The 285975-nt window shown below is 44.2% G+C and overlaps 9 protein-coding genes across 20 annotated transcripts; 5 read left to right on the top strand and 4 right to left on the bottom strand.

The window, feature by feature from the left end:
• Positions 1–47240: 47240 nt before the first annotated feature.
• C1QTNF12 (C1q and TNF related 12) lies at positions 47241–72839 on the bottom strand. Of its 2 annotated transcripts, none has more exons than XM_049811987.1 (8): positions 72328–72839; positions 62475–62594; positions 61194–61305; positions 60708–60937; positions 56035–56143; positions 54684–54774; positions 50329–50407; positions 47241–49719 (listed from the first exon to the last, which is right to left on the bottom strand). In XM_049811987.1, exons 1-8 carry the CDS (start codon positions 72496–72498, stop codon positions 49621–49623), a joined length of 1011 nt encoding a protein of 336 aa, XP_049667944.1. In that variant the 5' UTR covers positions 72499–72839; the 3' UTR covers positions 47241–49620. The 2 variants fall into 2 exon arrangements, with proteins under 2 accessions (XP_049667944.1, XP_049667954.1); XM_049811997.1 differs by having other exon boundaries at positions 60756–60937.
• A 4597-nt stretch (positions 72840–77436) lies between these two features.
• UBE2J2 (ubiquitin conjugating enzyme E2 J2) lies at positions 77437–86990 on the bottom strand. Of its 4 annotated transcripts, XR_007506432.1 has the most exons (8): positions 86780–86990; positions 84832–84962; positions 84568–84608; positions 83620–83722; positions 83368–83506; positions 82799–82879; positions 80470–80864; positions 77437–79024 (listed from the first exon to the last, which is right to left on the bottom strand). XR_007506432.1 is itself a non-coding variant. In XM_049803803.1 (7 exons), the coding sequence occupies exons 2-7, from the start codon at positions 84960–84962 to the stop codon at positions 80580–80582; spliced, it is 780 nt and encodes a 259-aa protein (XP_049659760.1). In that variant the 5' UTR covers positions 86780–86990; the 3' UTR covers positions 77437–80579. The 4 variants fall into 4 exon arrangements, 3 of the variants coding, with proteins under 3 accessions (XP_049659760.1, XP_049659771.1, XP_049659783.1); XM_049803803.1 differs by having other exon boundaries at positions 77437–80864; XM_049803814.1 differs by lacking the exon at positions 86780–86990 and adding an exon at positions 86518–86773 and having other exon boundaries at positions 77437–80864.
• Positions 86991–98015: 11025 nt separating this feature from the next.
• Positions 98016–116638, top strand: SCNN1D (sodium channel epithelial 1 subunit delta). Its single transcript, XM_049801173.1, has 13 exons — positions 98016–98095; positions 105983–106314; positions 107158–107410; positions 108874–109067; positions 110540–110643; positions 111064–111227; positions 111814–111912; positions 112536–112653; positions 113218–113296; positions 113940–113997; positions 114773–114828; positions 115170–115245; positions 115520–116638. The coding sequence occupies exons 2-13, from the start codon at positions 105998–106000 to the stop codon at positions 115931–115933; spliced, it is 1932 nt and encodes a 643-aa protein (XP_049657130.1). The 5' UTR covers positions 98016–98095; positions 105983–105997; the 3' UTR covers positions 115934–116638.
• An 8236-nt stretch (positions 116639–124874) lies between these two features.
• On the bottom strand, positions 124875–219610 carry ACAP3 (ArfGAP with coiled-coil, ankyrin repeat and PH domains 3). The gene is made up of 25 exons (XM_049812841.1): positions 219450–219610; positions 178012–178069; positions 174121–174240; positions 173555–173608; positions 161036–161094; positions 157731–157914; positions 153482–153526; positions 152945–153040; positions 152528–152602; positions 151183–151194; positions 142912–143024; positions 138572–138623; positions 138017–138117; positions 137467–137578; positions 136677–136885; positions 136306–136375; positions 136078–136172; positions 135309–135523; positions 134589–134693; positions 134075–134176; positions 131815–131907; positions 131435–131655; positions 131163–131272; positions 130687–130797; positions 124875–130572 (listed from the first exon to the last, which is right to left on the bottom strand). The coding sequence occupies exons 1-25, from the start codon at positions 219494–219496 to the stop codon at positions 130425–130427; spliced, it is 2607 nt and encodes an 868-aa protein (XP_049668798.1). The 5' UTR covers positions 219497–219610; the 3' UTR covers positions 124875–130424.
• Positions 219611–219711: 101 nt separating this feature from the next.
• PUSL1 (pseudouridine synthase like 1) lies at positions 219712–251126 on the top strand. 4 transcript variants are annotated; one of them, XM_049812798.1, is made up of 9 exons: positions 219712–219817; positions 220133–220851; positions 223718–223775; positions 231022–231209; positions 237589–237738; positions 239978–240151; positions 244917–244971; positions 248986–249148; positions 250197–251126. In XM_049812798.1, the coding sequence occupies exons 3-9, from the start codon at positions 223725–223727 to the stop codon at positions 250226–250228; spliced, it is 813 nt and encodes a 270-aa protein (XP_049668755.1). In that variant the 5' UTR covers positions 219712–219817; positions 220133–220851; positions 223718–223724; the 3' UTR covers positions 250229–251126. The 4 variants fall into 4 exon arrangements, with proteins under 4 accessions (XP_049668755.1, XP_049668764.1, XP_049668747.1 ...); XM_049812807.1 differs by lacking the exon at positions 220133–220851 and having other exon boundaries at positions 219737–219817; XM_049812790.1 differs by lacking the exons at positions 219712–219817; positions 220133–220851 and adding an exon at positions 222255–222478.
• A 10-nt stretch (positions 251127–251136) lies between these two features.
• Positions 251137–259781, top strand: LOC126043859 (lysophosphatidic acid receptor 6-like). 2 transcript variants are annotated; one of them, XM_049812770.1, is made up of 5 exons: positions 251137–251477; positions 251915–252057; positions 252542–252704; positions 256093–257365; positions 258192–259781. In XM_049812770.1, exon 4 carries the CDS (start codon positions 256294–256296, stop codon positions 257353–257355), a length of 1062 nt encoding a protein of 353 aa, XP_049668727.1. In that variant the 5' UTR covers positions 251137–251477; positions 251915–252057; positions 252542–252704; positions 256093–256293; the 3' UTR covers positions 257356–257365; positions 258192–259781. The 2 variants fall into 2 exon arrangements, with proteins under 2 accessions (XP_049668727.1, XP_049668738.1); XM_049812781.1 differs by lacking the exons at positions 251137–251477; positions 251915–252057 and having other exon boundaries at positions 252192–252704.
• Positions 259782–259864: 83 nt separating this feature from the next.
• INTS11 (integrator complex subunit 11) lies at positions 259865–274440 on the bottom strand. 4 transcript variants are annotated; one of them, XM_049812750.1, is made up of 18 exons: positions 273802–273892; positions 272849–273034; positions 271811–271908; positions 270703–270776; positions 270259–270487; positions 270044–270142; positions 269911–269945; positions 269079–269217; positions 267327–267391; positions 266490–266679; positions 265751–265834; positions 265114–265203; positions 264375–264537; positions 263479–263586; positions 262801–262862; positions 261757–261899; positions 260884–261013; positions 259865–260039 (listed from the first exon to the last, which is right to left on the bottom strand). In XM_049812750.1, the coding sequence occupies exons 2-18, from the start codon at positions 272874–272876 to the stop codon at positions 259974–259976; spliced, it is 1803 nt and encodes a 600-aa protein (XP_049668707.1). In that variant the 5' UTR covers positions 272877–273034; positions 273802–273892; the 3' UTR covers positions 259865–259973. The 4 variants fall into 4 exon arrangements, with proteins under 4 accessions (XP_049668707.1, XP_049668699.1, XP_049668690.1 ...); XM_049812742.1 differs by lacking the exon at positions 273802–273892 and adding an exon at positions 273553–273611; XM_049812733.1 differs by lacking the exon at positions 273802–273892 and adding an exon at positions 273398–273442.
• Positions 273685–276442, top strand: CPTP (ceramide-1-phosphate transfer protein). Its single transcript, XM_049812829.1, has 2 exons — positions 273685–273827; positions 273909–276442. Exons 1-2 carry the CDS (start codon positions 273706–273708, stop codon positions 274429–274431), a joined length of 645 nt encoding a protein of 214 aa, XP_049668786.1. The 5' UTR covers positions 273685–273705; the 3' UTR covers positions 274432–276442.
• A 3525-nt stretch (positions 276443–279967) lies between these two features.
• On the top strand, positions 279968–284754 carry TAS1R3 (taste 1 receptor member 3). The gene is made up of 5 exons (XM_049812730.1): positions 279968–280132; positions 280555–281334; positions 281739–281942; positions 282262–282382; positions 283003–284754. The coding sequence occupies exons 1-5, from the start codon at positions 280070–280072 to the stop codon at positions 283887–283889; spliced, it is 2055 nt and encodes a 684-aa protein (XP_049668687.1). The 5' UTR covers positions 279968–280069; the 3' UTR covers positions 283890–284754.
• Positions 284755–285975: the final 1221 nt, after the last annotated feature.

Here is a 285975-nt window from a genome sequence, read left to right as displayed (position 1 = left end):
TCTGACTATACCTCTTAGTCTTTGCTGGACCTTTTCTCTTCTTACTATATGCTTTTAAGCACGAGATACTTGTTGACTACCACAGTTACGTGAGCACACTAGGATATATATGGTAGAAATATGAACCCTTTTCTTATTTACAGAACTCAGGGTGCCAGTTCACTGCATGGCTTGGCCCCTTACTCAGACATTTCTACAAAATTCTGTCTCCCCATTAGGAAGAATTCTCTGCTAATAAGCACTGAGTGAAATTAGAAGTCGGAAATATTGTTCTGACAACACTGAATTCCCAATACCTTGCTATTCTGCCACATTTCCCTTCCAAGGAACGTACCCAAGTACCTATCAGAAGTACTTACATGGTTTATGAGTGCACAGCAGTTGATTTTTACTGCTGATACAGCCACATGTATGAGAGAAATTCCTAGAACCTAGACATTAGTTACAGCAAGTAAGTTAATGAATTATCTTCAGTGCCCCAATTCTCCCCAAGAACCACACAAGAAAATGGCACTGGTTTACCTTTAAATGTGGTTTTAAGTTCCCAGTGATGGAGAGATGCACAGCCTTTTGCATGATCACAGTCATTTGAGAGCAATTTGCTCATAACTTGCTGAAGGCCACCAAGTTTACAAGCCACTTTGGATCGAAATGGGGAAGATTCTTCCCGGAGCAGACAGAGATCTGTACCTGGCAAAATCAGCTCCTTTCCTATGCTTGTTCCCTGGTTGTCATCTCCCCTGTGAGTCTGTATTTTGTACTGTGTGTTCCCTGGGGCAAGGCAGGCCCATACTCTGCATTTGGCAGTCAAGTGAGGTTAAAGTCAGCCCAAAGGAGACAGTAAATCATTATCATGGTTGGACTGTGAGCAGATGGCTTTGGAGGTCATCCATTTTGAAGGCAAATTCCTTCCCTCTCTGACGTTTGCTTTCCTGTTTATTCCTTTCGAAGCCTCCATAAATGGTGCTCAGATCTCCATCATCTTTTGACACTGCACTCTGTGTCCAACTGGCCTCCAATCATCTCTTGATGGTAAACACCATCACATTCCCTCATGTGCTGGAAAACTTCATTTTCCAGACAAACTTGCAGTTTATTGTTTTATCACCCAATTTCTATTGTCCTGCCAGAAAGGAGATTTGGACCATGCACTGAATAATAAGACAGAAGCAAGGTGCCACTTCACAGCTGAACAGAAGCAAGTTCTTCTGTGATATGGCCTCAGAGGTCATACTCTTGTCTATTTTCTCTACATCTACATGATGTCTACTATGACAGTTTGTTAGCTTGGGCATGTGAACTCAGACAACTGTGTTGGCACAGAGCTATTTTACCTGGATGTTCAGGCTGTGGTCAGGTAGTTGATGGCTGCATTTCTGTGAAATGAAATATCATTCCTCTTCTGCGCTGCAGTGACTGATGGTGGGTGTTCTCCAGGACCTAGGCTGGTCTGCTCCACAAACAGATCACAGAATCACAAAATGGTTGAGGTTGGAAGGGACCTCACTGGGTACAACCCTCCTGCTCAAGCAGGTCTGCCTAGAGCCAGTTGCCCAGGACTGTGTCCAGATATCTTCTGAATATCTCCAAAGACGGAGACTCTACAACCTCCCTGGCCAACCTATTCCAGTCAGCCTCACAGTAAAAAATTGTTTCCTGATGTTCACACAGATCCTTCTGTGTTTCAGTTTGTGCCCATTGCCTCTGGTCCCGTGATGGGCACCACTGAAAAAAGCCTGGCTTGGTCCTCTTCGTAGTCTCCCTTCAGGCATTTATATACATTAATAAGATCCAGCCTTCTCTTCTCCAGGTGAAACATTCTCAGCTCTCTCAGCCTTTCCTCACAGGAGAGACACTTCACTCCTTTAATCATCTTTGCAGCCCGTATGCTGGACTCCCTCCAGTATGCCCATGTCTCTCTTGTACTGAGGAGCCCAGAAGTGGACTCAGTACTCCAGGTGTGGCCTCACCAATGCTGAGTAGAGGGGAAGGATCACCTCCCTTGACCCGCTGGCAACACTTCATCTAATGCAGCCCAGGGTACCATTAACCTTCTTTGCCACAAGGCCCGTGTTTGCAGCCTTCTGCCCCAAAAGTACTTGCATTCTGGGAGTGGTTCAGTTACTAATTATACAGTTCCTACTCTACCCACAAAGTTATCTTAAATCTTGAGACTTGTAGGACTCGAGCATTCTGGCTAGTTTTTATACAACTTATGAAATTGGAAGCTGTGGAAATAAGTTTCAACCAATTACACAGAATATACTGATGCTTTAAATGAACACGTTTTAAGTGTCCCACATCATCACATGATTCCAGAGTTTGGAGCTTTGAGGAAAAGCCAGTATCTTAGGATAAAAGCCATGAGAGTTGTTAGAACTGCAGTTCCACATGAATTCTGCTTTGAAGAGAAAGCTGTTTCCTAGGCCTTGTGCACAATCTTAGTTTATTGTGGACAATTCTAGGTATGCTGCACAGGTTTTTGGTTTTAGGACTGAATCCCTTGCCTTTGTCCATTCTTGGAAACATTTGGCTTACAAACTGAGCACTGGTTACTCCCAGCTCTTTGCTAAAATGGCGTAAAACAAGTAGACTGTTTTCACTTTTGTGTCAGGCCAATACAGAACAGAAATTGTGTTAGAAATGGAATGGACATGATCTCATTTTGTAAGAACTGCAGTTCCTGAATTACTGTTGTTTGCTTAGTAATGTGTGAGTTGTTATGTGTGAAATTGCAAGTCTACTGTGTCAACTAACTTCATTGTGCCATGAAATACTGGCAAATTTGACAGTAAAAGGCTGATTTCATACATTGCCTTATGTTGCCAAGAAGTTAGCTTATGCATCTGCTCAAATGCAGGATGCAGAAAGGCTGAGAAGACAGCAACTCTACTGACAGCCATCATTCGACCCACTCAATAGCTTAGCTTCAGTCTCTGCAAAACGAGGGGACCAGCATCTCTGTAATGGGGTAACAATTAACATCCGCAGAATATTTTGGAAGAGCAAAGTGTCAGAGAAGCAGACACTGCTTGTGTTTGTGTGTGTTTCTGGAGGTAGTCTGTGATTTTCCTAGTAGAATTGTGCGTGCAGTGGAACCGCTTTGCATACTTGCAGCTCTTAAATTTCACTGGGCAAGAATGTAACTTGGATAATACCTATGCAGGAGGAAAAGAACCATGCTTTTACATGTCACTGATCCTGAGATGTCAAAGATAGCAGTTGAATGTGCTGACTGTAACCATGGGTTGGGCGGGATGGAGCAAGGACTGTATTGGTTTCCTCTCCTACCATGTAAAAGCCAGACAGAAAACTGAGGGTGTACTCAAGCGGTTAACTGTAGGATTTAACCTCTGCACTGGCATTGGTAGCTCATCTATGCAGTTTTAGAGGTAGTGCAGTATGAACTCCAGTCCCATTCTTGGAGCACAAACACATCGTATTTGCCCATATTTGAGTCTTGAAGGGCACAGCTTTTGATTCATCTGCATCTTCCACAAAAATTTTGTCAACTGAGATTCTCAGGAGCCATAAAGTAGCGTAATGCCGGTGACTCCAGCAACCCTACACACAGCTGTGCTGTTCTAAACGTTAGTAAATTCTCTGGGGGAAATGCTTCCCAAGGCAGGCTGACACGAGATCTAAGTTTCCCTAAGTCAGCTGCTCTTCCCTTTTTCCTGACACACTACCCTCTCCCTACATTGCCTTCTTGCCTCCCAGACAAAATGACATAGTGTGTGTTGATCTTTCTTAGCTCTCTCAGAGAACCAGTTATAAAGAACCTAGAGAGTGCCAAGAATAATCTAACAACAGGAAAGCATAGGCTACTTGGATTGGATATGCCACCCATGTCGTGATGAGTGGAGCCAGGGGAGGTAAGGAGAGAGTAACACTGAAGGCTGGGCAGAGATTCAAAGCAGCATTGTAGCTCAGGATTGATTCGGGATTGTCCTGGGAAACAGCTATGTGCCCTTGGTCTTCTCCACTCAGCGAGACAACCTGCGTAAAGCTCCTTCATTGTAAGACCACAGCGCGTGACCGCAGCACGCTCAGCAACTTGCTCACCTCCTGCGACGAGTCAGCAGGATGACATCTCTGCATTAACTTCATCACAAAACAGCATTCCATTCCACGGCTACACTTCTTGTGCAGGGCAGGGATTGAGTACAAGTAAGTACTACATGGAAGTTGACTCTAAGAGGACCCAAATTCACCCTTCAAGAGGGTACAGATTCTTTGAAAGCAATAGATTTATACCCGCTTACCCCACCGACATTCAGCAAACACATGGGAGTGGTAAGATGACCTTGCAGCTCCTCTTTTCACTACAACATGCCCAAATGCAGCCAGTTGGGTAGCTGTTCTGTGTTTGCACAGAGACCAATGCAGACTACTTCTATGGACTCAACGTTGTTCTGTGTTTGCTATGCATAGACCTTTATCCGTGGCAAGAAGACAAGGCTGAGCAGTACTTCAAAAGCCTTCTAGACTATTGCCTTCCCTGAGAGCAGACTTAACGCTATCAATCAGACCCAAATCGCAAGTGCCACATTCTGGGTCTCAACAGCGATTTTGTAAATCTGTGAGGAAAGCAGGGTTCGCCCCACTTGTATGCGGGGTGACTGCTCCATGACAGGATTCTCCCCTCAATGACCTGTAGGTTGCACTCCTATTAGAAAGGGAGTCAAACAGTTCAGGCAGAAAACACGCATAAGGGAAGCTGGCTTCAACCCAGCCAGGCTGTTTCCCTCATATCTCCCCTGTCAGAAGACAAGGATGAGGCCTCTGGTGTGTGAAGCATAAAGAATACTGTGCAAGGTGAGGCAGGGATTGTATCCATGATAACAGAGAGGGGAAAGCCCTTTCCTCCCTGCTGCCTGCCTTCCCCTTCACCAGCTTTGGCAACGTCTGCAGCGTCAGCTCCGACTGAAGCCCTGACCGAAACAGAAGGAAATACAACTTAAGGAATTTTCCAAACTGCAACATACAAATAAACACATTAGCCATCCTCTCCTCAGCAACCACAGAACATCCTCCCAAAAGCAACACAGCAAGTCACTTATTAGAGACTTAATGAGCTGTGGAAAAATAACACTATTCATTCTCAGCTACTTATTCTCTGTCCTTTCTGAAATCATAACTCAGGCCACCACAGAACCACACAAGCAGCATGCAAACTCATGGGCAAAGGCACAAGCTCACTTCAGCACACAAGCTCCCAAACAGTATTTGCTGGCTTGTAGCTTTGGCTCTGACCTGGTTTGACTCCAGCCTCATCTGCGTTAGCCCGAAATCCAAATTGGATTGAGCTCATGAAAGCTGGAAATAACTACCAGAAGAATGGTAGGAAGAGTAATCCCTTCTAGCAGTTGATTAGCTATATACTTCGTCTTTATAAGGACTGCAGATACTTCTGTGGTACCTTTTTTCCCTGGATCTCAAAGCACATCATGAAGTGAGGGTTATTCATATCTCAGAATTCAGAAAACAAGGTGCAAGGAAACTATGTGACTTGACCACGTAAGACAGTGGAAGGATAGAAGCCATGTCTGGTGTGCTCCTAGACTGGAACGCTAAGCCCTCAAGCACAGCGCCTCCTCCAGCAAGCTTCTACCAAGATAGAAGGATGGTTTCATTTCTACACTGTTTGCCTTACTGCTGTGGTTGGTGCTGCATCCCTGCCTTCAAAATCAGCCAGCCTGTGGTGCAGCAGGTTTGCCTGTTCTTATCTCACGTTGGCAATCTGAGATATACCCTCAGAGAATGTGTTTACACTTCTCCGACTGTCACCAATGTCTGCACCACCAGTCCCAACTCTAAATTCACTTCCCAAAATGAAATAGAAGCCCTCAGTAAATGGGCACTTTTTCATTCCTCTTCTTTGTTCTCAAGTTGCCAAGAGGCAGGCTCTGAAATGGCTCTGCACTCTGGGGGAACTCTCTGCACTCTGGTTCAGGCTCCTTTCAATAACACCGCTGGCTTGCACAAAACAGCAGAATGGCAAACGTGAGCACCCCTTCTAGATGGAATAAAGGTATCTGTTATTGCTTGCTTTGAGATATCATCAGACCATACCGCCCTCCACAATTACACTTCTCAACAGTGATGGCAAGCATTCTGTTATCAGAGAGACACTCCAAGTTCCAAACACCATTCTGCACGTCGACAAGCAGCAGTGCCTGGAGGCCTCGGTTTTGGACCTGAACTTTGCAGTACTGCAGACTGGATGCCATTGCAAGATGGAAAGTGGAGCTCCACAGTCAGCGAGCTGCCACCGAATACTACTCAGAGCTGCATACACTACAGCAGCCAGTGTTAATAAGAAAATGGTACCATTTCTCAGCACCTGCCATTCAGTAAATCCACAGATGAAAGTAAAGATGAGAAAACACCGTCACACCCCAAGAAGCTGTTTTCTACCAAGGAAGGGATGAAGACAGACACATATCAGTGTATGTGTAATGTTTTCCAAAAAAGTCTTCTAGAATTTTTTTTTTTTAGCACTTTCGGAAAGTTCACTGAGCACTCCTTTCTCCCAATTTATTTTCTGTTTCACAGGCTTTCTTCTTGGTCTCAGAATAAAAGCTGACGCTCACAAAGTGCAGAAAGGTTATATTCAGGAGATTTTCTTTTCCTCACAATTTAACTTGAATATGTCTAATGAGCCTCAGAAAGAGATTCAAGATTTTCTGCCTCTTATACAAACCAGCTCTGGAACTGGGGGGAGGAGTTATCTGCTTTTCCATTGAAGATTCACATACTTCACACAGTTCAGATGATGAACTGACTGAAGTTTGTTGCCTTCACATCTCAGAACTTAACAAGAGTTGCTTCCTAACCTGCTTGTTTCAAAGAGCAGTAACAATCTAACATGAATATCAACTATTTACTTTCTGCAAAAGGTCTGCCAAAGAAAACTTGTATAAAACCACAAGTTTGTTCAAAATTTGGTCATATTCCATCTGTTCTGTTTGCAAAGCTGAGAGCACCTGTAGGCTAGCAAAGGACTGTCACTAATAGAGCTATACAATTTATAAAGAGCTGCTACAGACACATCTTCTCTTTCCTCATGATTAGCCTTTCTTAGTCCCATATAAATTAGATCCAGATATCATTTGCGAAGGCTCAGTTGCTTCCCTGAAGACCCTTTTAGAGATAGGACTGTGAGCTAGGAATAGCGTACATCACTCATTTGTCTTTTGTGACTGGCAAAATAATCCCACCGAATAAAAGCAACCCATTGGTGTTCATTAAGAAGAAATTATCTGTTTGTCTGGGATTTAGCTGCAAGCATCTCAAAATCTGATGAAGACCTCTGTGCTTTTCAAGACATCAGCTTGTAGTAAGACCTCGCAGAAATCTCAGGAGGAAAGGAGCCTGTACAGGTCTCAGGGATGGTGAGAAGTCTGATACAGCTATGCAAAGCACCAAGAAGAAATGGAGATAGTCTCTGGTTAATATTAGAGTTGGGAAAATAATGGCCCAAATCTTCATCTCCTTCTTAATAAGTGGGACCAGTTCATCTTCTATATCTGCTTTCTCCTCCATGATATGAAACCATTTCTATAGAAAAGACAATCATGGCTTTAAAAGCCATATCACTATTGCATCAGCTTGCAAAGGAAGAATAGCCCCTGCCACAGGTCATATGTGTTCATCATGACCACAGGCTGCTTGAGGCTTTTATTGTTTATTTAAGAAAGAAACCCAGCACAAGATGATAAATCTGTGGCTGCCAATGTGTGGTAAGAGTCATACCTGCCTCCCTCCTCGCTTTTGGGCAACACAAGCCGTAGTATAAAAATGCCATCAGGAAGTGAAGGATGAGGCTGTGGTGGGTGAACTCCATGTTTAGAACAAACACTGCAACACTCCAGGCAGGAATGGTCTGTTCTGCCTGGGGAAAAAAAAAAATCCTACTGTCAGCTCCATATTTAGACCAAGAGTTGGACGAAAGACATTTTGTTGTTTGGGTTTGTTGGGTTTTTTTTATTTATTTTAGAAGTCAGTAGTCATCTTTGTGGCAGTTCACAACTTCAGTGTAGTATCAACAAACAAAACCGACAACATTCTGTCTCATGTTACAGAGACTGCCATCAACTGCCCAGATCCACTGGGTTCTGCTACACACAGAGAAATGACAACTAGCATCGTTTCAGAGTTTCTGACAAGAGAGAATAAAGTTTTTCCCTTTACTTGCATTAATTACGCACACACCACTGAAATTCCCAGACAATCAACCCTTCTCTACCTTCCTTTAAGGCTCCATCCTGCAGCATGAGGAGCCCTGAGCCAATAAAACACCTGGACATGTACTTGGACCTAAGCACAGAGAAGATTTGCTGTGCTCAAAGGGCTGAGTCTCAGCTGGGGCCAGGGTTTTCAGCTACTACATTGCAGAGGGGTATACGCCCTAGTGCTGAGCATTTTTTTGCTATGAAAGGAGCTCTAGGAATGCAAGACATCTTTCTATACTTTGCCTCTTTGAATATAGAACAAATCAAAGGCTTCCAAGCACAGCCAGCCATTCTATTTTATAAAGCAACATATTTCTGGAATTTGTGTTCTTCAGAAGTAAGCACTTGCTGAGATTCATCAATATTGCCGAGTTCAGAACATTGATCACAAGGAGCTAAAAAAGGGCACAAAAAACCTCTGAAAAAACTAGTAACCAAAAGATCTTGCCTATATGGGGTGTGGCAGCACTGCTGTTGGAAAATAGAAGGTAGCACATGTAGACGGACCTGAGATAGATTCCTCCTAACCTTATCAAGCAATAATCACAGCAGAGCTAGCCAGGACAGAGCACAGCCATGGACCATGTACAAAAGCCATGGACCATGTATGAAGGCCATAGATTATGCACACAATACAGTTCCTACTATAGTCCATCATGGCATTTGCCCGTTTTCCCCATTACATTTGTTTCCAGGCCTTCTGTTCCTCCTCCCAGTCCAATTTTTCAGTGCAACCGCTTGGTCGGGGCATCTCAGTGCAGAGAGCTCCCTTTTCATTGTCCAAGCTTGCAAGATGTGTGTGGATTTCAAAACAGATTTGTTTAGCAAGATCTGCTGACCAGTCTCCTTTGCCAATCATGAAATACTTCTGAAAAATGAAAGCTGTGACACACTCATTCCACAACTTGGAGGACAAGGTCAAGTGGACCCTTTCCAAAAACATTGCAGGGCTAGTGACTGGTTCTCTTCTCACAGATCTAAAAACCTCCTATCCCAACAAATAATTTCCCTCGAAGAAATCCCAATCAAGGCCATTAACACAGAACATGCATTTCACTTAGTGGTGGAAATGTCAATAGAAGCACTCAGACTGAACACTAAGTTAACTACGCACAGGTCACTGCGTAGGCTGGAAAGCATGATAACTGCCCATCAGGATCCATATGCCCTAAAATGCTGCTGGCTAAATTTGGCAGTCCCTTAGCTCAAGTGACAGCCTGTTTCTGAAGCGGAAAGCTGTACGTATATCCAGCATATAGTAATCAGGAATGTCTAGAAAGTGGTTACAGCATCTAGCAGAACAAAAGCTGAAAAGTCTTACGTGGTCATTTGGTGATATAAAGAGATACAAGTTGAAGTTAATTTTGTAGTTTGGTTAGGGTTGGTACTGTATACAAAATCCACCACCACGGGCCAAAAATTAAACCATCAGTTTTACATAAGCTAACTCATGTTATCAAAACAAAAACACATGTCAAAGAATTGTACAGCAGTGGTCTTAAACACTGTAGCCTACAGTTTTGTCCCTGCTGCACATGTGGTACAAGCTGTACGAAATTGCTTTCAAATCAAAAAGGTGGAAAGCTACTTAGCTATGACTTTTACTGCTTGCTGCAAAAAGAGTGCTCAGCATAGAAAATCAGGCTCCTGTTGAGCCCAGTCCTGTATAGGAGAAGTTGGCTCTGCTTTGTGTGTGGGCTGGACCGACAAACTCTGGAGTTCCTTCCCACCTACATCATTCTATGATTCTACAACGGTCCTGTCTCTTGGAGACAACAGTCTACAATGTGCCATGACTAGCACAAGTTCCATCACTCACCCTTTCTCGCTAGGCAAGGAATGAGAGACCGAGACTTCAGCAGATAAGCCACAAAATCCATTGGAGAAGACTGGCAGTCAGAACCTGAATAAACCAGAAGCAGGGAGCTGGTTTGTAGGTCTGTCAACCTGACTAGTAACCCCCAGACAAAAGAAATACCTAGGAGGAAATATTTATTTTAGTGCACATTCCAGACTATCAGATTTCTGGCAGTTTGACTTCAGCACTCTTGTTGTCACGAGCCATGGGCCAAACATGACAGTATCTCTGTGCACTCTTAATCTTCACTGGGAATTGCGGCTGGCCCCAGGCAGTCTCCAAGGAATCAACTCTCCTTCTGTCTTCTTCTCATGTCACCCCAATGGTATCTGACATCCCAGGCAAACTTTTCAGCTCAGTGTTGCACACACAAGTACTATTGGTCTGAATTTGCATATATATTTTTGTGTGGATTCACTTCACTAATTTGCACATGCCTGCATGGCAGAGGTATATCTTAGCTTTGCACTGGACTGGGATTTGCACACGATAGATTTAATTTCACTTTTGTTTATACTGACTTCAGCTTGATAAATTCAGGAGAGTTGTTCTTGGCATAACTGAGTGTCAGAAGCCAACCAGACATGAAAGATTTAAAATGGAGCAAGAAGGAATGAGACGAGCCTCACCGGGACACTTTCTGGGAGTGACAATGAATTTCAGAGATTTTTTTTCTCTGTTAGTCTTTTACCTATGGACTCTTCTAGAACCTGTCTGAAGTGAGGTACTTTCAGGCACAGTTTTTTGTTCTAATTTTTCTTAAGACCTTCACACTGGAGGCCTGAGCTCTGGAAATGTTCTTCCTAAGTTATTTTACAGATGGAATGAAAGGAGAAATACTGGGTATGTTGCAGGAAACCTTCTAGCTTTCACAAGCTTTCTGGTTTATTTTTGCAGACACATACAGCTCAGCTCAGAAAAGTCTCCAGATTTTGGGGAGCTTCTCCAAACCCCAAGCTCTAAACACATTGCAGTCTTCCTGCATAGCTGCCCTCATTTGTCCGCAAATGGTCTGAGAAAAGAACTGCACTTCTCTTGAGCTCAAATCATTTGTTTGGGGAAATATCAAACAGCTGTAAGTAAATGCCAGGGAGTTAGACCCAAGAGTCTGCAGAGTGATAAAGACCTGGACCTCAAAGGGACCAGCTTTCCTCCACAGGAGCGCCAGTGCTGGCCTAAGCAGCTCATTTCGTGAGCATCGAGTTGGCTGGCACCGCGCAGACCTTCCCAAATTAACTCACTTTACCACAGCCAGACAGGCTTTGGACAGGTGCTTAATAGCTGAGCGGGGCTAATTAAAACCACCCTTGCAAAATCTGACCAAGGCCAATTAAAAAAAAATACATTAATGATTGTCCCTCTGGAGCTCTGACAGAGTATGGATGAATCCTCCCAGTACACCATGTTGTGCTGGAAGCTGGGGAAGCTGCTTTAGTACTCCCCATGCACTGAGAAAAGACGACTTGGCAGGAGCTATACCAGGCACGTTAAGATGACCTTAAGTTTGGCTTTATTCCCCAGGGTGAAGCTGGATAGATCACCCACCTTATTTGCAAGGATGCACCCTGTCTGCTGAACTAGAGAAGAAAAGCACGTGCAACAACAAAGCACAAGCTGTTTAAAGAAACATTATTAAGGCTGCCAGCTGTGGATTGCTAGTGCTCTGCTGGCAGGCGCCCAATATTATGGGGCTTAACACTAGTCAGACACGATCATGCCAAAAGGCTGGGCAGGCAGACAGACTGTTTTCTTAACGTATTCTGAATGGGACTAGTTAAGCGATGGTGTAGAGATCGATACATGATGGGGTGAAGACAGAACCTGCAATTGTCAGTCACCACCTGAGTGACGCTGAACTTGTCACTCATCTCTCAGTTTCTCTCTTCACGCTTGGAGATTTTTAAGGAAGTGACTGTGTCTTCTGAAGGCCTTATCTGAGGATACTAATGTAAGATTCAAACTGAAAAGCAGCAGGTATGGACACCTGTTTTCCCCAGATGAAAAGCCAAAGCAGATACCCTAGAGGCTGACCCACAGAGAACCAGAACCCAAACCATCATCACGCCTGGAACCCTTCTTTCCTCAGCTTCAGATGCACCCAAACTGCTGAAGTGTCAAGGCTGCAGGAATGAGGTAGAAGAGCCAATTTTTCATAGCCCTGCTTAGCGCCGATTTGTACCACAAACTTTGATAAGGCTGGTGACTAACCTAACGCTCTGCCTGCCGACCTTTTAAAACCATATGATATTTCCTCTTAAAGATTGCCAGAAGGAAGTTAGTTAACTACAGCAATCAGGCACCCATAATCACACTGCAAGTTAATGCCCTAGGGAGGTGAAAGACATGTCGGAGGAATTCAAATCCCTTTCCGAAGAATTCTTTCAGGCTGCCTGGCCTGTAGAAACACACAAGTTGTATTCCAGAGCATTTTTTAGGCTCGTAGCAAGTTAGGAAGGAAGCGACTGCGAGGTGTCATCTATTTCAACATATTGCCAGGGCAGGATAAATCACATGAAGCTAACCTAACTTCTTCAGAAGCCAAGGGCCACCTGCGAAGCACTGAAACCACGCACTGCCCCTTGTCAGTCCTACCTGAATGTGAACTATTGCAATCACTAGTCACAAGGCTGTGCTTCTTTCGAAAGCTTACTCCAAGGATTTCTCTCAAAAGCTTAAACAGGAGAGAAATGTGAGCAAAGTGATAAAAATTAAAGAAGGTTGTGTTTGTTTCTCCAGTAAGTTAAGCAAAGGATAGGGAAGCACTGCCAGACCACACAGTTCTGTTATTCAGGTATTTTTTTTAATAAAAGGGAGACAACTTAGTTTTTGTTTCTTTGGTTCATAAATAGAGCACGTGTGTGGTCTCCGGAGAAACACACCAGCCCGGGCTTTCCTATCCCTCTTCCCAACCATTTTAAGGCACTGCTAATACCTGGTGGTAATGTCATTAGTGTATTTGTGTGGGCAAGGAAAATACTTCACATGGAATGACAGTAGGGCCTCTCTCCTAAAGGGACAGCTGCCCAGCCTCTCCTTTCTGTTATTGCCAGCGTTGTTTCTTGGCGCCTGGGGTTAAATTTGCAGATGGCAACGCTGGCTTTGGAAGGTCCAAATCCCTGGCTGGTGAGATAACTGCAGAGCAGTTGTCTGTGGCAAAGCCAGCGCTTGCCCTGGCAACTAACCCCGCCTGCTGGATGGTGGGAACAATTAAAATAGAGCTTGTACTTTATTACAGACCTGGAAGAAGGCTATTGCTTTGGTTGTCTTTGCACAACAGAGCCCGGATAGACCTTTTGCAAGAGCCGTCATCCTGTGCCAGCAAGTGACACAAGGCCCATGCTCAGGACAGCCTGGTGTGAAGAACCAACGCCCAGATGCTAAAAAGATGCAAGGCGCTGAACGCCACTCAATTTCTTTGCAATTTCCCATTCATTTCAGTCTTAAAAGAGACTCGTAACCTCTGCAGATGAGGCACAGATGCGTCTCATACAGGGCTATATCTAGGTACCGGTTACTTGTACGATAAGCGTTACTCTTGAGGCACAAAAGAAATGGCTAAGTGTAGAATTTCATGCTTACCGTTGGATTTCCTGCCTTTGCCTGGAACAAAATTATCTCTGCATCATTCAGTATATGGGAGTTTCCTCTCAGATTATGTAAATGTTATTTAAAGAGGTACAGAGTAGATTTCAAAACATTTTTTAACTTTGGGGAGGAATGTTTGCTATCAATTTATTCAAAATGTTGCATTTATTGGTGATGTTTGGGTTAAAGATGTTTGTCCCTGAGTTACAAGTCCTTACTGTTCTAATATTTCTACAGCTCTTTTTTTGCTGTGTTACTATATTAAAATTATATATCCATAGATAACAAATATATATTGTATTGTTACCGAATATAAATGCTCGGATACTGACAGAATATAAATAGTAACATAATTATTTATATTCCTCAGTATGTAATCAGATATTAATTTGGTGTAAATCAGCGCAGGATGAAGTCTGTGGAGTTACTTCCAGTCTTTGGGGTCAGCAAAGATACAGGTGCGTGTGATCCCCATGTCAGTGGGCTGTCACCCGAACTGGATCTGACTGGTGATATTTTACACACCCCCTCGCTCTGTGCCTCACTGCCCAGCAAATAAGTTTCATGTGAGATTGAAGACTAAGCAGATTGGTGTCGATAAGGTGGGTGCAAGGTGAAGGCGAGAGCTAAAATTAGCTGGCTCACCCTTCTCTCCCAGGTTTGTGCCTCCAGTGCTGGGACGAGACTGCTTCCCTCCAGCCTCCTGGGACCTCCTGAGTCCCTATTTTCAAAATTGCTGAAATCAGAGTCAGGTGCAAGAATCCTCCTGACACCGGTGAGGTATGGCTCAGACTCCCTGCCTCCATGAAGAAAGGATAAATCTATGACAGTTGCTTAAAACCATGCAAGGAAAGTACTGGGAGGAACAAGCGTGGACAGATGATAGCTCAATCCCCTGGCTCAGTCCCCCCCCCCACGAGAGAGCAGGAGATTGAAGAACACAGGGAAGAAGAAGCAGAACGTTATTTACGCAGAAGCATCTATTAATGTTAAACTAACCTAGGTCCCTGTACCAAATCGGTAAGTCTAAGCTAACCAGAGGGTTTCCCCTCTTCCCCCATTCATGTTGCTTTTCCCGAGAAATCATGTTAGGGTGCATTTCCACTGCTTTTGGACACTGTTTCTAGTCCCAATCACCCTTCTGCTCTTATTTTCATACTTAATGCAAAGCAGAACAGTCTCTGGTCCTTTAGGCAAGCCACAGGACCGTTCCCTCTTCTCCACTTCTTAAATATAAAAAGCATGCAGCATAATCTTCCCTTCAGTCATGAAAAATACAGTATAATCTTAAGTAAATATTAGTGTTCTACTTACGTAAATACAAACTGCCATTGAGGGCTAAAGCACTGAGCCTGTCAAAACCCCAGACTGAACATATTTCTTTGGAAAGGACAGTAAGGGTCAGGAGTGAAAGATACTTTGGTGTTCACTATGAGTTAGGGGAAGAGTTCTGCTGGAAAGAGAATGGGCCAAATAAGAACTTCATCCTAGAGCTCTGGGAGAAGAGGGAAAGGACACGCTGCTTGAAATAAGGTTTTCTTGATTTATTCCTGAATAAATATCTCCTGCTTGCCATTCTACCCCATTTCTTGCTGACTGCTGGGCAGGGATATGTAAGCAAATAGTTTAGGACAAAGGCGACAGATGAAATGAGGACAGCGTACTCCCGCTTAGCAGGCACTCTAGCTCCGAGAAGAAGAGAACAATGTCATGGTACCCACCACCAAAACACCTCTCATTTATATTTCCATGTTATAGACAACATGCCTCCTGTACCTGAGCCAGGAGAGGTATTTTTCCTTCCCCATCCTTTCTGTGGTACAGGTATATGCTGCAGATAACCAAGGACGTAGCAGGAGTCCTTAGTCCAAATTATCATCTACATCAGCTGCTGCTCACAAATTTTAATAGAACTAAATGTTCTGGGAGTGCCAAATCTTTAAGTTTTAAAGGCATCCATGCTTCCTAATCATAAAAACTCTTCAGAGCATTCCACTTTTCATTAGTGAATCTAAGGTTTCCAAACCCTCCAGCCGTATCGGGTCCCTTTACAACCCAAAAGTGACCACACTGCCTTTGCATTCTTGTCTTCTTTCACTCTGGACAAGTGCAGCAGATTTCTGCCTCCTAGGTGGGAAGAAGTGTAAGGCATTTTCAAAAAGATCTGGCACGGACTGTTTCTGTAGCCCTCCGAAACTGTGACTTCACTGAGATGAGCACTTGTCACTGTGAAAGTCAGATCTCGTTTTGTGGAGCATTATTGCACCTTTTCAGACAGTTTTATGGTTTAACCATCTCCTGGTGCTGATAGCCAGGCTCCCTGCCTTCACCAAGTAGAGTGGTCCCTGATTCTCATGGTTTATAACCAAGAGGTGGGGGCAAAGGGCAAAAGCCACCCAGCGGTCTATCAGCTTCTCTACTGCTGTTGGGCATTGGCTCTTCAGAAGGGCTGCTTCAAGTCCCATGAAAGAGAAAGGATTTACACAGCTAACTTGACCATAGATCTGTCCCTGGTTCAAGTTCTTTAACCAACCATTTCCCCACGATTTCCTATAGCATCTTGGATCCATCCCATCCATTAAGTTCAGTATATTTACCTAACACAGTCTGGCCTTTGTATTTTCACACCTGCACTTTATCAGCTGCATATGGTTATTTCTGGTAAGTTTATCCACCACAGAGTTGGTTTTCCCTTTGTCAAGAACTGGAACGATAGCTTGTATCTCCCATTGCACGACACAGAGTGGATAATCAAACACAAAAGCACTTAGGACTGTAAATTACTGATGATGACTGGAATCTGTAATCATGGGGACAACGCATAACATCTTATTTCCAACTGACTTAAGAGGTACGTCTAGCTCCAAGGAAACATGTACGAGAAAGGGATAACGCAGAAACTCTGCTGACCAAAGCCAAACGTGCCTTGGCCCATAGGATTTCTATCAGCTATCATGAATAGCTAGTCCTTCATGGAAGTTAAAGCGTTTCATCTACACTAATAACCGAGTCATAGTCTCCAAAAGGCACTGTTATTCTTCCCATTGTATTGAAGAGACCCTAACTTGGAGGAAAACAAAGCAACATGCCTGAAGTCAGCCAAGGACGCAGAGCTAGAAGTAGAACCTGCACCTTTCAGTCCCTGGTCCTGTGCTTTTCTGTAATGCCCTTCTCCGCCTGGCAGAGCAGGACAGGAGGGAAGACTGGATCCGATTACTGAACAGATTAATTCTGTCAATTTTTTGTTAGTCTTTAAAGCATTAGAGATATTCTGCACTTGGAACCTGGCTGCATTTGCCCCATCATTATTTTCTCCAAGCACTAATTTCAGACCCCTTTTTCTTGTCTCATGCCATTTTATAATTCCCCTGCTCTGAGCCAAAACCCTCCTTGTTTCCTAACTGCCATAACTATGATATAGACATTAGATTTCAAAACAGAGCTTTGTCAAAAGAAGGTTTCTGAATATTGCTGAGAACAAGAGAAGAAATCAAAGTATGCTCTGCGTCTCTGCCTTCGGGTTCCCGCAGACAAGATTTGTCTTTCTATCAGATGTTTGTCTCGTAGGTAGCACAGAAGAAAATCAGCTACAGCTGCTTACCCTTTTACAGAGCTGTTATCTTCTGACCCCCGTTGTCCAGATGTGGGAGAGTGGCAGTAAAACACACCCAATGGAAACACTAGAGGACATTCAGAAAAAGCTAAGTCCTGCTTGGCAGGTATAGCCTCCTGAGTGGTGACCTAGGAGACACTCGAGGCAGTTTATATTGCTGCCCTTCACAAAAGCAATGTGCTAACATGGCGCTGCAGCTGGTCAGCCTGTACATACGAACAGGCATCCAGATTTGTTGAATTCATCGTGCAGGCACTGCACATTAGGTGTGCTCAAATCTTTCCCCAGGATCCACTAGCAGCATACAGAGGTCGCCCGGTTCCGTGCAGTGATACGGCTTACCTCTATTACACGCAGACCAACTTGCTGGTTTTGCTGCTAACGTTTGCCTTTTGCCTACTCACTGGCATGATACCTTTCTGCATTCGCAAAGAGAACCTGAAACCACAAAAGCATTTAAATGCTAAATCCCCACTGGCCTCGGTGGGATTTAGAGCCCCAAATACCTCCCTGAATCTACAAGTGGACAAAAAGCCAGGAGCCAGTGATAACTAAAAGACAGAGAGGGGGGAAAATAGATGAGCCCAAACTCCCAGCCTTGCAGTCAGACTAAACGAACTCAGCTTCTTCCCCCAGCTTTCCATCCTTAGTACATACAACTGGAGAATAATCACCTACACCCAGTTCCTCCTCCTAAGCCCTCCCCCACCCAACTCTGCTTTATGACACTGAAAGCACGCACAGCCCATTTTAACATTTTCCAGCCCGAGAGCTGTAGTCCAACCAGGGTGGGCAAACAAACGTCTCGTCACCGCCAAGTATGGCCCAACATTGGCTCCAGCAAGAAATTTCCAGCCACTATGGAGCCAGACACATTTACATTCCTTTATTTGAAGTAAAACCCTAATCCTTTGGAAGATTTGCAGTCTGAGCAAGAGCCGTGCTCTCACCCATGCCTTTAAGGTTTCTTTCTGTCTTGCAGCAAGGGGAAGCTGCAGACTTCCAAAGAAAGAAGGGGCTGTTAAAGAAAATGGACTGGAAGTTCATGAAGGGGGCTTTTCTTTTGTTTCAGTTCTTTGAGAGCTGTGAAGATTTTCACCAATTTGTCTTCAGGATCTCACTTCTGGGAAATGAATGAAGCTTTTTTTTTCCTCTTTATTTTACCAGCAGGTAAACAAAAGTGTGTAGAAGGAAAGTGTCTTGCCCAGTACCATCCAAAAATTAAAGATTTGTCAGGAAAGCCAGCATGGAACTCAAGGGACTTGGCTCCAGTGAGCCCGTTAATAAACATTGACTTAATACACAGGTTTGTCACAATTCTGGTCACTTGAAAGGGTCATTAGCAGCTCTGGCTTTCCCTGCTGCTTGTTGCCTAGAATTGTCACTCTCTTTCCCATTAGAGGATCGCATCATTTTTTACTGCGTTCATTGTGTTTTGCTCCCCACCCTCTACCTATTGGCAATGGGTGGAATTCTTCTAAAAACTGGAATACACTTGAAAGTCAGAAGGAAGATGGTTCCAGCCTAGTAAGCGCATGCCTTAATGCCATAACTCTTCCAATGCTTAGAAGTGATACACCTCATGTACATGCACTTCTCGAGCAAATCAGTTCACACATGTGACATCCAGCCTCCAGTTATATGCCTTCTTAACTAGTGCAGTATTTCCGTAGACCCTAAATTTTCTGAAATGGCCTTCCTTGCTAAGAACAAAACAGTGGGAGAAAGAAACAAAGCGAAAACTTGTCTTTTTGTACTGTGCAGTGCACCAGTTCATGAACTTCCTATAAGATCCAGAACTGCCTAGTGATTGTCTTTTGCAGGGAAGGAAGCGGTGCTAACGCAGATGAGCATGCAGGGAATTCCTTCTGGAGCTGCTGAAAACACTCAATACCCTGTCTTTCTCTCCAATTTTAAGCTCGCAGACTGAAAACCCACTTCTCAGCAATTCATGGGAACCAAGACATCCAAATGGATAGAGGATGTAGCTCCATGCTTCACATCGTCCTGTCCACTCAGACAACCGGCCAGAAAAAACATTCCAGAGTAAAAACATGGCTGAGGTGTTTGAACTCAGAAATAGGAGCACCAGAGACTACCAGGCCTTGAAACTGGTCACAGCCCTGCACAAGTCCTGAGTGCTAAGCTGACTACCTAGAGCACAGAACGTTAGCTCTGGTTATATCTGGAAAAGCCTGAGAGAGGCTATTTTGACATTTCTATGCATGAAAAAATGTAGAGTGGCTATTTCTGGGACCCACAGCACCGGGGTGCCAGCCAGGCATCATGCCGGCAAGGCTTTGGCAAGCTTTCCGCGGACGTCTCTGCCAGCACACCAGGTACATCGGCACATCCAAGCCTACACCTTCCCCGTGACACCCAACACCCTCTCCCGTTTCACTGCTGGGATGAGGCCGCACCAGTTACGGGAGAGCTTTGGGGTGAGCACATGATGGTTATTGCCCAGGCTGGGACTCCAGGATGTGGTTGTGGCCTGGATCTCAGCCTCGGCCCCCGGGCGAGATGGCTGTAAGTCTAAGGGCTCTCGCTTCCTTCCTCGTCAAGCCCAAGGACTAGAAGCAGGCTCAGAATGGGTCAGTGAATGCCTTTTCACTCCTGGAATGCCATACAGATGACCTAGCAAACCATAAATTCTGGATTTCCAGTCAAGGGCTTGGACTTGCTGACCTAGTCCCTCGTTTCTTTCAGCACAGACATTGTGAAACTCTGATTTTCCTGTTTTTTCTCTCCTTAAAAAAAAAAAAAAAAAAAAAAAATCTTAAAAGAACCTTAAAGGTTCTTTTGCTGGCTAGCCTTACACATCAACTTTCCAAGCAACATTACCACAACGGTTTCTTCTTTCAAATGTCAGACCCAAACACTCCTGCTTATTTTGTGTCTGCAGACAGTTCATCTACTCTTTTCAGGAGGAGGAGGGAGTATTTGATGTAGGGAGCAAGGGTTAAAACTGGAGGAAACCATGTTCATTCAATGCTAAGGCATTATTCTTCCCACACTTGACTCACATCACCTCACCACTGCCAAGGTAGCTGTGAAAATAGAGTAAATAAACCTGCCGCAAAGCTCACACGTGCAGTATTTAATTATTTTAGCTTTGGCCAGCTACAGGAGCGTGACAAGACTTCCCAGCAGTAATGCAGGTCTTCTCTAGCCATAGTCTCCAGCTCCTTTTGATCATTTGCTCTGCCCTTCTAAGGTTGGGCAGTAAGGGACTGAGCGATGGCAGTGGTGCTCCCTGAGACCTGCAGTGACAGAGTTACGGACATGGTGGCCCTCGGCTCTCTGGGCCACCGAAGTCCTCCTGTTGGAGTACTCGCTGAAATCACGGCGTATTCATCTGCATAGCAAAGAGCTAAGAGAACAGATAGTGGGAAACATAAATGTTTCTTTATGGGGAAACTCCTATAAGTTCATGCCAAAGATGTGGATTCTCCCATCACAATTTAGGGTCTCTGTTTCTCCCCTGAGAACCGTTCTGTGAAAGGCTTAAGTTAAAGGATACATATGCAAACATCCACTCTGTAGGCAGTACTGACCATGCCTGTTGTCTTATCCTGACTACAAACAACATGTGCCTCCCACTTCGCTTGCTGGCTCGGGCATACTGCAAAAGCATCACAGTTCCCTACGGTTTTCTCACTGCACTTCCTATCACTGGATAAGTATAACAATATATAATAAATAAATTATTTATTTCCGTTTCGTATCTCGTAGCCTGTGAGAAGAGTAGTTCTGGAAATAGAGACATTCCAACAGGATTAGAGTTAAGTGGTTAATAACCTCTGATGAGGATCATTAGAATCTGAAAGGCAAAACAAAACAACACAGAGGAAGGGGAAAAGAGAAAGGCAAGCTGGCTCTTGTTCCGCCGTGCTATGGCATCTGCTGCTGAACAATTCTAGCACTCAACCAATTGCGATACCACGCAAGTCCTTCCAGCTCCTTGCCTTTCCAACTTTTTCGGGCCACAGCTACACTTACTTCAGGCTAAGACTACAATTCCCAGCTCTTTCCTTACTATTGTGCTTAAATAACACCCAGAAGAGAAAACTAATCCAGCTTGTACCACCACCCCAGTTAACCGGACAAAGACAACCTCTGCCCACTTGAGGGGGTTAACATTTGACAAATAGTCTCATCGCAACTTGATCAGAAATTACCACGTTTTCCCGTTCTAATATGTCCGTGGCAGAGCCAAGACCACTGCAGGATAACCTCCCCCTGTCCCCCCCCTACTCCCACTCCAAGCTGTGTTTAGAACATTGCTCCTTATAGCAAAGTGCCTAGTTGCTAATACAAAATAAACATCGGGTCCATTTTGCTGGCAGGAAAAAAAGCCCCGGCTCTCCCCATAGAAGGGAGCTTGGACCTGTGGAATACCACCAGGAATCATTCTATGAATATCTCCATGCTGCCCTCAGAGCAGTTTTTTCTGAGAGGGCTCCATGGGTTCTGGCTGGGTGGGATAAATCTGAACAGGAGATGGTGCAGGGAAGCAGTCAGCTCTTCTTGATCCTTTATGTTCCTTTAGGTTTTCTTTAATATGTTCAGAAAAAGGCACAAGGAATTTTGACAGCTTTTTCGTGGCATTTTCCAGAAGCCTGAAATGGGATTCAAGTGACAAACCTCTAAATTCCTGTGAAGTTCCTCTGTATGCCATAGCAAATTAGGAATTTGCTGTCCAAACCACATATATTGAACTGGCGCTGATCCTGCTGCACTGACATTCTGATGTGTTTTCCTTTCCCTGCATTTCATTCCCTTTGGCCAGCTACAATTGTTACACATCTGTGAATCATGACTTCCTAGTCATCAAGGCTGACCCACTAATAACAGCATTATTTGCATTTTAGTCAGCCTATTTTGCTAGGCATTGCGCAAAAAAAAATCTAGAAAATGACAGACCTTGCCTCACAGAGTCATCAGTAGAATTAGAAATGTCTGTTCCTTCTTACACAGAGAAGTGGGAGGTTCTTGAATTCACTTACCTGTTTGTTCCGTGGTTGTCTGAAAACGATACTCTGGGCAGTCCCTCGGTTAACTAGTTTCCACGCCATGCCAAAAGACCACCCTTCGTAACTGGATTTGCCTCTCATCATCGGAAAGGTCAAGGAAGCAATAGGCCGTGAATGTTGAATCACCCTCTTGCTGCAAAAGAATGAGATTAGGAACATGCTTTACTGCTGTTTATGCCCTGTCTTAGTTGGGCTTGACCTGAATAGTGCTCCTTGTTTGTTCACATGTTACCCAGATAATCTTTATGATGGCCACGTTATTTTAGAGTGACCGATATTTTTCAGAGCTGACAAGGAACTCTTTTGCAATACTCCTAAGTATACAAATAATGGACGATCTCTCTGTCTTTCCCTTGCCCCTCGTCCCATCCTCACTGGCAACTGTATGTGAATCTACATGGACCAAGATCATGTAGACTACGAGAACCAGAGTGAACTGCCTGAAATAGGCATGGAAGTGCTTTAAGGTTTAGCAACATCAGGCTGAGCATAGGAGATGTTTTGGTCATCTCTTCCGCTTGGGAAGCACAAATATGGTGCTGCAGATAGTCATGAAAATTGCTAACATACCAGCTCACTGGGTGCCATCTACAGATAACTGAGGATACTCAGTCTGCCTTCCCACTTGTGATTTATCAGTCAGGTAAATAACATCAATTAGATGTTATTACCTCTTTTCCCAGACTGAATTAGCATTTAAACATGCAGATTCACTACTGGTTTTCCACATCACAAATCAACAAGAAGACAAGAAAGAGTTTGCATGGTAAAGTTGAAATGGATGCTAAGAAACAGACATTAATGTCAAAGCTGCTACATTGTTAAAATTTTCTGCCATTTTTTTTCATTAAAACAAATATTTAGATAGCTCCAAAGATGTTCAGTGCACTTTTTTAATCAAAACTGACCTTTGAACATTTACATGCATAAAAGCTACGGGGACTACTGAAAAGTGTTTCCCTCCTAACTGTACACAAGAAGGGTCATGTCAATTAGCAAAAAAGATGCAACTATCGTGCTCTGACATCTGCTGGGGGAAGTGCTTAAACATTTGCTGTCCATATTCATCAGCTAAAAGTTTTTTGGGGCAAAGTACGAGGGGAGAAGATAGAAACCCTCAAAGCTGTTAGGTCAAGAGAATGTGAATTCTTTGGCATACGCACCCCAGTCAAATTTGAGCTGCAGGCTGGCCGTCTCTATAAGAAGGGAACGTTTGGTCTGTTTTATGCAAGAGGTCAAAACAGATGGTCCGATTTCTGGCCTTAACAATTTCGAATGAAGCCTCATAGCTGCTCTTCAGGTGAGAATATTTCTAGATTAGGCTGCTTCAGACCCCCAGCACTGCCACTTTGAGCTGCCCAGGCCACGTACTCTCTCCTTTCCCCCTGCTTTTCTCACCTCTGTGGAAGCCATCTATGTCGCTGGCATAACTTTCCTATATTAGATAAAAATAGCCTCAAAACTGGGTGCTGAGTGCTCAAAGCCCTCAAAGAAGCATCTCGCAGCCGATCAGTTACCGCTGCCTACATATTTGAACCAAAAGGGATATGTTTCTTGCTGGCAGACGGTGGAGACTTGCTGAACCTGAGCCAAGAAAATAGATGAGGCAAGGGGTGTTAAAAGCTACCGTCTCGCCTCTTCTACACATTACATGCACGAGTGCCTTCAGCACCCAGGGCCCGGAGCCCAGACAATTCGCTGAAAAGTCTAATGCGTTTCAGATAAGGCCTTTGACTATTACCTGGATTGACAGCCAGAGAATGGGAGGAAAAATCCAGGCTCCGGCCCACTCAGCCGAGCAGAAAGCATCCCAGTTCACAGGCTAACCTAGGTCAAGTGACTTGGCGCCTGCGGTGTATTAAAGCTATTTACAAGAGAAGAGAGGGAGGGATTTACAGAACTTGAAGGGAACAAACTCTCCCAGTGAAAACTGGTTTTATTATTTTAATTCGTTCTATGTCCTGGCTCCGTGCCCACCGTTAGGGTTGGAAAGGCACTGTCTTTAGTAGAGATAATGGAAAAATGAACAATATTTCTAAAACCCCTCCATTTCATAACTACCCAGCTCCCATGCTTTGCCTTCATTCTATGGACCGTCACCAGAAAGCCGTTCCTACAGGCTGGAGGTGGAAAGAATCAAGTTCCCAAGAGCCAGGTGGGCTTGTATACGTATCTGGAAGAACCAGGACAAGGATGTCAAAGGACTACCATGTTCAGAGCCCATGTCAGAAAGACGAATACGTCTCTCGTCCAGAAAGACTGGTGCAGGTGCTTCAGTAAGTCTCTCCCAGCCAAAGCCAAACTGGGAGCTCCAGAAAGACAAATGCTCTTGCGAGGTTTCAGCCATTTCCAAGTTGAGCTGGAATGGTGTTTGACACACGATTAGTGCTCTCAGTACCGGGAATGCCTGAGGGACATCTTGCAGGACCTGCCAAAACGCTGAAAGATAAGGAGACATTTGGGACTAATAGAGTTGACTCTTTCTAACTCTTTCCAAGGCTTAATTTCTTAGAATAAGCCTTACCGGTTAAAGCCCAATGCACCCCCCTGCAAGACAGTGTATCCTTTACTCAATCGACTGTCAGCCCGAAGGCAGAGAAGGGACACAGTCACTCTACGTGGCAAAGATGGGCTGGGAGCTCCAGGGGGACAGTACCCAGAGCACCGTCCTGTACCAGTGTCAAGCTCCCAGGTTCTCCAGGCACTGTTTATCCAGCCGGAAAACCGAACTGGGAATCAGTCCTTCTAAAGGAACTGGACACACATCCTCCTTTGGAGGCTTAGAGAGCTGCCTTTCCCACCACTTCTTGTTTGTCTTCCAGTTATTGTGTGCCATCCCCGGCTATAAACTAGCTGATGCTTCTGCAAAGTCTGTTCACCACAGTTCTTCCCAGTTCAAACACCGATCTTGCCTCAAGTTTCCACAAAGGACGCGTGTCTCATGCTGGGATGGGTGCTGTCACCATGAGTGACAGCAGTCCCGTGTCGGGCAGGCTTGACTTTTCGTGAGCCTGCCGCGGCTCTGGATGTGAGCAGACAGGGCTGGGAGGCTCTGTATGAATTACACGCAGCAGACTGGAACCAGCACCAGTTCAGTGATTGCGTTAGCCCTCGTGGTTTGATCCGAGCACTGACACGCCGTGTCCGGACAGTAAGCATAATCATTCTCTAGAACATCTTGACCCTTTCCCCTCTGCTTCTAGTTTCACTTTTTACTGTTCCATCCTCATTTTTTTTCTTCCTGGGTTGTTTGTTGGGAAATCCAATATTCTGTGACCAACTTGCCCCCCACCCTTGCCTGCCCCCCCCCCCCCCCATCCCCTTCTGCTCTTTGATCTGAAGATCAAAGTGAGAAAAGAGCACAAGCTGGTGACATTAAGAAAATCAACACACACGTGGAGAAAAAGAAAGCACCTACTTACAAAAAGAAATAGTAAGACCTATTCCTCCACTTGTGACAGCCCCCCCACATGCAGCTCTGTTCCTTGATTGCCTGAACTTGTCACAAAAGTCTGACAAATGTCTCTGACTGACCAATGCACAGGTTTTGGAGTAATTTGGGAACCTCCAATTGTGGGCTACCATCCAAAAATACATGTTTTTCTTACAATTAGTTCAACTGATTTCTCCTGCGAGGCTCCAGTTCTATCATTTTTCTCCCCTGCTGCAGTATCAAAGCACATCACAGGGTTACTGAACCAGTTGCTCCTCATGGCAGAGGAAAATCAAGTCCCATAGCACCCATTCTGCACTGGCTTACTGAATCAGTGCTGCCTAGATAGCAGGAGTGCCACAGGATAAACCGGCCTGAGCACCTCCCTAAGTTCTTAGGCTTTACCCTTAGAAAACTTCCTTTTCAGTTCTGAATCAGAATCTGCTTAGCTGAGAAATACAAGCAGGACCTTACTCTGACACAGCATAGATGCTCCACAGCAGCTTTAAAATCAATGACTGAAATGCGGGCTTTTTCTGGTGGCTGTGATGCCTCACATGTATGAGACCAGGAACCTAATTTTCCAATACCCCGTAGACACTTATCGGCAGCACACTATCACTGTCGTCTGATTCAAGAGCAGGGCAAGGACAGCCTGTACCAGCAAATGCAGTCATCTGAGCCCCTGACATCCTTCTCCACAGTAAGTATAGGTGCAGAGCAAAGCATACCATTTTGCTGCTCAGGGCTAGTTTCTAAAATGAAAAGGAGAGTTTTGGTCTGCCAGGAAAATAGTCCAGGCCCTTTTTTTTTTTTTTTTTTTTTTTTTTTTTTTTTTTTTTAATGAGAATTGCCTAGGGATTACAAAAAAGGGCAAAATAAATGGCAGGGGGAGTGGACATTGCCTACTGCAAAACAAGGGCTAAACCCAACATCCCCATGGGTTGTTAACTCACTGTGGCTGTCAACACTGATCATAATCACTTGGTCACTCATCACAGGAAAGCAAATGGTCAGGCCACAGCATGCCCCGCAGAATCAACAGGCTAATTATTATACTCAGTCTCACTGGAATAAGCCTGCTATTAAACTCCCAGAAGTCTCCCAGAGCTAAACCACTGTCCGCCAGCAATGCCGAAGAGAGACCCGAGGAGGCCTGGGCCAGTATCCCCGAGGTTCCTCCGTGGGACTTCTGTCACACGTACATGTTTTAGCTATGAGGAATAACACGGTGCAGCAACGTGAACACCTCTGCACAGGGCAAAGGCATGGTGTCACAACAATTCCCGAGACTCTTCGTGACAAATTCTCTTCCATACCTCTTCCCCTGCCCAGGCTCAAGAAGATTTTCTGTCCTCCCAGAATGAGAACAGGCACACGGCAGTTCTCCCGAGTGTGGGTCCCCAGCCGTGACTATTAATTGACCAGACACATCATTTGCAAAACGTTCAAGATCGTCTCTTCCTCAGCTCTGCTCAGCTGCTCGTCGCGCTGCTGGCGGGAGGCCAGCGCCGTCACTCAGCATAAAGCAGATTCCTTGTCAGCGCGCTCTTTAGCCATCACAACACTGTCAGCCCTGGCGCCTAGGCAACTGTGGGAGGATGCTTAACGAGGTCCAATTTGTCTGGCTGGAAGGGAGGAGAAGCCAGGGACGTGTTGCAGGATGGGTCCTGAAAAAAAAAAAGAAAAAGAAAAAAAAAAAGAACTAAGCACTTGAGGCGAAAGCGGTGGGACCCAAGAAGAAAGGTACAGAAGCTAAAGCAACAAATAACCTCTTTTTCTCCCACCCTCTCCCTGCACCCCAGGAATCTTACAGGTTAAACACAGGCCTCTCTGTCTCCACGCACAGCTCCGTCTCCTCTCTCTGAACTCCTTAATCTCTTTTTGCAACTCCTGGCTTTGCACCTACTCTATAAACAGTCTTCTGCTTAGCGTGGCTGGATGCATTTTTATCTCGCACATGGTAATTAAGACATTTAGAGCGAGGCACTTTTATTCTGCTTCCTACCAGCAGCGTGAAACTCCACGTAGCTATTATGTGCACATTGGGGATAACTGTGGCACTCTTCCTTGAAAATTCCTCCAGCCAAATGTTATTACAGTGCAACAATTCACCTGTCTCCTTGTAGATCCTGCAGCTTTAGCCGCACTATCCTCACGCCTTTCTGCCAAGCTACATCCTGCTTTTTTAATATAAGTGACTAATTCTCCACACTACTTCGCGTCACATTAAAAGGTTTCACTCGGGGCTGTGTCTGGTTAAAACAAAACAAAGCGCAGCAAAAATTGCTTCTAGCTAAAAGAAACATTCTTCCAATATTATATCACCATTCCTTTCCATCACATCTCACATTATGATTCCAAGGCACTGAATGAGAACACATTTTACCTGTGAGTAGGAGATGGGTAATCCTGGTTTCCCATGAGTTCATAGGCACCCACGGTAGGGAAAGGGGGTGGAATTTCCACTTCAGTCGGGACAGGAAAGGTGAGTTCAGGTGGAAATGCAGAAGCTTTCCCTTGACACACTGGCCCATCGCTCCAAATCCCCAAATGAGAACGGTTACTTCACCCGGCTTCACTTCAGTCAGGAAAGCACCACATCTCCCAGGTTAAATTCAATAGTCAGGCTATTCATGCAGGATTTAGGTAATGAAATATAGCCGCCTCTGCTAGAAATCAGACTAAAGTCAGTTCTGTTGCTCGCTGGCATTTGTTAACCTGGAACGAGAACAGGCTAGAGCAGTTACAAAGGTGCGATAATCCGGGAGATTTGGGGATGGAAGAGCAGAGCAAACTGTGCAGAGGGCTTCAATCTGCAGAGCGCTGAGGGTGGAAGAAGATGCCTCACACAAGATATCTTTTGCTCTCTTCTTTAAAGAACCTTCTTACCACTTTATTTGCAAAGGCACATTAGAGAACGTCTCCTGTATGGACAGATCAGCCTTTCACATAAAAGCCTGTCAGCTACTGTCACCTTGGATTAATTGAAACAATCGCCTGTCAGCCTGCCTTAGCTCAGAGAGGTTGGAATCAGGTTAGTGATCTGCCTGTTAAATTACCAGAAGGCTATTGTTTAATCGTATCTTCCAGCAAGGAATTTTTTGCAATCTTTCCGTAGGAGTTTGCCGTCAAATGTGAGCCTGGAAGTGCACGAGAACTGGAGGATCCTTGTCCCATCATGAAAACAATTTCATCGACTCTCTCAAACATTAACAGTTAAAGTCAGGGTAGGAACACAGTCCTTTGGTTGGGAATCTGATTGAAACTCCCTTTTTCACCTTGAAAATTCTAGGGAGCTTTGGGCACTCAGTGATTTGATCTTAGCTTATTTTAAATCCCAGTGGATTCAAACACTTCCAGATCAGAAAAACATCCACAAAAGCAGGCTGGCTTTAGCTGAACTGAGTCCCTTCCGTACCTTCCCAACTCAGTGTGACAAATCTGACATCACAGCTGAATGAACAGAAAGATACTTAGGGTCTTGCCTTACCACAAATCCGCGAAAACATTTAGCTTTTCCTGGCCTGCCTTGGACTACGGTTAATGCTCCAAACTGCTCTTACTCCAACACGCTTCCTCTTGCTGCATCCAGACAAATATGACAACAAACACGAGGCTTGAAGAACGTTCATCTGGTTCACCTGATCTCTGCCTACTATTGAAATGCGCATCTGAATACTTTTTGTGGTTGACAAAGGTACAAACCAGCACACGATTCAGTCATGGACTTTGCACCACAACAGCTGAGGTTCAGGCAGGAGCTTCCCCCCCCTCCAAATGACCCCGACTACCGATGATACGGCTGATCTCGCAACTACAGGAGACCCCGATCGCGTACACTGGGACACGATCGCCTCATTTAACGCCCTGCCAGACTCTGCACAAGGTTCCGTTGCAGACCGCCGCGATCCATCCCCAGCGATTTCAGTAAGGTCCCCCAAATAGAGGGGCATGCTTCTCCCAAAAGGGACAGGTCTGCATCCTAGACTCCTCTGAGCGCTTTTTATTCATGCAAATAGATTGACCAGCTTCAGCAAGACTCAGAACACAGACTTTGCAAGAGCGACTCAGAACGAGCAATAAAGATTTATCATTCACGTGCCTCGGCTGCGAGGCAGCGCGTTGGTTTGGGTAGGGGTAAAGGAGGCAGGAGCAGCCAGCTTTCCTGCAAAATCCATTTGTAGTTGTGGCTGGGGGCATAGTGTCAGGAGACAGTCTCCGTGCCTGCAGGGAGGCAGTGGCATGTAACATTGTGCAAGACACATGAGCTGTGCGGTTAGCAGGGCTCAGCCCGGTGTTTGCGTTGCGCCTATGTGCCTCAGGTCATCTTGGGAAGCACCTGCTGTGTAGGTGCCAGACAGAGATGATATCAAATGAAACTTTGGCACCAAAATTGACATACTTCTGCAAAGCCAATTTACATTCCTTGCTCTGGGCTTCTGGAGCCAAAAAAAAAAAAAAAAAAAAAAAAAAGGAAAAAAAGTACTTTGGATCCAAACTTGACTCCATGGCTCCAGTTTGCCTAGCATAGTTCCCCTGGTATAATGCTAAAATGAGGTTCTGGCTCACAGTGCTGTGTCCTAGAAAAGTCCCCAGTGGGTATTGCAAAGTCTATCATAAGAGCAGACTGGGAACAAGACAGCAATTATGAGATTGTGATGAAAAATGGTCTATTTGTTGCATTGCCCAACCCTGTTCCCATCTTTGTCCTCAAGGGCTTCTTTGCAGACACTGTGATTTGCTTTTATTCTTAATGATGTTGGTTTGGAAAAAAGACTCCTTTTTTTTCCACCCTCCTGACACACAGTCCATGTGATCCCTCCTTCCCTCCCTCCTGCATTGCACGCTCTTCTTCCCTGTAGCAGCCGGGATTCTCAGCAAGGGAGATCAGCAGATTCACAGCCCTAGAGATCCTACCCCAGAGATGAAGAAGCATCAAACAGTACTTGCAGGTTTATCGTTACCAAACCGACTCTGTTGGCTGCTCATAGAAAATATAGAGTTGGGTAATCTGCATTTTCTGGTCTTGAATCTCCCTCACATTATACTGGGTTATTGCTCGTACCTTTGCAAAGCTGGTTTGAGAAGCCCCTTCTACTACAAGGGCTTCAAGAGCTAGCTATGCATTCCCTCTCCAAGGGTAACTGACAAAACATAGTGGATACAGCCTGGCTTTTGTCTTGATCTTTCAGCTTCACAGTCTCAGACTAGTGGATGCGGCTTGAGCATCCCAAATCCATTCTTTTCTTATATTAATAGCTAACAGCTTGGTGCCCCACCGGCTCCATTCCCAATATAAAGCATAAATTAATAAACCAGCATTAGGTTGCTTTCATATAAGACAATCCTGATGTAATAATTTAAAATAACATACAATATTACTGATGTATATTATTATGCAAGTTAGTTATTTGCCCACTTGTTTCGTCTTTTCCCACTTGTTTCATGGAGGGACCATCTTAACGTAACTCCATATTAACGCAAGAGTTATTTTAACAATAAATACATTTCTTGTTGTTTAGGCTTCTCTTTCAGACCTGGCAAACACTCACGCGCATGTTCAGCAAGTCACTACTAGCTTACTGAAGCGCGGGATGAAGACTTTGGGTTTCCAGTTTTGTCTGTTCGCCCTGCCTGCCTTCTCTAGCATTCCTACACGCTAGCAGACATCACGGGGAGCACGCAGGTTCTTCGCTGACAGTTTCTTTCTCCTTCTCAGGTCACATTCTGCCCAAATACTCCTACTTACTTCTTCTCCAACTTCACTGCCTGTGTCTGGTATGTTCTTGCTGTCTCCTTTTCTGCCTCTGTGGTCCTTCTGAGCATCCTTTGCTTTCTCTCCCCCCACTGCAGAGCCCCATCCTTCTGCATCTGAACTGTGCGGACACAGCTCAGCACTGGCACGTCTTACACCGGCCCTGTCATTTGATGGCTCCCACAGTTTCGGTGACCCGATTTTCTAAAGGAGCTTCGTAGCTTCTTACATTTCTCCTGAATGAAGAGCAGGTCTTACTCTTACAGCTTCAGAGAAGCCTCAGGCAGCCCATAGCATTGTCGTATTAACCTGTTATGCTCTTTGAGAGTAGTACAAGCTTTTAAAAAAGGTGCCTAAGAAATCAGACTTCTGTTTTTATTGGAGTCCGTGAAAGCCAAAAGCAGCCAGAATTATATGAACTTAAAGTTTTCAAAAACTCCCCCATGGCCTCTGCAGTTTCTACCCAAAGCAAACATGCTCAGGCTATAAGGCCCAGCTGAAATGAAGGTAATACTCATTAGAGTGTAAAGGCTTCACCTTTATGAGTAAGGCAACAGAAAAATACCACTGAGCTGATTATTTAAAGAAACATGTTTTATGTAGTCTTTATTGATTCTCTTCTCCGAGGCGCTGATTTGGCAAATACTTATACAGGTGCGTAATTGAAGCCCCTGAGGAGTGCCAGGCAGCTAATTATTTGCAGGAATGGAGGGCCCTTTGTGCCAGCTAAATAATGAAAATATAAATCTGCAAACCTGTCAGTGAGTAAGCAGTTCTCCTTTCATTGACTATTATTCCATCTTTGTTATGGGTTTGTGTTAGGCAGCTTCCACTGGCAACGAAAAAACAGTGGTAAGTAGATTCAGAAGATTTCCTAGTCTTTTCCCAATAGGGTGTAAATGTCACTTGGGGCAGAGTTTTATTTTCACCGTTTCTCTTGTAATTTTCTTTTCTGAGCAGGAACGTTTCAAGTCTTGGTTGCTAACGAGGGTTTGTGATTAAAACTAATCTTGTTAGTTCTTACTGTAAAACCAACTCAGCTTATCTACGCATGCATTGCTTTTCTGGAGGCAGCCAAACGCAGTCCTTCTTCACCCTTGAGAGGCACTAGCCCTTCTGGATATACATCAGTTAGTTCCTCCTGCTGCAGTAAATTCTGTCACTCTCGAGCTCTTCCCTGCACAGACGTAAGATTATTCATCCTCCTGGTTACTGAATGTCTCTGTGTACCTGCACATATGAACTGTGGGAAGGGTTTAGAGGACCCCCACCACTCCAGTGCCACTGCCCAACTTTCCGAGTTGTGCTACCTAATGCGTATAGCACAGTCCCACTGAGACAGACACCTGGAGGTAAAAGCATTACCGCTCTGAAGACGAGAGGATTTAGGTGCAGACAATTCATCTTGACCCAGCTGTGTGCAAAAGTGTAGAGTCTTGGGTGGGACGAGCATTTCCAGGAGGTGCTATTGCTTCCTTGGGCAGACCCTCCCGACCGGTTTAATTTCCTAAATGCCTTGTTAAGGCATCCAGAAAGAGGGCAACATTGAGGTTGGTTTAGTATTTGTTTCTGACAATTGCACTCGACTGTTAAAAGCAATGAAAGAGACATCTACGGAAAAGATGCTAAAACATCAAAATGACAAATACAATGCAAGGAGAGGCTATTGCTACCCCTGCGTCACCCCAGGACGTTCAGAATGGCACACTCCTTCCTTTTAGTTAGAAACTTTTTAAAAAACAATTGGCCGTCAGGAGTAGCAGTTCAACAACCCTGAAGAACGAACGTGGCAGAAAAAACTGCCCTGTGCTGCAGCACTGTAACCACAGGGCTTAGCAGGAGATTCTGCCGTGCTTTTGCTCCCCAGCATGACTCCTACAGTCCGAGACAGCTGTGGGGATCGACTGTATTGAAGCAGCAAGGGCTCCTCGTGCTTAAATAGCCAGATTTGACCAAAGCCTCACAGCCAAGCGCTTAACGGTGTGTAACTCTAGCACGTGGCTCAGCAGAAGCAGTTGGTCTCTGGGATGATCACTAGCCATATGCTGCAGCAAAGTTTTTCCATTCCCTGCCTATACATCTTCCCCAGTCCATTCCTGCCTCAGTTTCACAGGGACTTTGGCAAAGGACTCCGATTTTCCTCTCTGCGCCTATCCCCAACTCTGTCTAGAGTAGGAAAAAAATACTTATTTTCCTCTTCAAAGACCTGGTGTTTCCTCTCTTCTCATTTTATTTGTAAACAAACAGGTGGGAACAGCCTCCTCTGGGGTTATTTCTCCAAGGTAAGCTTTCCCTGCATTTCATTATCATCTTTCCTTACACTCCTCTTTCCACAGATTTCTTTATGTTCATATCTAATCATAACAGACTGCTTGCCATACGAGACAATCCAAGACAAATAGCCAATGGGAGAGATTTAGACCGTTTCTTTCTAGGAGGGATATGTTTGCAGGAAACCAGCAGACATCCTCAAGAAAAGAAAAGAAAAGAAAAGAAAAGAAAAGAAAAGAAAAGAAGTACAGCCGAGAGTAAAATCAGGCTTGGAAGTATAAGATCAGATTTGGAACTTTGCTTTTTTCTCCCCACCCCCAGCCTCCTCTAGTGAAGCCTCACCAAAAGAGATCTGGCAGGGGGGATCACTTTACATGTGTTTTCTCTGAGCAATCCTTCTTGGGTCACCAATAATTTCGATAGTAGCAACAAGAGGTAAGTTCCCTGTTGCCTCCACCCACGTCCCCAGCACTTGCCTAGAGTCAGCCAGTCTCACTCATATGTCCTTATCCTGAATTTTGTGAGCCCAGCAGCCTCCTCCAGCTGGCTTTCGGGCTACCAGAACTAGCATCTTTCAGAAGGAGATTTACAGAGGCTGCGTATTTGTCCAAAAGGCAGCTTTTCATTCCCTCCTACTAGGGAGCATCTTGCTCCAGTAAAGTAAGTGGGTCTCAAACTCCTTGACTCTTTATTGCAGCCCCAGACATCAGTGTTCATTGCATGACCTTTCAGGGGAGGTACAATATCTTGTTTCAAGCCTTTTTGTCTTTATCGCTACGGGAGAAGAACTGTCAATCTGGGCAAACTTCACTAAAATTCGTGCTAGCAAGTTCAAAGACCAAGGAAGATGCAATAATTCCCTCGGGCTGAGAGCTGGTTGAATAATGGCATTTCATTTCCTCACTCGATCCCCCCCCCTGCTCCCTGGCTGCCACTTTTGCCAGCATCACTCTTGCATTGCATCACCCGCCGTCCAGATTCCCACTGGGAAAAACCACATTTCCGAGGGTCCCACAAAACCAGCCTGACATTGTTCTTCCCTTTCCCTGTCATAGCACTCTGCAGTCCTACTCCTGGCCCTAGTTTGTGGCAATGCTCTCTTCTCGCTCCTCCCCATTTTATGTCCTGCTGAGTACATTGTCTCACCCAAATTCTTCGTCACTTCCTATACAGATGGGTCGACTACCAACAGTTCACAGCTGTCCCTCGGAAAGGACCACAGAGGGAAGAGAAGGAGATAAGGGGGACATGCAGAGCATGGGCTTGTCTTCAGCCCTGCAGCATTTCCAGGTGACACCTATGTATGTTCTCAGTCCTTTCTGGCTGATATCTCTCAGATTTTCACAGGTGGGATGTTTTAAATAAGGCACTCTGGATACTGAAAGGTGGATGCTATTTTCTATCTCTTGTCCTCCCTTTCACTTGCGTGCCAAAAACCTCTTCACATTCTTCCACCCATTTTCCATTGATTGACTTCTTCAGAATCTTAGATAGGTTGTTGTGGGTTTTTTTCCTCTACTGCTTAGGGCTATGATTCCAGCACATCTTAAATTGCCCTCATAAGTGCTCACAAATGAAAAAAAAAAAAAAAAAAAAAGGGATTTAAATGTGTCGCAATAACCTTGGTGGAGAAAAAGATACAGCCTTAGGACAAACCCCAAGTGCTCAATGCACGTATCAAAAAGAAACATCTATTTATGTTAAAGGAAGCTTGTTAAAGGAAGGTGTTGATCTACTGTTAGACTTGCAGAAAACCATGTCTATGTGTAAGTATAAGCCACGTGAAGCACATGGAAGATATCCTGCGTGTCTGATTCACGCCAGCACCTCTTGTACCTGCCTATGCATTAGCAACCCCCTGGCTGATACAGACTGCGCTAACCTTAGGCATGACTGGAAAAGGAGTTCTGGAGTCTGGTGAGAAGGAAAGGAAAATCCTTTGCACATGGTGTTTACACTCTGAGTTATTTCATTTACATGCTGTTTTGTCTCATACCTCTCTAATAAAATTGACAACCTTTGCAGAAAACTTGACTCCTTTAGAGTCAAGGGCCCAGATTCGTTCCTTGTAGCAAATTGCATAGCTTCATTAAAGTTGGTTAGAAGCTGATCTGCGTTGCAGGTGTTGGAGATTTGTCCCACAGTAAAGCAAGTAGCGCTAATATAAAGGCAAAGAGCTCAATAAATGTAGTGCATGGAAACGCACGGTACGCTACGAGCTGTACCAATGCATGGCCAGGCTGGGGCAAGCTTTCTACATACAGGCTTGTTAGCATCCAGTTCACCGTCCTTTGGTGTTTGAGGTGCTTCAGACCTGCCATTTGGTTTGCACTTTACTTCCACGTATCTGGGAGTACCTCATCCTTTTCAGGTATTTGTCCCTATAGTCTTCTCCTAGCCGCGTGCTGCAGGAATGGAACTGGAGCCCTTGGTATTTAGCTGGTGGCAATGAAGTAACACGTCCAAAAAAGTGTTGGAGGCTGGTAACATTTCTCTCCAGAGGTCGGGGTACTATCTGGCATTATCGGCAGACACAAAGATAATTTCTAGCTGTTATCACATTATCACTTCACCTTTGAATCATCTCAGAGAGTTACTTTGGGGGTGGGGTGTGGTGTGTTTTGTTTTTCAAATCCCCTTAATCAATTCATCTAGTCTGGGGAAAGCTGATGGGATTTGTCACTTTAGGTAAGGGCTGGTTAGTTTGTAAATTGGCCTAAGCTTGCACAGATACACTCAAATCCAGATCCAGTCTCTGTCCCAGCCTTCCTTTTTACTCCAAAAAGCCTTAGTTCCCAAGGCAGTTGAGATACTAAAGCATATAACAGGAAGCACTCAGCACTTTGAGGATCAGGGGTTTGTCTAGGAAAAAAAATATATAAAAATAAACCCAATCCTTCCCTACAGGATGCGAGGCACGTTTGGATGAAAATGTTATATAGAAGTATAGAAGCCAGACGCGATGTTATCTTTTTCCACACAGTTTGTATGGAGATACAGTGATAAGAGACAACAGTCACTCGCAGCTTTCCGAGGAGTGATTTCCTGGTTTCTTAGTGAAATAACATCGTGCCTCTGATGTCTGTATGTAATATATTCTAACTAAACCTGGCAGCAATGTGAAGGTCTCAGATATATCCAAGTTCCCACAGATTTTATGAAAAAAAGCATCCAGGTAAAAGCAGGCAATCTATGAATATCCTCAGAAAAAGTAACCAGCCATCTAGAAAGAAGTTAAAGGGTCCGCCTAAAGTCATCAAACAAACAGAGCTGACCTCAGGCATCCTACCTCCCACAATTACTAATTGGATGAGACTGGATTTTTATGCAGGGAAGCAGGGGAGGCAGTTACTGAAACTCCTAGTCAAAACTGGAGCCCACACAGCATGGAACAAAGCCACGTACCCAAAAAAAGCCATTCTAACATAGCTCGACCAAGGCCGTAGCGAAAACCCCAGCATGAAAATAGCTGTGCCAGGTCGGAACGAGCTCTCTGTGACCCCCACAAGGGACCAAAAAGAGATGTCGAGAACAAGGCCAGCGTATAGTGACTTCCACTCAGAAGCTCGCAACAGGAGGGACAGGACACAACGGCTCCTTTTTGTCACTTAATTAACCAAAAAAGCGAACCCGTGGCTCCTCGGCAGTATAGAGCCCGCGACACGAAACAAGGGAGGCTCAACGTAAGCAGCGCAGGCTCCGTGCCACGCGTTGCCGTTTCGTTAGGGTCGTTAAACTGTTTGGTTAGGGTCATTAAACTGTGGCAGCGGTCGCCGGGCAAGGCTGCTAGCAGTGCGAGGACACGGGAAGCGGGAACCTGGCTGCAGCTGGAAACAGTCATTTTTTCCATTCCCCCACGCCTCCTTTTTTTTTTTTTTTTTTTTTTTTTTTTTTGGTCCCGATACAACTACGCTGTGTCTTGAGCAAATGCTCCCGCTGAGTTTTCGGAGTCAAAACAGCACATTCCTTATGACCCCAAATGCCTGTGTGATTCCACTGGGCATGAGAGGAGAGGGGGAAGCAAGAGCAATCCTTGAGGTTAGCTAGGCCAGCTGGAAGGAGGAAGGTGGTCTCAGTGGTCCAGTGGAGACAGAGCTAGTTTGGAAACTACCCCTTCTGGAGATGAGCATCGCAGCGGTTCCAAGCCCTCAGGGCTGGAAACAAGATCCTCAGCCCAGCTTCTGCTGCACGCAGCAGCCCCGGAGCGGCCGAGTCTTACCGTACAGCAGGAGAGAGGGGCAAGGAAAGGCAGCAGATCCGCAGGCATCCCTGGGGAATGAGGAGCCTCGACTGTCCGTGCCCAGCCAGCGTGGTTTGGAGGGCTGCCGCTGACCGGCGGTGCGAAGAACGGGGACTGACTTCGGGTGGCACCTTGTTTTCACCTGGCTAGAGTTCGTCAGGCTTGAAACAGTAATTCTTAACTCTTGCTATTTGTCCTCCAAGCAACGGAAGCTAACATTAAAACAACAGACATTTAGATAGCTTTAACGGCATTAATGATGGCTTGGAAAATGAGGCAGGTGGGAGCACGGGAGGAGGACGGGGTTCTTGGGCAGGTAGCGAGAATTTCAAGAGAAGACCTAGCGGGCCCGCGCGTGTGCACCTATACCTGACCGTGCCGTCACCAGCAACGTAAAAGCCAGTTCCCACAAACCTGCCGAGGCTGAGAAAAGCTTTCCGCTTCCTTCCCTTCTTGTTCAGCCCCCAGACAGTCACTGGGGCTGGTGAAGGGGAGCGTTACCTGGCACGGTTTTAAATAGTATTCCTCTCCCCCTCATCCACTTTCTGCCTCCCCTCTTATCAGATCCCCTTCACTGCGAGTTTTAAGCTAATGGCTTCCCCAGGTATAGCCCAGAATGGTCTTATCAGGGAAGATCCCTATCACTCTCTAATATACCCTCAGGCTCCAGCTCCTATTTGTTTAAAACAGGGGGGGAAGCAAGAAGAATGTCACCCATTGAGCCCTAGCAAGGCAAGGGGCAATGGCTGGAGATCCAGTACTGAGATGTCTAGCACCACTGTCTGACATCTTCTCCCTCTTTCCCTGGCATTTTTCTTGAAAGGAAAGAGTAAATACGTAAGTCCAGACCAATTCCACAAATACCAGATCTGCAGGAGTCAGACCAAACCGTAGTTTGCTCCCTTGCCCACTGCTCTTTGCTACCCAGGATGATCCAGCTGCTGCCAATGGCTTCATGGCAGTGATCTTTTTTGAAAAGGGGGCATTTTTCCTGGTACAGAGATCCATGGGGACAGGAATTAATGCCTTCTGAGAACTCTGTACGGCCCCTGTCCACTTGTGGTGTGAAGAAGCCTATTAGAACACCTGACAGGTATCCAGCCTCACAAGGTCATCGCTGCGATGACAAGATGTGCAGGGACGTGGAGGCGCTTGCTAGCCGATACGTGTATGTTATTGCAAGATGAATAGCCTCCAGATAAGTAACCTGATACATTTTATTATTACAAAATGGGATTTTTACGTGCAGAATTTGAATGTCACACATACTTCAGTTTCTTTTTCTGACCATGAAAGTTATGTGGTTAATTGATAAAAAAGAAGTTACTTTTAATACAGCAGAGAATATTAACCCCCTCCTTGCCCCGGGCACTCAAAAGCTCTGACAAACTGAAGTGGAAAATAAACTCTTCTCCAATCACTTAGCAGGTCTGCAATGGGAGGAAATAAGGAGCTCTGCACACCCCTCAGATTGCATTAGTCAGACACCGCAGCATTTTTTAAATAGTCTGTCATTAATCATGACAACACAAGAGAGTGAGAACGAGATCAAAGAGGTAGAAGTCTGAAATTCCAGTTTCAGATTCCCTGCAGTTAAAGGTAATGACAAGGTTAGGAACCAGCAACAAGTGATCACTAAGTGTTTTAATCTAGCTGGGCATCCACTGCTGTAGGAACCAGAACTTCTGTATGGCCCCCTAATTTTACCGGTTTAGCCCAGGTGAAGATCTAATTGCATGGATTTATCCAAACCACAGAAAACAACATAGCAAAACTGGAACCTTCAAAGGGATGATATTTCCAGTAGCTCCTGCCTGTGGTTGAAACTGGAAATATCATCTTCTGAGGTCAGCATTTCCTCACCTCCGACTGCAGAATACCTCTGGCAACGCAAAGGCGGCGGCATCATAGGGGTGTGCGTGTGTTACCCAGAAAGGCTTCAGAGAAGACACTCCCCCCAGTCCCAAGGAAACTTCCATTTAGTTTTCATCAGGAGGTTTCAGGAAGGCTGATGACTCTTTCCCGGAGTGGAAGAAAGATATGATCCTTCAGTGCAGAAGCCCTGAATTCCCTTAATACCCCATCCTTCTTCTCAGCAATAGGAGGAAATTAATGCTCTCACAACTTGGGGCAACGTTAACAGGAGCTATTCACGCCTGTAAAACGCTAGCAATCTCCACAAAGACAACGTTCTTAGTGGTCAGCGGAGATACCAGCTGATACCTAAGGTCAACTTAAGAGAGGTCTAGAACTGAAGCACTCGTTCACCTTGTGTGAGCCTACCACTGGCTGCTGTAACCCACCAAAGACCCTTTCCTGAAGAGCTGCACTGGGTAAGACACAGCAAGAATGAGGGAACTTGCCCCAGGTCAACAGGCAGGTCAATGGGAGGGCTGGAAACAGAACCCAGGTTTTCCGTTCTCTTGCTCCGAGACACATTTGCTCCCACAGGCAAGTATGTGTCCCCTCAGGATACAACAGCCATAGTCTCAAACAGTTCTAACGAGCATCCAGGCTTCAACCCTAAGGCCAACAACACAGCTCCCCATGTGAGCTGCCTTGCTCCTCACTGTCCAGCCTCTTGTAAAAACATCCCCACAATCTCTATCACTTCATAAAACTTTAAAACCAAAACCTGGTTGGAGATATTTATACTGTTTGAGATCATTTCCCCCAGACTGACTGTCATTCCTGTTTTATAGATTACTGGCAACTCCCAGCACCCTTTGCTGGGAAAAAGAGGGTTTGATAATCACAACAGCCCTTGAGAACTTTGCTTGAAACAAAACCAAAACAAAAACAAACAAACCAACCCCAACTTCATCATTCCGTAAAGTTTTATTAGATTCCAAGTGTAACACGCACACAGAGCAAATATTCAGGACTCTGTCATAAGAGACACCTGAGATAACTTTAAGGACAGTTTTCAGCCACTTCGAATTAGCTCAGCTTTTCTTCTTGCAACTAAAGCTACACTGCAGAGTATTTTCCCACCTACCGAAACTTGGTTTCCTGTCCATGCGAGCATCCCACCTAATTAGTATTGCAGCTAGTAGTGCCAATAACTTTGTGCCTAACTTTAAACCTAGTTTGTGCTTAAGGAAACAAGCTGCCTCTGTCTACCTGCAGGAGCTGCTGGTTAGTAAGCCCAATGGAGGGATGCTCTGCTCCCACTCTTAGCAGTGTATCTCAGTTAAGAGATCCCCTACATTTTGCCTAAAGAAAAAGACTAGGAAAGGTTGTCAGGCATTTATAAATAAGCCGCAAGAGGCTGCGTGAGAGACAACAGGAACACCCAGAATGCAGCCTTGCTCCTTTTCTACCCTGAGTTCTGAGCACTTTGTTTTTCAGCCCCCCCATTGACACAGCACTGATCCAGCTCCCCACGCCAGCCCGTCCTTCACACCTCTTCTCACCTTCAGGAAAACAAGCTCTGAAAAAGCTCATGGTGAAGAGGAGCATTCCTTAAATAGAGCAAGACAACAAACTTTTATGCAATTTCCTCCTGCCAGATAGAGCTCCAAATGCCATTCTATCTCCACCCCATGAACCAGGGCCACTTTTGCAAGAAAGCGTCATGGTTGAACCTCCTTTCCAGAGAGCTGTGAAAACTGTATCTGTTCTTTCAGTGCTCTGCAAGCTAGCCACAGCTAGAGGGAGAGCAAACAGCAGGCAGAAAAAGAAATAAACACTGAAACCAGTGAAAAGACAAACATGCAAACAATGTTTATGCCAAACAAACAGCGAACACCACACTTTCTTTGCCAAAAACCCCAAGCTGCAAGAAAGAACCGAAGCACAGAGTGGATGTAACAAAAAGAGGCAAGCGCCTCAAATGAGATTTAAGATCCTAACTTTAAAATCCACAAAGCCAGTAGGAAGATTTTATGGAAACGCACAATGCCGTTCTCCATGTGATGCTGTGTTTCTCTCTTGTTTTTCATCAGAGTACATCAAGTCTTTCTCAAAAGTCCTAACAGTAGAGAAAACATTTCTGAGCACTCTAGCACTGCCTGTGGGGACACCTGAGCTGTCTTGAAACTCAGCACAAGAAGGGGACATTCTGCAGAGACAGCCACACAAAAGCAACTATCTAAATCTAGAGCCTGCGCTGGTCAGTCCTCACCAAGCTGTCACTGCAATGCACAGCTATGCACTCCCATTCAATCCCGCACCATTTTCAAGCCGGTGTTTCCCTCCTTATCTCCGTATGGATCAATTAACTGATCATACAACCACAAAAAAGGCACAACAGACATTTTGCAACTGTTTTTTTCCATCCCCACCCTCTCCAAGCAGATTTATTTGTCTAGGCAATTACAGAACCATGGATCTGCGCAGAGAAGTTTAACTATATGTACGAGAAAGCCATTTATTTCATGGTTATGGTATGGTTGTAATGCATGTCTGCTTCAGCCCCGGTGTGAGCCAAAGGGGGATATAGCTCTCTCGGGCTGTAAGAACCTAAGACCACCCAGCGGGTCTAAAATCTCCCCAGAAGATTTCTGTAAACCCTTCCTCTGTCACCAGGGCGAGCAGGTTGGGTGTCTTCAGACAACGGGCATCTGCCAGCGTCTGCAGGGAACCGAGACAGAGCGCTCGGCAAGCTGTGGGGCCTTATGGGCAGCTTGGGGTGGTTTAGAGTGAAGGCACGGGGCAGCCAGGTGGGCTATGGTCACCGTTCCCTATTAATTCCAGTCCTTTCCTCAAATAAGGGTGCCAAGCTCCCCGCCAGCACACATCCCAACCCCTCGGCCCTGTACTCCTGCCCACCTTTCCCCTTCTCATCCAGACGTTCAAAGCCCATCGGCATACAGGGCAGCAGGCCTGCACACAGCCTACCTATAGCAAGGCAAGTCTCTATACATGCAATCTCACTTAAAAGAAAAATAAGTCCCCTTAAAGCACAGCACGGGAACACCCTGCCCACAATTAGCACCGAGCCCCTGGCACGAAGGAGTCTAGGGAGAAGCAGGGCCAGGACGTAGCCCAGGGTCTTGTGTCTTGAGTAGACTCCTCTTAACCGAGTCTACGCTGGAGACAAACCCAGCTCAGGTGCCTCGACACTGGGGTTCAGATTTGGAATTTCAGTCTAAGACATAATAAAAGGCCGCACGTTTGGTCCCTGCACACCAAGCCCCTGGAGGATGCACCAAAGCCAGCCCCAACCCAAACTGAAGTTACACTAATAGCTAGGTCAGTTATTCTGGAATATCGTGGTCTCGGCAACGATCGTTACCCTAGCTGGCAGCCCATCTTTCCCATCTTGTATTTCAGGATAAAGGGAGCTAAAACATTTCCACTGTTAAGAATGTGAGATCGTAAAGCATAGTCTAGCAGCTCTTCTAGACATTTCAAACTTTCCAAAGAGCCATAAGGAAGGTGGCATTTCCAGTTCTTACGGCCAACCTGTCTATTCTCAGGACTACTTGGGAGCCCAGAGGCTATTTTAAATCAGAACTGCTTGCCACAGAGGAAATAAAAACACTATAACCTTTGTAAGCCTGGAGATAGAGGTCATCTAAGTAGTAACAAAGAAATAACTCCCCCCCACCAAACATCAAACAAACAGTAGAATGACATGACTAACCGGGAGATCCAACTCCTCCACGCCACAGGGATCCAATACCTGATCATCAACACTATTATTATAAATACTTATCTATCCCTTCACCACTGGTTATTTATTAGGGGAATACTGAGCCCTAGAAGCTCTGCAGGAAATTTGCTATCCTGCAGGAAATTTGGCACACCTGAATCCCTAATGTCATGGCCTTTTAGTCTTCACTGATACCAGCCTAACCTGAGCATTAAATAAAGTTGCTGAGTGAGAATCAACTCATAATCAATGAGAGTTTGATACTTTCTTTCCATAGATATGAGTCAGGACGCAAAGCAATAAAGACTCAAGGTCTTCTTCTGGGTACTTACTTCTATTTTTACAGGGTCACCAGCATCCTGACTTTCCATGGAACCTTAACAGATCCAGCTCTTTGGAGTCTGCTGTTAGGACTTTCTCCATCGCAGTAGTTACAGTGCCAAAGTATGTGGTATTAATTTCTAAATATCATATAGTATTATTGCCTATATAGGGCTAATTCTACTCATCTTTTTTTACTACAGTCACTGATTCCGAATGGTTTTCAAATTACCCTTGAGTTTTCTTTGAAGACTAAGCATTTAACTAACGTTTTGTCGCTCATTTCTATTTGCGGGCTTCTCTCAGAGAAGAGGATTGGAACGGGGCTCTCTTTCTGTTTGATTTCATCACGGTCCTCAGGGCTGATTTATAACCTGCGCCTATTTATAACAAGAGTTTTATACGACAAACTAATCATCTTGCTTGACGGTTAATAGCCCGCCATTCAAGGGGAGTTTACATGTGCTGGGCTCTCTTCTATCGAGTGAGGAAAGGCAGGCAATCTGCTGCTAATCCAACATAAATACCCCTGGAGTCAGTCTGGAGTGTGGCATCGAAATCATTTACAAAACGTGAAATTTGAATAGAACTTAAAACCTCATAACCTGTCAGTTCCCAGCCAGGGAAAATATTCACGGAGTGCCTGCAACTGGAATCTCAGTGCCTGGAAGATTGTTTTTATTTGTCTGAAGCAGTTAGCAGCGAGAGCAAGGGCGCAGACTGGACAACCCTGGCATTTTGGAGGTAGTTTTGCTCAGCTCCTAACTCATACACAGCCTGTCCAAGGGCTACCTCGAAGCGTTATGTGAATTAAATAGAAAGAATTCACTGCAGATTCCACATGCGAAGGGCTGATCCAGCACCGCACTGTGCCCTTCTGAGCCAGCTAGCATGGTGGTAAATGTGAGAGCAGCGAAAAGGAGCAGGATCAGGACATCCAGCCATCTTTTGTCAATATAGCTCATAGGACAAAATTTCTAGCGACCGTGCCAGCAGAAACATACCTGAAAGGCAGTTCTGGAATTAAGCCCTGAACTGGAGCAAATACCTATACTCTGGGATGAATCACCAGCATTTTTGCCACATTTTCCCCCAGCCTCAGTGAGCTCTCCATCAGGCTCATAAACCACCATTATCAGCATATTTTGTGAGGGCACCCAACACAGAAGGAGCTAAAAAAACCATGTTAGCAACACTACCTAGCCTAGGCCTTTGAGACAAGGGCAGAGGCATGTTCCACAAGCACGAAGCTATAATATTTACCATCTTGCTAAGCAAGTAACTTCAGCTTGAAGCTGAAAACTTATAGCTGGACTGTGTTTAGAATAAGGAATTATGAGTGAAGATAATCACTTGTATAGACGTTGAAATTAGCAGTCAGTGCTCATCCTAGGACGATTGTTCCTGAAATATAAGCTAAGCAGCAAAGCAGTCTGTTTACATTGCAGCCTGTGTAAGAGGGAAGTGTAGCAACCAGAGCAATGCAGTATACGACGAGAATATTGAGCTCAGAGAGTCAGGTGGGACTGGAGCATCAAATTTCGTGTCAGTATCTTAGAAACAAGAAGCTCTCAGGTCAGAAAAATTTATGTGAGAGTTCTCAAAACCCTGAATAGTGGGAACACATCTCCCTCATTTGAGAGAGATCTGCACAGAGCATTTATCCTAATAAAACCATGCTGATTTGCCTTAGTTTTCTCTGAATCTGAACTGTATACACAGCAAAAAGCTTGATGGAGATTGTCGCAAAGATTGAGCGAGGATTTTGCAGAGGAAGGAGCTGGGAGGAAGATGAGTGAGCAAAGGGCTTGGTGAAGACAGCAAAGTTTTGGTAAATATTAACTGATCCACGTGGGGTGTCACAATAACCTTTTTGAAAGTGTCCTTGAACTATATATAATATCTGGATAAAGTTATGGCTGCAAGTCCAAGTTATTAGTGTTTGCAGCTTTTTGAAGGTGATTCTGTGGCAAACGTTTCTGTGAAGAACTCAAAGATGAGGTTAAGAAACTTGTTCCACTAAGAAGAGATGCACTTTTCCTCACCTCCAGTTTCCCTGAAACCCTAAACTTCTTAGAAATTTTAAAGAAAAAAAAAAAAAAAGCAACAACTTTGCGTTTCCCATTCTGCTAGGACCTCAACAGTGAGGTGCCCCCATCATACCCTCCTGCCTCAGCTCGTACAGACAGTGCACTGAGCATGCCAGAAAGACCCAGAAAAAAAACCCCCAAAAACCAAAAAACCCTGGCCGTTTAATTTGTGCCTCTTTTAGATTTCTCCCCTTGCATGCCACAAATAGCCGTTGCCACCGGGTGGGATTAACACACTTGGCCTTTAAACCATAGGCTCAAGCACATGGGTTTTATTTTGTTATAAACAACCTCTTCATACTGAACTCGGTCCTCCCGAGTTCTTCAATTTTCTTGGACTGTAAATTTTACGACTACAGAGGAGCATTGAAACTTTGCTTCGCACACCATTAATCTCCTCACTCTCCAAACAGCACAGAAGCCTTGCAGAGTATTTGTCTCAGCCACAAGCCCAGCCAGGAGGCTTGTGTCCATATTAGTCATGAGTTTTGAACACTTGCACCTCAACACTGGGGGCCCAGTCTCAGCTTGCTTCTTGGCTGTTTCAACCCATTCTGCCCCATTTTACTGCTGGACGGACAATCTCATGCTTGCACTGACTGCTGGCTGAAGCCCCAGGGTACAAGAGAACTGCAGCCTAGTAGCATTCAGAGCTAAAAGACTATTGAAAAAAAAAATAAATAAAAATAGTCTTTTGGCTAAAAGACCTTGGTGATGCACAGGAAATCTCCTTAAGGGACAACCCTCTATCCTGAGGATAAAATCCCACAAGCTTTCCAGTGGTGACAGCGAACTCAGGACAAATCAAGAGACACGATGTCCATTTCCTCTGCTAATTTGGCTTCTTTCCCCAACGCGAGTCTGACACAAGCTTTCTCTGCTGGCTAGAGCAGAAAGGCAACATGCCTTCCAGACAGACACCAGAGATAGAGGTTTACTTCTCTCCCTGACGCTGTCCATGGGCAAATCACTCCCTCTGCCAAGGGAGATTTAGGTCTTCGCTGTTTAGGCTGCGTGCTCCTCAGGGCTGCCTGACTACGCATTTAGACAGCTTCTAGCACACTGGGGAAACAGCTGTCAGGACAGCACTCGTATAAATAAGGGAGAACAGGTATAAAGGCAGAACAATTCATCTCCCACTAAGAAGATCATGAGAATAAAACACAGCAAAGAAGGGAAAAAAGTCACAAACCCCAAAACAAAGTCTGACAAACACTTTTAGTTCTACAACAAAATAAATATTTAAACTTTGATTCACCAAGAACAGTGAGGCTTGGTTCAAAAAACCTACAGATATAACAACATATGCTGAATGTCACAACACTTTGATTATGTTGCTGTAAGTCATGCATGAAACAGCCCGATTTATTACAAATATTCACACAGTACAAAGTACAGTATAGTAATACATGCTGGGATATAGGCCACTTGCCCTGACTACACTTACTCCATCAAAACCCAGTGTAAACAGACAATCTTTATTGATAGGGTTTAGTGATATTCATGTGTGTTATATGCTTTCTGAAGCCCCAGAAATTACTACTGTTACTACTTGCTATGCCTTTCAAGAGCTGTGGACTCCTCTCTGCCAGTGGAGCAGCCAGTTTATGCTTAAAAGTACATTCTCCCCAAAGGGTACTACAAGAAAATCCATAGGAATTCTGGCATGTATTGTGGAGCAAGAACGAATGTATAAACATTGATAGCAGCTATATTTTAGAGAGACACAAAGGTCCAGTTAGAACAACCGCATTCCATTGACTAGTAAGTGGAATTTACCTGAGTTTACTTGTGTAACAGCACTACTTGATTATTCCCTGTACCCTCTCCTTCCTCCTCCAATAGGTATCACTTTAATATGTTCTTCACAAAGGAAAAAATACCATTTAGTACCCTTAAAGTTTTGTCTTAAGGTATTTATAATGGAGATGAAAAAAACCAACAGTTTCAGCCATGCTTGTTTTACAGCAGATTTTTCCACAGCTCTTGAAATAAGACATCTTTGCATACCACCAACCTCAACAGCAGCGTTACTGGAGCTTGTAGAAACATCACATATTGATCAGACCCAGCAATGGATGACATTTTTTTCATGCCTTCTGCTGTCCCCAGCAGTCTCTGTTTTCATTGCACGAAGATAGTGTAGTTGATCAAAAATTGCAACTCTATACAAACGATATCTTCCATTCACTGCAAACATTCAAGAACAAGTATCTGGACTCCATTTTGGGCCTTGCTACCATCTATTCATGACACTGTTATACAACCACTTCCTCAGCTAAGTTGAATCAATAAAAGGGCCAAGTGTCTTTTGAAAGGGAAGGATACAGAGGCACATTAAATGAGTGAGGGTTTTTTTTTTTTAATCACAAGGATGTTACCACATCTTGGGTAACACCTTAACCCTGTGAAATGTCAACACCCTTTTACTTTGTTAAAACGAGTTTATAGCCTGGAGCTATATGCAAAGCTGCTTTGGGGGCTCAATCTCGTATGCTTACATTTGCAAACAGATTTGTAGAAATCCAGAAAACACTCACTGGACGGTCTTTGACAGCACTTTCAAGCTCCAGGCAGAGCTCAGAGAGACTCCCTATGACCCTGGCTGCCTGATGGAAGTAAGCTTTGCCCCATGTTTTATCTCATTGTATCACTGCAGTTCAACAAGCACCAAATTGGTGACATATCCGATCCGAGGCTGCTATCCTCACTGTCTTTGCCAGGCTTTTGACAACCAGTGTAATGCATTTGACCCATTTACAAATGATTATACGGCACCTGAGGGGATGCTGTTTGTGTGACGCAGTCCAAACCCACATGTATATCTTACTAAAACATAAGAACACAAGTAAGGGAGTTCATGCTAGAACTGGTGCCGTTGGCCTTACCTTTTCATAAAAACAAAACTGCACAAGCAGCGAGGTATTCAGCTTCATCAATAAGATCAAGGAAATACTTAGATATAAAGAACCACAATTAATGAGTTCAGACCTTGGATTCCCATCTGTGAAGCAGGCATTGTCTGAGAATTCAACATACTTCTTGTCAAATATATCCAATTTTGAACATGAGAGATGGCCTATACCATTTACAGTTGTATGAAAAAAGCAGTTTTGCTGGCAAATCCTTGTCTCCTTCCTCCACAATACCTAGAACATAGTCACTATTTTACTTCCCCTCTCAATCCTTCATTTACAAACTCAAACACCCCACAATCAATCCCAAAAGACATGCTGATTACAAGTGCTATTGTGAAATAAAGTTATAATGTAACAAATTCCAAATCTCAGTGTATTGTTCAGTGAGCATCTGGTGAAGCACAAATTAAATATTACAGTTTGTTTCTGAATTATAAAAGTATACTTTTTATGATGAACGAACTGGTGTGGACCTTGAAAAGCAGTAGCCTCTGAAAGCAAGCTGAAGTATCTGTGAAAGGAAAAGCTCTTTACTTGTTTAAGAAGATGCCAACAGTTACAGAAAGTCATCTTCAAGAGTCAAAGTAAAGGTTTCTTCAGTCAAATATACACTGCAAGGCTCTAATTCATATCCTTCCCTGCTACACTGCTGCAGATGATGTTACGCGCCCATTAACATGCCCATGAAATCTGATCCATTCTGAATGGTGATGGGAGCTCCAGCACTGTTGTCCACAAATATGGAGGTGTACTGGCCAGCCTGCACAGAGAGCAAGAGAGAAAGGAAAATATCTGACACTTCATCCCAGCATAAAATGAGGAAAAAAAGCATTTTTTGCTATCATGAACTAAGCACAGAAGCCTCCTGCCATTTTCTCTGCCTCCTGGGAACAGGATCTGACCAAACATTTTTACTGCAGCCCTACAGTGTCGACTTGGTGGAAGAAATTTTCTGTAGTGAAACTGTGTTACAGGTTTATTACTTAACTAGATCCTTACCACACTAGCATCTTTTTGGGTGACTAGTTAAGTAACCATCTGTGCTTCAGATTCTGTTCTATGAAATGGGAAACACAATTGCCATCTTTACAATGCAAGGCAAGGTTTGAGAAAGAAAAATATTGACTGTCATTTCTTACAGGGAAGGTTAGTTCTGTGGCTTAAGATCAGAACAAGCCTGGCTTTTGTTCCTGTTCCTGCCACAGATCCTCTCTAGTCACTCCAGGTAAGGCATTTAACTTCGCTAACCCTAGAAAGCAGGTTAATAAAAACTTCCCCACCTCCTGGTGAGAATTCAGCCTTGCCAGTAAATAACTCTGCAGCCTGCCAAGCCAACTAGTACAGTGATTCCCAGTCTGCATGGGCTTACCTGCAGCTGCAGTAAGCCATGTACATAGATAGTGAAGATTTTGCTGTTACTTTCCAGACCAGCAATGACTTCCAAAGACCTAAACAGTAGCAAAAGAAAAATAAACAGGTTAAACACCTGAGGCAGTCACAACAGTTGTTGTGGAATGACAATAGTCTCGTGACCTCCCTGGAAATAGGACCTGGTGGTTCTAGTACCCATCTGTACTAAACAGGTGGCCTGTTGACTTGATGTTGGCAGTAATCAGCTGCCTTGAAAAGAGAACAGTAGAACCTTGTCCTCGCTGTAGCATCTAATGGAAGACTTACAGAGCATTCAGGATTGTGAACGCAAAACTCAGCTGGAGACAGCAACTGGGACCCACCTTCTCTCACAGAAGCCTTTCTCAAGGTCCTGTAGTCTGTATCCCTCACCCTTGAACAGGTGCTAAACATGTCCTTTAGATTTATCTACATACCAGTTATCCCAGTTTGTTGACCACCACAATAGTTTATACTCTTGTTATCCTGCAAAGAGCTAGCTATATGCATTCTGTCAATAACAGTTCATTCATTTTCAAGGCATGAAAGGCTTATTTCACCTTAACAATATATGTAGTCAGCCTATACAAGAAAGAACATATTCTGCAGCTGAAAGCTGTTTGGGGAGGACATTTGGATCAGGGGTCACAAATAAACCAAAAAAAAAAAAAATTGTGCTTCAGTTAAAATTCAAGGGAGAGCTCCAGATCACCCCTTAAGTACTGTTCTTTCCTAATATCATGTTCTAATAGGCATCATATTCCTTGCAGTAGCAAGGTGTAGGACAGCTGCTCTCTGTGGCATCCTCTGTTTACAAAACTCTAAGTCAGCTCCTTTGTACAGGATTCAGGGTGGAAGGAGGTGTCTGAGACATCAACAATCAGAACCACCCATGTAAGCTCAGTTCCAACGCAATACGAAAGCACAGAGCTCCACGCCTGGCTGGTTCTTCCAAAATCTGCCTAGCCAGTGGTAGCAGATCTAGTTGTTTTCCCAAGAAAACCAACCCCTTTCTTCCCTTTTTTCCATGAAGTGGTGGTAACGAAACCTAGCAAGTGCAAACGTGCTGTTTCCAGCCCCCTTGCAAGGAAATAATATGCATAAAAGGTAGGGGCAATTTGGCCCAGAGAGAGCAAGCCACTTGGCACCACCTTGATTGAAGAGCTCAGTCTGTGTGTCATATCCTGCCAAAAGCCTAACTTGGGTGGGAACTTCCCACCGTTAATCTCTTCTACTCCAACTGTCTCCTTGCCTCTGAGTTTCCATCTCTCTCAGCCGAAAGCCCTCAGGGTTCTTTCAGCTCCCTCAAATGAATGACTGTGTACGCTGACATCCCCAGGAAATTCCACAAGCACGGGTAGCTGCTCAGCCTGTGCCAGCAGAATGTCTGTCCAGACAGGTTCCCATCCCTCCACCCAGCTCTCCTTCCATGCCACAGACCAGCCACGTTCTCACCCACCATATGAGAGAGAGGTGTCTCTCACAGAGCCAGTGCTGATTCTGCTTTACTCCCACTGCTGTCCAACTCGCTCAACTCAGGACAGCCTTGCAGGATAACCAGTCATAAATTGCGACCCTGGACAACTGACGAAAACTCTGAGTCAGACATCAGAGAGCTTTATGTAAACTCCTGTCTAAGAAAAAATAGTTTTTACTGTTACCGTTCTTTGGAGAATATAGTTATAAATTCTTCAGGTGGCAAGCTAATCTCAGAACATCCCAATAAACCTGCCTGGGCTGTATGTGACAAAGAGGTTGTTCACACATCCCAGCCAGAACCAGAACAGCTTTCTAGGAGCTTTCAGCTAAAAAGACCTGCAATGAGGAAGGCACAATAGTTTCCATGGTCCACAGGGAAGCTTCCTATTCAGATAACTCTTGTAATTGCATTTACCAGAACAAGGAAGCAAGACTAAAGTCACGTTGAAAGCAATCAGAGACTGACATGCATTCTTTAGTAATATTACTGTAAGGTCAACTGAATGGACAGCAAAGGAAAGAGAGCGACACAGACAGACACTGTCCTTGGAGACAGAAGTGAGCATTCCAGAAGAAAAAACACTTTGTTCTCTCTCAGAGGCCTTAATCAAATCAGTTGGGAGCTTGTGGGATCATTAGGAAGAAAAACTCACCACTGTCAGGTTCATTTATTTTGCAAAATGGTTTAAATAGAATTTGGTTTTTCTGTATGATTCTGTAACTGAAGACAATGCAGAGTGGAGATCAGGAATGGAGAACAGCTTTTCAGTCTTAGAGATCTGCAGGATCAATTTCACTTTTAAATCCTTTTAGGTGGCTTCATAAATCTCACCCACTCATTCACTCAGATCTTTGTTGAAATATCATCAGGTCAACACCACCAACTGGCAATATTTTTCCACATCACAACGGGCAATAACTTTGCACATCCCAAAAGCATGTAGAAAAAGATTCTGTGGAACTTGCAGTCTCTGTTCATGGGGAATCCAAGGGCTAGGGGCATGAGTCCTGTTTTGATGAAATTGCTAAGGTAAGAGGAGATTGTTGTAGGTGGGGAAAAAAAAAAGCGCTAATGCTGAAGAAAGAAAAACCCCTGATTACTTGAATCTGACTGGTCTTTGCTGTGCGGACTAAAGGACAGGAATAGGGATCTGCACTGTGCAAAGGCAATTGTGAGAGCTACTCGTAAAGAGGACAGTAACGTTCTGTCCCACTCATACCTGTTCCATCCCTGTGATTAAAGGCCTGGGCTGTCCCAGAATCGCTCATTGTCAACATGCATCCCAGATTTTAAGATCGGGCTGAGGTCCATTCTTAGCACGATCTAAAGGAATTTTCACAAGTGCCAGAAATGAAATGTCCCATTAAGTTCTGCAGCTTACCAGAATACAAGGTGTCCCTTCAAGGAGCAAGAAGCTACACCCACCCCTTCTTCTGCTGACATTGTGACTGCAGCCAGTCTGTCACTGCCTCACTTTAAGTGCTGCAATCATAAAAGACTGTTATAAAACAGTCTACAAGGCCGAGGAGGTGCCAGTTGCTCCAGTCAGCAAGCTCCCTGATTTCCTATCAGGTCAGTGGGCACACAGCTCCCTCTTACCCTAATTACTAATGGGTACTCAGATACCAGTCAAGTCTTTTCCACAGGCCAATGAGACCTAAGAGAGGTTTATTTATTACATGAGGCTTCACATCAAATTCACCTGCCAATAAAGCCTCTAAATTGAAATGCCTCTAGAGAGGTCAGTCCTATTTGCAGCATTCTGACTCATGGAGCAGGGAAGGTGAGGGTTGAAGCATCCAGTCCAGCAGGAAATTTATGGTTTTCTGGGTTTTAAGTTGCACCTGTGGAGTCGTTTTATGGATATATTTCAGTGGTGCTATTGCAAGGGTGTTGCTACAGCTGCACTAGAATTGATGCGGACAGGGCAGAGCAAATCTGCACAGCCCTGTACAGGCATTTTTCAAGGGCCAAGCCACAAGCACAGACCAGAACCACTCTGTGCAAGCAGCGTTGCCCTCTGCTGGGTGCAATTCAGCCCAGCCCAGGGGCTTTCCCAGCCCCTTCCTCTAAGCAAAGCTTGCCAAACTGCCGAGCAAGCTGGCCTTCTCTGAGATACATGGCACCTATATGCTGCAGCTGAAAGGATGACAGAAGCACAGCAAACAAGCAGCCAACTGTATGCTGATGCCATGGCCCATTGCATAAGGAGCAACACCCAAGGTTGCCATGGCCTAACAAAAGCATTTCTTCAGCAGAGTTTGGCTAATGGATCCCAGAAGAGGAAAATTCAGCATGGTTAGCCAAGCAAGCTCCACAAGGCAGCTGAGAGCTGTGAGAAGGTATCATATACCTGTATACAAGCCCTGCACTTTCTGCCTCAGAACCCATTCACCTCTATTTTCCACCTATTCGTTCTCCTTATCACTCCAACACTTCCACAGCAACATGAGTGAGATGCTGCGATCCATTCAGGATGCAGCTGAAATTATAAAAATTGAGCTAAGAACCTCTGGCACAAAATTAAAGCGTTTCTCTTGTTCTGTATGTTTGTGATTAAGCTGAGCATTCAGCACGTTTATCTACATCCAGTTTCAGCCGACTTCATTCACAATTCTCTCTACATATGCAATATTTAGCTCTTTAGAGTAATAAGCATTGAAAGGTTAAAAATCAGGAAAAAAAACCCCCAAACACATAAAACCTAAGGGCCAGATGGAATCGCTCTCTTCAGAAAAGTTCTACAAGCATTTATCATATAGAATTCACTGTTGGTGAACCTGATTTCCACAGTTGGTTGAAACATGGGTCCATCTGAGAAAAATAATTGCCAAGACAGCATTGCAGTAACTCACGTGTATCGGTGGCACAGAGATTCAATGCAGATCAACACTCGGACGTTATCTCTGGCTCGGAGTTGGACTTTACTCTTCAACTCACTGTGGTCTGGGGAAAGCAGTGAAAGAAATATAAGCACTTTCATGACATAGCAGACCATCGGTTGCTGGTGTTTGGATCAACAGAGACACCAGTAACCTTGTGACTTCTGTATTGGGTATGCACGGCTAGGTTTTGGTAGCGGGAGCCTACAGGGGTGGCTTCTGTGAGAAGCTGCTAGAAGCTTCCCCCATGCTTCCTCCGACAGAGCTAATGCCAGCTGGCTCCAAGATGGACCTGCCACTGGCCAAGTCCAAGCCCATCAGCGATGGTGGTAGCACCTCTGGGATAACAGATTTAAGAAGGGGAAAAAAACCTGCACAACTGCAGCCAAAGAGAGGAGCAGTTAATGAAGAACTGCAGCCCATGGGAAGGACTCATTTTGGAGAAGTTCGTGGAGAACTGTCTCCTGTGGGAGGGACCCCATGCTGGAGCAGGGGAAGAGTGTGAGGGGTCCTTCCCTTTAGGAGGAAGGAGCAGCAGAGACAAGGTGTGATGAACTGACCCCAACCTCCATTCCCCATCCCCCTGTGCCACTGAGGGGAGAAGGCAGAGAAAATTGAAGTAAAGTTAAGCCTGGGAAGACGGGAGTGGGGGGCGGGGGAAGGTGTTTTAAGATTTAGGTTTTATTTCTCATTATCCTACTCTGATTTGATTGGCAATAAATTAAATTAATTTTTCCCCAAGTCGAGTCTGTTTTGCCCACGACGGTAACTGGTGAGAGTGATCTCTCCCTGTCCTTATCTTGACCCACAAGTCTTTTGTTATATTTTCTCTCCCCTGTCCAGCTGAGATAGGGGAGCAATAGAGCAACTTTGGTGGGCACCTGGCATCCAGCCAGGGTCCATCCACCAGAACGTCTTAGGAAAGCACCCTTCTGGTGTTAGATTTTAAAATACTTCATCACTGAACGATTAAAAACATTGAATAAATGCACTGGTGACAAAACACAGTCAAAACTGACTTGATGCAGTTCTACATCATCATGTGCATTTCTTCTCAAGTCTTTTATGGAAGCCGTAACTTCCACACGTGAATACATTTGGTCCCTAAACTCATTCTCCATAAGGACTGTTGATTTGTTTGGTTTGCATGCAGCAGCCTGCTACGGCTATCAGTCTGTGAAAGTACCCAGCTCTAAGGACAAGGCTCACTGCAAAGGGCTGCCATTACACATGCTTCAAATCAAACAGGACCCAGAGAGTTCTCCAGGACTCCTTCCTGCACCTCTCGAGCAGTACAGAAAAGGTTTCTGGGGACAACACTCACCAATGTGGACATTGGCTGAAAACTGGTAGATGCCAGACACAGGTGCTGTGAAACGTCCTGTTGCCAGATTTAATCCTGTCCCCCGGAGAAAAGCTCCTTTGGCCAGAGGCTGTAAGATAAAGAAAGCAGACCTTGAACAAGTCCCCAGCACTCTCAACAATTACTTCTGCCCAGGACAAAGAACAAGCCTACATGCATGAGAACAAAGCTGAAAAAATCTGCAAGGCTACTGCCTTACGTCCCCGGAACACACCTTCCAGATGGGCTCTCTCTCAGCATTTGATGCCCACTAAAGGCAAAATGATCAGTATGAGACATGAAGATGCCCTTTTTGCTCACTACCAAACTCTTCTAACTCATCTTGACTCAGACTGTGCTTACTGCATCCCTATGCTCTGCTGGTCCTAGTGGCCTCTATCCTCCACTGATCTTGAGATACACAAGATCTCCCTTTAATTGAGTCAAGAGGTCCCTGCTACTCCCAAAGACTTCCTAGATGAGGCAAAGCAGTGTCCCCAGGCTTAAAAACCTGGAACCTTATACACTGGTTTTGTGATACAAGTAGAGAAGAAACTCATATGGGTCTCCAGAGGTTTTCTACCCACTTTAGGTCTAAGTCAGACAGCTTTGATGATGTTAAAGAACAACTGCTTGGATTCTTACAGATTCCATATTTAGTTTCATTTTGTTCTAGCCTTGGATTCTACAGAATCGGCAAAAACTTACTAAAATAGCATGCAGCTTCTCCTCATGGCAAGGAAGCAGTCTTAAATCGAACTTGCAGCAGATTATCTGACTCAGACTAAAATAAACTCTGCAAGAAATGTTTATTGTTTATTTTGGCCTGCCTCATATGAATTTGGCTAGAGCTGGGGAGAAGCAGGAGTGGCTTCAATGGGCCAAGAAAGCACATTAGTCAGCCTCTGCTTCCACCGCAAGGGCATTCTGTGCAATGTGAACGCCTTCCCATGAATGCTGTCCTGAGAGATTTGCATTGGTCTTATGGGAGAAGAGCTGTTCAAATCTGGCTCTGTAAAGGCATGCACATTGTATGCACAATATATCCCTAAAACAGGCACAAATGCATAATTGAGTGATCCCAACAATGCAACATTTGAGTATGCTCTCCAGTACTAGATAGTGAAAGGAGCCTGAGATACAGTGAACAAATTTGTAGCAGTGTTGCCACAGGTGCTATTACACTAAAAAACAAACAAACAAAAAATCAGTAGAGGAACACCTTTGCTTAAGTACCAGAAGGAAGTTAATTGCCTCCCCATTCTGGTTCATCACAGCCAGAAATTGACAGCTTTCACAATGCTGGGTAGGAATAATTCATTCAGCTTTCTCTTTAAAAGGAAGTAAGGTTGCAAATATTTGGGTCTGGTGGTGTTTGTTTAGAGAGTTACTGTGTGGCAGGAGGAGTGAAATGACTAACCTGCCTTTATGCAGCAAATCCCAGGCAAGGCTCACAAAAGTGTAATTCCCAGTCCTTATTTACCAAGATAGAGCTGTAGTCTTAAATTTCACAGAGCTTTACTAGAAATGTTTTATGTATGCATATGGTGGTGAAAATACATCCATGTGCAACAGCAGTGGCATTTTTCATAAGATTACATATGTATAACGGAAAAACAGTAATAATGAACTGGAGAACAACTATGTTTCATACAATGATTTCTAGGTCTATATTTATCAATGTGCACTGATGTGTGCCTATGTGCACATATATACGCACAAAAGGAGCTCTATTTTCTTTATGTATACACACATGGACAATATAACGGCTAACCTAACAACAAAGACTACAGAAGGATTGATTCCGTTCTTATGCTATCACTACGCCATCATTTTCGGTAATGCTATTTTTGGTTTACCTCACTGAAAGAGCATCCAAGCCCTGTATGTGCAAAACTGTACTGCATAGTTAATTCATTCCTTTCTTGTTACAGCTATTAGCAGAATCAGCAACATAATTCCAAAACCACTGGCTGAGCATGGAAGGCAATTTTAGGCACCAGTAAATTATCACTGATAAAACATTCCTGTTTCTTCATGCCCTCTGTGGCTTTGTTATTCTTTTGCTCATAGAAATAGACAATGCAGGGAGAGGTTCTCTGGGCAAAATATTCCATTAAACCCCATGCCAATTAGAGCTCCCTGCTGCATTTGCTGCCTCACAGCAGCATACTCGCCTAGCTGCTTCAAACTCTACAGGGATTTATATCTGAGAAACTAACTACTTGGACACAGTTATTTCAGTAGGCAGACCAAGAGCAAACAAGCAAGTTGGTGTCCAGCCGTTCTATACAAACCAAGGTCAGCCTGTCTTCCTTAGTTCATCTCCTATCCCCACATCTCCCTTATACATGCCCAGATGGAAAATAGGAAACAAGTACAGAGATTTGAGATGTGAACTGCCAGTTTAGCTGTTCAGTCATCAACACTGTAGAAAGCAATGCATTGACATCTATTATTAAAGAAAAGGATAACCCAGCCTGCACAGCAACCACAACACACAGGGATGCACCAGTCTCCTGAAGTAGCAATAAAATTCAACTGCCAAAGGTAGACATTTAGCTTGACCTCAAGGCACTAGAGACACCAGGGCTCCTTCTGGGATCTTTCACCATGAAAAGCACGTAGGCCACCTTAGCCTTAAGTGATCTGATTCCAGTGACGTTCCTGCGCCCCAGATAAATCCTACTTCCATGGCCTGTCAGAGGCTGCAGTTACTTCAATTCTTGTTGTGTAACGTACCTTTCTGAAAGCTTTTGCAAACGCCAATCGTCAGAAACCTCAAAGCGTGAGATGCAGGGGGAAGAGGTGTGGGGAAAGGAGTATCACATGTTTCATTCCAGATACTAAGAAAATTACGAGACCAAGAGGGAGAGAGGGAGGGAATGTTCTCAGAGGAAATTTAGCATGGAAGGATGAGAAAACCATCATGCTCTCTCAATACTCAAGGTCAGAGTGACTTAGACACCATACTCAAATGACAGGCCGTTTCTCAGCACAGGTTCTTTCCACTATCTCAGAATGTTTTGGGTAAGGTCCAAATCCAGGAATTAGAGTCAATCCCTATCATCTCACTCAGAAGTATCAAACTGTTGGCTTCTTCACGCTACTAAACCGACAAAATGGAGGGAGGGGAATTCTCTCTCTCCCCCCACCTTGGACTGTTTAAAGACAACGTTTTCATCTTTGCAAGAGCATCCACTGTCACCCTCCCTGCTAAATTCCCCTATATCAGAGCACAAGCTAAAACCAGACACTTCTTGTCCCAAAGCTGAAATGAAAGGCTGGCATCCAGAGGCCTGCCAGCCCTCCCACATCAGCTTCGGGGCCAGAAGCAATTAGAAAGAAGCTAGGCATATGATAACAAAGCATGGGAAGCATCAGCCTACGCACTGATTACTGAGATGTCTTTATTCACATTTTCCCTCCTAATTAATGAGGCAGCAGATCTCTCTAGCCCCGCCTGCACTTCAAGTACAATCTTGCCTCTGTGCCAGCACCCACAGTGCTGTCAAACCAGGCTTCCACAAGTGTATTTGGGAAAGGTCCAGGAAAGTACCCTGTTTAGAACATAACCACTGCCTCTAACCCTGCAGTTGTGAAAACTCCTAGCAGCAAAACTACTTCATAGGAAAGGATCTGCTGGACAGGATTCTTCAGAAATGGGAAGAAAGCTCAGCACCTTACTACATGGACAGTGTTAGCAAACCCTGCTGACAGAAAGCCATATTCCCTGTTCGTACTCCTCAAACTCTTCTTGTCACAACAAAAAAGCAACCATGTATCTGAAGGCCTTGTGCTTTGTGACTCCGAAGTCTAAAATAAGTCTCCTCAATTGCCAGGTAACTGCTTGGTTTTAGCTCTTTGCCCAACATTTACACTTCAAATTCAGATCCTATTTGCAGCTGGTTCAGGCACGGTTAGTAGAAGTTTTAATATCAAATTCAACAGCTTGCTTGTAACCATGCTTATAATGCCCTACAGCATCCCATGATGGTGTGCTTGTCATTATAACATGACTATAATGAAATTATATAGGTAGCTTTCATTAGTCTTCTATAAAACATATGATTATGTAAAGAATTTGAGCATCAGGACTGGCCCATCTAACAAAATGACAGCTCTTATTTGGGCTCACAAATCTATAAGCAATGGCTTCTGTCTGCCTCTGACATTTTTCTACATCTGAAGGTTACTCTGGAATTAAACAGGGCGTGCACTGAAAAAAAAGAACAGAACCTTCAGACTAACGCCGAACGTGGACAAGTCTTTCTCCATCATTAACTGAAATAAAAAGACTGACTGTTGTTTGGACCTGCGAGACAGCCCTCTCTTGCACAGACCTGTTAGAACTTCAGTAAGAAATGTAATGAGATTCAGCTGGGCTGCAAGAGAAGAATAAAGTCTGCTTCTTGGGTTTGTCAGGAAGGAGAAGACTCAAAGCTAAATGTCCATCTTACTGCAGTTGAGCTTCAGTGCTTAAATCACCCTATGAGATCCTACTTCTGTCAATCACAAAAAAGGTAGTGCTATATTCATAGCATCCAAGCCTGAGACGAGCTTCAGGGATTAGTCTGCCCTTTCAGGAAACACCTTTATCTGCAGAGCCACCTAGCAGCTTTGCAGACTAGGGGAACTATAGCTGATCTACGCACAATGGCTGTTGTGGAGTTGCACAGGTTCAGTCTGTAATCCCTTCTCACCGACTGGAAGTTCTGAAGTTCTACCAGGGTCTTCTTATCTACAGTGACTTGTCCTTTTAGCTTGCAATGGAATGCCTCCTCCACACGTCTGTGATGCGAAACTTCCTCCAAGGAGAGCAGGAGTGGAGGCAGCTGGCTAGGATGGGCTGAAATAGCCAGGGATGCTCGACGCTCAATGGCTTCTGAGAAGAAAAAGTATAGGAAAATAAAGGCTTAGTTTAAGAGCCTGGTCTATGAAGCCATTAGTTGTGCAATAAGTCTTCTGCACTTAATTCTTCAACTTGAACTAAATGGCACCGGGGAAACATTTTTTCAAATTTTTGATTGCCAGATAGGGGAATGCTTTAAGGTAAACATTTGCAAAGCCAGTTCTTTATTTGCCACGGTGCTTACCAAAAGAAGCAGATCACAAAAGCACAAAGCTCTTACAGTCTTTACCTTTTAATATCTCCTTAAACTCCTGCAGAAGGACTTCCCGGGTGACTTCAGCACCAGGTGCTCCTGGAGGTCCCTGGGGACCAGGAGGTCCTGGGGGGCCAACAAGGCCACGCTAAGGAAGTAACCAAAGAAAAACACGTGAATTAGAACCAGGCAATTGCACTGGCAGACCAAAAATTCTCTCAGCCATGAGCTAGTTCTACAGAGCCGTCAGCCACATGAGCAGCCCCCTCCACTATCGGTTCAGCTACAGGCCTGATGCAGTAAATCTTAAACTGACTCTCCAGCCAGCTGTGAATTCCAGCACTTGGAATTTACTCATGCCTTTATGTGGGAGGATAAACTTTGCTCAGGTAAACACTAACTGGTTCTTCAAGTACATATATACAGTGTGAAGCACAACAGGCACAAGACTAAGTTTGCTGGTTCTGTATCTTCTCACATCACCAAAGTATCATATTAGCCTTTAAGCTTCTTATTCTGCCTATTTGCTAACCAGAATAGCCATCTAGCCACACTTTACATTATTAATATATATTGCTCAGACATAATGATCACACACATGAATGTTTGGTGCAACAGTAGAACTCCTGGAAAAAAAATGCAACAGTTCATTCAAAATACCTGTAAAGGTTAGCTACATACACATTAGAGCTTTAAACTAATAGGACGAACATGCAACAGTGTTATCAATGTTATTTTGATGTGTATTGTTCCCAGGGAGTTCCTGTTGCCTCAACTAAACTGCAGTAAACCTGCATGGAAGCACTCCTGTCTATCAGCTCAGTGAGAAATAAAAGGAAATCATTAAAAGCGTTCAAGACTGTCTAAGCAGCAGATTATAAGTGCACACATGATCAAGCATCACTCAGCAGATGATCAGTAATTCATTAATTCAAAATGAATGACTTGTCCACACCTTGATTAATATATCCTTTGAGATACTTGGACTTTATCTAGTGGAAGAAAAAAATGTTAATTTTATTTCTACTGAGCAGAAAAAAAAACACCAAAAAGGCTCAGTCCAAGAAACAGCTGGTGTAAACAAAAATGAATGTTGACAGTGGAATTCACATACCTTATCTCACAAAGCATATAGCACTTATTGTCTCAAATGTCTCCAAAATACTTTGAGAAATTAAACACAAACAAATGAAAACACAGCACACTCTAGGGTGAGAAGGCAAAAGCCAGAGCATTCAAAACACCTTGCATATCAGCAGTAGGAAGGGAAGCCACAGTGCACATTTATTAGCTGATGGCAATCTAGCAGTAACCTACTAATTTCTTGTCTTTCCCTTTGCATCTCCTTTTGGAAGTATTGCCATCATCTGGGCGGTGAACAAAGGAGATCCAGGTCCGCCGTGGATCTGTGATTCGAGGATCTGGAGATTCTAGGATCTAAAGAGAAACAAGAACAAAGACCGATATCACTGTTAGCTCTTTGGCCACTGCATGGATTCAGTGAATGCAAAGTTTCCTGACCAGACTGTTGTGTGCTGCCTAAACCCCATCCTTGATCCAAATGTACTGCATTTGGGAGGACATTGAAGGTGGGATAAAATAGGATTCAAGCAATTCAGTTTGGATTATCCAGTACCATGCCACTTTTTTTTCATCATTTACAGGACCATTGCAAAGGTAGGCTAGTACTTCGGTTTGAGTTCTGACACAGTGTATGAAAGACACCAGCCCTTCAAAGAGTCCCGTTAGAGTGGGATTTTTTCTTTGTAAGTTAGTTACAGGCTAACCTGCCATCAGGAATGTCCCAAAAGCCAGAAGATGCTGCCCTTAAACATCAAAATTCCTTCTCATAACTTAATATGCTATCACCTGCAGGGCCTCCCAGCTCCCTTTGCTTAAGAAATCAGTAAAGCCAAAAGCTGGGAGCCAGTGTACCTCAGAGACCTTTCTCAAGCTGCTGAGCCTCTCAGCCCTCCGACAGTCCTAATATGTGCCACAGAAAACCTGCCCAAATGCCAGCGATTTTTCACCACTGCCATCTGACATTTATCAGTTGGATCAATCAAGCAATACAGGGAGATTAAAACGTACAGAAAACCTTGAAATGCTCCATAACTTTCAAATCACATGCTGTAGAGTGACAAATGTGCACACAGAAAAAAAAAGCCAATAGACAGCAAAAAACAAAGTCCACATCTGATCACAGAAAAGAGTCCATTGGCAAATTTAACTACCTTGCCCATTCCTATGTTCTGCAAGTATATTGTAGCCTTAGAGAAATTATTTAGAGAAGCTTTAATATTGCAGTGGCTCATTCTGGATCCCTTCTAAACAAAGTCTGGATAGAAGAGAGGATCTGTCTTTACGAATTTGGGTCCACTTCCTATTGGACTCCCTCGTTCCCACTACTCACCTCCCAGAAACAACCAGAACTAAGGGATCAAATAGCCATACCTCTTGGGTTTTCTCCTAGGCTAGGAACGAACTTCTAACTTCAAATTTAAAAAAAGGCACCAGAAATCATTGGTTAGCAATACTCTGCCATGCTTGTCAAGAGCAATTAACTGTTGATTCTGGAGGTTCCAATCTGTTGACACATCCACCTCCCAAATGTCTATCACAGTGAGGATAAAAGCACCAGTCCTCCCAAAGCTTCATGAACCACACTTAAGTATTCAGAGCCATTAATGGAAAAGCCAGAGAGGAAAAACTGCAATGAACACTTACAATCTTTAAAACAAACAAACAAACAAAACCCCTACCCTATGCCTATTGTAAACTTTTGGAATTCATTCAATAAACCTGTTTTCTCCTGGTGAGACAGAACAGGTACAGATAAGAATTCCAGCAGGAAAGCAACACAAGGCAGTAGTGGGTTGAATGACATTTGAAATGATTCCTAGACCATTACAAGTTTAGGTAAATCAATATTGATCTATCACCATTCAGGAGGAAGAAAACAAGACGGGTGTGGAAAAAGCATAAAAGCACCGTCAGTCAACAGTGCACTTTTCAGATCTAAAAGTGTTTGCCCCGGGTATTAAGCTCCTACTAGTCTGACAGCACGAGACAGTTCTGTCACAACTCAGACACTATAGCTTTACACTCAGTGGCCTTAACTGTAACAGTGACCTTGCAAGGTGCTTCCAATGCAGCCAAGTGAGCAAACGCATCTTTTTTGCTCATTACGTGTCTCACTTGGCTCCCAAAAGCACTTGCCACTTCTCAGAGAACCATATTTTTAATAACATTTCTAGTACTACTCATAAGCATAGATTCCCTTTCATCAAATAGTCTGCAGAAGCATGTAGAAAGAATGCAGGTAGAGCTGAGGTCCCAATAACTGCAATATATATCACTCTCTGAGAGCAACAGGAATTGGACAGAGGATGGCAAATTTTAGCTAGAAATATCAGGGCAAGCCCATTTTGAGGAGAAAAGACCACAGTCTGTGTGATCTGCTATGAAAAATCCATGCAGCATAAACTGTTTCAAAATTAAATCTTAGAAGTCTGCTGGGGTTCCAGCTTGAGGTTATACAGAAAGCCAGTGCTTCTAAACTGGTGCAGAGCCTGGAAAGCTCTCTCTGCAGCACGCACCCAGGCACATGGGTGTAGTACAAGGCACTTGTCCGTAGATTTCTGAGCTGCTGTGATCACAACTATTTATTTCAAACAGCTTGGGTCAACAAATGATTTACAAACCGGCAGAATATGAGCAGGTCCCCAGAAAACAGATGTGTTGTGAGCTGAGCAAGGATATTTGTTAAACATGCATCTCAAACTCTGTGAAGTCAACTCTATCTTCTCTACTCAGCAAATAATCTTAGGTGATTTACTGCTCAGACACAACCCACAGAAAGATCTACTCCTATTGAATTGCTCTATTCAGGCGGTCCACTTATCCTCCCTTCCAGACAGATGGCTGCAGAGTAGCTGGCGTCTGTGCTGTAAGCCAAAGCAAGGATATCCCGAGACATTTTGCCATATTGTTCATGCATTCTACTGTAATTAATCGGAGCCAGGGTTATGGTTATGCACACTCCCCTGATGCTCAAATTTAGCAAACAAGAGAAAGGCAAATTATTCATATCAATCTAGTTCATTATTTCTGTACTAAAATCAGTTTTGAACAGACTTTTAATGTTTATAATCACATTTACAGTCAGCCATAAACTGCATGTTTAGTCAAGGGGTTCTAGTAGGTTGTTTTAGCTAAATTATTATTTGTCTTGTTTACTTACTGCACCTAGGACTTAAATAGCTTTCTGAAATTCCATTGCAAAGTAATGTAAATGGAACACTATAGAAAATTCCAGGTATTGCGAGATTAGTCACCTCACTAAACTATTACCATCTTCCTACAGACTGCTTGACTGCAGATTTTTGCGAAGCATAAGAAAAGAAGTCAAAGACAGGCCAAGAAGGTCCTTTGGTGCAAATCTCTCCACCTATTGTAACATGTAAACATCAAGTCCAGAGGCAAATGTTCACAGTTTGCAAAAGTCCTTAGAACAGCGCACGAAGTGCAGCTTATCTCTGCAACAAACGTGAAACATATTTATCCAAGTTTCATGGAGATTTAATGGTTTCCAGTGAGAGAAGCGAGTTCTTTCTGACCCCACCTCATCTGAAAACAGATGGGTGCAGCATCACCACCCATGAGGTCACACCTGCAGAGGACTGTTTATGAGCATTTAAGTTTACAAAGCTCATAAATATAAAGCAGGTAAAAGCCTACCCGTGCTTTGCCCAAAGGAAGCAGGTGGTTTTTTGTCCCAGTGACTGACAGGTCTGTGGTAAAGCTTGCAGTGCAATTCACACAACAGGAGGAAACAACTTCTCAATAGAAGCACCCAACTCCGGCAGGATGGAGTGTTCCCTCAGTGTTGTAATGGAAGCCAGCAAAAGAACAGCTGGGTTGCAGAGAAAAGGAAAATAAAATCAGTTCATCCTTCAAAAAGGGCTGGCTCATGTGGCAGGAACTTCAGAACAGAGCAAACGCAAGACCAGAGTCTTAGGAACTGGGATGCAGCATTTGTTGTAGGTGTGGAAGAGACTATTCAAATATTCCTGGTTTCCACCAGGCTGCAAGACAGGCATAAACCCCCCTCCACTGCAAAAATGAGGAAACAGGCCAGCTAGGAGCAGAAGCCAGCAATCATGGGCAGACTCTGACCATTAACTGTGAAGACTGTGAAGACAAACAGATGTCCTCAGCCTTTCTGGAGCTCCAGCTGTGAAGAAACAGGCCAGAGCAGACATCTTGTCAGGGAGAAAAAAGAAATCCAGATGGCACATCCCAGAAAAATAAATTTAAAACTCCCAAAGTTTAAAAAAAATCATAAAATAAACCCCCCCTACCTCTCCAGTGGCTTGCTTAAATTACAAATCCCTCTACAAGACAGTCATGGCACTCCCCAATTTCTCCAGCACAAGAATGATTGACAGTTAAAATGAATGTTCCAGCCTTGTGGTATTATTATTTAATTACTATGGCATGCATGAGCAATCCCAGCAATAAGCATGCAAGCCTCTATTTTTCTTGGCAGCAGCAGCCTCCAGCAGCCAGCGAGACCTTGCAGCCAACTCAGGTATCAGTCAGGACTGAGAACAGCCTTGGAAACACAGCAAAGGGGACTTGTCCCTCCTGGGGTGCTGTTTGCAGAGCAGGGCTAACCTACAGGAGTCGGGAGGAATCCTCATGTTAACTACACTGAAATCAGGCTTACTCCTTAACGCTTGAAACAGTACCTCCAAAATCAACAGAAGCCTTGCCAGCGATTTTTAATGAACTTTCAATCAGGCCGTTTAACATCACCTTGCAATCTGAATACAATGGCACCTATCACTTCAGAACCAGTTTATGACACTGATAAGAAATTAGCCCACTCTCTCCCTAACTTCCCTCACAATCAAAGACAAGTTGAGCTGTAATTGAGACTCTGCTGTACACAAGGCAGAACCTGCGGTTCTTTCTGGCTCTGACTCCCAGAACAGCACGCACTGCCCAGAGACACACACAGTCTCTGGCCAAGATTCAGCCAGCATGGAAGAAACTACTAGCAGAAATCTACAGTCAAGTAGCAGAGTTTGGATCCTGAGAAATTTCTGAACTGTATCTGAACTTTCCTGAAATTCAAGGATACTGGGATCCAGTCTGCACCTCTGCTAAAAACCAAAGTGAAATGGACAAAAGTAGTTTCAGAGTCTGGATGAATAAGAGAAAAAAGTCAGCACTACCTGTAAGCAAGGCTGTACACCTAAAAGCATCTCGAAGTGTTCTCAAGCACACCTAAGCATTTCTCAGGGTGGGACAGGATAGAAAGAAGGCATGAAAGGTTTACAATTTTTTTGAGAGGACAGCATCCTTTCCACCTGCAGGTAGTCAGAGATGTGTGTCCAAGAACATATACCTAAGCATTCCAGTCCACAGTCTTTATGCCTGAAGTTACTGCCCTGCAAGTTTTGCTCAGTTATCTATGTATTTGTCCATCTGTGATGGAATTGTATTTAAGAATTCTTTGCTCTAATTGTTAAGCAGTTGCCAGGCACAAAATGGACCTGACTAAGCATTTCAATCACATTAATCCACAAATTTCTATGTTGTTTTGCACCCGATTTACACCAGCAAGACTACTGTCAACTTCAATATGAAATTAGGAGCAAATTATTTATTTCAGTAGTGTATTTTACTTGGACCAGGTTAAAAAGTGACAGACCACTTTTTTTTTTTCATGAAAAATCCTATGTCAGCTGCTAATAACTTATGGTTATACACACTCTTGGTTATTAATGAGATGTAAAACCAAGGCCCTGACCACTTGCGGTTTTTACAGATCTCTGAAGAATTCTCCCTACAGCAGAAGTGTTAGGTTTGGTATCTTAGCCAAATCTGAAATAGAATTCCTACCTAAACTCCCACTATGTTTTGTGATTGAAAAATTATACTTCAGTCTTCTAAATGGCCATCTCAAAAGCTTCACCCCTCCTCTTAAACACAAACTGCCTTCAGTGGTCACACCCATAACGAATTTAATGAATCTAATGGAACAGTTCGTGTGATCGAGAGCTACTCCGGATGAGAAAAAGACATGATGTTTGTTAGCTGTACTGCAATGTTAATCAGTGCCACCCCTGGATGTACCAGCAGAGTTCTGTCTTTAGGGACGGCACAAAAAAGTAAGGAACTGAACAGCACCAATAGAACAGGGGTAGCACAGTGCATTTGGCACACAAAACCACATCTGATGTAAGACTGCTTACTTTAAAAATGAGCTTTAAAAAAATCTTACAAACAGCTCTGAGAAATGAGACCAAGCACTGAATTATTTGATATGCTGAGTCAGATGTATGAATCCAACATTATTTTACATGGGCCACGAGGAATTGCGAGGAGGCATGTTATTTGTTATAGCCCTTCTTGTTCATAGTATGCCAGAGCAAGACTGACAACGATGACAGGTACAAAACATGAAAGACAACATCTTCTACTACAGATAGGTCACAGTCCAGTCTCTCCCATAGTTTTAACACCTGTCAGGCCCCAAAATACTTTTCTCAATTACACATGCAATCGTACACTCCAGGCTGACTGAAATCTCTTTACAGAGGAGGAATGCAATTTGCGCGATGCCATTGAACCAGCTGCTGTTTTCAATTGGAAGCAAAAGGCCCCAAAGAAATAATTCAGAGAGATTTAAGTCATAAACCAGGTAGACCTAGCCCTAGATATTTGACAGAGACAGAAGGATCACGAAGGATATAAAATTTCAAGGACTCCTTGGCTACGTAGTGCGTAACTAAATTAAAAACATTACACTATTACTTGCAGAAATTCCACTAAAGGTAAAATCCTGTTGACCTCAAATCATCCCTGAAATTTCACTGGCATGCTGAGTCAATAATTTTCCCCAGGTTAGGATGCTGCCTTTGACTTCCTTAGCTGAACTACCCCTAAAAGCAGTTCACAGAAAAGCTGGAGTTGGGAGGGACATCCACAGATTGCCTAGTTCAACACCCCCTGCTCTAAGCAGGTGAACTGGAGCAGATTACTCTGGACCATGTGCAGTCAGGTTTTGACTTGTCTCCAGGGATGGAGACTCCACAGCCTCCCTGTCCAGCCTTTTCCAGTGTTTGACTATCCTCACAGTAAAGAAGGGTTTTTTCTTATGTTTAAGTGGAACTTCCTGTATTTCAACTTGTACCCACTGCCTCTTGTCCTTTCACTGGGCACGAAGAGTCCGACTCCATCTTTATTCCCTCTACTCTGGTATCCAAAGGTAACTCCTGATTAGTGTCAACCCTATATAACCACTGGACAATCTACTGCTGCTGAACCCCTGTTAGTATAGTATCACAACTTGCAAGACAAGATCTGTGCCTGGAAAGGGGAAGGCAAGCCTGGCAAGTGGCAGCTGCAGGTAGTCAGCCACACACAGTCAAAGTGAGAAGGTCCAGTAGATGAAAACCTCTGTATCCATCAGTCATGTTCTGCTCTCTCTCAGTCCGTCTGTGTCAGAGAAGAAAACTCTGGTGTGCTTGGCAAGCACATCACATCGACAGCAACTCGGCAAAGATAAGACTGAAGAAAAACTTAAAAAAAATAAAAATCAACAAAACCCAACACACTATTTCCTTGGAAATATCAGGTTTATCAGGAGATTTGAAACTTCTGCTTCCCTGTTTTATGTAGAGGTTTCACCATGACTCATGCACTGTGAATGTTAAAGGGGAGCTTTCTCTACTCCTATTTGAAAAGAATTCTCAAGAGAAATTTGTCCCAAATTGTTTTGCTTAATTAGAAGGAAAACACATCTACCTTTTCATCAGTATGAATAAAAATCACTACTCTCAGCTAATATTTCATTCCCTGTTCCTTCTGCTTTGATAAACCTACCAGCTGGCCGCAGAGTCTTCCAAGGTAAACACAGCCTTAATCTTTACTGCACAAGGCCACAAAAATTCTATCTTTCCTGTTATGTGCTTTAGAGAAATGAAACGGGACACTGCTGTTGTTCCACTTTCCTGTGCGGGGCATCCTTTCCTGAAACAAAACTGCTCACAGAAGTACCTTCAAGGCTCCAAGAGATCAGTCTTCCACAGAGAACTGCTTTCATCCTTCCTTTAGCTTGATAGGTTAGGTAAGGATAGTTTCACTAGTACTTTACTTCTTCCCTTAGTGAATACAAATTCTGATGCTTTGCTGCAAATGGCAACTGTCATTTACCCCAGAAATGGTGGCAGTTCTTAAGCACTGCATTTATAGCATGTGTAAAATAATTCCTTAGCTTGGGCAGGTGCTACATAAATATAAAATACAATACAGTCACCCATGACATTTAGAAGCAATACTTAAGTAGAGCCTGGACTTCAACCTCAAATAGATTCCAAGGAGAAAAGTTCACACTGCAAAATTTGGGAGTGGATATCAAGCAGAGCTCATAAGCATTTACATCAAAGATTTGGTTTCGTCCTATCCTTATTAAACAGAACCTGCCTTCACTTAACTTGCCAGCTCTTACGGCAGCCAAACCTTTGCCATGGATATTTTAAAGCAAAGTATTTCAACACAGAAACTGTAGCTTCCAAACAATGTCTGTTTTAATGAATGCCCACTAGCCTCCGAATGAGTACTGTGTTTCTTCTAGCGATAATGTATGTATGACTATATCAGAATTAACCAGGACCAGTTTCTGCTTGCTTTTGCAATCAGAATATATTCTGCTTGCGGTCCAATACGTTTCACATCAAGCCAAATTCATTCCAGAATAGACTGAAATTTAGTTGCACCAGATATGTATCTGGCCCCTTTTGCAAAAGCAGAATGAAGCAGTTCTAGAGAGTACAAGTGATTGATTATAAGCACCTCAAGAATTTAGCATGCATACAACCTGTCCTGACAGAGCCCTGCAATACAGAACAAAAAATTAGCTGAAGAAACGCTGCTTACAGTCCCCTAATGATAATTTTAAGTGCAGCAGCCAGCTTTTTTATATAGAGGACTGTTTCCCAGACTTGCCCAACCTTAACCAATTACTCTCACAATAGAATTGAATAGGATATTTAGAATGTCAGCCCAATTGTTCTAACTTGCCCCCTCTGCCATGTCCCAATTTTTGACAGGTTTGTTACTCTATTGCTATAGTGACTGCCATCCCTAATGGTTGTGATCAAAGTCATGTTTTAGAGGTCACCTCCATTTGAAACAAGGGACATTTTTGTGTGAGCAGGGGAGAGAGAGAGAAGGGGCTGTGTGATAGGGGAGGCTCCCTTCTTTCTCAGTGTTGTAGTCACCCTTCCATTTCATCCTGCTCCTAATCCAAGGACCTGCTTTTAATTCCCTAAGCCCCTCTCCTACTCCCAAGCATTCTATGCAAATGTTCATCTTAAAGGATTCTGGGGGCTCTGATCAATTGACTGGAAATTTTTTGCAGCTTTAACCCTGGGGTGATTCTCCCAAACATGTAACTGGAAGGATCCTACCCTGCAAAATTCGTTCACTAAGCCTAGCAAGTCATCAGCTACAGCCATTGAGGTATCATACACACAGTCTTACGCTCGCCACTTATGCACAATTAGTACCATCCTGAATCCTTTTCCTACAAAAGCCACAATCACCTTAAACAGATCATCTGACTACACCAAAAATTTCTCATCAGTAGTTTTCAATCACCACAGCCTCTCTGGTGGAAAGGGCAGTGTAGAGAAAGCTCAGGCATGCTCAGATGTTTATACTGTTGTTATTTGCCTAAGAAAGTTTTGAAATAACATTTCAGAGAGTAAAGAGTTTGCCTGCAAGAGATTCATTAATATCCCAGTATCATTACTGTACTGATAGCCCACTTGCTTTTTTTTTAAATCAGTTGTTTCTGAACAGGATAGTATTCATACACTAGAATTCAAAAATGTCTTTACACTTAATCATCTACTATGGCACTGGAACTTCAGTCATGCATATTCTAAAATAAATTATAATAATAAATTGCAGTACTCCAGTGTTTGCTTCAGTAAGCTAGAAAATCAATCATGCAAAGGCAAAAGGGAGAACATTTCTTTTTAAAATCTAATAGAATTTGGCAAGATTGCGTCAATCATTGGAAAAAGGAACCAGCATCACCTTACTGCCAGAAATAAGTTCTACCAAGCACTGACAACACATAAACACCTACCTTGGGATGCCCATGCAGTTCTTCGCTGTTTGAAAGGGTAGCATTGAAAGGCTCTGTATACTGATTAGGTTCTTTCTTCATCTTTCTCTCTCTCTTTGCTGCCGTAACTCTGAAGAGGCAAAACTGCTGACAAAGTAAAGTTGCCACAAATACCCAGGTGCACCCCTTCATTTTGAAAAGGGAGGGGCCAAGTCAGGAAGGGCACTCTCCAAGCACAAAAACCTTCACCACCAATAACAGGAATAGATACAGACTTCTCTCTCAAAAAAATAAAAAGGTTAGAACTATTAAAGGTGATACTCCAGGCTATGCAATGTCAAATGTGCAGCATGCACGGATGCGCTGGTTGCTGGAGAGATCTCTGTTCAAGCAGGACACATGGAAATGGTATAGATAAACTTGTTTGAAAATCTGGATTCACTCGAAGAAAGAGGTAAGTCCATTCAGCCTCTTGAAGCTTACATAAATACAAGAGGCCCTGGAAAGTCCTGCCACCCACCTTGAAGTGTCGCTCCCCCCCCACCCCCAATAAGTCTTCAGACTCGTTTAAAATGCACTCAACTATGAAACCTAGAGAAGTCAAATTGCTCAGGGCAACAGTTGCTCAGGCCAGAGCTGACAACACAAACTCATCAGGGGGGTTGTGAGGTTGTTCCTCTTCAACAGGAGATTTCACTTTCTGTCATATGAAGCATTGTGTTCAGTTCAAAGCAGGCTTGAATATGTTCCATCCATTCTCTCTTGAATGATACTTCCCTTTCCTCAGTGACAAGTCCTCATCCTTTCCATTCAAGATGCTGGGGAACTGTAATCCAAGGCTGCTACAGCCGCTGCTCTCCTAAAGAGGCTGAAAGCATCACAGCTCAGCCAAGTGCTCAGCCTTCTAAAGAGAAAATAAATTTCTCATATCATAGAAGTTAAAACAGGGAGAAGCAAAGAATCTGAGGATGTACCTAGGTCCATTAGGAACAGATAAATTTTTCCCAAGTCTAGCTTCTCTCCCTCTTTACCTGCGTTTATCTTCACTTCTCTTTAATGAGACCATGAGCAGCAGGTCCCGATGCCACGAGCAGCTGTCAGGATGTAGAATCTCGTGTCTCTTTCATCCTCATCTCCCCTCACACTAGGCAAGATTTCAGGTACCTCTGTGCATAGATAGCGTCTGATTTTTCTCGCTGCTCCTTTCCCCAGCTGCACACTGGCAAAACCCTCCTCAGCTTTTGCTTTACCTCAGCAAATAAGTACTTCTTTCCTGAATGAGTTTCCATCAACTTCAAGAAAGGGGAAAAAAAAAAAAAAAGAAAAAAAGGAGGAGGGATCACATTCTAATGAGCTGTCAAGCCTATTCTCTTCACATTCCTATTAGACTCACTGATAAGTGGAGCTGGCCCGTGTGCCAGGCAGATTTAAATCAATGCCCATTCCCTGCTCCCTCCCCTCAGCCCTATTCTGTACCTCCCCTTCATTATCTCAGAGAATTCACCATTTTTCTGGGAAGTTTGTAAAACTGTACATGAGTGTGTGGTAGAGCTAAAAATATGTGGCTTGGAATATGCACTCAGCATCGCACCACACATTGATGCATCAGAACTCTTGCTTTACACTCTATTTAGCTGTGTTCCATACAACATTTTCCCCTAGCTCTCATTAGAGGCTGGCTCAGTGGGGGCTTTCCGATTTCTTTACAGGAGGGCAGGCTGTTTATTAAAAATAATAGAAAACCGAAGGCTACACATCTCCTACAAGCATTTCACAAGGGAGATCTTGAAGTACTTGGGCAGTCTGCAAATCTTTGTCAGTTCCCCACCACCTAGAACAAATATTCCTATTCTTTCTACAAATATGGTTTGTGATGCAAAAATTTCTCAGAGACTGTACCGTGAGAAAGTCCAAGAATGATAAAAGGTTGAAGACCACATAATTTGAAGTCCCTTATGCAGTCAGCAAGCAACAGATCTGCTTTCTTTTAACAATCCCTTTACCATGCCTTCTGTAATCCAAGTAATAATGCCAGCACAGTTCTTCACTGGACTTTAAAGGCAGCCAAGCTGGATCAGGAGCAACAGTTCTTTTATATATAGCTCAGGGAAACTGAGGCATGAACAATCCTAGCACAAAATCAAGAAATAGAATACAGATTTATTTTTTTTTTTTACAGCATCTTTTGAGAGAAATGGAGTTTGGGAAAGAGGAGAGAGTAAGAAGGGAAGTTACACAGAAGCTAAATAGTTAACAGCGTATCACCCCTCCCCCAACAAGCTCACATTCCATCAAAACTACGTGGCAGACTTTATTTGTTAATAATATTTAACTTTCTTTGGCGCCTTCTCATACTTAAGCCTCTTTTTTTCAGGTTAGTTGTAGACAAGCCATGAATTTGTAAAAGTGCACTTGATGACACATTAATAGGACAATCTGTCATATTGCAGCTAAACAGCTTGACAGATCCACACACCATGGCAAGAAATGACATTCAAGGCTGGAACAGGGCAACCGCTTTTTTGGGCTGCTGATGCAGGCTGCATCTGTCTGCCTGCAACATCTCCCTTCCCATCCCAAGGGCCAAATCCCAAGACTATATTCTCAGATTTGGGGGAAACTAATTCTTACTATGTTTGCAAGCACAAGGCAAAGCTACTTGATGGTCCAGTAGGACAAACTGACTGTAGCTAACTGCTGACTGTATACTTTTCCCTGTGTTGGGCTGAAACAAGTGTCAGCACAGTTGCTACCTCTCCTCCAACCTTCAATTCAGCATTTGTATTGTCTATAGCAAATTGCACACCTTGCTGCTGCTGTTCTCACATCCGAGTCGCAGCAGTTCCAAAGCACGTGAGTCTTGCCAATGTGTGAACAACATTCAAAATCCATTTGCAAAAAAACAGGAATAAGCCAATGTTGTACTTCATAGCACAGCAAAGATCTCAAAGTGACTGAAAAGATGGTTTCTTCTCTGAGCTTAGCACCATTGCAGCCATAATGGGAATAGGTAAGACAGTAACAATATCAATTCTGCATGAGGAAAACTTTTAAGTAGGGAAGATATTATAAGAAGCCACAGTTACATTTCAAAACAGTGTGTAAGAACCCAAACACAGTGTTTGCAAACACTGCAAGAAGTGTGTGTAAAGCTAGAAGGAAACTGAAGAGTCAAGCAAGAAATAGGCAGTTTGATCTTTCAATCTCTACTTATGCAATTCACCTTTTACTCAAGATAGACCTTACCTAACTATGTTAAGAATAATATCCAAAGGACAAAAGGTCAAAAGCTAGGATTTTCCCCGAGTCCCCCACTGTAGATATATCAAACAATTCCTAAGCCTTGGTACAGATGGTGATTTTTTTAAGCCAATGCAGCAGAAGGCACATTACCCTTCGCTGACACACACACCCACCCCTGCTTCACAGCAGATAAAGGTTTAGAGTACTCCCATGATAGATCCCTTAGGTTTATATGTGAAGTTTCCCGGGGGGCGACTGCTCAGGATCGCGACCCACGCGGGATCGTGACGCCATCTCGTGGCACATCCACGGAAAGACTGAGACGCTGGGTGAAAGAAGGAATCACTTGCTGTGATTCCTGAGGTGTCTCTTGCATTGGGCTCTTTGGAGGGACCCAGGTGTGAACTAACGCTGTCAGGGCAAATCTTTATTTTACCGTGTAGGCGATTTTTCCACGGAAAACATTATTTTTCTGCTTTAAGAAGTAAGAGCTGGCCTTGGAGAGGCAGCGGAAAAAGTATCATCTTGTAGACTATTTGTCTACAACAAATTATTAGCAGAAATAATTCAGAGACATTAAAAAATACCTTCTGAAGCACAGGGCTTAAGGTAATAATTCTAATGACAAATTATGAGCTTGCTCTTCTGAAGAAAAGACAGCTCGTCGCTTGCTGACTGCTTGCACATTTAAGGCAAGTTGGAGAATCCATCAGATGGGCAAGAAGCATCTTATTTCTTTGGCCTTCTGTATATGGGAGCTTTTCCCATTTAATACTGGCTAGATACACAATCAACACCCACGATCGGTTTCAAAGCCAAGTACTCGTGCAAATGCAATAGAAGGTGGGTTTTTCCCCCTACAGAATTTGTCTAGGGTAGGGGCAGAACAACATCCTCACAGCAAGAATCCTCTGTAACTACATGGATCTGAAATGCAGCAACACAGCTATCCTCATCTGACTCGTTCCTTACTAACACAAGCACTAAAAAAACCCCTGAAGCAGGGCAACTGACAAAATGAAAAGCACTAATTCTAAACAATGGAGTTCAAACAAACTCCAGGCGCAAGAACTGTTCTGAGTAAGTAAAAAAGGCAAATACCAGCATTATTAAGGAAAACACATAATTTCATAAAACAAATTAGGACACAGCTCAGCCCTGGCAGATATCAGTCAAGCAAAAAAAAAAACAAAAAAAAACAACTCACTTCCATCAAGTTATGAAGAAATTGCTATTACGAACAACCATGTTTTGGAACCACACACACACAACTGGAATGCCAGTCCAAAAATCAAATTCTAAAAGTCAAAAGCAAAGGCAGCTTCCGAATAACATTCACTGGTTTACAGAGAACTGAAGCTATCTCTAACTAGAGACACAGAAAACTGAAGCTGTCTAGGTATCACAGAACTAGCTATCCAGGTGTTAAGGGAACAGCAGCAGAACCAAGTCAATCTGTACTCAAAGAGCAACTGCCGAGTTAGTAGCAAGGTTCCAGTATTTTTTTTTTTCTTCAGAGACATCATCACTGTTAGCAAAAACAGTGAAACAGCATCTTACAGTGGCTCCTACATTTCTCAGAGTAGGTGCTGAAAACAGGTACTACTGCACTACAATGGCAGTTGTGACATTTATGTCATTATAGAACAAATACCTCTCTGTAGAGGAACTGCATTATCAAACAAAAGATCTAAAAGAAGTTACTACCTGTAGGTCACCCTGGAGGTGTTTTACCACAGATGTAAGGGATATCAAACTAAGGGGGGGGAGATAAAAAAAAATCTGGAGGTGGGAGAGATGCAGTTTTGACATAGTTTTTGTTTTCTAGTCCATATATATCCAGTTAGATTTCTTCCCAGTGATTCCCAAAAACAGTCCCACAAAGTGTAAATTTTATCATGAATGTTTATTATGAACAAACAACTTTACAATGCAGTCATTCCTACTCCTCAGTACATGCTTGAAGTAAGGTAACTTCCGCGACCTCGAAATCTTAGGGGGAGAAAAGTTATGACTACATACAAATCCAAGATTTTAAAAATCAAGAGATCTTTAAAGGTGACCACTGAGACGTCTTCCTATTCAAGCTGCAAAAACTCCTACCACCTGCGTATAACAATCTTACAGACATCTATGAAATTGCAGCATGAAAGTGAAGGGCCAGACATTTGTTCGAATATATACCGAGGGACAGCTTTTAGTTTTATTACATTAAGTAATGCACTGCTTCAGGGCATGATAATATTTTTGCATGGCAAAGAATGGTTTACTCCATCTAATGACTTTGGTAACAAAAAGATCAGATACTGCATACTATTATAAATCTTTTAAAAAACACAAAACAGTAAAACCTACACAAAAGGGAATAAATCTTCCGTTACCAAAGGCAAGGAGCAAGGAGATGTATCAAAATCTTGTAAGCCGTAGGTGTGAGGGTTCAGTCAGCTATTGCTCCTAGCTTTCAACAAATGGCACCTGAAATGACTGTCAGGTCTTTCTCTGAATCCAAGGTACTGAAGAGAAACTGCAATTGGAAGTTTTGTTTTTTAAATACAACCAATCCTCAGAAAAAATGCAGCATGTCCAGGGATTAACCAAAGTTTTTTTGTTTCCAATTGTGGCACATACTTAGAACAAGAGACCCACCTTCAAATGCTTGGGTGTAGCTTAAGGCCAACTTCTTGTCACATAATAAAATGCCTTTTATTCAACATCTCCAGATTTTACTAGTTCTTTTACCTTGGTTAGGTACATTCCACAAAGGATGCAAACACACCATGCCCAAGGTCTCCTTGCCTTTGTCTTCATTTACGTGGACAAATGAACTTCCATAAGAACATAAACATAGACAAACAATTATAAGCTTCTGTCTGTAGGCGATGTCAATGGTAATAAAAGGCATTGCGAGAACACAAAAATGTTTGAATGATACTAAGATCTATAAGGCAGAACAGCCTCAGCTACAGGTCCATATGCTTTGAGAAAAAAAATATCAGTCTGACAAGCAATCTTGAAAATCCTATCACTGCAGGAAAGACATGACACTCCCCCTTCCTTTCCAGAACAACCCCAGACCAACAGAACATAATTGTTTCTAGATAGATACAACTGGTGCTTCTCTTTTTACAAGAGCTGATTAAGCACATACAAGAGGTAAATTAAAAAATAGTTATAAATAAGATTTGGTAAAACCACAAAATAAAAAAAAAATCAAAGATTTATAAATACATTTTAAAATCCAGCCTTTTCCAAATTCCATCCACACACCCCCCATCTCCTCCTTCCCTTCCTTACCTCAGTAAGGACTGCTTTAAGATTTCTTTAGTATAGAGCTGTTCTGCTAGTTTCGGTAATTCCTACCTATTGCAGAGAATTGGTCACATTTATTGATGCTCTAAGCTGCATGGCTCATGGGTTAACAGTAGATTTTCGCTTACAATTCAAGATAACAAGGAGAAGCAGAGAGAGAAGAAATCTGAAAGGTAAAATAAAACAGTTTTGAAAACATTCTTAAATACATGAGGTAATATTTATTTGGGCTCTTCACAATACTTAAAGTAAGACTATGCAGTGAGATGCAGAGCTTTTTACCCTATCACCTTTGACAGTTTGTTGTACCATTAACAGTGAGTGCATTCTTCCCCAGATGACTAGGCATCACTGTCAATTATGAAAGGCACATTAAGTTTGCCTCTGATGAAACAAAGCATTTGGATACAATTAAGCAGGGGGGGATGGGGACCAAGCAAACTGAGTTAAAAAAGTAATTGCAGACAGACTTTTGAACTACCCTAGGAGCTTTAGTGTTTATCCACAGTCCTGTAATCCCATGAACAAACATCGGTATTTCAGTCATCAATCGTCTGTAGGGGAAGTGATGAACTTACACCTAAAAGCAAAAAGCTTCTAGGATCTCAGACGAATTAGAAGGGTTTGGAGTTCAGTTTTTGGTGGTGTGTTTCTTTTTTTAAGAGTTTATGCAAATCATCAAGTAAGCAAGCAGAACTAATTTTAAGGGTTTACTTCAGCTAGTGACACTTCAGATGAATTCAGTTGACTGAAGAAGCTGGTTTGTTATTCAGAATCATTTGTCTTTTTATCTTCACAAGGGCTAGGTTACTTCATTTACCAAAGCCCAAGAGATCCAGAGAAGATTTTCTGAATACACAATCAACTCCATTGGTGTGTGCAGTTTTATTATTTTTTTTCAACAGTGGCACCTTGTGATCAAAATTAAGTATTACAGCTTTCAAATAGAACGTCTCCCAAAATGGAAATCTGTAAGTGAACAAATCTAAAACAATACTGGATATGGGTATCCCCACTAAAGATTGATTCATATGCTTCTTCTTGCTAATCATTCCTAAAGGCTGACAGCTGCACTTCTTGTAGCCCAAATAAAACCTTCAATGACATTGTGACAATTTAGACAACACATTTAACACACATGGTGTTATTTTCCCACTCATCTAATCACTATTGACTAGATATGCAATGATGTTTTCTATTTTAAAAAAGAAACCAGCAATCTTCTGTAGCATCAATGTTCACATTAACCAAACCCTTATCAAGTCCACATGAAATCTCTACTTGAATCACCTCAACACCTGTACAGACTCTTCCCTAATGAAAATAAAATACGATATGCATAAATTGTGGAATTTTAAAAATTGTTCAATGAAGTAAAAAGCCTTATTTGCTTAAGATTTTCAAATTTCAAATAACAGATGGAGAACTGCTATAAAAATCAAAGCACTAGAAATGTTAGCGTCTCATCAATAATGCTTTGACTTGTTTGTGAGCCACTACTAGATAGTAGCAAGGACAAGAGGATCTGCGAGCAGAACTTCTTTTAGTTTTCTGACTAATCAAAGCTACTCCATTTCCCAAACATAACCCATGAGCCAACCAATGTTTTACCTGCAACTTGGTAAAACAAATATTTATCCCAGTGTCAGAGTCAGATGCCCAAAGAGTCCCACTCATTCTGCAACTACCACTAATTTGGTCTTGGTTTTCTTTTATTATCCTCATTCTTGCGCTATGCTTCTCAGTACATACTTGACTGTGTAGGCAAAGGCTGCAAAACCAACTATAACAAACAAGTTCGCCAAAGCTCCGCCTAAAAGTCCATGGTTACGATTGGCCTGTTGGAGACCTGGATGATTGGCAGGTGCCAATGGTACATGCCCATTAAGAAGGGGTATTCCATTCTGACCGTAGTGTGCTTCCCCATCAGGGACAACATCAGGTAAAGGGAGGGATGGAGGTCTGTTATTGAGCTCTTCTTGTGCTTTCTGTTTTTGCTTAATCTCCTGGAGAAAGAAAAAAGAAAACTGAATAGCTGGAAGTGAAAGTGGTGAAGCTATTGAGTGTTTTGAAAAGATTTCAGAACCCAAGTTCTCACATAACTTTTAGGAAAAAGATATGGTATATTTCTTCACGTTAAAGGTCTTTTAAACTAAATTAACTGCATTACATACATTTGTACAGTCTCCCCAACTTCTTCCCAAGTGGCCTAGTTCAGTAGTTGACACTAACAATCATTCAGCCAAGTTTATTTTTAGTTCACATGTACATTTTCTGAGAAGCCTTTTTTCAGAAATGAGAAATTCTTGCATGTCCAGCTTGTTTTGAATGCAAGACATTAAAAAAAAAAATGAAGAAAGCAATCATAGAAGCTTAGAAAGATTAGGACTACAAGTATTACATGTTAAAAATCTGCCTGTACTTGGAATGCAACAGCAGTTATCTATTACTGTATTCAGAGTTTTCTGACAATTTAGGTATTGGCAAAACAGTACTGCAGAAAGTATTTCCGATTCTCTGGCATTCTTGTAACTGATAAGAAAATGCAATTAAAACCTTCAGTTCAGAATTATCTGTGTGAGGAAGAAAGGAAATGGAAATAAAACTTTTCTTTTCCTAAGGGCTGTCCCAAAAGGAGACAAAGAGAGAGAATGGTTTTTAAGCCAGGGCTTTGTGAGTACCTTTAAGAATAATAATAGATGAATCAAAACTGAAGTTCCATAAGCACTCACCGCTCTGACCAAAGAGGCCATTTCTGTCTGTGGACAATGTTTACTTCACTAGCTGGGCTCATACATTTATGACCTCAGGTCATCTCTAACAAAACCAAACATCTCTCATGCTTAAGAAAACAGCTGGAAAATGGCTCTCCTGTATCTTTTCCCTACTCTGCTACAGCATATATTCTTTGTGCAATAATTAAGACTTGCAATTTGGTGAAATTTGTACAACCCAAAGCAGCTTGCCTGACAAATTCTATGCCTAGAATTCCAAACTACAATGAGCATCAGCACCATAATATTGTAACTCCAGAGTCACGAAAAAGAGTCCATAACAGAAAACTGTTCCCATTCATATGGTATGCAAAATATTAACTCCCAAAGTCTAAACAGCAGGCTGAAAGAACTGAGTTTCTTCAGTAAGAAGTTACAGGGAAGGAACCATCTTGAGACAGGAGTGAAGAAAGGAGCATCCTTCATTTGTAATAGGCGAGAAATTTTAGAGCCAAGTGTCATCAGTGGAAATTGGCTAGAGAATCCCAGAGGTCTGAATGAAGCGAGGTACTTTTTTTTTTTCTTTTCTTTCTTTCTTAAACCTGTACCATCTATATACTGTTGTCTGGCTGAAGGGTAACCATTTTCAGAACCTTATAAAAAGCAAATTTCTATATCCTTCAGCTGTTACCTAGACATGACAACATAAACTGTGTATCAACACACCTAAGGTTATTGTTGGGCAAAGAAGATACATGCCCTAAAAACATATAACCCATTCTCAGAAGTTAAGTAGAAAGAATATAAGTCTCTAATCTTAAAGGAGAATTAAGAACAAAAAATAGCCTAGGATATCAGTGGACCAAGTCCAGATACACAAAGATTAGTCCTACACAAATTCAAGAAAACACAGTATACAATTCTAAAATATTGGGACCGCAACCACGTCTGCTGCATGCGCAGCTCAGTCAAGGCTATGATACCAATCCTAAATACACACATTTGATTCTCTATACAATGGATCTTTGTGCAGCAGAAAAACAATTCCATTTCACGATTCAAGTTTTTAATTCTTACGCATAGCAAAAGTGCCTTTTGAAAGCATTCCAAGATTGACAAAAGTAGCTACTGTCTGGGAAAAGTCCTAAACAATTAGTTTACAGATCTATACAGAGAAGTTGAAGAACTACAGAAAACAAATTTATTGCACAGATTAATTCCCTTACCTCCACTACTTCAGGGAAGAGCTCACAGAAGACTTTATCTTTTAAATTAAATGCTAAGCTTTGTGCAGCTAGCTGTCTTTTCTGCGGAGAAACAAAAGTTATCAGCAGTTGCATATAAATGAAGTTAATATACTTTAATTCAACATGTGATTATTTCCCAAAAGAATGGTGCAAACCACTAGTCAACTAGTTTCTAACATTTAAAACTTCATACTTGTGAATATTATTCACTACAACAGACATTTCTAGACTTAAGTTACGTTCTCAATTCTTCATTTTATGAGATTAGTGTTCTGTACTAGTGTGCCTGCTTGGCAGACAGTTAAAGAGGAAGGAAGGAGAAAGTCCTAACCATACAGTTTACTAAAAGGGATTTTAAGTTCTGTAAGAAATCCCTTCCCCATCCCCACACCGCCTCAAATTGACTTGATTCATCTGCCCATCATCTGTAGTAGGCAATAACATATTCATTTCCGAGATATCAAAATGCCAGCTGCTGTTTTAACTTTGAGGTCACATTCAACATTCGCTAAGCCGACAAAAGGTGTATCTCACAGTCTGGAGCTTACTGTGAACTCTGATGTCTCTATGCTGCCCAGTGTGGGGCCCTTTTCCACCATAAAGCTAAGAAGGCCTGTCAAGATCGTCGAGACTGACCAAGCTGGATTCCATGTATCCGGGTGGAAATCAGTGATTGAAAGACACAACCTTCAAAAGGATAAAACAAGCAGCATGTTTTATTTTTGCCATTAAAATTATTACATATTATAGATATTACTAAAATGGTGTTAATTACTTAAGTGTTAGAAGAAAATCCTTACCTTGTATTACACTTAAACCTTCCATTAGGTGTAATCATATAAATACTAGGAGGTTTAAAAGGAAATTCTCTGGGGAATATTAGTTTCCCATGATAATAGCCACCTGCATTACATAAAGAGATGAATTACTTATTTTGCATGAAGATGAAGTCCTAAGCTGCTACTCGAAATGGGCCAAATAAAACCCTTCACTTGTCTCCTTCTCCCCCTCACACTAAAGAGATCAAGCACATGATCTCGTGCCTCTAAAACACAAGAATAATCCAAACCTGCAGTAGATTTACTTTGGAGGCAATTCTCTCACATGCATATTACAAACAGTATGTTCTGTTGTCAAGTCTGTAATACATTTAAGGAAAACCAGCCAAAGTGTATTTAATACAATACAAATGGGTTAGTTTTCCAGAAACGCAGCTAACTGCAAACACAATCCTATGAAGAATCCAATTTCAAAAAGATTTTGAGAGGCTTCAGAAGACATTGCAAAATATGCGACTATAACAAATTAATAAGGCTTTTACGTTCCTCACTTTCTCCAGAGAAATTCGTAAAGAGAATATATGTCTCAATTCACTGAGAACATTTTTATGTTAACAAAATGGGATGTTCTGAAATATATCTTTGACTGTCACAGACTATCTAAAGCGAGGTATCTGCTCTAAGACCTTTAGCAGTTACTTAGTAGGAAGTTATCTGCCTTCAGTTTAAACTAAATATGGTTTTGTTAGAATCCTTGATAACAGAAAAATTACTAATAGACAGCAGTACCCCCACCTCTTTTTCAACAAGCTATCACACAAGTCACAGACAGCTTTGAAACTGCGCTAACAGTTTTTAGAGCTATTTACAGTACTTATATTTTGCCCATTCAGACAGGCATGTAATTACTCAAGTATGCCAATCATAACATAAAGCACATGCACGCTTTTGCTACATGCTAACTTTTACCTTCATAAGGAGTCATTTCAGGTCCCCGTACAACATAGTGCCTAAGACAAAGAAGGAAATTTAAACAAAATGAAAGCCATCACACAATCAGCTATCAATTTCTCTAGAAAAATGAAGATGAACATCACTTCAGCAAAAATTTCATACTCCACCTCCCAAAACCAAGATTCCCATACAGTCTGTAGGAATGAGGGAGTCAGACTTGATGACCTGGAAAATCTTGTTCTCTCCACAAGTAAGCGAACAGTTAATTCCAATTCTTACCATTCAAGGATATTAGATGGGAGGGGCTCTGCACAGATATAAGGCACTGGATCTTTCTTAATTCGAAGGTAGTCTTGTTTAAGCCTCTGTGTTGCTGTCGTTGGTGCTCTCTTATTACTGTTGTTGCTCATCTAGTTTTTAAAAAAAAATATATAAATACAATCTCAATACAATCTTAATAGACACAGAGCTACTATGTTCCAGATTTTTGCAAAAGTCTACTTTACAGAATATTTTTTTTAAATATAAATTAAATTACCATAACTTTTAAGTGGCAAGAACCATGCAAAAATCTTAACTAATACAGACTCCTAAAAGACTCTGTATATTGTCAAAATGGGAAAACAATCCTTCCGAAACACTGCTGTTTAAATACCACAGTGAATTGCCACCATGAAAATATGCTGCACTATAGAACCCACTTGAACTCTTAATAACCAGTCCTGCGTTTAGGCTGCACACACATCATTATGACACTGTTTTAGAAGGCTTATTCTTTTTGAGTAATTAATTTCCCTATTCAGTTTGAATATCTATTATGTAAATTTGCCCACAATTTAAACTCGTTCCATGTTTCTACACATCCAGTTATTTGAAATAAGTACCAAACAAAAAACCACAATAACCTTATTACTGACTTTCAGGTGAAGGATTTTAACTTTAATCTGCTGCCTGCTTAAGAGTCAGTTGAATTTACGGAAGGAAACCTCTGAGCCAGATTATTCTCTTCCAGATAAACAAAGACCTCATCCAAAATGAGACAAGTCAGTGTGAAGAAAGGAAATTCCAAGCTGCTTACAAGACAAAGAAAGCATCAGCCCTTACAATGTACCTACAGAACATGTACCAATTAACAACTGCAATTTAACTCCCTTCCCCCCCCCCCCCCCGATAAATTTAGCAAGTTACTTAGCTTTATACATAGAAATTCAAGCAAGAACAAAAAGGAAAGATTTTACAAACAGCTTGTATAAAGAGATAAGACAATGCCTGCAACATGACAGCAGCATTTGACACATACGTTCCTATGACCCTTTCTATTCCTTTACTTCGAACAGATAGCCAAGTACAATAAAGAAATAATATTTAAACCATAAGCAACAAGTGTATGTGGTCAAATATTCAAACCCTCCTCAAAATACAGGCATTTAACCTGGCTTTTTTCAGAATTACTGTAAATCGTTTGAATCATACAGCATTTTTTCTTGAAGGAAGCCACACGTGTTTTTAAGTCACACCTCTTGAAATCACAAAATTAAGAATTCTTCTCCAAAGAAGTCAGCTTTGACTTCAAAACATAGAATAAATCACAGCTTTTTAATTTAACACAATTACTTGTTCTGAAGTCCTGCAATAGCGCCGCTCACTGCGGACTGCAAAAACACGCTGAATTATTTTACAGCACTAAGTATAGTTATTGGGATTTTAACACCCCCTCAAAGCCTTATCCGAAGGGACATTCGTATCTTAAACGCGGAAAATAAACGGCAACATTAACAGAATGTTGCCCGCAAACCCCTTTTCCCATCTCGGCAATCCAATTTACCAGAAGCCAGCAAGAAAGCAACCGGCCGGTGTTTAGACAGCCATGATGCGCCCAAGCCCTGCTCCCAGCCCGGCAGGGTGAATCAGGGAGCTAAGACAAGGGCACCACAGGTCCCCGGCCCCCCAGGCCCCCACACCTGCCTTGTGGAACGACAGCCAGCGCCTCTTTCTGCGGGTAAGCGTGACCCCGGCCCTGCCGGCGGCCGCTCCGTGCCTGAGGAGACAGGCAGCGAGCGAAGAAGGAGCAAGAAGCGACAACCGGGGAGCTCACAGCCTACAGCGAACCGTCTGCCCGCCACGGGTCCCCGTCAGGCCGGGGAAGGGAAGGGAGGCAGCCGGTCCAGCCCTCCCTGCTCCTTCAGCTCCCTCATGGGCTCGCCCCGCCGGCCCAGGCCCCGCTCACCTCTCCCTGCTAGAGCAGGCCCCTCCACCGCCGAAGACAGCCCCACCTGCCCGCAGCCGGAGGCTCAAGCGAGGGAGGGAAGGAGGGAGAAAGAGAAAGGAGCGCCGCGAAGAGGAAAAGCGGGCAGGGCAGGCCAGGGCCGCGACCCCCGCGCCTCCCCGCTGCGGCGCGACCGCGGCTCCTAGCCAAGATGGCGACGCGGGGAGGCGGGGCCAACGCGGTGCTGGAGGCTCCTTCCGGGAAGGAGCCGCCCCACTTCCGGGCCGCCGGTGCCTTACGCACAGCTCAGCTGACTTCCGGTTCCGGCTTCCCCTTCTCATCCGCGATGGCGGCCTGAGCGGAGCTGGGGAAGGGATGGTTCTACGGGACACGGTGGCGTGAAGCTGGCGCGTTTCCCGGGCTGCAGCCCTCCGGTTCCTGCCGGGGGGGGGGGCCTTTGCCGTGGGTGAGGCTGGTTCCAGGCCCCGGGAGGGCGATGGGCAGGCCGCGCCGTTAGGAAGGCGTCGGGGAGCGGTGGCGTTATCAAGGCAGAAGGTCAACCGCGAGGAAAAAAAAAGTAGCGATAACGAAAGTCCGGTGTACTTCGACGTCGCCGCTCGATTATTACGGCTTTGCATAAGATTGTATTTGGGAGGGACCCCGGGATTGTCTTGGGTTTGCCTTTCCTGAAAAAAGAATGGGTTGTATGCGGGTTTTTGCTGTAAGTCTCCTGAATCTTTCCTTCAAATTCCCACTGTTCATAAAATGGATAAATCCAAACTCATTTTCAGTCATTCAGTACACGGACAATATTTTTTGCTCCAGGATTCCACCGGTAGGCCTATAAAAGTGCAGCAATTGTTTTGTACCATATTTCTGCATTTGTTGCTTCAGCAATGTTTACGAAGAGTAAAGCAAGTTACTCCCTTATAGTTAGGAGGCCAAATGTGACAGGAAGACATAGTGTCTATTTACTCTTAATTTAAGATAGCATATCCACGCCATCTTAGGAGAAAACACTGCAAAATCTTGCTCCATCGAAGTGAAGACAGCATTCTCCTCTGTCTCCGATCCTTAGCTGACTGTCTGGCACAACTGAACACAGCCCTTAAGGGATTATGTGAGATGCCTGTGCTTGAAAGATTAAACATTTTAACAGCATGGGTATTGTGGAGTGTTTTGTAACACACGCAGTTCCACCTTGCCTTTACATCATTCTTGGCACAATAAGCATGTTGAATAAGGTACGCTAAAATCATATTTCCATGCCAGTTTGTGCAAGATGGGATTTAGCAGACATCAGTCATGATGGTCCTTTTCTAAATATTGCACCTCAGCCTTTATTGGCATGGTTATGCTAATCTCTTCTCTTTGGTGATTTGAGTCCAACTTGAGACTGAGTTTCAGATACATTGAATCTGAATGCTTGTATTTCCTGTTGTATTTGTTCATACAAAAAATCACCAACCAATTAAATACTCCTCTTGAAAAGACTAGTAACCTATTTGCGGTTAACATTTAATGTTTTGGCATTTCGGTTGTCACCTACATACTGAATTGTATCCCAGTTGAGAGGAATTTTTTGCTCGCTCCCTTCCTATGCTTTTCTTGCAGAGCTTTTGAAATTTGCAACTCAGATAGTGATTGTGAAAGGGAATTCATGCGGTCTGATTATCCAAGATTTAATTTAAAAAACATAAGGAAGAGACTGGCTTCTGGTTTATACATCTGCGTTTAGCACTCTAGGTGTAGAGCATAACCACTGTACTGTATTCGTTAACTATTAGCATACGTATTAGTTTAAGGGAAAGTGTATCTCTGTTGCTGGGCTAATAATCTTAATTTATTGCCTCAGGTGAAACGAAAAGGCAGAAAAGAAAATGATTGAGTTGCCCAAAGAGTTTGCAACTCTCATAGACGGGACTGCGTGACTGCAATAAAGGCCAGAATTTTTCTTACCGTTCCAAAAGATGCAGGCATCTTCCACATGAATAGTTCCTTCAGTGACCTCAGTTCTCCTCCATGCTTGAGCACTTCTGCACCGGCACCCAACAGAGGGCAGTGGCAGCTCACGTACTTTTTAAACTCTTAGTTCTGTCTGTTGCCAGAGTAGCATAGGCTGTTGTCCAGACTTGCACTCCTTGTCATGGGTTTGTGGAGATTAATCAACAGCAAGAAGGGGGGGAAAAAGCCGGCTGTGATGTCGGTACCTATGGGCAAAAACCAAGTTTGAAACCACCTATACGTTTTCAACTCCTCGGTTTCTACAAACCAAGGATTGCAAAATATTGTGTCCTCATAGAATATCTTACTCAAGCACGTCTGTTCGTTTTTAGTGGGAGTATGTAGTTTTCATTTATGTCCTAAGCACTGAGGCAGGGTTGTTGATACAAAGTGGCTGTTGTATTAGACCCCAGAGAGGGCTACAGTGGTGCAACAAACTGAAATGATGTTTGGGCTTACAGAATCCCACTGAGAGATGTAACAATTTTTGTTACTTAAGCTTCAAATATGGACTTTTCCAGACGTAGGAAAATGATAGAAAATTTAGGGAAAAAATGCCAATCTGAAATCAAGAAGAGAGAAACTTACCAAACAAAAATATTTTCAGTTTGCTGAGGGGTGTAGAAAATTTCATGGTAGTTTAATTTCAAATGTCTAAGATTTTCCATGATTACCTCTGACTTCAATCACAATAGCAGGATCTTTCATACACAAAGTGTTCACATGTTCCACCTGTGGCCACATCAGAACTTTTTGAGTTAGTGAAGTTTATCAAACTGTATCCTTTTCTTTGAACTGCATTGATTTTGGTGCCATGAAATGCTTCAGGGAAAAATGGTTTGCTTCAAAATAGAAGCAATAGTTTATCTGTTCTGTTTTAATCTCTTACACTCACTCATCCTTATCTAATCTGAGCTCACAGTTTACAAATGCTTGAAGGTTTTGCAGAACAGAAGGAGCTCTTTATTATATATCATTACTATACTTCAAGATGTAAAGCACTGTATAAATACAAGGTATTATTAGAATGCTGTATTAGCCTACATGTATTTCACCTAATAAATTCCCCATGGCAATTTACGTAGTATAATACATACCTAGTTTTATACCCATGGACTTGAGGACAATTACCTTTTTTTCGTCTACCACACCATTTTGTCTTCTTTTGTGTTTACGCTAGAATTCCTGCTAAGTCATCTAAGTCTAGAAATGTGAGAAACATGTGAACCTGGAGACTGTAATAAAGGCCCCAGAATGCTGAAGGGATTCCGGAGCTCATATTTACACCTTTGACATTCTCTCTAATGTTCCCCAACCCAAAAGTATTTCATGCATAAGTGTGTTGTAATTAACATTCCATTCATCTCTCTGGTATGTTATTCTCAACACTAATGATAGCATATAATGAGACTTCTCTCTCAGAGTAGTTTCTTTCTTCTCAGTTGTTTTCCAACATGCAAATGAATCACACTATAGAATTTCCTCTCTCCATAACATATCTTTGGTGTACTGCGATCATGTCTTGAAGGCATATTTTAAACCTGGACTTGGGAAGTCACTAGAACTTCCAAATGTATGCTCTTAAATCATTAAGTGCACCAAGTAAATAAGTACATACTGCTAAATTAACTTGGAAGGTGATTAACTCCAGGACAGAGACAAATGAGACAGTTCACTATCTCGTAAAGGTTGGAGTTGTTTTTCAATTTGATATGGGCCCCTCAGCAGGATCACGTGGGTAGTTACAGGACATGAAAACATCTTTATGTGCTTGTGAACACAGACCTTTTGTATTCTTTAAAAATACGTAGCTGTCTGACTTTCACAGTGCAGAAAATTTTCCTTTAATTATAATAGTAAGAAAAGCATTGCAAATTTTCAGGACAGATACAAATAACAGGAATCAGATTTTGTTCTATTTGTGGGTGCCTTTGGGTAAGTCCTTTGCTTCAGTTTCTCCATCAAACGAAAGTAGTACTTCATGCACTACTCCACACATGCAGTCAAATGAGTATTTTGAGGCTGACCTTGGTGGATGAAGAAATAATTTGAGAAAGAAAACGTACCCCAAGGAATGTAGTGAGGGTTAATTACTGTTCACATGTACTCAAATGTAATCTTGTCCAGTAAATGTGGCAATGCTGTGGCTGCTGAGCGTCTCTCTTTAGATTGCCCAGAAGGACAGAACACTTGGAAGAACAGCCATGCCTCAAGGCTGCTCAGAACTGAGGACGCCGATGAAATAGAAAGTTCTTGCATCCCAGAAAGACATTTGACACATCCTTGGGGAGGCAATTTCCCCAAGTCCTGTTACCAACAGCCGTGTTACAGTGGGATCAGGAGAGGATCTCCTCTCAGATGTACTCAATGGGCAGGTTTTTTTCCTTAGTTACCTCATGGCTTGACCATTGAACCCATTGCTGCTTCAGATAACCAAGATAGGTCTCTCAGCTTAAGTAGTGAAAAAAAGCAGGAATCTCTACTTCTGCCCTGAATACAGAGAACTACCCCCTAGGCGCTTTACTTGTTTTTCAGCCTCTATAGCCTGTGGAATTGGAAGATCAGTTGGTTATAATGGGCTCTCTTACTTTACACGTCCATATAGTGTGTTCCCCGACACGTATCACAGTGAGACTACAGATCTCTATTCATTTTCTTTGCTGTCTAAAGCCACTGCTAACTGGCACCATGTAAGTATTTTGGATGTACAAAGGCAGAGTTTGCTAACTGTGAAGAGTTTACTGCCTACAAGCACAAGATCCATTAAAGAAACCATTGCCCAGTGAATAAGGGCAGGAGTGTTGTGTGGTCTCTCATGCCTGACTACCGACTACTACTGACTTGATGATCTTAAGAGTCTTTTCCAGCCTAAATGATTCTATGATTCTACCTCCTACAACAGGGGACCTCAGGGAACTGAACTTGGTGGGCAAATCCTGCCTGGCAGCTTACTGCATTAACAAAAATACAACCAAGATTCAGAGCAAGCAAAAGCCACAAAGATCAGTAAAGAAGGAGGTTTAGGAGTGTTACACCCAAGTAGGAGAGATGTGGGTGGAGATTACCAAGCACAGTAAAGGCGAGGGTGGAGTTGGACAAGAGGGGCAAGGAGCTTGGGTGGAATGCAGAAGGAGAGAACAAGTGGGGGAAAAAATACTCAGGGGCCTCAGAACAAAGGGGACTGTGGCAACCTTGATCTGAACGGGCTGCAAGACGTAAGTCACGCACGGGGCTGAACCTTTGCAAAGCCTTGGGGAAGGAAAGAATGAACCTTTAGGATGTTGTTAAAGGAAGAAGCAGCAGCTGAACAATCCTCTTGAAGAATTCATCCCATGAGTAACTGGTGATTTAGCTCAGGAAGCCACAGAGACATCTTGTCTTATTGAGCAAGGGAGCACCATTTATTAGCATGGCTATTGTCAGTGTTTGCCAAAGACGAGGCACGGTTGCAACGAGCTCAGTGATGCTGGTGAAGCCATTTTTCATTTATGCTAGATAAAATGTGTGTTCCAGACACTGCGATCTGAAAGGCTTTAGTTAGGATTTGGGGTTTGTACTGTGTTTAAGCATTAATAAATATTGCCGAGCTGTATTTACTCCTAACTTTTTAATGTGTACTTCCTCATTTGGGGGGAAAGCAAAACTTTTATGAGTTTTTTGGGGTCATTTGGGGTTTGTTTTTTTTTTGGGGGGGGGGGCTTTCAACAAAAGTAATTTGGAATTCTGAGCCTTATTAAAGGCAGAAGGATATTTGCTGTTCAGTTTATAGTGAATCTCCATCACTGATACCTGAATGTGCTGCAATTGTAACTACCTGTGTGCAGATGAAATGGTGACACTGAGAAATTAAATCACTGTCCCAGGGTCATGTTTGTAACAAAGCACTAACTGATCACGTTTTCCACCGTCTGGGCTTGCATTCAAAGCAAAAGATAACTTTGAGCAATAATCCCTCAGAGATCTTTTTATAAGAGTACAGGATATTAATGCTAATGTCTTGGCCAGATTTAGTTCAAGTAATTATATCCTGCCTTCCTGAATTCCCTTCCAATTCCAAGTGCATATGAGATGCATCACTTCCAGATCTAAACTATGAGCAATGGCATTTGCATTAAAACATCTTGCTGCTTCCCCATCTAAAAGTAGTTCCATGTCATTAATGGATGAAACAATGTAGGGGGTTTTGTTTTGGTTTTCTCATAAAGTGCTGCTAAGGTGGCTCTCCTTTAACCTTTGGCCAAAAGGCAATTTAGAGGGGTTGTATGTTTGTTTTTCTTATTTTTGGTTCTTTGTCCTTTTGAGGGGTTGTATTGCTTTAACTACCATACTGGCTTTTCCTGAGTAACTTCCCTTCAGTGAATGTTTTGTCACCATAGTGCATGTTTGTTTCATAGTAGTACAGAAGTATAGTATATTATTACCTAGTAGAACTATATTATTTTGTAGAATTCCCCAAATCCTTTGATGCCCTAAGAAACTGATCCTCTTTTTTTTTTTTTTTTTCCAGTGGAAACTGATAACTCATTCATAAATAGCTTCAACAAGGATGATTACCTTGAGTTTCAGAGAAGGACTATGATGGTTTCTGAGTCTCAGTGATTCATTGTTGATCATGAGGAAATCATTCAATTGTTTTGAAGCTCCACTTTTCTTCTTCTATAAAGAAAGAATAATATTATTTATCTAGCTTTACTGGAAGCATGCACGCTTAATCACTTGGTGAGTGTCACCTATTTTGAGCTCTCTGGACTAAATTTTCCACATCAACAAGTGCCAAACATGAATCATAATCTTTGTTTCCATAATCACTGCTATCATGATAATGATCAATGTTGTTCATTTATAGCCCAGATTAATATTTCCAGCCATCCTACTTTTTGTGATTTACTTCATTTTCTACTGTCTGAATTGGAGAGGCAGCAGGCAATCAGACAGCCTTAGGTGACCCAAATAAAATGTCAGGCAATTTAACCTAAGCACTGATAAATCCCTGATAAACTTGCTGAAGCCAGAGCTTTTTTCCCTTTGATTTCCTCTCCTGCCTGGCTAAGGTCGAGCGTGACCTCCTTTATGATGATTGTCAAGGAGATAGTATTACTTAGAAAATAATTCTGGCATGTTTCTGAGTCAGAAAGAGGAAAGGTCAGTCCTCTTCCCTATTTATTCCACCGGTACTAGGTAAGGAGCTCCATCACCAGGATCCAGTTCCCATTTACCTCTCCATCCTGTGTTTCCCAAGCAATAATTGGTACACAGCCATCAGTGGACACAAGTGGCCTTCTAATGACATCACCCTAAGATGCAAAGACAAATAGCATGACATAACAATTTCTCTTTACTGTTCATCACTTTCACACAGAGCCTTTCACTGTTTCCACATGCTCTTCTTTAGTATTTGACGTTTGTATGATTACATTGCTCTTTATATCCAAAGCACAGCATGCCTAGTATTAGAACGTTATTAAGCTATTACCTTGTAAGATTGATGTGTGCCTTCAAAAGTCATTATAATGGCTGTGGTTTCATTACTGCTGAACTTTCTTTAAAGCCAGGTAATCTCTACACAGATCTCTACAGATAATCATTCTTCACAGAGACCATTTGCAATTCCAGAGCAAGTTTTTGTGACAAAAGATTTTTTCTTACTTGTTTAAAATATTCATTTAGTCCTACAGGAAGATCCTGGCTGAGCTGACCAGTGGTTTGTTTTCCTTTGACTAGACACAAAATGAGTCTCATTGAATGGGCTGCTTTGCTAAATTTCTTTGACAAATACGCCTCTGCCTCGACCTAGAGGAACTGTCTCCAGTGCTGACAGGAGGAACTGAGCCTTTCAATGATAAAATGTTTCCTTTATAGAGTTTACTAAGCAACACAGAGCACCTGCTAAACTTAACCAGAGCTGTAAATCCTTGCTTTCCCACTCCACCTTCTGATCTGTTTTTTCTCCTTTATGTCCATAAAGAAAAATGGGCATGCACTGAATGCCACCAGAATGGTTGGAGCAGACAGAGTGTAGAAGCACATGCAATCTTTTACAGCCAGATTCTGATCAGTTCAGGTGTAGATAAACAGTTCGCTTAGTGATGCAAGCTTTTGGAGATGCTACAGCCTTGCAGGAAGACACATCTTTGAAGAGGAGGAGGGAAGCCTTTTGGAACCATTGGTACAAATAATGCTTAGAATTTACATCTGCCAGCATAGTCTCTGGGCAACTTAATAATAAATACATGCCAGACAGACATTACCAGAAATAAGAGCAAGGCAGCATGATTTCCTGTGGCACCCAGAATAACAGAAAAATGTTCCATCTCACAATTTACACTGAATATTCATGACTGTGTCCTAGAGAGCCTTCTCCTGAGGGGTCCTCAGGGCATATTCTGAAGTCTGTGACAGATGAAAGGTAATCTGCTTTCGTTCATCCCAACAGCACAAAAACCCCAATCTTACCCTCTTTGTAGCTCTACTATTGTGTTTAATCTTTAGTACCCAGATATGTGTAGTATATAGTATTCTTTGACAAAGAACTAACCTAGCTGCAGTGGCAAAGCGGGGCATGGGGAAGCAGGGAATATCTTGAACAGAGTTTCACGGGTAATTGCTGCTGATCTATCAAGTCAGAGCCAACATTCAGGTTTTAACGGAATAGAGTATGAAGTTGATATTTACTGCCAAAACCTGCTGGAAGTCTCCAGTCAAAAATGCCAGGGTTAATGAGGAAAACCAGGGTATTTTGTGTTAAGATGCTTTTAAAAATTAAATGATACAAAATGCATTACTTGCATTGTAGGCCTGTCAATCCTTGTGTGACGAGTGAATGCATTCTCTCAGAGAGGAGAGAGAATTTCAGAAAAAATATCAGGTAAAGGATATATGCCCTCATGATGTACATTCACTTCTGGAGGCACATTAAATGGCCTGCATGGCAAACGCAAATTACAGCTGTTCTTGATCTATAGAACTCTTTATGACAAATAGGTCTAGAAGTGAAAATAATCTCAAGATCTTATCCTTTCATGCTAATGAAGTGAGAAGAAAGTTTGTTATGTTAAGCAATGAGCATTGCAAGGAGCTCCTTTGATGAGGATGAATGCTAAAGGGGGAAATCTATGGGATCTGATGTAGGCAGCACCCCTTGCACATCTCTGGAAAGTATCCGCAGGATTGTTAAATGCACAAAGAATTCTGTCACCTGTTTGTCTAATACAGGAGTAAGTACTGATCATGTTAAAATACCAGATGAGATCTAGGAATATCTCTTAAAAACATATTTTTACATACTGTAGCATGACTACAACCCATCCTGTTGCAATTAATAAGCAGTATCAAAGCAATAGTCATCATCATGCTTACATGGCAGCTTACATCACCAAAGCTTTATACAAACAACAATTAACCCTCTCAACAATGCTGCAGAGTGTCATTATGTCTGTTTCAGAGATGAAGCAACAGAGAGGCAGAAAGATTTGCCCAAGATTACACAGCAAGAGAAGAGAAAAGTTCAAGAGTTTAAGGCTTTCAAGTTGGTATTGCTTTGTTCATGTTGTGGCAGACTCTACCCTCGTCTGTGGGTGGAGTTTTGTATTTATTGCCATTGCTTTTGCAGTTCCAGTGGATAGGGAAAATTGACTATCTTCTTGTGACATTTATTTTTCATTTTGGTTGGGTTTTTTTGTTTGTTTGTTTGTTTGGGGTTTTTTTTACAAGTGCTAGAGACTGGACAAAATTTCCTTGGCAAGCAGGGACCCTCCAGCAAACAGGATATAGACTTTGAACAAATGGTTGTGAAGAGTTTGTAGACATCTGCCTTTACTTGGGTTTTATACGGTACTGATGGGGTAAATTCAGTGAGAAAACATCACTAGGCCAGGTTAGCTCCTTTTAGTTACAAACCATTCCTGATCTAACATTTGGGGGTTGCCTGGGGACTTTTGTGGAGGGTTTCTCTCAGTGCCGAGCAGACAGGTCAGGCCAGGAATATTTGTGCTCTTCACGTGGACTATTCACTCCACATTACTCACGGTGAGGTACGGGTCGTGGAAGTCATGTGGCAGCATCTTTACTCTTTGATTGGCTAGTAAAGCTTTCCTGGGCATGAAAAAAATGAAAAACAAGTAATTAATAGCGAATCTTAGGGCTCACTGGCTAAGTACGGTGCTTTCCATGCGAATAAGCACACCCCAAACATCAGACCCAGAGCACAGGGACGTTCATGGGTTTCCCAGATAATCTTCTGCAAGTTTGAAGGAATCAAAAATAAGTCATCTATGCAATCCTTACATCGGCATAGCATTTTGGATCACCTTTGGCATCATTTAAAGGTTACAAAATTATCTCTTTTTTAAAGCCAGGTCTTCTTTTCAGCCACAATACTTCCCCGAGTGTTTACGTGCACTCAGAGGATTATTACTCTGCTTTTTAAAGTTTTCAGCACCGGTAGCCTTTATAGAGCTGTTTGTATGTTTGTCACTGGGGCTATGACTTTGCAATTACTGACTCAGGCACGAATAGAGCTGTTCTATGAGGAGGTGAAGGAATCCTTCAGAGGTTGCTGATGGCAGATGTAGTACTGCACTTGAATTTAAGCCAAAAAGCACCCATCTAAAGAGGTATGACAGCTGACATAGTCACTTATGTAATAGTTAGTTTCAGTTACTGATTTGCTAATGACTGTTTTGCCCTTGCGCAGTTTGTTCCCAGTTTCTTCATTCCCCTCCTTCCTAGTTGCCATACTGTAGTACCTCTTCCTCTTGTTGACATCTGTTCTAGTTCCCAATACGAAAGCCTGAAGTTACTGGGTTGATTAACCCCAGTGAATTGCTACCAAGCATTGCATTGCAGTCTCTCTCCGGGGTACAGAGACGAGTAGGGATTGCCAGGGGAGACCTGCTTGCCTATTGCCAGAAGACAGGAGCCAGAAGTACTATCTACCACTTTCTCCAGGAGCTTGGACAACTGCTTGGGGAGATTTTGGCTTCATTTATGATGGAGTTATGGTAACTGTGATTCCAGGATGGTTGCATCTTGCATGTCCACAGAACTGATGTTCTCCAACCTCTGCCAGCCCTAATTGCATCAGCATTCCCACAGATACTGCCTCTGAGCTGGAGTAGGATTAAAAAAAAAAAGAAAATCCACTAGCAAGCAGAATTTCACCAGCCTGTGAATCTTTGAAATTGGCTGAGGGTTTGTCAGGTCTGAACAGGTGGAACAGCATCTATGAAGGCCTGTGACTAAAGAAACAAGAACAGAGAACAGGAAGAGAAACAAAAAAGCAGGTGTTATCCCAGAGGGATGACAGGAGCAGCTACAGACATCTTACTCAGAAAGGTGAGTGAGTGGAAATGAATGTTTGGTCATACTGGAAGCAAGCAGGGTTTTGCTACTGAGGCTGCATTTTTAACCCTATGCGCCTCTGGTGGAGGCTTAATGAAAAGCAGGGGTTACGTGGGGCCTCTTCATAACAAGGGGTGTAATTAAGGAATATTTAAATGGCTGATGACTAGCAGAATATGCATGTGCTCATTGCTGTGATTTCTGGGTTTTGTAAGGATGTGCCAGCTAGCTTTAGCCTTGCTAACTCAGGCACTGCTGGTGATAAAACCGGAGCATTAGGGAGCTCAGCACAAGTTAAAGAGTGTTTACCTACTTCCTTGAGCAGGTTTGGCAGCCTTTGCAACATTTGAACCTGCTCTGGCTAGATGCAAACCAGTGCAAAAAGGATGGCGAGGTACACCAATACTATCCTATTTCTGCAGGCATAGCTCACTCTGGTTTCAAGATATAGATGCCCTCAGCCATGGCTCAAAGCATCGCAAAATCAAAGCATCGCACAATCAAAGCAATGAATGTTGGGATTCCCAGAAGAAATTTTGGTGAACCGAGCTTCAACACGGAGATTCCAGGAGACGAGGAAAACACCTGAAAATCAGAGTCAGTTCAGGAACGTTTAGGGCAGGATCAAAAGGAGACATTAAGCAATGTTTGGAAGCTCTCTAGAGCAGGGACTGCCTTTGTTCTGCCTCTTGCACAGGACTGAAAAAGCTGTCAGCACTGCCGTAATATGCCTGAGTACCGCTCCTTTCTCCAGTAGGACAGCAGAGAAACAACTGTGTTCTGCTTTGAAAAGGTGACAAAGTGGTTCTGGCTAGTAAGAACTGGGGAAAAAAAAAATACAGGAGGCAGAGCCTGATGCATGCCGCTTCAAGTCCATACACAGCACAGCCAACCAACAAATGCAAAGAGGAAACACTGGGAGTTTCCTTTTTCTATAGTTGCCCGCAGAAGTTTGTCTGCCTTTGAGTGGGAGGAGGAATAGACTGGCTCATCCAGTGGCCATGAAGAAAGCACCGTGAGGGAGTTTCCACAAAACCAGAGGAGACAAGTCACGCTGATTTCGGAGAGGGGAAAACTGGGTTGGTGCGCTGTGTCCTGTGTAATGAGAGAAAATGTGGGAAGATGGTTTGACAGAGTAACCTGGAGCATTCCAGGAGAATAAACGCCATTCATGCAGGAACGAGTGACGTGAGTAAAGCAAGATTTGCTAAAAATCAGGATTAGACTGTAGATCTACAAAGCCTGCTGAAGGCAGGAGGGTACAGGATCTGCTCCGTGTCACTTCCACTGCCGGAGGAGGTGGATGCCAAAGGCTGCTTTTCTCAGCTCACAGACTGAAGAACAATATAGAGAAAAAAGTGGGGAATCTCCAGAAGACACAGGCGAGTTGAGGAAGAATAGAAAGTAATGAAACACTTAAGTGTGAGAGGGCGATAATATGAAACAAATGCAACAAGGGAGAAAGTTAATAACTAAAAGATAGTTTGTGTGGTTAGTGGACAGCAAATTACAGTGAAGTTTACAGTGTGGTATGGCAGCAGGGAAAGCTGCTAGAAGTGGGGGGATTTTGATGTGTCATTTCAGTTTGTTAATTTGCTTTAGGCCTCTCGGTGCAAGCAATTTTCAGCCCAGGGGGAAAGTCTTCATGAATGACTAGCTAAAGCGTCCTCTCTTGTACCTGCGTAAGCCAAAAAGCGTGTGATTTACGTGACTAGGAAAAGCACTCTTATCTGTCTGGTCAGACTCAGCTCACTGCAATTCAGTGTTCTCACAAGAAGTCCAGACACTGGTACCTCTTGGTTTGGACATTTAAAATGATATTGGGCAAAATATTAATATTTGAGCTCTAGAGGACTAGCCAGTCACAGCAAGAGGGACTGGCTAGAGATTATCGCTAAGCTTCTCCAGTTTAATCTCTGACTCTTTCACTCAAGCCTGTAACAACAGCAAATGTAATAAGGGACAGGCACACTGTTCAACATGCTGAACGTTGTCTGTGCTGTTCATCTGCTTAGTGTCTAATAATAGCCAAAGTCAGTGTTATGAGAGAGATTTGCTCTAGAGAGAGCGAAACTTTTTTCACGTGCACCAGCTGTAAGGAAATATTCAAGGATAAAAAGAAATTATTGCCTGGTAGTAGATTTCCCTAAGTGCCTGAGTCCATTCCACAAGGAATATTAATTCACTGAGGAACTCTTTTGCCCATGGGAAGCAGCTAAAGTCTCTTCTCTCTGCCTGCAGGATGCTCCTTGTACCTCACTTTTGTTGCTCTGAGCTGCTGCTGCTGCTAAGAAGGCACATATTCAGAAGCATGTTTGTACAGTCTGATTTTCATTTCTGTTTCAGCAGTCTATCAAATAGGTGAGAATTGTATTACCATCTGTGATGAGCATGCACAATAATGAAGGCTAGTGTAGGGTCAAGAGTGGAGTTTGGACAGTTCCTTTAATACGTGACAACAATGTAAAAGCTTAAAAGCAAAACGACAAAATTGTTTTGTTTACCTGTACTGTTTTCATCAACTAAATGGGATGTGATTCCATTAATCTCAACCGGGGAAAAAATTGCAATTCAGGGAAAGGGGCTTGAAAACTTATAGTGTGGGAGGCATCCTTCTGTGTAAAGCATAACGTGTCCAAAGAGTGTATTCAACCATTGACATTTGCTGCTGCTACGCGGGGCATACAATATACTTACTCCTTCCCTCCATTACAATACTATGAGCACTAATAAACATTCTCTGCCCCACTGAAAATAATTATAGAATAGCCTTTTTGCAACCCTGAAGGACTTTCTCGTGAACGTTATCTCCATAATCTGTTTCTGTATTTTGAAAGAAACGCCAACTTACTTTTTAACCAGCGAGAGAGTTCTTTTCCCCTCTCCTCCCAGTTCGGGATGCGGGATGACAAACGAGCAAGTGCAAACAGAAATGGCATCTTGCTTGAGGGACAGCGTTGTCTGCATATCCAGTTCTTCTCCATTTCCTGCAGGAAAAATTCATGGCTGCCTCAGAAGGTATTGTTCTGATGTGTTGCCAGAGAATCTCTACACAGAGGCCTGCAGCCATAATGAAGCAACAGAATTTGTCTTGTGTATGTTCATTGTGCAATAATTTCATTGTCAAGGATTTATTGTTGCCATTTTCTATTGCACAATATAAAATGAAGAGAGAGAGAAGGGTGGGGGACAAATAGATGGACATGACAGAATCAGGTTTTCAGTGTTCTGAGTTTTTTAACGAGAGTTTGACTACTTCTTCATCAATCAGTGACAAGGGGCTCTGCTGTAGCTGTTCATTCAAGAGCCAATTGGATTATTTTTTAATCAGAAGTTTAATTTTTACACCCCAAAATACTGTCTTTTTTTAAAATTTAAAACATTTTCCAAATATTTTTGGTGGCATTTCCTTTTAATACCAAAGACAAAGAGAGGTAAAACACATTAATAGCAGCTGTTTAGCAGGATTTGCATCTTTTAGAATAATCATTTTAAAATTTGAGATAAACATTCTACATGTTTTGTTTTCTAAAACAAAATCCAGCACAAAGCAGTTGTTAAAAATGTAAACAGGACTGAAATTAGTCAAAATCAGAAGAGCATGTTTCCCCTAATCTTTGTCCTTTCTCCCTTCTTTGTGAATTCAATTTCACAAGAAATTTCAATTGTCTTTGCAAATGAAAGTATTTTGCAACATCCAATGTCATAGAAAATCCAGTTCCAGCCAATTTTAAAAGGCAGGCGGGAGCTCTGCTGGTCCAATTTGGAGCTCTAAACATTATCCATATCCAGAGTATTAATATTTTCATATAACAAGCTTCTTGCAAAACCATTGCAGAGCTGTTTTCCAACTGGGCAGATGTCAGTACTAATTATGCAAGCAATATGAGGTGATTGTGTTTTAGTAGTCCCAGAATTCTGAATCTACTTCTGCATTACTTATGCAGACTTTTGCAAGTCTTAACTAAGCAGTATTACAAAACTAGGGTGTTCCAATTTAAATTGAGTATCATGGCTGATTTAGTCTATTTGAGTCTCAACATCTGAAAAATTAAATTCTTAATGGGTATGGGATAGCCCACTACAGATGAGCAATATTCTTGGAGAAGCAGGAAGAAATCCACTGCCACGTGTGCCTTAGACTGAGTAGCTGATCATTTCAGATTACACTGAGGTATGTAATTCCTCAAGCACACCTGTGGAAACCTTAATGGCTTCAATTACTAGTGATCATGCAAGCCTCCGGAAACCATGAAAAGAAGGCAGAAAGCTAGTTCCTCGGTGGGAAAGTTCAGAGTGGAGTCTACTTTATGGGGTCCATGGTTACTTCCCTTGGCATCTGTAGAAATTATGGCTAAAAAGCTATTCTAGCCATTGGAAAAAAAAAAAAAAAAAAAAAAGAAACAAACACACCACCACCACTCAAACCAACTTTAACTCAAGTGTAACCTTAATGTTAACTTGTTTGTCCAGTTCATTCACTTCCCATTATTCCCTGGATCATGCTTTGAATAATTTTCATGATCTGTTTCTTAAGTCCTGCCCCTTTTGATGTCATCAATCTGATCCATATAGGCTGGACAGCTCCTGATGTATCTTCAGTTAGAAAAGAAAATCTGACAGCTTTGGACCAAGACTTGTCTTCTGTTCAGGATAAAGCTGAAGGCTGAGTTTAGTGGCTACTCTAAACACTCAAAGATAGAGTTTCTGCCAAGGTACAGTGGGGTGTTTTGCAATTTGGTCTTAGTTGCTTTACTGTGTATTTCTGTATATATGTATGATTGATATATAGATACCTATACACATAGTTAAATATTTGACTACATGACATTCATGTGTAAGTGCTTAGTATGTGTCGAGCATCGAGTTGCTGTGATGATAGATGAACATGTACTTATTTGCCACTGCTGTTTAACTTCCACTGACTTTCTTATAACCTGCAGCCTCTCTCCAGGCACTTACCACAGACAAGACAGGCAACTGGTCACTGTTGCTGTTACATGTTTTGTTAAGTCCCTGACTGCAATTGCTATGTTAAATAAATTAGTGGTAGGCTGATTTGGGAAACCGGTGGAGAGCGGATGTTCTGTTGCCTGTACGCGTGTGTTTTGAAAGATTCCCTCTGGGGTTTTTTTGCATTATCATAGCTTTTTAATTCTAGTTATTCTAAGAATGCAGATTCAAAGGGTATGAGCTAACTAGCCATAGCCTTAAAAGCCCAGACGGAATGTATGAAAACTGTGGATTGTCTTTGAAAACCATGGTTTGAATATTTACTGGTTTTTTTAGATTTGAAATTATACATAGAAAAAGTGTGTTTGATAGATTTGATTTAGCATTCTTTTTTGGTAACTCTTTTCTACTGTTTTTCATTAGAACAAAGCTGACTAGTGAGATTGATACAAGAGTAACAAATTAAATTTTCCTGTTTTAATCTCACACAACTTTCATTTTTATCTTAAAATACCATAAATATTTCAGGACTAATTCAATATATTTCTTAACATACACTGCAGGCTTATTTTCATTTATTCTTATCTCAATAAAATGAGAAAGAAAGGACCGAATAAGATAAAGGTTGAACATACAATTTAGCATAAGAGTTTAATCTGCAAAATGTGTAACAATAGGGGGTAGCAAGACTACCACGGTTTTGTTTCTGGAGTTTGCCACAGGCAGTTCTCTTTGACTGAAGAAGCCTTCAGCTGTAAGGCTGCCTGATGAAATTTGTAACCAGTGGTTCAGAGTACTATGGCTCTGTGTAGTCTGTGTGGGAGTAACAGTTTAACTATATACGCACTGCAGAAAATCAGTGGTACCTTGTAGCAAAAGTGGAATTGATCATTTCCCCCTTCAGTTTTTTATCACACGTCTTTTCTTTCAATTGTTCATGCCCCTTTTTTAATATTTCGCTTTTCTATTTCACTTCCTGTACTTGTTCAGCAGCAAGTATATCTGAGAAATTTGAAAAATCATTTCTCATGCTTAATTATAAAAGTATAAAGGAGACGCATATGCCTTTGAGTTAATTTTGTATTATTGTTAAACAGTGTCTTACAACATACAAACATGGTATGTGTTGTGCGCTTTGGGGAAAATGACTTGTGATAAACTGGGTTTGCTTGTCAGATAATACGCTTTTGTGGGCTATGTTAAAGCTAATCTGGTATACAGCTTTTGGAGTGCTCTTCACTGTTTAAGGGTTATTCCTAATCTTTCTGACATGAATAGGTACACTGAAAAGACTGTCTTAGCAGTTTGTGACTCTAAAATATCATTTCATATGAAGTGTCCTATTCCGGGGACCTTTGAAATAAAGCCTTGATTTCAAATGGAGAGGTCTAGTTGAGGATGAAGGCATCGCAGGTCAGGGCAGTAGTGTGTACCAGCTGAGCTATGGTACCTCACTGGCACCTCAGGCTGAGCCACCACCAAACACTTCAAGACCCAAAACTCAGTAAAGGGCCTGAGCTTTCATTTCGTTATCACATAGCCCACCTGCAACAATTCTTCAGTTATTTGTGGGCTCCTTGCCTTGTCTTCAAATTCGGTTACTGTATTTATAAGATTTTTATTTGGAGTTAAGGTTGGACCAAAGTGGTGTACTCAGTAAACTTCTCTTAATAGCATAATAGGTAGGGTGATTCACAGGGTGCTGTAATGTTGGAAACTCACATATTACAGGACTTGATGTCACGTTCAGTAAGTGGAAGTATGTCAACATTCGTCCGATGTCCCAAACAGGTACTAAAACCTAGGAAGATGTCCTTGGTCTGTGCTGGCTAAAATGTATGAGCATAAATAATGTTTACGCTTTCATCAGCATAAAGTCTGAAATTATCTAGAGGAGCACAGTAGATGTTTTACTTACTGTGACAAAGGAGAGATGGATTTTGGTTTCCAGTTATGCCACTCTTCTTGGGTGATTTTCAGTTTCTGTGCTTCCTTTTTCACTTCTGTAAAATAGAGAGAAGGAGAAGATTTTTAGGTTCCTGGAAGAAACTATTTATGTAAGAGATAGGTGGGAAAAAATTTGTTAATAGTTAATATTTCTGTGGTTTTCAGAAACAACCCAAGAGCATTCTGTTTTAAGTAGTATCTGCAGTGCTTTATCCATACCCTGATTTGGTTAATCCCCTCTGTGGTTTCAACTGAGGCGGTGTTTTCCTCCACTTCCTTTCCCGAATACCTAATTCTGCTCATCTGAACTATGAAATACCTACCATATTTCATCTTGGAAGTAGGTCTATTTAAGGGATGGAAGAAATTAATCCTGCTTACCTCCATTCTGCAGAATGAGAGATTATATAGCAAAAATTAAAGCCAGATCCTAATTTGTCCCTTTCATGCACTTGAAAGTTGGATTTATCCCAATTCCTTGACATAAGGATGAAGCCATATTGCTAGTGCTGAGACAGTCTTGTTTCAGGCCTATGGGCCATGTTTCACTAGCGATATACTCATAATAATGAATTAGTTACAGATCTGTATTAACGCACAGTGACACCATGTTTCAGAATTAAACATTGGTCTTAGTGTTCCTAGAAGGAAGAAAACTACACACCCCTTTGGCCGCAGACTTCTCAGCAGCTTGTGTATTAGTCACTTTACCTTTGCATATCCACACTGACACAGAAGTCATAGTGTAACTGTGCTAGAATGCCTCGAGTTACTTCAGCAGCAGCGTGCGGAACATTTGACCTCTCTGCTACTTCCTGGTGTCCACAGTCTGGAAAGACAGATGAGTCTCAGTTCACAGTTATTTTCAGCTTTTGCCAATAACAAATTCATTGGCGCCCTGTTTGAAAGAGTCCACAGATCGGCCGTGGTCTTTCTAACAAGCTAATAAGATTTTTTTTTTTTTTCTCTTTTCTTGAACAGAAACAGACTTAGAGGATGGAGCAGGAAGCAGCAAGAGAAGAAGAGAAGAAAGAAGGCTTGATTGAGTTTTATGATTCCTTCAAGGACATGTTTGAGTTCTTCTGTAAGAACACAACAATCCACGGCACCATCCGCCTTGTATGCTCAGACAGCAATAGGATGAAAACAGCTTTTTGGACTCTGCTTTTACTTGCCAGCTTCGGCATGTTATACTGGCAATTTGCACTTATGTTCAGCCAGTACTGGGCCTACCCTGTTGTCCTGACCATGTCGATGCATTCAGAGCCCAAGATGTTTCCAGCAATTACCATCTGCAATCTGGACCCATACAGGTAACCTGTGCCTTGGCTGTAGTCATGTCTTTACAGTCACAAAGGTTCAGGAAGGGTCAGCAACCTTACGACTAAGGAAGCTGAAGGTAAAGGGAGGTCCCTCTGCTTCACAGAGGTGGAAAGGGACTGTTGTTATTTCCAAACTGGTTTTAAGATAAGATCTTGTTAGGAATTGTGCAACGGGCATGTAGCAGTTTATTTCGTGCACTGAGTCAGGGTAGAGGAAACTCTACCTTGTGACTTGGTTCAAGCTGCTAACTGATTTTGTGCTCCGATAAAAACAGTCTTTCCCCGAAAAACATGGCTACTGTGCGTATTCATTCCTAACTAAACTACTAATCTCTGGAACGACGCATGCTAGAGCTGGTTCTGCTTGGGTTTTCGTATGGCACGATGGCTTTAAGGAAACGATAGAACTTCTGTGAAAGTCTGTGGCTCTGCTTGTCAAACAAGGCTCCCACAGTAGTGGCAAGTTATCGAGACATTTCAAATTACATAGTAAACGAATTACATAATCTCCTCAGAATAATTATCTAATTGTCTGACAGGAAGTCCAGTTTGTGCAGCTGATGCTGCACAGCTACAGGTTCTGAGGTTTTCAGTGGAAGATACAACAACTGGAAATTCAGCCGCTGGAGCTCCTAATAAATGAATTTACTGAAGTTAGGTTTGCTAAGCGTAGGCACCATAATTGTTGGCTTTTCTCAACACAGACATCAAGGTCTGCAGAGAGACCGCGAGAGCAGCCTTTCCATAGATACTGCCAGGGTACATAAAATAAAGCGCTTTTGTCCGATAAAAATGTGGATATTCACAAAGACCTAATATTTTTGTTCCTTGTAGATTTGAACTGGTTAGTGAACATTTGGTTCAACTGGACCACATGGCAGAGGAATCAATCGCTTTTTTGTACGGCATCAACACATCCGCCAGCTTATTCCACGTGAACGAGAAAAACATCCGCATAAAAGACTTGTCAAGCACAGGCAACCTCAGCAGATCTAGCTTCAAGCTGAGCCAAAACTTCTCACTCATGAGAATGGCTGACCACAATAACAGGTCAGGGAAGAAGCTTTCCAGCGTGGGCTTCAGGCTGGTAAGTGCGTGTCCTCTTTGAGGCTTTAACCCGGCTTCAGGCACGAGGACCGGCTGCTCCCTGAGGGAAAGGGGCTGAGGGGGACCCTATAACCTCGGCAAACCGGCAGGAAAACCTCACACACAGATGGTGGCCGGGTCCAACCAAGGGTCCGGGTCATCAGGCAAGATGAGGGTGATGAGGCCGGTTGAAGTCCAGGCCATGAAGTTATCCCACCAGATCAACAGGGTCCGCAGCCAGGCAGGAGCACAGCAGAGGCCTAGCTGGAAGGCAGCAGCCCCACACCGCAGCCCAAAATGGGGCTGAAGGAGCTGGGCTGAGCTTAAATGAGCGCCTGGGCCCACGGGTGGAAGGTGTGGGTGGAGGACACAGCTGAGGCTGCTTCGGGGACGTTAAGGCTTAACAGTGCACTCAGGGCCCTGACCAAGGTCTCGCTCACGAGGTACATTCCAAAAAACTGAGTGAAAAAAATAGTTTCAGTGCTGTGTAAGGACACCTTCAGGATGTTTCAGGAGAGTCCATCCCGGCCTCTAACCATTTGTGCTGATTGCTAGGATTCTTGTGAAGTGAAAAAATAGCAAGATCAATGATCGTGCACAGCCCACTCGCTTGTAAAGTCCTTCTGGCAGTGACAAATTCAGTAGAGAACGGTAGCAGCAGGCTATGGGAATCATTGTACCCCCTTTCTAAAAATACACGGAACATCTAGACTTAGCAGCCTAGAAATAACAGAAACGACATGCGAGGATTCCCTCAGTGTCTAAATGCTGTGGTACCGGGGGCACTAGAAATGTTGCAGATAAAACAAAAGATGGCAATAACAAATCAAGAGGATGAATACAATAAATGTGTGTCTGTGACTTCGGAGAAGGAGGCAAATGCTCCAGATTCTTCATATCAAAAACAGGGTTAGCGTAGATCTGGGAGCAGAAGCTATGAGAGAGAGATTGATGTGGCTTGGAAGGCCAGCAATTTTTGCCTGATTATTATCGTCTTGCCCTATCCTGTAGCCCTTCACGAGGCACACTTTCACCAGAATCTGTGGGTGTTTACCTGTCTAAGTCCCGAGTAAGAACAAAGAAAGCGTCTCAGGACTTGGCTCATGATTCATGGGCTGTAGAGAGTTCCCACCAGCCCTGTCCTTCCTTCTCCCAAGGTACTTGAGTTTGCTTGTCTTCCCTCTTCTCCTGCCTCTTTTCCCCCGCACTCGTTCCTCTGAGACGAAAAAGCACACCTTATTCAGCTTCAGGGAGAGAAGGTGCTTAGCACATAACAAGGTGACCTCCAGAGGTCCCTTCCAACCTCAGCCATTCTGTGATTCTGTGATAATTAAAATTATCAGACTTAACTTTCTGAAAAAATAGAGGTTCCCCTGTATCCAGTATTGCCTTTACTCCCTGATCTCTGTTACCCTAAATCTGTCATGTTCTGGCTGTGCTGAAGGGCTCCCTCTCTTCTTCCAGTGCAATGCCACAGGTGGGAATTGCTTCTACAAGACCTATTCATCTGGAATGGATGCAATTCTTGAATGGTACAGGTTTCACTACATGAATATCATGTCCCAGCTACCAGTTATAATCAACATTTCTGACCATGAGGAGCAAATAGAAGATATGGTCTACTCCTGTCAGTACGATGGGGAGCCCTGCAGACCCAGGTATGTTACTTCTTGAGGCACTAATTGTGATTTCAGCAGAACTCAGGGACTCGGGAGACTGAAACTGAGCCTACAATTTCAGGCAGCGCAGGCACTGCATCTCATGGCATACTGCCAGGCTTAGCCCTTGTTGGAGATCTGACTGACAGAACAGGCTTTCATGATCAGAGGATGGGGCTAGGAACCTAGAAATTAGCGTTCTGCCATGACTTACCTCTGTGACTGTGAGTTAGTGTCTTAGGGTGTCAAAGAAGCCTAAGAGAAATTCAGCAGGAATTAAACCTTTGCTTGTATAAAGATGCATTGCCTGTATTGAATGGTATATGATGAATGTCTATCCACATGAGAGGAAAGGAGCAGGAATCCTCAGATATTCGATATGTAAAAGTGGGATCTCTTTTTGCTGTGACAATAAAAAAGGGGGAGAGAAGTGGAAGAAGGTTCTCATGAGTCTACTGTAGCACTTGGCCCCTGAGCACAAGGATTGTTCTCAACTATTTTGCCAGGAGAACTCAGTTAATAGCAAAAGGGCCAGATGGTCTTTTTGCATCCTTTTGTCCCTAGAGGCAAGGAAGTGAGCTTGCTGCACATACCAAAGGCAAATGTATACCTTCTTTTTCCTGCATGCCTATGGTCTCCACTATCGGAAGCTCTTCCAAATACACCATCCAAGACAATGCTGTGCCTCAGACACACGAGCCATTTGCTGGCCTTTTTGTTTTCAGCTGATGACCTGAACGAAGTTAACAGCAATGCACTCATCTATGACACAGAATAAGCAGAAGGCAAATTTAAGCATTTTTCTGAGCACTTTCAGCAAAGGGAAGAGGGGTCTGCAAAGTTTGTTGTAGATCTTTTTATGAGATAAGGTACTGTTTTATCTTTCCTGGAGGCAACTGACTCTTATGTTCTTCTGCACTTCGTGTTTCTGATGCTGTCATGTAATGTATCTTCATCAGTGCACTTGATGGTGAGCATTGTCACTTTTGTACGTCTGTTCACCCAACTCTTCTTAAGAACTCCTATAAACTGGGAGAATGTGGAGGCTGACTTGGCCAGCGAAGTTCAACATGATCATAATAAGTGGTACAGTTTTTAAGAAAGCAAGGAAAGAGAGAATCTATTTCTCTTATTGATTAGAGCACAGAAGTGGTGTTTCTCCTACTGATTAGAGCACCAAACTTCAACCGGCCTGGTTGTCGGAACAAGCAGGGAAAAATTTAGTCTACTTGGTGGAAGGAAAAGCAAGTCAGAACTCTGAATTCGACTTCTGTGTTTGCTGCTCTAGCTGTAACCTTGGGTGAGCAGTGAATCCTTGTGCACCTGATTTTTTTCCTTGTCTCCAGTGAGTTAACAACTCTTTCCCATAGGCACTCCTGTACATACACACAAACACAAAACACATCCTATGTAGAAGTAAAGGTATTGCTACACTCATAATTAAAACCTATCAAAATGTCTCTTGATTTCAGTGACTATGTTCACTTTCACCACCCAGTCTTTGGAAGCTGCTATACTTTTAACAGCAAGGGAACAGACTCTTTTTGGACAGCTACAAAACCAGGGATTCCTTACGGTATGTTATTTGGCAAAGGGTGGGAAGAAGAGCTAAAGTTAATATATTTTGGCTATGGATTAAATATGTCTTCTATACATGTCTTACTGACATATAGCCCTCTCTTCTAGTCTAGCGGCACAAATTATTGACTGTATTTGCTTGCTTCACTAGCCACATGTATATGATAGCCATATCAACCCCATCTTAACTTGTAGCAAGCAGAATATTAATTTAGTTTTCAAGCAGAATATTATTAGAGTTTTGGAATAGGCTGGTGCAGTTACTACCTGACCACTCACCAGGTCTCTAAAGAAAAAGAATGTCTCTTCTGCGAGCTAAGACAGCAGTTTGATCAGTGCTGAGAATTCAAGACATAGTGGTATTCCTATTTTGGCCCAGAATAAGCCATTATATGCTTCCCTTTTCTTTGGTTTACAGGACTTTCCCTTATCCTGAGAGCAGAGCAGAAGGATCACATCCCACTCTTGTCTACAGTCGCAGGTGTGAAAGTGATGATACACAACCACAATCAGACACCATTCCTTGAGCACGAAGGCTTTGACATCAGACCAGGCATTGCAACTACCATAGGCATTCAGCAGGTCAGCCACTTGCTCAAGAGCATTGTTTCGTTTCCTTCTGATTGCAGAAAGTTGTGATGAGCTGAACGCTGTGACTGACTCATACAACGGACCTGTGAGACTCTTGTGTTCACTTCTTGACTCTGCATGTATATTTATGCAAGCCCCTCTTCTCTCTTCACTGTGCTCAGTTTCCCATGGGCAAAACAAAATTATTCCAAATGTTCAAGTGGCCTTTTGGTCCTCAATACATTGGGGCCTGATTTGTTTTACACTGAAGCTCTTACACCTCTTACATCTCGTTCCAGCTCTAGACAGGGGGCTACGTGTGTATATTAGGATGAGAACAAACATTCAGAAGCGATTTAGTTATTTTGACATGATGAGTTATTGCTTGTCAGCTGAACCCTAGTGACTGACCACGTGCACTCTCCTACCTTTGCCCTGTTACTGTATATGTTTTATTAGCAAGGTATAGCTGAGCTGTTCACGTATATTACTACACTTCCTGTCCTGTATATGATGCTCCATCCAGTTAAGTTTAGCTGGTGATGGCTAGGTCCAATTAAAGCTCCTAATCACTCAAGCCTCTTTTCTGTGTCCACAGGATGAGGTGAATCGCCTGGGTGGCAATTATGGGAAATGCACAACTAATGGCGATGATGTGAATGTTAAACTCCTGTACAACAACTCCTACACCCTGCAGGTATTGTCAGAGCGGCTGGCTGAGGCCCCAGTTTATTCAGAGTGGATGACTAGCGAACAAGTCATACCTTACTCTCCAGAGAGCTTTTACAAATCAGGAGGTTCATTGCTGGAGATAACAGGGAGATTCATGCCCCTCTGAAGAGAAGCTCACAAACAGGGTGTTGTAACTTGGGATGTGTTTTACTGAGAGCGGGATACTTAGTCCCAGACACTGGGGCTCCTCCCTCTTTGTCACACAAGAGAGATCGGACAGTGAGCCAGTAAAGGCAGCTGGACAGTTCTATCGGGATATTCTTGGGCCGTCAGGTCTTTATTTGTGTAAGTAATTGCTCCTGGCTCTAGGTGTTTGGGCTGCTTAACTGAGATGTTACTGGGTATAATGAAAAAGGGAGCTGGGGGAAATTCTGTCATCTCATTGAATTCAATACTGTTTTCAGAGGTAAAGACAAGAAATGAAAAGTGAAAACCTTTTGCGTCATCATACTCTAGCAACGGCTGGTGTCTTTCTGTAGTAACAAAATCTCTACATTGTCTCCTACCAGCTCTATGCTACAGTGTGAAGATGCGGGCACTTGAGAATTTCTGGCTTATCCAGTCTTTTATGACTTCTTTATTTTCCAGGCTTGTTTGCATTCCTGCTTTCAGCACATAATGGTTCGAAAATGTGGCTGCGGTTATTACTACTACCCACTGCCTCCTGGTGCTGAATACTGTGACTACAATAAGCAGCCTGCATGGGGTAAGAGCAAAAGACTGCTGTCCTGTCCTTGTCGGAAGGGAACACCTTCCTACAGTAGTCACTGCTTACATGACTCCTTAGATTACGGCCCTTCTACTTTGTGCCTATTTCCTGCTTAGCCTATTTCCTCACCTCACTGAATCCAGCCAGATGGCAGACACCTTTCTGTGTGTTTGCCTGGGTATCGAGTTAGTGCATTAAAAATCTTGATGCTATCAAGCATCCTTCATTAAGTACAATAATATGCGGTCAAGCTCTTTCGTTGTTACAAATATTAGTGGCTGTGCTGGTGTAAGACAAAGCTTTGAATGACTTTCTTTTGGTTTTCTGGTCGGCCTATCCTCAATACAACCTTAGAGGGGAAGGCACCTGCATTGCACACAGGTGATTAGCTCGGCCATCTGGAACCATTCCGAAGAGAGAGTGAGGCAAAACCAGGTCCCTCAGAGAGCGCTGTATGCTCGGAAGGCCAAGTGAAGGCAGAGGTTTTGGTACCTTTCCATTTGGTAGCCTTCTCTTTCCTGAGGAGGTGTCTGAATGTGTTCCTGCCATTTCTTTCACCAGGTCACTGCTTTTACCAGCTGTACAACAGGCTCAGAAATCATCACCTGAATTGTTTTGACCAGTGCCCCAAGCCTTGCCGGTAGGTCACAAAAGTGGACCCCAATAAATCCCAGCTTGCAGGGGAAAATTACACCAGTGGAAATGTAGGCAACTTAGTGGAAAACGTACGGACCGGCGGGCTGACTGCATTTTGGCATTTTCTGAACCAGAGATTTCAATTTGATGTTCGAACCCCAGTGCTGAGAAAGGAAAAAGATGACAACATTAAACAAATTAAATACGAACTTTGTGTGCGCATGACAGCAGAGAGGGGAAGTTGTTTTAATCACACTGAAACGTTTTATTAAGCCCAAACCAAACTGGTTTTGTCATTTTTCAATCTATATTACTTTTCTTGGTTTACCTTTTTTATTCTAGGTCAATTTCAAAATAGAAAGACATAATTTTAAAGCAAAATATCAAATATTTTGGTTTTGAATGCATCCAAGAAAAGTTGTCAGGATTTTGAAACAGTTCTAGTTTTCCTCCTGACCTGAACGGTTTTCAGGCAACCTCTGGTTTTATTTTCTAAGCTGATTTACAAAGCTTTTTCCAAGGTTCTCAAGAGCCACCCCCAGAACTTCTGCTTTGCGCAAGTAGTTAGCATTGTTAAACTCCTTCATGTATTCACTTTTAAATGCCAAGAGTCATAGCGATCATAATCTCCATTTTTATCTTACCAGGGAATCACTGTACAAGGTGTCTGCTGGGACAGCTAAGTGGCCATCAGCGAAGTCTCAGGTAGTCCATGCAGACAACTGCTATCTTTAGAGGGGATACTGTATTTACTGTGGCTGTTGGAACATTAAAGTTAAGGGCGAAAATAATGACTTAGGCAGCAGCAATGGACATGGCGAATAAAGCGAACTGGTCCCAAACCCGGGCCCAAGGGAACGACTCTGTAGTTAAGGTGCTGGAATAAGATGCTAGAGAGGTACATTCAATTCCAGTTCCAATCCGAACTTCCTCGTGACCTTAAGCAGTTCACCTCACTGCCTTAGTTCCCACCTACACAATGGTGCTAATGACTTTCTGCTTCCAGTGGGTGTTGTGGTGTAACAACTCGCTTATTACTGTTTGTGAGGTGCTGCAGGGCTGCAGTGGAAACTCTCTGAGTCAATAGATGACCTCTTGCCGTTTCTCATGTTCTAATGTTAAATGGGCATTCAGGCGGTATGACCAGGTAATTAATTCATGTGGAATAGGTGATAATGGAGATGTAAATACAACCGATACATTTTAAAAGAGGAAACTATTTGGTGGGGTTGCCATTAAAGGCAGAATTTAAGAACTAGAATACTATACAAACCTAAAATATCAGTGTGCATTTCCTTGCTATTCTGGCAAATATAGCTACGACTTGATAGCTATCACTATATGATATAAACCAATCAATTACATCCTTTTCCGTTATTCACAATAGCCATTTTACTGCTTATGAAATCTGCATTTACAAAATATTAAATAAAAACTCAGAAGACAGGATTGCAAATAACATACATATACTCTGCTGCAGGACTGGATCCGCCAAGCTCTAAGGCATCAAAATGGATATAATTCTACCAGCAACAGGTCAGTCACTGCGAGAGGGTACCCCTGCTAAAACTATGGATTAACTCTTCATCCTTGCAGAATTTGTAGACATTAGTCTGGAAAGGGAGGACAAGAGAAAAACGTACAGGGTAATCCAATAAATTTCCCAGCTTTCCTCACAACACTGTAAGACAGTCACTTCTGCAACTTTTCCAAGCTCATGTTAAACACCCTCAGGAAAAAAGCTTGAGTGTGTGGTGAAACCTACTGCCTAGCAATCAGCGTGTAAAACCGAGAGCAGAATGCCAGCAGTACCTTCCACCAGGTGAATGGTGCGTGGACATCCCACCATTGCTAACCTCTCCCTTTCTCCACTACAGGAAGGATATTGCCAAGGTGACTATCTTCTACCAGCAACTGAACTACCAGTCCGTGAACGAGTCTCCTTTACTCTCAGTAAGTTGCACTACGTCGGCTCAAAACATTGTTACCTCTCATTACTCATGGTGTGCTGTGTATGGTTGGAGGGAGGGTTATTTACAGCCCCCAAGATGGGATGGAATTATTCTTCTTTAAGGAAGGGACTTGAAAATTTCGCATTTTACACAGTCACACAAAATTACTCCCCAAATGCCAAGCAGCTAACTGACCTGCTGGAAATACGCAATAATTTCATGTTCCCAGAGCTCTGCTGTGTTTGATAAACACAACCTTTTGATTCTTTCCCCAGGAGAATCTGCTTCTGTCCAGCATGGGAAGCCAATGGAGTCTCTGGTTTGGATCCTCAGTGTTGTCTGTAGTTGAAATGTTTGAGCTGCTTATAGATACACTAGTCTTGTCTCTGCTCTTCTGCTACCAAAGGTTCAGGTCAAAGAAGACGTTGCAAGTAGCTCACGCTCCTACCATCCCCAGCGTGAGCTTGACCCTAGAAAACTACCGAGTTGTGCAAGAAGAAGCTGGAAAAGATGATGATTCTGCTCATACTCACCCTTCTGGAGTGACTATTGCCATGGGCAACAACAGTGACCTGCATCTTCACCCACTCTCCAGCAAGGTGGAAATGCCCGAGCTTTGCCCAGATGTGGTGCTTAATGGATTTAGATACACGAAGGACAGCTCTTCGGAAGGGCAACCGGATAGCTAAGGATGCGTTTGTGCGCACAGAGAAGTGGGAGACTTGAAACTCCTGTAATGCTCGGGTGCTGTCAGAAAGACTGCAAACAGAAACGTTCCGGATCCACGATCTGTGAGCACCTAAACGCCACACTGCTGAGCTTGGCAATCCTCCTCCAGCTATTACAAGTTCATTATTAAACCACCCGTGTGTCCTGGATTCAGGCATCATGCAATGTTCTTTTGTTCCTAATGAGTATCTGGGGAGGGGAGAACTGTACTTCTACTCTCTGGGACAGTCGTCTCGAGTCCTCATAAAAGCCTATTCATAGCTTTTAACTTTTAAACCCTTGTGAGGAAATCAGCCTGTGGCTTCGGACAGGCCCATCTACATTTCACAAACGTACTCAAGAGAAAATCCAGCCTGGCTGTTAGTAGCAAGATTTCCAATGGAGGCTAAGGAGTGCGTGCTCCTATCAGTTGGTGTTGTCTTGAGGATAACAGCATGTAATAATAACAAGAGGTGGCTCCGATTACAGCTTTGCTTCCAAGACACCTCTCTGTCCTTAACCTATTACTGTTGCATTTTGAGGACAGTGCACAGAATACTGCTGCTTAGATGCTTTTAGACTTAACCCAGATTATTTCAAATGAGACTTACTACCTTAGAGGAAAGGAAAGAGAAGAAATGGGGTTGATAACTTTTTTATGTCACAGACGAAGCATCTGATTTATTTAGAAGATTAAAACATTGCTGCATTTTTGTTGCAGTCCATTTATAAATAGAGATGTTTTAATGTTAATATTTGACAGTAACTTATCTGTACATAAAATAACACATTTATTTTTGATGAAGAAGTTTGCACAGGAGCATTTTACCCTGTTATAATCTTGTTTATGACTTTCTGTAGAAAACAAGAGTTAACAAGAAATCAATGAGCTTTGTTTTGTAACTTTTTTTAAATAATAAAATGCTCTGAATACAGACTGTGACTGGGGGTTTAGTTTGACTTTGTTTTGCCTTCAACCGATATTTGGGGTTGTTATTGCCTAATTGTTACTTCTAAGCTCTGGGTCTGGAACAGTCTTTTTCAAAATGTCCAGACCTTACTTGCAGAAGCCTAAATGCATAGGGCCAAGTCATGAAGAGAGTTTGGTTCCAGACACGGGGGTGGGATCCTCATAGCCTTCAGTTTGCTGCTGACATCATTGGAAGCCAAGCACTAAGATACTCTTGAAAATCTCACTTTTTTGCTTGATTTGCTTGATTATTTTCTTTTTTTCATTCACAAGGAGAATCTACAGAGATGTAGACCAAACCCAAATGAATTGTGCTGTAATACACCGGCCAAGTTACAATGAATAGGAACGTGTGGGCTCCATTGCAGTGGGTGATTCAGCCTTTTCCCTGGGTCTTCTGCACTGGGAAATACAGCTTCTTTGCTGACTGGCAAGAGTGATTTTATGCAATACTGTAGTCCGAGTGACCCTGTTGAGAAAGGATACCATGAAGAAAAAAAAGCACTAAGGACGAGAAAGAGAGAAAAGGAATTAGGCTTCTAAGTAGAACATCTGGGCATGCCCTGAGAATGCAAAATTCAAGTGGGTGCCATGCAGTCATTCCTGAAAGATTACAATGCCTTAGGTATACACACGTCTATATATGTGCATACACATACACTTTGCTCTTAAAAGAAAGCCCCTCCCAGAACTCCTAGACTTGTTACCACTGGGGCTAAATGGGAAGGCTAAAGGTTAGCTAAAAGGAAATTGGTGAAACTATCTTTATACTGGTCCCAATGCCCAGAAAAAAATCACTGCAGGATTCTGCATCATGTAATGCAATTCCCAGGAGGAGCCGATTTTGGGACCGAGGAGTGCAGGACCGAGGATCAAGTGGCAATGCCTTGTCTTGTGGTCAGATTTGGAACATGAGGGATGTGGCAATACAGGACAGGGATCTGTTAGCAGGGGTGTGTGCTTCAGTTTATACGTGTGCAGACCCAGAAGAGCAAGGGGTGTTGCAAGCCTGGAGGGAGATGCCTTGGCAGCATGGTATGCGAGTGGGTAGGGAATGTCCATCGGTAGCATGGGGACATAAGACTGGAAGAGAAAAAGGGTGTGGGGTTCACTATGGGAGAGGGACACGCGGAAAATTTGCTTCACACCTGCTTGTGCCACCTTTAGTAGAATAAAATAATGGTTTCTAAGCTAGTGGAAGCACAAGTAGTAAGTATCCAGTTTGAAGGTAGCTTAAAGCAATCTTCTCTGAGGGTGTGGACTAATTTTCAGCTTAGTAGCTACCTCTTTATTACAGAACATTCCCGAAGCCTGCTGTAGTTGAGAAATCAGCCATACAAATTCTTCATCAGGGTCATACCTTAGTGCGTGTGATATCATCACTGAACTATCTGTCCTATTTGGAGCTCCTCATATCTGAGCTCTGCATTTCCAGCGTGGAGCAAAAAAGTGAGGCACAACTGGGAGTCGCTGTTACACTCAGAATCCCACAGCAATGCTATAGAAAGGTGTAAATCCAGAGTCCCAACTCCCTAACTCTAGCTGCCAGGCTATCGCTCTTCCCCAGTGGCAAGCTTCTATGATAGCTGCCACTCTCACAGAAATTAAAGCTAAAGCGGCGGGAGGCGCAGCACCATGTTTCAAATCCCTTTCCCGCTGCAAGCTGCGTGGCAAGCTCTTCCACAAACGCGACCAGAAAGGTGCCAGCGGTCCAAAGCAGCAACTGCTCTCCTGCAAGCCCATCCTTCTGAACCAGAGCCCAGCCCTTTCCCTGGGTTTGCGTCCCACTGTGCAGCTCCGTGCTCACCCAGCAGCATCTCTCCTCCTGGGGTCCCTGGGTCCGTGACAGCTCGTGAAAGCTGCGTTCTGTCGTCTGGTCCGGGAGAGGTTTGGAGGTTTGTTTCTTTAGGAGAAACATCTCGTCAGAAGGGCCGAGATGTCTGTTAAGCTGCCACATTGCTAGTGTGTTTCAGGAATAGCGTTAATGAAATTAGAGCAGAAACAGAAGGGTTGCCAAGAGACTTGGAATCCTGTGTCTTTTTGGAGAAAAGGTCTTTTAGCTTCCTCTTTTCAAGCCATAAACCCGTGCCAGATAAATTTCATCTTTTAATCCTTCTTACACTAAAGTGCTTCACTGGCTTGTAAAGATCTAGAATCAGAAAAAAATGAGGAAATGTGTGTGAGGTTTAAAAAAAAATTTCCTGTCTTTATTGTCCGTTCATAGATACTGTTTGCATGTGAGATTTTTTCCACTCCCACTTTTTCAAAAAAAATGCATTTCTTCTGCCATAAGATATATTACATTTCAGCACATCGTAGTTTATATATATAATTCTAACAATACACTTTATTATGTCATGGTGCCTATACCTGTATAGTCCACGCATAACCTTTTATTACTTCTGGTAACTATGACATACAATAATAAAAACGACAAAAATAATACTGAAAGCCGTGCCTTACAGAAGAGTACAACTCTCCTAACAATGAGACGCACAACCAGCAGGAGACAGAGAGCCCCTGAGGGAAAGAGCTAGATTCTGTTTGCCGTATTGCTCGTAAAGTCTGCGTGGAATCGCTATTATATCTCCTGGTCCGTGTTAAACCACATGTCTCAAAGCACTCAGCGGTGGAGGTATCTTCAGAGGTGAGTTACACAGCAAAACGTTTTGCCAAAGGTTTTGCAGCGGAACGGTTGGGACTGGGAACCCTGTGGCTTAGTGGTGGCTCGGTGCTGTGTCCCGGGTGGCCTTTCTCCTTTGAGAGGAGGGGACGTCTGCATGTGGAGGGCCTCGTGCCCCAGGGAATTCCATCCCGATGCCATAGTGGGAAGCCGGTCATTCCTCAGAGCACGGTAGGTGCTGCCTGTTGGTGAGCTGAGCAGCCTGGCTCCGGTGACACCGCCACGAAGCAGCGTAACTAAAAGTCTGCGACGTTCGCTTCTCGGTTTTCGGAGCGTTTCGGATTTGCTCTCCTCCTGGCGTGCTCAACGGTCAGCACCGCTTCCCTGTACTTCATTTTAGGGGCAGGCACTGTTGCAGTAGCCTAAATGCTAGTGTTTGCGTACACCCAGGAAGGGCAAATTTTCCCAGGAATAGCAATGTGGAAAGGGCATTGAGAGCTAAAAGCTCAGCTTGACCCATTTTAAACTGCATTCAGGTACCGCAAGGCGTGGGACCTATAGTCTGAATGCATACCTATTCTGGAATCACCCCTGGAGGGTCTGTCATCTTCCCGGTCGAGGCACAAAAGCAGACACCAGGGAAAACACAGGTTTCTCGCAGAAGCGTGTCTGAACAGAGAATATCTTTCTTCAGCAGCTGAGCTCGGCTTGGCTCGGACGTAAACCGGCTCAGACGTTTCTGCCGGTCTGCGCTCCTGGAGCTCAGAGCTTGACCTTCCAGCAGAAGGTCTTGGCAGAGGGAGGGAGGGGGCTATCTGCAGGAGTGGCTGAAATGCAGGCTCCTCCTTTTGAGTTTCTCAGGGTTGTTCGAAGCCATGTGAGAGAACTCCCGGAAGATGTCCAGGTAGGTAGCATCTCCTGCAAAAATACACAGGAAGAGGCATTAGTCCCAATAGTTTTGCTTTGCCTTGCTTTGATACTTCCCACCCACGGAGATCATGGTGCATCAGGCCATTTTCACTTGGAACTCCTGACTTTCATCTATCCAGATGAAAGAGACAGCTCTACACGTGACACAGAGACAGAGCCCAGCTCGTTAGCCTTGCACTGCCTCAGAGGGTTCTGGTTTGGCTTTCCATTCTTTGTTAATTAGAACAGGAGCTTGCATACATAAACATGCTCTCGGGACTTTTGCTTCACAATCAGATTTGGGATAATTCCTCCCTTTTAATACTGTCGGTACTTTTTTCCAAAGCCCGAGAGAGAGTAGCCTTTTAAGGCGTGAAGGAGAGAGCTATTCTGGAAGCTGAGGGCTCTGAAACACAAAGGTCTTTCGCTGGGCCACTTGTGCAACAGCAGAGCTTCGTGCGGTCAGGAACATAGGGCTTGATATTGGTTTGCTGGAGACAGCGTTCCGCCGGGAACTGAGAGAAGGTAATTTTCTAGTTGGCTGGCTTCTCCTCCGGCAGCCAGACTTTTCAGAGCTTGTTGTGGCAGGTACAACATCAGTCCACCTGTACTGGAACAAAACAACAACCTGTCGAAGGGCGCTATCAGATAATGACAATTCTCCGTGACAGCTGACTCAAGGTCCTGTTCAAACCACAAGTGAAGGCAAAGAGTTCAGGTGTCCCAGCAGCGGTTCTGTGATAGAATCTCCCTTGATGCAGGAATGGTTTCAGATCTATGCTGCAATTCTAGAGATAATTAGGCACCCGCATCCCATTAATGATATATCTGCTCGTACATTTGCTGCTTGATGTTCTAGGGCAGTTTTTGCCTCGGACTGGGCTACTGAGCTCATTTTTACCTGGTGATGAACCTATGTAGCCACAGGGGAAAAGATAAGTGAAAGATCCCAGGTATTCACCTACACAGGTGCAGCTACCTTAGTCTTTCTTACAGAGCTCTGTGCCCTTTGTTTGACAGAAGACGTGTCCTGGAAAGTCACTGAGAGGGTAGACCCGCAGCTTCTATGAGCTGCATAGCTCCGAGGCACACCATCCGTCAACACCGGTGCAGTGCTGAGGGATGAGAAAAGCTAATGCAAAAACTTGGTTCCACAGAGCCAAGTCGATAGCAGGATCCAGTGTAACTTCATATTGCCACCCAAACTGGGCTGGAGAGAATGGCCTGAGTGTGTCCACCCAGCTGAGAGTGGACGGAGAAGGCTTGCACCTTCCCCTCACTCGCCTGGCAGTGCTCCCTACCCTGGAGGCATCTTCCATGAAGCATTCCTCCAGCTACTCCTTTGATGGAAGCTCGCAGGACAGGTCCCTCCGTGAACGTGCCGTCCCCTTCCACCCCAGCTCCTGGGGGAGCACAACGGGATGTGAGAATTGTCTCTTTTCAGTACGTGAAGAGTGTCCAGCCCAAAAGGTCTTGAGAAGAATAGTCTTCAGCATTATCCACAGGCAGGTGACGAAGGCTTATAACGTGAGCCTTATCGTCAGGCAGGCTTTGATCAGGGTCTGTTGATTTTTCAGGCACAGCAACGCTCGGCAAACGTACGGTTTCATGCCTGCCACAAAACCAACTCGACCTACCTGTTGGCTTCTGATTATAGTCACTTGAGCCCCTGCTTAACCGGTGGGACTCAGTCTGTTTCCACTGCCCCCACCAGCGCTGTCCTGTGCATACAAATATATCCCAATGCTACGGTGACTTCTGCCTTGCAGCCTGTTAGACCACAGTCCTCTCCCACCAGGGACAGACCCTCCACGACCCACGCAGCCTTCCAGTCTCTGCGTGCATCACCCCAGCTTCCCAGCATTTCCATCTGCTTCCCTGCCACCTATTCCTCCCCACTTTGCCTAAATAAAACGTAGTCCCTTTTGGGGAAAAGGAAAAAAAAAAAACCCACCCTTATACAAAACATAGAAAACAGGTAGCTTTTCTATGAGGACAAGAAAGACTCATCTCTCCAGGGTTTATTTAGAATGTCTGCTGCTGAATTGTTCAGCATACCTGGTAAACAAGCGCTGAAGTGGCCGAGTTCTAGGTGTAGAGACCAGGTAACAGCCGGTACGTCTCCTCTTTGATCCTGACTTTGTGGGATGGTGTCAAAATGGCACCGTTAGGTAACAGGACAGAGAATTGCTATTACCTCCTGCCAGTAGCCAGACCAGGTTGGTAAAATCATGAATATATCCTTGTTCAGTGAGATCACTAATCCTCCCGCATGCTGGTAAAATATTTGTTCTGGCAACACTCAGATATAACTCCAGTTACAAGAATCCTACTCTTGTAGTAAAGCATTAGTCGCAGATTTTTGGAGATATTTAAGCACTTCATCCTCATTAACTAAAGAAAGAGACAGTCTTTTGGAGATCTGGGTTTTTGTAATCGCATTTCAGTCTTCAATGTATTTATCCTTGTGAGGTTGGGCGAGACCATAGTCTCCCCTTCAGACAGAAAATAGAAAGGTAGTAAAACAAAGGGGTGGCAGTGGGAATCAGTAAAACCACGTGTCTCCCAAGCTCTGTGCTTATAAATTTACTCTAAGACCATGCAGCTCTCCTTCCATAAATGCCTTAAATGATTGTAATGCTCCTGCTTTCAAAGTATCCTTCCTCTTTAGCTCTTTCACTGCGTTCAGGAGCCTACCCCTATTCATTAACTGGGATCTGTTTGTCCCTCCAGGGGAAAACAGAGGCTATTCCACAATTTTGTTTTTCTGCATTTGTTTTCCATGCTAAGTATGATAGAAATCATGAGGCCAGGCCAGTCTTTCTTTTCTTCTTCTTCTTTTATTTTTCCGCCACAGACACACAGTATGAGAGAAACCAGTGGGGGAAGGATTGCACTGTGATGTGTGGGAAATGGTGATCCGTGTGCAGAAGATTGGTATTTTCATCTAGTGCAAGGTCTCCTTTTACAGGATAGGCATCAGCAGAGCTCATAACGTATCAAGCATTAACTGATTCAGGTACTCTGAAGAAACATGAGTGGGTGGGTTGGGGCGTGTGTGTGAGCTCTGAGCCTGTCACCTTTACCCCAGCCTTCTTCCAAAGCACCCTGAAATCACATTATCACAAGACAGTGTCACAGAAACCCAAACAAAAATGCAGAGTATTTATGTGGCATTCCAGTCTATTCACTGCCATAGAATTCAAGCTGTGGGTTGCAGAGGAGAAGGAAAACAGGTTAAAAGGGCATGGTTTTCTAGATCAGTTAATACAGGCAACAAGGCAAGAAACCCTACATAAATAAATCAAGCCAAAGAAGGAGGAGGGAAGGAGTTTATCTAGATTTTTATTAACAGTGTTTCAAGAGACAATAGAAGAGAAGGGAGGGGAAAAAAAGGCAGACACCACAGCAACAGTTTTAAAATTGTACAAAGATAATAACATACAGAATATCCGGTTCCATAGTTACAGTCAGTACAGGCTGTGTAGGGAAAGGGGGAATTAAAAAACGTGTTACAAAGTTGCACTGAAAGCAGGCAAGTGAAGGAGGTTAATAGGTTATAGCGTATTTACAGCAAGTGTCAGCCCCTGGTAACAGCAGCCCCGCCATTCAGTGTGTAACAGAGCCGTATTAATCAACCACACTTAGCAGCTTTGACTTAGCTGAAGAACTTCTTTCTCTCTCTGTGCTGTTTAGATAGGAAGGTATGGGAGCCTTAGCCAGGAAGAAGCTGGCTGGGCTTTCTCATCTCAAAGGCTTTCACTCCCCTCTGCCAGCCTATGTCACCCTACAGGAAAAAAGTCTTACTCTATTTCTGTGATTCAGCAGCCCCAGGTCTCATATAGAAGGCTCCCAGGATGGGGAATCCACACTAACATTCGTCTGCTGTTGGAGGGACACGATGGATGGAAGTCAACCGAGACAGGTCTACAGATCCAGTGACAACCAGAAGACAACCCCCCAGCTGCTCCCCGCCGCGTGTCACCTATTGCAGCGCTGGGACGTACAAACCAAACGCGATCCTTCGTGGCCTTCACCGCGAGGAAGGTGCTAAGTGCCAAGATGTGTTTGGGGAGCAAACGCTCCTACTCCAGCTAACCTCTCTAGCCATCCCAGCTGCTGCGCTAGAAACACACACGGTCCTCCTCGTGCCTTGAAAACTATTTCGGCTACTACCCCCACCTCTGTCCCTCGTTCCCTCCCCAGAACTACGCAGCTGCCCTACCTTGGCACTAACGCAGTGCTGGGCATACAACTCCGAAGGGTTGTACCCCAGCCCAAATTCCCTACAAGGCTGAGGAACCAGCAGGCAGACTGATATGAATCACATTCCTATGGAAACAGCACTCTATTTTGGAATCTCAAAAAAAAAAAAATAAAAATTGTTTCTTCAGAACTCCCACCCTCCCTTCTCCCGCTCAGTCACTTCTTCCCCACATCCCCTTCTCCACAGAACAGCACGACACACTCTTACACACATGCACGCTCACACAGGTGTTTTGTCATCAGCTAACCAATGGTTTAATATCACATTTAATCCGTTGATCCTGTTTTGTCTTTGGTTGAAAGCAATAATGCTCGGGCAGTCAGGAGAGAGAAGTGGGTTCAGGGACAGTCGAGCAGCACAGGAACAACACAGTAGTTAAGCAGTAGACAACAGCTGTGTTGTGGCCACCAGACAGTAAGTTAATCAGTGCATTTCTTTAGGAGGTCTTCTTTTTCTCTTGCATAAATAATGGCCATTTTTGCTGGTCTGAGATGTTACTGATCTCTTTTATGCTGATCACAGTCTCAGCTTGTCAAATCTCTCTTTAAAGAGATAAATTCTTCCAATTCTAGGTTTCTCCTCTAGACTGCTCAAAGAAATTTCACATTGCAGAGACCATCTCAGAAACAACAATATTAAAATAACCTGAGGCTTCCCTGGATGACATGTGGAGAGGGAACACAGAGGGTATCATTTCAACCTGCCAGCAACCTGAACTCATCCCATTTGGAATCAGAGACATGTGGCAGACCCCAAAGATTCAAACCTAGACTACCTGTCCAGGCACTTAGTTACAGGGTTTGGGTCAAGTCAAACAAAAGCTAGGACAGGCATATAAATATTCACCCAGATCTCAAAAACTCAAAAGATGACAGAATCTGCATGGCTGAGGCAATGGTTTGGGTCCATTTGTGTTTTGACGATGCCTGGCATGTTGCTTTCTAGACAAAGGCAAATCTCCTCATGTTAACTGTGGTTGCAACCAAGTTACTATCATATAGGTAACATACACACTCTTTGAAAAGAAAGGAAGAATGAAGAGAGAGTAGTTTTGGCATTAGATATTTCAAACAAGATTGTACAACACAAATGCAGCTGTATTTGAAGAAGGAAAAAAAGAAAAGTGTTCAATATCCAGTCTTCCCTGTAGCCTGGTTGGCCATTTACTTTGCTGAAAACAAATTTTCTGTACAATTTCCCCACTCTCCCCTCCAAACTTTTATGCACACACACGCACATACACCCCAATCAAAAAAAAAAATCAAATAAACACAGAAAACATTGAGAAGTGCCTCCTTAGCATTTTTTTCCTGGAGAACTTTTTTGTTTTAGAAACTGCAGGATGTACTAAAGTGTTTGATTATATTTCAAACTAGAGGCATTTAATGCCTCATGATCTGTATAATGAAAATAGAAAGGGGGGGGGGGGGGCAGGGGGAGAAAGGAAAATTGTGGGGGGGAAAAGGCAGGTTTTGAAAAAGATTTCCTAACAATGCTACAAAAAAATCCTGACATTAAATACAGACAAACTGTATTGAATAAAAATTGCACTAGTCCTCTGGGCACATCAATAATAAATTAAATACTTAACAATTTCACTGATTAAAAAAGACAGCACAAAATCCATAACAAAAGAACATAAACCCCCCCAATACTGTATGTAGGAAAAGTGCACAAAGTTGCTTTATACATTGAATCTAAATAAAGTACCAATACATGTTAAATAGATAAATTGTCTTGCAAGACACTGCTTTTTGCATCAGTATTTACATATGCTTTAACTTCATGTACTTCAGCAGTGTGTCTGAGCTCCAATGGACCTAACTGTACATGATTTTTGTATTGTTCTCGTGAGCCGCTAATGCTGACTGTGAAATAAAATGACCCAAAGTGGAAGCCATGTCTCCAGTTCTCACTGGCTTACAGAAAGGATCAGTCGTATTTCTAACTTCTCATTAAAAGCTGGAAAACCAATTGGGGTGTTTTAAGTTACTGTACATGTAAAAAACATTGCTAGACAATGACCATGCTGAAATTCATTAACAGAGTAGAACCGTGGCAGTGGTGAAACATCTATTTCACTTTCAAGATCTTTGAAGTACCCTGAAAAATGCCAGCTTTGATTCAGTGTGGCACTTTTCTAGGAAAGGGCACAACTTGAGGGGACGTCAGCACTGACAAATGTCTAAATTGATGCAGATCAGTATAAAATGGGATAGGATTATCAAAGAGAATTCATTACAGAGAATCTCTCAGTTCCTAACCCAGGAAGCAGAGCGAGTTCTTGGCTGTCCTCAGCAATTTAAGTGCTGGGCTGGATGCCGCAGGCTGATCTGCATGATCTAACCATAAGCATAGCACAGTCCTGCTGAAGGCAGACACATACTTAAGGGCTTTGCTGTATTGCTAGCAGGTTCAGCACCGCAACTCATTTCCCTGGACAACAGCACCCAACGCCATCCGAGCTCTGCACAGAGCAGTGAGGTCTGCAGGGCATTTCATGCAGGTGATTTGTAGGACTACAGTTTTGCTCCTGACCCCACTCAGACCGACAGTAACGCTACCACCAGCTGCAGAGTAAGCAGGCTCAACTGATAAGGAAGGGGTGTCAAACGGGGCAGCGACACCCAAGTGAAGGCACCGCCCTGCTCAGTGGGGAAGCCCATTTAAGTTTAGGATGCCTTGGACCAGAAAGAAGACAAAAGTCCAATGCAAAGGACCAAAAGATGAAGCTCCACGAGAATGTAAAGCGGTAACCTTCCGTAATCCTGCACAAGAAACGCTGAGTGGGCAGTGATGCTGGCTATACCTTCACACAGGTCTCAGGAAGAAAGATATTTAACCCAGGGCATATTAAACGCAAACTGAAGGAGACCATGTAGCAGCACTGCAGCAACAGCTATGCACAGTGCACATCTGCCCGCATTTGGTATCACTTACACAGGTGTATGCCCGGAGTCAGCCCTCTTCATTCAGTGATAGGACTCCAGAGTTACACGTGGGAGCTACAATCAGAGCACGGTCCCTACTCACAAAGAAATTGTCCTCTGAACTAAGGATTTATATACCCTAGCGTTCCTCCGAAACTGAATTGCAGCAATAATGGCATTTCATGCCACACTGCTTCATCCCACATGCGGTCCTGAATCAATCCTGAGGGTGCCACAGCTGAACAGAATACGGATACAGACCAAGGGATTTGCCCTCTGCCAACCGTTAAGGGCACATCCTACAGCTTCTACTCAGAGAAGAGTTCAGAAGGAGTATTGCCTGGTCAAAGACTACAACATAGTTTCAGACCAGGCATTGAACAGCTAAGAAGGCCAAATGCAAGTTTGCACGGTGCACTCCCTCTCCAACCCATCAGCGTGCTGTGAATCGGCAGGTTCACGCGAACCAAGAGTTACATAGCGCAGGTTCAGCAGCAGCACGCTGCGTGCAGAGCACCGGCCTCCCGGGCCAGAAAAAGTGGAGCGATGGAGAAAATGCCGTGAAAGGCATTGCCAGTGATAAAAAGGCTGGTGGGGCCAAGCTCATTAATTTTTATTTTCCAAGATTGGTGGAAGGAGATTGTTTATTATTTAGGGAAGCACGAAAGGCCCTGGGACCAGATTTTGTACTGCCATTGATCTGCAGCAGTTTCAGCACAGTCACTAGGACCCTTTCAGATTCACAACAGACAATTGGAACTGAGATCAGAACTCAGCACTTGGTACTGTGCATCCCAAATCTCCAAAGGGAGCAAGAATGAGAAAGCGACAAGACAAAGATGGACTTCAAGACTGCACAGACTGTGGTCTGGCTGCAGCAAAACTTGGGACAGCACTTTCCTAAGGAAGCAGGGACTCTCCTTTGAACTGAGAGGACACCCTACTAGACACTAAGTGGAGTTTCTTTATTGTTCCACTTTTAGATGTGTGGGTGGACACTGACTGCTGTTGGTTCAGTCTCTGAGGGCAGTATCTTGGGTGAAGAGCTGGATCACTGTTGCTCCAGTATCTGAGGACACATTTACGTCAATAGAAACAAACCTGCAAAGGTTTAATCCACTAAGGGCTGCAGCATGACAGCAGCCAGCATACAAAAAAGGTAAAGAAGTCAACCGTGTATTGGATGAAAAACAGTTATGATTGTGGATCACTGCTGATGTAATGCAGGAGGATGGGGAATTCTGCCTGGTATTCTTGTGTTCCTTGCGAGATCTTGATCCCCTCAAGATCCCAGCATTATCCATAAGGCACTATGGCCCAACCCCAGAGCCAGCAGCCTAGGTGCCCAGGCAGGCTAAATCCCAGTTGTGGACTACTACCCACGAGTCCTGAAAAAACTCTAACATCAATTGCAGTTGAGGGCATTCTGAAGAGGTTCTTACAGGAGCACACCTCAGCTTGGCATCCAAACTCACAGCCAGAGGATAATCTGCCGGTGGTACGCGTGCTCTGTAAGCCCTCCTGAGACAGGATTACATGGCTGCAGCATCTCTGCAAGAGCTACTGTAGCATGATCCCTGTAACACAGACCATAAACATAGCAAAGTGCTCTAAGTAGAAACAAATTCCCCCACTCCAGCAAAGAATACTACAAGAAAAAGGAAAGAAACAAAAAGAAGATTCTGCCAGTCATTGGAACTGGGGAACTCAAAAGCCCCTGGGCCAGCTGCTGAGATGCCCTACTCACATGCTTCAGCATGCGGGGGGAGAGCACAGAGGGATACACATGCAAGTCAAAGTCTCCTTCACAGAGATGCTAAGTCAGAAATCGGAAGTGACCAGGAAACAAACCGAACCAAAGTCAAAATTGCATCGTGCAGCCAGCCATTTAGGCAGTGGGAGTTGGATGTGGCTTTTCTTCCCTGACACAAAGCCCATCGCCAGCGACAAGCTTCTCCCAGCCTCAAAGAATTAGCACTGCTGCTTCCGTAACACCGTGCAGATCGCATCTTGGGCCTGGAAGCAGGCGAGCTATGGCTTTGACCAGCTAACCACCAAGGGTGAAAAAAGGGGAGCGTGGCTGGTATAGTCCTGAGAGCAATTAAGGTGAGTAGCCGTCGCTCTCAATTCTACCCCTTCCGTTGTGCCTTCTGGAGCAAAATATCTCTGCCCCACAAAACAGCCTGTTCCTGACCTAGAGGTCATCTTTTAGTTTTCTAAACTGGCCCCAGCAGCTCCCAGTCGCTGCAGCAGTCCCATGAGAGAGCAGGCTGCTGGTCACGCTGCCAGGACAGAGGGCTCCATGTCAGAATCCCTTCCAAACAAACTGCTCAGATGAGAACTCAGTGCATGGTAACTACACTGAAGCAGAGACAGGTTCATCTGATCGTATTGTTGGTGGGTTTCTCCTGGTGATAGAGGGTTTCCTTTTCTTCTCTTTCTTTTCTTTTTTTTTTTTTTTTGATTTTTTTTATTTTTTAAATGCTAAACTCGTCTCCCATACTTCTCACACACTCAAGTCCACACGCCATGGTCTGTGGTTATGCCCTAGGAGTCTCCTACACAAAATCAACCATCCAGTAGTCAAGCATGAGAACTTAATGCTAACAGGAAAGACCCCTTTTCCTTCCTGTGTGCATCTCAACCTATATGTGCAGGCATCAAAAACAGACCAATCTGCAAGAAACACCAATATACCAAGGATGGGGCTCTCAGGGCTTCTAGAAATTCAGCCCAACTTCAAGACAGCAAAGGGGAGGTGGGGGAGTTGTCACTAACACTCATCTATATTAAGGCTGATGAACTCCTGTATACACTTTCTGTACTGCAGCTCGGTAGGGCTGTTGCTGGGATATTGACCTGGTTGTCCAAAGGGGCCCTCTGCTTCTCGCATTTCCTCATTCATTCGAGCCAGACGCAGCCTAGAGTAAAACAGAGAAAGCACAAGGGAGAGAGGTTTGATTATTCCTTCCCTGATGGCTATTTACAGGTAGTGTTCCTGTACACATGCACTGGAAAGTCCTGGTTGCACTTACAAGGTAACTATGTCCGCATTGGCTGCCTGGACAGCAATACTGAGCGGGTCCTGCCCGTCACCATCCACCGCATGCTGATTTGCCCCTCGCTTGAGGAACAAGCAGACCTGACTGCAGAAGAGAAAGAAAAGACCGTCAGAACAGAAATTCCAGCTCCCCCCCTCCACTGAAGTGGGCAGAGGGCACTGTCCTTCCATAGGCAGGCACAGCTTCACTTCTATTGGTCTAAATAAGGAAATGCTGCAGTGGCATAGAGAAAGGAATGGGCATAAAGGGGCCCAATTACACCCTATCTATCATCATGGGGGCAATTAAGACAATCACGTTGTTGATGCGATATAAAAAGGCATGCTTTGCAAATAACCAATTAACCAAAACCCAGCTCCTTGCCCACCTCACCCCCATTACTCTGTGTTAATGCTGAATCTCAATCCAAGGGTGATGGAGCACATCACCGCGATGTGCAAAGAACTTACCCAGTATGCCCTAGGTATGTGGCATGATGCAAGGGAGCTCGGCCTCGGCTATCTCTTTGGTTAACATCTGCCCCATTCTGCAGCAGGAATTCACAGGCTATCAAGGAACCCTGGCAAGGTAAAAGGGAATTTCTAAATAAATTCAGCCAGCAGTACCGAGAGGATGCATGAGCACATACCAGGCTGTAAGCTGCCCGTTGTCAGTGCGCTCTGAACTACGGTCAAGACCTCACATTCCCAAATGTGGCCTCCCAGCCATTAGCACAACGTACCCCCTTCACAGCTTGAATCAGAGGAGTTTTGTTTTCATCTTCATCATTCACCCAGTTGATCTCAGCACCGTGTGCGAGTGCTTCTGCCATGAGAGGCAGGTTTCGGGCTTGTGCTGCCTTGTAGATCAACAAGCCAGGATGCAGCTCCCTCAAGTCCTCCAAATCTGATGCTTCCTGTTCAATCTCTGCTTCACCGCTTGACTCCTCTGACACCTCACACTCTAAGAGTCAGAAAAGGATGGAGAGAGATGACTCAAAAGCTTTGCATTTCCAATTTCATATATTCCCTGTTGTTCTCAGCACCAGACGGTCCTGACCGTCCATCCAGCCTTAGCACTAGCCACCTCCCCACGCTTCCACCAACAGCCTGTGCTACCCACCTTCCTCTGTCACGCTGTCCACCACAGAGCCAAACACCAGGATATCAGTGCTGCCATCAGTGCTTCCTCCAAGTCCACTGTCACTGCTCAGACCTGCAGGGCCAACAGAAGACAAACCAAGCCCATTTTAATACACAGGCCGTCCAGTACCAGGCACAGCTGAGACCACAGGGGAAAAGGGCTGCGCAGAATGTCACACACACATTGCACCGGGCACTGCTGGCAAGGGAGATGGGGATTGCTATCCCATTTAGCCCCACTCAATAAAACTGCCCAAGGAAAAATTGCAAAGCCTTATGGTGTCCACGTCCCCACGCTGCCCTTCATGCAGGGATGCTCCAACATTGCCATGGCACTTTGGACTGTTGAGGACAGCCCTTGCTGCAATCCATGAGGGGCGCCGTGACGTAGACTGGAGCAGAGCAGCAGCAGAGACAGCTTTGCAGCAGGATATGCAGTGTCATAAGCAAATAAAGACACACCTCTGCTTTTACCACTAATAATCTCATTTTCCACTCTATCCGTGCTCTCCCCAGAGCTTTTCATTTGGCACTGGGGCACTTGCCAATGCATGGCTCTTGTGACAGATTATTGACCGTGACTGGGCCAAATGATATCAACACTGTGTATCTCAAGCCAAACTCTTAAAAGCATTGTCCATTGCCTCATTCACCTTCACAGACATCCCTTCCCATACCCCACAGTGCTTCCCACCATCCCTGTTTAGCTGGTGAATGTTACAAGGCAGCTGACTACATACAAGAAACGGAGTCATGAAGAGATGAAGTGACTTGTCCAAGGACACGCAATGTGTCAGTGGCAGAGGAACTCTGTACCTTTTCCAGCTTGCACCCATAAGTAGTGAAGAAAATGACAGAAAGAAAAGAAGAAGTACATGCAGGAATTGCCCCTACAGGAACAGGGATGGCACATCACCTTTGTCCTGAGGGATGCCTGGTCCCCTTGGGAACTCTGGCTGGATTCAGCTTCTTGCTGCTTTTAACTTACCAATGACTGGGGGTGTCTGTCCTCCCAGAACTCAAGAGGTTAAGTCCCCATGACCTACCCCAAGACCTACCCTCAAACCACTGATTAGAAAGAAAAACAAGCCAGGTTGTAGCTAACAAAATGTTTCTAAAATATGAAGCGAGTAGTCTTTGCAAAGAGTAATAGCAGGAAAGCCCGCAAGAACTAGAGATCTAAGCCTTCAAAACCACAGCAGAACAAGACACCTTAACCTTAATCTTCCAAGCAGCTACAGCTAGGCCCCATGTAGAGAACAGTCTCTAAATCAGTGGTCCTGAAATCATGGCTCACAAGTAATGTTCAACAGCCAAAGGAGATAATGAAGCTACAACAGAAAAGGCTTAAAGTGGCACATATCATGCATATCTTTTTTTGGATTTGCTTTCAGAAAAATCATTGCTGTTTTTTGTAGAAAGCAAACATACTGCTTGGCGAGACTGTGCTCTCCATGATGTCAGTACAAGTAAAGAGTGACTCCAGTGAGGCCACATGGCACTACTCTAGATTTACATCAAAGCAAGAAAGGAGGATCTGGCTCACATCAATATTGATAAGTCAAATTCCCAGTTCTGGTCCCACTGAATCAGTGATAAAATTCCTATTTGCTTCTAGAGGAGCAAGATAAGGCTGTTGAGCAACTCTGAAGTCCTTCATCTCCCAAATATTGTTTCCATTGACTAATAACACTAAATTCCTTGAAACTAGAATAGCCCTTAAAGCACTGATTCAGACAAGCACTAAAGCATCTTCTTCATTGATTTCAAAACACAACATGTATTTGTAGGAAAGCCTGTGATCTTCTGCTGAGCTGACTCAGGACAGTAAATATTTCTCTTAAGTTCATACAATGACAAGCAACTGAGCTAGTAAGTTTTAAAAAGTTACCACTCCTCAGCTAAATAAGATAATGGACCACATGACTAGTCTGTGACAGATGCATTTGAAATAAACACTTCTTACTCCCTATTTGCCTTGAGATCCCACCTGTACAGGATCCTTTATCTCATCTGAGGGAGAGTTGTTCCTTTAAGATGTAGTAACTTGACTTCTGGAAACCCTAGGAAGCTTTTTGCCTTTCAAAAGCCTGCTGGCCTGTCCTCCCACAAGGGACTGGTAATGTATGGGTTCCAATCATTTGGCTGAAAGAAAATACATGACTGCCTCTGAAGCTTGGTTTGGAACACGTAAAATTTGGGTGTCTCTTTTGCTGCTAGCTGCCAGAGCGTCACCTTACCTCCGTCCAGGAGGAACGGCGTACCGCTCCCACCGGGACCAATGCCACTGCCACTCCATGGGCCACCTGTTAGCGGATGCTGCATAGAGATGTGGCTGGCACCTAGAGGAAGGTGGACGGAATATGAGGGGAGTTCATTGTCACAAACACAAAAAGAAAAATTGTCCGCAGTAAGACTTGCTAAAAAAAGGAAAAAATTAAAAGCCAAAACTAAAACCAGAAAAAAAGCCAATGGAATGCATGGTCTGGGAGTAAAAGATATTGGGGAAAAAAAACCATGGACCAGAATGCAAACACCAGGGACTGACTGGATAGGATATTAAAATAATAAGTGCAATAAAAGAGCAATGGGTTGGAGTTTGTGCAACTAACTCCCCATCACTCTTCTGAAACGTTTACCCTCTCTCCAGTGAGGCCAATACCTTGCCTTAGGTCTGGTACAATGCACATGCCCTAGAAGAGCTGGGAGGTAAAGCGTGCCAGGAGCAGAGACACTTTCTTTCTTTGTACTTACTGCGTGGGCCGGAGCCAGCACCAGTGTCAAAGTAGGAGAAGAGCGAGTCCAGCTCATCAGGGCAGAAAAGGGAATCTCGACGGAACTTCCTCTCCAGTGTAGCTGCTATTTTACACAGAGAGATTTTGAAATACATAGTTAATCACATGCAAATGCACAAATGAGACACGGTTCTACAGCCGTATTTACACAGACTGAGCTTGCATATCCAGTGCACCCCAGATGTGTACAGTGCCATACTCATGCCCACGTACACCATCAAAATATAACAAAGAGCTGACCACATGTGGTGATACGCTGCAGACCAAGTCATCCCAGAGCATTTTGAGCAGCCAGAACCCTTCATAAGCATGGCCTCTCTTACAGACCAGGCAGGTAAAAATAAAAGGATTTGAAACTTATTAAAAAGCAGGAAGCTGGAATACAAAAGAAAATGCACAAAGCAGCTTAGAAGTTGCTGGATCGCTCTAGTGTAATGATCTCCTCCTTTAGTCACAAGAACCTCCTTAAACAGAAGGAAAACGTTAGGAAATGGCTTTAAAGACCTGTGTCAACACAGTTTGTGCAACAGCAGTTTTGCTTATACCTCTGGCAGGTTTGCAGGTCCTAGAGAAAGACAGGGCCACACATGTTATTAGGGCAGTTGTGTACACACCTACAAAGAGTGGTGGGCAGGCCAGCACAGCTCTGCATGGGGAGTGGGGCAAGGGAGGTTCCCACCTGATGACAACATGGCTGGTGATGCATTGCCTGCTTCATGGCGGTACTTTCTACGAGCTGTGGGTGCTTTCGTGGTGCTGTTGTGTCTCTGGCACTTCTTCACACACCAGCGTCGAGGTTTCCGCTCATTCTCTGTTAGAGTCTCCCCACTTGGCAGCTTCTTCAGGAATTTCTTCTCCACATACTTCACCTTGATCCAGGCTTCCTTGTCCTGCCTAAGAGAAGAACAGCGTAAAGCTGTGCACAGGCTCATGTGATTTGCCTAAAGCAAACAGCCACAAGGAGATGGGGCTGCTCTGCCTCATTTTATCAACCCGGCTTGGAGTCCTAAAAATCACTGAGGCCTGTATTAAGAAGGGAGAGTTTCTCAAACCTAAGAATACCTCCCATTTCAAAGCAAAACTAAGAAGTGTGGGGTGTAGCTGAGAGTGGAATGAGATGGTCAGCCCTAGGCAACACCATGTGCTTCAGTTACATGTATTTGAAAGGTCTCAGAGCAGGTGTAAACCCAGCAAGCCCTGGTTCCCAAGCATGTTTCACCAGTTTGCTGGCTGGTAATGCCCCACTGACCTTTCTGAAAGTCAAGCTCAGGCTAGCTACAGAGGGAGTGTGTTGAGATAGGTGTACCTGAGGTGGTTTGGGCCCTCAGTGAAGGGGGCCAGTCACACTCTTAATCTGACTTTCCAGACAGCTTAGGGTACTGGGTTTGCTGTGTGAATGGATAGGTTTCTACAGGACTGAGAGGACCAGCGTGTGCACTCAGACTCACCTGGAGCTCCCTGCTGTTGGTTTCTTAAGTCCCAACTCTTCACACTGTGCCTCATAAATCTGATTCATGGTACTGTTCCCCAGCTCACACATCAGCTGCAATACAACAGGGAACGAATGAAATCTTCAGGTGAGGAGCTACCTTCCCTCTAGTCTAGCCTGCCACCAAATAAGACTCCCTCCATGTCCACCATTTGTCTATCTCTTGCTGTTAAAAGCCAACACTCACTTTCAGTAACTCTGGCTCCCAGGAATCCAATGTGAGAGATCGGACCTTGGAGCAGTGAACACCCAGACTCCTATTTATCCAAAAGGAAGAAAAGTGAAATTGTTACATGCCTCAAACCAGAACTTCTCATGCATCATAAAATGAACAAGATCAATCCAGTTCTTATGTATTTATCTATACCGACGTAGCTATAGCAGAGCGGTATATGCATACACAGATGTACCTGCACACACAGGTACCGCAGCAAGCAATTACTTTTGAACCTATCTGTACAAACATTATAGTCAATTGTAATTCAGGCTCCACCATTTTTTCCAGGAGCTTGCAATCCGTCCCTGGCTGGCAGCACAGAGCACACAGGCATGCAGTACCTGTGGATACCAGAGCACTCAATGCACAGCAGAATGCCCAAGTTGATACTGGCCCAGCGAGGATCCGGCTGACCACAGTCACAGCACTGGTCATTCCCGGGTATGCTCTGCACTCTCTGCAAGATGGTCTCTCCTTTCACACTGCGCTCCCGGGAGTCGGTAGCAGAATCAATGCTGCTAGTCGATGGGGAAGCAGTCCGGTCCAGTCTCTGCAGGGAAAAAAGGGTTCTAGGATTCTGCGAAGCACCGTGGAACAAACCAGAGCTTTGCATAGCAGAGGCATTGATAGGAAGCACTACCTGAAGAAGAATAAACTAGGGCTAGTCCAAGAAGGGAACGGGTAAAGCCTCATTAATCTCTGTTAATTGCCACAAGACGGCGCTGCACCCCATCCCTGCTCTGGGAGTGCAGGCAGCATGCAGACCATTGTCTGGCAAACTACTTGCTATCGTGGTACTTTGCTTGCACTTGTCCCAACTAGGGAGCAAGCTCTTCCCAGGGGAACATAATTCCTAGGGGAACATCAATCCAGAGTGATGGCAAGAAAGTGAAGATGTCGGAACAATACTGATTTAAAACCTTGCCTTTCCCCCAGCCCAGCTTTCTAAGCGTGGCTTTGGTTGGTGAGCAACTGTTGCCTTTGAGTTAGCACTGGCCTCAGCTCCCTCCCTTGAGGGCAGAAGAGTATTTTCAGATGGTCCACCCACAAACACTGGACCTGCCACAGCCCAAAAGCCCACTCTCAGGGCTCTGAGACACAGTTATGGATCCTTCATGACCCCTCACTCACTTCAATATAGTAGCTGTCAGGACTCTCCCGGTATGCAGAAGCAATGCTAGCTTGAACAGCCTGAATCCAGGCCTGACGCAGCTTCTCCGAGTCAGCCTGCAGCATGCAGCTCCTGTGAAGGAAGGAAATGAGTTGGAAAGAGCAAAGGGACAGGGTGCACGTTTTGGTCAAAATTGTTCTACTTCATCCTCAGCACAGACATTCCAATGGGGGCAGCACCTTGATTTGACAGGCAAAGCGGCAAAAATTAATCCTACAAGCTTGTACTGTCAAAGGTGTTCCCGCTTCAAAAACTCCAGGCAGGTCTGCTAGCTGTTTTGAAAAGCAGACCATTGCCAGTTTCACTGTCTATATGCATATTAGGTACAAGTGGTCTAGATCTGGCTTATGCTGATGTCTGACAAACTTCATAGGGACTTGAGTACAGGCAAGGGTATCTCCCAGTCAACGTTTAATAGCCCAGAGCGGCATCTGCTCAAATCTAATCTCTTGCAGTTCTGTGCACAGTCCAGCTACCATGAGGATGGCCTAGGGAAGCCACCAAACTTACTTGGTAGGCGAGACGACCTCAAAGCAAAACCTCCTCTCTATATCTTCACACGGCTTGACAGTACAGAGCCGCAGGTCTTCCACCACTACCGTGAGGACATCCTGAAAGAGTGAGAACAGGTGGCTTTGTTGGCTCCCTGAATCTGTGTCATAACCAGGCCTCTCGGAAAACTCCTTCCCAAACTGTGCAGGATAGCATAAGCTGAGCCCAGAAAGAGCAGAGCCAGCCCACCACCAGATAACTCTAGGGCAATAGGAAGGGGTTATACAGAATTAAAGCATAGGACAACATGCACATGAAGTGGCAGGCTTACCGGGGACTTCACCAACTTCCTCTGCTGAACAGGAATGTTTAGATCACCACAAACACCATCTGCTGCCACTTAGTACTCAGTACAGTCTAACTTGGGAGCACAATAATGCCTGAATGGGCTTGCTGTCCCCCTGATCCAAGTCCCCTCCCCACTCCCCCACCACGGTGCAGAAGTCCCCAGCAAAGCAGGGCACCAGACAAGCTGGCTAATCTGCCAGTGTTATCTGGTGTAGCCTCACTGACCTTTAGCTTTTTCTGGTACACCAGCTGACTGTTCTGTATGGAGAACCACCTCCTGAGGGAAGACAGACAGAGAGACATCAGAACAAGTGAACAAGAGAGCTACAGAGAGGCAGTTTGTTCTACTGCAGAGCAGGATACATCTCCATTTAAAAAGAGTGTAATTTATTCCAAGAACCTGGAAAGTAATGTCACAAGAAAAGCTCATACTTCTCCAGTACCCTCCCTTGGAGAACAAAGGATTTACAGCCTTAGGGAATGACTCCTGGCATTGAGATGCTGTGATGGCAAGTGTTCTAGATATGTCAACATATAGGAAGGAAGGAAAGATGGGAAGAAACAATGAAGTAGGATAGTCCCATATTATGGCCTACGATTTCTGGGGCACAAGCCTGTGTGTGCACACTGGCCCCGGTGTAGGTAGTAAATCCAGTGCCTGTGGGACATGTTGCACTCGCATATATATATATGCAGTGGTCATACTTGACATTTACTGGGGAACTTGGATTACTTGCACATGCCATGCCAGATGCAGTGTGCCTGCTGCCTCTCCAAGCAGGGCCATCGTAAGGCAAGCCAGAAATTCCTTGACACCATGAAGAAACTTCCAGGTGGGAAAAAGAAAAATCCATCTCAGAAAACCCTGCTAACCCAGAAAACCCTGAAACCAGGACACTAGCAGCTCTACAAATAGTGTTGGAGAAAATAATACTAATGAGTTGTACATCTTGCTGTTTAGATAGGCTATGCTACCGACCAGGCTGATTTCTCTGTAGCCACTACAGCCTGTGGGAGGCCAAACAGTGCCAAATGTCCCGTTTCCTATGGCTAGAGTAAGGACAGGTGTGTGTGAAGGGAGTCTACCTTCTTAGGAGGCAACAAATCACAGCTAGCAGCTTTCCATTAAAACAAAAGCGACAGAAGGTCCATGTGATGCTGATAGCAGAGGTAATTCCCTGGCACCTTAATCTACAGTGCTAAGTCCAAAACCCCAAGTCACTTGCTCATTCCAAGATACAGCCTAAAATTTCACAACCTGATCATCTTCCTGGAGGGCATTGGGAGCCAGGACCACCGCTAAGCTTCAGGAAGAAGGTACTGGAATACTTGAGCATAAAGAGTCAAAGAGGCTTGCAGCAAGATGCTATTTAGAGCATGTATTACATACTCTGTTTGCAAAAGAACTAGGTTCCCTGATGTCCTGGTTTCAGCTGGGACAGAGTTAATGAGATGAGACAGGATTCTCTTTCTTTTGTCATTGCTGAAATATTAAACAGATAAAAGACAACAAAAGGACTTGACATGTCTGTGGAAAAATGAGAAAATACAGGTAACTGGAGGCCATCCCATCTACGTGGGAGCCCATTTTGATGAGCTGATATCACTGATGCATCATTCTAAGCTGCTGTGACAGCAGCAGTCTACGCTCAAGGAGCTCTGCTGTCACATGAAGCCAAGTGGAAAGTTCGTCTCTCAGGTTCCAGTCTCTGCTCCTGCTCCTTCCAGCTGTGCTCTCCTGCTCACCACACCAGAGCATGCATTTCTGCCTGGTGCTGGCTTCTATCCCCATATCCTGAACTGTGGGTTTTGCTGTTCTCTTTGTCTGCCCCCTCCTGCTCACATGAGGGGGAGGCACTAACAGTGAATAGCTGAGTGACAGTGAGAAGGTGATGAGTAGGCTACAGGAGCTGTGAATAGCTAAGACGTGAGTAGATATGGCTAAGAGTGGGTGGGACTGAGGAGACAGAGATGGCTGTGGGGACGATCCAGGCTGTGTATGAGACTGGGATGTAGGAGGATACAGGGAGGATAGCTGGGATTTGGGGGACAGGGAAAACTTGGAGACCTTGACACTAACATTACTTCAGACATTAAGAAAACCAGAAAGTCCCAGAGGGTCACGTTCCCTCCAGGATAAGTGCCCTTTGGAGTGACCCTCGAATTCACAGCCAGGGTCCTGCTAGGAGAAGGGAGTTGCCTGGAACCATTCCTCTAAGAGTGAAGCACAGGTCTTGACATTAAGCTGACACACTTTGGAACGACCTTCTGCTCTGCAAAAACATGTGGTGTCAGTGAAAGAAGCCATACTATGGACCGAGGCTGTACTTTGCTTAGGAAACACCAAGCAGGAAATCCTAAAAGGTTGATAAAAATTCAGCTAAGACACCTTCCCAGTGCAACAGCTTGTGAGCACTGAAATCAAACACTGATGCACTGTGTCACAGCTGCTGTCGTAGTTTCTGGTTCCTCCAAGTGCAAACTGGAGGACCAGAGAGCCTGAGGGGTAACAAAATTATACTAAATTTGACGGGAATCTCCTTAGTACTATGGGAAGCTTCAGAGGAGGAATCACTTATCTAACCAATTCAGAGATCTCTAATAATTTTAAACCTCTTTTCCATGCAAATACAGACAGTTTCTGTGCATATCACAAACTGTCCATGGAACCATCTAGTGTTTATTTATTTCAAAGTCTAACAATTTCAGCATATTTCAGCCTTGCTGTGGTGTATGCTTTGAATGTATCCCATAGCCAAGTAAAAGATCTCTTAATATTGTATCATTTCCCTGTTATGTGAGAAGAGTAAATGTAGGTCAATAAGGCATTGATCTCATGCATTAGAAGCTCACTGGAAAGGTTTGAATCCTTTTGCACAGCCACATATGAAGCCCATTGACTATCTCAAGGGAAACTAAACACACAAATATCGAGCAAGGCTAGAACATAAAACCTTTGCTTCCACTTTCCCAAGGTCTCTGGCAGCTGCAGAGACTCCTGAGTAGTGCAGGAGATATATGAGCCTGGCATTCCCAGTGACCTATCAGATTAAATATTTATAAATTATTAAGAGCAGGGTCAGTGCACAGAAAGCCATTTCTCAGCTCCCAGCAGCACGGTTGATATTTCCACTCTCACATACCTCCCCGTCCCAAAATAGACAGGTTTGATATTCATGGCATATCCTGCTGTATTACTAAGATTTTTCTCTTAATTGTTACAAATTTACAGCTTTCCTAAGGCAAGACTCAAGCTGCATTGTGCCCTGTTTTCCCCGCATGGAACCTGGTCATTCTTCCATTGTGGAAGGCACTTTTTTTTCCTAGCATTTACTAAGACACAGCAAAACACGAGCTGGCTCATTCCATGATGCAGCCTCAGGGGAATATACAGCTTCACAGAAAGAAGCATACTTGGTTTTGAACAGGAAAATAATGATCACTTACATAAACTACACAGCATCTAGCTCTTTTAGTGATTAATGTACATGTCTTCAACACACCAATATCAAAAGACCTGCAAAGCAAGTGGCTTTGCAAGCTCAGCACATGAGTTATAACGTGCTGGTAGAAAATCTGTGGTCTTAAAACACCATTGCAATGAAGCAGATACTTACTCCTCTTTTGCTCTGAGCTGACTTGGCGCCACATAGCCAGGTTAGTGTGTCGATAAGGCTACATTAATCTCTCTTGAGATACTGTTTCTCTCGGGAGAACTTACCCAGGTGCAATTATGCTAACATGGCTTCAGGTTCTGAACTTACTTGCGGCCAACAGGTTCTGAGCAGAATCACAGAGTCACTGCAGTTGAAAGTGACCTCTTCAGATCTAGTCCAACCCTCCTGCTCAAGCAGGACCAGCTAGAGCAGATTGCCCAGGTGTTTTTTTAATATCTCCACAGATGGAGATTTCACAACCTCTCTGGGCAACCTGCTCCACTGCCTGACCATCCTCGCAGTAAAAAAGCAGTTTCTTGTGTTCAGATGAAATTTCATGGTTTTAGTATGTGCCCAGTGCCTCTTGTCCTATCACTAGGCACTGCTGAGAAGTCTGGCTCCCTCTTCTTCATTCCCTCCCATCAGGGATTTGTACGCATTGATAAGATCCACCCCCCTCCCCAAGCCTTCTCTTCTCCAGGCTGAACAGTTCCAGCTCTCTCAGCCTTTCCTCATATGAGAGATGTTCCAATCCCCTTAGTCATCTTCATGGCCCTTTACTGGACCCCCTCCAGCAAGTCCGTATCTTTCTTGTGCTGGGGAGCCCAGAACAGGACACAAAACTCCAGATGTGGCTTCACCAGTGCTGAGCAGAGAGTAAGGATCACCTCCCTCAATCTGCATGCAAAATGCTCCTAGAAGAAAAGTCTCTGTATACAGAAACTATCAAACCAACCTTGTTTTAACTTTTTTAACTATTTACCTTTTAGCTGCTTAGCTCAGAATCCTTTCAGTGATGATAACAGTTGCTAAGATCTCACTAAAAGTGAAGTGTGCTCCTGTGCAGGCAGTATTAGCTGTGTTCAGAGTCTTCGCCCAATATCAAATGGAATATGAATTATTACTCACCGATTCCATGTTTTGAAAGCATTGCTAGCTCTCTTGAAGAGGTAGCCTTCCATCACCACTCCATTTGGGGCATCAACATTAAACTCCACCTTCGAGTCATCATAGGAGAAGTCCTGCAAAGAGAAAGAAACTGAGACTCTAACATGACTGCACTCTCTAGGACCAAGATGAAGATAAGCCTAATCAAAACATCATGAAGAAAAAAACCATTTATATCAAAATCCTAAGGTTCAGGCAGAGCTGTCTCTCACAGCATATCTCTATGCCTTAGTGGGCTGCAGTCATGAATTATCCTCATTCCAGTAAGCTGATCTGTCCCTATTGTTTGCAGGGAAGTATTTGCTCTATTTCCCCCCTCTGGTAGCTGATAAGGAGAAAGGCAGGCTGCTTATCACAAGGGCTAAAAATTCCCAAAATCTGGGGCAGTCTGCAATGGGAAATAAAGCAATAGAGATGCTTTTCACTGGCCAAGTGAGTTAGCAATGCTCCTGCCACCTCTCTGTTCTGCAAGGGGCCAGGAACAGAACAAACCCCAGGCTTTTCCCACAAGGAAAATGGGCATGATGATTTTTAGAGGGGAAGACTTATCAATACCATTTTCATTAGCTATCATCACATGCCATCTCCAATCTGTGCTCACTCAATTCTCTACGCTATGCTACTACTCAGAGCTGATTTGTCAGGTTTGGCACTGATTCATCAGATAGATCTCATGGATTCTGACAGCTGGTGAGCAAGACGCAGAGCAGAGAGAATAGCAGCTGCTTCCACAGAATATGGGATCCTTCTCCCTGGGCAATGGTCTGCCTCCTTCCCAAGAGAAACTAGGTCATGAAACCCAAATGACTTTCCCCCCTAACCTGGGGAACTAAAGCACATTGTCTCTTTGCCCATCGATTCCACTTTAATGATGCATTCTACCCACGCCTCCCTCTCTCTTGAGTGCAAATATTTCCCCCTGTACTACTTGGTTCAAAGACACAACAGCGCAGTGAAAACAGCCCCATTAAGTTAAGTGCCTTTCCTAGCTCAGCATATGAAGACCCTTGTGATGCTGTGTTGCTAGGCAACATGCACTTCACTCTCATTAAGATGAGTTATTTTCATGTTCAGAGATGCAAGCTTGCCTGGGAGGTGTCATAATAAGAATAATACTAATACAGAAGGAGGAGATGTAATGGGACAGGACTGAGTCATTCCTTGGAAAGACAGCATGATGCCCAATTAGACACTAGAAACTGCTGTAAGGCACCCAATTAAGAGAGTTCTGCTCAGCCCCAAATTTTCTTGCCATTAAGAATGTGAATCCCATGGGGGTCCTCTTCTGCAGATATCTGTCACGTACATGTTGCAAACAAAAGCTAGAGGGAATTTTCCTCTAACGTGTAGATATTTGAATATGTGCTTTTTGTAGAGCTGCTCCAAAGTGATGATTCTATAAATTTTTGAGAATCTGCACTGGTTTATAATAAATAATGCAAACATCCAAAAATATGGACCTTGTTAAAAAGCGCACAGCAAGTATAGGGCAAAACCCTTCGAAGCACATCTTAAAAATGACCACTTAGCTGTGCTTCACTTTGTAGAAGAAGTAAAAATAAGGGGGAGGGTCTAAATATAATCACCTGACTTCTTCAGCTGTCTTTACATAATGAAGTAGTGTGATGGTAAGAAGGATATATTGCTGATGAGTGCAGGAGGAACAGATGGGCCATATGCGTCACTAGAGTAAATCCACTAAAAACCAGTGGAGTCAAGCCAGGTGTGAATTTAACCTCATTGAGTCTGTATTGTATTACACCTCTCTACAAATTGAATGGCTAAAGCAGAACAGCTGAAGGCACATGGAGCTGTTCCTTGCTTTTGAAAGAACTCTAACCTGCACCAAGCCCAGTTTTAGAAAGAGAAAATTCTACAGAAAACCACCAAGCACATACACAGCTAAGACAACAGAGAGCCATCTGGATTGTCCAAACATAGAAACACATTTCTAGGAAGAATGGCTTGTGTTTGCATTACTTTGAAGGTATTTCTCTTCCTTGTGCTCTCATTGGTTAGGAAACATCCCCAGGACAAATTCTGCTCATATTTCTGCTGGTGTAATTCCTGAGCATCTCCACTGCTATCAACAGAACTACTGCAGGGCATTTAAGGGCAGAATATGTCGACCAGAGCCGTAAGCTGGATTTGTAAAGTAGGTACAAATCAAGGGAAAGATCCAAGGGATAAGGACCAGTCTGCCTCTTCTCCCCAGGGTATGCAGCGGTCTGAACCTCAGGGCCACTTTGTTCCATTCCATTGCACTCTGCTTGGAAGCACCAGAAGTCTTTGCTACAAAGTTATTGGGAGTGTTGAGAGACCAAGGAAGTAAGGGAAAGGGAAGGGTGAAGAAAATCCAGAAATTAACACCTGATCAGTATTGCTTTTCCTTTCACTGCCAGGCAAAGGCCAAAAGGAAAATGTACAGAAACGGCTGGAGCTGAAAGGCAAAATCACAGCAAGTGCAATTGTGAAACTTCCAGCACGCCAGAGCAAGCTTAAACTATGAGCCTAAACAATGGATTCCTGGGCACATCATCTTGCTGTAGCCCATACAGGGAACCTTCTTACCACAGCCATTGAAAAGAAAGGACAAGTTTCTGGAAAACAAGAGTTACAAGAACATCTGTTGAAACCTGATTCTAGGTCAAAGCTAGCTTAGAAACTGTCTGAGAAGATCATCTTGCCAATGGTGTTGAAACATCATGGTAGTGTGTGGCCACAGCTGGATACACAACAGATGTGTGACAATGAATCCCCTTAACTGGCAGACCTGCCCTTAATGTGTCCCTGTATCTGTTCTATTCATTGACACAAGAGGATTTTGATCCTGTTAATTCTGGGAAATAAGTCAAAGGGTCTGCGCTGATGGACATGGCTCCTGCTAAGCACGTCATCAACTATGCCACCAGTAAGTCTCTCTGAGACTCTTACAGGGATGCAGCGCATCTGTGGACTGTCTGAGTCCACGTAGAAATAGGAAATAAAAAACCTTCTAGCCTTGTAAGCCAAGCCGCAATGTCTGGGAGGTGCTGGTGGAGGAGGAATGTGTCACCCATTCTACAACATTCAATGTAACTTTCTTGATTCAAATCTTACCCTTGACAAAGCAGGGTAAGAGAGTGCACACATATCCTTTCTCTTGTCCCCTCTTTTTCCATTTCCTGCTATACATGAGATTTTAATAAATCACCTTTTACTGAATTCTTCCCATCATTGCAACGTACACTGAGTAGGCAAGTCTGCTCTGAATGAGTTTGGACTGATTTATTAAGTCTGCATTTAGCATCTTGTTGTCTCTGTGATATGAAAAAAATGCTTGACACAGAAAAGGCTTGCTAGAATTGGGATCTGAATGGCTTTGGCTACAACTGCATATGTGATCATGATTAGCAACAGCAGTGACACATTGGATCACACATTGGTAAAATAAGTCAGACGTCTTCCAAAATAAGAAACCAGATCTCTGCTATCATCTGCTTCCCTATCCTTTGCTGACTTTTAGTAAATCACACCAATCTTGTCTCACTGTCCCCTCCCCTTCTCAGTCCTGTCACTCTTAGTTTACACTGCTGCCTGGGAACTGATATTCTTTTAGAAATGACATCACAATGGTTTCCATGGGAGCACACTGAATGCTGCTGAAGCAACAATGAAGTAACACATTCCAAGAGACACATCCATAGGGATGTAAAAAAGGATATTAATGCAGACACTTTCAAACCAGCAAATGGAAAGCAAAATCCCAGCATAGGCACAGACCCATGAAAGAAGAAAAAAGAAAAAAAAAAGAAAAACACTATTTGGAGGTTGCCTCATAGCCCACTCACTTAAGAACTCCCTTGTCCATCTCCACACAGCATGCACAGAGACTGCTTGCATTGCAGAGGCCAGACAAGCTCTTCCAATTGCACTTGTGAAGCCAGCTTTTCATGCAGAGAAAATGGCTGATAAAATTAAATAAACCTCCAGCTTCAGTGAGCTGACTTAATATGAAGAGCAAAGATGCTCCCCAACAGCCTGGAATCCTTGGGCAGGGCAGGAGGGTGTCTTAAGTAAGGAGCCCTGCCTGAGAGCATACCCACTGAAGTAGGAAAGTCTTGTTTATAAGTTCATTCCTGTTCCAAAGAGCACAACACCTGGCTGCGAACAGATAGAACCTTTCTCTAAAATAACAAGACTTCCTTAAAATTCTTTAAAATACATCAATATGGCAATGGCCCTCCCTGAAAAGACATAGCATTACTCCCTCACTGTATCAATTCAATGTGGAAATAATGATACCGTCCTTTTCCATACAATGTTTTGATTTCTACTCATAGAAGACACTATCAAAACTAGGCAACCATGACCAGTGAATCATTTCAGTCCAGGTGTTTTTAGATATTCAGAGAAACATATCTTACTACCAAACTTCCATGTTATTTTATTTTGAAATCAATATCATTTAGGATAAGCGACAACACATGCAATACATGCTTTCCCTCATAGAAGACAAAGGCTTTATACAAAAGTGCCCTCTCTACTTCAGTAATCAATGATGCTCAGTATTTAACAATAATATTATGTACACTCTAACAGTATCACGCATCAAAAAAAACTTCTCCTGGAGGTGAGTTGAAAGCTGTATGTGACAAGTTTGGCTATTCGATTCTAAAGAGAACCTAATTCAGAGGAATATTCACATTCCCTAAAGATGCACACACACCCCCTTCCACACAAACACTGGTGCATGCACATTCTGTTCTCTTCTGGTGCCTGAATATATTTCAACCTTTTCTCTATCTAGCTATTTTTACCTCTGTGTATATACTGTGTACAATCCAAGACCCTCAGAGGCAGATGGAATTTGGAGGAGGGCTTCCCCACCTACATTCCCGTTCTGCGCAGACAGCTTTCATTCATTCTGGCCAAATCCCATTTACAGACCTTTTGTTTCTTGAATTTCCTAATGCCAAATGATCTCCCTGCTCTGCAGACTGCCAGCAGATGATGCACAGAGATCTGTGCCCTGCCCCAGAGCTTTTCCGTCCCAGTAACAGAACCAAACACATTTGCTCTCCTGCAAATACTAAAGCTGTACTTGCTTTTGGGTCACATCAGCGAGCGAGGTCCTACAGGCACAATCCTTGCTCCCCCAGGGAAAAGCGCCCTCTAAACTTTCTCCCCAAGACAAACCAACCCTGCAGGAGTCTCCTTACCAGGAGGTATTCAAGCCTGCCGAAAATCTTCATGATGTCAGCTGCAAGGGAGGTTTTGCTGCTCTTGCCTAGAGAGCAGGGAGCAGCTCTGTGTGTCCTCTCTCTCTGTTCGCTCTCTAGAGTAGCATCTCCGCTAAGCACCGTGGGCTGGCAGGGAAGGAGGGATTTCTTTTTCAGCCCCTTCTCCTTTACCCCTCCTACTCCTTTTTGGGAAGCTTTAAGCTCTGCCGTTGGCTCCTGTCAAAGCAAGGGGCACTAGGCGAAGGAAGTCTGCTGGCCTCTGGGGACCACCTGCTTACCCCCCCCCTCCTCCTGCCTCCTATTCACAGTCAATCAGCTTAGAGCAAGGGCTAATTATCATACAGCTGTCATGGAGGCACAGAAGGGAGTGGGAGAAGCCAAGCAACACAGAGCAAAGTTGACAGGAAGATGCTCACCGAATGCCTCCCTGACCTTAACAGAGCCAGGCTTGTGTGCCTTTAGCAGGGTCGGCTTCCCCCAGCTTCTTGGAGCAGAGCCACCCTTTGGCCAGTAATTCCACCCCTGCTCCGCTGCAGCCACAGGAATCGGGGTGTTGAAGTGCCATATGGCCCCTGGTTTGTTAGCTACCAGCTGGACTAAATGAGGCAGAGAGCTCTGCCTTGGCACTTCATCCTCCCTGTGCAAACGGGCAACAGAAGCACAGTTGCTTTCCCTGTTACTCCGGACCAGGGAATGGGTTGGAGTCTGCAAAGGAGATTTTACATCACCCTGTATTCTTCCACTTTCAGAGACTGGCCTGTCAGTTTTGGTGCAACAGAAGGATTCAGGAAGGTCAGGATCTGTGAGGGAGAACTGGTTTCAACGTTAACATTTCTCTCCTCATTCCCCATTGGAAAAAATTCCTAGGCCTGCATGTTCCAGTACTAAGTTCTCCAAAGTTTTTCTCCTAAGTGGTCCAATCCACAACCAGGCTGTGTGTCTTTGTGCATCCATCTAAAGCAACTGAGCCCACATAAAAACATACAACCTCATTACATGTGTGATTTAAGACAATTTAGTTCAACACACAAGAGAAATGTGGGAAGCTACAAGACTGTCTCCTCAACTTTTGCAGAAATGTATTCCATACCACAGTCCTTGCACACATGCATCCCACACACAGTCAGGAGAAAGGCACCCCTTCAAGCTGAAGCTCTCCTCTCTCTTTATACAACGGAAGGATAACTCAAATATTTATTGTAGCTCATAAAAATTGAGACTCTTCCTTTCCCTCTTACTGATTTTATTGGAACCCTTTTTATATAAGTGAGCATTATTTTTCATACAAAGTGTGAAGCTGCAAATGGAGATCTTTAAGGTTTGGGAGCTGGGAAGGCAGAAAGGGCAGCAGTTAAAATGACAGCTTGAAATAACTGCCCTAGAAATCTGCCTCAAAGGCAGCAGATGTTCCGTGAGGGAAGATGGGGAAAGGGTGGCACAGGGAAGAGGCACCTAAATTACAGTATTAAAGAAAACAGTCAAGATTTGCACTGAGTTTTTCTCTCCTACCAGATTTATTTTAATTAAAACAATAATGAAACAAAATGCCACAGACCACTTCCTTATTAACTTGGCTCTTCGAAGGCTGCCCTCCATGCCTCACAAAGCTGCCCAAAGACAATTAAATTCCCATCTTCAGAATCTGCACAGCTCCCCCACCCCAAGAACACTTCAAAATGTATTATTTAAACTGGATTTCCTCCCTTTTTGTCATGCCTTAACAGGCTGTTTGGCAAGACACTGTGTTGAGGAAAATAGGATACTTCTGCCACCACTCTCTAATTAAGCACAACTAAATCTCCAAATTTTTCCAGAGACCAGAGGGTATTCTGGGCTCAACATGAAGACATGTATTCAAAGACATGTTTTGCTCCCTTTGGAGGCAGCGAGATGCTCACCAGATGCAGAGTGCCATGCTCCATTGCAAAGGGAGGAGCAACACTGTCTCAGAGTAGCTGAAAAGCAGTCTCATAACATTTCCAGGCAGGAAGCTTTAAATCCTAAATTGCAGTAGGAATGTTCAGCTCTCTTACAAGCTGATGCACACAGAGAGACACAGCTCTATGCACATGTATCCTGATGAAGAGTAATTGCTCCTTCTCCCTCTTGGAACCTGACCTCTGCTTCATTCCCTGCTAGTCCAGTCAGCAAAGCCACATAAAGAGATTTAACTGAAATGCACTGCGCTAGAGAGATTTTCCATGTTCCCTTGAATGAAGTCATCACTCCAGCGGAGTCCCAGGGGAGCTGAGAGTTCACAAATGGATTTACCCCTCCCTCAGAACACTTAATCAAAGGGAGCATATGCACAGGCCGATTCACAGGGAATGTCTGTCATTCTGCTTTCAAATCTGGTTACGTTTCCATTTCATGGGTTATGACACTTTTGAGAGAGAGCATTAGCAAGAAAACAACAGCCACTTAGATTCCTCCTATTGAGAAGTATTGATCCACACAAGTGCCTGCCAGATATGGACTCCTTAGCGATTCCTACTCAGGGCTTGGTTCATGAACAGCTATTCCTCAGGGCTCTCTGAAATCCCCTCTTACTGTGTCCACACAGCATGACAGTTTTTGTTTGAGAGAGTGCGTGTGCGTATTGAAAGTCCACCAACGCCCTCTGTTAGGAGCCTGTGCATCCAATTCACTTCCCACCAGATCCATGGTCCTCAAAGGCTCCCAGGCACCAAACACACATTAAGTGCCAGCCAAGTACTGCTGCCACTGCAATACTGAACTCTGAGTCAAGACTGACCACCATACAGAGTAGAGGGAACCGAAATCTTATTTTAGCACAGGACTGAAAGCAACTTTGATAAGGATGAAACTAAACTCACTTGAACCTGGCCTTTAAAATTACATCTCCAGTGTTCAGGTTACAGCACTAATGCTATGGCAAGGTTTCTTTGTTTTGTTTTCAAAGGCAGGACTGAGTAAATATCCAGAGCAGCAAGGTGCTAATTCTGAGAAATGAAGATGTCAGAAGAAGGAAATACACGTGGGTACTCACCTGCAGGAGGGTCTGCAGGGGCAGGTCAGCAATCCATGAAGAAGAGAAGGAAAAGAAAAAAAAAATTAGTTGATGTTTCTATAAGCCTCGGATTTGGAATCATTCCCAGATGAATGGTCTGGAAAATCAGAGCCCACATTAACCAAAGATGCTTCCTTACTGAAGGCTCAGACTTGTTTGATAATAAATCCTATTATCTTGCCCATTCATGGTGGTTACTCCCAATTACAGCAGGTGAGAAGACACACCTAGTGGGTTACCATAGCTCAGCTGAAAACAACAGCTTGCTCAGCCACAGCAACTCTATTGCTTGGGTCCCCATGGACCTTTCCAAAGTTATGCTGCTCAAGGCTGTAGCCATGACACATCATGGGAGCTAAGCAAGAATCATCTGAACTGCAGTTTGGAGCAGACTTGCATGAAAGGAGTTCACTGCAGCACACTCCTCAATAGCAGCGTGGAGTCCTGCTCTCTCTCCCCCGTGACCCATTAACATCACTTCAGCGCAGTGTGAGCTCCCTATGAATGAAGAAAAGGCCCTGCAGCAAGTCTTGTCTATGGGTACCAAAGCAGTGCATCCACTCATTCGTCTGCTGGATGACTTAAGCAGGGACTCTGGCCATCTGGTTGGGTTGGGCACTCAGGCATGCTGCCATATTGCTGCCTCACGACGGGGCAAGGCAGTGAGAGGCAGGGAGAAGTGTCAGAAGGGACACGCTAATACTGCAGTAGCTGGAGATCACAGGGCTTGCCAGATAAAAGCTAGCTTGCTCAGCCAGAGGAACAATGCGAGATGGGGAGGGGAGGGGAGAGAAGAGAATTAAAAAAAAAGGGTGGGAGGGAAGTGCTCTAACCTCTCCCGAAAAGCAGCTCTCCTATGCAGTCAAGTTGTTTTCAGAGGCAATTGCAAACTACATTCACTCTTTTATCTCAGAGCCATTTACAGAACATGAAACTTTAAATCCTCCCACATCCTCAGTAGCAAAGAGGGAGACAAAGCATAGAAGGAAGGCTTGCTCAGAAGCAGAGCAGGTCAGCTGCAGAGCTAGGACAACAATCTAGGTGCCCTGACCCACGGGGTCCTCCCCATGTCCCTCTCCCTTGTGTACTCAGATGTATCAGTAGCTGAATGCCCTGCATTTGATCAGGCCTACCTACCAGCTAGACCTCCCAGCATCCACAAGGTTATTACTTTCACCTCGGTAACTTCTGCTGCTACTGCTCCAAGCTGTGGAAGACTAACCCGGCAAGGTGCCTCATCAGATGGCAGTTGCCGCTGTGATCCGGGCAACCATACTGATGGAGAGAAGTGCTGCTTGCACAAAGCTGCAGCCCCAGGACTTACCCTCTGCTGTATCAGTGCATGCTTGTGCTCCATCTCCCTCTTCTCCACTGCAGAATCAATCACCAGTTGGTCCAGCTAAAGGCAGGGAGAAGAACAGCAAGTATAAAACTCAGGAAGGAGGTTTAGGAGCCACTGTCCATCTCTGCTTCCCTGCTCTGGGATTACACCCGCCCTACCTAAGATCGGAAGTCCCCACAAGAGCAGAAAAGGGCTGTGTTTGGGTGTGCACTGAAAGTAACCATAGCTCTTGGCTGTCACCCCGTACTGCAGCATGGCTCATCCAACATCCAACAAGCATGATGCTCTGACCGCTCCCCGATTACCAAGTATGGCAGCTGAATAGGAAGGAGGATCTCCTTTCAGGGTGAAGGGGTACAAACAAGTAGATCGAGTCAACCATATTCCCTGTCTCCTCACCTCTGTGGCTAGTTTCTTCATGTAGGGATCTAGTTCATGGAGAAGACTGTAGCCCTGCTGGAAAAAGGTGTACTGGGCATGCATGAAGGACAGCATCTGGGGAGGAAAACAACAGCAAGGTCAGAACAGGTTCTGGGACAAAGTGAGTGTGAAAAGTCCTTATTCCTTATTACCCACAAACAAGTCTCTTCAAGGTCTAACCCTTTCCCTTCCCAAAGCAATCTATCCACTAGATGCCTCTCCCTCTTCTTTCTTCCTCTCACAAATCCTTCCACACCATCAGGTAACCCCTGTTGTGAGCACAAAGCAGTGTCCTTCACCCCTGAAAGTCCCCTCCGGTTCTGGCCTGTGGAGTATCTTGCTGGTCCTTCATTCTCCCCTCTTGTTAGCATACCTGCAGCCCCCAGAGCAGTCTCAGACAGTATCTCCAGGGCAGACCGAGGAGTCAGTATGTCGACCCATGCAACCTGAAATGGAGAGGGCTGCCTTTCATTGAGTCAGTGAGAGCAGCCACAGGAAAACACAGAGAGCCCTTACCGCATCCAGTATTTCAAACTTCTTCTTGGCCTGCAGGACGTTGATCTGCAAAGGAATCGAGATAATACTCTCAGCATCAGCAGCATTAAGCAGTCCAGCATAGAGATCTACGTACAAACAACTTGCTGCTATACCCCTAGCAGCAAACCACAAACTATTCAAGGACAGTTCCAGAAAGTTAGTTTCTGAGAAAACAGTTCTGGTGAGCTCAAGGTGGAATAAAAAAAGAAAGAGCATAGATGTATTTTCTGACCTGGGTTGCTACTAATTAAGGTCACTGCTAGATGTACGGCTGTACATAGGCTGACAACAAACAGTGACACCAGAGTGCAATTTGGTATCATATGAAGCAGATGTTTAATCTATCAGGTCACTGCTTTGATTTCTCTTAGCAGGCTGAGAGGTACTAGTGTAGTGTTGGGGTTTTTTCAGTAATTGTAGTGAAGTCAGCCAGGAAACTGTGGTACCTGTGGGAGGGCTAAGTTCTCAGTGTGTATACCCATTTTTCTTGGGGAAAAGTGCATGGTTGACTGCCTGCCCTAGAGACCATCACACCCCTTCCACACAGAAGCAGCAGCAGCTCAGTATTTCCTGTGCCAGCCCTGATGTGCTTAGGCTCCTGGGATGGAAGAAAAGACCTTCCAGCACATTCAGGCTTACACCTCCTCCTCCCTGGACAGGGAAGAATTGCAATACCTCTTGCAATGGCAAGATAGCATTGCTTTGGAAACACACCCTGCTACTGCAAAAGAACCAGTTTGGAGTATTTACTGTAAGGATAGGAAAGTCTGGCTATTCCTCAAGTCCTCCAGCAGGTGCTTAGCAAAGTGGCTGTAGAAGTTCATCTTTGACATCTGAGAGTTCACTGCCTGCATCTTTGATCAGGAGAGTCCCACCTAAAATCCCTGCCATAAAAAACCTTGGGCACAATACAGCAAGGTGCTATGTCCCGATTCTTTCTCTCTCTTTCCAGTATTGTCCTATGACACTGGGAAAATGAGTGCTAACCCCTACTCCATGCAATTGCACAGTTACAGCATGTTTTGGAGTGAACAGCAATCTTCACGCTAAAATGAATAGGAAGACTGGAATAACCTAGGACTATGAGGTATGTAGGAATAACAAGAAAGATAGTGTCTGTTTCTAATGTTCATCACTCTAACAGTGAGACTACACCATCAGCATCCTCAGAAACGAAGATAAAACTATTGCACATCTCCTTTAACTGGGGACAAAGGCAAACTCTGTGAGACCTAGTATGTTTCTCTGATACTAGGCCATGGATCTAGAAGTGAAAAATATCCTTGAGATTTAAAAACAATTAAAAAAATGCAAGAGGCCAAGAACTGACCCAGGAGAATATAACTTCAAAAGTAAAAAATGAATAGCACATAGTTACCTATTAGCTTGCCCACAGACCCCACGAGCTATGCTGGGAAGTCATACAAGTGCTGCAGTTAGCACTAAAGAAACTGTCAAATGTAACAGAAGGTTTCAATGGGGCTTCAGCTGTCAGTGTCATAAATAATGTGTTACCATGACAGAAAATTTGTTCCAGTGTGTTAATAACTCGCTTATAAATGCCGCATTAGTTTGTTTAGAAGCACAATGCTTGCAGTAACTGAACCCAAAACTAGATAAAAGTTACTGAAGGGCAGCTTACTGGTGCTTGCCACAGTTTTGCTTGGAACAGTATCCGTGAGGCATACCAAGATCAGCCTCCAGATTCTGTACTAGGCAACCTGGTCATCAGCTCCAGCAATACAGGAGGGAAGACAAAGTAATTCAGGTATATCCCCAGCCTCCTAGATCCCTCTTTTCCACATCCAGTGTACTAGGTAAAAAAAAAAAAACGACTGGAACTAGTAACCGTGCTTTGTATCAACAGATAGTTTACTCCACAGCAGTAACTCCTCCTGGCCATTTATAGCCATAAACCAGCCACTATAATAATGGAAATGTGCTACATTACAGTGAAAAGTCTTGCCCTGAACTGTGCTTTACTGGGTCCTGATCCTTTTGGCTCTCTTCAAGGTGTGCAAGTAATCCTTCAAGTTTGTCAACAGGCCTGAAATTGGCATGGTCAAAGTCAAAGATGATGAAGATGAGTTCTGCAAGATGCAAAATGTGCAACAGATCCACAAAACAGGGTCTGTCTCTCTGGAGGCTGGAGAGAAAACAGAGGGTGCTGGTTGGAAGATTTTCTGCATGTAGCATTTGCCTGGGGACCAACTAGGACTTTTCTGCCAATACACTGCCCTCCATAGCCGATTCCACCATGGCAAATTCTGGGACTTGATTTTTACTGTCAGCCAAGTTGTCTCTTTTCCCAGGTATCCAAGTTGGGATTTGTGGTGGGAGAGCTTAACTTAATGCAACTAGGATATAGTTTTAATTCATTATGAGTGGTGCCCTTCAGTTGTGTGGACATTTAAGGTCAGGAAAAGATCTCCTTTCAGATATAAAAGAGTAACATGATAAGTCTCCTCACTATATCCTTAATTAAATACCAAAGGATGCCTGGACAAGTTAATATCTATGCATTTCAAAACTGATGTATTTAGACTGGTACCATGCAGTGGACCAACAGGGAAACCTCCCCCAATATTGGATCAGCACATTAAAGGAAGTCTCACTCTTTGTCAGTGGGAGAAATGGAGGGAGCTTACTATAGTGTGACCTTACCGGCAAATACAGTTCCATTCACGTCTAAATCCTAGATGCAAAAAAATGCAATCCTAAAGGAGGATCAATGACATGCATGATTTATACTTTAAATGGAAAGCATTGTCTTTCTGTCCACAGCTGCCAGAGCATGTGACATCAGAGACTACCTCGTGATCAGACAGAACGTGTTGGCAGATGGTCTTAGTTCAGTGCTGCAGGAGTGACAGCTAGTGGAGACACACGTGGATCAATATTAACACTGAATTTGCTTAATACACCCACTGCCTGAAAGGAGAGACCTGACATAAAGCCTATGAATGATTCAGAGAAAAATCCTTGACCATTCTGGGTGCAGTAAGTGAGTGCTCCTGCAGAAAATCTCCCACTGGGAAGAGAAATTCAGTCTAAGGCAGTATGTTTAATTTCTCTTACTGAAAAAAAAAGATTAAGACTTCCCTGCTCAAGTACACTGTAGCATTTCTAGGAAGGAGAACATGTCTTAGACATGAAGAGTGATGTCAGTGCCACACGAAGGCATAAACGTAAGTAAGCACACATTCCCACACAGACTCATAACATAATACAGGTTGGAAGGGACCTCCTGACATTATCTGTCCAATTGCCTGGGCAAAGCAAGACTGACTTCAAAGTTAGACGAAGTTGCTCAGAGCCTGGTGCCATTGACTGTGAATCTGTTTGGGTCCCTGTTCCAGTGCTGCATAACTCCAAAAACTTTTTTGCATTGTATTCAACTGGAATTGTGACTGTTGCAACATATGCAGGCATGCGCTGTGCACATACATATACATACCCACATACATCCACACAGATGCATATTTACACATGCACACACATCCACCTGGAGTTTCAAGCATAAACACAGGTACACACACATGGACGATTACATGTGCACACAGATCCAGCCATTTACCCTTAAGAACATGTTCTACATGTAGGAGCAGATAATGATTTGCAAAAGAACACTTGACAGTGTGGTGTTCAGTTCCTCACTTTCAGTAGTTTCATAACACTGCTTTGCCAGACTCTCTGGAGAGTTATAAAGATCAAAGCAGCTAAGGATTTGGGGAAGAGCCTCCCCTCTCTTACACCAGTTATACTGACATCCTGTGACTGTTTCAGGCGGATGTGATCAGCTACAGAAGTCATAGCCCCACCAGTGAAGGTCCTCTCATGCCAGCACAGCCTACTCTTTTCTATAGACAGGCTGGATTATGCCAAAAAGCAGCTCAAAGAACCCTAGGACCTACTGCAGGGCTTTGCTAAGCCATACATGGGTTCATAGTGGTTCAACTAAACCAGGGCCTGGAACTAGAGCAAACCTTGGTTGGTTTCATGCTCCATCACACACTAGATCTAAGGACTCACTGCATCAGGCAGCAGAGTGCAAAACATCCAATGGCTTAGTAATCCAGTACCCTTTTGAACCCAACTGTAAGATCCCACCTGCCCTCTCTCACCCCTCAACTTCTTCATTCCCTACAGTAGATTATTTAGCAATTTGCCTGTGATGTCTTGTTCTGTACTGGGAAATCCAGTCAGAGCTGGTGGCACAGACACCAACCTGCAACACGTAGTCTAGGGCCAGGTGCCGGAAACACTTTCTGGTTATGGTCAAGGTGCCTGTTGCCTCCTCCACTTCATGGGGCTTGTGCCGAGGTGCCTGAGCATTCTTCACCAGCGAAATCTCCATGTCCTCTCGCACCTTGTCAAACTGCTTCTTGGTTTCCTTGAACTTCCGGACATCACTGGAACCCAGAGAAGATGAGATGGTGAGAATCATTGTTGCAAAGCAGCCAGAATATTGCTAATACCAGCAGAGTGGGGAGAGGTGCAACCAGGTACACCACCATCACTCAGAGATCCCGCTCCACATGCCATTAGGATCCTAACGCATCCCACCAAGCTCCACCATGTCCGGGTGGACTGACTCCAGATTAAGCTCTAGACAGTCCTTCTTTAGAGACAGTTGGCAAGGAAAGATATTGGACCTTACATACTGCTTTCAAAGCCTTAACGAAATCCTCCAAGGACAACATCCAGAAAGCCAGGCCAGATGGCATCCAGCCCTAAAGATAGTCCACAATAATCCTCAGAAAAAGCAGTGAGCAGACCATTTCAAAACCTACCTGTGAAAACACATGCTTCATATTTCACTTTGTGAAAAGAATAAAATCAGCTACTTTTCAAACTCAGGACAAGACATTCAACTAGGGGAGTCAGGCCTAGCTGACTAGTCACATCTCTAGCTGATTCTGTCTTGTCTGACTGTAAAATCCAGACATTTGAATATTCTGTTCCACTTTTATAATAGGCACATTTATTAACAGTTGCATTCAGAAATACATGATCCATAATATGAACTTTGAGTTTTATTTACACCTAGAGACCTCACATGGGATCGGGGTTTGCTCTGCAGGGGAAGGTAGGAGGCTATAAAGACATAGCAACAGGCAGGGTTTTTTGAGTTAGTTTGGTTGGTTTTTTAATTAACTAGCAGGTACCATTCAGGCAGGACTTGATCTGAGCTGCATGACCACAAAGAAGTGAAGACAGCAATTCCTGAAGATCAGCTCTTACAAGTAGCCCTGGCTTCTCAGGAGTTGAAAGCAGCAATACTGACTTACAGCAGCTGTAACACAAACACTTATTTTCTGTCCAGGTGAGCTCTGTTTACCTCAATTATAAATTGTCATAACTTAAAGTAGTTAGAAACTGTTAGTAAATAAGTAGCATCCACTTATTCTTTGCCCTAGGGAAGATGAAGAACCTCAGTTGAACATGACAGACAGTAAATAGTGAACTCTGCCCTGTGGCAAACTGTTTGAAGTTGCATATACTTATGTCTGGATCAGCCTCTGGCCAAGAGAATCTACCGTGGGCAGGTACAGCAAGAATAAAAGAAAACAGAGGTCACTGGATTACTGTTGTGGTGGTTGTTGCTTCTTCACACCACCCTCAGTGCTCAGGGCTGCTGAGTTACATGGCCATCTAGCTCCATTCACAGGAAAATAACAGGGTCACTTCTTGCATTTTTGGGTCACTTGCAGCAAAGGCTGCGGGGATTTTACAAAGCTTTTGATCCAGCTTTGGAGCGAATGGCTTCCTCATCTGTGCATATCCCCAGTGGAAAGGAACAGGAGTTTGGAGGCATGTGATACTGCTGGAAATTCTCAGCTAGCTCTAAGCCAGACTGCAGCAACATGACTGTAGCCTCAAGACTTAGCTAATAAAACCCTCCTACTCAGCAACATCTGTGGCTTGGTAAGATGCTAAGGCAGTCACAGAGCATTTGGCTACTGACAGCATGGGCAGGGCGAGCTGCGTGTACCACATAAACCAACCAGGCAAAGACCTTCAGGCCTCGGGGACAGGGAAGGCAGGTTAGAGACTAAATATTGCCCTCTCGGATATATATGAATCACCACACAAGGGCACAGTTTCCATTGTTCCTTTGTTCCCATCATCAGCCAGGAAGTTGCAGATTGGCCTTAGGTAGATTATTCAAAATGGTCCCAAATGTAGAAATTATTTTCCAACCAAGGGCAGGAGCAATGCAAAGATCAAAGCACCACGGCCTGCAAGTGCAGAGGTTGAGCAGTACAAGTGCAAAAAAAGAGTAAGTTGCAAAGATGCTGAAAGGATGACAGACCCAAACTGAGGGTGAAATTCACCCTTCCAACTGCCAGCTTTAAGCAGATTATCTGAGCTCATCAGAGAAATGATTATAGACAAAGTGGGGGTAGGGTGAGTGCTAGGCAAGAAGACAGGGATGAGGAATGGGGGGGTCAGCTAGGGACCCCCTCCCTCCATCAAACCACACAGCTGCTGAGGGATTCACAGTCAATTACCAGTTCCCATGGCAACCAGCTCCTACTTAGCTGAAGGCCTCAGTTGCCTCTCTGACCTATATTCAGCTGACATGGGATCCCATGCTGCACCAGGTACCTGCCCTGGGGAAAAAGAGGCTCTCAGAGGAAACATGTTAATGCAGCAATGGCAGGGACAGCCTGCCCAGAGCCTTGATCAAAGGTACAGACTGTCCCCATGCAATTAACTTTCTGGGCCCAGCTCTTCTGCACCTCAGGCCTGCCATGTGCAAGTTAACATCCTTAATATGCAATATTCTGCATTGCTTACAGCAAGGCATTGTAAACTTGATTTCCATTAGCAAAGAACTCTGAACCAGTGGTCAGGCTCCAAGCTGAAGGCACAGCGATGATTAACTGCTCCCTCCACACCAAGAAGGACCCTCTTGTCTGCCACCTTCCAGGCAGACACTCAGGTTACTCCAGGAAGAGCAGGGCTGCTGTAATTTTGAGTGACTAAGCGTGCTGCGTAGGGAGCTAAGAACACAATGATTCTGCTGGACCCCAAAGTCATTTGGCAGCAAAGTTCCTTCCTGCTGCAAGCATGCACTGGTTTAAACCACTAAGGAAACTCTGCATTGAATATAAGATAACATAAGATGCAGACCTGGCCCTGCTCTGCAGGGATCTGAACTCTGGGATGTGTTTGACTTAGAGGATCAGCGAGAAGCAGCAAAGATGGGCTCTGCAGATGAACTTTACCAGACTTCAGGATGATGCTCTGATCTGGAAGTATGCCTCATGTCTAGCTTTAACTATGAGCTGGGAACAGGACAAAGACATCTGGTTGACACACGGCAACCAAATGATAGTGTAGCAAGGTGACAGCAACAGCTGTCACACAAACCAAATCCTTTCCTCTGTCCTTCAGTGTCTCTTCTGCTCCAAGCAGAGCCTTCAGTAGTTGTGTGGAGGTTGCAGTTCTGTTTCCAGTGCACAGAGGACAGGTGCAATGGAAGTTCAAGAAGCTGAAGACCAAACTGATAAGACAAGTACTCACTCTTTCACAAAATTGTGCAGCTGCTGCCGGACTGACCTCTGAGCCTGGTCAAACAGGATCTGAAAGAAAAGAGAGGAAAAAGAATATAAAATATTTTGCAACATGGAAGCAGCGAGGAGTCAGAAAATCCATGAATGGTCTCTAGGACCTTCAATGTGACGGACTCAGCATTACTCCAGGGCTTAGTGGTGTCCATTACTTGATGGCTGTCATAATGGATAACTTTTTTCTGTAGCTGGAGCACTCCCTACAAGTGCAGAATTCCTGCACTGCAGGTTCCACAGCCTGTGCCAGGGCTCTGAATATCCCAAAGAGACCTGTGCCACCAACGTACCTTCATAAGAGGAGTGTTTGTAGGAGCAGTTGCCTTCATAGTCCCCAATTTGAACTGCCTCTCCCGAGCCTTGAATTTCTCATTTTGCCAGAGGAGGGCACTGTCACCTCAACACTACACCACTCTAGGGAAGGAGATGGGAGCAATCGCTGAAGGTACATCACAGCCAGCCACAAGCTGACAAACATGGGTGAGAGGTCCAAGCATACAGTATAGAGACTTAGATCCTACAAGTCTAAGTTTTATTCACCTGTCTGTCCCTCACAAAAAAAAAATAATGGTCCCAAGCCCATTACTTCACACCCTCTGCCCATCTCATCTCCAGCCCTCCCCATCTTCCTTTAAGAGATGTTCTCCCCCTATCCTCTGTTAGATGCCGAACAGTGGTGTCCGCACAGCTCCCTCCCACCCATCTCTGACAGGCATGATTACAAATAACTCCATATTTCAGAGAGGCATTGGGATGACACAGCATTTGGGCTAATTGGGACCAGATGGGCAGAGGCTCCCAGACCACATAGCAACTGCAGCAGGAAGTACACATCGTCCTGGGGTTACAGAGAAAAGCCACTGGCCACGTTGCAGCTAGCAAGAGTGGCCCACAAAGAATGGACAGGGAGCCCATTTCATTCCACCATCAGGAACACAAGGCCTGGGCACTGGCCCAAAACTTAATGATACCCTGAAACATCACAGTGCTGGGGTCTGGCATCACTACAGCCGTTTGGCATGAGTAACCCTGGCTCATTTGCTCCAACCTAACACTGTGTCCTGAGCAGCCAATTTAACCTAGAGAGGTCCTGGAACACACAACGGTAACGGTGTCTGTCTTCCTGAGGATGTAGTCACCAGGAGCAGCATTTCCCAATCCACCATTTGGCCTTTCTCTCCTGAAGCAACCGAAGCCCACTCAGGGCAGGCGGCCTGAGCCCACAGAGTATGAGGGACTGTTCTCAACCATGGAGAGTGAGGCTGACACAGGACTTCATCAAGGCACCTTCTCTCAAAAAGCAGACTGTACGAAGCCCTTGGGATTAAAACAGCTTTTTCCAGTTTGCTTTTTTCCCCCTACTCTTTGTGGCAAGCTTAGACTTCCAGCGGGAGGTTTTTGGGCAGCTTCCCTTGACAGCCCACCCACCATCTCTCCTTTCCTTTTCTGGCCACCTTCTCTGCTTCACTACACAGTTCAGGTAAGACCCAGAAGTGGCAAGCACCTCTGGGTCTCCTAGCTTTTTCCAAGAGGTGGGAACAGTCATCTTATATCAGACCATTTACAGTGCAAAAGAGCTGGCATTGCCTAAAGCAGCAGCTTTTTGTGAGGAGGTGGTGGGTTAACCTTGTCTGGCTGCCAGGTACCCACCAAGCCATTCTCTCACAACCCCTCCTCAGCAAGACAAGGGGAGAAAATAAGATGAAAAAGTTCATGGTTTGAAATAAGTACAGGGAGATCACTCACCAGTTACCGTCACAGGCAAAACGGACTTGACTTGGGGAAGATTATTTAATTAATTGCCAATTAAAAATTGAGGATAGTGACATACAAGAACAAAACTGTAGCATGATCTGCATTCCCAGCCTAAGCAGTACTTGGTCCGTGACACTAAGATCTTGGCATGCATTGCAGAGATCTGACAAGCAATACACACTCTGAGGTGGTCACAAGCTTTAACCTTCTCATGCCCTGTAGTAATCTACTAGCAAAAACACTCTGGTTCATTCCTGATGCTTCCTTCCAGTGCCAACAGACTCACACGGATGTCCCCCCTACCTAACATCTCCCACTACAAGATAAGTAAGTCATGCTTTTGACACTACACAGGTGTATTACTCCAAAGAGAATGCAAAGCACTCTGTGTAGAAGCAGCAGCATTGGCTGCAGAGCCTGAAACACATTCATTATGTGTATTGCTGCAGCCAAGGACAAAGCAAGAAACATGCCAGGACTAGCTGAGTATGAACAGCCTCTAAATATGAACAGATGCAAAGCAAGGGGGAAAAAGAAAACCCCAAGACCACCCAGCTTTGTGTTTTTACCAATGTAAATTATTTACTGCTCTTGGCATCCATTTGCTCTCTCCAGCAGCACTCCAAGAAGCATTGGCCTGCAACTTTTCCCATGCAGCAGCTTCCCCAAGTGATGTTTGGGCACTGACAATGCTTCCCTCCACGCATGATACCAAGCAGGGATAGGCAAGCAGCAAGAAAGCCATCTGGTTCCCACCTGCACCTACAGCTGGAAAGTTTCCATCATTGGTTTCTGCCAGGATGACACATTTGCTTCGGATCAGGGAAAGGAAAGGACAACATTATGTCGTACTCAGAACTGCAGACAAGTACCCTGGGACATTCCAGGGAAGAATGGATTCCAGGGTACATAAAAATCAAACCACACAGCTAAGGAATGGGGCTTCTTCAGCTTGATCAATAGCAAATCCAGGCTACACAAATCTATGATATGTATAGGAACCAGTGTGATTGAAGGCTTCACAGAAATGCAGGCTGCTCCCTGTTGTGTGATGACAAGCAGATACCACACTAGGCAGTGCTAGCGTGGGGCACCTACAGCCACCTTACCATTCCTGCCTGGAAAAACAGGTCCTAGCTGGTGCCCTAGGGTACCGCATTGAAAGAAGCAAGCAAAAATGTGCTGAGTGCTTAGTACACAGGACAAACCAAGCAAGGTCCCAGGCCAGACAGATCACCCTGAAGTAGGATACAGCCCTTGCCCTTCTGTGGTAGGCAGAAAGGCTCTGTACACCAGTGGCTGGCTGGAAAAAGGACAGATGCTTTGAACAGCGCAAGTGAAGCATTTACAGAAGGTCTCTGCCTGTAACAGGGAAGCACTCTCTCAGCAGGACGCTTCCAGGCCTATGCGCAATGCTCTTCTGCCACAGCATGGGCTTGTTCTCAGACTGCCTAGGAAGAAGGATTAACTAACCATTCAGTCCAGGTCTAAAAAAAAATCATAGCTCATAAAACTGCTCCTTACTGAAGCTGTTTACTGAGAGGGAATTGAACTCGTGGTGATCAAATAAGCAGTATTCCTATGCCTGTGGTACAGGGACATTTCTATGTGGAATTTTAGTTTAAGTGTGTCTGTATCAGAACAGGGAAACTGCACAAATGAGGAAGACAGGCCATAGATATACACATATATAAATATATATACGTATCTCCATCTCCTGCTCTGTCAATACTCCTCTCCTCTGCTCCTGTTATTCATGCACCGAGCTCCACACCACTGCAATGGTGCCCTTCACTCCAGTCTGCAACAATTCATACAGTGGAAGCCTGGGGCAGGGATTGCCAAGTGGTTTGTGAGGCAACACCAGGTAATGAATATGCCGTTCCTGCCAGCAGCATCTCTGCTGAGAGGCATCCTATGATACCAGCATTACTTTTAGTGCTGCTTCATTAATTTTGCCACACAAGATCACCAGGGGAATATTTTCAAGTGGGTCCTCCATTCAATTGTCAACGCAAAATAGAGTTGTAAGAGCTAGAGTTTCATATATAAAATCATCCCTTGGCTTTTTCGCCTTTCCCAGACATACTTGGAACAAATAATTTGCTTTAAGATTTTCCAGACCAAATATCACCCCACCCTCTCTCTTAGCTTCCACCAAGACACGAGAAGTCCAGCCTATGACTCACGCACATCTGCGCCTGAGGAGGGTCAGCATGAAAGAAGGGAGTTAACGCAGCTCTCACCTAACAACAGCAAAAGGCTAGATCCTGCTTTTTCACTTCCCCAGCATGGGCTTCCAAGGCAACGGGATAAACCCAAACCTGTGTTTGACACGGGGCTTCGGCATTTTGTGCCCCCCCCCGCAAAAAGGCAAGTTCAGTGGCCCAGGATGCCATTCCTGGAAATGCAAGCCTAAAAACAAGATACAAGACATCAGAGATCCAAAGGCATACCATTGCTACAGCACTCCCACGACTCCCTGCAGAGCTTACAGGAGAAGAGGAGACACCATCAGGCTCTAAAGCAAAGCAGAAGCTAAAAAGAAGTAGGATTGCCTGGCTGTGAACTGCTTCTCTCAGCACTTATATGCATGAAGTTCAGAAGTAGGACATCACAGCTGCACATGGGAATAGTGCTTGAGTAGAGATTAAAAGTAGGCAACAGCATTTATGGTGGGAATTTGTCAGGGAGCAGCAGAGGCCATCGGACCGGGAGCTGAGAGGGGATAATACAGCTGGTAATGCAGGGGCCTCACCAGCCAAGGCTCCATCCCACCACAGCAAAGAAAGCAGGGCAGGTTCAGAGATGGTGGCCAGATTCAACCTAGAGCCAAGATCATCAGGTAAGTTTGTAGCGATGAGGCAGGTCCAGGTCCAAGCTGGGAAGTCAGTCCACATATCACAGTCAGGTCCAGAGATTTCCAGGCAGGTCCAGTATCAAGCTAGAAAAATCAGTCTGTTAAGTTGGGATCACCAGGGTCCATAGCTGGGTATGGCTGTAGCTGAGCTGGAGACACATGCTCCTACAGCACAGCTCAAACCAAGACTAAAGGCCCTGGGTGCAACTTAAATGGAGTGCCTGGGCCCAGGGGCCAAGGGCGTGGGTGGAGGCCCCAGGTGAAGCTGGTCAGGGCCATTAAGGTCTACTAGTGCACTGAGAGCCATAGCCTGAGATGAGATCAAGATCACGAAGTGAATCAATCAGCCATTCTCCTGCAACAACTGGCCCCAGCTGAGGAGACGGAGGGTGTGGAGCTTCCTCTGCAGCTGCCTGACATACGGACAAAGGCAGCTCTCCCTTCTCCAGCTCCGACAATTCACCGCCCCAGCCACAGCAGTCATGACCTGGATGAGTCACATCTCTGTGCTTATTTCCCTCATGGCCCGTCTGGAGGTCTCGTTCCCACTGATGTCCCCAGAAACAGTCTGAGGACTGGTTTATCATGCATTTAAATGAGGGTTGGTTGTCTGGTGGCCTGGGAATCAGAGCCTGATCCTTTTATCCAGTCTCAGGAATCCTGTCCCACCAGCAATCTCTCAAAGTGGGAGCACTGCAGTGTGTCTCTGAGAGAAGGGAGGCAGCTACAGCCCGGCTGGCTGGCCAGGTATGGGTCTGCCCAGACGTGGTTCTGTCAGCTATCTCTGAGCATCTGCTGGGGAACAAAAGTGACCCCCCCACCCCGCATCACCAGCCTGCAGAAGGTGGTCATCCATAATCTTTATGTCAGACGTCCTGTCAGGCACCCTGCTCCCCAAAGATGGCCCATTCTGCCGATAAGGCCCTTGTGCTGATCAAACATGGCACTGTTAGGACTGCAGAGGCTTTGGCGGTCTGTCCTGGCCTCCCCACCTCCTCCTCTTCTCTTCAACTACCTGTCCTGCTGCAGAGTTGCAAAGAGTTTTTCGGAGACCTGGGTGCTTACTTGTTCTACGGCATATTCTCTATCCAAGCTGAGGTTAGGGTGTGCCTGACAGGGCTTTGGAAAAAGCATGTAAATACCACTGCAGCTGCTCAAATAACAAAATAAAACTCAACAATGACAGCACACTGTACATTTTTTCCCCATTTTCATATTCCTACAGTTTACTCCTCTTTCATTGCAGCTTCTAGCAGCTGAATATAGTAACCTAAGGGGCTGGTGGGCCAGGCAGAATTCAAGCATCCTTTGTTTGGCAGGAGATGCTTAAATGACTTTTATTCCTGTCCGGCTATATGATTTGGTCCTACATCTCTTGAGCAATAGCCCACCAGATAAATGCCACCCATGAACAGCATTCCATCTGTGATGCTTTTCTAACACAGCTCACTTGAGGCTTTGTGCTCTGGAAAACAAGCCGACAACACTACTTCTGTTACACATGTCAGATGTCAACAGAGACTAAGCCTAACTTCTGAACCAAGCTTTAGTTGAGTCTCTCACAAAATGCTCAAGAGCTCCAGTTTGTGCATAGGTCAAAGGACAGTTGTTCCTGCCCCTTGCATATTAATGAAGCTGATTCTCTCCCCTAACTATAAAGCAGACATCCTAAGATATTCTGGAAACTGACAAACACCTAGTCCTTCTGAAACTCTGAATGCAGCACTGAGCTCACGGTAACTGCTAGATTGGTATCAAACTTCAAGGGCAGCAGCTCACTAAATTCTTTTGGACTAGTATACTGTCATTGCACTAGGACACAATGGCAAAAACTGTGAAGCCCTGTGATGACAGAAAGCATCTCCTCTGTCAGATGGTAATTCTGCATCCACAAATGATACCCCTTTCCTGTGGTATCTTGATGCACCTGGACCCTTCCCAAGTGCTGTCAGAAAGTGCAGGTGGTCCACCCAACCCTGCGGAGAATAGGCAGCTTGGATGCACTCTCCACTCTCACTTCTTTCTTCCCTCCCCCTGAACTCCACCACTACCCTCCACCCAGGACATCTGCCATCTGCCTCACTGACTCATCCCAGCTTGGGTGGCTTTTCTTCTTGTCAGCAGGAAATGCTTCCTGGCTCGCCCAGCATAGCTAAATCTCCCCTGCAAGCTGCTACTGCTCCTGCTGGAGGATTCCTGTGATGTAGCTACGCTGATTTATGGCAGACAGGAACGCTTAGGACTTAATGAAGCTCCACACAGCGCTGTCTGGAGTAGTACTGATGAGGGCAATGTTAATGTTACATCTTCTGACTGGAAAATACCTGGTGCTGCTGAAGATGCACTTAAGGGGCTTAGCCAGAGTAATCCTATCACAACAGCACTTTCACTTTTCTTATCTTTCTGATCACACAGAGAGAGGGGACTGCATGGGTAAGAGCCTTGATGTGTAAATGTGACAAGGTTGTGCTGCAGATCCTGGTACTTCCTTCCCTCCAAGGCACGTGTAGGGCAATAAGCTGGTGGGAAAACTGCCTCCCATTCTTTGACAGAGCCAGGGATTATTGCATCCCCACATTCACTGCCTCTTGCTCTTGTATAACCCAGAGCCTCGCCCTCCTTAGTTCCTTGGAAGTGGATGCTGACAGCTTTGAACTATCTGTAAATTGTACATTTCTTAATCTGGACAGCTAGTCAGCACCAAGACACTGGCATGGAGCACAGCCAGTTGTGTCTGCTATAAAAGTCTACAGAGAGGACTACCCTGCCTTCACAAGTGCTGATTAGGTACGTGACTGCACTAGAAAGAACTGCAATTAAACACAGGGCAGGGAACTCCGACCTAATCAGAATTCTGGGGTAAAAAAATCCACTTCAAGTCTAGGGTTTAACAGTCCTTGGCAACGGCGTGAAAAAAAAAAGTGAGCTTCTGCACTGCTGTAATTCCAAACACCATTGCCTAGCATCATAGTCTAAATCCAATAGCCCCTAATTATCAGCTACCACTCTAGAACTGATGGCAACTTTATGCTCCTTTACCTGTGGGGAAACCTTGTTACACTCATGTACTTACATTCATCAGATTCTGTAAAAAGAGGGAAAGGTTGTTTTCTCATATATAATGGTCTGGCAGATTGCTATGCCTTTCAATCTCCCTTCTGTGTTTTAGGGAAGGTGATAAGGAGGAAGGAAAGAGGCAAACACACACACAGGTTTTGGAGCTGACAGCACAGCATCTCTCTGCAGACAAGCAAGGAGCGTTTCCAGTACAGAAGAGCTTGGCAAGCCACAGTCAAAATTTATTCATTCCAGTGTGGTATGCAGTGAGGAGGAGGGGTCACAGGGGAGACTTCAGGCCCTCGAGCAAAATTCCAGTTCATGCCACTCAGGCTCCTGTGAGCTGTGCAGGAAGGTTGTTGCAAGGCTCTGGGATCCCTGTCTGTTACCCGCTGCTCAGAGGTCTCACAGAGGTAGCTGGAAACTTGTTCCATGTCATGGATCATGCACCTCTAAGCAGTGCATGGAAGCTCGCCTGATGAGGCAATGTGATACAGCATCCTTCAGACAGTTGAGCTGTGCCCCATGCTGCAAAGACTGCACTTGCCAGAGAACGGGCAGGGGAGTTTCTGCAGAATATCAGCTCATTCTGTGTTGAGGCAAAGGCTCCTGGCAGGTAGAGGAGCGATAGAACAGAACAGTACAAATAATGAGACAGACCATAACATTTATTAGAGGGAAGTGCTCTGGGATATTTAAGTGTTTACACAGTGAGGGGAAGAGCCCTCACTCTCTCAGGATCTCAGATACAAGGAATTTTTCAGTAGTAAGATTTCATTTTCAGTTGGGGGTAAGAAGTGCAAGCTAACACTGCAAAGGTGTCCAAGTGCCTCAGTTTCACCAAGTCCAGTGGTACTCGGAGAACTAAATACTTCCGAGACCTGTACCTCTGCTCTGCCTGTGTTTAGTAAAGAGCCAATTACCCTAAACACTGTACTTTTACAAGTACTGGAGGTAAGAGCTGATGCTTTTAAATTTGTAGCCCAACTGACAACTGTAGGACTCCTAGAGTCAATAGGGAAAGGTGGAGCATTTTGCTTTTGGAATATGGAGAGGAGTCACAGTCATTTCTCATCAGCTGTTTTCCTCCTGCATGAACTGAAATTTTGTGTCTAGGATGCCTGAGGCTGGGGATCCTTATCCCTTAGATATCTAATGTAGCATTAGTACAACTGAGAATCAAACCACTGAAATGCTGTTAGAAAAGATGAGTACAGGAATTCAGTGGACCTACACGCTGCCGCGATTGTTAGGAGAGAGAAATGACAGCCTCCTAAAGCAAAATGGAATATTCATCCAGACACAGGACAGCCACCAAGACAAACACATGCACAGCATCCTGCCTTGAATCTGACTCCGAGGTGACACGGCAGCCAGCAGGACCTTTGCCTTTTCTGCTGGTGCTGCTACCCACATCTGCAGCTGCAGTGATGCCTCAAGAGGTCAGCATTGTAACATCAGTAGGAAGCTTGTTTTCAAGCCACTAAGCTTACATTTCTGAACAGAAAAGCCTAGGAAGCCAATTCCCCAAGACGCTGGAAGGCCATTTTCCCTAGAGAGGCAAGCAAAATCAGCCTCTCAGCTAAGCAACTGGCATGTTACGGAAACACATCCTCTCTGTGGGGCTGCTAGGGCAGTGCCATTCTCCACTGACCTCTTACTCAGTCATCATCACCTATATCAGTTTGTCTGAGCCATCTAACCTTTCCTGTCTCCCATACAAAGTCATCCCCAGTAAAACAGCTGCCCCAGCAAGCCACCTTAGGCAGTCAACATGACCAGCCAAAGCCAGGAGCCCAAACTTTTTAAATACTTAATGGGGAGATGCAGTCACCTCTAGAGCACAGTTCAGGGAAGCCTTGAACCGTAGCTTCATGAACCTTTTCAGCCAGCATAAACTAGCACTGCAGTCAAGAGTTTGCTTTGTTTGTGTGGTTGCATTGTGAAATGGCTTTAACTAGCTAAAAACCCGGCTAGTTTGGATGCAGACCAGTGCCCTCTGCAGCTGTGTGACCCCCTGAGCTAGCACTAGGGAGGGATGACAAGGGTGCTGGAAAAAGTTAAAAATGGAAAGAAGGCAAGAGGGGTGGCAGGACTGCCTCTCTCTGTGGTACGGCTGGTCTGTGCTGGCTGGAAGAGGTCATGAAACTGCTTAGACTAAAGCAACTCCTGAGGGAAGCCAGCCTCCTAACTGGGAACTAACCCATAAGGTGGGAGTGCTTTCTGCACTGCTGCACTTGGTTCCGCAAGGCTCAAACAGCTTTCCAATTCGGTTGCTTCGCTTTCTCTCACCAAGCCAAAGCAAGCAGCAAGAGATCTGAATGGGGAAGGGACAACGCAGAATTGCTCCCTGAACTGTTTGCTAAGCAGCCTGTTGACTGTGGTTGAAATCCTCCACAGACACTATGCCCAAATGCCTGTGGCTAAGAGCACAAAAAAAGGCAAAGGACACTGACTCCAGCTCTTGTGAACTCAAATCTATCTTTTGTCATCTGTCCTCTAAGGCTGCTTTGATGTTTTTTCCTCCTTGTGCATTAAAAGGAAGGTGGGAAGGCTCTGGAGCTCAGTGTGTTCATATTTACTTCCAAGCGGGTTTTATGCTTGGATTTTGCTGAACTAGAATCAGGACATCTCCGCGCCCCGTGCTCTAGCAATAAAATTATAGAACAAGCTTTTCCAACTGATTTTTTGGGGATATTTTCCCTTCTTTTTAACTTGTTCCAGTTGTACATACTGTCCTGGCCACATTCCTAGAGTAAGCACTGACAACTGTTTCATAGTTGAGATCCTCAGACATGGATGAGCCAAGATACACATACACACACACGTACAGGCACACACAAAGGAGACGGCAGAAGGCACTAAAAATAACTTAGCTAATTGAACAGCCGGTCGGAGAGGGCTCAAGATGCAGCAGTCATTCCAAAGCCATTTCCTGGAGAAGGATTCACACTGCTGTGCACCAAGGGAGGAGGGTGCTCTCCAAAGGATGGCGGGGGGGGGGGGGGGGGGGGGGGGGGCAGGATTTAAGCACATTTCCCCTTGTGCATGCAGCTGCTGGTAGGGAAATACAGCCTTTTACAACCCCTGGGCTACACGTAGTAGGGAGCTCAGCCCTGCTGAAGAGGGTGGGGTGCATGGGAAGGGTTACACCACATCAGCTGGGGATTTGACAGCTCTGGGAAGGGTCCTTCTGCTTATTAGTTGGCTAAGGCAACAGCAATCCCAGAAGTGCCACTTTTGGCAGAGACCGGGGATCCAGGGGAAGCTGCACAGCTGGCGTAGCAGAGCTTGCAGACAGCATTCTGCATCCAGAGGTTTCTGGCTGGGACTGCTTCCTCATGGCTGGGCTGCACGCACTCCTCAGCCCAGCCTCTATCAGTGCAGCTGTGATGTGATCCCTGGAATGAAGGGGTAGCTTCTCAGGGGTACATATGCTCCTTGGCAGAAAGGCCTTATGTTTTCAAATGGAATTTGAGCAGCATCAGGGTTGACCTTCTCTGCTTTGACACAAATATACCTTTTCTCTGATGCTCACACTGGTTTATTCACTCTCTCCCCACCAACAACATTGCTGTACAGCTGTATGACTAACGGACCTAGGAGAGCTGCATGTGCAGTACCTCTTTCCCTGTCATTTTTTACTAGGAAACAGTCTTCCCATCTGATTCATGAAATAATTAAATGGACTCGATGCAGCTTCTTCTCCAGCTGCATGTGGTTAACTTGCATCCCAAAAGCAAGCATCGTGCCTAATGTACTTTGACAGGGGCATCGTGGTATAAAAGTGGGTCAGTCCAGTGCTGACATCCTGAAGTTTCCTTCACTTCAAAGCACTTGTGCTTTAAGCTCCTACTGAGTTACAGACTTAAAATTGTGGGTCTGGCATGAAGCCACCAAGCATGAAGCACCTTCCTCTTCTATGAGGTTTACAGATGCTGGATGTTTGGGATGGAGAAAGGGCAGATTCTAACTCCTCGGGCTCTGCTAGTGAGATACAGTCAGCTCAGGAGAATAGCCATTGTCCGAGCATTTCCCTCCTTTCATCTCAGTGTAGCATTAGTATGTCCTGTGTTATCCTTAAACACAGAGCTGCACATAATTCACTGAGTCTGCTCCCAGCAGTAACTGGACAATGCAGTCCTTTTGGTTTGATCCATTCATAGCCTTGCTGGTGCTCTCATGTCACAAATTTGAACGGCAAGCTTCAGAGCGTATTCCAAATCTGCAGCAACAAGGTTATACATACAAGCTGTTAACAGCCAGAGTCCTGAGTTGTCAGAGCTCCCCAGGACCCTGCCCGTCCTCACTACAAAATCCTGTGCTATCCAAGAAGAAGCACAAGGCATCTGGAGCGCGGGACCTTTGCGAACCCTCCTCTTCCTTTGACGAAGGGGTCTCTAACATCACCCTTCTACGTATTTGTTGTACATCTCTGATCTGAAATGAGCCAAAAGGCACCTGTGCAACAGTACATAGCCTTTCACTACATGGTACCTCCTCTGCAAGCCTGTGGAAATTCCATTTCCTAGCATACATGATGCATCAGGACTGATCATCTTGAGTACACAAACTCACAGCTCATCCAATTCAATATTGTTGCAAGAGGCAACATTAACTCCCAGCCCTTTGCTGCTCTCGTGGCTATGCAGTGTGCAGGGACTGGAACCTGAAAAACACTTCCTTCGTGGACCCCACCTTTGTGCAGTGTCAAGTAAGCCAAACACAGAAGAGCATTAATCAGTGCCTTGAGAAAGAGGTTGCCATCAGCACACAAAAAGACAAGAGGAAACATCATCTTACCATGTGGTAGTTAATCATTTCCTGCAGACTGTCTCCAAATTTGTCGAGGCACTCCTGAAAAAAAAGGTAAAGAAAACTGGCAGTGAATAGAAGCAGCTGCCCTTCATTCCCAGGGGTTCAACGGCTGAGAGAAGCTCTCATTAAGCCAGTGAAGAGCCACTCTGCCATTTGGCAAGAAGGCGTTTCGAAAATGTCTGACATTGAAGCCATAGACTCCCTGTCCTTTCCACTTTAGTGCAGAAATCAACGTGTCAGTTGTCACTTGTGTAGGCTGGTTACCCGCATTTCCTAAATAACTGATGCTTACTGACCTAGATTCAAACAACCTTGTCAGAACTGTGGCTTCTTAAAAGTCCAGTTCTCCCTGCAGACAATGAATCTCACTCTGACCTTTCAGCATTGCATTATCAGATGGTCTCTACATTCCTCCAAAAAGAAAACCTCACACTAAATTGCTACTTAAACAGTGTAAGGGTTTTGGACATATGGTCCATTCACAGCACCAGGAAGCTTAATGCTCCCCAGTCCTCACCGTGTTCCATGCTCCATCCCACAGGATGACTTACCGAAATCATTTCATCCTTCTTGCACTGCTGCGACAAGTCCCGGACTCCACTGACAAAGTGCTTGTTCGTGGTGAGGTAGGCTTTGCCTGCTTCAATCATCCCACTGCATAGCTTTACCAGCTGCACAAGGAGAGAGGTGTGAGTGGATAGGCAGCTGATCACATCCAACTGAACTGCAACCAGGCTGGTTTTAATCTGCACCAACACCACAGCCCAAGACCTTTAGAACACGACGCCGTTCACATTCTTGGTGCGGCTACACTAGCAAGCCTTACTGCATGTGAGAGAAACAGGGATGCAAATCACACTTCTCAGGGTATGTCATGCTGTCAACATTTCACTTGTCACTTAAGAATAACAGTTCTAGGCTATCCCCTGAACACAAATGAATCAGGGCAGCCCATTTTTTCCAGTGGGCTTCTACTCTTCATTCTATCCTGAGGCATCAGGACCGCAGTAAAAGGAATCTGATCACACAGATTGACTGGGGAGAGGTAAGACGCCTTGGTGCCGGCTGGAAGTGATACACTGTCTAGAATCTCCCTGCTGGGAGTATGCTGCTCTTTGGGATTGTCGAGTCTCTGAGCCCAGCTGGCTGTTCTGCATACTTGTGGAGACTTGTCTTGCTCTTACCTTGGAATGAAGGGGAACCAGCATTCAGCAGCCTTATGTTTTTGTATCATGCTTTCCTTAAACCAACTGACCAGGACTGCTTAAGCCATGTCTGCTGTGTGCAGCCAGTGAAAATCTACGTTCCCTCATACCATCAAGATTGTAGATAACTATGAATCAATTTCCACAATTCTGCAGCCCAAGGAAACTTTGCTGGTTCATCGTGGGGGATTACAGCATATATCTCTGGACTGCCTGTGCCTTAGTACAGTCTTTCTGATGGACCTGGAAGGAGCTTTGTTCAGAGAAACATTAACAACTTTAAGCAAGCTACACACGCTCCAATTCTCATCACCAGCCTTGTTATAGTGAAGCTACCAGCGAAGTTACCTGGAACTTGCAGCAAAATGGGGTGGCTTCCTCACTTTGGAATTAGTTTGCTGCAATGCAGGCATACATCTCCAGACAGCCTTTATTAACTTTTGATAATATAACAGCTGCAGGGAACATTCCCAGACTTCCTAGCCTCAGCAAACTGCCTTAGCATGCCTGGAACTGGCTGTAAAGACTGGAGCATTAGCTTAGCTAGAATTCCTGGCCGTTAGCCTATCTCCTTTCAGCCAAAGCTCCTTGTAAAAGGTTACGTTAAACAACTTAAGATAAATCCATAAACAAAAGGTCCAAGAGATTTGCAACAGTGATGGCTGACCACTGAGCAAAATTTTTTAATTTTTTGTTTGTTTGTTTGTTTTTAAATCATCACTGTTCTAAGCTTTTTAACTAAGTGAAAAACTTCATCTGCTGATAATGAACAATAGTTGGAACTGAAGTTTTCCATTCTCAAAATCCAGGAGCTTTTTAGAGATATTAATCTTACTAATGAAAAATGACTTTAGAAATCTTTCCCTGTCAACCAGCCTCACCTACAGGCTAGGAACGAATAGCTCTCAAGTTTGGCTGGACGACAAAGCCCCACTGAAGCATGGTGTGCTGTTTTGGGGCTTGGTGCTTGTTCTATATATGTAGCCACAAGGCTTTGGGATCTAATCTATACGCATGCATTGCAAAACAAGCTTGCTTGCCTCTTTCTGCAGTTCTGTAAAAATATAGCTGAGTATATCTGAACGTATAAATATATATATAGTCACACGTGTTATATCTGTGTATACATAGTATATACAGTCTTTACTCTTTCACACTCACATCCTCTCCTGTCCGTGCAATTTGTCAGAAAAGCATTGGATGCTAGCAGACTTATACTAGCCCATCCAAGCCCAGAGAAGAAAAGCAAACAGATGCAGTTCCTGTCACATCTGGAGCCCAGACGTACACTAGGGGTTTGGACAGATCCTCTGGAAAGGAAATCCAGCCTATTCTGCAACGTGGCGGTTTCTAGCATACCTCTGTGCAAACACTGCGGCTGAGGCTGTGTTACTAGTAGCTGAAGGCCATTCAGCACAAGCACGCTCCCAAGGGGAGCAATGATGGCTTTGCAGATGGACCACAGGACAGAATGAAGGACATCTCTTTGAAACAGCAATCAAGCCCAAATCTCTGGTGTCCCCTTGGATGAATCATTTACACTGCCCTTTACCTCCATTTTAAACAGGTGTTAAAAGACTAATCATTTATAAACTAAGTGCTCAGGGGCACAGTAAAAGGCAGAGAAACAGAGTCGGTCCTTGCCAGCTTGCTGCTCTTTAAGTAGTCATGCCAGCTATTTGGGTACCACTGAACAACATTTACACCAAGCCCTAGAAAGGCTACCCTGGGCATCCACCCAGCCGGTACACAGGAGAGGAGCTGGGCCATCCAAGGATGATTTATTAAGAATGGGGGTGATTGAATCTTGTCCAAAGTTACCCTCAGAGAAACTAATTTGAAATTCAGTGGCTCTTCAGATGCAAGCTCCAGCATCATTTGCCCTGGACCCAGGCCTGATAAGCCTGTTGCTGACAGTGACTGAGCCAGCACTTTGCACGACCAGTCATTTCTGCAGCAGACAGGGGAAATGATGCATGCAAACAGAATGAAATGTCCACCCATTTTGCATTACCAGAATAGCACCCCATAAGTGCTGTCAGGGGAAGACCAAAATTGCATGAGACTATTGTTTTAATGCAGTCCTCACCCAAAGGAGCTGAAATCAATTTGCAACAAAGCACTGAACAATAAAAAGCTGAGAGCCCTGAACAGCTTTTGTACTTCCAGCCCACCCTCCTTGCCTAGAATTGTTCTTCGCACACAAAGTCATCTAACTACAGGGGGCACTGACAGCAGCAGTGCTAGAATCAGAGCAAGTTTCACCCCATGCTTTGTCTTTAAAGCCTCAGCTTAGAGGAAAACAGATAACCTAAAACCGTTTGCAGCTTCCACCAGTGAGACTAGTTAGCTTGTGCAGATAACCGTTTCAAGCAGCTTGATTAGTAAACAGGTTTTATAGGACACAGCTTTGCCTAGGGCTTGTGACTTCAACAAAGCCCATTTCTCCATCAGATGCAGGAGTTTTATCCCTTGCTAGCTTTGGGAAATCTCACAGATAAAAAGCCGACAGCTCTTCTGGCTCCTCTTCTTCATTTCTCTCTGTTCTCGTTCAGAAACAACTTGGCTGATGTCTCAGACAAGGAGGAGTGGGAATGGAAAAGCCACCTTCCATCACAAAGCCTCTTAGATCCAAAGTACCAACTGGAAGTAAAGAATCACCAGCATAAATGCAAAATGGCCAAACTGGTCCCTGAGAGAATAGTTCCAGTGTCAGATTACAGCTGCGGTGCACAGCCTGGCTGAACATCAAACAGCAACCACCACCATCAGTCTGAATCCGGCCCCTTGTTTACCTGTGTCTCCTTACATCCCTGAGCTGACACAGTGGTGCCCATGGTGTGTGATGGGCGTTTAATAGCTCCAACCCCACACAGCTTCGTATCACAAGCAAGATGGTGGAGAGGGGAAGCAGACAGCACCAAAATAACTTGCCACAGCAGGAGAAGCAATGTCAGTCCCCTGAGATCCAGGACCAGAACAAGAAGGCCATCGTTGAGCATTAGGAGCCCATCTGGACCTCTTGTCCTAACCCCTTTTGCAGTCACAAAGGAGCCTTGACAGGTACCTGTCAGTAGAGGGAGACATGGTCCTGTTGACAAGCCCAGTGTATTACACATTAGTTTCCTGACAGCCTGAGATGGGCTCACTTTTTAGAGGAGACTGGTGGGGCCATATTCCTAAACAGGAACTCATCAGTCCCTCTTCAAACCAATGCGCTAAACTGCCCCATCTTACCTTGTCAAGCTTTGCCTCTATCTCCACCACATCTGTTTCCACTTCATCAATGGTTGCCCTGCAATGACAACAGCAAAAGGAAATAATTAATTGATTGCTTATGATGATTGGGAAAGAAGCCAGGAAGTCCTAGATGAGTAAAGATCAGAGGGACTAAGGTATGTGTGCTGGTGGTGGACAGGAGGAGGGATTCACACTTCCCACTTTGGAGTTTCCTGCTGCTCTGTAAACTCGGTACTTGCTTGGGAGAATGATCACACCTCATCAGGAATTAATTCCACTGGGCTGGAAAAAGAGATGGAGATTATGCTATCTTCTGTCAGCATCATGGATAAAGTCAGGTGCGCTGTAGTAGTCATACACAGCGAACTCATTTAGTGGCCTTGTTCTGATTCTGCAGGCAATGTTGTTACTTGGTAGTAATGCTAAGTGACACAGAAATAACCACTGTTGCACCTTAGCCATCCATTCACATTAGGCACAAATTGTTTGCTTCGGTACCACCAAAACCCATTTCCTAGGCTACAACAGTGCCTGAAGTGCAGCCACATGGTGAATTATGTCCTTTGAACCTTAAGAACCATCACTCAAGCAGAAACACATCTCGGTCCTTTTGTCGTTGAAGACCATAAGTCTCTTCCACACAGGTGGGGCTTTGCTTGCATACGGATAACTCTGTTCCATGATTATCGGATCTGTTTTCTTTCCACGTCACTGGACAGATGTGACAGTAGGAGGCTATTAGAATCCAGCTGCAAAGGTCACCAGACCTCCTTCACAAAGTGAAATATTAACATGACATCAGCCATTTGCAAGAGGCTTTCCCAGGCTGAGGCATGTGGTGTGAAATGACTTTTTTGAGGCCAGAGTCCAACAGTAAGCACTGTAAACCTGGGAGCGTTCCCTTGCAGAGCTGTTCACTACTATATGATGTTTATACTTGGACAGTTGTTTCTTTAACCACACACCTGGAAATGTGGTAAGCCTCACACCGCCCTTATGCACCAAAGATATGCAATCCAAATTTCACTGCAAGGAGCTTCTTAAGTTTGTGGGCTTGTAATTTAAAAGGTTGTTTCCTGAAATATTAGTCAGGCTTTAAAAAAATCCAGCACTGAACATGTGCCAGCTGAAAGAACAGTAGGGGAGAGATATGACTTAGATCCACATGAATTAATACTGCTATCGCAGCAAAAGGATAGGACACCCACAAACCAAAGAGAACAGCAAAAGTGCTGAAGGGACCATTAGAGTACGTAGTAACTCTGTGCCTCTGAGGCTCTTGGTGTCTTCAGTGAATTAGTGAATGGCGAAGATAGTGACTGTCTTCAGTAAGGGACATGCTTCTAAGAGAAAGAAGGATAAATTTAAGAAGAAAGCCCAAAAGGTCACAAAGCTGGGTCTAAATCTAAATTTCTGCCAAGCTGAGGAAGGGTTCAGGCCAACAGCATGGTACTTGTATGTACCTTACAAAGATTACACAGAACCAAAGTAGCACAGCACACTCAGTGCCATCTATTCTAAGCATTCTTCAATGGGAAATATGCATAATACCTTACACGGGTGAGTGCAGTCCCCATCTGTAAGCTATGAGACAGCCAACATTTGCTACAGTCCTATGTAATACGGGTGGAGCAAAAAGGAGAGAGTCTGTCCTCACACAGTATTGGCCTCAAAGACTGTGGGTCTAATAACTGTCTTGTTGAAGCTAAATTGGCTGCATAACCAAGAACTGTGATGTAACAGCTGTAACTTTCCTTCAGAGACTCCTGCTTTCCCCTTCCACTGCTCTCTTGTTCCCAGATGATATTACTTACAAGCAGAGGAGTATCTCCTCCATCAATGTCCCTTTCCATTAAAAATTCCTTCTAGCCTGTAGTTTGACCATGCTGCTCCCAGCCAGGGAGGGAAGAAGGGGGATGCTGGCCATTTACAGGCCACTTGTGACTCCACTGCTGCCCTTTCCTCATCTGGTTTCTTTTAACAAGTGAGTCTGAAGGAGAAAAAGGGGTAGGTCTGCTGTTCCTAAATGAGCTGCGATGTTCTTCAGCTCTGTGAGCAGCAAGAAGCACCAAAACCCTGCCAATGCTGTGTGAGGATAGGATGTGTCTCTACTCCCTTCATCCAAGAGCTCTTGATGTCGTCTCAGCAAACAATACTTCCTACATCTTAACATAAGCACGACATCAAATCCAGAGGAAGCAGGCTAGGTTATTAATCACCATTATATATCGTAGAAGACAGCCTGGAATCTGCTTTTATTCAAAAATACCAGATGCAAGAAAATACAACTACTGCCTATGACTGGCTCCTCTACTTCCTGCCACGCAAGGACAAATACATACTTACAAAAAGTTTGCTACCTGCCGAGCACTTTAAATGAAGCATATTTGTTACACCTTCCCTGGCCCCACACATCACTTCTCTCTTCCTAGACCCTCGATAAGTAGACAGCCTTTTCCCTGCCATGACACCCAATGTAAAAGATGGTGAGGCCAGAACCTCAGACACAGATTGCACAGATACCTTCCATCTACAGCCACCCTGAGCAAGCCCTAGGCTCTCTGAAGTTGCAGTAATATAGCATGGCTGCTCAGGATTGTACTTGATCCCTGGCCTTCTCCTGTATCTGTAAGGAAGCTGGCAAAATCCCAGGACAGAGCAGGCAGGACAGCAAGAAACTATGCATGTTCAAAATGGCCTTTTTCATCAGCAATTCCTCAGAACTGCAGAGAGCTAGAGACTAAATCTGCACCCACCACGGTGGGAGCAAATCTTTGTGTGTAGGTCATATTTGTGTAGGAATTCATTGAAACAACTCCCCAGCAAGGAATACTTTTGTCCACAGTCTCAAGGCCTGACTTTGCTGCAGTTGCAGGGCTCTCAGTTTCCCTTTTGCAAAGGGAGGGAACTGGTCGCTGCAGGTTTACAAGCAAGTATAATTTCCTATGATAACAGCAGAAACACCAAGTATAGTGCATCTATTTCTTTTTTTGCACTTTTGTTTTTTAAGAGCAACCTCTGTCTTGGGAGGACACTGTAATGCCAGCCTTTGCTTTCTACAAATACCTCTCTGTCCTGCCACAGGCACTTGGAAAAGAAGGAAACGCAATAAGGACATTACGGAAAATTACTAACACAGATCCATGTCCAGCCCACAGCATTGCCGCCACTGTCTTTCCAAGCTCTGGTGTGACTCAGGGACTCCTATAATGTGAAGCTGCAATGCTACTGATAGATGGTCGCTTAGGTCCTACTAGCCAAGCACCTGCTAGAGAAAGATCCATTGCACTTCCCATTCTCCTGTCTGCTCACTCAAGCCATACAACCAAAACCAAACTAACAGAAGGGTCAGACAACAGATTGATGCCATCAGAGAATGAGGGTCTCTGCTTCAGCACAACAGAAATGTCATTTTTTTATTCCCTTACTGTGTTGCAGTGTTCACCTGACCTGGCATCACTCTCTTCTTCCTGATTGTTCTGCGTACAACTGGTACCCATGCCACTGGGCAGCAAGGGACTTACCCCCAAAATAAAATTAAAGATCTTACTGTAAAGCCCCTTTGACAGTTCAGGAAAGGTTATTTTAGTAGATGTATTTAACAGTCGTCTTTTCTTTGGCTTGCAAATTACATTTGATTGGTTATTAGTGTTTAGCAATTTCTTTACTTTTCAGTCCTGCTGCAGTGTTCCTTCGAACAACATCTCAGCCAACAGGGAGGTTTCATACAATTGCTATAGACTTAATTTCAGAGAAACATATAACCAAATATCTGCTCCCTAATTAGAGAAAACTCAGGTGTCAGCATGGCCATCTTCAGCACAAACAACACTCACAAGAGTATTTCAAAGCTTTGCAATATTCTCAGTGTTCCTCATAAGCTTCAAAAGTGTCAACTTGCAAGTGTTGGAGAAAGACATAAAGACTTAGACATCACAGAAGGGAATGGGTGGCTTCCAGAAGACTGGGTGTTCTGTCAGTGTCCTGAAACACAGATTCACCAGGCTGCTGGTTACTGAAATGTCAGCACAGCTAGATGACTTTGCCTTTCTGTAGCAGCAGCAGAAAGTGCCATCATGAAGATTTCAGTCCTCCGTGCCATAGCAACAACAGCCCAGGAACTTTCTCCAGCAGACTGAAAAAGTAAGTGCTGGGTAGTCCTTTCCTTGCTTTCCTCCAACACTTCTTCCAACCTCTTCCTTGAGCAGCCCTCTGGGCGCAGCCTCTAGAGTCCAAGCAGAAATCTAAACTCCTTCACCCTCACATCAGCCAGACTGAAAATTAAATCCTGGTGACTCATTATGAAAGTACAGACTCCCTTGTGCCCAGGGCTCTGGCCACAATCGATCTGCTACCAGCTCTTTGAAAACACAGCCAAAAAAGAAGCTTGTTTCTCTCTAATAATTCAGTCCTCAAGCTTTACTGCAACACATATGGCTGCCCTATACAAACGGCAGCCTGGCTGTGCTGGGGGCAAAGCGTTTGAAAGAAATGGAATAATTAAAGAGCTTCTTTCAGGCAAATTTTTTCTCTTGCTGCTATTTTTGTTCTCTGAGTTTGGAAGTCGTGTGCCTTCATGCATTGCACTCTTACTGCCAGATTCAATTTTTCCACTTGGTTTCTTCATGGTTCTGATAGCTGGACATAATAACCAGCTAAAAAAAAAAGAGAGCTGGGATTTCTCGGGATGCTTTTCTTCTCAGGAAAGCAACAGCAGCCATTGTTAATCTGCAGACATCAGCTAGAGGCTAGTGTAGCAAGGGAGTCTAGCGGCGTATTTCCTGCCAGAAGGTGGAGAGAGCATCTATAATTTACTCCCCATTGTTATCATAAGCTAAGAAAAGGAGTTGATATATTTGGACTCTGTGTGGAGGAGGAAGACATTTTGGTTCTGGTATCCGCTCAGGTATGAATACAACTGACGATGGCTATGAAAGCATGAAATCTGAGCTTTATATTTGGTGTGCGGACTTGATGTAAAAGGTTCCAAGTGTTTGATTTCAAGGACAGTGATCTCGGGGACCTACTCAGTTCCAGGCCTATAATGGAGTTCCAGCTTCATTACAGGAAGCACGGGCGAACATTCATCCATCCTTTCCAGTTATATGGTGCTTCTATATCTGAATGAAGTCCTTGGGGAGATGAATTACGAGGCCGAGACGTGGTTAGGGGTAGTGCAGCCATGCATTCATCTTGGATAAAGGTGTACGTGGAAGATAAAAGGACCTCAGTCCTCCGTCAAGTACCTAACTCCTATCCTGCAGTGTCTTTTCCCATACACCTGGTCTTGTTGGCCAGGGATTTTTCTTTCTGCAGCTCTGGCCCCCTGCTTCTTAGACAGCAATGTAAGTTCTCTAAGGGCTGGGAGCAGGTTGGAGCAGAGCAGCAGTGTGCAAAACCAGAAGCAGCTCAAGTTCCCCCCCCTTCCCCGCCTTCTCCTCCTCCCTGACCAAACGATCTCACTGCGGGGCCTGCCATGTCAAGGAAGAAACCAGTGAGCAAAATCTAGAAGTAACCGGTGCTGACTCCCCTGCTCACAAACCCACCACTGTCCCTCCCCAGAATGATCTGCATGAATACGAGCGAACTCCATTATGGTCTGTGCTATTCCAGTACATTGCAAACAAGCCGGTAATGAGCTAAAACAGTGTTAACTGAGATCCTCCCTGACAGGGCCTGCTTCATACAGCCAGGACAGGCCCAGCACATGTGCTCCAAAGAGGTAGAAAGCTTGGGAAAAGAGATTATACCAGATTCTTTAACACCTGATTTCCCATCCTTCAAGGGTACAACATGCCTAAGCCCATCCCTGGGCTTTTGGGGTTCAAAATGTCCTTATCCTGCTCACTGATGAAGTTCCGGAGTCCACTGATCATGCTTTCCTAGAGAAATCACAGGTTTCAGTGCAACTGCTTACTGCAGAACGCCAACACCGGGCTAAACTCTCTGCCAATTTCATTCCCAAATTTAAATCCTCCCACTGTTCCACCAGTGTGGCATAGATAAAAGGCAAAACCCTTTCAGTTACACAAGCAAGCTGAAAACCTGGAGTAACTCCATAGGGATGAGTAATGCCACCTCAGCACTGCTGAGCTCCACTGCTCCGTTCTGAAGGAACACAGAAGTGAGATGAACAGGCATGGCAAGTGGCACATATAATCCCTCCTGAACCTACGTGCTTGCCACGTCCACAGCACTTGTGACTGCTGACACAAACAGAAAACCCCAGGCAAAGGCAGCAGCTGTAGTGTGTACACAGGGATGCTCAGCACTTAGGGCTCACATGCTCACCCATCTGGAGGCATGGGGCTAGGAAACCAAGTGATTCTGACAAGAATTGAATCCCTTCACCCAAAAAAGCAATGTCCCAATTGCTGGGCAGCTAAAAGCTGTGTAGTCATGTCCTGGCTGGGTGCCCTTCGTGTTTCCTGATGCTATGCTCTTCCTGCTAATGCTTTTCCAGGCCTTGGGCTATTTCCGTCATGAGGGGAGAGAAAACAATCCACAGCCTCATCTGCTAGTCGTTCAGTGCAAAGCGGAGCCCTTCCAACTACAGAGATGAGGCTTGAGTTTCCTTGCTCAGAGAAATCAGCAATTCCCCACAGTCCAGAGGGGTTTGCATTGTGAATTTTTCTTTGTCCTTTAACGAAGCCATTCAGACACATGATTTGTATGTGACAAAAATCTTCCCAGAAGCATTTTTATATCCCATGGGGACAGGAATAATAAGCTGCACTGCTATTAGAGAACAGGGTCTGTGGCAAGAACACATCTGCCTTTCCCCTCTTGTGACTTGGTTCTACAAACTTTCATTAGATGGTCCTAGCTAAACACCAAGAGAATAATCGCCCACATCCAAAATGAGATCAAAGCAAGAACGTCCCACTGGCAAACTGATGCAGAAATCAAGTCATTGGCATCACTATGAGCTGAGGCTGACTATAATTGTGTGGGTGCCGAGAACCGCATTTTATAAGCTGTGCTTGGGGTGCAGTTAGAAAGCCAGAGCTGGTAGAGGAGGATGGGCAAAACCGGAGGGGAAATGACATCCTGACCGAGGGGCACTGGCTGTGACAGGTCAACTACAAGGCCCCTTTTTTAGTTAGATTATCATTAGTCACCATCTGCTTCTGACTCTGCTGACTAATAGTCTTACAAAAGAGATGGTTTATGATGACTGGAGCAATGAGCAGGACTAACAAAGCTGTTATTAGCTGCCACATAAGTCATCTCTTAGCCTTGACTTCCCCATTGCTAAATTGATAAACATTTGCTTCACAGTGACACTACGAGTATTCAGTGATTAATCCGTGTTTGGCAAGCTCCGGGGGATCCTCAGGTGACAAGCTGACTACAGCAAAGAACAGTCATTTATTCGATTAATAGACCTTAGCATTAAACAATATCATATTACTAACCAGCTTAGGCATGAAGTGATCAACAGACATTTCTCAGAGAGGCCTGTCTGCATTTTTCACATTTCTTTTTCTTCATGGTGGAATAGTGGTCATGGTTTTCTTGAAATTTTTTGTTCACTGAGTGCCTTTGACACAAACACACACGTGTTCTATATGAAGGCAAGTACGACAGAAATCCAACACCAAACTAGGTATTAAAAAGTAATAAAATGACCTAAAAGTGCTTGGTTACCTCTGGCAACTATATGAAGAAGAGAACCAAAAGAACATAAACTGTAATTCCAAATTATTAGCTGCTATAATAGCGACTACTTATACTTGCAGCTGTCAAAGCAACTCACAAAGCTGACTTAATTAAACATGCCCTTCTTTTTCCTTGGTAAGTGCATTTGGTTCTCCTCACTTTTCTGGCAGGGAAACTGAGGCACAAGGATACAAAGACTAAGCGTTTTTTTCAGTATTGAAGTTCAGAAAAACACAGGGCTATTTTCTGCATGCGGTCACCAGATTACAGGTTGTTAAATTGGTCAAGTAAAGGGCTCATTTGTCCCTAAGGCACATTTATATACAAAGGCGATCTCATTCACCAACTACAAAAAAAGCTGCATTTTTACAGTCAAGCATGTAAAAAGCACCTTAGAGGTTCTTGCTTTCAAAAGTGCCCACCAAACGTAGGCACATCGATTTGGGGCCACACAGCTCTGCACTGCATGAGCCGATCCTGCTCCAAGCGATATCAGCGGGACACGTGGGGTCCAAGCCAACTCCCATTGCAGTCAACGTGAAGGCATCCCTTTAGCTCAGCAGGAACAGGAATGTTTCCGGAGAGCCTGCCTCCCTCCCTCTACCTCCACTGCTGCCAATTCTAACTCAGGCTGATTTGTGACTCTTACATATGTGATCTAACTGCTACATCGTGTTACCACTCCCTTACAAGCCGTCTGTATTGCTGTGCATAAAACTCTCCCCTAGTTGGAGAGAAGGAGAAGCTGTAGCCCTTGAACTCTGAACAAAGCCCAACCTGCAGGCCAGCTGTTCCCAGCTGCTGGCTTGGATGCACGCAGGCTTGCTCAGTTTCAAATCTCTCTTGCCTTGGATGAGTCGTACACGGAACACGAGCGCCACATTCAAAGTAGTGCTTTTACACCTTGTGCTATACCTGATCAACATGTTGAGTGGGCTGGATAATTCCTAGAAACCCACCTTGCACCAGGAATAACTGCATGCACATGTGCATAAAACCCACTTTGCTAGCAGCAACAAGAATGACTGTCAAATCCAGGAAAATAGCTAATCCATGCCTTGCAGTGACAACTCCTCCACAGAAACATCTTCTGTGGCCAGGAAAAGCCTCATGAGCCTAATGTGTTTGGAAATGAGCCACCGGCATATTCAGATCAAAGACAATGTTATTTAGCCACCTGGAGCATTCAGATCTCTGTTTAATATAGTTCCAAATCAGGCTGCTAAGGGCCCTACATTAAATGTCACTCCAGCGATGTTCAGGGCCTCCCTTAGTTTAATGCTACGGGACAGAGTGAAACATGGGCTTTCCAGAGCTCAGGACAGGAGACAGGAACTCCTGGATCCTATTCCTGACAGCCACAGCATCCATGGGAGACCACTTACCACAGTCTCTGTGCCCCATTATTGCTATTAAAACACTGAGAAAAATGAATCCTTCCCTCTCTCGCAGGATTGTTGGGAGGATTTAATAAATAGTAGTGGCAAAGTGTTCACAGAGTCAGGAGCTGTAGGTGTGCAAAGCAGAGTCATTATTATTTATTAAATCTGACTGTGTTCTATTTGAAATGGAGTGAAACCAGCATTTGCCTTGGTGAGATTAGCTCTGCCCCTAACTAGACAAGGATGTTTGGCACAGACGCAAGTCATTTCTCATTCAACTCCTTCTTCCAGAACCATCAGCAGCCTGACAAGGTCACTAACAGCTGCCAAGCTACCTTCCAAAGGAGCACAGACTTTAGAAATTAAAATAAGGTGAGTGTGTTCCTTCAAGGAAAAGGAGCCTGCAGGGGAAGATGGGATTTTAAGTTCCACCTCCATATCCTCGTCTTCTGCAAGATACTGTATTTCTGGAGGTTTAAACTGAGATGAGGTAAAAGCAAAGCACTGACTCTCTGGATTTTTTTTGCAAGAGAAAAGTGCTGCTTTCATTGCATGGTGAAATACTGCTGTGGATGACCCTACAGCAAGTACATGAGTCTCACTGGCTGTTATTGTAAGATACAGAAGAGAAAAATATGGAACCTGCCATAGACAGACAGCAGAGTCAGCAAAACTCTAAACCAAAGTAGTTATTAACCTCCCTAAATACCTATCTGAAACCTTCTGTGCCCTCCAGTATCCACTGTTCTTCCTCCTTTCTTCAAAAGAATAAGTGTACTTTGCATCTCTCTGTCAATGTGAGCAGACAGCACCATGGCAACAGCTCCATGGTGACTATATCCATGACAACCAGATCCTGCAATTGCTGTGGCTTCCCGTTCAAAATGAGAGCTTGATTTGCATGGCTTTTTGCATTTGCTATTTGCTTGGAAATAGCATGGGACCAGTTGCGAGATAGTTAAGCATAGCCAAAGGTTTCTGAGGATAATGAGCAGAGTATACAGGATAGTGTTGGAGATGTAAGTTCTAAGGAGTAACGAAACTGGATAGTGTCATTAAATACCAGTTCATCATCCCACCTCAGCTGGAGCATGGACTGGAAAGCAAAGAGTCTAGGTGGGATGCTTTCTCAAGTCTACAGCCACAGCAAGTTTATAGTTCTTATACACAAGGCAAAAGAGCAGCCATGACAAGTAAAGTGCCATTTCAGACACACACACCACTTGTTAAAATACTGGAGATTTGAATCACTTTGTTGCTGCTGGTTCTGCGAGGCTCAACAAGCACAATCCTACAGGAATACCTCCCAGAGGGATCTGAGAAGAGATTGAAGAGCATATGAGAACATATGCTCCCTCCATAATGCCAGCCATTCCTGAAATCAAAAGCCCTCTGAAAACACGAACGGAGCCTTATATGCTCCCATGCCTCACACATGTCATATAGCTTAGGTGGGAAAATTGAGACACAAAAAAGGCGACTCATCTTGCTGAACTTCAAAAAGCAAATAAGCACCAAGTCCCCTAAGTCCTGGTCCCAGTCTTAAACTGGAGTCCTGTTGAAAGAGTCAACCTAGAAATGGGAAGAGGGATGGTTGGGAGTGAAACCAACCAGGAGCCAGGAAGAATATGTGGGAAACAGACTCTATCTACAGGAAACCTTCCCATCCCCAGCCCACTAAATCCTGTTGCTCTGTCAGCTAAGTGTGGCTTTTACTATATCCAGCACTAATCCGTCCCTGCCATGCACACCAGACAAAAGACACTGCCCTCCCCCAATAACACACACAGCAGTGGGATGCCTAGAGCTAAAGAGTGTTAATTTGGGATTAAGTCGCACCTGAGGCTTTAGTGGTTCCCTGGCTGATGGTCAGGATAGCAAGAACTGCTGCCATCTGCTTCTCCTTTGCTTCTTCTCTATTACTTCTCCTAACCAGCCCTTAACCCCAGCTACCCACATGTGGGCCAGGCTCAGCCCTATCACGCTGTCCATTTAAAAATCAGCAGCCACCACTTCTTTCAAGCTCCACTGCATAACAATTTCTAATCAAACCAGACTTTCTCATCACACTCCTACCAATCCTGTGCATGCCCATCTTTAGCCCTTGCTCTTCCACATCCTCTTCAGAACACCTGGCTCTCCACATGGTGGGGGAAGCACACAAAAAAAAGGAGCAGCCTGGGTAATTGACAATTCTACATACAACTGATGAAAGTCAGATCCAATGTATTACTATTCAATTATTGCCTTGGTTTAAGTTTGCTGAAAGGAGTTGGCTTCATAGTCTTGAGTCTGATGTGTACAAATTAGTCACAACACATAAACAGCACTGTCCTCAGTTGTCTCTCACTGGTCCCTCTTTCCTTCCAGAGAGGAACCAGTTCAGCTGATGTTGACTCCCTTGGGCCTTAGAGTCTACTGTTCTTTTGTCAACAGCAAGATCAGGACAAACTAGATTAAAACTCAGCTGGATAGAAAACCAATTACTTCAGTAATGCTTAAATACTATTTCAGAGCAGCAAGTTCCCAAAACGCAAGCTTCATTTCTCTTTCTGTGGATCAATGGCAAAACTCTGCATTTAGGCGAGGATGAAATCCCATCTTTTTTATCCTTTTGAGGGTTCCTAGTTTTACTGATGGCAGTCTGGATCAGGAGAAAGTGACATCATGGAAAATGCCCCTCCACCAGCCCCCGAGCCTGCTGCTACCTGCTCTCACCCATCCTTACCAAGCTTCTGAGCAGGTTCATTTGCTTCCTCCAGATTCTTGGGAAATGCAGCTTGTTCCCTTGTCCCCTTGTTATTTATCCTCTTCTATCCCTCACTGCAAGCTCCCTGCCTTCTGTTTGTGTGCAGAGGAGGAGGAAGTTCCTGCAGTCCCTGCCGGCTGCAGCACTCTCGCACAAAGGAAAAGTAAATGTTTATCTGGTTCTTTGGTATGTATATCACTGCTGTGGTTACAGCTCAGTAGAGAAGTCTTACTGCAGCTGGAGTTAATGCCTCAGAATACGTATTCCAAGGGTGGGTCTAACTAGGCTGGGGAGAGTGCTGTCTAGTGACTTGGAGCAGGAGTCTGAAAGCGAATGCTCCTGGGTTGTATCCTTACCTCTGGCAATGACTCAGTCATATCATCAGAAATAACTCATAATCGCTCCCTGACTTGGCTTCCCCATCTGTAAAATGGAGCCGCTTTCACGAAGCTGCACTGTGAACTCCACTCAGTGACAACTGCACCACATTCAAAGACCTTCAGATCAAAGATACTGTGAAAAGATTACTGTTAATATTGCCAGAGATTTATTAACATACCCCTGGTCCTGACAAGTCAATAGCCTTCCCAAGCATAAACGTTCAAGACAGTGCAAACACTGACCTAGATTTTGAGTAATTATGCTGGAAACTAGCACATGTGATGCTTTTGCTCTCTGGCTTTCAAGTCAGCAGCATTCACGTAAGTAGAGAATATATAGCTACCTTTAGTTTCAGAGCTGTTCCTTTCCTACTGCCACTCAGTTTTTCAAAGTGCTAGCAAGATCAGACCAAAGATTATTCTTTTTCCATCCCCAAACTGAGGTCGCTGCTACTTGAGTGGAAGCAGAATGTTTACTAGGTGCAAAACAAGGTTTGAAACACCCCACGACACTTCAACTTCCATCCAGGAAAGGGCAGTGTTGCTTGCAAATCCTAGGTGACTCATTGCGGTACAGAGTGAAGATAGGGATCACTACACAGGGTGGCAAAGACCTGTCCTGTGATGCCAACAGTGACCTGTCTGCAAGCGAAAGAAATTCCCATAACGCATCAGTTCAATTGTCAATGGAGATGAGGAGAAAAGAGCTCCCTGACCTTTACAGTGAACAGGTGGTATGAACTATGGCGTTAGCGTACCTCATCTTACTGTGTCTGAGTGTAGGGACACGCACGTATTACTAATCGTCTTGACAGTGACAATTTTTACCCATTTTCCATCCCCTCGTTAAATCAGGATTTTTTAATGTGTCCACCATTCATGCTAAATGTATGAACTTCCAGTTTCTTGTCTTTCTGGTACGATAACCCCAAACAGCAGTGCACAGTGCAGCAAGAGGGAGCTCAGTCCTTCACAAGAGTCAAAACATGGAGTCATAGCTCAGTTCCAAATAGATAGCACACGCGTGAACCATACAAGGGAGCAGGCTTCAGAAAGGGATGCAGGCTATATTGCTCCATCGTGCTGACGTAGACAAGGCTGCCGGCTTGCAGACAAGAGCCAGGCTTGAAAGGTACAAAGAGCTGAGATCTAGGTCTTGTTATACTCAGTCATACAGCCCACGCCAAAGAAGCTCACCTGGCCAAGTCACTAGTGACATGTTCAGAACTGCTCTTGCTTACTCAGGTTAAGGAGAAAAGTCCAATTTTACATTGGAAAACACTGGTTTCCGTCTTGATTTCTGTCTGTATAAGGAACTGGCTTCTGGTGCTGAAATCTCATGAGATACTGGTCTTCACAGAACTGGGACTCTACTTGCCTTGTCTGCACGGCTCGCTCAGAGCATCCACGAAGCTATTGCCCCAGACAATATAGTTCTTGCAGTAGGCTGGCTCTGGCAGTGATAAAAATCACAAGGCATGGGCAAGGGACAGGATACTTGGCACAGCACCATGGAGGAGAGGAGGTCTCACCACACGGCTTCACTGGAGGTCAGTAAAGGCCTAAGAGACTGATGCTCCACATGGAAAGACTAAAGGCAGGGAGAACAAATAATCACACGTGCTTACGCAGCAATTCAGTGAGAGTACTTACTCCCAGGGCACTGTTTTATCCTCTGATGGCAATAGCTAACCAGTGAGACAGCTACCAAGGGTGGGTTAACATCAAGGCCTTCACTGGCAAAGGCGTAGAGGAAAAGTCCTGGAGCCAGCTACGTTTTAAAGGGCATGCATATGCAAAGTCCTCAAGCACATACTTGATTTTAAACCTGTCTCTCACTCCCACCAAATTAAATGGGATTTCACATATATGCCTAGTGCTAAGCACATGCTTCACCCAGCTTGCTAAATAGGAACACAAATCAGAGTGAAGAAATGTCTTTGTAAAACTAGTTGCACTGGTATAACTAGTAGGGTGAACTAGATCCAGAGATATACCCAGCAAGGAATAAACTAGGGAGTTAATGTTACATGCTGCTACGCTTAAACCCCTGGGTGCCTCGCTGTCCCAAGCATGACAGATGGAAGACATGGAGTGCCTCTTGCTAAGCTGGGTATGTGAAGCACTCATAGTTTTTTGCAGGCTTGCTCCATCCGCATTACTTAGCATTAAAGAGCAATTTGGTGCAGAGCACAAGAGGTGTGCGCACTAACAAACTGAAGTCCCACAAAAATGCCAGCCACAAAGCAAGTGTTTTCGTCACAGCTGAGCATTCCAGGCTAGCCTAGACAAAGTGAGGAAAAGAGTTGTTGCCCCAAGCCACAGTAGGTCAAACTGCAGGTTGCTAAATTTCTCTAAATAAAAATATGTTCACTAGGCTTTTATGCAAGCAAACAAACAAACAGGGAAGCCAGGCACAAAACTGAGGGTGAGGTATTTTGGAGGTCTGCATGACCATTGAGTCTCTCATTTCTGGTACTGCCTAATGCAAGGACACCACAGATGTCCTTGGCCATGGAACTGCATTGCTCTGTGACTCCAGAAGACATACTTTCAAACACATGACATATCTTAAAATAAGAAGCACGAAATCCTTTTATTCACATGTGGCTACTGGGCTTTCCTCTGGAATCATTAAGTCTTTGATTTCTCTGGGTCCCATGTGATCACTTGTTATCAGAAGCTGCAACTTTAAAAAGATTAAATATCACAAACTAATTATCAACTGCTAATCCTCAGCAACCTAACAGAATGACTGCTATGGTGTGAGAAGTGAATTTGGCCAGCAAGTGAAAGGAGACAGGCTGGATCTTCTAGCATGAGACACTGAGACACCCCCCCCTCCACTCCTGCCACAAGTATCATCCTTAATACTAAGGCAGAAGGGCAGGACATATGCAGAACCGGCATGTGTAATGATAGTAGGTGGGTGATGAATTGCAGAATTGACAGTTAAATATCTACCTATTAAATGGAGGCCTTAAATCACATACTAAATATTTACCTGCACAAGTGATGAATTAGACCCTGAAAACGAAGGCTGCATACCTCGTCACTGATCTACATCAAATTCATAACATAAGAACATATGTCCTGACATCAGTAGGGATTAAACAGGTTTTTGGTTAGAAAACAGATCTGGTTTATGCAAAACACTGCAGCTTTGCACCTTGCTGGTAAAGGTGTGGAGTGGCAGGTAGACTCAGGGCCTATGACTCATTAGAATTCCACAGAAAATTTGTTTTGGAAAAAAAACACCACTGGCAGATGTTAGGTGGACTCTGCTATGCTGCACAAGCCTTCTGCCTCGAACCAGAAATAGCTGGACTGCAGATGTGTGCAAGATTTTGTTTAGTCTATCATGGTTATTGCTGCGGAGAAAACTTTTGTTTTATTCCTAAATATTCATTCTCCCACACACATGCATAACCACAATGCACACACACACAGTTTGGCAGAAGATGCAGAGCCTGCTTGTTTGAAGCCTAGACCTAGAATACAAAGGCATTTCAGAGAGATTGATGGGAGCCAGAGAACAGTAAGGGGAAAAGACATATTGGCAATAACAGGAGACGCTGCAAGTCAGGGAGGAGGCCAGGAAAACAATGCAGAGAGGCAAGGGTAGATTAGCAAAAAGAAGTGCAAGAAAGTGGGAGAAAAGTGCTCTTCCTGTCTCTCAGGGCCAGAGTTTCTGTTCATACAAAGCCAATGAGAAGCACTGCTGATTTACACCAGCTGGGAACCTAGCCTTCAGCACTGGTTCTGCACCCTTGCAGCCAAAGAGAGTTTTGCCACGAGGCTTCAGTAGATCAGGCCTTCGCTTCCTATGCCTCTTTGTGTTTCAGAACCATGGGCGCTGATCGTGCACCTGGCCTGGCTTGGCTCTGAACCCTTGACAGTCTCTGAAGTGCCAAAAGAGAGAGAAAGAGGGACTGTGGCAAGAAACACACATACACAAATGCAGAGCAAGGCAAACGTTCCGCTTTGCCAGTGGCAGGTGTCCCTTTGCTGCAATGGCAGTGATAAATGTCACCCTGACCTCCTAAACACAAACACACACACACACGCACACTTCATCTCTTGTTCCCATTAGCTCCGGAACAGACAACCACACAGTGCCTATTCTACAAGGCACAGTATCATCTTGCACTGATTGCTACTTGTCCTCTGCCTTGATGGTGAATTTTGAACTCATTAGCTGCTAATGGCTCTGCACGTGGAGCACAGGCACACTCAGGCCCGTGGACAATGTCCTCCCTTGTGGCTGCCGCCACAGGAACTCCATTGTGTGCCCCAACACTGGAGCTGTGTTCCCCTTGGCCGGCTCTCCACGATTCTCCCTGCTCTGTGAGATTTCCCGACCCTCTGCCAAAGCTGAGCCTCACTGGCCTTTTCAGCGCTGGGGTTTTGCTTTTCAATTCCCAGCACGGCACTGTTGTGGCAGCGCAGCTCCGTTGGCAGGGGTGACGTTCCCAGCTCTCGCTGGCACCTGAGCCCGCAGTCACCCCATTCTGCTGGAAGTACGGGGCCCAGAGCCTCGCAGAACCCCCAGAATTCTCCCCTGAGAACCCCAAAAGGAGTCCACTTTGCAAGAGGTATTCGGCATTTGGCACGCCTCGCTGTGATACTTGTGAAAGCGTTTCCTGATCATCATGCTGAGTCATTTGGAAAATCTAGCTCCCAGAGGTTCGAGTGCCTTTGGCCCTGCTGTTCAAACCCTCCTGTAAGTGGAGAAGTGCTGTGATACTAGTAAAACAGGGAAATCTGAAGAAAAGTTGCTAGGATAAACATAATCATCAAAATCAATGGCAAAACGACACAGGAATTCACAGATTTGCAGTCTGCAGGCGGTAGGAACAGATAGGACCGTCCACTCATACTTGCGTTACCCAAACCAGAAACTTCCAGTTGGTCACTCTACGACCAGTTCCAGCTCACTGGGAACCCCTCTCATACAAACGGCAGCCACACGGAGATGGGGTGGCAGTCCCCACTCCCTCAGAGCACAGGTACGTCTAAAGCACTGTGCTGGTTTTGGTGCCGGTAGAGTTAATTATCTTCATAGTAGCCAGTATGGGGCTACATCTTGGATTTGTGCTGAAAACAGTATTGATAACGCAGGGGTGTTTTAGTTACTGCTGAGCAGTGCTTACACAGAACCAAGGCCTTTTCTGCTTCTCTTACCACCCCACCAGCGAGCAGGCTGGGGGGCACAAGGAGTTGGGGGGGTACACAGCGGGGACAGCCGACCCCAACTGACCCAAGGGATATTCCTGTGGAGGGGGGACAGTGAGTGAGGGTCTCTGTGGTGCCTAGTTGCCAGCCGGGGTTAAACCATGCCAAAGCTCATGACAGAGGAGGTCAGTACATTCCTCCAGCCTGCAGACAGGGATACACATGGGGATGAAAGTCACGCTGTCATCTCGGAAGAGCAGCAGAGCAGAGCACCCTCCTCCTCACTCTCAAGCCACAAAACACAGATCCCATCCATTGATTCTACCTTGCCAACATTTGCCAATGTCAAATGTTTCTCTGTTTCCAGAAGGAAGGAACTCTTTTGCCCCCCGAGAGCAGCGATATTCAGAACTACATTCTCCTCAGAACAAACTCTGATGCCCTTTTTATGTGCACCCTGCCTTACCATTTTTTTGACATCTCCTTTGCAGCAAAAATAAACTTCAAGTTTGTCTCAGCACAACAGCTTTTATTGAAAGAAGTGGACCAATGGTGCATGGAAGACAACAGTAAATCTGACATTAAAAAAACCCACAACCCACTAGGAGGTACTGCAGACTGGGAAGTATTGCACAGCAGATCCAAACTACCCATGTTTCAACTCTGCACGACATGCCAGTCCCCTTGGCATATAGGCTTCCAGTTAAAACCACCAGTTTCAAAGCAAATTCCTGTCAGAGACACAGTCCTCGAATCTCTATCCCAGCCACACAAGGAGCAGTGTCCCATTATCTAAGGCAGAGAGAGCATCTTACCACTTTCATTGGATAATCCCTTAATTAGTGTGGCCTCCAAAATAATCCTATTGAATGGTTTACACACAGCACAGTTTAAAACAAGCCATGCCACAGATCCCAGGGTAATGGACAGTATGTCATTCTTAGGTGTCTTTGTATTAGCTGATTGGCTTCCTTTTATATCTGCTGAAACAGGTTATGCCGCAACCCTCCCAGTCTTTCCACAGGACTAATGGGCCTTTGCTTAATACATTATAGCTTGCTGGATTTAAAGGCCAATAAGGCTCTTTTGACTAACTCGTTAAGACCACATAGGCCATTTAAAAAAAACATGCTGGCTGAAAGCTTATTTTCCAGAGTAGTCCCCAGCCTTGACGTGAAGCTCTCAAGACATGCAACATCAGTAGCTCCATGGGCACCGTCTTCTTACTGGCCCACACTTCACTTTTAATGTGAATCTGTTGGGGAACGTGTTCAGGCTGCAACATCTCAGCCCTCACCAAGCCCCGCTCTGCGTGCTCAGAACAATCTGATTAGCCACGTTTCTCCACAAGTGCAATGTGCTCTATAGGAACACTATACTTTATAGTGAGGCTGGCTGGCTCAAGGTGTGTCCTGGATACATTCCAAGCTGGCACCTAAGAACACTTACAGGCAGCACCCTTTGCAAGGAAAATCATTTCAATGCCAGAAGTTCCATCCTCCCTGTCGAGGGTGAAGAAGTAGGATGGGGATTAAGATATTAGCTTGGCCTCTCGTAGTGGAGTGGGAAGAAATGTTGTTACTGATTCATGAGGACAGATAAGAAAACAATTACTCTTCTTATCCAACATTTTTGGGACTCGGGAATACATGTGCAGCCCTAAAGCATTAAGAAATGAGTCTGCATCATGTCCTCCATCGACACAGAAATCAGGGTCACTGCACGAATTAACTGAGGGGGTCTGGTCCTTTAGGCAGTTAAAGCCCTGCAGATCAGGAAGTGCTCCATGAAATCAAACCTTGTACGTGATGCAGCATGAACTCTTGGGGCCAAAAAAATAAAACAACCTGTCCTTTGTGTTACAATAACAGTTATTCTTTCTTCTTTCTCCTTCTTAATGCACACATTTATATGTGCACTGTCCTTTTAACTGCAAATACTGAGCAGTTCTCGAAGGACAATGTCTGGAAGGGTTTCCTCCTATTGCCAGAAGAAAAAAATATCTTATATGAGAGATATTGGCTGGGCAGAGAGAAGGGGCTTGGTTTTGGACTGGGTTCTGAACGTCTTTTCTCTCCCCTCCTCCCACTCCCTTTTTCTTCTCTGATTCACAAGGAAACCACAAAACAAACTTAAAACTGAATGAGACTTGTTTTTGTGAATGTTCTGGCTTTCTTTTAGGACATTCACTTCCACCCCCACTAGCCTAAATCTCCTCCATTTATACCAGCCCAATAAATTCAGCAAACTTCCACAAGTGTAAACACAACCAAAAATCTGGCCTGGTATTTAATTACCATTGCAGAAGCCACTGGGAGTTACGTGGATATACAAAGGCAAATTTTAATGCTCTTATTTGGTCCAACGCTGTTTAATTTGGTTTAACTTAAACTTTTCAAACTCTTTAAACACACTGACTTTTGTGTGAGGACAGACTTACATGACCAAAAGCCCAGAGTTATTCAGTGCTTTTAGCTGCATAGTATATGGATTGCATCCCTCTGCCTCTCCAGATACCTATTCTGAAAGGCAACTAGCAAGACACCTATGCGACGCTACACTTCTGTAACTTGCTATCACCGCATCATCAGAAGGCTCTACTCTGTTTCAGTGCAAAATCCAGCAGAACTAGCTAAAATTACCTTTGTTGTTGTTTTTATAAGATATTTTATATACTTCAGCCTGTGTCTACTCGATATTGGGATTTAAAGGATTTTTTAAAATCCTTTAAATTTTTAAATGCCTTTAAAATTCTAGCCTCAGATCATCAGCTCTAAAATGAGATTAATTCCCTATCTAACAAAGAACTGTAGGAAGAACTCTGTAATAGTTATTTACAAGGTCTGGATAATACAGCAATGCACTAAGCTGGCAGGAAAGGCTGAAGAAAATTCTGAAAAGCTCTGGATATAACTGATGTGTTTTAACAAATGCTTCCTTTCCCTGTGAAACAGGTTCTCCTGCTCAGGGCTGAGTAGGAGTGATTACACATCAAAGGCTTTGCTTATGCAATCATTAGGGCCAAGAGCTAACTCACTGCACTGCAGCCTGGGATGGCACAGAATTTGTGAATTGTTACAGTAAATGTAGAGCTGCCTGGGAATTTTCTGGAGAAAAAAGTACTTTCTGAAAGAATGCCTTGGCATTGGGAAGTACTGATTTATCAGAGTGAAACGTTTCATGGGACAGTGTTGAGACTGGGAATATTCCATTCTGGAAGGAAAAGGTGGACCAGTATGTTCTGCTTCCACTACTTTGAAACTGAGCTCCTTTGAGTTCCAAGTTTCACAGTAAGATCTGAACCCAGCTGGAAATGGAATGACAGTTTTCAAATGAAAAATTACTTTGGAATTTCATATCACAGGAGTTTCTTTGACCAACTTTTCAGCACATTCCACTTCTGAAATAAAAACTGGAAAAAAATTACAGAAATCCCTGCAAACCTGCACTCCTAGCTCCTCACACAGCTCCAAAGAAAGCCCAGCCCTGCCCTATGAATTGGCTCCGCATTGCAGACTAACCTGTCGCACAAATGGGGCTAATGACTGATTTCTGTAATAAGAGCTGGCAAGCATAAGAAAGATTTCACACCCTTCCTCCCATGAATGGGGAAGAAGCATTCAATTAGGAACACTGCCTATTCCTTAATCATTTCCTTTGTGTGAATAGTTATTAATATCTTTACATGACTAGTCAAGCCACAGGCTATGTTTTTCTATACTCGTTTTGGCTACTACTTGATGCTTACAAAATACATACAGAAGCCACACCCATAGAAAAATAAGGAAAGAAAAGGATGCTATTCTTGGCATTCCTTGCAGTAGCAACTGCATTCTCCAAGTGTACTGAAATCCCTATATATTTGATGTTCTACAATGTCACAGAAAGAGACTGTCACACCTCCAGTGAGTTTAAGTAGGTAAGGCAGGTAAAGAGCAAGAGAAGTGAAGAGAGGCACGGGAGAGGTAATGTGACCCAAGGAAGTCAAAACAAAAGGTCAACACCCAAACCAAGAATAGAGTCAATCCACCTGATCCCTCATCCAGTACTTCGCACTGCCTGTCAGATAAATGTAACTCAAAACCTCTGTTAAAAAAATGAAAGGTAATCATCAAAAGCAAGCTGGAAGTAATACGTCTTGCAACAAGACTGGAAGTTGGGAAGAAAGCCAGATGTTCTCAAGCCTGCAGCTGGTCCACAATGGACCCAGCAATAAGCATGGACTCAAGAGTGTGGTGAAACGGATCAGGCAATGCTGAGAAGCAGCCCATTCCCCGTGTACCTTGCGCCTAGCACATCTGGATTTTGACCTTTACCTAAGAATACAAGAGAACAGGAGAAAAGTCAAAGGTGGGAGGAGTTGTCAACCCCTCCTTAAAGTCAGATGATAGCACTGCATTGTCCTCTCTTCTTCTCTGCCCATATAGTAACAAGTGGAGCCGAAACAGTCCAGATGCTGGCACTAATCCTGCAGACAGGGGTTCCCAGTTCACTGTGTGACACATCTTGGCTCACTTCTGCTCTCAACTGGCTGAGCACCTGGAATGAAAGGATGTCATCCCTGGTAGAGCAGCTGCCTCCTTCAGACAGGCATCCCCAAGCAGCAAGTTCACAGCACCTCTGAGATGCTCTGCACAGTCACTCACATTCTCCCATCAGAGAGCGAGCTTAATAAGTGGAGAGGCAGTGGGCAGAGTAATGCTATTTATATCAGCCATGATTTAAGTGAACATCTCCGTCCACTGGAATGGAGATTCAACTGCTTTTGATTTAATTAGTGAAGGCCTCATTTGCCTTGGGAAGCAGGACCACTGCCTATCAGTACATTGTTTAAAATGGCCTTTTCTTCCATACGTGAGCATTTCTGTTCTGAAAATTCTGTTACAGACTCACACAGCACATTAACAAAGGAAATATTTTACCATGTGCCTTGTTCAAAGAGAGGGAGTGTAACTGTGCACTGAGTTAAATAAAACCACATCTGTGTTCAGCTAATACAAGCTGCTGGCAAGATGTAACTACAAACTGGATATCCACCTGTAGTGCTAACCATTATGGCCATCCAACAGTCACCCACAGACTAACCACATGCCAGCCCAAGGATGCTGTTCAAACACACACTTGCCACGCTTTTGTGCTGTACTTAGCAAGGGATGAGTTTATGGTCTCTAACAGCAGGCAGGTTGTGTTTAGAGACCCTGACCCATGGCCAGCTCATTGAGAAGTCTATGAAGACCCCTGTTTGCAAGTATTCTCCATGCTTGCCCAAAAGACAGGGAACCCAACAGGTCTGACAGATAGAGGTATCTAAGAGCGGAAATCTTGTCAGCGTCCTCAGCGCAGCCAACATCCTCTCACTGCAAAGGGAAGATGCAAATGCAGAGCCCTGAATGAGATGTCCTGGAAAGAAACAGGCCAAGGAGACAGAGTTCATGTGGGGAGGAGTGCCTGGTTTTGATTTGAGGCTGAGTCAAGGCCAAGCCACAGCCCTGGATTCTCGATCACTGAGATCACGCAAGCCTGACTTGGAAAACAACTGACAAAACCTCCTCAGGAGAACTGGTGACTGTGACACACCAACCAACCCAAAAGGCACTAACTTCAGCCTTCCACCCAAGCCAGAACCAAAGGGGCTTTGGTCTGGCAGTTCGTATCCCGAACCATCTCACAGGCTAATGCTCTTAACAGAACTGTGCCTCCGTCCCAGACACAGGGATGATCCAATGGCACTACAAAACCACCACACGTTCCTGGAGGACATGCAGGAATAACACACAGTATCCTGGTTTCTGTGTTCTTTATCTTCACGTTTCTAAGGCTGTTTTTTGTGCAGTGACTAGTTTATCCTCAGATCTGCAGCAGAAGGGAAGGTTCACTCTGCTTGCTTGCCAAGTCTTAACCATGGCCTTTGCTCTATTTTGTGGAGGCTTCCTACACATTTAGATTATCTAAATTAAAAATCATCTGGAATAAGAAATAGATGGCTGCTCTGTATTTGATAGCACCCATGTCTATGCTATTGTTAAATGAGAGCAATGGGGGCTGCAATGATTTCTGCCTGGTCTGTGGCTCACTGTGTTTTCAGCACTTCAGCAAGGTAGCCCGTCTCTGGCCTGTCACCACAGTGTAGCTCAGATTCTTCCTAAAGCTTTGCTATCAGCCTGCAAGCCTCCACAAAACCCAAGACCTGTTGCTATTAACCTCTGTTTCCCTTTCTGCTCAGAAGTGACAAAGCAGAACGCAACTCCTGCCTCACATTCCTCCAAGCCCACAGGAAACCATAAATCAGAAGAAAAGCATAACAACCAGGGAGAACTTGCAAAAGGCCAAACACTAGGATGGGCCGAGGGGCTGGGGAAAGGGAACAAGTAAAACCAGCCATAAGGTGAGCACTAACCCACACCTCCACCTTGGCTGGGAGAGGTCCTGGTCCAAAGAACAGAGGGAAATTGAGGGTCAGGGCGACTAAAAGTCTTCCCCTCTTTCAAGGGAATGCATATATACATGTATATCTATCTTAATTTCCTTCCAACCCCCCCATTACCTCTTCTGCAGTTAAATAATAATTGAAAAACCTTTAGCAGGAGCGGGTTTAACCTGCCCAAGTGTCACCCTGGGCAGAGCTCTCAGCTGGCTTCGGCTGCACGTAATGCCCCTGCTAGGAGACAGGCCAGCAGCAGGAGGGAAGGTGGGAGAAAAAGCGGAGAGAAGCTTGTGTTTGGAGGGAAGTGAGCGAGTGGTGCTTGGTCTGTGAGGTGCTACCTTGCTTTGGCTCTTGAAACCTACAGTCTGGAGTGCCTCGAAGGGACCCTGCAAGGCCAGTGTGACCTGCTTGGCCACGAGAGCACGGCTACCATTGGCCTCTAAGAAACCGAGCTTGCTTGTTTGCACTCCTCCTGGGAGCTTGGATGACACAGGGAGCTGTGGTTGCTTCAGTTTTGCTTTGCAAAGAGTCTGTTACAGCTCTGCATCCTCAACGTGATCAACCCTGTCTGCAGGCAGGTAATGGGAAGTGAATTGCCTGGCAAGTCTCCCTGGCTTTGTGATAGGACCTGCTCTATCTTCCTCTCATCAACCCCCGGGGACTGTGGTTTAGGCTGAAGCACTTCTCTGTGGTTGAATGCAGCAATGACCTGCTTCATTTAGAGGTGACTCGTTGTTCTGGTCAAAATGGCTGAGATTTACTCTGGCCCAGATAAATCTATTTATAGTAAGTGTTATGCTAATTCCGTACGCTGGTCTGATCCACTTGTACTCACAGGAGCAATAATGCTTTCTCCTACCTGTTCCTTTTAACTATTTTTGTGCAGCCAGCAGCCATTTTGTTCTTGGATCATCAGCTCTTTACTATAAGGTAGATGTGTACTTCCCCTTCCTTCTCTTTTCAGTGAACCATATAGTACTCCATTTCCTGCAGCCCTGCTGATCTCCCCACCCTGTGGAAATTGCTGGCTCAGTCCGAGATCTACACTGTGTTTTGAATAAGTGGGAGAAACCTAGGTAAAAACAGATTATGCAAGTAATTTTAAAGTCACTCACATTTAAGCCACTTAAAAAAATAAAAAGCTTTCATTACCTTACCTGAGGTTCATGTTATGTTTTCTAAAGACTAATTCATTTACTGTCACTCTTATGAACTAAGGAGTGTGGAGGGGATTTTACTCATCATTAAAACGCATCCATCTTTGAGATAAACTGTACCAATTGCTTAATGGAGAAATGGCAATAGAAGAGCTGTTTTTAGTGGTTTGAGTCTCCTATTTTTGTTCCAGGATAATGGAATAAGCTGTATTTCTAATCTTGACTAAAATCTCTCTACAGATGGCTATAAGCGTGATGCAGATGTGGAAGGCCATGCCAATGCTTTTTGATCCTGGGAGCACGAGAGAGTTTTCTGCAGTAAAAAACTGAGGTAAAACAGCAGAAGCTCGAATGATGTAAGTGACACTGAAATGATTCTGAGGCACGGGGTCCTCACCTCTCTCCTCGTTGTTTTAGCCTCATTTGTTTTTTTCGAAGGCTCCAAAGAAAAATTTCTTTTCCATTATTGAGCCCAATGATTGCCCAAACACTTGAACTTGTCATCAAATCTATCAGCTTAAGCTCCTTTCTTGCTACAGAACTACAAGTAGCTAACAGACTCAACTCTTCGCTCCTTATAAAGCCCCAATGGGCAGTACAGTTAGAGACTGCTGGCTTGTCCTGCTGCAAGATGGGGTTTGGATTACTAGTTTGCTAAGAACAAGCTAGTACAGCCAGCAAGTGACATCAGCTTGCTGTTAAGAGCAGTCAGAGGTGGTCTCAGCACAGCTTTTGAATGCTGCAAGAACCTCCAAGTAGATAAACAATTAAAATAGGGAAAGTACATCAAGACATGAAAAACTGATTGCCCAAATCTGTTTTTCACTGGTACATGAATACAGATGTTTTCCTGGTATCTGGTGTTCTATTTTCTCATGTTTTTCATGGTGGCTAGGTATAGGTATACAACCCCTAAAACTGCTTCCAGTATGTTTTCTCATGGGTGAAGAGATTCTGTGCTTAAACTTAGCTTAGCTCTAGCTTTGGTAAGCGTTCATAATGTTTTGCACATGTTTTGCACAGCTACAGAAATATCCAAGTCTTTGTCTGAAACATGCTAAATGTCAGTTTATGGCTCTCATGCTTCTACTGAGAGGCTGGAGGTGTATGTTTAGACAGAGTTTTGAAGCAAGATGAATAAGACTTCACATTTTAGTTGCATGGTGCTCCATTGACTTTAAATCAGTACATTAATATTTAGCAAAAACTGACACCTCTCTTCAGGAGACATACAATGACAGGTATGGCTTTTATGCAGTCTGCTATATATACACAAGTACAGGCTTTTTCCAGTATTACTTCTCATTGATGTTCAAATTATGAAAAGGCCCTTTGGAATTTATTAAAGTATTTGAGTTTACCAAGTATTCTTCCCATACACTGAATTCTCCATTACTACTTTCTGATAGCTAGTCTGAGCTCCTGTAGATGGAGGCACTAAGCAACCTGATCTAGTTGGACCTGCTTTGAGAAGGGCATGGGATTAGATGACCTCCAGAGGTCTCTTCCAACATAAATTACTCTAGGATTTAATGGCTTAAAGATGAAATCCTTCCTTAGCTCTTTTAATGCACTCCTTATGTAATGTATCTCATGATAACAGGTTTCCCCCAGCTTCTCTTTTGTAACCCACAGCCAAGTGTTCAAGGAGACAATAGCAACTTGAGCATCTGGATCTCTCACTGTCCAACCCTGATTGATCTGCAGATCATAAAGTGTACACAAAGCAGAGAGGAAATGCTATACAGAAGGCAGTTTACTTTTCACCACTCATCATTATGGCCTAGGGGGGAAATTCTGATAGAAGTTGCAGCAAACTATTTCCTACTTCTGCCCATAGTACTTGAGCAGCTTCTCAAATCTTGAGAGAAAAGAGAAGCAGCCCAACAATGTCATAGTACTGTTAATCTTCCAATACTGCTATTTCAGTGTGTGTGGAAAGGAAAATCCCATTAGAAAACTGACTTTGTGAGGACAGGTAGATCAGGTCAGGAAACAGCATTGAACTAGACTGCTTCGCTAGGCTAGTGTCTCCTCTGTACACAGCGGTTTTGGTGGTTTTGGATCAGCAGTATGCAGATATCTGTGTAAACTATGGTAAAGCCAGTAAGGAACATCGACCTCTCAGGGCTTCTACAGTCTGACTGACAGTAAATCAGACAGTTGACTTTAAAAAGGCAAAGGGGGTTTTCTGCTTGCCAGAGCAGTCAGGACTACCCATTTCTTGTTCAACGTTGTTCTTGACCCCTTCAGTTCACTGGAAGCCATTTCTCAGCTAAAATGCTGAGCTGAGCACCTCGAAGTGATGGATTCTCCATGCGGACCATTTCACAGGCCAGCCATGTGCACTAATGCTGATGAACTGGCAGAGCAGCTGACAAAGATCATCTGGCAACCACCACACAGCAACTTCCATCTTTAGCTCATCAGAGCTTTTCACTATACCTGCTGAGAGCTAGTAATTTTTCTGGTTATCAAACTGAATGGATCTCTACCTTCCTTTCTGTTCTGAATATTTGTTTTGCAGAAGAATGACACAGCTGCAAGATTCAACCTCTCTGGTTCAATGTGCAGTAGATCTTAGCACCACACCTCTAATACACTTCGAGAAAAGTTCAGGAAGAGATACAGGTCTCTGCATCTGAAACCTGCATGGACAACTGAACTCCTGCAGTTCAGTATTCTCCAGGCCTCTCCAAGCATCACACTATGCAGTTCAGTTCCTGGAACGTCACTCAGAAGGAGGAAGCAAGAGAGGTCTTTGAGTTCTGGAGAAGAAAATATCATCCAGAGGCTCATGATGAGCAAACTCGGTGAAGCAGCAGACACCACAACACACCTGTCAGTCCAACTGCACTGTGCAGCCGGAAAGTGACTTCTCCTGAACCAAACTTCTGTCTCTTGCTTTGTGCTGACCTGGGCCTGCTGTGTTTTCCACAGGGAGAGGTAGCTTGCCTTATTTGACCCTCTCGAGCTAGTTCATCTGACATCTGACTAGTTCCACAAACAGGACTCCAGTGAGACACATGCCCAGAAACAGGCATGCTAATGACCAAACATTCTCCACCCTCAAGACTTCATCAGGTGGGTCATTTGCACCATGAGTGCTACTTTTTCTTTCCTACACACTTTGTTCCAGCTTGCTAAGTGACTGTAGAGCAGAGATTGCTTGTCTGCTCATCAGAAGGCATTTCCCTTCCTGGGTCACAAGGATTGAGCTTTTGCAGTGGCAATATGGAAACTGCACAGCAAAGACTGAATGCAGGAATATTCTTTTTTGAGCTGAAGAAAGAACCATTATGTGGGCATGCGACTCCTCAAATGACATTTGTTTGCTTTCTTTTACAAGCAAAATGGATTTATCAAAAAACTTGTATCAAACAGTTCCGTCTTTTCCCCAAGTGAACTCAGCAGCATCCATTTACCAACAGGGCTGGACAGGTTCCAGCAGGCTTTGTTGAGACTTCCCCTAGTCCATAGTTTAGCTCAGTCCACCCTCCCCCAGCAGGGATCTCTTTCAGCACTAAATGCTCCTTGTTTCTTTTTTCTCTCCCTCCCCTGGGCCTTGGCTCAGAACTGGAGCTCCCCAACCTCTATGCTCCCTTTGTCTCTGTCTGAAAGGCTTTTCCTGTGTCGTGTCCTGCCAAACACAGCAAAGGTCTTGCCCTCTCTGGCAGCAGAAATGCTGAAAGTGCTAACCGACCTGGGGGCAATCAGGGAGACTCCTTGCCCCTTCCTTTGCCCTGGGAGAGTTGGGTGTCGCTTGCGCCCTCCCGGAGATGCCAAATGTTTTTTGCTGTGTCCCAGTGCCACAAAACCACTGGGTTTTTTTGTCCTGTAGAGTACTGATACCAGTAAGGAACACAACTCTTTCCTAAAGGGATGAGAATTTATGGCTGTGCTACTTCAGCTGGTGCTGCATGGAAGCTTGCTGGGGGAAATATGAATAAGTGTCCTAGACACTACTCATCCCTTGCTTTTATTTATTACTCTCAAGACTTTGGTATGGTCCCATTTTTTGAGCTCTGACTTCCTCTTACACCTCTCCAGAGGGAACAGAACTGTTGTGATGTGGCTGGGGTGGGGGAATTAATTCTCATGTAAAGGATCAGTGTCTCAGTCATCAAGCTTTAGAAAAGGACCTTCTTCTGAGTGCAGCTAGCAGGACTTTTACCAGCTACAGATTGCTTATCTGCTTTCTGTGGCCATACGATGGACTGTCACATCCCTTTGAGCTAGTAAATCATCCCTGTAAGATGAACCTATGTCCTGCTGCATACCCGATGTTGCCTTGGACCCTGCTGGATGGTTAGGTTCATATACAAGGAGGAAATTCCCTAGCTCAGACAAAAAGCCAAAATGTTGGGGTAGAGGGAATCATTGGGCAGGAAACAGGGACCAGTGCTGCCTGTAGGAAAAATTAATATGTCCTCTCTACTGAATGATGTGGCCCAGGCAAGGGAGAACCAAGCTGGCATTGTAGTAAGCTGGCCTCAGCAGCAGAAAAAGAATTGAAGCACAAAGTCAAGGGTCAGAACAAGAGGGTTCAGCCCTGGAGGATTCACAGATACTCACCCTCCGTATTGAAAATTTAGCTAGAAACTTCCACTTCTTGATTTCTTGGCATCTCACACACCTCATCTCAACCCACACAGTTCAGAACTGCAGGTAAAAGAGAAGTATGGAGTACTAAACTATGAATAATTGTGGTGAACACAAGCAAAAAATAAAGTCCATGAGGCTAGATACTATAGAATTTTGACTTCTGAGAGAAGCCTCTTCCCATCTCACCAACACATATCAGCTTGGAGTTTTCCAGTGTTTCAGTCCTGTTTACTAGTCTGGCTTTGTCCCATAGTTTTATGCATTATCTCTGAATTCAGATGAGTCAGTGGTACATCAAGAGCTTGCGTTATTCCAAACTCCTAAACTCAATCTGGCAGAACTGGTTTCATTACACTCTTTGAAAACTTAAAGCAGGCGTCTTTCTACAAACGTCAGCTTGCTGCCTCCTCTTCCTCCAACCTTCAGGTAGGCTGTTCTCTGCAAATCTGAGAGCACCGTCTGAAGTGCCAGCCTCCAGATGGTGCAAGCAAGAAAAGCTGGGAAACGTGTGGGAAGAAAAGTATGTGGGAAGGGAAGCGTGGGGAAGTGTGGGGAAGGGAAGCGTGGGGAAGTGTGGGGAAGGGAAGTGTGGGGAAGGGAAGCGTGGGGAAGGGAAGTGTAGGGAAGGGAAGCGTGGGGAAGGGAAGCGTGGGGAAGGGAAGTGTGGGGAAGGGAAGTGTAGGGAAGGGAAGGGAAGGGAAGGGAAGGGAAGGGAAGGGAAGGGAAGTGTAGGGAAGGGAAGGGAAGGGAAGGGAAGGGAAGGGAAGGGAAGGGAAGGGAAAAGGGCCTCCTGCTATGTCAGTGCTATCACAGTGGCAGTTTCCTACATCCTGGGGCGAGGTCACGGTGTGGGGACAAATCCATACTTCCTGCCAAAACCTGGGTTTATCAGAGAGAACAAAGGGGTGATATTCTGAGAAGAAACCGAGCTGTGGGAAACAGCATTGTTTCACTGAGCTAGAACTGAGCAGGAACAACTGACATGCTTAAATAGCCATTCTTCAAAATAGTTATGGAGATTTCTGCGTTAACCCAACATTGCAAATGAGGCAGGACCGTGCTGATGTTTAAGCTGGTATTCTTCTCAAGTGCATGGGCATAAAATGGCCTCAAAGCAAGCCACAAGTGTGTATCCTTGCATAACCTAACTTTCCTTTGTCGTAGGAGGACAGATAAGTCTCTCCCTATGCCCATGGAGACACTTTACTGCAGCAATATACGTGGACGATGTCTGTAAAATCTATGCACTTAGTATACTGCATTTTCAGCCCAATGGTCAGAGATTTAGCAGTCTATGTAATGTTAAATAAAGACTGGCACACCTGCCTAGAAAGGACTACAAGCTCTATGTCTGTATCTCTGCGCATCTGAATGCATGTACATGCAGGCCATACAGCTAAATTTTATTCCCATAAAATATACTCTTACCTTATCAACAGGCAGATGTATCCAACCCTTGGAAACACTGTATGTGCACATACGCTTTACACACATGTTCACACATGCTGTTTCTATTAGCAGTAGCATTTAATAAAGAGTATGGAAATTATTAAGCCCTGCTATAGTCTGATGAAGCAGACTGGGTATGCAGGGAACGGATTATCTCACTCTCTGATATTATATAATCTGTTTAGACTGTGCCACTTTATGCTTATTTAAGGAATGAATGAGCACTTCACTCTGGGATGTGCCACCCATGAGTTCTGACATCATCCCTTTAATCCACTGTAATGAATATACTGCTTTGCTTTTTACCCGTTCCCTTGCTATATCCAGTAAAAGTTCTGTATTAGAACGATTGCTCTCAGAGACCACGTACACATGTGCATGTTATCCCACAGTGAATTAAGTGATGGTTAACTATATCAGAGCAACAGAATGTTCTCCACCTCCCTCAAGAAGAGACCTAGCACATAAGAAAAGTAAACTTCTGCCGATTAGGTGAAGCAAGACAAGAACATAACGTGTGCATGGGCACACTCTGCTGTAAATACACCACACTGTATTTGGTTAACCTTGTGTTCAGTGGATTGATATGGGCTGTTGAGAACACACATACAACCTTTCCATTATTTTTTTCTGGTCCTTTCTTCCTTCCTATAAATCAGTGTCTCTGAACTGAATTCCCTTCTTTACAAAATGAGAGGCCAGAGGAGAGAGCAACGTGCAAAAATGAAAAGATTTGTAGATGCACTGCTTTAAAACAAACCCTCTCCAGTAAGCCAAAACATGTAACCCACCAACTGAAAAGAATGGAACATTTTGCCAAGAGGTTTGTGTAGGGGCAATTATCTCGCCTCATTTTGTTCTTTTGGGAGCAGTGGCTCAGAGGAGTTCCTGCAGCTACACATGTGGCTTACTGACTGCTTCTTTGACCTGTGTTGGTACTGTCTCACCTAGTTTGTCAGGGCAGATACATGCATGCCTAGGCTCTGTTCATATGCACGGGACAGGTGGCAAAGCCATTTTCCTCACCACCAAGCAAGTGCAGGAAGAAACACATAAAGACTCTTCTACAAGCCTTCCAGAGGAATAGTCTCCAGCACACCTTGTCCTCTTTTCTAATCTGTTGCAATAGAAGCAGAAACACTTTTCCCTTTCTTCTAGCAGCTCACACAGCAATGGGCAGAACATTAAGCATGATGCTTTTCCCTTGTTGGTATTGTTGGTACATGGCCAGCCACGATGGGTGTTGCGACTGCAGTTGCGGGCAGCTCCTTCTGGGCTGAGGGCCAGTCTGGCTGCAGCTAGGCATGGATGCAGTGGAGTTGCAGGAAATCAGCCTCCACCCTCCTTGCAGTCCACAGGAATAATTGTTCATTTTCCTCGTTCTGCTCCCTATCCTATGGGGTCTTACAGAGAGGAAGGCTGGCAGCTTACATTCTAGCTGCTGTGTATTGGGAAGCAGAGACACAATTCACGTCCATGGAGCCTGGAAGATATACACACCTCCCTGGGGCTGCAGTTAAGCCATGTAGTCCATCCCCTTGGCTTGGGACTGAGGCATACAGCTCCCTAGTGCTCCAACATACTCCATGCAGGGAACTCTGCAGCTCAAATTCCTTGTCTTGCCCATTCCAAGATCTTAACAGAGCAGGCTCTGCTGTGCCTCAGAGAAGATAAAGCAGCCATTAGAAAGCTACTGGCAGGTAAAAATCTCAGCCTTCCATACTGGCTGTGATGCCTGCTTCCCCCTCTCCCTCCAAGTCTGCAATTGCTGGTCAAAGAGGGAAAAAATTCTGCTCTTGGTTCCCCTTCTTTTCCCCACAGGAAAAGTTAGCATGGCATCGTGTTAGCACGGAGCCAAATTTACTTTCTTTTTTTCTACTTCCTTTCCTCCACCTTCATATTTAAAGCAAGCTTTACATTAGACAGGAACCACATTACTTATGGAATCTGCGTGTGTAACAAACACTTGGGAAAGAGCAAACAGGAATGACTGCGAATGTCTGAAATCAGAATACAGCCCTGATGTAGAGAACTGCAAGCAAACAAGCAAGGAAGCACTCTTGGCTCCAGGGAAACATTCTGTCCTACCCCCAAAATTGAACCAAACTTGGATTACAGGTCCGTTTCTAGGGGTCTTTTCTTTATCCCAGATAACCGAACTTACAAAGCTAGCAGTAGCCTGTTTTTTTAAGTAAAGCCAGTGCTTAGGAAGCCAGAAAAACTCATGGTTCCACTGGCCTTCCTGCTGCAAAAAAATTAATACTGTGGCTGAAATTTCATAGTGTTATGAAACCAGGTTTTAAAGGGACCATCGCTTGGGATTCCAAAGCTCTTGTGCTTGATTTTCATTCCTACCTCCCATCCCTGCTCTTCCACTACCCCTTGAGAACAGAGGAGTTCAGGACACTTAGAGCCGAGGCCTTATGGGGTTAGCAGCTTCAGGTAGCTTTTAGGTAGTGGGGAAACTGGCTCACTCACCAGCCCCGTGTATCTGAAGAGGGGCTAGAGGTGCACATTTGACCTGACAAACTATGTGAGACAGTATGGATGCAGACTAGAGACAGCTGCATCCAGACCCAAAGTCACTCTTGTAGCTCTGATTACAGGTCTCAGCCTTCATGCTGTTCCTAACTTCAAATAATACAGCACGCACACACTTTCCATCCTGAATTCATCTGTTATCTTGTTGAGTCCTAATACCAGACTGAAAGTCTTCCGCCTGCTTATATGCACTATGACTTGAATACGGTCTCTCAACTCACTATACCTGTGTTAGTAACCCCAGGATATGTGCCCTACAAATCAGAAAATACTGTTAAACTGGAGAAAGGGACTTGCAAGATCCCCCAGCATGTATTTAACTAACTCAGAAGTTGTAGCAGAGTTTACAATGCCCTGATCTGCGCATTAGCAGATGAGACAGTGCTTTATTACTTAACCAGTGATTATAGGTCAAACCTGAACTGCCCTACTGACAGTGCAAAACTTTGCAAAAGCACCCAGATTAATAGAGGCTATGTCACAGATAACTATGATAACGTGCAACAAGCTCCCATCTCAGGAAGTCTGGCATAGGGGAGGCCAGCCAGCAAAAGCTGCCGGGCACACAGTCCAAGCTTCTCCAGGCAAAGGATTCTCCACCATGCTGTTGCATCCCTTCTCCGTAACGAGACTGGAGAGCAACCCTGATGATGCCACTGAGACCAAAAAATACCCACCCTGACTCCAGGAGTCTGCACTGCCTTCCTGTCTCTGGGAGGCATAATGAAATGAAGGTAAATGGATGGGTTCTCTCACATGGGCTGGGAGAGGTCCCTGGTGCGTGCAGCAGCAGTGCATTGCCCTCCTTCCTAGCCCTCCTCCCCTCGGAGACCAGTGCTGGAATGCCATACTTTCCTACCTAAAGGGATCACCAGAAATGAATGATTAATCAATCAGTGCTGATGGCATCACATTACTGAAGGTGCTTTGTCATGACAAACATCAGTTATTTCACAGGCTCTTTATGCAGGTACACAGTGTGACCCTTCCATCCTGTCCTTCTCCCTAAGCTAAGGAAAATGAAACACAGGAGCTGTTGAAATAAATAAAAGGGATTTTCCTCAGTCGCACAATCACCGAGTGCCAAAGCAAGCAGTAGCCCTCAGCCCCTGGACTCCCCATTTTCCACTCTAGCTAGCAGACAGCCTGGGTTTCCTTCAGATGAAGGCTCAATACCATTGTTTCCCATCACCACGAAACTGGTTTTGTGGCACCTTTCCAGCTTCCTGAGCTTCAGCAGCGTGAGTGACAACGGACTCAGGCTTATCCCTAGAATGCAAAGCTCGCTGGCTTTGCAGTAACACACATTTCAACAGGATTCTGTCTAGAGTCTGCATGAATGAGGTTACGCCAAATAATGTTTCATTGAATTCTTACTCTACGTGCTCACTTGGCCATGCTGCAGTCCTTCGAGGACCAGGGTTGGAATCCAGAGACACTGCATGGTGCCAAGACAACCAGCAAAGCACAATTATCAAGACATGTGGCACTCTCTGAGGAGGAATGGATGACTCTCCCACAGATAATTTCAACAGCACAGATAAGCTAGCATCAGCATCTCTCAGCCACATTACCTCTGGGTCTAATTACCCTCTTCCACCACAGGGTTATTGCTCTTTTGGGTTTTTTCCTTTTAGCAGGCTTTGTCATCTAACTTCCAACCCTTTTACATTCTTTATTACAGCTAGAAAACTAGCAACTACCAAAACCCTGACCTTGGCTTTCTCGGTGGCTTTTGGCCATCCTAATAGGACAAGGCCCACAGTTCCTTGTGGTGTTGCCCTCTGGAAGGCTTTGAGAGAAAGCAGTCCAGACTCACATCCTTAGCACGTGACAGCCAGAGTTTTACACTTTGCAAAACTTCTCCTGCAAAATCATTCAGGCTGAACAGCTTTCTCCTTACACTTATCTCATGGCAACCAGAAGGAGAGCCATGGAGAAAGAAAAATGTCAGAAGGCTATCACTGACAAAAGAAATTATTTTCACCTCTGTGTAGCCACATACATGTGTAGCCAGCAGAAAGACAACAGAGAGGAACAGCTACTGAAAATGAAAGCAAGCAACTCCCAACTCAGAAACCGATCTGTTAGACAACTAGAAACACTTCAAAGTTTGCAGATGTTCTTACAGGGTACATAGGATTACAAAGCAAGATGTATTACAGGAGTGTTATTCTGGTAACAAAGTCAATCATCAAATTATGAAATACCAAAATTTCACTTGTCTGTGTGCTACACCATGAAACTTATGAGCTATAGCTCCCATGAGCAGCCTGAGAGATTGTATTTCAGAGTTTAACATCATCCATTGCAAACTCACAGCTTCTAAGTCTGGGCAGTTTTGTTTTGGGGGAAAAAAAAAATTAAAAAATCCTTTTCTGATTTGGAGAATTTGGACAGATCAGTGGGGCCTTACCTTCAGAACCTTGGCCATTTGGGATACCCAGCTTACGCAGTTCACAATTCAAAGTTACTGAGGAAACTGCTTGCCAAAAATTTGGCCTAAAATACTATTTACAAAGCCAAGCCAGAGATCTCAAGTCAGTTGTCACCCAGTCAGTTCTCTCATACCAGGGGATTTTCCCTGACTACACATTGAATAAATACCTTCAGATCTGCCCACAGTAATGCAGGCTGAAGGACTGCAGCTTTTTTCTAAGTATTTCAGGATTCACATGGTAGTTTTGATGACAGGGAACCTCAGATTAAGGGACTCCTGCTTCCATGTACTTCTCTGATACCACCTATGGAGGAAAAGAAAACCGTGCCATGCGAGGGTCCTGCTGTGATCTGCTGTGAAAGTGACTCACCTGACACAAGAGCAGATGAAATGTAATGCAGCCTCGATCGATCGCAAAGGAGGCCCCTTTGGGTGAAGTTGTCACAACTACAGTCTAGGTATGGCACGTTAGGTACAAACTGCCACAAATATGCACATGGGGGGAGAAGCCAACCTAATAGATTAGGGATGGACTCCACTATAAACCGTGCCCCAGTACAACCCCTGTAAAGGCCAGATGTGGTTCCGTATTACTGACTTGGAGTCACTTTAAAGGGATGCTTAAAAAGGGAGGCTGGAAGCCGGGAGAGGAAACAAAGCCTCACTGCCTTTGGAAAGCACCACACTGATGTATAGATATCTAGGGGTTGGCTGGACAGGATGGACTGCTGTCACTGGGAGAGCATCTCGTGGCTGGTACTGTGAGAGGAAGTAACTATATGATGACATCTTTGCTTTGACTTCTCCCTTTAGATACTTCAGACTCTTTGACTTTTCCCTTTAGATACTTCAGACTCTTTGACTTCAGAAGTGCAATGATAAAGAGATAAGAAATAGAATAAACAGATAAAGACAGGTATTATGATTGATATAGATAGTATCACGCTGCTTTTGTGATAATATCTTCTCTCTCGTGCAACTAAACCAGCAAGTGATGGCAATTGTACTCATTAGTCTCTGATTCAAAAAGAAGCTCTCTATGTAGGCGTATCTTCACGCAACTGCAATATCAGGGATCTTGCTTACATAAGAATTCTTGTGTAACAAAAACCAATTTCAAATCAATGCATGTGCTCTTTTTGTTAAACTGATTTAATTAAATGGATGAAGATTCTTTCTTTGGCCATTCTGGGTGTAATTTAAATTTGCTTTTAAGTAACTTAAGCTAGTAAGTTTGGCTTACCTCAAACTGCACATCAATGGTGTGCAATGTCAAACTGACACAAATCACACAGAAGCCACTAAAGTTTTTTTCTGCAGAGGCCTTCACTAACACACATTCACAAGGCATGGATGCATTAAAACTGGTTATGCTAGCTTTAAACTTGTCTAATTCAATCTGTTATCAGACTTAGCAAGATCAGTTTGACTAAGGGTTTTAATTCTTCCCATTCTGTTTGAAACACCCTAGAAAGAGTTAGAAAATATTTTCTAAACGTACTTGTTTTTCCATTTTCTTCTGCTCTGGCAAATCACAGGTTTTTTTCTTCTTGCATCTTTCATGGACCTAGAATTACATGCCTGCATTTTTTCTCTGCCTAATGAAAGCCGCAATAACGTGCAGACAGTGCTGCACACCGCTAGAACAAACATCTCTGCCTATGTCGCTGGGTCACTGCCTGATGACAGTGCTGCTCCAGGGAGTTGTGCGAGTTTCTGAACTACTGCGTTACAGCCAGCCAAGAGGCTGCAAGGCATGGGGGAGGTGAAGACTGGCACCCTCGAATCTGAGCATATCCATGGTCTTGGGTAGCCTATGCCTCAATTGCAGGTCTCCCTTTCCTGCTGAGCAGCCCAGAGGTCCCTCAGCGGCCTGGGGCTTGGATGTATATGGAGGGATGTTGTTAGCTGTCTGTTGCCTTAGGTCGTGGTAGCTGTAAGGGCTCCTCGTGAGAAGATTCCAGCATCTGAGTCATTGCGCTACGGTCAGAGCGCAGCACCTCTTGGCTCACCCCACTGACATACGCAGCCCACTCTGCAGTGGCTAACCCCGACCTCACAAGTCTGATTAATAAGGTTAGTTAATAGCAACAACAACTACAATAGCAACGTTAGTTAAAGAAGTAACTGCTTCTTTCCCTCCCTTGTGGAAATTACCACAGAGGTAGTTGGGGTTTTCTGTGACCCACAGAGTGCTACAGCCAGGTCCAACCTCTGCAATTTGTTCTTATTCTTCCCTCGTCCTCCTGATTGCTCCTAGAGTGCATTTACACCCAGAATGAGCAACAAAGTCCCTACCCGTCCCTTAGTACCAAGCGAGTCTTCCCTGAGCGAGGAGGGAATAAAGGTAGGGGGTAAGCCTTGCGAGCTGGCAGTACGCCCAAGGACTTCCATTTTGCAAGAATGAGCCAAATTTACTCATCTAGCACTGTTGCTTAACAGGTCTGCAAGGCTAAGGGCAGTAATGGGTTCTTCTTTGCATCACTCCCGACCACGGGCTTCCGTGACTAAGTGGAACAAGTCAGAAACGTGTTCCTAGATTTCCCAGACTACTGCTAGTTAAACAGAAGGCTCTGCATGTCAGGGAGATGAAAGCCACAGTATCTATTGGGGTTGCATTCAAATGTGCTAGAACTGGTCTTTCAAGGTAATTATACTTGTTTACTGGAATTGAATATACATGTCTCTACAAGATGCCTTACAGAAATAAGGCTTATCTACCAATCTAGAGATCTATACATATTTAAGTAATTATTTTTTTTTTAAATAGTTTTCTTTGTAGCAACTGGTCCCTATAAAGCAGGAAGCAATGATAGATTGAGTGTATATCGAGTATTGATTTGGAGTGTTTTGACATGTAATTGGATTTGATTGCTGAAGTAGACTAGTTTGGTAGCCTTATTATGGGATGCTTAATACAGTGTTTGTTTATGCCTGTGCAATATTTTTTTGAAGGTTTTTTTTCCCTCCCTGTGTAAAACAAACAGAAAACAATTTGATTATCTTGATGGCTCACTGTTGAGGAGAATAAGCCAATTGTAAAACACGGTACAACCCTTCACGGGGAAGCGCAAAGGGGCTCTGTGCAGCAGTGGGTGCCAGCAAGAAAGGGAGGGTGATTCCTAGCTAAAGAACTGGTAGGGGAAATCTGGATTAAATTTTCACCTCTTCCACAGATGTTTCCTATGGCAAGTGACTTTACTTATTGTTGTCTCAGTCTCTGTTGAGAAAGTGGATTATATGCAACCTTCTCTCACCTCTTTTTTAACCTTTTTTTTTTGTATATAGTTTAGCTTGTATGGTATTTTACCTTTTTTTATAGTGGTAAGATTTTAGGGACATGTTAGTAAGCATCTCTGCCATGCACTACGGAAGAAGTCCTGTCCCTCACAGACATCTAAGAATTCTCTTGTATTACAAAAAAATAATTGTAATGGAAAAACTAATTAAAGAGCTGGGAGGAAGAAAGGCATACAAGGAGGCTAAAATCTGTTCCCTTTGAGAAAGTCTGAAGAATTGTATTTCGTTCTTTTCTTTTTTTTTTGCCATAGGCCAGCTAATGTCAGTATTTTCTCACTGTCTGAGGTGTTCGTAGTTTATATATTCCCCTGCTACATATATTTCAGCCCTCCTGAAATATACAGGCTTATTTCTCTAGTCTAATCTCTTGTTCTCCCTGTAACAGGCAGACTGTGTTCGGCCGTTTGGGAAATAGTTCATAATTCCATGCTTAAATAACTGGCTTTTGATAAAGGTCCAGCATAGTGCTCTGAGAGCTGTTTTGTTTTTATGGATGGAGCAGACAGAGCAGAATGATGTTGCCTGCATACTAAGAAACTTGGCCTGCAGCCCACACACACCAAAGGCAAAATAAATAAATAAACATATCAATCAATCTTGACGTCACCAGGAAAAGGGTCACTGCCATGTGGAACGAGACATCTGGACAGTGAAGTCACTGCTCTGGAAGGATGCCACTGAACAGTTCACATGCTCTGCAGCACAATAGGATAAAATGACAGTCAAAAAAGAAAAAGAGGGGGCGGATAAATTCTAATTGGTGCTAAGTGAGCAGAGGTTTAAAGAAGGAGCTTCGTACCTTCTTGCAAACCTGCCCATGCATCTAACTTTCTCCTGATGAAAAACTCCCACGATTCCAATGCTAACCAGGCAGACAAATAAGACCAGCCTGTCATTTCTCATGACACTGTCCATTACATTTTCGGAACCAGCTTTGGAACAAGAAAGAGCAGGATCTTTACCACGCAATTAAAATGAAAACGTGTGGAGGAGGACCCTTTCCACAGCCCTACATATTCCCATATGCAGGGATAAAGAAGATTGCACTTGCCCAGCTATTTGCATTACCTGCAGCTGTACACAACCACATACACAAAATTACAATTGTTGAGAGTAGCCACAGCAACAGACCACTGCAGCCTTTCATATGAATCTAGCATTCCAAGAAATTATTCTTAAATGCACTTTAAGGGAAATGCAAACTGTTCTATTTAATAAACAAAAAGGCTTTGAGAAGGAGCAACCAGAAATGTCTGCAGGGAAGGAGAGACCCCGTGATAACTCTTTCCCCTACACACACAGCCAACCAACTTGCTTCTGCAGGCTATTGTCTTTCTTTCCCTCTGTCCCCATCCGGCACAGTATTGAAAGCGGCAGGAGATTGTTAGCTATGGAAGCTCTGATCTTCTCTTTATAGCATCAGGACATCCTAGCCCATCCGGACACCTAGCCAGGATGCTCCTGGCACAATGGAGCACCTGTACCCAGAATGTGGAAGCTCCTCTCCAGCCCTGGGCATTTCTGAAACGGCCTGATTTAAATGCAGCACGGCCAAGCAGAGTCTTTGTTGTCATAGCCCGGATTCCTTCAAGACCGCTAAAAAAATCCACCCTCCGAGAGATGGGAATGTGACTGCATGGAAAATGCCTGTATTTCATAGCACTGGCTCTTCGGGTGGTTTAAAAACAGCACCGTCCAGCCGATCCCCGTAGGGTGATGCCAGCTGCCTCTGTCACGACCGGGATCCGGCTCTGTCTGCTGGATGCCACGATTAAGTACATTTCTCATCTGCAAAGCGTCCGAACCGAGCGGTGCAACCAGGCGAGGAGGGCAGGATGCAGCAGCCCCACGGGGTTTGGGGCAGGAGGGGGGTGGCAAAGCCTTGCAGGCCGCCGGCATCCCCAGCAGCTGGCGGAGAGCTCTGGGCCGGCAGCCCCAGCCCCGGGGGTCGCCTGGGCCGGCTTCCCGGTAGCGGGCAAGCCGGTAAGGCCCTGCCCGTGTCTCGTCTCCCGTGTCCGTGACCCGTCCCTCCCGGTCCCGTCCCCCCCCCGCTACACCCCCGCGGTGCCCCGTCGCCAGGGGCTGCGCGACCGGTAGAGGAGGATCGAGGGGGGGGGGGGGTGGTGTGTGTGTGTGAAATCGGGGGTAGGACGGAACGCCGCTCTGCTTACCGGAACCGGGGCGAGTCCTTGATGCACTCCTCGAACTCCACCGTCATCCTGCCGGTTCAGCCCGCGGCGCGTTTCAGCGGAGGAAGCGCATCGCCCGCCGGCAGCCGAGGACGCGCGGGAGAAGCGCCCGCCCCCCGCTCCCGGCGCACACACGACGCCGCCGCCGCCGCCGCGGTGCGAAGGGCCGGGCTGACCCCGGCCCAGCGTGGGGACCGCCCGCTGGTAGAAGCGGAGGGGCAGGGCCGTTGCGCCGCCCGTCTGCGGGTCTCCTTCTCGGGGTCCGTGACCTCGTAGGCTGGCCTCGCTGCTCCGGTGGGTTGGGAAGCACGGTTTCCCTTCCCTTCTCCTCTCTTTTCTTCTGTTTGCAGGTGAGGGTGGGTTCTCGGAAGACAGGACGCGGTGGGATGCGTGGGTTTCTGGGTTGAGTTGGCTGTGACAGCGGCCACCGCCTCGTCCACCAGTTCAGGCTAATTGTGTGGTTGAGCGATTAGCTTGGAGGTGCAGCCGGTCGTTTGCACGTAGGATTGCCACCAGGTTGTGTGCACTGCAGGGAGAGGAGGGGGAAGAAAAAAAAAAAAAAAAAAGCGTCCAGGATGCACAGTGCGATTCTATACCAGCAGTGTCAAAAGGATTGGCATCAATCCTGTTACTACTTAAGCTAGTTTTTAATTTTCTGTACGCAGTGGATTTGCAGCTGCCATCAGCCATGCAGTAAATCTGCAGTAACTCCTCTGGAGCCAATGTAATCACCCAAGGAAGGAAGACATCTGGGCTTGTGGGTCCGGCTGAACAGATCACGTTTTCTGCGGGACATAGCAATGTAACGTGGCATGGATAAATGAGGCCAATTACAATGGGCTTAGTTCTGATCCTCCACTCATCGACCACCGCACAGAAGAACAGTATAAACCGCATCATTCACTGCAAGTTTTATACGAATTTAGGCCTGAGAGAAGGGCCTGAAGTGTAAACCTCCACGTTTTAAGAAAATGCATCCTGTGTAATACGGACCTAAACCAAAACCAAAAGTCAGATGAACACGGGGGCCAGGGACATCTGAATCCACGACAAAACGTCATGATGAGGCCTTGCCTCAGCCATGAACAGAACCGTGATGAAATAAGATGTTCAATGCCATTTCTGTACACAAACTACAGCTGCGATTCACTTCCAGTCCAGACCAGGCTCCCATTTCCATCTGAGTTCCCAGACCTGCTTGATTTATCAGCCACAGTCAAGAGCATCTTTGTGTGAGCAAAAGTCTGACTTACTTTTAACAGTGAGCAGATGCTGGAGGGTTCTGAGGAACGCAGGAAAAGGAATTAGCTCCGCGGATCGCCTCGGTCCAGGAGAAGGGGCAAGGTGACCTCTTGTGGCCTCTGTTCTATGTGGCTTCATAAAGGTCAAATCAATATGATTTTTATTTTCTTTGGTTCTTCCAGCATAGATGAAGGTGTGTGGATGTTTCTGCCAGCGTGTGTATACACAGGCTCAGGGATTAGAAATTAACCATTCTCTTTAAAGCTGAGATTCATCAGTTTCATTATAATAGAGTCTGGATGCCATTGTGTGAGTTGAAAGCTGGTTGGATTTTTCCATTCAAAACAGATTTCCGATTTGTATGAGAGGGCCAGGGATTTTTCTGTTCCTCTCCCTGTTTTGCTAATGAGTTGGGCGATTGTTTATACTGTTTTTAGGCTATCTATTGTACATACAGATATCGCAGTTCAGTATGTTAAAAGATGAATGAAGATTTTAAAATACAGAACATAGTCATAAAGAACATCTGCAGCTTTTATTACCAGTATCTTAGCCTATTTTTGTCCCTGTAGCTGTTATTTACCCTCAGCAAGTGGCAGCCTGCACGCCTCTTTTCATAGGCAGGCTGAAATAGATGAACGCCGGCTCGCCTGAAATTCTTGTGCTGGTTTTTGCGGGGCCGTTGACATGGCTACTGGCAGGAGCAGTTTCACGCGGGGTAAGGTTCGTTGCAGGTTGGGAACGTCGGAGCCTTTGAGTCAACAATCCCGAACTCACAAGTAACCCTAATGCAGGGAAGGAGACCGTGGAGGGCCACTCAACCACCCTAAGTGCCTCGCCCTGTAAACTTAAGGCCCCATTTTTTTCTGTGGGAGCTACATCCCTGTTCTGGCGCTTTTAAGTCTTAATTTTTTGACAAGCCTGTCTGACTCGGGGCAACTGAAGCCCCCGGAACTGTGCTAGGAGTAGCCCAAGGGACCAATTCCCATTAGAAATTAACAAAAAAACCCCAAAGTGCAGCTCGGGTGGTTTCTAATGGCAAACGGTAAGGCAAACAAAGCCAAAAGACGGCTGCCTGCTGTAAAATTTAAGAGCTGAAGAGCAGCCGAGAAGGTAGAGGACAGGATTCGAGAGGGGTCTCTTCCCTCACGATCGCTGCCTGGGTCACCTTCACTCCGTCACTCGGTTTCCCTCCAGGCTAAAGAAAAACCCGAGGTCCGGGTGAAGGTGCCCGGGGACAGGAGAACGGAGGCGGCAGGGCCCCGCCACAGCTCTCCCCGGCCAAAAAAAAGAAAGAGCCGCCTGACAGAGAGCCGCCAGGGCCCTGAGGCCCTAGGGGCGAGCGGAGCCAGGCCCCGCAACTACGCCCCGCCACGATCTCCACAGCCACCCCGGCTCCCGCCGCCGCCGCCGTCCCCTCAGCGAGGCCCGGCCCTCAGCAGGGCCCACCCAGCGCGGCGGCGGCGGCGGCGGCGGAAGCGGGCGGTGCTGGGCGGGAAGCCGGCTGAGGGAAGGCGGAGGAGGGGGGGGGGGGGGAGAAGCGCGGCCCGGTCCTGACCTACGCCGTGTGGAGGGGCGGGAAGGCCGCGGGGTCCGTCGCGGGGTTTGCCCCGGGGTCCCGCACCCAACAGCGCGCTGGGGAGCTTAGGGGGTGCCCGGCGAGGCGGAGCGGTAGCCGGATCTAGAGCCTCCACCGTAGAGGCGGCAAAGATGGTTTCTCCCCCAACCCGATACCTAGTGTTCTTTCAGTACTTTGGCACTAAATATAGGTAGGTGCCTCCGCTGCCTCGTCAGCCCCGTGCGGTGGAAATAAACCAGCGCCTGTGGCGAGCCTGGTGTGAGGGGGGAGTGTTTAGCCACGGATGGTGAGGGAAGAGCTCCAGGGAGATGGCTGGGGAAAGGACGGGCGAGTGCAGGGGGTTCGGTGAGGGATAAACCCCTCGGTGAGGGATAAATCCCTCGCTGAGTAGGTGGGGGCCGACAGGGAGCTGGATTCTGCTGCCTGCTGTTGGCGTGGCAGTGTTAGGAAGAGGGGATGGTTTGGGCAGGAAATGCATAAAATAGGCAAAGAGTAAAACAATCAAAGGACAGAGAAGGCGGCAAACTTGTGATCTCAGGCTGGGGAGCAGGGGGAAAGCTGCTGTATTTCCTGCAGTGGTGGTTTGTTGGGTGCCCGGTGGTGTGGCCAGTTCTCCGTGGTTCGGATACCTGCGCTGCAGGTGAAGTGATTTGTGGGCTGTGAGTTCTGCGGGAGGACAGCTGAAGTTGGGTTTCCCCAGGCCTTAAACATCCCACGTGTGGAGCTGTGCTTGTTTACATTTAAAAAAAAAAAAAGTGTGTGGGAGAACTTGTGTGGCTCCAACTCATGGAATTGTGCCTATCTTCATGAGGATTTTACAGAATAATACCATCATGTGCCAAAACCCACAGTTCTTTTGCAGTGCATGGTCTGTGTCACTGTGGGTACTGACCTAAATTACTTGGAGTAGTTACGGGTAGGTTGGGTTTAGCCTCGGGACATATCTCTGCACTTCAGCAGCTTTTGTGAATGGCTGTGACTTCTGTAGTAGAGAAGGAAGCTCATGACAAACTATCTTCATGGTCTTTTAGTCCCTTTATGAGACCCGCAGGGCCTGCAAGAAAGGGACCTGCAACTGGCAACCAACTCCTCGCCCTGAAATAGTTTTATCTGCAAACTCTTTTCTAGTGTAGTTTGTCTGCCTTCCCTTCCGGTCAGCCTCCAACCGAAGGGCTAGTCCAGAGAGCAGTGTTTGAAGGATGATTTTTATTTCCAGCCTCCTTTCTTGCAAATAACTGCTGCATCTGTTTTTCTGTCCATTCATCAAAGTGTTTGGTCCCTGCAAGTTCTGTAAAAAGATCCAGGTTCCTCAATAGCAAACAGTTTGATGACTGTCTCCCATTAACTTCTGGATGTGTTCGTGGACTCTGTATTAAGTTCCTGGGTCTTTATACATATCAATAACTATTGTATTTGTTTTGCTCTGCAGTGGGGTTATGCAGACTTCAAATGATCAGTCAGTGCTTGGAGTCCAGAATTATTTGGAGGTAGGTCTTTGCTAATCATATTATCATTAAAATGAAACTTCTAGGGTCACATTGTTGAGCTACAGGTATTCTCAAGAATAAATATTCTTTTTAGATTGACACTCAATTGAAGGTGCTTGCATAGTGTTAAACACTATAATATTCAAAACAATCAAAATGCTTTAGAAATGACGTCATTATACAGGCAGGAGAAATAGGTCAGGGTGAAGTCGGAGACATTAAGATCCTGAAAAAGATGTGAACCCTTTGATGAGACTTGAAATTGAGGCATCCAAGTCCAAAACTGATTCTGAGAGCCTCTGCTCAGTTGCTGGCCCACCTGAAGGTACTTAAGCAGCATGTGAGCCTCATTAGGCTCTGCCTCTACTTATTCTTTGAACTGCTGCAGTTCTGAGCAAGCTTAACTGTGCTGCTTCTAGTTTGTGTCTAAGGCCTTTATAGATTTAGAAACTAAATGCTGCATATTCCTGAGAGAGGATGTCTCTGATAGACTTGTTCAGAACAAAGCCCAGCAGGATAACCGTTGTTCCAAAGAAAAAATGCTTCGTTTCCATTCTTCTGGAGTTCTTCTAGTGTGCTGGGGAAAAAAGGTACGATCTTGTCGTTGCTGTTGTTCTTGCGCTGCTCCCAGGGACTTTCCAGAATGTAAGAATGGCTTTGGGGACCCAAGGGTGGTTTGGGCTTGGAGTGAGTGTGCAAAAGACCCACTGTTACACCAGTGAATAGAAAGTGGGTCACTTGCATAGGGTAAATGCTCAGCATGCCTGGATGTTTGTGTAACCCAACTGCAATTTAACTACAAGCTGCTGCTGAGCTGCATTTATTTGAGCGGTGCTGGTGAATCCCATGTTCCTGTGCAGGGCAGGAATCAAAAAGAAGCTGTGTTATTTTTTCTCTCATCTTAGAAGCGTCATGTAGTTAGAAATGAAACTTGTGCCTGTTTAGAAGATAAGAGATTGTTGAAGAGGTTGAAACTGATTGCTTTAAGTTCAGATCGTGCCTATGTATTAATAGCCAACCTTTTTGTAACTCAGTTCTCATTTGTGGTCAGGCTGTCTAACCTGAGATCACAAACTGTAGCAGTTTGAAGGTGGTGCTCCCCCCGTGCTTGTTTGTGATAGTCTGCTCTGCCTGCATCAGCTACAGTCCCGCTGGTGTGAAGGAACAGAGGTGTTGAAGTGCTGGTCCGGGAGCAGGCTTTCTGTTCCACCTGGCCGCTCTGTGTCCATGGCCAAGACATTTCCACACTGTGCCTTGGTTTACTAAGTGAGGGTGGTAGTTCTTGCATGCTCTTGCTAAGCAGTCTGCAGAAGGAAAGTGTGATGAATTATGGTTTGAGTAAGAGTTCTTAGGGTGCATTTGTATGGCTTCTTGCCTGAGACCATTGTGGAGAAAGTGCATAAATACTGTGCAGATCTTGAAAGAAGAGCCCCAAAGGACTTTCTATCTCATTTATCTAATCTTCTGAACCATCCAGTGTCTCAGCCCTAGGCGCCGGACTTTGGGTGAGCCCAGCAGTTGTTTTGCATTATCCGAGTAACTTTGTTTTAACAGGCGAGTGGGTAGGATGGGTGATTAAAGGAGAAAAGAAGAAATAAAAAAGAAAAAGATAAACTTATTTGGTGTTGTCTTTTCACAATATCAGCACTTTGCAGGCCAGTTCTGGGATATGTGCTTTGCTTTCATGTGGTGGTATTGATGCTGGGCACTGCTGAGCAGGGCTGTGTCTATTAGAACCACATGGGAAGTCTTAAAGCAACTTTAATAGAAAACTTCTGGGGCCTGTAGGAATTTATCTTCCTTCCTCCAGTTCTGTGCAGCCTTGAACTTCACAACTGTCCAAAGCCAGGAAGGCAACTGAAGGGAAGGGCAACATTAAATCTGTACTGAGATCCTTATTGTATCCTAAATACGTTCAGACATTTGTTTGCAGTTACAAGCAAGTAAATAACCTGTGAGGTGTAGACCTTGTGTTTCAACAACTGTGTCATTAAAAGTGTAACGGGCTGGTTTGTATGTGTGTACTGCAGCCCTCTCTATGATAAGGTAAAATTGCTGGACTGGGGCTGAGTAGAAGGCCTGTCTATAACCCTTTGTCACTGTAAAGAACTTTATCTATCATACAGGACATGGAAGCTTTTGTAGTCCTCAGTACTGCTATGTGGTTGTCTGGAGGAAGTGGAGACTTGTTTTAGTTCGGGGACAGATGTAGGCATTTGAAGGAGCTTTTAATATATCTTTGAGGGGGATGAGCTTTGCAGACAACACTTTCTTTCTTGGAGACAACGTATTTGTTGTGAAGCCCTTGGAAGCCTAGCTTTCTAGTGATGGGTCCAAAACAAAATTCCAGACCTTGCTTCCCCAGATGGGGAAGTTTGAGTCGCGTGACTTGGCTCCCTCCAGTTCCTTGTGGAATCTTACAAGATGCAGGGCTTCATGCTCTAGCCTCAATTCTTACCAATGTCCCTGCTATAAAGGATGATCTCTTCTGTAGCACCTTTTGCTAAAGTGAGTAGCTGTTGCTTGTACTAACAGGCACCATATGCAAGGCCTGCTAGGATCTACAGAACTGAGTTCCCTTTCATGTTTGGTTTGAACCATCTCCTGAGTGTGCTGTTTCCCATTGTGCTGGTGAATGCTGCCCAAAACTAATCTTCCCCACACGAAGCTCTGTTTTGGCCAGCAGCCTTGTGCTAAGGCCAGATATTATTCCTCATGAAAGGAAAAGGGGGAGTAGGAGAGGAGAGAAAGAGAACATACACAAACTCCTTACTATGCAAGGCAGCTTTGGTACAACCTCCACCCCCCACCCCTGCCAGAAAAAAAGGGAGAAAGAAAGGAAAATGGACAGGGAGAGCTACCATCTTCAACCCCTGTTTGGATAATAATTTCAGTGGCATAGGAGGTTGCTTTGGAAACCCTTTCTTCTAGCAGAAGCTACTCTCTCAGCTTTTTCTTCTTGGCTTTCACTACAACGTTTATCTATTCCACTAAAAATGAGTTAGATTTTTAATTAGTTTCAGTTGACATAGCACCCATTGAGTCAGCAAGGCTGTGATGACTTGCAACCAGAAGCTTGCATGTTATTATTTATTAGAACACAGCAACTTAGAAATTGTGTAGCGTCCCTGGCAATGCAGTGCAATCCCTTGTGTCTGTGCAACTAATGCCATTGTACATGATGAAACCAGTAAGCAATCCAGCTGCTGTGAAAGAGAAATAGACACTTATTTTTCCAAAACATTCCTAATGCATAGTTTCTCTTGGACACGCCCATCCACAGTTGATTTCGCAGGTTCCTTTCGTGGTTCCCAGACACTCACTAGAGATAGATGGGTATCTTGAGGATTTTTTTTATTTAGACTTCAGGGAAGAAGTGGATGAATTTTTGCTTCCGCGCCATAGGTGGCATACATTAATGGGCCTGTTCTTCATCTTGCCTCTCCAGCATTTGTACACAGTGAGAAGAGAACTGAGCTGTGAGTAATAATGGCAATCTGGAATGTGGATTCATATCATTCTGGCACACAACAGTGGAAATTCCAATATGATTCAAAATATGGAAGTGCTTAGTGAATGAAACCTGTTATGAGAACAGACCTACTAAATGCAAGTAATACTTTCCCCTGCATCACTGGTATGCAGAGTGTTAGAGGTATAACCTGAGACCCTGGGATGCTTGTTGCTGCTCCAGGAATATGGTTGTCTGGAAAGACAGTGACTCAGGAAGTAAAGGTTAAATGAAAATGGATGACACCTGGCTCAATGAAAGGTCTCCAGCAGGTGTCAAGCCAAGATTTCAGTGTTTGTAACACCTGCTAAAAAGAAGGGTATTTGCATGCTCTCTGGCTTAAAGAAGGGAGCAGAGACCTGTGAACTCAAGAGCACATGGGAGGACAACCCAGCTCCTTTATTCCTCTATCTTCTATATTGCTTTTTAGCTGGGTGCCCATGGGTAAAGTGCTTAACTTCTGCCTCAGTTTCCCCCCATAGGAATCCATAGATGATACCCAACATGCTAGGGATCTGGATTAATAGCAGTAAAGGCTTTTGAGTTTTTCAGATGAAAGGCCTGCTTGTTCTAGGGGCTTGTTTTTTCTGAAAGGGCAGGAAAAACTGGTTGCTATCCAAGCAATTGCTAAATGTAAATAATAGGTCTTTTTTGAAATTCAGTGTGGGTGATATTAACAGATTAAAGTATACAGGAACCAGAGGAGGAAACCCATCGGGTGCCTATAGGCTCAAAGGATGTCTGGATGGTACAGATATGAGACATTTGTATAGGTGAAGGGGTCATTTCTGAATGGCCTGCAAAGAAGTTCAGCAGTTCAGAAATTCTCTTTTTAAGGAGATTAATTAGGATGGGATATAAATGAAATACTAAAATTGAAACTGGAGGCAGCAGTTGATAGTATATTATCAGCTGCATGCCTGTTAGGCTGGAGGAAGAATCCACAAACAAAGCTTTCACAAACTGAGATTTGTTGTTGATGGTGGTCACATTCCGGCTTGGGTGTCCAGCACATATATCCTTCAGTCATGTCTCCAGAGAGGTGTGCCTGTGAGAAAATTGTGCTGGAGAATGGCAGCTGTGAAAATACCATTTGTTGAACCTGTCATTCAGTCCTGCACCTTTGTGGATTCATTGGCTGACCTGAGCAGGGGAAACAACCAGATTTGCCTTAGAGTCAGCAATCCTCTGTTCCTCTCCAGTCTGCTCTCCAGTAGGGCTCAACTCCTGCTGGCAGAGGACAAGCGATCCAAACAGTGTTCTTGTTATCCAGCTTTGTTAGATGCAGTGATTGAAATGAGATGCAGCGTGGGATCCAAAGGAGTGCTGCATCCAAACTTCTTCAAGCCCATAACAAGAAAGGAGGATATTTTCCATGTTCTCTCCTGTTTCTCTCCCTCTTTCCTCAGTCAACTGTGTTCCCACTGGCTGTTTTTTGCCTGATGAGAAAGGAGAGGAAGAAGAGGGTGGAGGAAGGGAGGAGCCTGCAAAACCCAAACATATCTTTGCAGAAACTTTGCTCTTAAGATGCAGCTTCTGCTTTAAGACAAATTGCTGAGGCACAAGCCAAGGTCTACTGCAGAAAACTATTTAATTTCTGTCTGGTTCTCTCTGCTTAAGGGTGATAAATAAAGATTTTCATTGTTAATTGTAACCACATGTGAACTCCAAATAGAAGGATTAGGAAGGGGAAAAGGCTAGGGTCATTTTTGTTCTGTTTCCCAGGCCTTCCCCTGCAGCTTGGTTACGTTTTTTTCCTTGCCTCCCTGTGCATTTTAATGTTATGTTTCTGAAAGCCCAGAATCCTGTCTGCTTAGATAGTAGGAGTCTGGAAAGTGTTTGTGAGTCAGCAGTTCAAGCTTTATTGACTCTTGGTACCAAATTAATATCTAATGAAGACCTCTGCTGGGTTCACTGCTCAGGAGTGGAGATGGGGAAAGAAAAGGAAATTTCTGCTTTTTTGTTGTTGTTGTTTTTCAGTCTTTCAGATATGCTTCACTCATTCCCTGTAACAAATTACATTGGATTTTCTGTCTAAGGGCCTGTCCTCACAAAGAAAAAAGTTGTATTTTGCAGTGCTCCAGCAACCTACTTTAAAACCTTACTGTAGGTAAGACCTAGTATGCTCTTAACATTGCATTAGAAACGTTGGTATTCCAGTAACTTCCTGACCTACCAGTGTTTGTCCCTTACCAAAACCCACTCTGGCTTTGCTAAACTTAGGCCAGTCTAGACAGACCCTTAAGTATGTAGCATCTAATTAACCTTGTTAGCATCTCTTTTGCTCTCTCTTGTGTGCGCACCTCGATTAAAAGACACCATATTAATGACTCATTTAGCAGGGTTTTATTTACTTTCCCAGCAGGAACCTGTAGTAATTCACCCAGTTGTTTTCCAGCCCTTTGTCAGTGGGCAGAATGGAAAGGCAGAAGCAGGGAGGGGAATAAAAGCCAGCTGTGTGGCGAGGAACAGTTGGGGAAGGGAAACAACAATCCTAGCCACAGGTGGATTCTGCAACAAATCTGTGCCAAAATCCGTATGCAGAACCTAGAGGATGTCAATTGCTGTCCTTCCCCTTGCATTAAGAATAGTAAGTTTCAGCCTGTTGCAATAGTTTGCTAACTAATTTTGCATCTCAGCTGCAGTGTAATTTTAGGGCCTTTTGGCTCCAATAAGCTTGAACTCTGACTGAAAAACTTGAACTCTGTGATGGCGTAAATATTGTTTGTCGTTTTCTGCTTTAGCCTTGCTATGGCAGAGGTCTTAGTGTGAATGAGGTATTGCCTGAATATTAAGGCAAGTCTAGCTCCTGAAGAAAACGGTACTCTTCAGGATTAGCCAAGTCCTGCATTAATGCAACTGTGGAAGCAGTGAATATAAGGAGATCCCATCTTGTGACTGCTGGTGGTGTGTGTTTGTCCTGAGGTTATTTGCACCTGCTGGGATAGCTCAGTGTCAGCTCCTCAACTACTGGTATGTTTTATGAAAGCTGTGTCTTGATTCTTAGATCTGTTTATATTTCTCAGTGGGACTAATAAATGCATTACATCAGTGCTATGCTACTGCTCATCTGGTCTCCTGGCTTCTCCTCAGCTCCCAATGCTTAATGGAAGCATGTCGCCCTCAGTAGCTCTGCTCCCATTGTGGATGGAAAAGAACTTCTGCATGCAGCAATAAGCCGCAGCTATTTTACACCATTCTGACCTGCACTGGAAGCAAAGGATGCAGCCTGAGCTCCTTCAGGCGTCTTGGCTGATGTCATTCAAGACATCCCTGCGTGCTGTTTCCATCCCTTTAAGGCTTGGGTTCTGCAGCTCTTTAAGAGCAGCTAAAGCAATCTGAGCCCAGAGTTTAGCAGTAAATTGCACAGGTGGTGTCTGGGTTTAAATGGGTAATTCTCTGTCCTCTTTCCCACTCTCTCAATGATATAAAGCAAAGGATAGGGAGATTAATTTTTTTTTGCTTTACTTTTTACACGTAAAGAAGCTCGCATGGCATTTTGGATATTCTGTTTGAGGTGATTTCAGGACAAAAGGTGAAAAGCCACTGGTGCTAGGAGAAGTCCCCCAAACAGGCTCCTCTCCATCCCTTTCTTTGCAGCCCACAGTAAAACTCCCAATTACTTCTCTATGTGAGCAATAAGGAGACATGTGGTTAGCAAGGAGGAGGATGTTTTTTCCTAGCTAGCTCAAAGCGAGTCAGCTATTCATGAATCCATCTTGTGTTGGCTTTCAGAAGGCAGCGCAGAACCTAAAACCCGTTGTTCCCATCAAGTTCTGCATCTCCAGCCGAACAGATGCTGGTGTCCATGCGCTCTGCAACTCGGCTCACCTTGACATCCAGAGGGCACCGGGGAAGCCAGCTTTTAGTGAGAAACAGCTCATCTATTCTCTTAATTACCACCTGAAGCCTGAGCCAATCCGGTGAGTTGGTGGCAATTCAAAATTTTTATTTTGCCCTTGTAGAAAGGAAGAAATGCAGCAATGATGTCCCATCTTAACCCACAAGATATATTTTTCCCGTTATATGTGTTGGCAAACCACTCCCTTGCACATGTGTATTTCTGCTACTGCCAGACCCTTGGCACGTTAAAGATCAGTCTTGGTCCACCGTTGTTGTTCTTAGGAGATCATCTATGCTGGTACCCCTAAAACAAGAGGAGTTGTGAGGCTGGGGTCATCACATAAGTATTGAATCCACTGGGATGACTATAGTTTCACAGATGAGCCAGAACATTAGTATGTTAACTTTCAGTGCTGCTTTATTCCCCAAATGCCCTAATTTTCTTTGTTTATTGAATTAGCACTTAGCAAAAACTTGGCTGCAGTATTGCTTCTCACCTATATCTATGCAAAAAGGTGAAGAACAAGCAAACAAAATTGCTGTTAGTGTTAGCATAATCTACTCCTCCCTTCCCATGTGATCAGCCTTCTAGACCAAGGCTACTGTTTGACGCAGTTTAGAGAAGTTACATCAAAAGTTCCGGTTTAATGTTTTTGTAGCAAGACTTGATATTTTACTCAATGGGATAGATAAAGTCCTTTTTATACTACACGCAACTGTTAATGAGTAGGGAGAGTCGCACATGAATGTAGCGAGGTACTCAATACAACAGTCTACAGAAAGCAGAACAGGCATTTCCTCTTCCTATTTTCTTTCTTCTTGTTAGAGTTATTGCTTCTTGCAGAATTTCAGAGTGAGCTTATTTTGCATGAGACCTAGGTCTAAATGCCTACCCTCAAAGGCAGAAAAAAATGGTTGTAAACCCAACAGTTTCTGTTAGGAATTTGCATCAATTACATAAGTAATTACTACACCCTGTGAATTTTTCAAAAAGTGGATTGAATTTCATGTTCTTTGCTTTTCTTCCCAAGCTGTTATGCAGTTTCTCTGTCAGCTGTCAAACAGTTTCTGTGTTCTTCCCCAGACACAGGTGCGTTTTTATGGATAAAGTGTAAATTGAATGAAACATTGGGGGTTTTAGACCAAAAGCCAAATCTGTGCTATGTCATAGAATCAACATGCCATTTGCCAGCAGCTGCTTTGCTGTGCTCTATTCTTTCTTGTGTTACTTTGTCTTATTTGCATAACCTAAAAACTCTTCAAGGCACAGACTGTCTATACAACATTTGGCACAATGGGTCTTGAATGCCTGTGCGGTACCCTACTGAAGAGTGTGTCAAAGCACTTCAGAGTGTTGTGCAAGAAGATGGGTGATTTATAGGAGGTATTTAGGTGAGCAAAAGAACTTTGATGCAAGATGCCAATTGGTAATTACTCGGAGGCCAAGGTTGCTCTGTTTCATGTTGCTGCAGTCTTTCTGATGTCTGGTGGCATGAACATAAAGGAAGATTACGAAGGCAAATTCCCCATGCCAGAGCAAGGGCCCAGGACAAAAAGGCACATCCCTCCCCACCCCAACGAAGGGATTGTTGTAAGAATAGCAATGTTACTATGAAGTACACTTCCCCTTCCTGCTTCACCCAGTCTGCTTTATTTTCTAATCTCTTTGTAAAACAGGGCCTGACCCAAATGCTGACATAGCAAGGCCTGGGATTTGAGGACTGACATCATACTTGCATCTGTTCTTGGATTTGCAAGGGAGGATTCTAGTTCTTCAGGGCTTGGGGAGCAGTGAATCCAGCTCTAAATGTGCAGGTGCTCAAATAGTTTGGGGTCTGAGGGAAGGAGAGATGAATGATGGTGTTAATTTTCTCCAGGAGGTCTTTCATGCATTGTTCACATGCTGTATAAAGTGAAGAGTGAGTTAGTACCAGGCGGTTAAAGGTGTGGCATGCTCTGCAGAAGGTGCTACTCTGCAATTCAATCAGCTGTTTTGACTTTTTCAAAGCACATTGCAAACACTCAAACCTTAAGCGAAGGAAGGAACCCAAGGAAAGCAATCCCAAGTGGCAGAGTCTTCTCTGGCTTTGACTATGCTGGTGGGCGTTCAGTACCTCTGGAAACTATGCCCCCAGGATCAGACTCTCCCAAGGTGTCTGCCACTCTTTTAGAAGCAAGCAAGCAGTTTGCCTGCCTCTGGTTGGTGGTAGAGATAGGCAGCTAATCCACAGATGTGAGCCATCAGAGGGTGAAGGGGAAGAGGAAGTAAAATCCTTGGAATCAGAGCTCGGGGAGGAGGGCAGGAAGGCACTTATTACTAGAGGCACATAGTTGCTGTTAGTGGCTGTTTATTATATTGTTTTAACTGACCTTTTTCCCTGAATGTTTACAGTACCTTTGAGAGCCCTCAGACAGTTTTGGGAACAGCATAAGGCCACACTGCTTTTCCCCTTTGATCCTAACAGTCTTCTGACTGTCCACGTTAGCTTAGCTGTTGCTGTCCCTCCGTGAGACCCTCTTGCAATGTCTTGGAGTGGGTGAGCTCAGTCTAAGGGCAGTGTGAAATGACTGTTATGCTGCCTGGGCTTTATATAAAGTGTGGTGGCCATTAGAAATGCATGACTGTCGGTCCCCAGAAATCTGTAAGGGAAATTTCTCTCCCCCCCCTCACCTCTTATTTGCAAAAACGTGTTTTAGCAGTTTGCAGAGTTGGTTGAGTCTTTCTCTGAAAGCAAAGGTTTCAAAGTGGGTACCTGGAAGAAAAGCAAATACTGATTTCACTACTTTACTACACAGCCCACGGACAGCCATCTAGTAACAAGTCAGATCATGCATCCCAAACCTGAGATTAAATATTAGCATGATAATACAGGATTGACAGTTTTGCATTTACAAATCCAGTTCCTCCATTGGCCTCTTAAAGTAGCAGCTAGATTCCTCTGCGGTGAGAGGCCAGAACACAAAGCAAATCTCTCTCTCAAGCTAGCTAAGTTGCATGGTTAACATCTGTGAGTTACTGTCCCTTGGTAGCTTTCACGTTCTTTGACATATGTGTAAAGAGTCTAATGCAGCTGCTGTGGGGTGGGGCTGGAGATGATTTCTTTTCAGACTGCTGTGTCAATTAAAAAAAAAAAATCTGAAATAGAATTTGACTTATGCAGGGTTTTGGTTGTTGGTTTTGCTCAGACTGAAAACTAGGTCAGAATCTATACACCCTGGAAATCAAATCCTTTCTGGATGTTCTAGCAGTAACAGGGAACATGAAGTAGGTCATAGTTTTAATTGCCTTCCTTAAAAGACTAAAGCAGTTGTTTGGGAGTCAAAACTAGCTGATTTTACAGCCAGAGGGTACCACTGCAATAATCGGTCTGTTCTATGCATCACCAGCCACTGAATCTTAATCTCTCTCCCCTGAGTTCAGGCTTATAACTTGTGAGTTGTGTTGTCTAGCTTTAATGGAGTAAGTTGTCCTAGAGAGCTAAAACCACTGTTGTGACCTGGCCACTTTCAATACTAGTAGTCATACAGATAGTTACAGCTAGCTTTGTGATACCTTGACTAATGAGTCCAAGAGGAAACAGGATTGCTGCTGAAGAAAGTTTTAAGTTAGACAGCATCTCCAAAAGGAGGCAGCAGTGGGATCTCACAGATGGGAAAAGTTTTTTGGCTCGCACTAAGATGTGACAGGTATGTATTGGGAGGTGATACCTTCTGATAGAATGCAATACAGTCCTGGTCAGTTAGAGAATTTGAGTTGATCAGGAAGCAGTCAGCTCTACTTCTCCTTCCTCCCTTGGGCTGAACCTTTTAAAAATGGTTCAGCTGCTTTCCATTAAGAAGCTTGGTGATGGGCATGAGTGTAAGCGTATTCAGCGACCATCCCTTCCCTCTGTAAATATTAGTTTGCCAAGAAGAATTCTCTCCTAATGCTAATGAGAAAACTCAGCACTTTCATGTGGTTGCAAGCAGGGGGTGATGGAGAGAGGGATCTTTGTGAGAACACATTATTGTTGATAGAACTTGGAAGGGAAACGAGATTCCGAGCTGGCTGACTGTATTATCAGCAAGAATAACCTACTTTGTAGCATGATGGGTCTCTTCTATCAACTGATATGTCTTTTAGATTTGCAAAGCATATTTGAAAGGATCTTGTCCACAAAGATCAGAGTGTATTTCATAGATGGGGTAACTTTAGGAGGACTTTGCTGTCCGTTAAGTAGGGATGGTAATACAGTAGACTCACACCGATGTCTGGTTTCAGTTTTGTAAGAGCACAATAAAAGCTGTCTGAGTGACAACAAGACAGAGCTGGGATTGCTCCCACCTCCTGCAAGGTGGCATTTAGTTTCTGTTGTCAGTGGAGAGAGAAGGATGTACCTCTGGAGGACATCTTTGTATCTGATACATTGCCATTTCTAGTTAGATGTCTTCAGGCTTTTTTTCCTTCAACCTCCTCTGAAATTCAGGCTCTGTTGAAAAGGTTAAGAATATCATAAGCTTTTATTTACCAGTAGTCTTTCAAAAAATGGGTTCTTAACAAGGCCTGAAATGTAGCTGCTGGAATAAATGCTGGGAAGACATGCCTAGCTGGAAAGAGTGTATGGTAGCAATTGCATCTGCTAGGAGAGGATGCCTGCATTGAAGAATCATGTGAGCATAAATAGGCTTTTCTGAAAGAATCACTCTATCAGAGGGAGTAAAAGGATAGTTATTTAATAAAAATCACATAAGCATTAATGAGAGAAGCTCAAGATAGATGAAATGCTTGTGGAGGCATGTAGGCAGAGGAAAATAAATGTAATAATTATGTTACTGTGTTTAGAAGAGGCTGGAGGTCCTAGGTTCAAACTCTGTTGCAGGCCTGGAGGATGTACTTTGCATTTCTACTGAGAGTTTATAGCAGTGGAGCAATCTTCTGGGCTTGTTATTGCAAATCTTTGTGGAGGCCTGTGGCTCAGCTTTAATTTCTTCTTCTGTGGTCTGAGCCTTTGCAGTCAAGGGATGTGAGCTAGAGGCACTTGAGCTGGCAAAAATCCCTGGAGCACCAGCCTTTTTAAAGTAAATAAATAGGTTTGTCTATTACTTGGTCTCAAATGGTATCGTATTTTTTGGTTGCTCTGGGTCCCTTCTCCTCACTGTGCCAAACTCCAAAGACAGAAGGGGACACAGCAGGAGAAAAACTACCTTCTAAGGAGAGTTATCCTCTAAAGTAACACCTGCAGAGAGATTATGCCTGTGTAATAGTGACTCCTTGCTGCATGCTCCCTGTAGTGGTGAGTAGCCAGTACTCTGGGATAAGGGAAAACCAAATCCAGTAAAAACTGCTGCTGACATTTTCAAATCAATGGTAATGCTTTGGGGGAGGTGTAGAAACGCAGGGAAGCTCTGTTTTCTCCCTTGCAGAGAGAAGGGTGTTTTCCTCTCTGACAGCCTTCATACCCTCCCTTCTGGCTACCAAGCTGTCTGTGTTTGATGGTAATGGTGGCATTGGCTTAGAGAAACAAGGCAATTTCTCCCTGTTGCTTGTAGAAGAAAATGGGGGAGTTTGGCTGCCTAGAAAGCTGCTTCTTGAGTTAACTGCCCAGAGTCAGTGGAAGACAAGTAGATGTGAACGTTCCCAAAAGCCATTTTCCGCACATGTGAAATGTGAGGGTTCCCAGGAGGTGTCCTGCATGCAGCATTCTGCTGTTTGCAGATGTTTTCAATCTAGGCGATGGTGGGATGCACCTTTATTTTCATTGCTGCAGCAAAGTCCTATTTGTCTTGGAGGTTGTGGGGGGAGGTGGGAGGGAAGTGACCTAGTTTCAACTATCTCCATCTGCTACAATGAGCTGCCTGTGACAGTGGGCACAGAGGTATCTGTTGTTGGGGGAGTTCTTCCAACTCGCATTTGGGACCATGGTTCTGCAAAAGCAGAAGGGTACGGTGTTCGTAAGGTGTGCTCCTCAGCTGGAGATGGAGGGAGTCAGCTTGCATTGGGAAATTGCTGCCTCTTATCTTAAGCATGGCTAGGAACACAGGTGCCCTCAGCCAGATATGCAATACAATTTGGGCTGGGTGAAGTGTTTGGTTTCATTGGGCAGCCAAGAACACACATGATCAATTGCCATTTCTCAACTGAAGGATTTAGCCTCTTGTGATGGTATGAGCATCCCCAAAACATGTTGATAGATGACCCAAACTCAGTTTTCACTGTGTATTTGATGACAGGGCTGATGCCAAGGCTCTTCTGCCTTCTTCTAGTTGACAGATGCCTGTGGTGGCCTACAGGTGCAAATCCTTGATCACTGGTTAGCCATTGGCTGTCCAGAGAGAATGATAATTAATTAATTGTAAGTGCAGTTTCTCAAAGAATCCATTGCATGTTTCAGTTCACATCTCTGTGGTGACGAGGCAAAAGTTTTTGAATTAGTGCATGACATCTTTCTCCATTTCACTCATTCTCTTCTGTCCTAACAGCATTTTGAATGCCTATCGAGTGCCCAGTAGCTTCCACGCACGCTTCTCTGCACTGTCGAGAACCTACATTTATCGTCTGTTGATGGGCTGCCCTCATTACTCTGAAATACCAGTGTTTGAAAGGGATCTCTGCTGGGCTCCTGCGGGAGGGTAAGTGTGTTCCATTAAAGCTCCCTGGGGAGCTACCTCATCGATACTCTGGAAAGGGTTGGCTTTTGCGGGAAGCGAGGAGGGGTTAACTTCCACGTGTGAGACTAGATTCCCCACTTGTATTGACAAGATTTCCCTGTTGAAATCGGTGCAACTGCACTGAGTTATGTTCACTGAGACCTGAGACTTGCAGTTCTTTTTAATTGTACTGTCAGTTGTACCTGTGATAAACATGCTTAGCACTATTGAAATACTCAATGACTCTGGGTAGAGTCCATCAACAACTTTCTGTGTCCCTCCCTATGGAAGTAATGAGCATTTCCTCAGATGACCTTGTCAATTCATACAGCAAACCCATTTGGACAGCTGGCTGAAGGAACAGTGCTCTGATATGATGCAGGCAGGCAGAAATGCGTTGCGCAGCAGATCTGAGAGTTTTAGGTGTGACCATACAGGCAGGCAAGAATGAAGGCTGAGAATTCTGCCCCCCCCCCCCAGTAGTCCTATTTCTGGTCGGGACTGCATGTGTAAATCTGCTCTCTCATTCCCTATCCGAGTGCTTGTATGTTTGAATAGTGAGAGCCAATGACTCTGAGCAGCCCTACAAATAACAAACCAGTGTATCTAGCTCAGTATTCACTTGTCGTCTTGGAGTAGCCACTGAGTCATAACAAATCCGTGCTTGTATATGCAAGGGAAGAAAACCAAATTCAGTACCATTTAAAAACAAAAAACAAAACCAAAAAAACCATGATAAACAGTGGGTGAGGAAAAAACAAACAAAACCCAGAAGATAATTTGTTATTGTCCTTTTAGTTTATGTTGTACTGAGATAAACATACATTCAAGAAAACTGGGGTTTTCCACAATATACAAAAACAGGTTTGTAGCCAGTTGTAGTTATTTCATCACTGCTATTGGAATAAAAATTGTGGGTAATGGAAAAAATTGCAATCTCAATTGTCCTAACAGAGGAATGAAGATGACATTGTCCTAACATTAAAGTGCTGACTTTGTTTTCTGTGGGCTGTGGAAGGGAAAAATAAATATGAAATTGTAAAATTAGATGTGATGTGCCTTATGTGCCTTAATCTCGGGCTTTATGACATAGCATTTAGTTTAGTCCAGACACTGCAGTTAATTTTCTTAAATGGCAATACCACATAAAGGCTAGGGTAAGCATATTACAAATTCTGAATGGGAGGTGTCTTACTAAAAGGTGGGATATTTGGACTGCTAGTAGTGGAGAAGCTCCTAGTGTGTACACGACCAAGCACATCTGGTATATAAAACACATAATACACATTAAACTTCTATAGGCATCTGAATTGCCTACTGGGTGTCATCAGTGCTTCTCAGTGTGACCAGGGTTCTGTAAGTCCTAGTCATTTTTCTTGAACACAGTGAAAAAATTTAATGATGTTGGAAAATCTTCAACTTTTTGTTTGTTTTCTTCAGAAACATTTTTACTTGTGTTGAGACCTGAAAAACTTAAGCCTTAGGTCATGTATACTTCCTCAGGCTTTTCTTAGGAGAAATTTACAAAAATAGAATAAAAATAAGCATCTGTTCAGCAAATATATCAGTAAATCTGTCTAAATTCCTTTGCTTGAGACTATTTTGAACAGACCTAGGTAATTCAAATAAAGAAATCTGAATGACACGCAACATTCTGAGTTTTACCCTTTGCCCTTTCTTCTGTATCTCCACCTTGGGTTTACACTGGCTCCATGTCTGACAGTTTGCTCACTCGTTCCATTTCTGTTACTTCCTAATTTCATCTTCTGACTGTTGCAAATCTAAGGTTTGGAAAACCATCATAGTGTTTGATATTTTCTTACCTGGCAACATCTTTTTCAGTTTATAAGATCCAGATACTGCAAAGGATTTTGGTTCTCTTGCCCTGTGCTCTAACCAGCAAGTTGAATAAAGTTATTTGAATTAAACTGTTATAAGAAGCACAGCAGGATAAAGGTTTGTATAAAAGTATGTGCCTGCCAACCCTTCATCTAGCCCGGGGTTTTGAATACCTTCAGACCTCAGGTCACTTGGCATCTTGGTTTGTGGTTTCAGCCATTACAAGATGAACTTTGTTTTGTAAAATGTGTTTCCACAACACTGCAATGTTAAATCTGTGTACCAGGTTTAAACCTCTCATCAGTTAATTGGACTTTGACCCACCTAACATACTTGTCCCACCTGATGCTCCTTTCCTTATGCTCTGTGTGTTTAATTTCAGCTACCTGAATGTGCCTGCCATGCAGGATGCAGCACAGTTCTTGCTGGGAACCCACGACTTCAGCACCTTTCGCTCAATTAACTCTGAAACGCCTTTTCAGTCTCCAGTCAGAACCATCCTCCAGGCAGACATCCGACCTTCTTCTGGTTTCCTGTCCCACCACTATGAACACAGGTGAGAGCCTAGATACTCAGCTGAGGAGCTGCTCTGATCAGCTAGTGCTTAGTTTTTCTGGAAAGCTGTTTTCCAGCACTGCTTTGAGAATTGACCTCCTGTTTGCTGTGCTTTGCCTTCACAGTCCTGTGATGGTGTCAGCAGGGTTCTGCCTAGTGACAGCTTGGAAAGGACATTTCTTTCCCTCTCCTCCCCAATGTCCTCAGGGAGAAAGATGGGCAGGAATGAGGGCAGGGAAACTGGTCCAGTTTTTTGTACATTAAAGGGCAGGATGTTATAAACTGGTGTATGGAATCTGGCACAGAGTAATTCCTATGAGGTGCTTCCAGCATTTACTCTCATTTTGGTTGCTAAAGACCAGCTCTGCCAGGGCATGAGATTTTTCTTTTCCCCCCCGCTGCTGTCCTAGCTTTGCCTAAAGGCTGCAAATAGAAGGAAAAAAACCCCACCCAACACCTAGGTCACTGCTGTAGCTATGCAGATCTGCTCAGTTCACACCAGTAACTCCTACTGTCTTCCCAGGGGATGTTGATGAAGGAAAGTCCAATATTCCTTAGTTGTTACATAAACAAAAGATTGTTGAGTGTCAGGTTCTTTGAGGACCAGGTCTTGCAAGTATTGAAATTAAGTGGCTGGATGTGTTCTCTCCCTAGCAGAAACTGATATTTTTTTTCCCAGAAAGATCATGGGTATTTATCATCTGAACATGGCTTTTGCTTTCCTGCTGGCTTCTTTCACAGATACGTGGCTGTTGTTTCCGCTTGAAAGCAAACCTTGCTGTTGTCTGTCTCCAAACCACATCTTCCTGCTTTCTGGTTAGGAGAAAACCCTTTTCTTTGTCGTTTTCCCTGACAACCCTCCATTAGATTTTAATATCTACTGAGCTGTCTGTAACAGTAAGTGCCATGCTCCAAGCTTTGGTAGAGCCTCACTGCAGTTTGCAAATAGCCCACTGTTTCTTTCCCTGTGTCTTAGAATGGTGTGTTTTGCCAGCAGTAGCATAAGATAAAAACTGAAAGGGAGCTGAAAAAACAGAGAGATATCTGTATGCTCTGAGTAACACTGGTCTTTCAGTTCCTCCCATCTTCTCCGATTCCTGCTTTTCCTGCTCAGCGTTGGTGCCTGTCAATACACAGCCACATTGCCATACCCAACTGCGTGACTCTGTTACTTCCACACACAAAGACATGGGCAGTGAGTGCCAGATGTAAATGCTTACTTCCCACCTTGCAGCTAAGAAACACCATTCCCATGGGAAAAGGAAAGCTGGAGGGGAAAATAGGTGCTGTCATGTGGTTGCATTCCTGTTGTTTATTATTGGGTTGCCATTGTTGAATGGAGAGCTTTGCTTCCCTCTGTCAAATGTGGTTATGCTTAGGGACACAAGTAACAGTGAAATGCTTCATCCACAAGATTATCTTGTCCTTTATGAGGAGTAGCATTTTAAGTGGCAGTCTTGAGCTAACCTGAAAATAACTGTTAATAGTCTTGTGGAGATCACCTGTAAGTGTATATGAACCAGGTTACCTTCCAAATCCAGACCTGCTGTTGTCAGTTGACTGATCTAAGATGTAATACGAATCAGCTCTTCTTTTACGTCTTTGATTTTAATGTAAAAAAGGGAAATTGTCATTCTTTGCATAACTTGCTGCATAAACCCATCCCACATGAGGCCAAAAACAGCTCATGAGAGAGGGCAAACCTAAAAACTGGATCAAAAGCATCAAGCTAGTTGCTGATGGAATATTTTTGCTTTTAACGACACAGGCAGCCAAACTTGTGTTTTCTAGCGAGTCATTTTTATAATGTGTCAATATTAATTGATTTAATGAATATGTAGGCTGAAGGGGATGCCTTTGAGAAGCCTAGTTTCCATGCATCAAAATGGCATTTAACTCTCTTAGAATATGTTGTTAGTAATAATCATGACCATGAGTTTTCTGATCTAGAGAAAAAAGTTATGGGGTTTGGGTCTTTGTGACAGGCTAGGTGGTATTTGGGTTTTTTTTTGATTTGTTTCTTTGGGTTTTTTTAATTACAGTGTCCTAGTTAGGGAGAGTTCTACAGATTAAAACTATGGTAACAGTTGCAGTCATGGAGCTTAGCGTTTGTTTGCCCATTCTGCAAATAAGACAGCAAATATGCCTGAAGTGCATGTGTATTTCTTCACTGCAGTAGCAGGATGAACTGTTCCTGCAGCAAAAGGGCTGGGATAGCAGTGAAAGCTTACAAATAGATTTTTTTGAATTTTTTTTTTTTAGCCTAATCTGAGGAGGTTTATTTTCTGTTTCAGAGGGAGTAATCTGTAGAATGATAAACCGTGGTCTCTTAGTCAAATAATGCAGCTTTTCTTTCTCATTCTTTCCTTCCTTTCTGAACTTAAACCAATCTTCTGAATTGACTGTTTGTGTGTTTAAAAGGCTAACTGTTAAAATGATTCCTTCCATCAAACTCAGTTGCTCAGCAACAGTGGAAGTGGAGTTAGCGTCCCATCCATACAAAATGCTTTTGAACGCTAAGTAAGGATGTGTTCATAGACTTAGCCCCATCACTTATTCCTAAGGAGTGATGGCTCTGTCACCTGTTTTCGAGCAGAATATGTATGAGTCATTGCAAGGTGCTGGCTTCTGCTGCCAAGTGGGAAGAGACAGCTGGATTTTTTTTGCTGGTAAGCAAAATCATCTGTGAGATTGACAAGAAAAACAAAGTTTCCCTCTTAAAGAAAATTACCTTGCTCGCTTTCAGAGTCTACAAGATACTTCTCCTGAGTATCTCAACCCATCTTTTGTAGCTTAATATATCTTGTCAAGATAACTGAGACAGGAGGAGAATCCTGGCTAAAGAAGGTGCATGCAATTTGATGAGAGTGGGATTTGTCCCTATTTGAAAAAATTGTCTCTTGTGCTTTGCTGAAGAGCTTAGCTGAATTATGACCTTGATGTGCTGGGTATTTGTGCATGTGTGTAGCAACACACATGTCTGTATGCCATGTACATCGAGCTGGGGGGAGAGCAGACCGTATGTAAGTGATAGAAAGATTGTCATTTCCTGACATAAAGAGGAATCCGGGGGCAGGAGCTGCCTTTGCATACGCCAACATACACGACAGGGAAGGCTAAAAGCAGTGATTTATCTGTAAATCCAGTGAGAAAACAGCTTGTGGCTGCTCCCTACAATGACTGTTTCACAGTTTCTCTTCCTGCTAGCCCTGCCCTGATGCCCTGCGTGGGCCTGTGAATCACGATGTCCCTTCTTCACCTTTCTTCTATGGCTCGCAAGAGCTGTCTCCTCTCCCAGGGAATGGGCAGCCCCTTCCTTGATATTCAGGTTTTCCAGCAAACCCAGCCTGTCCTCTGTACCCTCCAGCCAAATATGTTGCAGCTGTGCTTTTCTCACAGCTGATTCAAATCTCCATAGCCCTTTGCTACCTGGTTACTGGGCTCATTGCAGGGGAGAAGAGGAGAGGGTTTTCATGTAAATATCTGCTTTTCTGGATTATGCAAGGTAAGCTCTGCCTCTTTTTGCTGTAGAAATGCTATGGGATATACGGCACACTTGTAAACTGTTAGTGAGTTTGTTTAGTTTTTATTGTTATGTTATTGTTGCTTTTATCAAAGTGACTTCTAGGATTGCTTGGTAGCATGGAAGTTTGGGGATGCAGGTCCTGAAGTGAAAACCTGCTCATTTTTGTGCTCAGTTGGCATATCTGATGTATGATACACGTGTGTGTTTGTTTTTATATATATCTAATGTGCATATCAGATTTTTTTATTTGTAGGAAGGAAAAGTGCATACAGGTTCTTCCCCACAGGACTATTCCTGAGAATGGGTTTGCTTTGGGTTTTAATGTTAGAGCTGGTACTTGGAACATCAGCAAAAACATGAAAGTATTTAAAAAGCAGCTTGTAAAGATTTAGCAGAGGATGCGAGTGTCAGTGAAGTGTTGGAATAGTTAGCCTCAGTAGAGTTCTGGTAAGGAATATTGGTTACTACAATAAAACTTTCTGGAAAATGGTATCTAAATGAACAGACAGATTTGGTTGAGGGGAGAGGATGTCTTTTTGCTTAGCAGCATCCATCCATCCCCAAATATTCATCGCTGTTTCCTGCTCTGCTCACTCTTAGCCTGGAGTGCTTCCTTGTCTGCCATTACCTGTGTTCTGATGCTGCAGCTGAATTCTTCGGGCATGTCTGTGTCCTGACTTGCTTGTCCTGGCCTTTCCAGTAGCATGTGAATGTTGCAGCAGGCATTGCAGAGTGTTGAAATTCATTCTGCAAAGCCTGTAACGACCATGTGACTCTCTCAAGCCAGCTCCAAATGAAATGGTAGAGTTGCTTTGCTATGGTTGGTTGTTTCTTCCTTTCTCTAGGAGGCATCGGACTGTATTCTTCAAATCAGTAGTACCTTTAGCAGACTGCTGAGTTGCACCTTGTTTTATGTTGCCCTTTCCCTTTTATTTGAATGGTTATATACTTAGGTGTAAGGCAAAAGGAAGATCATGCCCCATAAAAACTAGGTACATACAAAACAGACAGGAATTGTTTTACCCTGGAAAATGTCTGCATCTGAGTAGCAAATGAGCAGTCTGGTGTTTGAAAGCTCATGGTGCTGTTTCAGGTTAATTGGTGGCTGTGCAGCTTCTTACTCATTCTACTTGCATTCACCTGTGATATATACTTCTATGGGTAAAAGAGCCATTTGAAATGTGATTTTAAACACCTTTTTTTTTTTTTTTTTTTTTTTTTTTTTTTTTCCTTTCTTTAGGGGACTGGAATTTTGGGAGTTGAAGTTCAGGAGCAGATCATTTGTTTACCGACAGGTACTGTTTGGTGCTGTATTCAGCACCCACTTTACCTCCAAAAACCGAAGAGCTGCTATCACCACAACTATTGATCGGTTTAGCAATGTTGCGTCCTTGCATAGTGCCATCTGTGTTGCAGAGCTGGTGTTACAGCTGCGTGACACACACGGGGACCTAGCGTCAGAGAGGAAAGGTTCTGTATTCTTTGTTTGATCCAGTAGAACCAGAATCTCTTAAGTTTGTGTCTAAAATGTATGTCCAAAGTCACAGAATCGTGTGGGAGGATGGAAAGTTTTGTTTTCTGCAATCTTTGTCCTTGCAGTCTGAGTGGTAAAAACCAACAGACATATGTTCTTGCTCTGCTGAATGGCACTGGGCCCAGCAAAGACTGCCTGGAATTTTACTTTCTGGCTTTGGAGCGTGAAGTAATTCTCAGTGTTGCACAAAGGAGAGATGGGAAGACCTGATTCAGCTATGCAGGCATAACTGCAGGATCTTTTCCCTCTGCCATGCTGTCTAGCCTCCACTGGGTTTTCTTTGAAATAACTCCAGTGGGTTTTTGCTGCTATCCTCAGGGGAGACAGCTCTCTCCACAACTTAATGGATCACCTCATTAGGAAAGAGTTGGCTGTTCTCAGTCTGTCTATCCTGGCCATGGTCGCACTGGAGACAGAGAACAGGCAAGAAAGGGCTTGTTTTTTGGAGGAGAGAGGGGGTGTTTTGTGGGAACAGCAAGCAGCTATTTGTTATTCTGTTTTGACAAACCAAATTTGTTTTTATCCTGTGCCAAGTAATGCTCTGTAGGCTCACTGACAGTGGGTGTCTGGATATAAGCAAGGGAAGATCAACAACGTGCTTGAGGAGGGCTCGATATACAGCAGGGATTTGCTTCATCAGATGCTCTTGTGACAAGGAGAAAATGCTGGTAACCCATTTAGTGCATTAGAATGGAAATGCTACTTATTGACGTTGTGCAGAGAGAACAGTTACCCTAATACTCAGCTCAGCCTAATGCCCTCCCTGAACCTTGTTCACAGCAGCTGCCTTACAGTGAAGTGGCAGGCAGCAGCGAAGCAAGAACAGTCTGTACATGCGGAACTTGCACTCTTCTACCTGAGCATCATCTTCTGCCCTCCATCATAAAGAGACTAGGCTAGATGGACCTCATATCTCGTATAGCTGCTATGATAAGTATTGACATCTGGATGTTTTTATTAGAGAAAAGGCTTGAACAGCCCCAGAAGCTGTATGTATTTATTTTTGTGGAACAGCATGCAGGAGGGGGGAGACACCAAGCACATGGCTATTTTAGATGCATACTATTAGGCTGCATTTACACTAGCTAACTCCAAGTGTGGAGACATCAAAGCTAAAGTCACAGCATACAATGACCTCTAGTGAGGGATGGATAAAATAACATATGCCAAGGATCTGTGCTGCTTCTCTGTGCCATCTGCTTAAAGGCAGGCTCTTGGCACTCCACAGTGCAGTTTAAGATCAGAGCGCATAAGGAGAGACAGCGCTTGCCTTTGGATAAATATATCTTGGCTTGTTGGACCTTTCTTCTTAATGGTAATAAACATGATCGGGTTGCTTAGTGGGCTTTGGTTTGTTCTTTTGTAAATGTTAATGGATCAGAAACTTGACCAATGCTTCATCACAGCACTACATTTAAGTTTTTGGAGAGCTTGGTGTGCTTTGAAAGGTCATGAATAGAATGAATGTTTATTTAGGCCAAATGACTAATCATGCCTGCACCAGTGGGGATGGGTTCTGGCAGCAGCATGAGAAGGTGAATCAGACAGGACGGTATCTGCTTGACCAGTTTCCCCCACGTGGGCTGGTACTGCTGTTGCCTGTAAAATTTGAGACTGGAGGACAGTTCTTCCAGTGTGGACAGAGAAGAATGACTAGGAAATGGTGAAATTGCAGTGGCTGAGGATCAGCCTGTGGCAAGGGCTGGGTTTCAGTGTGGTTCCTCTGTCAGATAAGGCTCGGGCCCAGAAAATCTGTGGCATGTTCCCTTTGGCCGTTTGAGCTCTCCTGTGAAAATGAGTATAGGCAAGCCCAAGCAAAGTGCTGGCAGCTTTTGGAAGGGGGTTCAGCTCCTGTCTGCTGGACACCACTAAGCTGGTTAAGTTCATTGCGTTGTGCTATTTCTTTCCCCTTGGAGAGGCATTTCTCACGACGGGACTGTTCACACAAGCCTGTTTTCTCCAGGAGCACTAGGACAGGGCCTAGCTTTCCTTGAGATTTATCTCTTGATGAACAAAAAGCCTGAAAAGGACGGCCCTTCTCTGTTTCGTCCTTTGTTTCCCCAGGGAAATAGATCTTTCCCTGAACCATCCCCATATGTTTCTCGCTCAAGCTTTCTTGATGCCTATGGGAAGTAGGTAATCGCCTGTATACTAGTCTCTGGATAAAAGTCTCTCTAAGAGTGCCTTGCTGAGAGTACTTCTGGCACGAGTTGAGGGGCTCTTACTTGTTAAAGTTATTCCTCAACAGTAGCTTCATGCGGCTGCCTTGACATAAGAAGTACCAGGAGGATTAGTGGGCAGTACTCTGCTTTCAGAAGGACGCCTTCAGCTCATGAAAGGGGTGGAGAGAAATTTAGCCACCACACAGGGATGTAAGAGATAGCTAGCCATAGGGAACTAGCTTTTGGTGTGCAGGTGTCGTTGGCAGATACAAGTCTTGGCCCTCCTGGAACAGCATGTCTTCTAGGGATATAGAAGGAAAGAGTGCCCTTCAGCCAAAGGGATGCTGAAGTGTGAGGGGTGTTTACACAGGAGGTGAGCACTGTGGTGTGAAATTTGTGCTGACTAGGTCTGGAACTGCTGAGTGTGGAGGGGAGGGAAGGGAAGTTGTGACATGCAGAGGTGTTTGAAATACCAGTTTGGCACACTCGGCGGGTGTTGTCTTATGGGCTGTCCTGCTTAGGTTGTTTTTTTTTTCCTCTTTTTGGCTTTCTGAGAGAGAAGCAAGCCCCTACATAGTCCTTCACCTGCAAACAGTGTTGCTTATGTATTAAGAACCACCTGTGAACTCAGCTTTCCCAGCAAGCATGTGAGCTTCCTGCCACAGGCGGACGTGTGGGTGCTGCTGTTGTTTCTGAAACGGAAACCATCCTCTGCTCAGTTTGCTTCCCATGTGTGACGAGACCAAGCCTTGCTCCAAGGCAGTGTTGTGTAGCTGGAGGTCATTATATTACAGGTCCTCATCTCATTCTGACTAATGCCTTTAGTTGTAGGGAGGGAAGACTTAAAGGAAGCGAGGTAATTTTGCTAGTTCTTTTCCCTTTCCTACCACCAGCTTTGGTCACTAGAAGATGCCGTGCCTCTGCGCATTGCAGACAAGCTTAGCTGCTGCATGTTGTCATGTCGCCTCAATCAGTGCAAAACCTAGGCAGCCCTTGGAATCCCTGCTAAAAGTGGAAAGAACACCTTTCCTCCGTAGGCTGTGGGGTGACTGACCGCTGGGGCGTGCTCGGGGACTAAGGGAGTATGATCTTTCCGAAGAAATAAGGTGAACAGTGGAAATGCTCCCTGAAGGTATGTGATACCAAAGGCATACAAGGGGCAGCCAGGACTGGCTTGAACCCTCATGAGTGAGTCTGGGCCATGACTTGGGATACTGCAGTGGCACCTAAAACAAGGGTCAAAGCATTCTTTATGTGGGGAGATGCTTGCTTCTTTCTTAATACCCAGCTGAACTAGGACCAAAGCGCATGGCACTGATGGTACTAGGAACTGATGGTACTAGGAGCGGTAGAGGAACACCAGAAATTAGGCTTTCTACGAACTATGGGTTTAATAATAATGATGTACCTATATTCAGGAGCAGGCTTATGTTCCTTCCTGAGTGACAGGCACTGAACTCTCTGCTTAGGTTTCTAGCTTGACTCGCCATCAGTGGTAACTGAGGGCTGCTATAATACTGGTGATAGCACAAGCGTGGGACTCTGGACAGAATTTCCTAACCTCTTTAAGTTTTACAAGGGCAGGTCCTAAGCTGTGTTCTCCGGTTTTGCAGGTCCGAAGAATGGTTGGGGCTTTAGTTGCAGTCGGCCAGGGAAAGTTAACGCCTCTTCATATAAAGAAGTTACTGGAGATAAAAGATGCACGGGCGTTTCCACCAAATGCCATGGCTCCGCCATCTGGACTCTTTCTAAAATCAGTGGAATACGATGAAGCAGGTAGGTGAATGCAGGGAATAGTGTTCTTTTTGTAGGAGTCAGATCTAACACTGAAGGGAGCGGTAACACCCGCAGTCTTCCTTATGTGCCGTCTGACCTATGGCTCACAGTGTTATTCATTGACACCCTCATCACAGTGAATGCCCTGGACTGTAGAGGTGTTTACAGTAGTTGCTATGGAAAAATTGTGTATTTTTTTTTTTTTTCCTAGTAGATTTCCTCCTCTTACTTGCAGGGTAGTAAAAGAGAAGTTGTGTTGACAATGACTGAGATCTCACATGAATGATACTTTCAGTTCTCATAAATGCTTGTTCTGTCCCTGACAATGTTTAAAGACTAAATTGTCTGTGGTATCTAGGTGTCTACAGATCCACTTCTGTTCCCTCGCTTCTCCCTTGGTATTTATGAGAGGATTGTACAGACTGGAGAACAGATCATCCTTTTGCTTATATGGTGGCTCTGTTAATTTAACAGCATCTCATCTAAACTATTGAAGTTTTCTAGCTTAGGGAAAAAAAAAAAAAGGGGTGTGTGGCAAATTTGCGGAAGATAGCAAATGGATGTCACGGAATTTTGACACCCCTGCTAGGAATAGCAGGTGTTTAAAACTGCAAGGATTAATCTGTCTCTGATTAATCCAGCACTCGTGAAATGTGGATACAGAGGACTTTGCAGACCTTCTCCAGGCTGCCTTGTCTCAGCCAGACCACAGACTTCCTACAGGTGGGCTTAGAGCATGCTCTCCTGTGCAGCAGCAGTGCACACACTGGGGCTTAAAGAAGACAGAAGGGAAAGGGAAGCAACAAAGAGCAGTGCAAAGAGCTTGAAGGTAGTTCTGAGCACTTGGCGTAGCCTTGAAAAGGCAGCTGCTGCTTCCTGGTGCTGGCCCTCTCCAATGGTGCTTTTTCTGATAGTGCTGGCTGTGGAGCTGTCTGTGCCAGTGGGGAGGGAGCCCAGGTGGGAAATGAAGACCACAGATTAAGTGCTTTCAGGTGGTTTCAGTGCCATCTTTTTCCCTAATTTAATGTTTTCTTTTTTTTCCTCTCAGATTTGGATGCTACAGTTGGCCCAGGAGAATAGCAGCTCTATGAGATACAGCCATGTCTGAAAGGACTGTTGTGGAGATGTGATGGAGGTTTGCCAAGCGCACTACACAATACGCGGTCTTGTCTCAATAAAAATCATTGACTGTGACTGTAGGCATCTTCCTACCATTTGTTCTTGATGTCTGAGACTGCCAAAGGGAAAAGAAGAACAACTCCGTGCTGCTTTCAGAACTGCTTTTTCTTCTTCTGAAATTCTGATGCCTGTCTCTCAAACAGGAGAAGGAAGGAGTGGGACTTGGGTTTTTTTGGTGTTTGATGGGTTTGTTTTTTTCCTTCTGTGGTGTGTGTGGGAGGGATACAAGCTTAGAATGGGGGAGAATGTAGCATTTCCTCTCTGCCCCTCTCCTCTGTAACCCTGCCTTTGTGCAACATAGCGCAAGGGACAACTGTTACTCTTTGATGCGGTGACTTACAGAAGCAGCCTTTGAAAGTACTCGCCATTTCCTCTCCTCAACAGTCACTCTCTCACTGAACTATACTGCCTTTTACATTATCCTGTTCCCTGGTACAAAGTCATGTCTGTTACATATTAGGATGCATGTCTGTTAGGATATGGCATATTACAGAACAAAGTTCCTTTGAGGTCACTTAAAACCTGTTTTAATGGTCACAGCCTGGGCTAGTAGCACAGGAACAGCTGTATGAGCAAGTCAGCCTAATCATGAAATGATTATCACTTTTGGCAGTGGAGGCTCTGTAGCTGGAAGGTGGCTGCCCCACTGTTGCTGGGCTCTGATTTGCTTGTTGCTGCCTTCTGCTCTTCCACAGTTGTTGGTGCAGTGGTGCTGCAGAGCGTGCTAGTCTGTCGGTGATCTACGGGTGTGTGAATCATAGTGCAGAGCAGGGAACAGAAATAACTGTTATTTATTTATTTATTTATTTATTTTTAAATGACACTGATCTCAGGTTTTGCCTGCTTGCCCAATCAATAAAATACACATTGGGTGACTTGTGGGGTTTTTCTTCTCATGAATGACACCAGAATCTCTGTCTGTTTTAGTTATAAAATTGTTGTTAGTGCCAGGTTACAGCAAAGAGGATGAAAATTTTGATTTCTGAAGTTCACAGAAGAAACAATACCTAGTTTAAACACTGCTTCAGTGGAAGTAACGTCCAGCTGAGATGGCTGGTACCACCATAATTAATCTCCCCTTTGTCTGTGAGAGGAGGAGAAGAATTACAGACAAAGCTAGTTTCTCAGAGCAGACAGCTGACTTGATCTGGTAAGAGGATGTTCTTTTTTTTTTTTTTTTTTTTTTATGTGGCAATTCAAAGTGATATAGACTATTGCATTCAGATAAATAAAGGAAGAATCTTCGTAGCCTCTTGAGAGGCTGTGGAGTTTCCAATCTCTGTTTGCATGGTGGAGAGCCACGAGGTAGGCAGAGGGGGAGGCAGCAGTTCTTTTTCACCTCTCTTAAGGCCACCTTGCCTTTGGCTGTGGGGATTGAGTTAGTGAGTGGTTTGATACAGAATATGACGACAGCTCGTTTCTGGATGTCTCCTCGTGAGAAGTGATACATCTCTTCCCACTCTGTTCCAGGTAGCGGTCTTGCTAGAGACCTACTTTTGACAGCATGGGGAGGAAAGGCAAGATACTTCTGGTTACTCCCTTCCTTCCTGTGGGGCATGCTGACTGCTAGCTGCTTTGTTCCCTTAGGGACTCATTCCCAAAGAAGATGACAGAACTTTGGAGGAGTCCTGGGTATCTACCATGGAAAAGGAGAGTTGAAGCTGTTGTGTTGCTAGTGTGGTACCTGTTTGTGCTTTTCTGGTACAGCCTTGCTGGATAAGTACCCAGAGGTAGGGATGCTGTAACATGCTGCAGTGATTTCTTTTCAGCACAGACAGTGGGCTTGTCCATCTGTGTTCCAAGCTGTAATGTGCCCACGTGTTTTTGGGCAGCGGTTTGCCTGAAAGGGAACGACATCAAAGTCTTGCTCTTCCTCCCTTTGAGGAGAAGTGAGAGTGCAGCTACAGGCCTATTTCAGAGTGTGTCAGACTGAAGCACTGGTACGTGGTTCCAGAGAGGCAAGTCTTGCTCTGCAGACTTCTGGGACTGGGGGGCCGGGCACGCTGGAGGTGATCAAAGGTGGCTTTGGGTGGGAGCATCATGCCTCCCTCGTGCAGTGGATACATGGAGAGAATTAAAGCCTGCACTAGTGCTGGCTGTGTGCTGTGCACTCCCCAGTTCTGTTGGGGGGACGCTTCACTAGTGGGGCAAGTGCTTTGTCTTGGATCTGAGCGACAGCTTTTAATCTTCACTTCCTGTGGTTTCTCTCTGTAGAACAGTGTGGGAGAGCTCTGCAGTGTGTCTTACAGGGCAGTTTGCTCTGGTGTTAAAACTCTGTGCAGAAGAGCTTAGCAGTGACCTCGTAGTTGTGAGGACTCTTTGGAGAGGCCAGTGTACTCATCTGCAGCTCTTGCATGAGATGATGATCTGAGCTCTGGTAAGTTAACTTTCTAACCAAATTTATTATGAGTCTTTACGGGACAGAAAACCAAACGAAATACTAATGCTGTTTGGGTGTTAATCGAGGTAACTGCTACTGCAGGCTCAGGTATCGCTTTTTTTTTTTTTAATAGTCACAGTGCAAAAATAGCTGCTATTGATGTTTCTGCAAATGTTTCCCAACTTCTGGTTACAATAAAAACCTATCTTGTTGATGGGCTTGTTATCAAATCCAGTAACTGAGCAACCCAGGTTCAGCTATCCAGGCAGTAGTCTAGAAGTAGGCTAACTCTGCAGTTAGCACAAAGAACTGCTATGGGTTTTTGCTTTGTTTTTTAAATCCCAGAGCAACTGTTAAAAAGAACCTAAAGACATCTAATTAAAGAACATCCTCTCTTAGCATCATAAAATGTACCATCAGTAGAGAACTTCTGTACAAACTCCTAGTCTGAATAATTTTTTTTATGTCCACCATTAACACTTGTTACTTATTATCAATGAGTATTTAGCATTCTTTTCCTTCTTGTGTTGTTGCATTACTAATTTCTTTCAGTTCATTCAGTTTGGACATCCAATACATGGGGAGATCTGTCTTTCTGATTGTTTGATAGTGATGCTTTAAAACTAGAAAAACCTCATACCTGACCAGAGTTCAAAGACTCAAGCTTGGTTTTATATGAAAACATTTCTAATAGTCTAATGAACTCAAAATCCAGTGGAAACTTTGATGAATGCTTTTCTGTGTTTTTGTAAATCAAATAACTTTGTACAGAAAGAGAAGTTCAGTGGTGCTTTTTGGTTCTGGAAGAAATAACAGCCCTCCCCCCAAAAAAGAAAACCCAAACAAAAAAAAAAAATCACCCCAAAACAAAACAACTCTGAGGAAGCAAAGCTGAATCTGGAATTTGATCAGACTCCATATTTTTTTAAAATGGTTGATAAGTAATGGTACATTATTATACGAGATGAAAGTGGCTATATACTTGGAAAATACATGTTTAGTTGTAGACTCTTGTCACTTCTATTACCTGTCACAGGGAATGAAAATATTTTCAAACAGATCGATGTATGTGGTGGGGTCCTGGAGTGGTTATATAACTGGAATTGGGTAGAAGACCGACTTGTGAGACTTGTAAAATACTCCGTGTCAGTGTTGTGTTATTTCCACCCTCCCTTCCACTGTTCTGACTTCTGCTGTAGTTAAGCTTAAATGGGTTCATGCTACTTGATGGGCTACATCTAGGGATGGTGAGCGCTAGTGGGTATGAGCATCTCTGTCAGGAGCTTCGCTTGTTACTTCCTAGAAATTGAGGTATTAGCATCGCTCGCCGTCCACTGTAAGAGTGTGAGATGTAATGTGGGATCCTATTTTAGATGGGGAGGAATTTAGGGGATTAAATGAGACTACAGGTGCTGAAAGGAAACGATATTAGTGTAGTATTGTGGTGCAAGCAGCTTCTGTGCCTTTGTAAGGCCTTGTAACAGTACTGCTGGGGATCTGAGTGGAATCAGTTCTCTAGGTAGTCCTTTAGCAAGATTCATTTTGCCATCTCGCAGCAGTCAGTCAGCATTAAGCATACAGAAACTCTTGTGTCTGGCTTCTACAGAAACTTGGGACAATGTATGTGCTGTTTGGAAAAATTCCTTTTGTTTGTTCTGGAGCTGTTACCTGGTAGTGTCTACGGATGTCCTTACTATGCTAGTCTTGTGAGAAGCAGTAGCTAATCGGTCTCCTTTGCCTGTCCTACCCCTTTAATGGCTTTACAGGCCTCTGCCTTATCTTTCCTCAGTTGCAACACTATACTCCAACTCTAGAAAAGATAGATGTTTGGGGGCTCTTGCTCTGGCAGAAGTCAGATATAAAGGTTGTTTCAAGTCCTGTGCTGCTTAAAGTTATGGCGTAGCCATGCCTAGTTTTCTATTAACTTTCCTGGGTGTGTACAAACCTTTTGCCATTAGGTGAAAGACCTATGTTAGCAGATAGGTATACTTGCCTACTTAAAGTGAAACCTTTTTTTTTTTTTTTTTTTTCCTTTCTAATCTTCCAGTTATCTTGGGTGCTTTTGACTTCATTAGATAAACAACTATTGGGAGGAAATGTGATTTCAGAGTTTCCTTTGGAAAGTACCCAACAACCTTTGTGTTTTTGTGCTTTCAATGGCTCCACTTCAGGAACGTTGTGCATATTGTAGCTGTGTTTAATTTCTCCACTGCTTTTAAGGGCCTCTGTTTAGGTGTCTATGTTTGGCTTAGTTGCTCAGATTTCTTTTGTATTTGATGGAGAGACTCTGCACTGTTGGAGTGCAGTTTATTGCTTACGTGACGTGACTGACCTAGATGAGGAGTCCTACTTGCACAGTGCCTCTTTCCCGAATTTCGAACACATAAAGTAGGCCTTTAGGCTTCCTTTGTATCTGAGGTGAGTGGTGGTTTCCCTCTGCAATGTGCCTGCAGAGTAGGTTCAGGGTGCTGTAAATTCACCCAACAGCTTACACTGAGCCTTCCCCCTTGTATATGAATGTCAACTAAGGTGTAAAAGTGTGAGTGAGAAGGGTGGAAAAACCCCTATTTCTCTCAGATTGTCTGCATGCATGTCACCAGGTCTTACGATGACTGAGGACTGTGTCCAGTCCTACATACTCCCCTGCAAATGAATGTTTGTTCCAAGAGACCTGGCACATCTTGTCTGAAGTGCTGAACCCTTCCATTTACTGTTATGTTAACAGTTGTGGTCTATACTACTGACCACCCACCCTGAACCACTCATAAACGTGGGTGGGGATAGGTGCTGCTGCTTTATGATTTGGTTAACAGCTTGGTATGGATGCCAGCTACCTGTTCAGTCCTGTGCTTTAAACAATATGTCTTAGTTTTAACAGGAGGGTTCCACGCATGTTTTTTATAAAACTGCAGCAGCCAGGTTATAAAACAGTTCAGTCTACAGAGTACTGGGTTAACTGTCACACTGGAGTAACTGAAAAAGCAGTCCTGCTTCTATTTTTGCCTCTACTGCTTTTCTTTTTTCCTGGGAAGCCTGCACAATCCATCACTGCAAATTTTTAAGGACAGGGTAACAACATCATACATCTCAGCAGTGACACAGGAATTTTGGTAGGGCTTAGGAATGGGAAATCAATTACAGGACCTCCAAAGGTATATCACTGCTGAAGTTCTCCTGCACTGCTTCAATTGCTGGCCTGTCCTTAGCTAAAGATATGTCTTCTATATGTCTTTTTTTTTTTTTTTTTTTGGAGAGGGGCAGGGGGAACTGCTACCTCTGTTATTTCAGTACTGTCACCTTGTGATGATTTTAATGCCAGTAAATGCTCTGTCTACTGTGTAAACTTAACATGCTTGTGTTTTAAACTATTTATTCTCCCTTACAGCAACACACAACACCGCCTTCCATCTAAGTATGCCAAGCCCAGACCTCTGAACCACGGACCACACCAGACGGAACTTTGCTCAGTTGTGTAGCTTTAGCTCCTGCCCACTCAAGATGAAGTAAAACTCAAGAACCTCCTGAGGTAAGGGATGGCTTAAGACTTTTATCCCATGTTGGATATCCCTACGCTCCAGCAGAAACCATGGCAGATATTTCCTGGACTGAAGGAGTCTCCACCGAGATAGTTGCCAATGCCAGCTCAGAATTCAGTTTGGAAGCAGACTTCCAGTATTCCCTGTTTACTGTCATCTACAGCATTGTCTTTGTGCTGGGACTGGTAGAAAATGTCTTGGCTCTGTACCTCCTGTCCTGCAAAGTAAAGCACACTTCTCATTCCTATGTATACCTCATTAATCTAGCTCTGGCAGACACCTTGTTTGTTTGTGTGTTGCCTTTTAAAATTCATTACCACCTGAATCGGAACAATTGGATCTTTGGTGACATGGCTTGTAGGATAACTGGGACTTTGTACTATATCAACATCTATCTCAGCATTGCCTTTTTCACCTGCATTTGTGTCGATCGTTACATTGCGGTGTTGCACCCCTTCACGTACATCCAGATCAAAGTCATCCATTACGTGATGGTGGTCACAATCCTTTGGGTGGTCGCTCTAAGTGTCATGGTTCCGCTTATCCTTGGAGGTCCCCTCCACAACAGCGGTGTGAGGAACGTGACAGCATGTTTTGAGAACTTTGCTACGCATAGCTGGACTTATCGTATGGCACCTTACAACATCCTGGCCTTAGTTTTTGGGTTTGTGATCCCATTTTCCATCATTCTAATCAGCTATCCTCTCATTGCTAAGAGGATCTCCCAGATCAAACACAGCATTCGCAAGAGGAAGGCCCTGAGCACTATCTACATCATCTTGGTCATTTGTATTTTGTGCTTTCTCCCGTATCATCTCACTCACTTGCTCCACTTTTTAATGAGAATCCAGGTCATCCAGAATGAGTCATTTACCAGCTTGATCTACAAAATGCGAAGAGTCACCTTAGCCCTAGTGAGCTTCAACTGTTGCCTTAACCCGCTCTTGTACTACTTCACCTCTTCCAGCAAGCATTGGTACTTCAACTTCAAGCTCAGATTCAGGTCTAAAATGGTGTACACCATCTGTGACCAGAAATGTGGGGAGTCCTCCTATGTTTATAAACTACAACCGAGACATGGAAATAAAAAAGACAGAGATGGAATCAACTGATCTACTTAAAGTAAGTAGAGTATTCATCTTTCCAACTGTTTCTTTGAAAACAAACCTGTGAAACCTACCATTTGTTCATACAGTGGCTTTTATATCAAGGGAATGCTGGAGGGAAGTGCCTAACAGCTATATATTTTTATTAGCCAACTAGGACAGTACTTGGGGGAGCTGTATTCTCTGACAGTCCTAGATAGCACAGGGCAAAACATGCTGTGTTTGCGTAAATTGATGTTTTGGTCTCCTTTTGTTTAATTTTGGGCTTGGTAGGAGAACACAGGGCTCTTGTGGAAAGCAGCTACAGCCCAGGAAAGGGTTACTTGGAAGAAACCAGCCTTCTAATTGACACTAACTAGCTGAAAGCTGAGTGGATTGGGGCAGTCCTGCTTGGCTTTTCCCTATTTTGGAGGGATCCTGTGTTTTTCTCCCTGGGGGCACCCTGTAGCCAGCTGGGTTCACAAACTGCTTTCTGCCTACATTCCGCAGCCAAATAAGGGCATCTCGTTCCTTTCTTGTGAATCAATTGATTGGCTTCCTGAGGAGTATTTCAGTACAGGGTTTCTAGCATTGCATGCCTACGGATTCAAGCTGGACATCTGTTAATGCAAGTTTGGAAGATCATAGATCCAAAGTATTTATCAGTCCCATAACCCTGCACAGGACCAGTGGTAAACAAGCTCCTCTGGCCACACGGTCATTGAGGGAAGCTACTGTAGGAGCTGGCACGACTCCTTACACGGGCCAGTCCTGTTCAAATGTTAAAGCTCTCTTTTTCAGTCACCTTTTGTGATATCATGTTTATATCTGACCCTATTTCACCCCTTCTCTTGTATTAACAGAACCACACAGCTTCTGAAAACGGCTGACTTTCCCACCCTGTGAAACACAAGACTTTGGAGAGAAGTTACCATTTGTGGGTTATCAGTCACCAGAAAACCACGGGCCTGGCTGATAAACTGCTTAAAAGCCAAGGGTTTTTACTTAAAAGAATGTGATTTTGGTAACAGATATACTGTTCCTTCCCACGCTGCCCCCAAACTTTATGAAGTGCGTACATGCCGTTGGCCTGTAGGCATGCAAGACTGCTGAGCAGACAGAACAGAAGGGAAATTGTGATGGGGTTTGTTTAAGAGGGATCGAGGTATGCTGAACTGTGGCAATGTGCTAAATCTGTCTTTCCATTTCCAAATGTGCAAAAGGGAGGCTAAAAGTCACATTTTGACCCGGCAGGCTGCAGTAGGTGGTTGGGGTTCCCAGGTTATGTGGTGCTGTTGGACTTGGAACAAGAACAGCCATGGACCTTAAAGGAGGGAGGGGGTAGGGTTACTGTGGCAGAATGGTGTGTGACATAAACGATTGTGCGTCTCGATCTGATGTGTAACTTCTCTTTGCAAAACAACGGATGTTGCAGCGTCTGCCTGTATTCGGCCAATCTTCTGATGGCAGCCGATGCCAGTCTATGCTCTGGTTAAGGACAGGAGGTAAGAGATTTGGAAAATAAGAAGCATTGGTGTTAGGGGTATGTTGGGGTTTTGGTTTGGAGGAAAAAAATCCATGCGTTATGATGATAAGCAAGGGTCTTGGATTTGGGATGCTGTAGCTATCAGTTAAAGCCAATCAATGACACCACTTCAGCAATGTGAGATGGATGCAGCAAGCAAACCATGAGCAAATCTGAAATTATTATAATGGAGCTAAAGCTTTGGAATAGATGGTGTTTGTGGGTGTAGTTCTGCATTTGTTAGGATGGGCCTGACCTGCATTAGTTACTGCTACGTGCAGTTTGAATTGTGTTGAATGGATACCTGTTACTAATGATGGGTCAGCTACTGACCTCTCCCTTTCTGGATTTTGCTTTTAGCTTGGAGGAATTTTTAAGTATCGGTGAGAAAACCTGCTCAAACTTTCTAAAATGTTGAAAATAATGATTCCTGTGTTCTGCTCGAGCGGGCTTGGTAAGACAAGTGCAAATCCTTGCACTTGTAAAATGGAGAGACGAGGCGAGCCTCTGAGGGAGTATTAGGACAAATTAATCTTTTACCTTTCGTGAGAGACTGCTATTTTTGTCCCATTTATATGCTATGGAAACGCTTCTCAGCACTAGAGGGACTATTCTTTCCAATTAAACTAAGCACAATTTTTATGTTCTGGACAAAGGAAGAAAGATTTTTATTAGAGACTCCATCTGCAAGAGCAGCTTTCTTGCAGCCTTGTCAGCTGTCATTGAGGGGAGTATGGATAATTTAAAAAGTTATGCTGCTCGGTAAATAGCACATTTAGGGCTTTATCTGCTTGCCTCCATTTATACTTTGCATTTTAATTACAAAGCAGTGCTGAAGTTTTAAGGGAAGTGAGCTGTGGGAGGGGAAGAATGCTGAATATCTTACTAGGTAAGCAATTCAAACCTTGTTCCTCAGGACTCTTTAAAAACAGGCTCCAGTGACTCCATGGACAGGTTTCCAGTGGGGGAAGATTGCAGTACTGTTGAACAGTACACACTATCACTGCAGTAATTGGACAAACACTGTAATTCCTTTATTAAAAGCAGGAAAAAAAACATTGACAACATAAAATAAAATCTAAATCTCTCTGAAACACCACTGCGCCTGCTGCTCTGTTGCTCACGATGTACTCTGTGGCAGTCCTTTTTTCAGAAGGGATGTGAGATAGCTGCCCAGTTCTTCATCCTAGAGAGAATAAAGAGAAACCAGATGAAAGCACTCTTCTACCTGCCCTTCCGATTTGGGGCAGTAAATTCAACTCTGGTACCTAGAAATAGACTGAAATAATTCTTGGGCCCAGCAAATTCTAATATTAGCAGTGTTCAAAAATGGAAACCAATCCAGTTAGCGCAAATGCATTTCTGGTGTTCCTTTGAAATACCTCTGTAAAACTACCATTTGTCAAAGTAGGTGTCTGGACCTGGGCTGTCTCTTTTGACAAAAATGACCATTTTTCTTGAAAGCAAAGAACAAAAAAAAACATTGTTTTTTGGTTGTTTTTTTTTTTTTTTTTGCTTTGTCCTCAAGAAGGCATTTCCTTGCTGTAAAGGAAACATTTAAAAATACAGCCATAGAAAGTATACTTTGGAAAGGGAGAAATATTATGACTAGGTCTAATCTTACCCCAATTTTGTATTGGCTAGCTTTTTGCTCGTTTGTTGTTTGAAGTTTTACACCTAAGAAATACAATATAAAATACCTCCACACACTGTATGGCAGTAGTGATACAGCTGAGAGTTAAAAATATAGACATAATTGTAATTAACTGTAATTACTCCAGATCAGTTGCCTTGAGTTCAGTGGCCCCAGCAAAAACTGACTCAGTAGATCTCCTGTAAAATTATTTGTACTAAACCTAAAATGGTAAAGAAAAGGGCAGTGGCTCACCTCATCTTCTTCCGGTCAAACTACCTCAAAAACAGTCATGAAGACTCACCCTTAAACTAGTAACCCACAGTGTAGGATGGTTTTGGACTGTAAGAAGTTAAGATCAGAGTTGCTTGAAAAGTATGTCTTCTAGTATTCCTACCTGGTAAGTCCAGGATACAAGCAGAACTTTGGTTCCTTGATCCTCTGAGTGTGCTGTGGCTTGGATAAGAATGGACTCTACTGTTATAGAACCATCAGGGAGATGCTGCACTGAATAATCTTTCAGGACCCTGGTAAGAGAGAAGATATGCGGTCGATTTTTGGGTGGGAAATGCATACAAGCTGACGGGTGAGTCATCCCCTGTATCTTTGAATTCCAAACAGAAGCAGGTACTACTATTAGCAGTGTCTCTGAGCCAGCATGCACCGCCAAAGGAAGGGAGAACGGGGCTGGTGCAGAGCTTGCTTATTTTGGTGCTTATATTGATCATACAGGTTTTCCTACAGAATTTATTTCTGGCTTTCAAGATAGCAGCTCCAGTCTGAAGCCCATTCATCTGAGCAAAGGACTACTCACAGAACTGACCAGCTGCCTCGAGGAAGAAAACGGCTTTTACGGTTCATCTGCTGCTAGCTTTTGAATAGCTTTAAGAGGTGTCTTGACCCTATGCTTGAGGGTCTCACTCCAAACAATTGTACTAACTTCAGCTAGAAGCAACAGTGACAACAGCAAACCAACAGGAACAAAGATTTCAGGTGGATTGCTCCAGCTTGGCAAAGACCATGAGCTTGTAGGCTGGTTACCAGCCTCTGCTACTGCAGTGTAACCACTGCTCTGGTTATGCTGGCTATACAGACTAGAATCTAGAGCAGTTGTGTCTTCGGGGCTGCAGAGAATTTTCCCTTAATAACTCTATGAGGCTGGTTTGGAAGGCCAGGAAGGAGGGAGCACTTGTACTACCTCTATTGAGCTTATCATTCTTAAGTCCATCCCTAGGGGGAAGAAAACAAGCGCAACTAAGAATGGACTTACCCTTTGAGATGGTTATATACACGAAGCACTGTCTCGTGTTCTTTCCGCGGATCCTGAATGTGAACACGGCAGGTGAAACGCAACTGATGTTCTGCAAGGCCCAGCTCCTTCAAAGCCTGCTCAGGAGAAACCAGACGGAAGCTCTGCAGAGGAAAAGTACAGATCCATTATAAGCTATTTCTTCGTGCTGTCTCAAGTTTTATTCCTCCTCTGTGGTCAGCTGCACACAGGCGTGTGTTCATCGCTGCAAAACTCTACCAGGTAAGATCATTTCTTTTCAATCTCTGAAACATCTCAGCAGACTTCAGTCACTACTGCAAGCAGTAACAGCTAGGCATGAGCATACGATGGACAGTAAAGGTAGAGGTAAGATGTGGCAAAATGTCCACCAAAATATCATACCCATTCTTTATTTCCCCAAATTAAAGTTGCTCTTTGAATGGGAGTTGGTTTAATGTCTTTATCAGGGGGAATGATTTGTTTAAATATGAATATGAGGTTACAGCGTAAGAACTCCTCCCCTGGCACCTCTCCGTTGTTGTCCAACAAACTGAGGTCTACCAACAACAGGCTGCTGTTTGATTCTTTTGATTTTTACCCGCACAGTGAATCAGAAACACCTTGGATTCACAAGCTGAAAAACAGTCTCAGAACGTCTGTAGCTGCACACGGTAGGTTGCAGGGGGCCAGGGCAAAAAACAGACTTTGAACAGAAGCAGCTCTTCAAATGTATCCGTTCCCTGTGACTCTGAGCATTCATGAGCCTGACCAGTAAAAATTCAACCACAACACCCTGCTCATGAATAGCAAGATACTAATTCTGAAGCTTTGGGACTAGTGAAGGCTATCAGTCAAGACAACTGACAAGCTAAAGAGGCCGTCTTACAGATTAATCTTCCAAGGTATGGTGTCACTGGCCTCCTTCCAAGAAACTAGGACTGCTTATCTTTATTTCAGTTCCTTGTTCACCCAGAACTCATGTATGAGCGATGACAACACACTCATACAGAGGACACGAGACAACACAAGAACTTTTTAACTTACATTATCCTTCATAATTAATGTGCCATGCATTAGCTTTGGCTTCTTGACATCTGGTAAGAGACCTAAACCAAAGCAAAATGGAAGAGAAAGACAAGATTGTTAACGATGATGTACTTGCTTTTCACACAAGATGACTGCTATAGGACTTAACAGATTGGATTTCTGAGTCCCTGCTGAGGTTCAGAGACTGAGATTTTACATCTTTGTTCTCCTGTCCATTAAAGTGCATGGTGCTTAAACCATTATCAGAAATCTAGGCACATTCAAATAACATGCTTAGCAATACAGAACAACTGCCTCTTTTCCCCTATCACTTCCTGATTTGAGAGGGTTTGATTTTTCTTAAATTGGGTTTATAAAAGTAATTTCAGTTTTCACAGACCTAGCTAGTAAAAGCATACATGGATTTTGTTTTCATAGCGAACAGGCACCAAGTAGCAAACAAGGTAGTGTGTGTGTTTGGTTTTAAATGTTACTGAATATACATTCATAGCATAGTAGCTGCTTCATTTCACAGGAAGCCTTCTCAACCACTAAATAAATGCTGATAAAATCTGCTCTTTTACAGGAAGCACTGCTTCTAAGTCACCATTGTGACACTGTTTCCACTTAATACATATACTATACAAAACAGTGGCTGGGCCCAAGAGGTGAAATTCTTGGTTCAAAATGTCTCACCTATTGCTGTTTCTCTCTTCAAGAGTCCCAGGGATATGTCCACTGGAATGCTGGGATTGGTGAATATTGTTGTGGTCTCTCCGTTTGCAGGCATGTAACAGCTGACATCTGCAATGTAAAGAACCAGACTGTCATTTCACCCACCAGCAGTCTACAAGCATCCCTCGAGTAGATGATGGTGCTGTGATTCTGGCAGAAGCCTGCTGCAGCTGTTCAGGACAGGACAGGAACTGAGTTTAATAGCAATTTGTTGAAACTTTAATACCAGGGATTTGAAAGAGGCTGAAAAGTAGAACTGCTGCTCAGACTTAAGGGTAACAACCTTGCAAGAACCATCAAAACCCCAATGGGGCAATACCAACTAGCCCAGCTATCCGTAACTCCTTCTAAGGGGGAAAAAGAGACTGCAACAAAACTGCCTGCACGCTGATGTTGGTAACAAGTTACTGCAAAGAAATATGCAGACAGTAAGTAACCATCCTATGTGAAGTCTGTGCTTTCTCCACTCATCATTTAAGAGCTAGCTGTTTCCAAGGGATTAACTTTTTTTTTTCCCCTGGAGCTCATTCCCCTCTATGTAGTTGCTACCTTAGTTTCAGATGTACCCTGCCTGCATCAGCCTCTTCTAGGAGTCTAAAGAAATATAATTTCAGTAAGTGCTGAACTACAACAATACAAACATAACAAAATAACTTTTACTTCAAGTCCACACGGGCATTAAAATTAAATAGGCTTAACATGTTAAGATATGTTACAGATACTAGTTTCTTGAGGGTGACTGGTCCTGTGAATTACATTATGCCTAACTCCATCCACTGGACCTCAGCATAAAGTATGTGAACTTTAATGCCTGCCTTCTACCACCACTCCCTCTTCAGTACCAATACTATACATACGAAATTCCTGTTCTATTTTCTGCTTCAGAAACTCCATTTTCTTGGCTTCGCCATGCACCAGGAGAACATTTCGTGGCTCAGCCTGGCGAATCAGCTGCATTATTCCCTTGGCATCTGCATGGGCGCTGAAGGACATGTACTCCACCTGCATCTTTACTTCCAACTGTGGAGAAGCAGAAAGCACAGGCTTTGTGAATCAGGAATTGTTTTGGCTCGCTACAGCTTGTACACTGCACCCAAACAGACCCAACTTCTCCATATTTAGTTTAAAAAAAAGGAAGCGGAACACCTGAATTGGAAAATGAGGTTAGAGAGAGAGAGCTGCTCCTCAGCAGGGACTGAATATGATGCTGTACAGGAACGCTTTCAGTAACTTACAGGATCAAATTGCCCAATTTCAGAGCACAATACTTGTGCATTTGCCAAAACAAATCAATACTTAAGGACCCCGGTATCATTTTTTTAATATCCCCATCTGCCTAAAAATGTATCATTTCTACCTGACTAATGGAGCCTAGTTATTAAACATTACAAATATGCCCCTAACAAAGCCTTACAACAGAAGAAGACACACTATTGCCAATGCAAACTGGAAAAAAAACTCCAAAGAAAATGTTAGTTGGGTATTTTCAAGGCCGTGTGCGGTATATTCCCATTACAAGTACATGGTGTCTAACTACCACTTAAAGTTCTGAAGAACTTCCCCCAAATGCTCCTCCTTCTTGAAAATAAGACTTACTATTTGTCTTCCTTCCATTTCCAGCTTGCGCTGTCCACTCAGAATCTTATGGCCTACAGTTCCCTGCACGCAGTAGCCAGGCATAATGACCTGAGAAGGAAACCAGAAAAATCTACAAACTCTGCACATGGACCATGCGTAGCACAGCTGTTGTTGTTAACATAAAAATAGCCACAAATGCGTAATGCTGATGTAAGATTGTGTTCTTTCCATCTTACACATAACCATCCTTCACTGGAAAGGTGTTTGCTTTGTGCTGCAGCTTGCACATACCCAACTCCAGAAAACACATGAAAATTAAATTAGAAAGCAAGCTCCTGAAATCTACACACCACTAAATAAGAATTAATGCAGGTTACAAATGTCTTTGAAGATGCTTCAATTAATGAAAGCACTTCTGAAAGACTCCCACAACCTCCTAAGACATGTATCTCCTCTGCTCGCCCTGTCACACACCAAAAAAAATAATAATTTCAGAGCATGCAAGAGCTCTGCCCAGGGTTGGTTCACTAGAGTTTGTAGGTTGTGTAATTTAACCCTAGATGGTCAGGAAAAGCTTTCCTGTAAACTTTGTTCTTATGACTGTATCACTATCACATTAACACAACACATCATGTGAGGAAATACAATTTCTTACCATATTCTTTTCGTTTCCTGCCCATTTCCTGAAGATTTGAAGGGACTGTCCTGCATGAAGCATACCAGGGGTTGCAAACACAACCTAGAATTGAAAGATGTGCCAAGAATCACCAGAGAAAACACATTTCTTTCCACTACTTATAATACATAAATACCCTAAAACTGGGGAGAGTATCCACTAATACAGCATACTTACTACATCAAAGCTCTAATGGAGATTTTTGCTATTTCATTTTTCCCAGCTTGTCTAATTTTCAAATAAGTTGAACTACTGATACAGGAGATTTTTGTGAGCATCCGTAGTGTCCGATAAAAACTTTGAATGGTTTTACAATGGTACAATCATACTCAGTAGATTCCTGTTTCAGCTACTGCCCAATAAACCAGTCAGAAATAAAATCAGCAATAAGAGATTGTGTTGTAAAGCACCTCTCTCCTGAACAAGTCAGAAGAATATACTGTAAAAAATTATGGTTTGAATCAGGTCCAGAGTTATTATACAAGCACACAATCAATTTTTTTATTTTCTCTGGGCATTTTACCATTACTGAAATAAAGATAGAAGCATTCAGATGGCCTGGTTGCAAAAGGGTTTTAGACGGGATGCTGATATTAATGGGGTAGAAGATGCTGAGCTTTTGCAGACTGCCCGTTTGCCTTCACCATGAACAAAGTGGTATAAAAATAGCTCCTTGACACTACACATCTGCTCTGTTACCTTATTAGCGCCCACCTACCATAGGCCCTGGATTGTCCGCAAAGGCCCGATCAAATGCTTTGATGTGTTTGAATTCAAACATGTTCCTCTGCACAAATGTTTTCCGAATTTTCTGATTAGTCCAGGTGATGAAGAGCTTGTAATAATGATTGGCCTTCTCCGTTAGTCCCGTGGAAAAATAAATTGGAGCCTTCAAATTCATTCTTTCCCTGTAGAGAGAATCGTTCCAGAGACCTGTGAGGGCCAGACTGGGATCCTGGCTATCCATGCTCAAAGTCCATAAATCTATATAGTCGCCAAAGACTTTTTCTTCATGCATACCCTATTCTCAATGAGCTATAAATCAGTATTATAACAATGCTACATCGCTATGCATTAACTTAATACAAAGTAGGCTTTAATCCAATTCCCACCCACTACAGACAATTTCCTTCCATTATAAATATTAATCATTCCGCTATGGGAAATAATTAAAAGCAGCATCATTTGGTATTATCAAAAACATTTCCACACAATGCTTATACACAAGTTTAATACTTGTTCATCCCTCCTCCCCGTCCCATGAAAACAGTTTTACAATGTAGGAAAGACACAATCAAATTGTTTAAAGGACAGTTGATCCTGAGTGTTTGGGAGACAAGTGGAGAAAGAGTCTGGTTAGTTTACTGCTTAGAGTCAGGAACAATGGACAATACATGAAAAGAAGTAATTGCGCAACTGCCAACATGGGCCGACATGCAAAGGAATACTTATGAGAATACTTGTACTAAACAGACGTGAAAGAATCACAGAAACCTGCCAGGACCACAACATAAGGAGGACGAAAAGGAGGTCTCACAGAAGAGACTGCACTCACCAGAAGGTTTCCAATAAAATGCAAAGTTCCTGGGCACGTCCAAGGGCAAAAACTGGGATAAGAACCTGCAATTGAGGCATGATTTACAGTCTCTGAAACCCAAACAGCATGTAAATGGCACTGCAGCATTATCATTTCTGAACAAGTCCCTCAGTTCCCTCTTGCTTTCAAGTATCTTTTACTGACCCTTCTTTCCACAGGAATGTGTTTTGCAGTTTTGGAATGAAAGGCACTGATATTTGAGAAGCACCTATCTGCTTGGCTAAGACCTCAGTTTGTACATACTGAGGACTAAGTCTCTGGCGGGGCATGGTGCTTGTGAACATATTCAGCTCTGTTCTCTCCTGGATAATATGAAAGCAAGTTGTTGAGAGCAACAATTCTGGCATGATTTATGGAAACGGACACCAAGATGAGCATTTCTGTCCTTGATCACTTTGTCTGCGCTGGGGTAATTATGACCTTCCTCCCCTCCCAAATTAAGGCAACACTGGAGGAAGGAACATACAGCTGTTTCAATTTCCAATGTTCTCTTCAGTTCGGTGCTGTCAGTTGGCAGCAAAGAGTTTACTGCTACTCATTTGTTTTCCAGATTCAGTGGGAAAGCCATCATCTACTTCTTAATGGAACTGTTTAGCAAACCACATCCATTAACAAGAGACTCGCCCTCTCTTCCACAAGCAAGCCTACATTTTGCCCCTACTAAGACAAGAACAGCAAATAAAATACAGGGCTTGAAGTCACAGGTGACAAACCACTATAACTTTTAACCAAAACGCAGTTCAAGCTCAAACACGTACAATCAACAGCCAGACTAACTTTCCATTTAATCGAGTTAAATGAACTAAGTCCTAGGAACCTAGAACTAGATCCTTAGCTACAGTGAAATCAGTAAAACTTTCCTGTGTTCCCAATTTTTACTTCTAGTTCCATTTTCTGAGGGGTTAAAATGTCTCTTTTTATAATGTCTTTTCCTAGGCGTGCTCCAAATGTGGTATTAATGAAAAAGAGAATCTCAAAATAAAGCTTTATATTAGTTAGCAAAGATAGGGGCTAAACTCTGAGAAACAGAAAAGACTGACTGAAATTCTAAAACAACAATGGACTGATAAACCTAACGGCCACGTTACAATGCCATCCTTGTACGTTCCATGTGCTTCGTGACTAGCTGAAGTTGTTCACGTCAAATCACGCTGGACTGTAACAGGCCTACCCAAGCAAAAAAGCCAGGCAAGTGAAAGCCACAAACAAGGTACTGAAGCATCATTTACTGCATGGTAACCACATGTCTTCCATGCGCTTGGAGGGGTTTTATGGTAACAGCACAGTGCTGAACAGCACAAAGAAGGATACTGAACAGACCGACCTGGCTACACTGGAAATAATTTCTGATCGAGTTTAAAAGCAGTAATCGAACAGTCAGTTTCTTAATTTACATGACTAAGAGGATGCTTCAGTATAGAAGATGCAAATCAAGTTAATTTTGCCTTTATCCTCCATATTTACAGACTGTAAGCACAGCATTTCCCTTACTGTCTCATTAATTCATGGTCTGGTTTTCTTCTTGGCATAATTGAAGTGTTTAATATTCTGTCTTTTGAAGTACAGATGGAGGAATATAAAAATACCTTCAGTTTCATGTAGTGGTCATACATAGGTGCCTGAGTTTATTAATAGTTACACAGCACTACGGAGCCAACAAGAGCTACACAGAGAAAAACTACATCACTTAAGATCATCAAAATGCCATACCTTCCCTCCTCTTTCTACAGTCTCATGAACTTTCTTCAAGAAGTCTCTTTCTCTGCAGCGTTTGGAATCTCTGATAGTTGTGGCATAGGTGGATTCACTTATTAATAAATCCGGGCGACACTTATCAATCCAGGCAGCACTAAAACAAAAGGAATTAAAATAAACCAACCAGTCAAATTAAGAGACGGTACCTAGCATTTCTGATCTGCAGGTCTCAAAGATGGGTGGAGAATGTCGCTGTCTCCGTTTGCAGATAGGAAAACAGGTACACAGATGCACATTGGCTTGCCCAAAGTCACCTAGGAGTTCTGTGGCAGCATCAGGACCCCTCTCTTTGCAGGCCATGCTTTCTTTAAATTAATCCTGCTCAGAATAGAGACTACAGATTTTGAAAAGCAATTATTCTCCAGTCTATTACTTTTTTTAAAAGGCATTAAAATATTCTAAATAGCAGGAATATTGCAAATCTCTCATATATGCCAGTAAAAATAAAATGAACGTTAGAAGTTTGTGACTGGCACTGTCTTAGAAAGTAAATACATTTAGAAGATACCATGACAATAAACTTTTCCTTTATTCCACAGCCTTCAAAATAGATTAATACGAGTATACAGAAGATGATTACATTAAGGTCTATCTGGAAGAATCAATGTAAATCTGTTCATTCTCATAATTCAAAATTGCGTTTATCTTTCCAGCAAAGACATCATTAAATGTTCCAGTCTCCTAACAAAGAATCAATGCTGATAAGCCCCTAGTATTAGCAGAAGCTGTGCTAAAATCTTCCTGTCAGAAATATACACAATTCATAGAAACTCAGCTTCCTACTTACCCTAGATGTCTGTCTGGTGTCATGTTATAATCACCCTAATGACAGAAGAGAAATCCATTAATATTCTCAAGGTAACAGGACAGGCCATTAACAGGAGGTGTAGGTATCTATAAACGTTCTTGTGCATACTTACAGTGTACACAACGGACTCGCATCCAACCTTAATCTGGAACATGGCTGCTCCTAGCACATGGCCTGCATAGTACGCCTTGATCTCCAGCTCCTCATCCACCTACACAAACAGGCAAACGCTGCCTTAGTGCACACATTTTAAAAAATGAAAATTGCTCTGCCTTCTACAATGATCCAGTTGGTCCGAGCCAAGAGTATGCAGAAATGATCATTTACCTGAACTGTCTGGTGAAGATGCACAGCAACCACCTTCTTCATACAGTCTTTAATCATTTGGGAAGTGAAGAAGTTAGTTTCCCCTTTCTTATCTACAGTTATCTTCCTATAGTCCTCCAGGAGGATGGGACAGATAGCCTTGGTAGGATGTGTCATGTAAATGGGCCCATCATAACCGACCATTTCACTGAAATACGGTAAAGCTCCACAATGGTCCAAATGAAAGTGGCTGCAAAAAGACACAAAGGATAAGGGAGATGCTGCACAGGAGCTTAGCTTGCCTGGTTCTCAGACCTTGCTTCAGATTTTTAAAGCACTGCATGACATAGAGGAACTAGCCAAAGTACGAATGATGAACTTAAAATATGTTTGGGTTGCTAGGGACAGTATACAAAGATTTCCTGTTTCCCATTTGAGCTCTGACAAGGAAGGAAGCTTCCTCACCTGATGATCACGCAGTCTAGAAAGTCAGTCAACCTTCCATTCTGAGTGATATAGGAAAAGTCGGGAAAGCGTCTCTGCAAAGGCATGAAAAAACAGACTATATGTTACAAACCAAAGCCAGTTAATACTACATGACTTATCCAACAAACCAATGGTGTGAACAACCCGCAACACTGGAAGCGTGCTGTAACCCACCTTGAGGCAAAACTGCAATAAGGCAGCGGACAGCACCAGTGTCAGCAATGCAGTAAGAGCTGCAGGCAACACCATCAGCACTCATGTGCGGAATGAGTCAAATAGAAAAAGGATGGGAGGACTGCCAGAGGACAGACAGGGAAACTGACCTTGCAAATAAATAAATTACAGCCAATTTTATCTTCAAAGTAGAACAGGTGACCAATGTGTTTTAGCTTACCCACAGGCATCGAAGGCAGAAAAGCCTCAAAACCTTTTCTGTAATGGCACAGTTGCTCCGTGTCACGCTTTAACTCCTTCTATCTTGCAGAATATTTTTGCCGTTACTCCTTTCCTACTAGTATCGGGTAACCAAACATCACGAGTGTTTCCTACCTCTCTCTCTAAAGCATCTCTAGATGCGTGGTATGGATCCTGCAAGTAATTAACTGCCCCAAACAAAGCATCATGTCAAGAACAGTCTAGCTAATGACAGGATTAATGCTTTAAAGCATAGAAGATACCTGCCTATATGAAGTACAGAAAGCCCAAAACCACCATGAATGGAGCATTCACAGCTTGCTTAATATTTTTTTCGGAGTCCACAACTCAGGGAAAGGACAGCTGGATGGTGGCACTTCATAGACCAGGAATACTTGAAGGGATGCACCTCTTGCACAGGAAGGCAAGATTTTGAATGGGCAATAGTAGTTCGTTCTCTGCCATAATCCGTCTCCAGGAGTGGTTGAGACAGGTGCCAAATAACACACACCTATCTGATATTACCCCTACATCACGCAAGATGAGTCAGGCAAATTTCAAATAAAAGGAAACAAAGTGGACCAATGCACCAGGAGCCCTGCTGGGAAAGGCCAGGCAGATGCACCTTGAAAGCATCTCTACACAGTATTCAGGGCTTCTCCACCATACTCACATCATCGTTGTAGCCCATGTGCATCCCACAGTCAAGCATGACATTTTTCCCAGCGATAGACACAAGGATACAGCTGCGCCCCACATCCTGGCCAGCTCCTGGACCAAGCAAAAGAAAGACGAGTAAGACATCTCTGGGAATATTTACAATTACTTCAAAAGAGAAGCATTTAAAGGTCCGTAAAAAACTTCCTAGCCCTTTTCTGATGCAGGAAAAGACTACGTTCTTTCCTCCAAGCAAGGAGATCTGTTAGAGGGTGAGCAAATGTGAACTGACTTACCCCATTCCCTGAGCTTATGGGGGGGCCTTCCAGCTGCAGTTGCAAAACTGCAGTAAATACAGCACTGCGTCCAAACCCATAAGCAGGGCATGTTTGTTCTCTGCCTGCTGATGTGCAATCACAACTACACAGTTTCAAGTAAGAGTGAAATAATCTCTTATTTGGAAAGGACTAGCAAGGAACTCAAGAGTTCCCAGGGCCCTGGACCTCCCCAAGTACTCTGCCTCTCACTGAAAGCACAGACCTTCAATAAGCTCTAGTTAAGCCCGTACCAAGGCAGAAAACTATCCATCAGGATAAAACAGTTCTGCTCGGCACATCCTCTGCCCTCTCAGTACATAAATGCATCTCAACAGTTTCTGTGCAACCCAGGAAAAAAAAAAAAAAAAAAAAAAAGATAAAAATTTGTTTTCTGTGGCTCTTTAGCACTGTTAAGTGAACTAATACTTTAGCCGTAGTGTACAATACTACAAAGCCTTTACCAGTACGTATTAATGAATCCTGTAATCAAAACAGAGTTATCAAGAGTGTTTGAGTCTTACTTGCTTGAAAGAGAAACGGAGGACAATGACATACTGACACGAATCAAGTTAGGATGCTGCGCAACTACAACACGTATCGCAGTATACCACCATGGCCAGTTTCTGTGGCACAGAAAGGCACGTATGTCTCCAGCAGTCTAACACGTATTACGTTGAATTCTCAATTCCAAAGTTTTTCAGCGTGTCTATTTGAGGACGATTTTAGATTGGACTTACCCAAGGGGGTGACTTTTATTTCAGGCATTTTAACAAACGTTAAATCTCAAACCGCATGGCAAATTATTTCAGTAACAGTCTAACGGGGGCCACAAAAAGAAGAGAAGATTTAGCCACTTTTGCAGCTGCCATTCCAATTCTTTTTCAGTGTCAGGCAGAAGACTTAAGCAAAGGCACAACTTCTTCCTAGAGGGAAAACAGTGAGAAAACACAAGTCAGATCAACACGTGGATGATTAACAACGCTTGGAAATTCAGGCCTGCTTAGCTTCGGCAATCACCGTCGCCACAAAGAACCAGTAAACACGGCCCAGTCTGCAGACGGGAAGGCAGGGAGAGGAAAGGGGGGGGGGGGGGGGGGGAGGGCCTCCTGCTCCACAAGCCCTTCGGCCGGCGGTATTTATTTATTTATTCACTCACACCACCACATTTCCAAGTCCGCCCTCCCAGCGCCCGCCGATCCCAGCCCTGACCGCAGACGACGCTGCCCTCCCTCAGGGAAAAAAAAAAAAAAAACAAAAAAAAAACAAAAAAAAACCCAAAAACCTACGTGAAGGCCCCGGCTCTCCCGACGGCCTTCGGACCCGCAGGGCCCCGACCCCCTGGCCGCCCCCCCTCTTTCAGCGGAGCCCCCCGGTCCCGGCAGCGCGGTCTCCCGCCCACCGCGGCCTTAGCAACGCCCGCCCGGGGCCCGCCCGCTCTCACCGTGGCGCCGGGCCTTCTACCTCAGCGCCTCAGCGCACGCGTAACCGCCCGGGGGACCCGCCCCCCCTCCCCTCAGCGGGCCCTGCGATTGGTCGGGTTGCGGGTGACTGGCAGCGGCGGCGGAGGAGGAGAAGGAGGAGGCGGAGGGAGGAGATGGCGGCGGGGCAGGGCGCGTTCAGCCTGCGGGAGGTTCTCGCCGCTTTCCAGACGTGCGTGACGGAGCGGCGGGAGGTGCTGCTGGGCCCTTACCTCAGCGGTTGGCGGGGGCTCATCCGGTGAGTGCCCTCGGCGGCCGGTCCGGGGGCCCGGGGCCGGTTGCCGTTGGTTAACGGGAGCGTGTCTTCCCCGCGCTGCAGGTTCCTTCACAGCCTGGGCTCCATCTTCTCTTTCGTCTCCAAGGACGCGGTGGCCAAGGTACAGATCATGGAGAACTACTGCCGCGGCGAGCAGCGGGAGAAGTACGTGTCGCTGCAGTCCATGGTGGAGTACGAGCTGGCCAACGGGCTGGTGGATCTCCAGAAGCGGTCGGGACGGCCCGACTCCGGCTGCCGCACCGTCCTGCGTCTCCACAGGGCCCTGCGATGGCTGCAGCTCTTCCTGGAGGGGCTGAGAACCGGCCGGGAGGACTCCCGGACCTCTGTCATCTGCACGGACTCCTACAACGCTTCCCTGGCGACCTACCACCCCTGGGTTGTTCGCAAAGCTGCCACGGTGGCCTTCTGCACGCTACCCTCCCGAAACGCCTTCCTTGAAATCATGAACGTGGGCACGACCGAGGAAGCCGTCACCATGCTGGGCGAGGCCTTACCCTATATCTGCGACGTCTACGGCATCACCCAGGAGCTCTTTGCCCGCCACAAGCTGCTTGACCTTCCTTGACGGGAGGGATGCTCAAGAGCCGTGCCACGTTCTGACAGAAGTAGGATGAAGCGGGTGAAAACCGTGTGTTTTCTTCTCTGTCCGTGATCACCCTCCCTTCCCTTTTCCAGTAGGGAGCTGACAAGTCGGCAAAGCCATTCGGGATGCCTCACTTTATAAGAGAAAAAATTGTACCAATTTTTTTTATACCTATGTATATTTGTCTATGTGTGTGTAGAGCCTCGGCTCTGCAGTAAGAAAAAAACCCCCACTATTAGCATGCTTAAGGGATTGGTTTTTTTCTACTTGGATTAACCTTCAACTCTCCAGCTAGGCTGGGGAGAGGGGGGTTGGTTTCTTTTTTAAGCCAAATTCTGCAACTTCAGCAGCACCTCTGCGTTTACACTAATAGTTAGGACCTGGTGAGACAGCACAACTTTCCGATGTGGTGTCTGGACACACTTAACACTACAGTAAGCTCACCTTGCCACTTCTGTTTACAAGCTGTTCCCTTGAATAGATCTGGGGGGTTTTGCCCTCTGTTGTGCTTCAGCCTTGAAACTATAATCCTGAGTAATGCATGTCTGAAAGGAAGCTCTTTTCCTTGGGGTCACAGACTCATTTGATTACTGCTGCTAATTCTGTGACCCCTAGAATTAAAGAAGGAAATGTTGGTGTATGTCATTACTGTAAGAGCCTGTTCTTCCTTTGTGCATGGATCCATTAAGCAGGACCTTCCTTCTGTGTAGCCTCCTCTACCCATTAATCTGTTGGTTTTAGCATGTACTGCAAAATCCTACACATCCAGCTAAGGCTGCAGACTGTACCTTACCTGTTTTCCAGCCATGCTTCTGAAGTGTGTTCTCGTGATTTATTTTTTTTTTAATTAATATGTCAAATGCCTACAAAAATGACTTCTCTGATTGTCTGGGGAGAAATCTGAACTTGTACTGTAAGTCACTACTTTGTGAGGCTTATTGCTTCTATTGTAAATCACTGTATATAACAGCCAGTTGTGTGTGTGTGTGTGTGTGTGTGTATATATGCACACACACCCAAAGTATGCAAAATGGAGTTTACTTAGCTTTTTGAAAGCTGAAAAAGCACTACATTGTTAGTTCAGGATGACATGAATATTCGGGGGAGGAGGGAGAATCCCAGAGGCTGTAACATGTTTTGATTTTATCTCAGATAGAAGGCACTTTGGCCTAACGTAACACTGCGTGATTCAGGAAATCACTATTACCTCATGGAGATTAACTGGACATTAAATTATGTGACTAACATGCTTCTGAAGAGTATCCTTTATAGGAATGCTACCTGGTTTTGTGGTGTTGGCAGGATCACCACTTATAGTGTTATCTATTTGTATCTTGTCTTTCACTAGCAGAGTGTTTCGTTCACCTAGCGATCAGATGTGAAACCAGCTGTCAGGAGTAACCCAGTTGAAGTTAGATGCTGTGCAGTGAGCTCCTATTCTGATTACTCGCATCTCTCAACACTATTTTTTGCCTGAAGACAGGAAACGGAATTTCCTTGAACGTCCTAAATGGAGGTTTAGTTGCTATGCTGTGAAAACACAAATATAATTCCCTTCTTGCTAAGACCACCTTAAATGAATACATAGTTACATAGGATAAATCCATATATTAAAATGGAGCAGTTCCATGTTACAAAGTGCTGGGCCTCCCTTGCTGTCTGATACAGATACAGCTGGTATTTAATCTGTGTAGCGTATTAAATGCCTTAAATTACATCAAATAGTATTGTGTGTCAAGTGAAAAAATGTTAACAGATCTCTTGAAGTTTAATGCAGAAATGGTAGTATGACCACATGGGAGAATTACTTTTTGTCCCTTGTCACATTCATTCTCAACTGTTCTTCCTATGAGATAAACATTAATGTTGAAGACTAACTTGATTTTTACCATTAAAGAATCAAACTTTCTCAGTAGGGAGAAAACTTTGTTCTAAGTTTGTAACCGATCATTTCATGCAAAGTATGCTTCAAGTAAAATACAGCTTTCCATCAGTCTGCATGCTCTCATTTAAACAAGATATTGCCTCATGGTAATTTTATTTTCCTGGTGTCCTGCTCTGTCTCCAAACAATGGGAACCTTTTTAAGAGCCCCAGTTAGTTACCACTGAGTAAAACTAAGGTCCTGCACTTGGCTTTGGGCGAGTTCAGAGTCTGGCAGCTTTCACTAATGGGGCCAAATAACAGAAGTGGAAAACCTTCAGCTACAGTGACTGGTGTACTTGAGAGCTGCAATAACATACAGATTCGCTAGAGGGAGGTTGAGTATTTTGCACAAAAGTCCATCACATAAACTGTCCCCTATGCCACAGTAAGCATACTTGATTTCACGTGACAATATGGATGGGAGTAAATAAGTGCATATGTGTGACCTACACCATTCAAACAGCTTTTTTTCTTTTCCTCTCTGTGAAGCTGAATTTGTATTTAGAACTTTTTAAGAGAAGTTCTATAGTTAAAGCTAACACTAAGTATTCCATTAAGGGGAAGGGATTCTTAAACGAATGTCAGTATAAACACATCTATATAATGTAGCTATAGGAATCTACAACTGTTGCTTGCCTGAAGTACTTACATACTTGGCTTTCTACAGTGTACCTGCTTCTCTTCATACTGAAAAAACATTCTAGCCTTGTAGCAAAAGTGGTGTATCACTTTGGCAGTATAAGCAGTTTTTATGATACAGTATAAATACATAATAAGCCAATAACATGCAGTAAATTGAACTTTCCAATTCAGAGCTATCCTGTTTTCTAAAATACAAACCTGACAGAAAAAATGCAAACCATGACACAACCAAAATTACTATGTTGTGGAACCCGTACCTAAACCAAAGTTTTTAAACTTAAGTTAACATCGTAGCTCACTGTGAGAAAAATTTAGATCCGCCAATAACAACTTCCTAAAAATAACAGTATAGCTGAGTAATAGCTTACCAACCTTGCAATCCAGGAATGGCCTGCTCCAGACAAGTTTTTGCAATGCACTAAGGAAGACCTCGTTATCTCCTGATGAGGTGACCCTGAATTTTAAAAAAAAAAAAAAAAATTAAAAAAATTACCGCAGTGTAAGTCTCTTACCACTACCCTTTAGTTCAGGCAATTCCACATATTATTCTGAAGTTCATTTAAAAATAAACTATGTGACATTCTTTCAGCACAGGCCACTTCTAAGTAGGGAGCACGCAAGCAGGGGAGAACCTCAGGTAACAGCAGGAAGCAACGCTGGTGAGCGAGTCAATTTTTTTCCTCCTCAGCCTCTGTATGGGTAATGGTTGTATTACGGTAACAGGCACCATTCTCCACAAGGCACACTTCGGCGTGTTGGATTCCGCTCCTGTCAAAGCGCGTTCTCCTTGGCGATGCTTTTAGATGAGTGGGCTGCACTGATTAAGATCTGCTCCCAGCATTAGACAAGTCACAAATCCAGCTGTTTTGTGAAAACTGTAAACAGGGACGGTTTCTACAAACACATTCCATTAAAGGTGATGTTTCTTCCTTGGTTGGGGCAGGGGGCAGTTAATGCCAAAGACGTGTCCAAATTGAAGGTGGGCACCTGAGTTTACCACCTATCCTACAGGAAGTCCAATTTCTAGAGCTGCGACAATGAATTCAGGAAGTCACGGCTACTCGCTGAGCAAAGGAAACCAGGATTAGGCCAGTGGTTTGCAACTAAGTACACTCACAGGGTATTGATGTGTATTTGACTATCGTCCACTGAGCATAGAGTTACACACTTAACATATTTTGCTAAACAAATTCTTCCCCGTTATTTTCATCTCTCCGAGTTGTATTTAAAGAGACTTCCCAGGAACTGATGAGACTGGATCCCCTGCCCCTGTTCCCTCTCCCGCATTGGCTTGGAGATGTCTTTGAAACATTTTCCCCAAAACAGACAAATAATGGTCCCTTACCTGCTGCTGTGCTTGAGCTTTGGTTATGCAGCAGCCCTCAAACCCACATGCCTATCGGCCCAGTTTAGAAGGCCTGGTGATTATATCATAGGAGGCTTGTTCCCTTTTGGAACGGACACCGTAAACCTGACGGCACGATCAGAGCCCACGTTAGTTGTGTGTGAAAGGTAAGAGGAACATTAGCTTCATTAGTACACGGTAAGTTTGGTCACTTGGGCTGGGAAGAGAAAGGAAAAGAAAGTAATCCTTCTGATAGCAACTGATGGTCTCACAGCCAAACATGAAAGGTAAGACAGAGAAAAAGATTAGCTCTAAGGTGCTGGAGCGCTGGTGTGCTGTGCCATCAACTTCTGATCCTGAAATGGAAAATGTTTTTGCCTTTTCTCGATGCTACTATGCAGTCAAACTTTGGATGCAACCAACCCCATTTGGATGAAAGCTTTTAGCGGCACTGGCTTTCTTAGCGTTTGGAATCCAACGCTTACACAAAGGTGTAAATGTTGCTTTCGCTTCCAGATGGAATGAGAAGCATGCACTGCACTCTGCGGGCAGATGACACACATTAAGATGGCGCATTGCCTTTTACGAGATATAAGGACACTCGGTACAAAAAGACATGCTAGTCTCCTACCTGCTTCTTTGGCAGCAACAAAGCACAGAAAAGCACGGTCCAAATTCTTTCCATCTTCACAGGCCATGAAGCAGGGAATATGCCCAGTGCACTGAGCTATACAGCAAGAGGAAAATCCCAGGAAGAAAGACATCTCTCCTGAATTAGCACGCACAGCACTTTGGGAACCACTGGCTTCATGGCTGAAGTACACAAACCTAAGAGCAGGAGGTCGTCTGAACATTGACCCTCCTCACAGCTAAACATACTGGTCTCTCTACACCTCTGTTTCTTCTCCTGTGAAGCAAAGAGAATATATTTGCTGACAGACAAGATTAATTAGATTTGAAAGGTGCTCAGCGCCTCTCTACTCACGGCACAAAATTTGCAAAGGCTATATATAGGTACAGGGATGCTCTGCTGACAGCGCCACGTATATCTGGCTTGGCAACACACAGGATGCCAAGATGTCAAAGAACGTGGAATAAGCTGATCGCCATTGTAACAGGACCGATAGACCACGTAATTCCCTGTCTCCTCTTATTACAGGTTATTTGTAGATGGGCTAATATGGGCTCTTGGGATGAAGTTTGCTATCGATCAGATCAACAATTCCACTTCACTTCTCCCAGGAGTAAAGCTGGGCTATGACATGCATGACACCTGCTTTGAGCCAGTGGTGGCCTTACAGCCCAGCTTGCTATTTTTGACCCAAAATGGCACAACAGGCATCGGAGTACTGTGCAACTACACCGACTACCAGCCTCGTGTGACTGCTGTGATTGGACCACATAAGTCAGATCTCTGCCTGGTAACAGCCAAACTATTCAGCTTCTTCTTGATCCCACAGGTAAAGAAACTCTCTGGAGAAGCACGAATTCTCCTTTTTGGTGGGGGAAGGGTTTGGATCAACAATGCTCTCTATGCTCTAGGTCTTTGAACCAGAACTGCTAAAGCACAGATTCCAGTCTTTCCTCTGCCCCAGATTTCCTGAGTGATCTTGGGCACGTCATTAAACTTCCCTCCTGGAACACACTCCAGTGTCTAAGTTCCCGGAGAGAAGAGGGATAACTCAGGCTGCTCTGTGATCAATGTAAAATGGGAATAAACAAGAGTTCCCAGCATAAACTGCGAGGATCCCATGAAAATACATCTGTGACTGTAAGTACTCAGTTACCACAACAGAGAGAGAGCTATAATGGTCAGGTAAATTTAGCCCTGAGCTAAGATATTACTGAATCTTGGGTGTGCCACCCTTTGTAGAAAGTAGCTAATTATCATTGTCATTAACGATAAGGGCTGGTGCTGTGATGATGGACACAAATGGCAGCGGAAGGAGATAGCCATGTGGGACAATGCTAGCAGAGGCAAATGACGGGCCAGTTTATGGTTCTCTTGGTAAATGCAGCCAGGATGGACCTATCCCTCTAGATGAGTTCTTCCTTCCCACCATCCTGACACAGCAGTTTTGAAAATCTAGTGCACTGAGACTAAGCAAAGAAGGTGGAGAGTGATCTGGACTGTGAACACTTCTCTCCGCTTTACTCTTTGCCTCACTTTCTCTCTTATCCTCTAACTTGCAGGTCAGCTACGGAGCCAGCAGTGAGAAGCTCAGCAACACAGACTTGTACCCATCTTTCTACCGTACTGTTCCCAGTGATAAGAACCTGGTGGAAGCTGTGGTCCTGCTACTGAACAAGTTCGGATGGAACTGGATTGGCATCATTGGAAGCGATGATGAATATGGCCGAGGAGCTCAGAGGCTCTTCTTAAGCATAGCTGGAAATCACAGCATCTGCATTGCGTTCGAGGGACTAATTCCTACAGACCTTGCAGACCCCAAAGCCAAAAACCAACTGGAAGATACCATTAAGTTAATTAACAAGACCAAAGTCAACATCATTGTCCTTTTTGCCTTTAGTCAGTCAGCCCAGGCCCTGCTGGAACACAGCATCAGGATGGGACTGAGCAAGAAAGTCTGGATTGGCACTGAAGCCTGGATGTTGTCTGACATAGCTGCCTCCATCCCAAATATTCAGAGCATTGGGACAGTCTTAGGCTTTATTATGAAAGCAGGCACAGTCCCTGGCTTCCGGAAATACATTGCCGACCTCTTTACCTCTGTTCAGCAGGATGAATTTTGCCAGGAATCTAGAAAATTCAACCAGCTCATGAACTCTGACGTGCTGGACACACATTGCAAACAGTGCGACCACATCTCTCTGCGCGACATCTCATCCACGCTAAACCGCCCACAAATACACTCAGTCTACATCGCAGTCTACAGCGTGGCTTATGCACTGCACAGAGCGCTGGGGTGCACCCACCGAGCGTGTCCCAAAGCATCCATCCGATCTTGGCAGGTGAGTAAAGGTCAGGGGGACAAGCAGCAATTTTTCATCTCATCTATGCATCGGAGCTGCACACAGCCAGGGAGGGAGGGAGGGTAACATTGCACTGTGCTCCTGCCCTGGTAGCGGTACAACCTTGGCAATTCCCTTAGCCAGTCAACCCGGCACACTGCACCTTCTCTGCCGCTGGCTAGGGCTGCATCCCCCTCTCTAGGGCTACGTTTTGGCTCCCGCTAATTGGGCTTGGCACAATAGATAATGCAGTTGATAATACAGCCAGAAGGCCGATAGTCGCAATCTTAGCCCACGCAAGGGACAACTGATTTCAGCCAGAAATTAGCTTACTGCTTTATCATCCTCCAAGCAAGATCATCAACTGTACCGATATTTACCGCCAATTTTCATTTTCTCCTCAGCTGCTGCATTTCATGAATACCCTCCCATTCAAGGTGAACGGCCAAAGTTTCAGCTTTGATCAATTCCATGGCACAAACACCGGCTACAAGCTTATATTCTGGTCCTGGAAAAATGGAACCCTTACGTACCTGCCTGTAGGCAACTATGAAGAGTCCTTGTACATCAATAAGTCCCAGATTCAGTTTCACACTGCAGATCACAAGGTACAGATGGGGGGGGCAAAAGCATAAACAATCACAAAATTAAGTAAACATTTTTGCCGCTTCATCAGGACTGTTCATAAGGAGCTTTTAGCCTGCGTGCTACTCCTACGAGATTTGCATGGGACCCAGTTCTTGCTCCTCTGCAAACATGTAATCCATCTCCATTGTGCAAAACTAGAAGAAGGTATTCCCAGCACTGTTTAAGATTCAGACACAGGTTTGATCCCAGCACAGCACAGCCAGTTTCTTCTCATTCGTTTGGTGATACGGTGCTTCTCCTGAAAGCGTCTGGCTGACATTCATTCTTCCTTTCGTCTAGGAGCCTACATCAGAGTGCTTGAGACATTGTAAACCAGGACAACTCAGACGAATAAAAGGATTCCACCTCTGCTGCTATGACTGCACAGATTGTCCAGAGAACACCTTCTGGAGCACTAAAGGTGAGGTCTGAGAAATTCAATGGCTTTAACTGCCTATATTGTGTCTACCTACTGCTTAAGGTCACACAGGTTCACAGAACTGGTAACGACCAGTTGCGAGCTCTTCCTCCATGAAGCACTGCCAGTGCAGAGTATTTGCCTCCATTTTGTTCTGCTGTGCATTGCTCAGTCTTGCTCTGGAGATCTTCAGTGGGGGACCTTCCTCTGTTGATCCCAAAGGGAATGCATAAGGACAATGCTTATGTTTTACCTCAAGAGGTAGGAGAGAGGAGTATGGTGAAATTCTGGGGTCATGGGTAGAAGAAAAGCATACGAAGAAATTCTGGGATCTTTTGGAAGCTGGTGATCCTTCACAGGGAAGGGAAACAGAGCCAGGAAACATGTGGATCCTTTTGGGGGAGTGGTGGAGAAGTACAGGGAAAAAAAGAGATTGAATTATCACAAGCTTTGGTGATCCAATACACTTAGGATGGGGCGGGGGGGTGGGGGGAAGCAGGCAAAGCAGCACCCAAACCAGCTACCTAATTCATGACTGTGGATCCATCCTCAAGGACCGCCTGCAGCAGGGTAGCAGCACTCTGCTGCAAGGTGACCATCAGCTTCTCACTGCTACTTTGCAGACAGCTCTACCTGCACTCCCTGCCTAAAGCATCAGTGGTCCCCTGTCCGGAGCACACAATGTTATGACCGCAACGAGAGATACCTCTTTTGGAATGAGCCGCTCACCATTGCCTTGCTAACGGTGATGTCCGTCACCATATCCTTGACTTGTTTGACAGCCGTGCTCTTTCTAAAGAACCTTGAGACTCCCCTCGTGCAGGCTTCTGGAGGCAAACTGAACCTCTTTGCCTTGTTCGCACTCACGCTGCTGTGTCTCAGCTGCTGCCTCTATATAGGAAAGCCCAGCAACAACCTTTGTATGAGCCAGCAGGTAGTCTATGCCCTGTGCCTCAATGGTTGTTTCTCTACCTTCTTCATCAAATCCCTTGAGATCACCCTTGTGACAGAATTCCCTCGCTGTGCCCCCACCTTCTTGTACTGGGTGACCCACAGAAGGGCCTGGCTCCTCGTCACCTTGTGCCTCCTCACCGAGTGCTTGCTCTGTTTCTGCTATCTTCACTTGGGCCCTGACTATGTGGTGCCTGACTACAAGTCACTGCCCACCGAAATTCTGCTTGTGTGTAACACCAAGTCCTGGTTTGCCTTTGCTCTGGTGCACGGCTACAACAGCTTCTTGGCCTTTGTCTGCTTCCTGTGCACTTTCATGGTACAGACTTCTGGTAAGAAGTACAATATTGCCAGGGGGATCACGTTTGCCATGCTCATCTATTTCATCATCTGGATCTTCTTTGTTGCTACTTTTGTCACGCTGAAGACAGTCCTCAGGTCTGTTACTCAGATTGGTACCATTTTGTCAACTAGTCTGGGTATCTTGGCGACCTACTATATCCCTAAATGCTACATCATCTTGCTTAAGCCCGATCTGAACACGGTAGATTATTTCTAGAACTCCACCAAAGAGGAGCCAGAGGAGGACTCAATAAACAGACAATAAACCAGATCCATTGTCACCTGCTCCGCAGTAGAAGCTGGCTGTATTTTAATAAGATAATTCTGTTTATGATGAGTCTATAAGCTATAGTCCCCCACACAAAATACAGTCTTATCCAGTAGGCTGAATGCTAGGAACAGAAATTTGAAGCTGCAAAAGCACAGGGCTCTACTCAATGAGCTAATGCAAAATGCCCCCGGCAGAGTAGTATTCATCTTCTCTATGGCTAACCACCCGTTTCATCGCTCACAAGGAGCCAAAAGCACGTTTGGTTAAGCAAGCAACCTACAGTACTGATACTTTATATGAATCTCTCAGGTCTGGCAATCTGAGCTCACCCAGGCCACTTTCCTGTAAAGACCGCTCATGATTTTTACTTCTTAACAACTAGATAACTGCTCCAGAGATATAACCATGAATCTTTTCCCAGGCCTTATAAGAACTTTCAAATATATTCACCAGCACATAAATAATAACTAGAAAAACAGAAGGGAATCATCTGAAAAGGTACGAGATAGACCACAAATAGAAATCCTTGTGATTAACAATGATACTGAGTACCTATCTACACAGGATCCTCTATAAAGCCCTTCTAGTGAGCAACATCAGAAAACACAGCTCCTGTGCAGGTCTCCTCCTGCTAGATACAGGAGGTAGATGACGAAAGGGAGGTAATGGACAAGAGAGAACCAAAGGTCCTGCGCACTGCTCTGTAACTGCGGTCTGTACACATTTACGCGTGTTTGTGCACTTGCCTTATTAAAAGTGGAGTCAATGACATCCTACAGCTCTGGGTCTCTTTTTTAATGGTTACAGTCAATGCAAACTTATCACCGTCTAGGTTGTGAAACTGTACGGTTCTAATAGCCTCCAGCATCCCTAAGACAAGCCTTTCCCCATTCTCCCTGTAAATAAGATTCTGTGACGGAACGTATTGATCCTCTGGGCTGCCCTCTCTTTCTATTTAAACAGAGGGGCTCCAAGTTAACAGCATAGCACCAAGTAAGTTTTGCTCATTTTTGACTGAAATTTAGAGGATAACTTCATGTAGACCTTTCGAGGTAACAACATAGGCAAAGAGTACACAAAGAAATTGATAGGTCATACACAAACCGAAGTACGAGGAAACAACTGTGTTCAGATCGAGAAGGGCTGACTACTTTGACTTTTAAATAAAAGACTGAAAGGCTAAGCAAGGCTTCTGATGACCATTGCTCTTCTAGTTCGTAATATCATCAGTCCACTGTTGCAGCATATTAACTGAGAACTCATCCTTATATATCACTGAGTGTTGAAACAAAACACAAGCAAGAACTTGTACTTCTCAAGAGATTTCACAGTTCATTCCAAGTCAGAACAACTGTAGTTATTCAAGCCAGAATCTCGGTAAAACCGAGATTTTTTTCAGATAAATTATACTGTAGAAGTTTAGATATCATAATGGAAATGTTTATCATAATTTCACACTTCTTTTACAATATGAATTTCACTTTTGCTATCATTGTTGTGAAACAAAAAGCCGAACTTTCTGTTAAGTAATGTTTTCTATGGAAAAATTGTTTTTAATTTTGACTGCTTTGTCACGAAATCCAGAGAAACCATTCTGATATGTAAAGGCAGCTGTATGCATGATATAAAGAGTATATTACCCATTCAAATTTCAGTTCACTCCTTTGTGTTTCATTAACATGTGTTTGCAAAGAACATGGAAATGACAAGACATATGGAAATAAACAGTGTGCAAATCACACTATCCAAAGTCATAGCAAAAAGTTCCTCCATCTCAAAAAACATGCAAAGATCACCAGAGAGAAACATTTCTTACCCAGTGGGACATTCTGCACAGGGGACAAAATAAATCAAACACTTTGAGGAATAAGAAATATCTCTAACCTGTAGTCATACATGTAACATGGCCCTTGTTTGCTGAACAGCAGGAGAATTCTTATATCCAGAAAGGCTAGTAGTTTGCCCCATTAAGCATCTGATTTACAAGAACAGGTAATAGTGATAGTTTCAGAAGGCACGACAAAGAAATACT

This window comes from Accipiter gentilis, chromosome 1 (genome assembly GCF_929443795.1).
Source record: "Accipiter gentilis chromosome 1, bAccGen1.1, whole genome shotgun sequence".
In the NCBI taxonomy this organism is placed as follows: Eukaryota; Metazoa; Chordata; class Aves; order Accipitriformes; family Accipitridae; genus Astur; species Astur gentilis.
This window is presented reverse-complemented; position numbering and strand designations above follow the sequence as displayed.

Excerpts from the sequence above, each read along its gene's own strand:
- C1QTNF12 (XM_049811987.1), bottom strand. The coding sequence starts at position 72,498 with ATGAAGGGGTGCACCTGGGTATTTGTGGCAACTTTACTTTGTCAGCAG. Across the intron at positions 54,775-56,034 it reads TTCAGCCAATGTCCACATTG|ACCACAGTGAGTTGAAGAGT; the intron begins GTGAGTGTTGTC and ends TGCTTTCCCCAG. Across the intron at positions 50,408-54,683 it reads TCTCTGTGCCACCGATACAC|GTCTTTGGAAGTCATTGCTG; the intron begins GTGAGTTACTGC and ends GCTACTGTTTAG.
- UBE2J2 (XM_049803803.1), bottom strand. The coding sequence starts at position 84,962 with ATGAGCAACAACAGTAATAAGAGAGCACCAACGACAGCAACACAGAGG. Across the intron at positions 82,880-83,367 it reads TAGAGACATCAGAGTTCACA|AAAAGACAGCTAGCTGCACA; the intron begins GTAAGCTCCAGA and ends GTTTCTCCGCAG. Across the intron at positions 80,865-82,798 it reads TCTTCCCTGAAGTAGTGGAG|GAGATTAAGCAAAAACAGAA; the intron begins GTAAGGGAATTA and ends TTCTTTCTCCAG.
- SCNN1D (XM_049801173.1), top strand. The coding sequence starts at position 105,998 with ATGGAGCAGGAAGCAGCAAGAGAAGAAGAGAAGAAAGAAGGCTTGATT. Across the intron at positions 107,411-108,873 it reads CCAGCGTGGGCTTCAGGCTG|TGCAATGCCACAGGTGGGAA; the intron begins GTAAGTGCGTGT and ends CTCTTCTTCCAG. Across the intron at positions 112,654-113,217 it reads CAATAAGCAGCCTGCATGGG|GTCACTGCTTTTACCAGCTG; the intron begins GTAAGAGCAAAA and ends TTCTTTCACCAG.
- ACAP3 (XM_049812841.1), bottom strand. The coding sequence starts at position 219,496 with ATGACGGTGGAGTTCGAGGAGTGCATCAAGGACTCGCCCCGGTTCCG. Across the intron at positions 173,609-174,120 it reads AGAAGGATGAAATGATTTCG|GAGTGCCTCGACAAATTTGG; the intron begins GTAAGTCATCCT and ends CTTTTTTTTCAG. Across the intron at positions 138,624-142,911 it reads GCTTTCAAAACATGGAATCG|GAGGTGGTTCTCCATACAGA; the intron begins GTGAGTAATAAT and ends GTCTTCCCTCAG.
- PUSL1 (XM_049812790.1), top strand. The coding sequence starts at position 222,420 with ATGGTTTCTCCCCCAACCCGATACCTAGTGTTCTTTCAGTACTTTGGC. Across the intron at positions 223,776-231,021 it reads GAGTCCAGAATTATTTGGAG|AAGGCAGCGCAGAACCTAAA; the intron begins GTAGGTCTTTGC and ends GTTGGCTTTCAG. Across the intron at positions 237,739-239,977 it reads TGCTGGGCTCCTGCGGGAGG|CTACCTGAATGTGCCTGCCA; the intron begins GTAAGTGTGTTC and ends GTTTAATTTCAG.
- LOC126043859 (XM_049812770.1), top strand. The coding sequence starts at position 256,294 with ATGGCAGATATTTCCTGGACTGAAGGAGTCTCCACCGAGATAGTTGCC.
- INTS11 (XM_049812750.1), bottom strand. The coding sequence starts at position 272,876 with ATGCCTGAAATAAAAGTCACCCCCTTGG. Across the intron at positions 269,946-270,043 it reads GCGAGTCCGTTGTGTACACT|GGTGATTATAACATGACACC; the intron begins GTAAGTATGCAC and ends TTCTGTCATTAG. Across the intron at positions 267,392-269,078 it reads CTGTAGAAAGAGGAGGGAAG|GTTCTTATCCCAGTTTTTGC; the intron begins GTATGGCATTTT and ends CCTCAATTGCAG.
- CPTP (XM_049812829.1), top strand. The coding sequence starts at position 273,706 with ATGGCGGCGGGGCAGGGCGCGTTCAGCCTGCGGGAGGTTCTCGCCGCT. Across the intron at positions 273,828-273,908 it reads GGTTGGCGGGGGCTCATCCG|GTTCCTTCACAGCCTGGGCT; the intron begins GTGAGTGCCCTC and ends CCCGCGCTGCAG.
- TAS1R3 (XM_049812730.1), top strand. The coding sequence starts at position 280,070 with ATGGGAATAAACAAGAGTTCCCAGCATAAACTGCGAGGATCCCATGAA. Across the intron at positions 281,335-281,738 it reads CATCCATCCGATCTTGGCAG|CTGCTGCATTTCATGAATAC; the intron begins GTGAGTAAAGGT and ends TTTTCTCCTCAG. Across the intron at positions 281,943-282,261 it reads TTCACACTGCAGATCACAAG|GAGCCTACATCAGAGTGCTT; the intron begins GTACAGATGGGG and ends CCTTTCGTCTAG.